Source organism: Mus musculus, chromosome 11 (assembly GCF_000001635.26).
Source record: "Mus musculus strain C57BL/6J chromosome 11, GRCm38.p6 C57BL/6J".
Taxonomy (NCBI): domain Eukaryota; kingdom Metazoa; phylum Chordata; class Mammalia; order Rodentia; family Muridae; genus Mus; species Mus musculus.
The window spans coordinates 29363155-29601367 of NC_000077.6; the positions used below are offsets into that span (position 1 = coordinate 29363155).

Consider the following 238213-nt stretch of genomic DNA (forward strand, 5'->3'; position numbering starts at 1 on the left):
GTCTGCCCTGACTCAAGCCATTTTATACATAACAGTTCATGTTGACCTTTAATTTGATAGGTGGTCCTATGTGAAGCTTATAGCTGTGGAATTTCTTAACATTAACAAATCTCATAACATATAGAGCATGACCTTACTCTGAGTCATGCTAGTTTTCTGCATCAATGACTGGCAGGCATATTACAGCAACAATCTGAAATGTCAGGCAGGTATGGAACAAAATGGCTACAGCCATGTTGGAGGAGGGGGCAGGTCTCAACATTCACATCTCTCTAAAACATCTTTTTATTAAATTCTCAGTGAAACACTTTAACTAGTCTCTCCAGTTCCAAATAGAGCTCAAGAAGAAAAAATAAGAGCCACTAAGAGAAAAGTTTTCAACAATATGATGGCTCCTCTTTGTTGTTAACTTCATCAGGTTTACAATCACTTCTGAGTGTTTCCAAGACACTGTTAACTGAGGAGGGAAGAGCTAACTTGATTGTGGATAACACTGTACTGAAGTACAGATGAATAAAGGGAGGGAATGGATGGATAGTGAGCACCTGTTGTTGTCCTGTCTGACTCCTATTCACATTCCTCCCCACCATAGTGAGCTAAGATCCTTTCTTAAAGTGTGAGCCCAACTCAATCTCTCTTCCCTTAATTTGCATCTATCAGATATTTTCCTCATAGTTATGAGAAATCTAGTACCAATGGTAGGTAATAGTGCCAGAAATTGAAAGCTGTTTGAACTATATCTGGTATACTTGAATCATGGAATTCATCTTCAAAGCAACCTGTATATCTCTGGAAAATAGCTACTCACTATTGTTGAGGGTTAATTTAGTTGTTGTCAGGATATTTGATCACATTGTAAAAACTGAGTTTTGTGTTATTTACTAGAAAAGCCTGTCTTTAGTTGTGGTGTGGCTCAGCCTTAGTACACACTTTTAATCCAAGAGCTTTCTGCTTGAATATTGTAAACAGGATTAAATAAAGTCAACCATAGGTCAAGAGACAGAGAAAGCAACTAGTTGACAGGAAATGAGTATAGGAATATTAAGAAAAAAACCATAGAGAGTAAGAGGGAATCAAGAGGACAGATAGACAGATGCACAGGAAGTAAAAGGGAAAGACATTCGGTTTGAAGGAGGTTTTTTGAGATGAAATGAGAGAAGGGCCTTTTGTCTGGGACCTCACTGTGGGGGGAAGTCAGCTGCGTGCTTACTCTGCCTCTCTGATCTAGCATCTTCCTCCCAAGTCTTCACTGGTAAAATTGAACAATTGGAATTTTGTTTTAAAAAAAAGCATTTAGTTGTTTGTAAAGTTAACTGGTTATTTAGAGAATCAAGTCAACCCTGTTTGTTTTCTTTGCATTTAATGCATTCAAGTAAGTTAGAAGTTGGTCTTAGAGACCAAACCCTGATCCACCCTGTCTATTGTAAGTAGAGTTTAGCTATGCTTATTTCTTATATTTTTGGTTGTGAGCCTAGCCTTTAAGGGCTGAGTCATCTCTCCAGCCCACCTATTTATTAATGTTATAGTTGATAGAGTTTAGTAATACAGGGCTTATGTCCCAGAGAACCCCAAGTATTTACTATATGGCCTTTTACAAAGAAAGGTTGCCGACCTCTGAACTAATTGAATGATCTGTTGTTATTTCCTTTTTCCATTTTTAGATTCAATTCTTTATCTTTTATGATGAACGTGTTTGTCTTGCACACATGTGATCATAGTAAGAAATGACCAGTAGAAAAAGCCAGGCTGTACTGACAAAGAGTTCAGAATCTCAATTTTAGTTTACACTCAGAGGATACATTTTGGTCTTCTATAGGACTTCCTATTCAAATTTAACATGATTGTGGGAATTTGCATCTAATGTATTAAATTTTTCTCACTAGCAGCTGGGGAGATGGCTTAGGGGCAAAGACATGTCCCACTAAGACTGATGTTTGACTTTAGAGACTCACATGGTGGAAGAAGAGAACTGGCTCCTGCAGGTTATTCTCTGTCTTCTACATACACACTGCCAGGGCACACCCACGTCCACTCGTGCTTGCACACACAAAGAAGCAAGTGTAATTCAACATTTTTTTAAAAGTTCATCAGGAATTCTACATATATAATCATTCACAAAATGGCATTAAAATTTATTGAATAATTCAAACTGAGAAGTGTAATCTGATTTAGATCATTCCTGAATTTTCTAATGATCTCCTGGGATTTGTACAATTCACTTAAATATTATAGAAAATTGCAGGGCTTATCAATCTGAGAGTTAACGAATTATACATTGTTTGGTTGTTTCTTAATACATTACTGTTTTTTCCAGATATGACAATAAAACATTATTCTTGTAACAAAATATAATAACTTGAGAGGCCATGCAGCATGTGTGGCAGGAAACAGTGATGGCAAGAGGAACAGCCTCATGTGAGTAGCCTGCACTTGCACTTGAGGCCATGTTGATGTCTAGGACATGCTGCACCAAGGGACACATCTGGGTTCATGCCCTGCCACAGCAGGGGTGTGTGTGGATGTCCGTGTTACCACCAAAGGCCATGTAGATGTTTGTGGGCTGGGCTGCCTCCTGGGGCCCTGTTAGTGTCTGAGGTCTGAGCTGAACTGGCCCTGCCCCTTGCCTGGACAGCACAGGAGAGCTGCCAGGCTGACCAATTCAGCTACCACTCTGACCCAGATCCAGGGCTTTGAGTTGGTCCACCCCAACTGCTGGAGCTTGTGAAGGGGCCAGTCCTGCAGATTCTAAGCTTCAGAATTTCTATGATACAGGGCAATAGCAGGATATCTGAGAAGAGGATCCAGGATTGACAGTGTAGCAGAAGCCAGGCACCTTGAACCAGACCAATGACTCATTGCAATGGACATTTGCAAGTGAATCTATATGGGCAAAAGGGTTTACTGTGTAACACACCGTAATACACTGTAGTTCCCATGGAGAGTTTTTTTTTTCTTCCCAGGGGGAAATTGCAAGGGCCCAGGGTGGTTTTGCAGCACCTGGGAGACGAGTGGGATAAAAGTGCATGATGTGAAATTCACAAAGAATCAATAAAAAATATAAAAATAAAATAACTTTAAATATATTAAGCACAGATCAATTAACAGAATATTCTATATTATTAGTTTAGATTTAGAAACTAAAAATTAATCTTTAGTTTACAAAAGTAGTGGGATAAAACTAAATCTAAGAACTCCTAAGATAATGTTTTAATAAAATAACCAACTGGTGAGTATAAATTAAAATTTAGAAAATTGTTCACTTCCAAATTTTGTTTGTTTGTTTGTTTTGAGACAGGGTTTCTCTGTGTAGCCCTGGCTGTCCTGGAACTCACTTTGTAGACCAGGCTGGCCTAGAACTCAGAAATCCACCTGCCTCTGCCTCCCAAGTGCTGGTATTAAAGGTATGTGCCACCACGCCTGGCTCACTTTCAAATTTTTAAGGTTTCATCTGAATTTTGTTTTTTTAACAGTATACTATCAAGTAAACCCTTACTTACTATATAGTATGAAGTGTGTCTCCTTATTGCTGTAGCTAGTCAACTAAGGAATGAAATGTCTTCAGATATCCTTATTTGTAATGTTTATTTAAAAAATAATGTGTGTGTATGTATGTCTGTCTGTCTCTCTGTGTGTCTGTATGTCTGTAGTCTGTGTGTTTGAATGCTGCATGTGTTCAGTGTTCACAAAGGTCAGAAGAAACTCAGATCCCCTGTTGGTCCTGGGAACCAAACTTGGGTTCCCTGGAAAAGCAAGAAGCACTTTTAATCTCTCAGCCATTTACCCAGCCCTGCAATTTTTGTTTTAATATAGAAGTAGGGCCTCATTCTAATTGTGATTAAAAGTACTTAGTTATTTTAATCTACACTTACTTTTAGTGCTTTAAAGTACAAGTGGTGGCTGGACGGGTGGTACATGCTTTTAAAATCTCAGCACTCTGGATGCAGAGGCAGGCAAATCTCTATGAGTTTCAGGCTAGCCTAGTCTACAAACAAACTCCAGGTCAACTGGAGCTACCTAGGAGACCCAGTCTCAAAACAGAAACAAAGCCAAGATCTTTATGTGGAAATCTTACCTGCCTTTAATCTTCTTCTCTTCTCTTCTCTTCTCTTCTCTTCTCTTCTCTTCTCTTCTCTTCTCTTCTCTTCTCTTCTCTTCTCTTCTCTTCTCTGCTCTGCTCTGCTCTGCTCTGCTCTGCTCTGCTCTGCTCTGCTCTGCTCTGCTCTGCTCTGCTCTCTTCTCTTCTCTTCTCTTCTCTTCTCTTCTCTTCTCTTCTCTTCTCTTCTCTTCTCTTCTCTTCTCTTCTCTCTCTTCCCTTCCCTTCCCTCCCCTCCCCTCCCCTGCCCTCCCTTCCCCTCCCCTCACCTCTTCCCTCTCCCCTCTCCCCTCTCCCCTCCCCTCCTCCCCTCTCTTCTCCTCTTCTCTTTCCGCCCTTCCTCCTTTCCTCCCTTTCCCTCTCCTCTCTTTCATCCCTCCCTTCCTTCCTTGTTCTTTCCCTCCCTCCCTATACTCCTTCTTTCTTTCCTTCCTCTCTCTTTCTTCCTTCTTTTAAGGGGCTGGGAAGATGGCTTAGCTGCTAAGAATGCTTGCTGCTCTTGCAGAGGACCTGAGTTTGTTTTCCAGTGTTCCTGTTGGGAAGCTTACAACTGCCTGCAACTCCAGTTCCAGAGGATTGGATGCACTTTTTACCCCCTTGGGCACTACATGCACACAGTACACAGACATACATTCAGGTACACACACACATTCATTAAATGCAAAAATATTAAAAAGAAAAATATTATTTAAGCTGTTTTAATCATATGTGTGTTCCTAGTATTCTAAAAATACTTCTAGAAAATTAGAAATAATAAATTTAAATGGGTACTGAAATAGATGGAGATATTGTCAGTTACTTCAAAGATTACATGATGCTTATGTATACATCTAAGTGCTATTTAGAAAAAAATTGCAGAGACTTGAGTAAGACTTTCTTGAGGGATTTTTTTTTTAATAAATTCGGTGTCCTGGGGCAAATCATTTGGTTCTCTAAATTTACTTGTAAGCAGTAATCTCTAGCTAATTTATCCTCAAGGTCATCAGCTAGATACAAGAAGTTGCTGTGCTAAGAGGTTGTTACGATGCAGACCTTAAATACCTCCAAAGGCCCATGTGCTAGAGGGCTGGCTGCCAGTTTATTCTGCTCTTAAGACCAGTGGAACCTAGGACTTGTTAGGTGGATTAGAAGATAATGGCACTTGCAGTCAAGCCTCACATTGAATTCTGTCTCTAGGACTCACATGGTAGAAGGAGATAACCTAATTTTATAAGTTGTCCTCTGATACACACACACACACACACACACACACACACACACACACACCATCTACTAACACAAAATAATAAGAGGATGGGTTTTTTTGTTTTTGTTTTTGTTTTTTTGTAGGGTGAGTCAGGGTCTTATTATGTAGCTCTGGCTGACCTGGAGCTTGCTTTGTAGACCAGGCTGGCTTCAAATTCATAGAGATCTGCCTGCCTCTGACTACAGAGTTCTGGGATTAAAACCATCACACCTGATAGGATGAATAGGTACACACACACACACACACACACACACACACACCACTTCAGATCCATAGGGAGTGGCAGTATTAGGAGACATGGCCTTGTTGGAAGAGGTAGAACTTCTGTAGGTGGGCCTTGAGGTTTCCTATACTCAGATTCAGCCCAACGTGGAAGAAACCCTCCTCCTGGCTGGCTGAAGAGGACAGTCTCCTGTTGCTGCCTTTAGATCAAGATGTAGAACTCTCTCTTCCAGCACCATGTCTACCTGGATGCTGTCCTACTTCTCACCATGATGGTGGACTGAACCTCTGAAACTGTAAGTCAGCCCCAATTAAATGTTTCCTAAGAGTTGCCTTGGTCATAGTGTCTCTTTAAAGAAATGAATCCTTAACTGAGACAGATGCTCTGATGGAGATGCCTGTTACTGAAAAGCAAGACTTAGGAGAGCACAGGTAAGCAAAGTGGAGCCACTTAGGAGAAGAGCATGAACCATTCATGTGCCAAACACATGGCATTTAGAGCATTTTACAGAAATAAATTGGGGGTTAGTTACTATGTGACTGCAAAGAGTGCTTCATTTCATAGACTGCTTTCGGAAAGGAGACTTTTGACCTCAGAGGGTAGACAGGAGTTTCCCTGGCTAACAGGAAGTGAAGGGCAGCCTGAAGCATGCACAGTGGTACAGGTGCAGGGGATGTTATAGTGAATTTGAGACTGTTTGCTTTGGACCAGAAAATTAGGGCATTTGGGAAGGACAGCTGTCACTGGATTGAGAGGACTGCTCATTTCTTCTCTGTCATTTTTTTGTTGCAGCAATAAGTTCATTGGGTTAAGCAGATGTGCGGCAGGATATGAAGCCAGGATGCCCATTTTACAATTGAGGGAACTGATGCTCAAAGAAGTTAGATAATGTGGCTAATTTTCATCTTTCTCTTTTAAAAAATTGGATTGGATAGTTAAAAATATATCCCATATGTGTTGTTAGTTGAGCCTGAAAACTTGTTTCTTACATTAAAGGACTCTTTGAAAAGTCTACAAGAGACCTAATTTCTCCTCCTCTTCTTTTCTCTTTCCCTCTTTCCTCCCTTCTCTCTTCTGTCTTCTCCCTCCCTCCTTTCCTCCCTCCCTCCCTCCCCCTCCCTCCTGTTATTTTTTGCCTCTGTCTTTTGCTCACTTTCTCACTCTCCTTCTTTCATAGGTCATAACATGCCATCAAAGATAGCTATAAACTCACTCTTGGACTCATGTGATCTTGTTGCCTTAAGCTCTCAGAATGTTAAGACCACAGATACAAGCTATAATGCCCAACTTGAGAATGAGTTTGTTGATGATACAAACATTCCTTTCATGAGTATATGACAGTTTTGTTTTAGAAAACTTTTTTGAGATGTAATTTATATCCCACACAATTCATTCATTTAAGGTCTGCAGCCCAGTGACTTTTAAACATACTTATAGAGTTACCTGTCTACTCTTGAAATTGATTTTCTGACACTTTCTTTTCTCAGAAGAAATTCTGTACTTTCCCCCTTAAACTCACCTCTTTCAGCCCCGGACAGCCACTGATCTTTAGAGCTCGGTGACTCTCTAGTGCTGTCTCTCCTGGACATTTTCACAGATGGAGTCATTCAATATAGTCATCCAATTTTTTGTGGCTGATTTTTCACTTAGCACAACACTTTCCAGGTTCATCCATGGTGTAGCATCTCTCAGTGCCTCATTTTATTTATTTACCAAGAGATTTGTATTTCATTCACATATTCAATTGACATTTCAGATATGTCTACTCTGTAGAGAATTTTAAATAATGGTGACATTCTACTTCTTATGAAAGTGATTTTTTCTTCAAATCTGTTTTTAAAAGTATTTGTTTCCAAGGAGGTATGTTTGGAGCAAGTCTGTTACTTCCTATAGTATATATCAAAATGCACATGGTTGTAGTAGGTATGGGATCTCCTGGTATATAGCTTGTGTTATAGATGTGTAAAGTGTGATAGAGCACTCAATTGCAGTACATAGGATAAAACTTTCTGTAGTGACTTTTCAATGGTACACGTCTACTGTTTAGTATTGTGTGAAGAGAGCTGGTCAGGTAACTTAGATTCTAACCAGATGATGTTTTTCCTAATGTCTTTTCCTGTTGGATTTAATATTATGAGAAAGGACAGATGGAAAATGTCTTCAAAAAAAAAAAACAAAACCAAAAGAACTTTTTAAGAACTTTGAAAAATCTCTTCCTAATTGAAAGGAGTTTAGAAAACTTTTGGATTTCATCTTACAGGACATTGCAATGCAAAGACTATTAAATGGTGCATAATGCACAATCTGTCTTTTGCCAGACAGAGAAGTTTCCTGATTGCACTCTTGAGATATTATAAAACATTTCTAAGGCTGCTGTTAAACTAGAGAATTATAAATTGGTAGGTTTTCAAATAAGTTCCTGCAGACCTCAGTCTGGTCTAAAGTTTCCTGTTTTTACAATTAACTCCTCATGTTTCTTTCTTTCTTTCTTTCTTTCTTTCTTTCTTTCTTTCTTTCTTTCTTTCTTTCTTTCTTTCTTTCTCTCTCTCTCTCTCTCTCTCTCTCTCTCTCTCTCTCTCTCTTTCTTTAGTGTGTGTGTGTGTGTGTGTGTAAGCATCTGGGCTATCTGGTTCCAGAGGGGAATCCAGTTTTCTGTGAGGGATGGTTTGAGTACTAAACGTAAACTGGATAAATAATGATAAGTTAATGTAATGTTCCTGTATTAACCCTTCAGTCAACACTGTCCAGAATGTCTTTTGCCTGATGTGCTTGGTATTAGTTCTTTATGGGTTTTCACTTTTAAGGGAAATAAATCCATTTGTCTTACAACAACCTTAACATAGTTATGGGTACTTTCATGTTGTCAGATTTCTGAGAGATTACAAAGAAAAGGAAAAATGTCAGGTATTGGAGCTCCTAAAAGCCATGCTTTCATATGGGCGTCACCTCTCCCTCTATACCCCACTTGCTAATCAAAGAACTGTGATTAAGGAAGAGTCAGCAAGAGCAAAAGAAAAAGACTGTTTATAACCAGGATGACTCAGGATTTCTGCATAGGCCAGGAAAATTCGAGGCTATGCTCTGTACTACATGGATTCAGTATAATCCGAAGTATGATGATTTTAGAAGGCCTTTCGTTTGCAGATACTCCAGAAGCAAGGCATTTTTTTTTTCTCCTGCAACTGAACTCAAGTAGAGGCTGTAGTGTTCCAAGTTGTTTATAAAGATTAGAATTCCGGGGAATAATGACCACAATGCTACTGCTTGCAGTAGCAGATCATTTGCAATGAACTGCCATCTCATGGGTCTTTATTGTTTTTTCTTGCTTTACATGGGAAGAGAGGGGCTCAGTAATGTGTCTAGGTTCACACAGCTAGTGAGTCTTGCTATCAGAAATCCTGAAGGTTCGTGCCCCACGTTGGACGCAAACAAACTTTTGCTGGGCGTGGTGGTGCACATCTTAAATCCCAGCACTTGGAAGGCAGAGGAAGAGGCAGGCAGATTTCTGAGTTCGAGGCCAGCCTGGTCTACAAGTAAGTTCCAGGACAGCTACACAGAGAAACCTTGTCTTGAAAACAAGCAAACAGACAAACAAACAAACAAAAGAAATCCTGAAGAAATTGTGGTGTTTAATTTAGTATATGATAAAACATGTTTACTGTTACCTTAAATTATGAGAGATGGAGAGATGACTCAGTGGTTATGAGCTCTGGTTGCTGGTGCAGAGGACCAGGGTTTGATTCCTGGCATCCAGTGGCTCATGGCTGCCTCTAACCTCTGTTCCAGGGAACCTAGTGCCCTCTTCTGACCTCCACAGGAACCAGGCACATAAGTGGGGAAGAAACATACATCCAAGGCAAAAATTCATACAATCAATGAAAAATAAAACATACAAAAATAGATATCATTAAACATATGAGTAGTCAAAGAGGATAGGTACTTGTAAGCACTGTGCAAACATAAAATGCATTGTAATATCACAATACCATATTGTGTTTGGAAAAAGATGTTTTCTATTCCATCTTATCCTGGACATGCTATGGGTATGAGGAAGAATAACATTTAATTTGCTGTGGAACTGTCATATTTTGATGGGCCCTCTAGTACATAAGATAAATGATTTTTAACAAATGTTTGTCACACAACTTGGATGATTTCTAAATATTTTCTCTTGTGGCTCTCAATTTGGATTTTTTTTCCCAGTGACCAAGAAGTCAAAAAATAATGCCTGCATCATGGAAACTCCAGTCAGGAAATCCCATGTTGAAAGGCAGCTTTGGTTATTCTCGACTCTTATAAATATTTCATATATATATAATATATAAATTATATAAATATATATTATATCTATAAATATTTCATATATATATGAAAAGACGGGAAAACAAAAACAACCTCCATCCCCCCAAGATGTGCTTTTGCTTCTTGCTGCAGCTTTCCTAGGCCTTTTAGGGGGCGAGAAAGCATGTTTAACAGAGCAAATCAAAGTGTCCGAAAGAGGATGTCTGCACCCCTCGTGTTTAAAAAAAAGATGGGTTTCGTTCCTTTTCCTTCACACATGAAAGAAGGCGCTCCAGGAGGAAAGAAACCATAATTAGACATGAGCGAGCAAGCAGACAGACCCGGTTCCTCAGTCTTGCCCGGTTCCTCAGTCTCGCCCCCTACACCCTGGCATCCGTCCGGGGCGCGGACTCGACGCGGGCCCCCGCCGCAGCTGCATCGTCCGCGCGTCCACGCTCCGCCAGAATCTGGGCGGCGGCGGGCCGGCCGGGGGCGCGCTCACGCGGGAGCGCGCTCTTGCAGCGGTTTTCTTCTCCCACAATCCAGAGGTAGAGGCGCGGGAGGGCGGGGAGTCGGCGGAAGGATACTGGCGCGGAGGGAGTGGCGCGCTCGCCCGCCAGGCCGGCGGCGGGTGTGCTGCGGCACTGCGGTTCCGAGGCCGTTACCCTAGCTCCTCCAGAGGGCGGCGGAGGAGGCTGGAGCGCGGCAGCGGAGCGTCCGGGCGTCGCTGAGGCACACGGAGGCTGGCGGGGCTCCTGCAGCCGGACGGTCAGGGACACGCCTCGGTGCTCCGGACCCCGGCCAAGGCCAGGGCGCTGAAGCGAGCGCGAGGCCGCGGAGGGATGCTGAGCGCCTGGAGAGGGGCGAGCCGCGCCTGAGGCTGTGAGGTTGCGGGCAGACGCTCCCAGCTCTCGGCGCCCGTGCCCACTGGCGGCCGGAACGCCCAGAACCGCTCGCCCAGGTCCAGCCCGGCCCCCTCGGCCCCCACGTTGGGCTTGAGTTCTTGGCGGCCGCTGCGCTGGCCGGCTCCCCCCGGGAGCGGGGCAACCTTGACGGGCTTTTTGTCTCGTGCCCCGGCCGCTCTCCGCGTCCTCCTCCTCCAGATGCCTTTTTTCTGCCCCTCCTCACCGGGTGCAGACTGCCAGCATCGGCTGCGGCTCAGCGCGGGATTCGGGCTCGTTTCCCCGGGGGGGCTAAGGAGGGACAGCTCTTCCCCTTCTTCGATGGGATTTTCCTCTCCTGCCGGAATGAACTTTCATTGATTCCGTCTTCTACATTTACTGACCAATTCCCTGGGCGTATTTGTGGTACTTCCTCCCCCCGCCCCCTCCTGAATATATAATCTGTAAAATGGAGAACGAAATCTTCACTCCCCTTCTGGAGCAGTTCATGACCAGCCCCTTGGTCACTTGGGTAAGGAAGATGTCCTTTATGGTATATTTGGCCGTGTTATTTGTGGCTGCAGAGATGGAGGTGGGCGTTCACGTCGTGATAATCCTTCTGTTCTAGGTTAAAACGTTTGGACCTCTGGCTGCAGGAAATGGGACTAACCTGGATGAGTATGTGGCTTTAGTGGATGGGGTATTCTTGAACCAGGTCATGCTCCAAATGTAAGTGTCTTCTTCTTTCTTGGTAACTTATATTCTTTGAAACATTACATACTTTGAACTTAGATTTCACGACTTAATTTGGTTCTTTGGCCAGAAAAAAAAAAATCAGGTAGTTTAATTGGATCTTGGAAGGAGCGGTATTCTTATGTGCCTGCCCCATTTATCACAACCAAATAGTTATACCTGTTAAAATTGGTAAACTTTATCCGTGACTTTGCCAATTCTGTTTTGTCATTTATTGTCTTGACTGCTGAAATTCAAACTACATTGTGTCATCTTTGGTCATTTGGTAAAATGACGGAGATAGAGAAATCTTGTCTACCACAGGGAAAAGACTTAACTGAAGTTATATATGTGGAAAGATATTTATTAACCTTTTTAGTATAAGAATAAGTGGTTCAAAAATGGAAAGTGGTGAACTAATATGTTTCAGAAGTGAAAAATTCAGTTAACATTACAATTGGTCAGGAAGACTTTGTAGCAAACAATTTAAATATCCAAGTTTGATTAGATGGCTTATTGTGTTATTGATGAATTATTAAATTGTTTAATATTTGAGGAATTGTTTAAAGGTATTTTGAGGTTTATAAATAACTGAAGTCTTGAGAGCTGGGTTAATTAGTTAAATCTTTTGTTTGTAATACTGAGCATCTGTTAAGTAGGAATGGGGTTTTTGAGCTAGAAATTGAATATTGAAAGCATATCAGTACTTAGATCAGAGTAATACAAATGACTCCATTTTATTGTTACGGTATTGTAGTGCAGATTCATTGTGAGTACTAAAGTGGTTATCAGTTGCTGAAGATTTAGACTTCTTTCTCAGTCCAGTATCATTACAAGAATCTTGTACTTTTTGACTTGAAGATACTTCTTTTATATATGTGAGAAATTAATTCAGTATAAATGCTTGTTAGAGTCTGTATACTATTCTGTTAATTTTACATATATCAATTCCGTTTTTTTTTTTTAATGGAAATTATTTTTCTTTTTATACTTTCTATTTTAAGAGGTTTTTGCGGGTTAGGTTTTTGTCACCTTGACACAGGGATCTTTAGGGAGAAGGAAACCCTCAGTTAGAAAATGTCTTTGCCCTTCCCACCTGCAGGCAAGTCTGTGGGGGCATTTTCTTGGTTGCTTCATGTGGTTGCTTCATGCCCAACCCACCGCTGACAGTCCCTACCCTGGGCCGGTGGTCTTCGTTTGTGTAAGAAAGGTAGCTGAGCAAGCCAGAGGGACCTAGCTAGTAAACAGCCTTTCTCTGGGCTCTCAGCTTTAGTCCTGCCAGCTCCTGCTGGGACTTTTTTTTGTTTTTCAGTGATGAACTATTACCTAGAAGTAAGAGGAAATAAACCCTTTCTTCCACAGTTGCTTTTGGTCATGTGTATATCATAGCAAAAGAAAGCAAGCTAGGACAAGGTTAGGAGTGAAGTGCAGAAGGATTGTTCCAGTGCTAACCTCTGTGCCCTCAGAGGCTGGTACTGTTTTCATGTGTGTGTGACTCCACAGGAAATAGTGTTGGTTTATACCTTTTCCAAAGAAAACTTGTACAGTTGGATATGTGGGTTAGCTAAAAATGTATGATTTTTTTCCCCTTAGGAAGGAAAAGAGAGTGTAGACATTTTCAGGATTAGTGCATTCTTAGCAGATAATTTATGGAATTACTTTTTGTTTGAAATACCTATTTCCTAAGCCATATGATAAGATAATTTAACTACATTTTAGGAATGGACCCCATTATAATACATACTCACAGTTTTCCCCTTATGTCTCTTTATTTGCTTAATTTTAAGCAGGAAAATTTGAATTTTGTGTACCAAACTAGGAAAATACATTACCTTTTCACCTTAATGTTTTTTTCTAAAGAATATTTCTGATTTTTTGAAGCCTGGTACTTGAGTTAAGAGTTAAAAACACATTAGCCCTGCCTTTTTCTGAAGAGACAAGGAGAAGTGGAAGTGAGGAAGGGAAAGGGACTGGGAGGAGAGGAGAGAGGGGAAACTGCAGTTGGGATGTGATATATGAGAGAAGAATAAATACAGTTTGTTTGTTTTAACCACATTATCTGCACTTTGGGTTCACACTTTGATTTAAAAAGATATAGGAATATTTTGAAAATAGTGATGTTCCAAAAGAATAGTTGCTAGGTTCTCCTCAGAACCTTGGGAGGGAGGACCAGCTGCTTTCAAACCTCAAATGTACTTCTGTGTTTTCAGTTCCATCTCTCAGTTTCTCTAAACGATTCTTTTAGTGTCCTAATTCTGTTCTGAATGACCTAAATGACTTAAATGAATAACTCGTTAAAACTGGGACAACACAAATGTAGTTTGATGAATTATATATGTGGTGAAGCAACAAAATACCTAATTTTTTTGATTGGATATTTTCTCTATTTACATTTCTTTTTTTCTTTTTCTTTTGGTTTTGTTTTTCGAGACAGGGTTTCTCTGTATAGCCCTGTCTGTCCTGGAACTCACTTTGTAGACCAGGCTGGCCTCGAACTCAGAAACCCGCCTGCCTCTGCCTCCTGAGTGCTGGGATTAAAGGCGTGTGCCACCATTTCAAATGTTTTCCCCTTTCAAGGTCTCCCCTTCGGAAACCCCCATCCCATCCTCCCTCCCCCTTGTCTCCAAGAGGGTGCTCCCCCACCCACCCACTTCTGTCCTCCTGCCTTGGTATTCCCCTACACTGGGGCAGCGAACACCGTCAGACCCAAGGGCTTCTCCTCCCACTTATGTCCATCCTCTGCCACATATGTGGCCAGCACCATTGGTCGCTCCATGTATAGTCTTTGGTTGGTAGTCCAGTCCCTTGGAGTTCCAGGGGTTCTGGCCTGTTGACACTGTTGTTCCCTCCATGGGGATGCACTACCCCCTCAGCTCTTTCAGTCCCTACTCCAATTCCTCCATCAGGGACCCCCCACCCCACCCCCAGCTCAGTCCAATTGTTGACTTAGAGCTTCCACTTCTTTGTCAAGCTCTGGCACAGAGCCTCTCAGGAGACAGCCATATCAGGCTTCTATCAGCAAGTACTTCTTGGCATCCACAAAAGTGTCTACATTTGGTGACTATATATGGAATGGATCCCCAGGTGGGGCAGTCTCTGGATGGCCTTTACTTTATTCTCTGCTCTACACATGGAGTGTAGTCCATCTGAAGGATAAGACTTTAGGGGAGAGGTATTTGTAAGGTTGGCTTAAAAGTGTCATCTGCAAAAGAGGAGTTGGCTGTATTAGGTTTGTATCACTTTGTTATGTGGACTTCTTGCTAAGTGGAAGTGTGTGGTCCAGTAAGGCCAAGAGTGGAATTCAGAGTAAAAATCTTTTGCTAGCAACCAGATAAAATCCTGGATGAGATGGATGAAGGAAGGGTTCATTTAAAGGTAATTTTAGTAAGTGGATAGTTTCTGAGTGCTGTCTCCTAGGGTGATAGGATATGGTGATTTCTCAACCAGTAAAGTCCTTTACACTGAGGGTAGAAGTAGGACTTTGATACAGTGTTAGCCTAAAGAGGCAAATGATGTCTTACATGGAAGAACTTTTATAGGGCCAGGGATGTGGTTAGGTAGCAGAATACTTGCCTTCCATATAAAAGCCCTGAGTCAATTCCCCACACAGCGGGGATGGGGGGGTGGGGGCTGAGAGTGGGGGGCTTCCTAAAATGAACTCTAAAAATTTATTAGAAATGACCAGAGTGAACAGGAAGAGTCATAAACAGTAGAAGAGATGAATGGGAAGGCATTTTAAACATGTGCAATAAATGAAAAGCATGAAAATGTGAATGAAAGTTAAACCAATAGATTTGAGGAAAATGGAAAAATGTGCAAGACTATTGGTGAGAAATCACAAAGGAAGTTAAAGATGTATACAAGTATAGTCAGAGCAGGCCCATTTGAAGTTTGGAAATCACATATTCACATACATATTCACATAAGAAGAGACAGTAACCATGGTTGGTTGAGCAATAATCTTACCTGCTCAGAAACTGAAAAAACATCTGTAAAATTTATTTAGAATGGAAATATGGGATAGAGGAAAATAGATTATATATTCTAAAATGAATAAATTCCTTTTTATATATATTTTAGTTTTGGTTATCATACATCATGGATTTCATTATATCATTTTATGCATAATAAATAAAAATCATTGTACTTTGCTCATATTTTCTTCCCCACTACACTCCGTCATCCTCATGCCTTCCCTCTTACTTTTTCTGCCAGTTAGCTCTCCAATAATTGGATTCTTTATTAGTAGTGTGTGGGCATTAACTGAGGAAGAAAGTTGATGACATCAGAGGGAGACTGATAGACCAGAGCAGAGCTCAGACTTTTTCCACTCATGAACTCTTTCCACTTGAGAACTTTTTCCCTGAGCTTAGCTGTATAGCATATAAAACAGGTATACAAACTAAGCATTTAAAAAAAGAATAAGTCATTAGTTTATTTTAAAGCAATTTTTTATAGTCATGTAACTATCAGGTATTAAAAACAAAAGCAAATTCATGTACTCATGATAAAGATCTGTTTACCTTTGTATAAAGAATTAAGTCTTTGCTGAATATTTGATACTGTAGGTTGTAAAACATCTTTATTTTGATAGGACCATTAGAAATTCTGATTTTTTATCCCAAGTCAAAATTCATTGAATTTTTTTAAGTGAAACTCAAGTTAGCAATTTTTAAAATCAAAATTCTAACACAATACAACACAGAAATACACTAATTTGATACATTTTTGAAGAATCATGGAAGGAGAATGTTAATTGTATTTGTTTTCCACGATTAAATCATTTGTTCATAAGAGCAGAAAACATTGTATATCCACTCAAAACACAGACATTTATAACATAAATGTTTTGAATGTGACCTCAGATGTAGGCAGTGTGTTCATTGGTATTGTGTGGTGTGACGGCATACACAATGCACGCTGTATATGTTATGTTTAGAATCAAGGCTGAAGTACAGTTTCATAACACAGTGTAGGTAAGAGCTGACAGAGACATCTTGGTTTCATTAAACATCTTACTTTGAGTTAAGTTTTGAATGGTCTATATTCAGAAACATTTTACCATTGGCCAGAATTTTTTTTTGACCCTATATTTAGTTGTGTGGCTTTCATATGAGGTTGCAATTCACAGTTTTAAGAAGTTGGACTTTAGAAAACATTTTGACAGTTTCTAACAAAACTAAACTTTGTCTTACCATATGAACTAGCAATCCACTTGGAATTTGTCCAAATGAGGCAAAAACTTGCATTTATACAAAAGACAGAGAGAAAATATTTATAGGACCTTTATTCATAGTTTGCCCAAACTAAAAATAACCATTATATTCTTTGAAAGATAAATGGATAGGCTGTCTTGTATCCATGCAATGGATACTGCCAATGATCTGCAGACCCTGCATTCAGGTTTATGTCTGAACTGTAACTCACAGTTGAAGAAGTTGGGACTAGCTGTTGCAGGAAGAATGAAGTAGGTTTTAGAAGAAACAAAAGGAAAGCAAGTAGAAAATTGAAGTCAGGAGAACTTAGAGAATTTGAAATTTGAGTAATGCTTAAGGCCAAAATCAGACAGTTGCTAACAGGTACATAAGTTGAGTGGAATAGAGATAACCAAAGTCAGAAATGTAGGCTTGGGTTTTTTTTTTGTGTGTGTGTGTGTGACTTTATTGGGTTCTTACATCTACCACCCTTCTAAACCTTATTCCACCCTGATCCCTTCCAATCCCGCAGCCCTAGGTAGGAGAAAAGAGGTTAGAGGGGAAAAGAGGCATAGACCTTTTCAGACTACTTCCTGCTGATTAGGGATATCAAGTTCCTTGGGGCAAGTCCAGCCTTCATCATCAGGATATTCAACTTCTTGTCTCTTTGCTCATGACCACTTACTTGACAGACTGTAGCAGCAGGAACCAGCAGCAGCCTCCTTGGTGTGTACCTCCTGCCCGTCTCAGGGCCCTAGTATTTATATACCCTCTGAAAAGTTCCCAGAGTTCCAAATGTCATACACAGGCAGAAACTATCTGAGGCTGCTAAAACCATGTGCCTGCTAGAGCAAGATCAAATCGTAGTCACCTGCTGTGAAGCAGCCTCTTATCCCACACCTGAGATTAAAATAAAAACAAAATCATATAACATAACTGGATTTTTAAAGAAACCAAAATTCTCATTACAGAGAAGGAACTAAGCTTATTAATCTTTATGAAGCCATGATCTCTTGGTTACCACTAGAGGTAGAAATGAGTATGATTAAAAGTTAACATGGAAAACAAAATAATAATTAGCTAATGTAACAGTGTTAGTAAATTAAATTTGTGTAAAAAGAAAAGTAGTAACATAGGTTTATAAACATCTTTATGTTGAAAAATAAAAATTGGCAGAATATTTCCGTAGTGCTTCAGGGAAAAAATGTTAACATAATCTTCTAATGTGACTTAATTTCCGAATAAAGGCTAGAGAAGAAGTTGAAAAGTCACTATGCTGTAGGCAACATAACCATTCCCACCATGGACACTGAAAGAATAGGAAAGATGCGTTAGCTTTAGGTGCTGGGTCTTAGTCTTTTACTAAGACATGGGTGGTTTTCCGAGAATGAAGGATAAGTTATATAGAAATACATATTTACAAAGTCTGAATTAAAAAAGGATGAATAAACTATAGGAAAATGCCAGAGTATAGATAGTGGGAATAAGATTACTGGCCCTGATTTACAATGTAGATTTGGCTTGTGGAGTGTGTATATTCATAAAGTCAACACATGGAAGAATTTAGATTTGAATCAATCCTTGAAGGATAACTAGATTTGGATAATTATGGAAAAAGAAGGGTATTTTACACACACACATATAAAAGTTGCAATGGCAGAATAAACTAGATTATGGTAAATTTGAAAATTAGTGTAGTTTTGGTTTATGTGACAGTCATTTGAGAACCATTTGCAGTTTCTTAATAGGAGATTAAAGTATTTTGGAAAATCATTTCAGCCTTAATTTACAAAAATAGATTAAGTGTGTAATTTAGTCTATACATCTGGTATTTAGTATATATAACTTTATTTAATCTAACTGAATAAATCACTATTGTTAAGTACTGAGGCTGCATCAGTAAATGGGTTTGTTTTAAGTTGTAGCAGTGCTTGAAGCTGAGGTGGGGACAGGTAAGAACAAGCAAGAGGGATGGTGAGTAGTGTTGTGGTGGGAGAGTCCTAGATCAGGCTGGGATTGTGACTGGAGAATGAACAAATGAAGAGCCATGGCTAGGCAATGGATAACGTTCTAGATCACACGTGTAAGTAACAGTGTGAGAGATGATGGCAAAGCCAAAGTGCACAGGTTCTTTAAAGTATGTATCTATACAGGAAAATGTTAATTTTAAATCAAGTGTTCAGTTTGACTTTATTTGTTATAATTTGTAACTAAGAACATTTAAATGTGTAAAACATCAATATCCCTAGTTTTCTTTGAGAATATTTCAGTAGCTATGTGTCATAGTCAATATTCTATTGCTGTGAACAGACACCATGACCACAGCAACTCTTAAAAAGGGAAAACATTTGATTGAGGCTTGCTTACAGTTTCAGAAAGTTAGTCAGTTATCCTCATGGTGACATGTAGGCAGATTTAGCCACTGAGAGTTCTACATCCAGATGCTGGCAGCAGGAAGAGAAGATACATTGGACCTGGCTTGAGCTTTTGAAACCCAAAGTCCACTCCCATTAACACACTTCCTCCAACAAGGCCATAACTGTTTCCCGAAAGGCCACACTCCTAATCCCTCTCAAATAGCATCATTCCCTAATGGCCAAACATTCAAATATATGAGCCCATGGAGTCCATTCCTCATCAAACCACTACCCTGCATATTTGCACATTTTTTAAGCTTTCCTTTCTGATAAAAGTACATATTTCACTTTTAAATTTATTTAATAGGCAAGAACTTTAAGAATGTCCTATTATGATTATTCTTTAGGATGTTGGAATACTTGTGTACTCCATTTATATAATATAATTTATCTAAGAGACAACAGTTTTTTGGAATTAATTTGCATTTTATAAAAATTAAGATATCATTATTGTAGAGGTTATAGGGCAGCTTTGTGGAGTTAGTTTCCTCCTTTTGCTTTTGCATGGGTGCTTGACATTGGACTCAGATTGTCAGGTTTGTGTTGTTGGTCAGCAAGCATTTCTATCTGATGAGCCATCTTGCAAACTCAGTTCATATTTTAAGTTTGTAACTAGTGATCTTTGTGCTGTACTTTTAAATAATTGTGAAAATTCAAAGTTGTATCTATGCTAAGAGCTGTAAAGCTGTATTTCAGAGTTAGGGCAGTACTGATTGCAGTAAATTTTACTATATTGAAAGATTCAATCACTCTGTTTTATAATTATTCTGTAAATGGTAAGTTGTATACTTTTATTGATTGTTGTTTTCAGAGAAAGTCTCACTGTGGAGCCCTGGCTGGTCTGGATCTCACTCTGTAGCCCTGGCTGTCTTCAAACTCGTAGACATCTGCCTGCTTCAGTCTCTTAGGATTAACATATATACCACCATACCTAGCCCATAATTATTTTTTGAGTTATATTCTGGAAGAAGATTCTGGTAGTAGTTGCTTAGTTAACCAGAGTGTTGTTTTGTTTTTCTGCAATAGAGAAATTGTTTCCATACTGAATATTAAAGCTTTCAAAAAGCTGGGTGTGATGGTATATGCCTGTAATATCTATTAGAGTGTCTTATTCTTTTTTGTATGTGTGGTTTTGAGGCAGGGTCTTACACTGAGGTCTAGGTGGTCCCAAATACTGGGATTTACAGGCATGAGCTATCACACCTGACCTTTTAAAAAGATATAGCCCAGGCTGTTCTCCAACTCATGATTTTCTTGCCTGTCTCCAGTAGTTTGCTTACTATCATAGCCAGCACATTCAAAACAAAACAAAACAAAACAAAAGGGGGTTTGTTGTAGTGACAATTTTGGAGTTTTGGTTTCTTTGAAAAACACTGAAAGATGGGACTATGTTTTCATTTTAATCCGGGTATGAGATATGGGGTTGCTTCAGAGTGTCCACAGCAGCTGACTCATGCTCTAGCAGGGGCAGGATGTTGCCAGCTGTGAGTAGTTTCTTCAGTTGTGTGGCATTTGGAATTCTGGGGACTTTTCAGAGGGGATATAAACGCTAGAGCCCCAAGAGATGGAGTAGGTTGTTGTTGGTTGCTGTAGGTTTTGATTGCTGTGGTTAGTTAAGCAGTTCTGTGCAAAGAAGAAACAAGAAGAAATTGGATACCCTGAAGGCAAAGATCATACTTGCCCCAAGGACTCAATGCCCCTAGTCAGCAGGAAATAGTCTAATGATAATGTCTCCCCTCCCCCTTATCCTTTTTATCTCCTGTCTAGTGTTAGGGGGTTGAAAGGGTGGAAAAGGGGTGGAGAAAAGGTGGAAGAAAAAAGAACACACAGAGTAGCCAAAAGCTGACTGCAGTCTGTATCTGTGTCTGTGGATGCTCTCAGAGACCAAAAAAATGATTTGGATTTTTGTGATGACTTGCAGTGTGTAGTCCAACTAACCCAACAGTGGGCAGCTGTGAATGGGAAGTGAGAGAGTCTAGTAGTTGCTCAGTCCCACGAGGCTAGTTGTTTCATCTGGTCTTCTGAAGAAGTAGGTTCTAGCAGATGTGCTGGCAAGTGCAAGTGGCCAAAGAAGAATGAATCTTCCTTCTTCCAATGTCCTTATGGAGGCCTCCAGCAAAAGAAGGTGTGACCCAGATTAAAGGTGTGTACCACCATGCCTGGTTCTAAAACTTGCTTTGTCCCAGGCTGACCTTAAACTCAGAGATCTGCTTGTCTCAGTCTGTGCACTACCTCTTCTGGGCCTAAGAGTTTCATGGCCACTATGCCGCAAGATCTCCTTGTCAAGATCCAGGTCAGAAAGCACTGATCATAAAATAAAGGTTGGACTAGGTATGTGAGTTCAAAACACTTGAGACACCATGTGTACAAATATATACACACATAGGTAAAAATTGTGGGTGAAGCTGTTGTCACCTTGACATGATCAAGGAATTGTAGCACATTATGTTTGTGGTTGATAGATTCTTCACCTTATGTACTTGTAAAAATTTCTTTCACATAAAAATGATGAAGCAGTAAAAGTTACTTTTTAGAGTTCAGGCTTGTCTTTTGTTTGAGACAGATTCTTGCGTTACAGCCCAGGCTGTATTGGAACTCACTGTGTAGCCCAAGCTGACCTTAACTTTATGGTAATCCTCCTCTTAACGTTTCTTAAAATGCTGAGAGTACATGTGTAAGCTGCTGTGTCTGGCCAAGCTTGTCTAATTAAAATATATATTTTTAAAGATTTATTTTTATTTCGTGTGTGATGGGTGTTTTTGTGTACATGGTGTGTGTTGCCCACAAAAGTTAGAACAAGGTGTCTGGTTCCCTGGAACTGAAGTTACAGGAAGTTGTGAGCTACTGTGAGGGTGTTTCATATCCTTTGAAGGAACAGTCAGTACTCTTAGCCATTGAACTATCTCTCTCGCCCCTAATTAATGTATAATATGTTTTTTAATGAAAACTATCTACAAAATACTTATATTACATAGTGAAGTATTGTTATCTCTAGGAAATACTTCATGAAATTTTGAATTGCAAACTGAACAAGTCCATATTTTGTGGAACAGTAATTTTTGCTTGAAAGAACAACTGATGGGTTGTGATTATTTGGGACAGACATATATTCCTAAATGCCTTAAGCCAAGCTTGTCATTTTAAGGAGAAGAACTAATTGTATTTGTTGCTAAGATGAGGTTTGAGTAATAGAAAACATTGACATCTCTATATGTCAATGTTAAAGACTTATTTGTTTGTTTACTTATTTATTTTTATGTGTCCTGAGTGTTTTGCCTCTATGTGTGCATGTGTAACATGTGTCTGATCAAAAGAAGTTGAATTCCCTGTAACTGGGGTTAATGGATTTTTGTAAGCTACCATGTGTATGCTGAAAAGTGATCTTGGGTCCTCTTCAAGAACAAATATGTGAATTTTAAAAAGGTTTCTAATAAAATGTCTCACCATTTGGAATATCTGCATTAATTCAATAAGTCAGTTTTTGTTTTGACATAGTTTCTCTAGATAGCACAGATTTGCCAAAATGATTTTCCCATCTTAGCCTCCTCGGGCTAGGATTACAAATGTGTCCCACTAGGCCCAGTTGGTATATTTAAAATATACCTGAGCTGTAAGAAACCCACATATATAATGCACATACCACACTAGATAGACAAGTGGCATTTATTTTTCCTTTCTTTTCCTCCTTCCTTCTATCCTTCCCTCCTCTGTTCTTCTTTCCTCACTACTTTTATCCCTCTTTCCTTGCCTGTATTGATCCAGTGCATGGCATTGGACCAATAGGTTTTCATTTCAATGTAAGAAAACTTAAGTTTCATTATCCATATTACAACTAAACTGGTAAGACAGTACTTCTTTTTGGATTTTGGGAGTATCCAATAATAATGTCAATAACAGTTTGAAAGCCTATAATATATAACAGCATCCTTTTTCTGGTTGCCTATTTGCATGAAGATCTTCTTTTTACACTTCAAGCAAAACAATGTATCAACACATTGAATACAGAAACAGATACAAGAATATAGCTGCCTTCCATCAAGGCAAACACTGAAGACATTTACAGAGATATACAGACTTGTCACCTTCTACTAATCGTATTTTTATTTTAGAAAAATAGTTATCAAAGGGGATAACATTTGAAATGTAAATTTAAAAATATCTAATTAAAAAAAGAAAATTGAAAAATACACCATCTGCAAAAGCAAAAAAAAAGAAAAAAGAAAAAGAAAAAGTAGATATCATAAATAGTGTCATTAGTAATTGTGTTACAGTAAGTGCTGTTTTAGGTAAATTGATAGTTTTAAAAATGAAAGCATAATATTAGATATATAAATTAGTTATTTCAAATGTTTCATAATTAAGTGTAAATGTAAAATTATCACAATAATGGAAAACAAAAATTGTAATCAAGTAATTTTAAGCTAAAGTGGCAGGATCAGAAATATGCACACATGTTGCTAAAGTACTGATGGCTAAGCACCAAAGTTTAAGTACAAACACAGAACAGATGGACGGAGAGGAGACAGGCTTGGAGTCTGGGTAGAAGAGCATAACACCATTAGAACTATCAGATTTCTGTTTTCCATAGTTAATAGCCAATGAATAAATAAAGACATAATTCTGGTTTGTACCAGCACAGATTTTAAACTATTCATGTCACAAATTTGCCAACTTTTTCTTTATATTTTTAATAATAAAATTTATGTATGCAGTGGTAAGGTAACATGTTTACCTACCTGAATATTCTTTAATTGGAGCTAATGCAACATGTTGTAAGTAGGTCATTTACAAATAGTTTATTTGAGGCTCTGTTTTACTGGTAAATTGTTTTAACCTCTTACTAGACAGATTTGATCTGTATTGCTAGGCCATTTTGCAACCAAAACATTCTTTCTCTTCTTGTAAGGAGAACTGGTTGATTTGTGATTATGCTGGTTTGGAAATAGCTGTGTTTGACTAGAAAGTCTTGTTTATGCTTCACATGCATAATGTTTAGTAATCTTTTAAAAATGCTTTTTCAAAGATACAAAAGGATCCTTCTAAAAATTTTCATGATTGTTCTAAAATAGTCTTTTTTTTTACATTTGGATTATTAAAGGCAGACTGTTTAGAATACTTTATGGGCTATATTGTTTTCTTTTTAAAAATTCTAGAGTATTTTTAAGAATATTTTACTGAGATTTATATATGTGTATATAGTATATATACACACACACATACATACACATAATGTATATGTTTAAATGACAAACTGTACAGAGGAACAGGCATATTTATGTCTATTTAAGATACATTTAAGATACATTCTGTACAGGTTAATTTATTAGTGTCTTGTGACTAAATTGCTAAGGTCAGTAATCACAAGGCATAGTTTCATTAAATATGCATTCAAGTATATATCAGACAAAATTACTTGTATTTGCCCCTAGAAATAAATAAAGTGGATAAGATTAATAAAACAAAAAAGACGTTTTGGTTGCTTTTCAGTCTTTTAAAAAAGTATTTTTACCTGGTTAAAGGTCTGTAGTGAAGACTGACCGGTGCACCTCCTTGCATCTCAGCTCAGTTCTCCAGCAAAAAAAGTTGTAGCTTTTTTTGTAAACAGTATTTTTTCTGTTACTAAACACACACAGAGACACACAGATGTACACACACTCATAATGTACCATTTTTAGACTTATTTTTTATAGTAATAGATAATACATTTGTATTTCTGCTTACCCTGCCCTTCTAATAACATGGTTATCACAAGTCAATAATCATTATCTATGTTATATTACTACACAATGTTTCATACACACCTGGGTATTCTTTTTCCTGAAGTTACTGAAATCAATATTTTTTGTGTGATTCTCTGTAAATTCATCCTTTAATAGTAAAATATTTTTCATGGTTGTAGAATTTGAGATTCTTGTAGGTTGTTTTACCCAAGAGCCATGTCTCTCACATAAAGATCCCATCCTTGGGATGGAAGGTTGTTTTCCCTGGCCCTAACATATGGCAGTATAACATGAAATTAGGCATTCATCACATCAGAAACCTGAGCCTTATAATTGAAAGTTTATTGCTCTTTCTACTCATGCCTAGAGGGCTAGCCTATATTCTAAGTCCAGAAAATTTGATTTTAGAACTGTGATATAATCCACTTTTTCTAACTAAGAAGGAACCTCTCAGCTCTATTTCCACAATAAAAAAGCATTCAGTTAGATACAGGATAGATTGGAAACTAAAACTGGAGGGGTTCAGCGTGCCTAGGTTCTTGTTTATTCAAACAGTTCTCCTTTCTTTTAGACTCTAAACAAGTTTTCTAGATCATAGAAATTTCCTCAGATTTCATGTGTGTACTTAAAAGATTTGTAGGTACAAGTAGTTTTGATAAAACAAAATATTTTTTCCCGTTTCTTTAAGATCCCTGCTAAATATAAAGGTTAATTTTAAGTATTAAAGTACTTTCCCCTCATTCTCCCCCCCCCCTTTTTTCATTTTCTAGCTTAAGTTGTTTTCATTTTCCCTCTAGTTTCTAAAGTAACTTATATCTCATATCATTAATATATAAAAGCATTGGGGATGGTGAGACTCTGAACACTCAGGAGGCTGCTATGGGAGGATTAGGGCTACATAATGAGATCCTCTGTCAAAAAGGCAGCTCCCCTTTTGTATATCTAGAATTATCTTGATTGTTAAAAACAGTTTTGCTCAAAAGCTAATTAAAAAAAAAAAACAAATAATAAAAAAAAAAGGTTTGGTCAGACCAGAACTGAAGGTGTGAATAGGTGCAAATTCTTAGAAGAGCAAAAGAATTTCGTATAAAGCGCCAGGCATACAATTTAAAGAGGAAGTTTCAAACTTTGAGATCTGGGTAAGTGCTATACTATAATGTATATGGGGTTGTATGCTAAGTATGTGCATTTATTTTAACATCTGTCCGTTTTCAGTGGTGATGTTGACTTTATTGTTAGATTTAAGTGCCTGTATTCATAATAAAACATGACTGTGGTGAACTGGCAGGAAAAAGCAGGTGCATCTTGACTGCTCACTGTGAAACAGAATTGGAAGATCTCAAATAATACAATAGACAGGGATTTATTATTCACTTGGGCTGTATAGATAACACTGATGGAGCCTTCCTATTGGCCTGTTGTTTTCCTAAATGATCTTGTAAAAGACAAAACAGAGAGAATAAACTAAACAAACTTAGTAGATCTAAGCAGATTATAAGTTTGGAATTTAGCTTTCTGATTTATATTATATCTAGGTATCAATAAAATAGTTTCTAGTTTTAAACAATGCCAGTGTATAAATACAAACATATAAGAAATGTATAAAGGGCTTCAAATATATAATACAAATTTATATGAAAGACAGAAGGTAGCTAGAGAGCTACGGTATTTACTAAATGCTTATGATTTCACGTAAAATTTGTGTGTGTGTGTATTTGTGTGTTTACCATAGGTATATCTAAACATTTTGTTACCAGGTTTGTTTCCTATTTAAAAACACACTTTTATACACTAAGTAATATGACCAGTATAGAAAGTATTTAAGGATTCTTTTTCTATCTTTTTCTTTTTTAACTCACTGACTGAAAATGTTTTGGAGTTAAACACACAGAACAAGATTCCCCTCCAAATTTCTGTGATTTTTACCAGTGACTTCCTGATCATGTTTCTGTTTGTATTTGTTTGCTATGATATGTAATCTGACTTTTGTGACAAAGCACCATTATTTTTTAAAAGCAACTAGTTCTTATTGTTATTTTTACTTCAGAGATTTAACAGCTCTTCTACTTAAATTCTTGTTTGCCTTGGGCTGTTTGACTATTCATTCTTTCCTCTGTAGTAAGCGTGAATCAGTCACAGTTAAGGCTTAGCCTGTCTTAGCACTATTCAGTATTTCCTTTGCAGATGCCGTAACTGTGGTTTAGGAATCTTGTTATTCAGTGGAATAACTGTCTTTAACAATTACTTCGTGTGAGACAAAACCTTGAGTGGGAGTGACTGTTTCAGGCTGCCAAGTAGATTAAAGAACGACAAATTAATAGTTGGTAATAAAAAAGCAACTATTGAAAAAAAGATTAAAAAGAAAACCCTATGTGGGGTGTGTGTGTGTGTGTGTGTGTGTGTGTGTGTGTGTGTGTGTGTGTATGCGTGGTGGTGCACACTTTTAATCCTGGCACTTGGGAGACAGAGGCAGGCAGATCTGAGTTTGAGGCCATCCTGGTCTACAGAGCTAGTTCCAACAGACAAAGCCTGTCTCAAGAAAACCAACCAAACAAAAATTAAACCCTGTGTGTCGTCCGTGATTATTTGTTTTTATTTATCTCATAATATTTGTGTCTGGAATTATGCTATCTCCTAAAAAATAAAATGTTAATAAGATACTTTGCTTCTGTCAAGAAGCTTTCCAGTTAAATGGGGGACCAAGAGTCAGAACAACATAAGATAAAATTATGTTTCAAATCAGGCAATAATTATTATACTATATCTTAGACCTGAGAGAATGTATATTCTTGAGATTTTGAGGATGTGTTTTAGGAAATGTAACACTATAACTCTCCATATTAACATATAGGAATTGGAGAAGGCCCTGACAAAGAGAAGCCCTGGTTAAATGTGTGTTATTGGTAAGAGTTGGCCATGCCAAGAACCCTAGAGCCTCAGACCCATGGAGAAATGGCAGCACCTCTGATCTAAGTGTGGATGTTGACAGTGTATACAGAAAATGTCTTCCATGGTTTTCTTCCCTTGGATGTCTATGCCCTAAAGACTGTTTTCCTAAGATTAGCTAAACCCTGCCTTCTTGTTTATCTGTATGTAATAACTCTACCTTCTTGTTCTGCTGTATGCAATAACCCTACCTCTGTAATAAGTTCCATCTGAGATGGAGTGCTGAAGTTTCTCCAGTTGAGAACCCAAAGAGCCAGGTTCTCTGTCTGTCTTTTACTCAGTCTTTTGTTGACCCCCACTCCTAGTAAGATCAATCCTGGCAGCCATGCTGAACATGGCAATAACACACAAAAATGAGAAGGATCAGACTAGATTTCAAAAATAGACCTACATGTGGGAGTTGGATATATCACTAATTAATAAATGGTGTTGAGGTAATTGGCTATCAATATAGAAAAGCTACAAATTTTCTTTAGGAACCTTTAAGAAGATTGACTAGTAGACAATGCTTAAGAATCAATTTAGCTGGAATGCTAAAGAACATTACACAAAATTTGATTGTGTGTGTATGTGTATATGTATATACATACTGATATTCTACTACCAAGTATATTAATTAGTTTTCTTTATTCTGAGACCAGTATACTCAAGGATGAAAAGGTTTCTCTTAATTTATGGTTTCAGAGAGTTCTGTTAAAAGTTTGGTCCCATGTTCTTAGGTAACATCATGGCACTGGGTGTATGTTATGGATGATAGCTTTTTATATGTTGAAGCAGACAGATAAACCAGGTATAATATATATGAAAGGACCTACCCCCATTGACATAGTTCTTCAGCTATGTTTCACCTCCCAAAGTTTTCTGAACCTCCTAAAATAACATAATTTGCTAGAATTGAGTGTTCAAAACACAATCCAGGGGAAACATTTAAGACTCAAACCATAACATTCTTCCATATGCACTCAATGGCACATGGTCATCTATCTCATAATGCAAAATGCATCTAATCTCAAACATCCAACATTATTCAAAGTCTCCTCTAATACTCAAGGCAAGCATGCATAGAAAGATATAAAAGTAGAAGTACTTGTTGAGAAGGGTTTCCTAAACTGATTTCCTTACTTCATTCACTTGCTTTGTTTGAGTACTCTGTGTATTCACCTCCTGGCCCCTTATGTGTGCCTGTGTGTTTGTATGCATGTGTGGGAGTAGTTTACCTACATGTATTATATACACTGTTGGAGTCCGCCAAAAGACCCTCACTCACAGACTACAGAGATCGACATTGCTGCAAACCGCAAGAGGTTGTTTAACATGTTGGGGACCGCCCCCCCAGCACATAGGCAAGAGAAGAGACCCTGAACAAACAAAGAACACACTTTTGTTTTGTTTTGTTTTCGAGACTGGGTTTCTTTGTATAGCCCTTGCTGTCCTGGAACTCACTCTGTAGACCAGGCTGGCCTTGAACTCAGAAATCCGCCTGCCTCTGCCTCCCAAGTGCTGGGATTAAAGGCATGCACCACCAGGAGAACACACTTTTTATACTTTGTAAAGGGCAGATTTAGGCAACAGGGCTAGCTGGCTTACTCTAATTAGTGTAGCAAGTAACCCTTTCAGGCGTTGGTTGGTTTGCATAGGGTGACTACCTTTGGCCTAGTCCCTCATTCTGCCTGCCCTGATGGTTTTTCTCAGCATTGTTTAGTCGGCCAGCTTCCTTATCTGGCTCTGCACTTGGCCTGCTAGTATAGTTTGGAAAGTCCCTTCAGAGGGGGGAGGGGCTAGGTGGTCTTGAATTTATTTTGGATTCTACAATACCATGTCTATGGCTGGTGCCTACAGAGTTTAGAAGAGGGCATTGGGTTCCCTGGAAGTGAGTTACAGATAGTTGTGAGTCACTTCTATGGGTGCTGGGAACCAAACTAGGGTGCCCTGTGAAAGCATCAAGTACCCTTAACCAGTGAACACCTCTTTAGGCACTCAGTAATCTCATTTCAGTGGTGAGAAGGGGAATGGGAAGTAGAGAAGAGGGTATAAAGAAAGAATTAGAAGTAAAATATTTGAATTGTAGATATGAGAAGTAGTAAAAAAGTGTTGTAGTAGAGTTGAAGAGACAGTTACAGAAATAAATGTCTTTTCATTACAAGATACAAGATAAAAGCCCCATCTAACAAAGTACAACAGTGCATGTTTAAAAAGTAAAAATGCAGCTGAGCAGTGGTGGCACACACCTTTAATCTCATCGATTGGGAGACAGAAAGGCTGATATCTCTGAGTGTAAGGCCAGCTTGCTCTACAGAATGAGTTATAGGACAGCCAGGGTTGTTATACAGAGAAACTCTGTCTTAAAACAACAAAATAAAAATGAGCCTTTGGTTTTTTTAAAGAGTAATGAAGAGAAATAGGAATTATTGTAATCTTAGTCTTCATTCCTTCCTAGTTGGGTGATAGGTCCCACCTGCCCCTGTGGACTTGTCCTTTCCATCAAGTCTCTACATATATGTGGGGTGTGGAGAGGCTGCTATTTACAGTAACGCAAGCAAGTTAAGTAAGCGTGTTCTTGCATATGAAAGGGATTTCTGTGGTCAATTTTTAACTTTTGCCAGACTCTCTCTGTATGAGATCTCTGCCAGCAAATTATAACCTTGTCTCTGGGATTCTGAGAAACATTTTTTACAAGCAAGTGTTATTTCATTTCATGACTGAGACTCTGAAAGTGTATGAAATGCTTGCTCACCTATGTTTATGTTTGTTATTGAGAGGCTACTTCCCTTGCTGCTGCTGTACCAGATTCCACACCATACCCTGAACTAGCTAGAGCTTATTCAGGCAATGCTGTGATGGTGACTGGGGAACAGGAAGTCGTTGTCTTCTCTATGACTATTTCCTAGACGATTTGAGAAGCTCTGCCTCAGGTTCTAGTGCCACATTTCTGTCTCCACAGCTGCCACTGCTACAGCAATTTCTTTATATGCAACCTATATTTCATCTCTGACTGTATCTGTTGTCTGAAGTGGCTTTCATGGTGCTTTCCCTGGCATCTACTGCTGACTCTGGTCTGGCACAAGCAGCTCGGTATAGGTAGGTGTCAGTTGGCTGCTGCTTTGCAAAGAAAGTCACATCTATGCTTATTGTCTTTGGCTTGTTTTCTCTCTTTTAAAAGTATTTTTATTTTATGTTTGAGTATTCTGCTTGTGTGTATGTGCATCATGTATGTTCATTGTACACAGAAGGCATCAGATTAGCTGGAACCAGACTTAAGGACATTTTTGAGTCACCATGTGAAATTGAAGTAGAATCATATGGAAGAGAGCTGCAAGTGCCATCTTTCCAGCCCTATCATTTGATTTTTTAGATAAGATCAATTCTGAATTGGGTGAAATGGAATATAAGTAGTTTTAATTTGCATATACCTGATGACTAAGGATATTGAATATTTTAAAGTATTGCCCATTAATATTTCCCTTTTTTGCTGTTTTTGAAATTTGAAAAATAGTATTTGTATTATAAATATTATATATTTGTATATATACTATATATATTTGTATATATATATTTGTGTGTATATATATATGTACACACACACACACACACACACACACACACACACACACACACACACACATAGCATGGGATACCCTGGAACTAGAGTTATAAGTAGTTGTGAACCACTCAGTGTGGGTGGTGGGTGCTGGGAACTGAATTGAGATCCTGTAGAAGAGCAACAAGTGCTCTCAATTTCTGAGACATCTCTCTACCTCCCATCCATTATTATTTCTTGTTTTGAGAACTTTGTTCAGTTGCACAGCCTCTCCCTTTTTGTGTATGTAATTCATTTTTTAATTGGAAATATTGTTTTCTTGCAATATATTCTGATCAGTTTCTCCTTCATCTCCTTCCAGAGTCTCCCCCACCTCCCCACTCATCCAACTCCATGCGATTTCTGTTCATGAGTCCATTTATGTGGTGGATTACTTTATTGATTTACAGTTGTTGCTCCATCCTTGCATCTGTGGAATGAAGTGACATGGTTCATAATCTTTTTGTGTATTTTTTGAGACAAGGTTTTACGCTGTGGAATTCATGGAGCTCTCTCTGCCCCTGCCTCCTAAGTACTAGGATTAAAGGCATACACCAACAGGCCTAGCTTGATATGTTCTTGGATTCTGTTTATAATAAGAAATTTTGATCTGTATTTGTCAAAGAGATTGCTTATAATTTTGGCTGTATTTTTATCTTGTTTTGCTATCAGTCTAATGCTGGCTGAATTTGTGTAAAAGTATTTCTAATTCTCCTAATGTAATTTTCATCTCTGGGGCTTACCACCTCTGTCTGCTAACCTACTAGGCATAGGCCTGGAAACTCTGTACAATCTTATCTAGGCCTAGAGTGTTTTCAGCCACTGAGACTTACTGCTGAATAAATTCACCGCTTCCTTGTTTTTCTGGACTCTGATTCATCTCAGCTGTTCTGGCTCAAACTCTTCTCCAAATGTAGCAGGAGCACCCTCCCATATCTATCTATCTATCTATCTATCTATCTATCTATCTATCTATCTATCTATCTATTCCTCCCCTCCCCCTCCCCCTCTCTCTCTCCTTTTCCTGAATGTTCTCCTTTACCTCAAACTAACTCTAGCAATCTCTTCTTATCTTTGGGTTCCTCATTCTCTGACTTTCTGTCTTTACCTCTGTCTAGCTTGTTTCTCTCTCTCTCTCTCTCTCTCTCCCTGCCTCTGAACAACTGTCCCATTAAAACTGCCTCCTTCCCCCACCCCCAACCCCCTCTCTACACCGCTCTCTTAAGTAGCTTCCCTTTCCTCTCTCTCCTCATAAGAGTTGAGCATATCCTGTTCCGTCAAATCTTTCTCTGATTTGTCTCTTTGCCTGCCACTCAATTAGGCTTTACTTTCAAACTTGGATTCTTCCCTCTACAAACTAATTTTACCTTCGTTGTTTAGGATTACATGTGTGTACTAAGGGTGTGTCTATATTTCAGCCAGTGGGATTAAAGGTGTATGTGAAGGACTGAGCCACACCATTAGAAATAGGTATTTTCAGGAAATAACACAATCTTGGGGTTCACAATGTGATCAAATACCCTGCAAGAAAATTGGAAGCTTTTCTTTTCTTATGTACTAACATAGGAAGCATTACTTTTTAGTTCTTCTTTAAAGGTATGCTTCTGTGATGAATCCATCTCAACCTGGAGGTTATGCCAGTAAACCTATTGACAGTTAAAAAACCTTTTAATTGCTGCATCAATTACATTGTTTGTATTAGATATCTTTAATTTTTTTATTATCATTATATATATTTTTTGAGACAGGGTTTCTCTGTGTAGGCCTGGCTGTCCTGGCACTCACTTTGTAGACCAGGCTGGCCTCGAACTCAGAAATCCACCTGCCTCTGCCTCCCAAGTGCTGGGATTAAAGGCATGTGCCACCACCACCCGGTTTAATTTTTTTTAATCTTTTGATTTAACTTAGTTGATTGTAATGAAAAATTTGTTAAACCTCTTTGGCTCCCTGTGGGTTGTGAACATACTTTAAAATCTATATTTCATCTCTGCAATCCCAGACCCAATCTGGGAAGTGGCCCCCAGGGCCACTTTCATTCTTACATGCATGCGGACTTTTAATTTTTGTCTTTTTGCTTCCCTGCCATGGTGATTTTTTTCTCCTCTTTCAGTCACTTGATGACACAAATCTAAAAGTCCTGCTCTGTCTCCCTGCCCTACCATTGTCTGTACAGCAATTCTTTTTTCTTTTCTTTTTTGTTTGTTTGTTTGTTTGTTTGTTGTTTTTTTCCAGACAGGGTTTCTCTGTGTTAGCCCTAGCTGTCCTGGAACTCACTCTGTAGACCAGGCTGGCCTCGAACTCAGAAATCTACATGCCTCTGCCTCTTAGCAATTGAAGCCAGCTAGGGGCAGGCTTTGGGGAATCAAAATAAGACAAAGCATTAGAACTAATTCCTAACAGTAGGTCATATGCCTTTAGAAACTCATCCATTTCTTTCATGTTTTCCAACTTGTTGGACTATACATCTAGTATATCCATTGGAATACAGGGCTCCCAATGGAGAAGCTAGAGAAAGTACCCAAGAAGCTAAAGGGATCTGTAATCCTATAGAAGGAACAGCAATGTGAACTAAGCAGTACCCTCTGAGCTGCATGTGTAGCAGTAGATGGCCTAATTGGCCATCATTGGGAGGAGAGGCCTTTGGTCTTGCAAAGATTATGTGCCCCCAGTACAGGGAAATGCCAGGGTCAGAAAGTGGGAGTTGGTGGGTTGGGGAGCAGGGTGGGGGGAGGGTATAGGGGACTTTTGGGATAGCATTAGAAATGTAAATGAAGAAAATATCTACTTAAAAAATTGTTTAAAAAAAGAAGTATATCCATGATATCATTGGTATCATCTGTAGTGTCTCTAATCTTGTTAATTTGGGTTTTTTCTTTCTTGGTTAATTTATCTAAGGGTTATCAATCTCTCTCTCTCTCTCTTTTTTTTTTCAATGAACCAACTTTCATTTAATTGGTTTTTTTTTTAAGAAATTGGATATTTTACTTGTTTACATTTCAACTGTTATCCCCTCTCCTTGTTTCCCCTCTGCAAAGCCCCTCTTCCATCCCCCCTTACCCTGCTTCTGTGAGGGTGCTCCCCCCCCACTTCAGCCTCACTGCCCTAGCATTCCTCTACACTGGGGCATCAAGCATTCACAGAACCAAGGGCCTCCCCTTGCCTTGATGCCAGATAAGACCCCTTCAGCTCCTTCAGTTCTTCCCCTAACTTCTCCATTGGGGTCCCTGTGCTCAGTCTGATGGTTGGCTGCAAGCATCCACATCTGTATTGGTCAGGATCTGGCAGAGCCTCTCAGGAGACAGCTATATCAGGCTCCTATCAGCAAGCTCTTCTTGGTATCCACAGTAATATCTGGGTTTGGTGTCTGCATGTGGGATGGATCCCCAGGTGGGGCAGTCTCTGGATGGCCTTTCCTTCAGTCTCTGCTCCACTCTTTGTCCCTGTATTTCCTTTAGACAGGAGCAAATCTGGGTTAAAGTTTTGGAGATGGGTGGGTGGCCTCATCCCTCAGCCAGGGGGGTCATGCCTAACCCCTGGATATGGTCTGGACAGGTTCTTCCTCCCCTTTGTGGGGTGTTTCACCTAATGTCATCCCCATGGGGTCCTGCTTTTCTGGCATCTGGGACTTTCTGGTTGCTACCCCCAGTTCCCCATCCCCCATTGCTACACACTATAGCTATACATTGCTATTCAATTTCCTAACCCTCTATACATCTCCATCTCCTCCCATACCTGATTCTGCCCCTCTTTTTTCCCTCCCCATTCCTCTCTCCTCCCAAGTCCCTCCCACTCTGTACTTCCCTTGATTATATTGTTGCCCTTCTAAGTAGGACTGAAGCATCCATGCTTTGGTCTTCCTTCCTCTTGAGCTTCATGTGGTCTGTGAGTTGTATCATGGGTATTCCATGCTCTGCCTAATATCCACTTATCAGTGAGTACATACTAGGTGTTTTCTTTTGTGACTGAGTTACGTCAGGATGATATTTTCTAGATCCACCCATTTGCCTGCGAATTTCATGAAGTCATTGTTTTTAATAGCTGAGTAGTATTCCATTGTGTAAATGTACCACATTTTCCGTATCCATATGTTGAGGGACATCTGGTTTGTTCCCAGCTTCTGGCTATTACAAATAAGGCTGCTATGAATATAGTGGAGGATGTGTCCTTATTACATGTTGGAGCATCTTCTGGGTATATGCCCAGGAGTGGTATAGCTAGGTCCTCAGGTACTACTATGTCCAATTTTCTGAGGCACTGCCAGACTGATTTCCAGGGTTGTTGTACCAGCTTGCAATCCCACCAGCAATGGAGGAGTGTTCCTTTCTCTACATCCTCGCCAGCATCTGCTGTCACCTGAATTTTTGATCTTAGCCATTCTGACTGGTATGAGGTGGACTCTCAGGCTCATTTTGATTTGCATTTCCCTGATGACTAAGGATGTTGAACTAAGGATGGTGCTTCTCTGCCAATTCGAGTTTCTTCCTTTGAGAAATCTGTTTAGCTCATTTTCCCATTTTTTGATAGGGTTATTTGGTTCTCTGGAGTATCCAGTCTGTTATTCTATGTCTTTTTTATTGGGGAATTGAGACCATTGGTGTTAAGAGATAGTAAGGATAGTGATTGTTGTTTCCTGTTATTTCGTTGTTGCAGGTGGAAGTATGTTTGTGTGACTATCTTCTTTTGGGTTTGTTGATAAAAATTACTTTCTTGCTTTTTCTAGGGTATAGTTTCTCTCCTTGTGTTGGGAGTTCTCCATCTATTATCCTTTTTAAGGACTGTGTCCATTTTCTTTCCAGGTCATGAGTTGCTTTTCTTTTTGTTGTATTTAGTAATTTTTTTTGTATGATGGATAGTAGGACCATTATATTTTGTCCCAAAAACCTTGTGGTATTTAGACTTTGCCCTTCAATGAGTGATCAACATCTTTCTTCAGGTTGTCTTACTTGCTCAGTAAACTAGCTTATAGCTTCTATTCTGTCCATAATCTACTCTAACAGAACTTTTTTTTTTTTTTTTATGTGCATGGGTGTACCTTATATGTACTTGGCAGAGGCCAGAAGTGGGCATCTCTGAGACTGACTGGAATTCCACATAGTTGTGAGCTACCACTGGGTATTGGGAATCAAATCCTGGTTCTCTGGAAGAACAGCCAGTGCTCCTAACTACCGAGCCATCTCTCCACCCCTAGTCCCACTTTTCAGTTTCCCATTTTCAACTCTTTTTAACTCTGCTTTTCTACTATAATTTTTCTTTAAAATAGGTATTGTTTTGTTTTAGTCAATTCAAACATTTGCACAAGATAAAGATCCCAATTTCTGTTACCTACTTCATTTTCAAAAAGGTTTTCTGGGTTGTTTCCTAAAGAAGTAGAACCTACATTACTGAGTGAGGATAAGTAACCACTTGAGTTAATAACTTTGTTTAAGTGGATTTATTTTGTGAGAATGGAATTAGGAGGCTATTTCTTCCAGGAATAAAAAGTAACAGAAAATCAGTTAAGGGTATTTTGGTTTCAGATATATATTTCTACCAATTAAGGCATATTGGATATATCAATATTAGTTAGAAGCACAGAATATATAAGACAGTAGTAATTTGTTGTTATGTATCACTCACTAGCACAAATGACTACATAATCTTTAAAAGAAACTGTTATATTTATGTTTAATTGTGTTTTTGTATAATTAAAATCTTTTCTTCCCTCTAAATTTCTTTTAGTAATCCTAAGTCGGAGAGTCAACGAGTAAATAAAAAAGTCAACAATGATGCTTCCCTTAGAATTCACAATCTGTCCATTTTGGTGAAACAGATAAAATTTTATTATCAGGTAAGTGGCCTTTTCTTTTTAAAATAATATTCTAATAACAATGTACATATTTATATTTAAAACTTAATTCATTATTGAGAACTTGCATAAATGTTAGCTCACTTAAGTTATATTTTTGATATATGCTTTTTTAACACTTTAAGTTTGAATATATATGTCAGTTGTCAACTCTGAGCATTTTTTTTTAATGTTTGGATAGTTTGCCTGCATATATGCCTATATACCATGTGCATACCTAGTGACTATGGAGGCCAGAAGGGAAATGATTCCCTGGAAGTGTAATAACACATGGTGTGAGCCCACCATGTGGATGCTGGGAAACGAATCAGAGTACTGTGGAAGAGCAACCAGTGTTGTTCACCTCTCAGCCACAAGCCTTAATCATTCATTCATTCATTCATTCATTCGTTCATTTTTATGAATGTGGGGTAGATGTCTTCATACACTATAGGAGAAGGCATCAGATCTCACCACAGATGATTGTGAGCCACCATGTGGTTGCTGGGATTTGAACTCAGGACCTCTGGAAGAGCAGTCGTACTCTTAACCATTGAGCCATCTCTTCAGCCCCCAATTAATTCTTAATGCTGCTTAATGTCTCTTAAAATTTCTGTAGTTGCTTTATACAAATTTTTGTTTAGTAACCTATTTATTTATTTATTTTGGTTTTTTAAGACAGTGTTTCTCTGTGTAGCCCTGGCTGTCCTGGTACTCACTCTGAAGACCAGGCTGGCCTTGAACTCAGAAATCCTGACTCTGCCTCCCAAGTGCTGGGATTAAAAGCGTGCGACATCACTGCCTGGCTTCCTTTTTTTTTTTTTTAAAGACAAGGTTTCTCTGTGTATCCCTGGCTGTCCTGGAACTTGTAGACCAGGTTGTCCTCAAACTCAGCATGTTTCTGCCCCGAGTACTAAATGGTACTAAAGGCATGTACCATCATGCTCAGCTCTGAATTTGAGTTGAATATATAAATTTACCCAGACAAAAACAGACACTGCCCTACATGAGGCTCAAACTTACAACCCAGGGATTAAGAGTTCCATGCTCTACCAACTGAGCTAGCCAGGCCTCTAATTACCTAGTATAGCTATTAATTTGCCTCTTGAACTTTTGAGTATTGAGAAAGAAGAGTTCATGTGCTAATTTAAGCCAAAGGATTAATCAACTTTTCTTTTATATATGTTGAAGAGACTTTAGTAGGTGAAGATTAATATAAATTTATCTTGGAGAACTGGATCATTGTTTCTATATTTTATCCAGATTATTGGTTTAAATGTTTTTAAGAAAATCTTCTATTTCATGTTTTACAATTTCATACATGTATATACAGTGTATCTTAATTATATCCACCCACCCTTGACCCTGATCTGCCTTCCCACCTCTTCTGGAAGTCCCTTAAAATGTATCCCTCCCTCCCTTCTGGTAACCCACCAAGTCCTGTCAGTGCTGCCTGCTGGAACATTAGCTGGTCTTGCTGGCGTGGTTTTATGCAGTTAACAGAGCTGCAGTGACTTCATTAGTACAGCAGCCATGTCATGTCATGTTCCATCAAGAAGAGCTTTTGAAATCCTCTGACTCTTCGATTTCTTCTATGTTTACCAAATTAAGTATTTTTATATGAAGTCTGTTATTTCTCCAAAATTCATTCTTAAAATACTTTAATTCTCATACAAAGGCCAAAGTTATCCTGTGCCTATATGCTTTTGTAGAGTAGTGCTATAACTTTAGAATAGATTAATTTTAAATAATTTTTGTAACTTTTAAACTCTGCTTGGTTTTTTATTTTTACTGTAAAGACTTTATGCAAAAGAGTGTTTACTTAAATGAATGTGTCTGTGCACCATGTGGCCTACAAAAGCCAGAAGAGGGTGTCTTATCCTCTAGAACTGGAGTTACCGATGGTTGTGAACTGTTGCATACGTGCTAGAAATCAAAACCAGGTCCTCTGCAAGAACAGCAAATGTTCTTAACCACTGAGCCATCTCTCCAGCTCCTCTGTTGTTCTTTTTCAACTCTACAAAGTATTTGTCAAATCAACCAGTGTTTCTTTAGGTCAAGCTACAGGTTTTCTTTTCTCTGGTGTGTATGCCCAGTATATAAGGAGATCAAAAGAGAGTATCAGATCCCTTGCAACTGGTGGTACTGATGGTACTGGTTGTGAGACACCATGTGGATACTAGGAATCAAATGTAGGCCTTCTGCAAGAGCAACAAACACTTTTAACCACTGGGCCAGCTCTCCAGGCCTTCTTAATTTTTAAAAGACTTTATTTTATATGTGTGCATGATGTGCCTATATTAGTGTGCATGAACATCAGTGAATGGCATCTGATCCCTTGGAGTTAGAAAAATCCCAGAAAGTAATCCACAGCTGCTTTGTGGGTTCTGGAAACTTAACCCAGGTCTTCAAAAAGCTGTGTCCACACACACACACACACACACACACACACACACGATGTCCACTGAGCCATCTCTTCAGCCCTTACAATATATTCTTTGTTTAACTTAACCCAGGTCTTCAAAAAGCTGTGTCCACACACACACACACACACACACACACACACACACACACACACACACACACACACGATGTCCACTGAGCCATCTCTTCAGCCCTTACAATATATTCTTTGTTTCTTTTGTTATAGTGATGTTCGTTTTATCTTCTGATTGCTTTTTGCTTGATACCAACTTTGTCAAAATGACATATTGCTATTCTTTTGTTTTGTGGGTCTTTTCTTTATTTACATTTCAAATGTTATCTCTCCCCTCCCCCAACCCTCTATCCCCTTCCCCCTCCTCCTGCTTCTGTGAGGGTGTGTTCTCACCCACCTGCCCACTCCTACCTCCCTGCCCTTGCATTCCCCTACACTGGGGCATCAAGCCTTCATGGGACCAAGGGCCTCTTCTCCCGTTGATGCCCGACAAGGCCACCATCCTCTGCTACATATATGGCAAGAGCCATGGGTCCCTCAATGTGTACTCTTTGGTTAGTGGTTTTGACCCTGGGAACTCTGGTTGGTTGATATTGTTGTTCTTCCTAAGGGGTTGCAGACCCTTTCAGCTCCTTCAGTCCTTTCTCTGACTCATATTGCTATTCTTTCTTTCTTTTTTTTTCTTTTTTTTTTTTTTTTTGGTTTTTGGTTTTTGAGACGATTTCTCTGTGTAGCCCTGGCTGTTCTGGAACTCACTTTGTAGACCAGGCTGGTCTCCAACTCAGAAATCTGCCTGCCTCTGGCTCCGGAGTGCTGGGATTAAAGGCATACGCCACCACGCCCAGCTTCATATTGCTATTCTTAATTCTCTGTTTTCACTTAACCTCATCTTTTCATTTTCAGTCTTTTTTGTAGAAAGAGTAGGATTTTTCTTAATATAATAAGCTATTTTTGTGTGCACATATTATGTATTGATACTGTGTATTGAGCCCAGGACCAAGTACTGTATGATTCTGCTATGTCCTCAGCTTTTTAATTTTAAAAGACAAGTCTGTTTGGATATAGTCATATTGACTAGTAGTTCTTTACCCTGGGTCCTTGGAATGTGTTGTTATATACCTACCTGTCTAGGCCTTTCCACTGAGAGGCCTAATGTTATTCTGTTTTGTTTTTTTTTTTAAGTCAGTTAGCATTTTCCTTTGCAGCTGTTAAAATTGTTTAATTTTATGGTTTTAGCATTTTAACATCATGGAGAATTTCTTTTGTGGTCATGTCTGTTGATCTGTTGAGGGTTCTTAATGGATCCTGTACTTGGATATTCACATATCTGTCTTAGATTTGGGGGATTTTCTGGTTATCTCTATAAGTTGTTTTCTGTGCCTTAAGTTTGTGTTTGACATCTTTTTATGTACTCAGTGGAGTTCAGTTTCTTGGTTGTGGCCTAAATTTCTTGATAGTTTTGATATTTTTTTTGTATGTGGATGTAATATTTCTTTTTATTGATGGATTTTCTTTTATTTGGTGCTGCTATCCACTGTGGTAGATTTGTTGTTATTATTGGTTTTTAAATGCATTGATTTTTTTTTTTCACATTTCTGCTTTTCTGGATTCGTTTTTGTTGTTTGTCTGCTGTGTTATCTGTTTCCCTGGTAGATTTCCCACTGTATGCAGACCGTGCTGCCCAGGTCATACGTGTACTTCCTTACTTTTCTCACTGTTTGTTATCATTCTCTTCGAGGTTAGTGATTGTTTTTTAAACCAAACTGTTGTGTTGCCTTACATTTTACATTTTCAATATCTTTCAGTTCTTTCAATGAATTGATTGTGAACTTCTTTTTAAAATTTTTTAGGTAGGGCCTCACTACGTAGATTGGTCTGAAGGTCACTGTGTAGATCAGGCTAGTCTAGAACTCATAGAGAGCCTTCTGCCAATCCTTTGGAATGTTGTGATTAAAGACAAGCCATTACACCTGTCCACTGAGTGTGAGCTTTTGTTTTTTGTTTTGTTGTTATTGTTTTGAGTTTTTTTTTTTTTTTTTTGTTTTTTTTTTTTTTTTTTTTTTTGAGATAGGGTTTCTCTGTGTAGCCCTGGCTGTCCTGGAACTCACTTTGTAGACCAGGCTGGCCTCGAACTCAGAAATCTGCCTGCCTCTGCCTCCCAAGTGCTGGGATTAAAGGCGTGCGCCACCACGGCCCAGCTGAGTGTGAGCTTTTAAAGGAGGAACCTTGTTGCTTTTTTTTTTCATATTTTGCTTCCAATTTGTAATTTATACATTTGTCAGAGTTGGTATTTCATTATTTGGGATTCTTTTTAGGTAGAAACTTTCTCTGAAGGGCTCAATATCACTTGACTCCCAGAGAGGAGAAAACCACCATAGCTATAAATACACCAAGACAAAGCGTATACACAAAAGTAAAAATTATAAATGATGTAGTAAAAAATAGGAAATTAAATGAGAGTTCTTATGTATGACAGTATTAGTGCCTTCACAGCCAAAGCAGCATGAGACATGAAAGAAGGTAGAGGCTGTAGAAACTGAGTAGTGGGAGTCTGAAGAGCTGGTTTATAGATTAAGAGGGGTTACTGCTTTTGCAGAGGGGTCACAACTCCATGTTGCCTTAACACTGCCTGTAATCCTATTTTTGGAATCTAAGATCCTCTCCTGGCTCCCATGGGTTTCTGTATACATGTGGTGGACAAAATTCATGTAGGCACACACGTGCACATAAATTTGAAATTAATATTTAAAATTTTAAAGGGATGAGGATGTGGCTTAGTTGTTGTAATGTTTGTCTAGCATACACAAACCCTGGGTTAGCTTCTCTAGTTCCACATAAACCAGGAGAGGTAGTAAAATGCTGTGAGAAAACAAAAGTAAATAGCATTGAAGTAAAGGGCAGCATCTAGGCTCAGAGCTCCCAGTCCTGCCTGGCAGCAGACCACATGTGGCAAGGAAGGTAAGTACTCTTAGTGGCCATACACTTGCAGGAATTAGTCTTCTTTGTTACCTTTAGGTTATGGAACTTGATGCTTATCACAGGGTGCAGAGCCACCGGTGCTTCTGTTTTTCATAGCCTAAGTCCACTGCTGCTGAAAATTCTCACTAAGTCCAACTATCTTGCCTCTCATGACCTCCCATCACCTAGACACAGTGGTAGGGTGTCTTCAAGCTCCCATAGTTGTGATGGTTCTTTATTTTGAGGGCCTCAGAGTAGCAGTCTCAAAAAATAGGCCTCCTTTCAAAATGGCACCTGGACTTAGCACTTTGAGATATAAGTGAAAAGTCAAGGAGAAGGAAAGACAGACAAAGGATGTGCACATTGTTGACAATACAGCCTTTATTTTGGGAACTGGGGAAAGAGGGGTCTCTAATAATCAACTTGTTATCCACTTACAAACGAGGTTAGTTTTAGGCCAGAAAAGGGGGAGGCGGACAAGGAGGTTAAAAGTTTCCCTTTTAAGCCTGTGATTGTACATTGCTAAGAGTAACCAATAAGTAGTCGGCTAAAGAAGGTTAGCTGATGGATAAACATCTTTGCTGATCGGCCATTGCTTGGGTCAACAGGGCAAGACAGTAAAGACTCTAGAGAAACAAGTCAATTTACTTCTAGAAGCCATTACTGTAGTTACTGGAATTGTCACAATTCTACCAAAATTAAGTACTATACACAACAGTGTGGTCCTGGCTAACATTAAGGAGTGACAAAGTTGATTTTTTTTTTTTTCCTCCTGTACTGGGTCACCATGCAGACAAAATTGCTGACATAGGAGTTCTTTCTGCTAGATTTAAGCTTCTGAAAGCTGGGCTAGGACTACCAGTGCTGCCTGGCTGCCATTTAGATTTAACTTTGGCCTTTTCTTCCCTGAGAGAAAGAGAAGGCTGGAGCCCTGATTTACAAAACAAAACAAAACAAAAAACCAAGCCAGAGCTTTTCTGTTTTGTGTGATTTTTAGCTGTCCTCTTCCTTGTTTTTTTAAAATCTATCACTTTTATTGTTGTTCCTTTTCCAGGATAAACCTTTTTGTTACCTTGATTCCTTCTAAAACTCTGCCATCTTTTTTTTTTTTCCCTCTATGTAGCCATGGCTGTCGTGGAACTCACTCTCTAGACCAGGCTGTCCTCAAACTCATATAGATCCTCCTGCCTCTGCTTCCTGAGAACTGGAATTAGAGATGTGCACCACCACAGCCTGGCCCAAACTCTGCCATCTTACCTCAAATTATCTTTTTCTTTTTTTCCTTGTGTTCATATCTGGTTTGGGTTTTGAGATATTACTACTTTCTTAGAATAAGTCTGGAAGTTTTACAAGATATTTTGTTGTGTCTTATCATGATACCAGGAAAATTAAAGTCTCAAGAACTCATGGGTTTCTTAATCTCATTAATAAAATAGCTTAAGAATAGATTCAAATGGAAGCTCCAGTAAAGTGAAATATACTCAAGGGCAAACAAGCTGTAAATCTCAGCTGCTGCCTAGAGGAAGACACGAGTGGAGAGAAGGAAGACATAGAAGTCAGGCACAGAGTGGAAAGTCATGGATGCGGATGCTGTAGAAAAAAAACTGAAGCCTGAAGTGTTAGGGAGAACACACTTAGAACAAAGAAAGATTGAAAGATAAGCATTACACTTTACCAAGTAATTCAGAAAATAGGTCCAAACCATTTGGTTGTGCTCTATAAAGACTGCAGTTACAGGAAAAGTAATGTAAATAATGTATACTATCTCACTAGAGGGTTAGTTTTTCTGCCTATTTTTTCAACATGGATTCAGGTGAACCTGCTTCTCTATGGGTCTCCACCTAGACCAGAGATTTTTCTTTCTTGATTAGAAGGATTTTTTTTTCTTTTCCTTACTTTTTTTTTAATTAGATTTTTTAAAATTTACATTTCAAATGTTATCCCTTTCCTAGTTTCCCCTCTGAAAATCCCCTATTCCCTACCCCCTCCCCTTGCTTCCCAACCCACCCACTCTCATTCCTGGCCCTGGCATTCCCTTATACTGGGCATAGAGCCCTCACAGGACCAAGGATCTCTCCTCCTATTGATGACTGACTAGGCCATCCTCTGCTGCATATATAGCTAGAGCCACAAGTTCCACCATGTGTTTTCTTCAGTTGGTGGTTTATTTCAAAGGAGCTCTGGGGGTACTGGTTAGTTCATATTGATGTTCCTCCTATGGGGCTGCAAACCCCTTCAGCTCCTTGGGTACTTTCTCTGGCTCCTTCATTGGGGACCTTTTGCTCTGTCCAATAGATGACTGTGAGCATCCACTTATGTATTTGCCAAGCAATGGCAGAGCCTCTCAGGAGACAGCTATATCAGGCTCCTGTCAGCAGGCTCTTGTTGGCATCTGCCATAGTGTCTGGGTTTGGTGGTTGTTAATGGGGTGGATCCCCAAATGGGGCAGTCTCTGGATGGTCGTTCCTTCAGGCTCTGCTCCGAACTTTGTCTCTGTAACTTTTTCCATAGGTATTTTTTCCCCATTCTAAGAAGGAATGAAGTATCCACACTTTGGTCTTCCTTCTTCTTGAGTTTCATGTGTTTTACAAATTGTATCCTGGGTATTCTAAGTTTCTGGGCTAATACCCACTTATCAGTGAATGCATATCATGTTTACTCTTTTGTGATTGGGTTACCTCACTCAGGATTATATCCTCCAGATACATCCATTTGCCTAAGAATTTCATAAATTCGTTGTTTTTAATAGCTGAGTAGTACTCCATTATGTAAATGTACCACATTTTCTGTATCCATTCTTCTGTTGAGGGACATCTGGGTTCTTTTCAGCTTCTGGCTATTATAAATAAGGCTGCTATGAACATAGTAGAGCATGTGTCCTTATCACAAGTTGGAACATCTTCTGGGTATATGCGCAGGAGAGGTATTGCTGGATCTTCAGGTACTACTATGTCCAATTTTCTGAGGAACCGCCAAACTGATTTCCAGAGTGGTTGTACCAGCTTGCAGTCCCACCACCAATGAAGGAGTGTTACCCTTTCTCCACATCCTCGCCAGCATCTGCTATCACTTGAATTTTTGATCTTAGCCATTCTGACTGGTGTGAGTTGGAATCTCAGGGTTGTTTTCATTTGCATTTCCCTAACAGCATTTTCAACAAATGGTGCTGGCACAACTGGCGGTTATCATGTAGAAGAATGCGAATTGATCCATTTTTATCTCCTTGTAATAAGGTCAAGTCTACGTGGATCAAGGAACTCCATATAAAACCAGAGACACTGAAACTTATAGAGGAGAAAGAGGGGTGGGGGGAGGAACCTCAAAGATATTGGCATAGGGGAAAAAACCCTGAACGGATCAGCAATGACTTGAGAATTGACAAATGGGACCTTATAAAATTTCAAAGCTTCGTAAGGCAAAAGACACTGTCAATAAGACAAAAAGGCCACCAACAGATTGGGAAAGGATACCAATCCTAAATCACATAGGGGACTAATATCCAATATATACAAAGAACTCAAGAAGCTGGACTCCAGAAAATCAAATAACCATATTAAAAAATGGGGTAAAGAGTTAAACAAAGAATTCTCAGCTGAGGAATACTGAATGGCTGAAAAGCACCTGAAAAAAATCTCTTCTCTTCTCTCTCTTCTCTTCTCTTCTCTTCTCTTCTCTTCTCTTCTCTTCTCTTCTCTTCTCTTCTCTTCTCTTCTCTTCTCTACTCTACTCTACTCTACTCTTCTCCCCCTCCCCTCCCCTGCCCTCCCCTCCCCTCCCCTGCCCTCCCCTCCCCTCCCCTCCCCTCCCCTTCCCTCCTCTTCTCTTTCCTTTTCCATTTCAAATGTTATCCCCTCTTCTGGTTTCCCCTCTGCAAAGCCCCTATTCCATCCCCCCTTACCCTGCTTCTGTGAGTGAGCTCCCCCCCCCCACTTCAGCCTCACTGCCCTAGCATTCCTCTACACTGGGGCATCAAGCATTCACAGAACCAAGGGCCTCCCCTTGCTTTAATGCCAGATAAGACCCCTTCAGCTCCTTCAATCCTTCCCCTGACTTCTCCATTGGGGTCCCTGTACTCAGATGGTTGGCTGCAAGCATCCGCATCTGTATTGGTCAGGATGTGGCAGAACCTCTCAGAAGACAGCAATATCAGGCTCCTATCAGCAAGCTCTTCTTGGTATCCACAGTAATATCTGGGTTTGATGTCTGCATGTGGGATGGATCCCCAGGTGGGGCAGTCTCTGGATGGCCTTTCCTTCAGTCTCTGCTCCACTCTTTGTCCCTGTATTCCTTTAGACAGGAGCACATCTGGGTTAAAGTTTTGGAGATGGGTGGTTGGCCTCATCCCTCAGCCAGGGGGCCATGCCTAACCTCTGGATATGGTCTGGACAGGTTCTTCCTCCCCTTTGTGGGGTGTTTCAGCTAATGTCATCCCCATGGAGTCCTCCCACTCTGTACTTCCCTTGATTATATTGTTGCCCTTCTAAGTAGGACTGAAGTATCCATGCTTTGGTCTTCCTTCCTCTTGAGCTTCATGTGGTCTGTGAGTTGTATCATGGGTATTCCATACTCTTTGCCTAATATCCACTTATCAGTGAGTACATACTAGGTGTTTTCTTTTGTGACTGAGTTACGTCAGGATGATATTTTCTAGATCCACCCATTTGCCTGCGAATTTCATGAAGTCATTGTTTTTAATAGCTGAGCAGTATTCCATTGTGTAAATATACCACATTTTCCATATTCATATGTTGAGGGACATCTGGTTTGTTCCCAGCTTCTGGCTATTACAAATAAGGCTGCTATGAATATATTGGAGCATGTGTCCTTATTACATGTTGGAGCATCTTCTGAGTATATGCTCAGGAGTGTTATAGCTAGGTCCTCAGGTACTACTATGTCCAATTTTCTGAGGCACTGCCAGACTGATGTCCAGAGTTGTTGTACCAGCTTGCAGTCCCACCAGCAATGGAGGAGTGTTCCTCTTTCTCCACATCCTCACCAGCATCCGTTGTCACCTGAATTTTTGATCTTAGCCATTCTGACTGGTGTGAGGTGGACTCTCAGGATCATTTTGATTTGCATTTCCCTGATGACTAAGGATGTTGAACTAAGGATGGTGCTTCTCTGCCATTCGAGTTTCTTCCTTTGAGAAATCTCTGTTTAGCTCTGTTCCCCATTTTTTGATAAGGTTATTTGGTTCTCTGGAGTTTTAACTTCTTGAGTTCTTTGTATATTTTGGATATTTGCCCTCTATCATATATAGGGTTAGTGAAGATCTTTTCCCCATCTGTTGGTTGCCATTTTGTCCTATTTACAGTGTCCTTTACCTTATAAAAGTTTTGCAATTGTATGAGGTCCCATTTGTTGATTCTTTTTTTTTAATTCAATTTTATTTTTACCTCATTTTTTATACTCCATATTCCATTCCCCACCCTTCCCTGTCCACTCTAGACTGCTCCACATCCCACACCTCCTCCCCACCCTACACTGTCTCCACTTCCCACCCCACCTGACCTCTAAACTCCCTGGGGCCTCCAGTCTCTTGATTGTTAGGTGCATCATCTCTGAATGAACACAGACCCAGAAACCCTCTACTGTATATGTGTTGCAGGCCTCATATGAGCTGGTGTATGCTGTCCGTTTGGTGGTGCAGAGTTTGAGCAATCTTGGGTGTCCAGATAAATTGAGACTGCTGGTCCTCCTACAGGATCACCCTTCTCCTCAGCTTCTTTTAGCCTTCCCTAATTCAACCACAGGGGTCAGCTGTTTCTGTCCATTGGTTGGGTGCAAATATCTGCATCTGACTCTTAACTGCTTGTTGGGTCTTTTAGGGCCAGTCATGATAGGTCCCTTTTTGTGAGCACTCCATATCCTCTGTGCCAGGCCTTGGGACTCCCCCTTGAGCTGGATCCTACTTTGGGCCTGTCGACGGACCTTCTTTTCTTCAGGCTGCTCTCCATTTCCATCACTGTAATTCTTTCAGACAGACACAATTACGGGTCAGAGATGTGACTGTGGGATGGCAACCCCATCCCTCACTTGATGTCCTTTCTTCCTGCTGGGGGTGGGCTCTATATAAGTTCCCTCTATCTACTGTTGGGCCCTCCCTTTGAGTCCTGGGAGTCTCTCACCTCTCAGGTTTCTGGGGCATTCTGGGGCGGGGGGAGGTCCCCCAACCTTCTATTTACTGAGGTTGCCTGTTTATATTCTTTCTGCTGCCCCTCAGAGCTTGAGTACTTTTCCCTCACCCAATACCAGATCAGGTCCTCCCCCCCCCCCAACTCCTCTCCACTACCCCATTCACTTTCCCTCTCAGGTCCCTCCCTCCTTCCCCACTTTTGATTGCTTTCTTGATTTGTTGATTCTTGATCATAGAGCATAAGCATTGGTATTCTGTTCAGGAAATTTTCATCATGTGTTCCAGGCTTTTCCCCATTTTCTCTTCTGTTAGTTTCAGCGTATCTGGTTTTATGTGGAAGTTCTTGATCCACTTGGACTTGAGCTTTGTATAGGGAGATAAGAATGAATCAATTCACATTCTTCTACATGTTGATCGCCAGTTGAACCATCACTGTTTGTTGAAAATGCTATCTTTTTTTCTACTGGATGATTTTAGCTCTTTTTTCAAAGATCAAGTGACCTTAGGTATGGGGGTTCATTTCTGTGTCTTCAGTTCTATTCCATTGATCTACCTACCTGTCACTGTACCAATACCATGTAGTTTTTATCACTATTGCTATTGCTCTGTCGTACAGCTTGAGATTAGGGATGGTGATTCCCCCAGATGTTCTTTTATTGTTGAGAATAGTTTTTACTGTCCTGGATTTTTTGTTATTCTAGGTGAATTTGAGAATTGTTTTTTCTAACTCTATGAAGAATTGAGTTGGAATTTTGATGGGAATTGCATGGAATCTGTAGATTGCTTTTGGCAAAATGGTCATTTTTACTATATTAATTCTGCCAATCCATGAGCATGGGAGAACGTTCAATCTCCAGAGGTCTTTGATTTCTTTCTTCAGAGACTTGAAGTTCTTGTCATACAGATCTTTCGCTGTTAGAGTCACACCAAGATATTTTATGTTGTTTGTGACTATTGTGAAGGTTGTCATTTCCGTAATTTATTTCTTAGCCTGTTTATTTTTGAATAGAAGAATGCTACTGATTTTGTTTTGTTTGAGTTAATTTTATATCCAGCCACTTTTCTAAAGCTGTTGATGAGCTGTAGGAGTTCTCTGGTGGAGTTTTTGTGGTCACTTAAGTATACTATCATATCATTTGCAAATAGTGATATTTTGACTTCTTCCTTTCCAATTTGTATCCCTGGGATGAAGCCTACTTGTTCGTGGTGAATGGTTTTTTTGATGTGTTCTTGGATTCAGTTTTTGAAAATTTTATTGAATATTTTTGCATTGATATTCATAAGGGAAACTGGTCTGAAGTTCTCTTTCTTCGTTGGATCTTTGTGTGGTTTAGGTATCAGAGTAGTTGTGGCTTCCTAGAATGAATCTAATAGTATTCCTTCTGTTTTTGTGGAATAGTTTGAAGAGCATTGGTATTAGGTCTTCTTTGAAGGTTTGATAGAGTTCTGCACTAAACCCATCTATCTGGCCCTACACTTTTTTTTGGATGGGAGAATATTAACGATTGCTTCTATTTCTTTAGGGGTTATCGGACTGTTTAGAAAGTTTTTATGATCCTGATTTAATGTTGGTGCCTGATATCTGTATAGAAATTTGTCCATTTCCTCCAGAAAATCAAATAACCCCATTAAAAAATGGGGCTCAGAGCTAAACAAAGAATTCTCACCTGAGGAATACCGAATGGCTGAGAAGCACCTGAAAAAATGCTCAGCATCCTTAATCATCAGAGAAATGCAAATCAAAACAACCCTGAGATTCCATCTCACACCAGTCAGAATGGCTAAGATCAAAAATTCAGGTGACAGCAGATGCTGGCGAGGATGTGGAGAAAGAGGAACACTTCTCCATTGTTGGTGGGATTGCAAGCTTGTACAACCATTCTAGAAATCAGTCTGGCGGTTCCTCAGAAAATTGGACGTAGTACTACCAGAGGATCCCGCAATACCTCTCCTGGGCATATATCCAGAAGATGTCCCAACTGGTAAGAAGGACACATGCTCCACTATGTTCATAGCAGCCTTATTTATAATAGCCAGAAGCTGGAAAGAACCCAGATGCCCCTCAACAGAGGAATGGATACAGAAAATGTGGTACATTTACACAATGGAATACTACTCAGCTATTAAAAAAATGAATTTATGAAATTCCTAGGCAAATGGATGGACCTGGAGGGCATCATCCTGAGTGAGGTAACACAATCACAAAGGAACTCACACAATATGTACTCACTGATAAGTGGATATTAGCCCAGAAACTTAGTATACCCGAGATATAAGATACAATTTGCAAAACACATGAAACTGAAGAAGAACGAAGACCAAAGTGTGGGCACTTTGCCCCTTCTTAGAATTGGAAACAATCACCCATGGAAGGAGTTACAGAGACAAAAGGATGGACCATCTAGAGACTGCCATATCCAGGGATCCATCTCATAATTAGCCTCCAAACGATGACACCATTGCATACACTAGCACGCGTTGGCTGAAAGGACCCTGATATAGCTGTCTCTTGTGAGACTATGCTGGGACCTAGCAAACACATAAGTGGATGCTCACAGTCAGCTATTGGATGGAGCACAGGGCCCCCAATGGAGGAGCTAGAGAAAGTACCAAAGGAGCTAAAGGGATCTGCAACCCTATAGGTGGAACAACATTATGAACTAACCAGTACCCTGGAGCTCTTGACTCTAGCTGCATATGTATCAAAAGATGGCCTAGTCGTCCATCACTAGAAAGAGAGGCCCATTGGACTTGCAAACTTTTTATGCCCCAGTACAGGGGAATGCCAGGGCCAAAAAGTGGGAGTGGGTGGGTAGGGGAGTTGGGGGTGAGGTTATGGGGGACTTTTGGGATATTGGAAATGTAAATGAGGAAAATACCTAATAAAAATATTTTTAAAAAATGATGTTTCATTAAGAACTGTATTTGTATTCTATCTTTAAATTTAAGTACTAGATTATAAGACTGGAAAAAAAAAAAAGAAAACTAGCCGTAATCCGTATTGATCTGATATGATGCATGGGGTTATTTCAATTTTCTTATATATGTTGAGGACTTTTACATGACTGATTATATGGTCAATTTGGGGGAAGGTACCATGAGGTTCTGAGAAGAAAGTATATTCTTTTGATTTAGGATGAAATGTTCTATACATATCTGTTAAATCCATTTGGTCCATAACCATCTCTGTTAGTTTCACTGTGTCTCTGTTTACTTTCTGTTTCCCTGATCTGTCCATTGATCAGAGTGAGGTGTTGAAGTCTCCCATTATTATTGTGTGAGGCACAATGTGTGCTTTGAGCTTTAATAAAGCTTCCTTTATGAATGTGGTTTCCCTTGCATTTGGAGCGTAGATGTTCAGAATTGAGAGTTCATCTTTTTAGATTTTTCCTTTGATGTGTCTGAAGTGTCCTTCCTCATCTTTTTTGATAACTTTTGATTGAAAGTCGATATTATTCGACATTAGAATGGCTACTCCAGCTTGTTTCTTGGTACCATTTGCTTAGAAAATTGTTTTTCAACCTTTTACTCTGAGGTAGTTTCATTCTTTGTCACTGCGTTGCATTTTCTGTATGCAGCAAAATGCTGGGTCCTGTTTATGTAGCCAGTCTGTTAGCCTGTGTCTTTGTATTGGGGAATTGAGTCCATTGATGTTGAGAGATATTAAGGAATAGTGATTGTTGCCTCCTGTTATTTTTGTTGTTGTAGGTGGAGGTATGTTTGTGTGACTATCTTCTTTTGGGTTTGTTGAAAGAAAATTACTTTCTTGCTTTTTCTTTTTCTTTTTTTTTCAATTTTTATTAAATATTTTCTTCATTTACATTTCAAATGCTATCTTGAAAGTTCCCTATACCCTTCCTCTGCCGTGCTTCCCCAACCCATCCACTCCCACTTCTTGGCCCTAGCATTCCCCTGTACTGGGGCATAGAAAGTTTGCAAGACTTAGGGGCCTCTCTTCCCAATGATGGCCGACTAGGCCATCTTCTGCTATATGTGCCGCTAGAGACACAAGCTCTGGTGGTACTGGTTAGTTCACATTGTTGTTCCACCTATAGGGTTGCAGACCCCTCAGCTCCTTGGGTACTTTCTCTAGCTCCTCCATTGGGGGCCCTGTGTTCCATCCAATAGATGACAACGAGCATCCACTTCTGTAGTTGCTTTTTCTAGAGTGTAGTTTCCCTCCTTGTGTTGGAGTTCTCCATCTGTTATCCTTTGTAAGGCTGGATTTTTGGAAAGATACTGTGTAAGTTTTGTTTTGTTATGGAAAATCTTGGTTTCTCCATCAATATTAATCGAGAGTTTTGCTGGGTATAGTAGCCTGGTCTGGCACTTGTGTTCTCTTAGAATCTGTATGACATCTGCCTAGGATTTTCTAGCTTCCATAGTCTCTGTTGAGAAGTCTTGTGTAATTCTGATAGGTCTGCCTTTATATGTTATTGGACCTTTTCCCCTTACTGCTTTTAATATTCTTTGTTTTGTGCATTTGGTGTTTTGACTATTATGTGACAGGTGGAATTTCTTTTCTGGTCCAGTCTATTTGGAGTTCTGTAGACTTCTTGTATGTTCATGGGCATCTGTTTCTTTAGGTTAGGGAATTTTTCTTGTATAATGTTGTTGAAGATAGTTATTGGTCCTTTAAGTTGGGAATCTACACTCTCGTCTGCTATCTTCACCTTAGGTTTGGTCTTCTCATTGTGTTCTGTATTTCCTGGATGTTTGGGATTAGGAGCTTTTTGCATTTTGCATATTCTTTGTTGTGTCAATGTTTTCTATGTTGTCTTCTGCACCTGAGATTCTCTCTTCTATCTCTTGTATTCTGTTGGTGATGGTTTCATCTATATCTCCTGATCTCTTTCCTAGGTTTTCTATCTCCATAGTTGTCTCCCTTTGTGATTTCTTTATTGTTTCTATTTCCATTTTTAGATCCTCGATGGTTTTGTTCAATTCCTTCACCTGTTTGGTTGTGTTTTTCTGTAATTCTTTTAAGAGATTTTTGTGTTTCCTCTTTTAGGTCTTCTACCTGTTTACCTGTGTTCTCCTGTATTTCTTTAAGGGAGTTAGTTATTTATGTCCTTCTTAAAGTCCTCTATCATCATCATGAGAAGTGATTTTAGATCTGAATCTTGCTTTTAAATCCTAATTTTGCTTTTCCGGTGTGTTGGGGTATCCAGGACTTGCTGTGGTGGGAGAACTGGATTCTGATGATGCCAAGTAGCCTTGGTTTCTGTTGCTTATGTTCTTCTTGTGTGTGCATCTCGCTATCTGGTTATCTGTGGTGTTAGCTGTTCTTGCTGTCTCTGATTGTGGCTTGTCCCTCCTGTAAGTTCGTTAGCACTCCTGGGAGACCAGTTTCTCTGGGAGGAATTTGGAGAGCTGTGGCCCAGGGTCAGCTCAGGAACATAGAGGGAAAGTGAAATGATCATGTCCTAGGCCGTTCCTTGGTTCCAGTGTCCTTGATGGCTCTGGGCAGGTCCCTCTTGGGTCAGGAATTTGAGCAGAAGTAGTGGTCTCTCCTGTGCTCTAAGGTGTGTCAGCACTCCTGGGAGACCAGGATAGTTGTTGTGTTAAAATATCATGACCAAGACAAGATAAGGTTGGTGTATGCTTTTAGTCAGATGAGTCCATCATAGCCTGGGAAGCATGGCAGTAAGCCGCAGGAGGCAACAAGAGCAGGAAGCTGAGACATCAACTCCTTTACTGCAAGCACAAAACAGAACTGGAAGTAGAGTAAGTCCACCTCAAGTGACACACTTTCTCCAGAAGGCTACACCTCCCAAACTCCCCATGCAGCACAAAATGCCTGGGTATATGGAGACATTTCACGTTCTTTTTCTTCCCAAACCCGGATTATTTAATTTTAAACATCTTTTCCATCTGTTTTAGTGGTAAGTGTAAGATTTCATATTTATGGCTGACTCAAACTGCATTGTGTACATGTATGACATTCCATTATCCATGCATCTGTTGATAGCATATAGGCTAATTGCCTTTCCTCACTGTCTCAAGTAGAGCAGCAATAAACATGGATAACATTAAGATATAGAATCCTTTGGTTCTATATTCAGAAGTGTTATAGCTAGGTCATAATGGTAGTTGTATTTTTAGCTTTTTGAGAAGCCTCCACAGTGATTTCCATAGTGGTATTACTTGAAAATGGCGTATTCCGGGACAGATCACACCAAGCCAGCACAGTTCACACTTTTGGAGGTCTTTATTGAAAGAAAGAAAGAAAGAAAGAAAGAAAGAAAGAAAGAAAGAAAGAAAGAAAGAAAGAAAAGAGAGAGAGAAAGAAAGAAGCGAGGGGGGGGGTTGTTGGGGTTTGTTTCTTTTATCCAGGCTATGATGTAGGTAATGCAGGTAATGACTTGCAGGTGATGCAGGTAACACAGGGGACGTGTGATGGTCACCATGGCAACAGACGCAGGAGGGTCTTGTTTCCTAGGGATAACATCATCATTGGATTTAGAGGCTGGCTGTAAACAGCTTCTAATGCTAACAAACCTCTTTTTTCTTATCATAAATTGGAGGAAGGAGGAGGCAAACCGATGCAGAAAGGGGAATAGGGGCGTCAGATCTCTTGAACTGCTTCCTGCTGTCTAGAAGCATCATCAATTTTGAGGTGTAGATGACTTTCACTATTAGGGCCTACTTTATAACAGGCTCCTCTGTGGACAGTGGCTGGTAATCCTGTAAAAGGAGCTGATAGTTTGGTTAGACATTTTTGAGTTTGTCATTGAAGGAATGTGGAATGAGGCAGAGAGCAAATAGTGTGTGAAGGATAAGGCTCCTCTAAGGTTTCAGTGCAGGAGTGAGATAGGAAGTGGTCAGTATGTGGTTGAGGAAGAAGATTGGAAATATTAAGAGGTAAGCATGATTTGGAAGGTCTTCTACTAGTGCTATCTGAAGAGAAAGAACCTTGGTGGGAAGTAGAGTCTGTAAGCCTTTGTAAAGTAGGAGCTGTGACAAGTTATGGGAAGGGAAGCCAGTTATAGGTGACTCAAAGGTTAGTTTTTTAGCCTCTAAAAATAAGGAGTTCAGCAGCTGCTAAGGTATGAATACAAGGTGCCCATCCCTGGATAATTAGATCTAGTATTTTTTGACAGGTATGCTACAGGTGCAAAAGAGGGTCTGTTCCAGTTGGTGACCTAGGACTCCAAGGGCAAATCCTCTTTTTCGGTTATGTAGAGGGAAAAAGGACAAGTCAGGTCAGGATCGTAAGGAGAGCCTGTTGGAGCCTTTGAAAAAGCTTGGTAGCAGATTTGAAAAGAGATTCATGGGTGGGGTCTAATGCCTGTTTATATACGGGGTGGGAAAGGAGCGAAAAGGAAAGAACTCAGGAACATAAAAACTGGCTATTCCTGGGAATGAAAAATCCCTCCCTTTGTAGAGGCAGCTGTTAAGAGACTGCATGAGATTCTTTCTAAAGTCATAGCCTCGTGGGTTGGGGTAATTGTTGTGCCAAATGGGTGACCTGAGTGGTGGACAGATGGACTTTAGAAGGTGAGACCCTGTAGTCTTGACTGGACAGGAAATTTAGAAGAGCAGAGGTGTCAACTTGGCCAATTTCTAGAGGGACTGCAGAGAAGAATGTCACCTATCTAATGGACTATTGTAGGGAGAGACAGAGAAAGTTAAGTTAGAAGCCAGGGCCCTGAGGTAGCATAGTCCAGGTAAGTTGAATAGAAAAATAGAAGTCAGAGTCATTCCAGGTAAAGGCAAAGATGTTCTGTGACTTGGCATCTAGAGGGATAGAGAAGAACTCATCCTTGAGATCTAGGACGAGAAATGGTAAGTCCCCAAGGGGGTAGTAGAAAGAAGTGTATAAGGGTTAGCCACAAAAGGATGGAGAGGAACCACTGCAGAGTTAATGCACCTGAGATCTTGAACTGGGTGATAGGTTCCATTAGGTTTCTTAACTGCTAGTATAGGGGTGTTAAATGGGGAGGAGTTTTTTTCCTTATGAGGTCAGACATGATAGGCTTAAGTCCCCTGAGGCTCTGGAAAGAGAAGGGGTATTGAGCTTGTGTTGGGAACTAAAGAAAGGGGGGCCCTGGGGAAGAGGGGGAAGGGAAGGGGCCCAGGAGATGCCCTGGGGAAGGGAAAACCCACGCCCCTCCAGAGTTTTACCTATTCTCTGGTCTGCAGAGCGTGGGAGGGCTGCTATACACTTTCCACTCAGCCCCGGGTGGGCATTCCTCTGACCCACTCTTTGGGGGTTGGCAAAGGGGCAGCCCTACCTGGGAACCCCGGAGCTACTTTGCTAAAGCCACCAGGGTTATAGGAGAGAGGGATGAGGGAAGAGGTTCCCAACACTGACCAGAGTGAGTGCAGCGGATCTTGATTAGCAGAGCCTCTCTATGGTTTTAGAGCTTTATTATAGAAAGGCAGGGGGAAAGAGAGAAGGTAGAAGGGGGGGGGCTAGAGAGAAAGAGTAAGAGGGAGAGAAAAGAGGAGAGGAGAGGAAAAGACAAAGAGAAAGGAAAGAGGAGAGAGGAGTGAGAGAAGTGAGAGGTAAGAGAACAAAGGAGTAAGAGAGTGAGGTGGAGCTGAACAGTTGTTTTACATTTAAATTTTTATTATGTATATATGTGTGCCATGCATGTACAGATGTCTGTGTAGCCAGAATAGGATGACCCTTGGAGCCATAGTTAGAGGTAGTTGAGAGGCATCTGATGTGGTGTTGGGATCCAAATTCAGATCCTCTGAATTAACAGCACATTCTCTCATCCTCTGTATCATATCTCCAGCCCCTCCTGATATACTTTTATCTTTAGTCCTCATGACCTAAAGCACTTGTTCATTTATTTTCTGTTGACTCTTACTAAAATGTAAGATCCCTCAGAGCAAATACTGCTGGCTGCTGTATATTGCTTAGAATAATAAATGACAAATAATGAGCAGTCAGTATTTTTCAAACAAATGCCCCAATTTTTGAAAAGTTTCTCTTTCAAATATATTACTGTTTTACTTTTTCATAAATTTTATAGGTGTGTTTTAAATCTCTTATCAGTTTGTGTACATCTTATCCTTTCCCTGTTTTACGATCCTTAGTAAAGTCAAGTTTATTTTGTGTTCGTTCCCATATTCTTTCTTAAAGAAAAACTATGTATGTATGTATGTATGTATGTATGTATGTATGCATGCATGTCTACACACCAGAAGAAGGCATCAGATCTCATGATAGATGGTTGTGAGCTACCTTGTGGTTGTTGGGAATTAAACTCAGGACCTCTGAAAGAACAGCCAGTGCTCTTGACTACTGAGCCATTTCTCCAGCCCTCATTTCCATATTCTTGTTCCCACTTCTTTAATCAGGTTCTTATTTCTTTGATCATGATTATCTTTAGAGCTAGGTGAAATTCTAGAGGCCTGGTAATAATGCAATAAAGCTTTATTCATGGCAGTAAATATTTAAGCTTTTTACCTCCCAGATGGATGGATGGATGGATGGATGGATGGATGGATGGATAGCTGGATGAGTGGACAGACCTAACATTGACTCCTGAAACTCACTATATAGACCATGCAGTCTACAGAACTCAGAGCTCTGCCTGCCTCTGCCAACTGCTGGGTTAAAGGTATACCATTAAACTTCGAACTCTTTTGAATAGGACGTTTGCCTTCAACGTTTACAGCAGTCCTCTGACCTCAAGTTTTAGGGTTGCAGGCATGTGCCACCATCACAGCAACTAGCTTATTGTTTCATATTATTATTATTATCAAAGTTAACTTAAGGACTAAATTTTCATATTTCAAGATATAGTCTTCGATTTAATGATTTTGTACTTTTGTTTCACTTTCTATCCTCTTCAAGGAAAGTTTTTATAAACTTAAGGGTAGGAATTCAGATTCCACTGTAGCAGGAGACACTACATTAAACATTCACATTCTATGCTAAGTACATTTTACATGATACTGCATTTGTTAGTTGTATAACTTGACATGTAAAGGTCAAGAAGGCCACTGATTTGTGGTGATAAGTGGCTATGAAGCTGTCTTTTCATTATGGGAAGAATGACTTGGGAGAATTGGGAAACTAGAATGGAAGGGGTGAATTACTGAGAATAAAATTGGATAGGAGTTGATACAGAATGTCACGTGGCAAGTTAGTAGAATAATGTTTCTGATTCATCAATATTGACTCATGTTAAAGTCTGTAAGACAAAACTTTTCCCTATCTTTCTCTATCAGGGTGAATTTAAAAGTTATTTATTCAGAGGTAGGTTATTTTTATGAAGTATGATATATACAAAATAGTGATTGTTTTGAAATCCTTTTTAAAACTTACTATGATAGTATTCAATTTGCTTCAATGTAAAAATATCTAAAACTCAAAATAAATAGAAAGGCTTTTTTTTCCTTTAAGTTATTTACTTATATAGAGAGATAGGGTTTCACTCTATAGCTGAGCTATCTCACACTCAATATTAACCCAGGCTGATCTCAAAACTTCTTAAAAAAACAAAAAACAAACAAAAAAATCCTTTCTCAGCTTAACAAATGTCAAGGATACAGATGTGATCCATCATGCTTGATCTTTAAGTCCGTTATAACTTAGAAATTTAATTTATTAAAAGTGCAAAAGAGACCTCTGTACATTTATTTCTAATATAGCACACCCACAGAAGAGTGTGCAATCCTAAGTTATGACTTGGTGAGTGGTTACACAGTCAGCACCAGCCATGCAGCTACTGACTTCTGAATATCCTTTTACAGGAGACTTTGCAGCAGTTGATTATGATGCCATTGCCAGATATCTTAATCATTGGCAAAAATCCCTTTTCTGGTAAGTTTTAAGTCTGTATGATGTGATAATAATGCCTTATGTTTACATAACACTAGTCTTGTTTACCAGGGCCTTGATTGTTTATCTCAGTTCTCAGGTTTTCCACAACCTCAGTTGAAAAGTTGAGAATGATGCTCCTGTTCGTAGAGAGAAAAGAAGCTTACTGTTTTTAAGTTGTTGGTGAGATGTACACACTCAACACTAAACTGTTTTCTACTATATCCAAATGATACTTTTTGGGGATGGTTGATTTTATGATCTCATTCTAAGCAGTGGTGTTAGAAAAGGAATGATGTTGAAACAACCAAGCTTCATATTTACATGCTTACTTACGATTGCCAAAATTGTTGGCACTATGTAATTGTTTTCTTGTTTGTTTGCTAGTTCATTTTGTAATCATATGTAATGAATCTTGGACCTGATAACTACTAGCCAAACTCCTGTATTATTGAGCAGTCCTCCAACTGTTAAGTTGAAAGTTTTACTGATGAACATTAGTTTATATTAATCTATATCTTAGTGAAAAGATGAGTTGACATTTCATTTATTTAAGTTATTATATTAAAAAGTTGTTACTCTTTTACTAGAATTTTATTTTACTTTATATTTTGCCATTCGTGGAACTTGATTCTAGGACCTCACCTACACCAAACATTCACTATAACCCTAGCCCTAGGATTTAAAATTTGAACAATTGAGTAACTAGCAGCTATAAAACATTTAAGCAAAGGACTTAATCCTTATGGTTTACATGATATTTAAATTGAATATATCTTCTATAACCTGAGCCCTAGCCTAATTGAAACAAAAAGAAAATCCAAATAAAATGTAAGATGTAAGCAGTAGTTATTATAGAGGAAACTAACAATTAAATGTATTAATAGTGAACTCAGTTAGGAATTCACTAACTTAAATAATCTTTAGAGATACTCTAGGATATTTGGTTGTATAAGTAAAAAGAAAGATTAGCATATAAAATATGATTATTTCTGATTCTGTCTCTAAGTAGTAAGTAACTGCCAAGTCAGAGAGTAGGCATGGTTCATGTGCTAGAGGTTCTTGTGGTTTGGTGACAGTTCCAAAGATTACTGTGAGATCATTTCATTCATATGGCAAAGACGTGTACCAAATACGAAGACATGGGTTAGGGTTACAACTGTGGTGACTGGATCAAGGAAGACCAACAGATGTCAGGTGTATCTAGGGTGATGGAAGTGATTGACTGCAGAACTGAGGGAACGATAGCAATGTCTAACCAGAGTTAAGACAGAAGCCTCTGTGTACTTTCATGTAATGACTATTAAAATTGCTTTATAGTCTGAAAAAATGGATTAATGGGAAGTAAAAGGAAGTCTCTAATATAAAAATTTTAAATTCATCACAGGTATATTAACCTGATATTGAAGAATCATTCTGAATATTACATGTTTATGATAAGTTCAACTGAATCTTTAAGGCAATCTTAATTGAATGCTGTTGACTAGGGTTGTTCTACAGTTCTGTTCTGGACTGATAACTTTTATTCAGTTTTTTACATATATTTCTCTATTAAAATTTATTATTGTGAAATAGGATCTTACTCTGTAACCCCAGTCTAGCCTGGAAATCGCTACGTAGTCCAGGCTAGCTCATATAGTAGTTCTCCTACTTTAGTCTCTTAAATGCTAGAATTATTGGTGTGAACTACTACACCCAATTAAACTTACTGTGATAGGCATTTAAGGTCCTGATCCTTAAGAACCTGTGCAGTGAGAAACATATTTAAATTATATGGGTAGATGAACCCTAATGTTTGTATTTTAATAAGAAAACAATAAAGAGGAACTGTTTCATTAGCAGCCACTCTGGCAGGTCCTTCTATCAGCATAATGTAAAAGGCTGGTATAATACAGTCTATAGGAAAGAAATAGATGCAGTTAGCATACTTAGCTTAAACTTACTTACGTGCACTGTTAACTCTTTAGAAGGAATATCCTTGTCATGTCTTCTGCAATCATCACTTTGTGCACACATAAGCCACATATGTGAGTTCCACCATTTGTTTACAAAATTCATCTTTTTGTCAAGTAGTGTTGAATGTTTTCTATAGGATTGATTGTTCCAGTGTTTGAAAGAATTGTAAACAAAGCTAAATGCTGTACTTACTAGTGTTTTTATTTCAGAACAAGGTACAGAAGAAGTTAAAAAGTTGCTTTTGCTCTTACTTGGTTGTGCAGTTCAGGTAAGTTAAAGTTAAAATATTTCTTCATAGTTTCATTCTTTTAAACTGTTCTCGATGCTCTAGTTTTCTGAAAGACTAGGTAATCTTAACTATCACCTTATAAAGAAATTATATTGAAGATTTCTTTTATTTCAAAAAATCAATTATAGTATTAATGTATTTTAAATACTTTAGTTATTTTTTTTCCTATTTAGAGGTTTCTAATGACTCAGATCTTTATGCGTCTTTTGAGATATCTTCCATACATTTCTTCTGGTTTATGCTTTAGGGAAGGTAGGATTAGCAGGGAGAAAGGGTTTGGGGCTGGAGCTGTAGGTTAAGAGCACGGACTGCTCTTCCGGAAGGACCTACATTTGATTCCCAGCACCCACTGGTACCTGTCTGTAACTCATTCTCATGGACTATAACAACCTCTTCTAGCCTGTGGGCATCAGGCACACCTCTGGTGCACAGAAATACATACAGGTAAATTTTGAACCCTCACATAAAAATAAATAAACCTTAGAGAATTTGTGGGAAGTGTTTTTTTATGTAATGTTTATATATGTACATGAATGGGAAAGTATGTCCATGTACGTATACGAGGGCCAGATGTTAGGATAGGTGTCTCTTTCACTCACCTTATTTCTTGAGAACCTGGAACTCCCTGATTCAGCAAGTCCCAGCAATCCTCCTGTCTCTGCCTCCCAGCACTGGAATTACAGGTCCACACAAATGCACCCAGCTTTTGTTCAGGTTATGCTAGGGATCTGAACCCATCCTTATGCATATTCAGCAAGCACTTTCCTAACAGACTCTCCCTCGGCCCTATTGCTCCTTTATAGATGTCCATATCAATAATGATAGCCAAGGTTAATTGAATGCATAGTTTTCCACGTGTTGTATTTTATGTAGTTTTTTTCTTGCAATCTTTTTCTCAAATAATATTAGCATTTGAGTAGATATTTAAGTTATTTAACAAATTGGATATTTGTGAGTTTAGTGTGCTGCTTTAATAATTACAGTGGGGGACTATCTTCAACAAATTGAAATAGTCACTTTAGATTTAGTTCATTTTTCTAGTAGGCTAAAGAACACTAACCAGACTTTCAAATCTACTACACTAGATCTTTCATTTAATCAACTTAAAAAACAGTGTGTGTGTGTGTGTGTGTGTGTGTGTGTGTGTGTATACATACGTGGAAATGCCATGACACCCTTGTGGAAGTTAAAGAACAGCCTTGTTGAGACAGTGTCTCTAGGTTGCCTGTGCCTTTAATAGCATGCATTTGTTTATTTGTTTATTTGCTTACTTGTTTATTTATTTATTTATTTTTCTGGGAGTTCTCCTGTCTCTGCCACCAAAATCTGTAAGAGCACTGGGATTGCAAATACACACACACTATTCCTATAGCAGATTATCACATTTTCATGGCAAAAGCACTTTACCCATTGAACTGTCTCTGAAGCCCACTACTTTTTTAAACAATGAATTATTTCAATGTATAGTTCTTCATAGAATGAAGTATTTGGGGTTTTGTTTTAGGGTATTTTTTTTGAAAGATTTATTTATTTATTATATGTAAGTACACTGTAGCTGTCTTCAGACACACCAGAAGAGGGCGTCAGATCTCGTTACGGATGGTTGTGAGCCACCATGTGGTTGCTGGGACTTGAACACTGGACCTTTGGAAGAGCAGTCGGGTACTCTTACCCACTGAGCCATCACACCAGCCCCCTATTTTAGGGTATTTTTTTGCTTTTGGTTTTTTTTGTTGTTGTTGTTGTTCTTTTGTTTTTATTTTTGTTTTGCTTTATTATGTAGCTCTGGTTGACCTTCAACTTTTGATTCATGTACTTCCACCTTCCAGTGCTGGGATTGCAGGTGTGCACCACCACTCCCAATGTATACAGTGCCTGGAATTAAACCTTTGTGTTCATGTATGCTAGGCAAGCACTTTACTAATTGAGCTACAGATCTACCTATAAAATGAGATTTTTGTAAACAAACAAATGAATTCACTAGTAATATTTCACATTTATTAACATAATTTTATATTCTAGAATTTGTTGGCTTTCAGAACTGACTGCTTCAGAGATACAATGTTTAATATACATATACTTTTAAACATGTATATGGATCAATATGACTGTGTATACATGTATTCAATATAAACATATTTATGGCAGATAATGATCAGGTCACGATTAATGGTATACCTACCACCTCAAGACATTTTTTTTTTGTTTTTGTTTTAAGGGCATACAAAAATCCTTCTGTACTATATATGACATTACACCCTATCCATTTATCTGTGTACTAGTATCAATTAGTAGTCCCCTGTTCTAATCTATTTCTACTCTAACCCATCATCTTTCTCTTCTTAATATCATTTCTAGCTTCTAGTAGCCACCATGGGGGCACTATTCATATATAAATTAAGTCATTACATTTCTTTAATATGTTGTACATGATTGTTTATTTAACAACCAATTAAATATTTAGACATATGTCGTTTTTTTATTGTTGCTATTCTAATTTGGTTATCAGGTCTTTGGTTAAAAACACTTTCCTTACTCATTTATAGCTACTATATACTGCATTTGTATTTAAACATGCCTTAGTTCGAGCTAGAGAAAGTACCCAGTGAGCTGAAGGAGTTTGCAGCTCCATAGAAGGAACATCAATATGAACTAACCAGTACCCCCAGAGCTCCCAGGGACTAAACCACCAACCAGAGAGTACACATGGTGAGACTCATGGCTCTAGCTGCATATGTAGCAGAGGATGGCCTAGTCAGTCATCAATGGGAGGGGAGGCCCTTGGTCCTGTGAAGGTTTGATGCCCCAGTGTAGGGGAATGCAAGGGCCAGGAAACGGGTGTGGGTGGGTTGGTGACCAGGGGGAGGAGGGACGGGAGTGGGGAGGAATCAGGAAAGAGAATGACATTTGAAATGTAAATAAAGAAAATATCTAATTAAAAAACTATCAAAAATATCTTAGTTTGTGAATGTTATAATAATCAGTGTAACAGAGTAACTATACTGAAATAACAGTGACTTGTAAGGCTTATAAAATGGAATGTATATTTCTTTTTTAAACCACTACAGAAAACCATAAGACAGTTGTATTAGGGTACTCTGAATGAATCTTAATTATTAAATTTCATAATAATCCTGCTATTTTATGTTCTGATTGGCTAAAAACTCTTCCTAAGTCAGTAAATACAGAAATGTTGAAAGGTTGGGATTGCTGTCTCTGTAAAGCTGCTTTATACATGCTGTAAGTATACAATTAGAAAATTAATCCACAGTCGTTCTTACAAGACCTGTTTAATAGTCCTGAGCCCGAAACAGGTTAGTGTTTTTTAAAAAAGCATGTTGATCCCAATTCCATTCCCTCCAAAACTCTTCAGTTTCTACTCATAATTAGAAATTGTGCTCTCCTGGTAATTTATTTGTAAAGATCTGTATATCAGCAATAGTTTAGTTTTCACTGAACATAGAACTCTAGGTGAAGTATGGATTGTGTTCAGATGATTGTATAATGACAACAGTAGAGCATTAGAAACGTAACTTGAATCAGAGCTTTGTTAAGTTTCTTAATGATCAAAAGAACCAGTTTTTCTTTTTGAGGGCTTATTGTCTTTTCTGGCTCTGTACTTGGCCCAGGAGATGCACAAGGCAGCACTGTCTATTTTGTATGCACCTCTCATTTAGTGCATACAAAATAAGTTGGATTAGCAGCTATATTGCAATGTAAGAGATATAGACAAGCAGAGATGAAGATGTGTGTTGTTATTTAATCCTTGTTGGAAAAAGATATGGTTCATACTTTATGTTTTTAACTAAAATAAAACTTTAAAAAAATTAACAATAAGAAATAACTATTTGGTTACATGTTTATTTATATACAGGATTAAATTTTGCTTTTGGTTACTTTGTTACAGTAGAAACAAACCAAATATTTATTGTATTACCTTACAAATGTTGAACTGGGTCATCAAAGTTAGTTTCTTTTATTAAGATTAATAGGATGAATATGAGAGAATAAATTATAAGCTTGAAGTAAAAATCGCCTAGTTTCTTTTCCTCAAGAAGAAAGGCAGTGTTGTTTGGTGACAGTTGGGGACTGACTGAGCATTTTGGCAGTATTCCGAATTCTGCCACTGACTCACTGTGGGTTTTGGCAAGTAACTTGTTCCCTCTGAAACAAGTTCTTGATTCTTTACTTCTCTGTTTATAAAGTTAGCATAATAATATCCTGACCTCAGATGTGTTGTATAATATGTTCCTACTTTAGAACTTTCTAGCATAAAATAGTATAGATTTCAGTCCATGGCTCTTAAATGTTTCGAATTATTGCATCTTCATTAGGTAAGTGTATCTGAAAGGTTATCTAAATGGAGAACAAAACCCTCAGTGTGCTGTTCAAATATAATGCTTGCTGCATTTTTATTTTTATATAGCATTTTAAGGACAATACAGAGTCTGAATGGTCTCTCCTCCCACTCCTCATTTCAGTGTCAGAAAAAGGAAGAATTTATTGAAAAAATTCAAGGTTTAGATTTTGATACGAAAGCAGCAGTTGCTGCACACATTCAAGAGGTAACCACTTATATATATTAATTTTTATGAAGTTTATAGTGTGTTTTCTAATATTATCTCCCCAAATACTTAGTTACAGGATGAACAAGAACAATTAAAAATCAAATATAAATTAACCTTTTATATTTATATCTTCTCTTTAGAGATAGATGATTTTATAAGTGAATTTTATTATGACACAGTGCTTACTACACATTTACTCTCACTATTGTCTATGAGGAAATGAAAATCTTGGAGTGCAATTTTTGTCTTTATTAGGTAGCACAGAATGAATGATAGGGGTAAGATAATAGGCTTTGTCTTTATGTGCTTTTTTTTTCTTAAATGAAGATCATTTTTATTGAGCTGTTATTTGGATTACACAAGTACATTGATTTTAAAAAATATTTATGTAAATATCTGACTCATAATGTACTATGTCAAATTATTGATGATAATTTATTAAAATTTATTTTAAAATTGTGAAAATTAGTAGTATTTTAAATATTCTCAGAGGAAGGTATTTACTATATCATCCTTTTCTTAGTTAAGAGTCCAGATGAGAATTTATTTAAATTTAGTTAAAATGTTTGGGGTGTCATCATTAACTTCAAATCTCCTTCTTTCTGCCTTTGTAGTTAATTTTGTTCTAAAATGAAATCAATAAGCATTAACCCTTCTAATAACCTTTGATTATTTTTCTTACCTCTGTAAAGGTAACTCATAATCAAGAAAATGTATTTGATCTGCAATGGATGGAAGTGACAGATATGTCTCAGGAAGACATAGAACCACTCTTAAAGAATATGGTGTCACATCTAAGAAGACTGATAGATGAGAGAGATGAACATTCAGAGGTTAGTAAATTTATTTTATCATAAAACTTTGCTTTCTTAAAAAAAAATTAGGTGGTGGTGGTGGCACATGCCTTTAATTCCAGCACTCAGGAGGCAGAGGCAGGTGTTTCTCTGTGAGTTCAAGACCAACCTAGTCTATAGAGAGCAAGTTTCAAAACAACCAGGGCTGCACAGAGAAATACTGTCTCAAAAAACAAACAACCTTCCCAAATAAACAAAAAAAGATAGGTTTCTAGAATTGATACCCTGTTTCTTTGGAAGAGGTAATAAACAATAATCTTCCTTTGGTATCTGTAGAGCATACTGGTTCTAGGACCTAGAACCTTCTAGACATACTGAAATCAATCCCAGCCCTTGGGAAACCCAGGAAGGCAGATCTGAGAGACCAGCCTGATCTAAAAAGTGAGCTCCAGGACAGCCACGGGTACGCAGAGAAACCCTGTCTCAAAACTGAATACTCAAAGTCTCTTTAAAAAATGGTATAGTGTTTACATATAACCTTTCAAATAGCTTGCATATGTTCATTTACCTATAATAATGAATAGTATGTAAGTGATGCACAGAGAGTTACTATGCTGTATTACCTAGGAAGTGGTGACGAGAAAACGTCTGTGCAGTGCAGACATCGGGATTTTTCACCCTTATTATTTTCTGTCCACACTTCATTTAACTTGCAGATATGAAACCTACATGGTATACTAACTATAATGTCTTCCTTTTGTTGCTGTTAGTTGGGGGAGGGGCAGAAATTTAAAAGGAACTAAAAGAACTTCAGATTATTAGAATAAGCAAATTATCTTAGTTCTTTTCTCTTTTTCTTTTTAAATTAGTAGTATTCTTATTTTGTTTCTGTGTGTTTTTCAAGTCACCCCTACTACTTTGGCAATAGTGTAGAAGTGTAAAACTGAATATATAGTTGATGTAAGTGGAAAAACCATTGCCTTGAAGCACAGAATTTGCTAAATTTCTTGGTTTGGCCTATCTGATCTCAAGTTAGTGGGGGAAGTGACAGGCAGTTAGGGAGTCTTGCACAAACAACTCTTTTGTTCTTGTTCTTTAAAATTATTTTACAACGTCTCACATATCCCAAGCTGATCTCAAAGTTAGTATGTATCTGAGGCTGACCATGAATTCAATTTCTCTTCTTACTTCTACTTCCTACATGGTGTTGCGTTTAGGTGTGAGCGAGCAGGCTTGACCCAGAGACCTTGTTGGTCAAATTTAAGCAGCTGACAGATCTAGAGGGAAGTCCTTAACCTCACCTCCTTCAGTCCCTTCTCCAACTCCTCCATCTGAGGCCCCAGGGTTCAGTCCAATGGTTGGCTCCGAGTTTTCTCCTCTGTATTTGTCAGGCTCTGGCAGAGCCTCTCAGGAGACACCCGTATCAGGCTTCTATTAGCAAACTTGTCCCTGTCCCTGCAACCATAATAACGTCAGGGTTTGGTGACTGTATATGGGATGAATCCCCAGGTGGGGCAATCTCTGGATGTCCTTTCCTTCAGTCCCTGCTCCATACTTTGTCTCCATATTTCCGCCTGTGAGTATTTTGTTCACCCTTCTAAGAAGCACTGAAGCATCCACATTTTGGTCTCCTTCTTCTTTGGCTTCATCTGGCCTGTGAATTGAATATTGGGTATTCCAAACTTTTGGGCTAATATCCACTTATCCATGAATACATACCATGTTTCTTCCTTTGTGACTGAGTCACCTCATTCAGGATGATATTCTCAAGTTCCATCAATTTGCCTGTGAATTTCATGAAGTCATTGTTTTTAATGGCTGAGTAGTACTCCATTGTGTAAATGTACCACATTTTCTGTATCCATTCCTCTGTTGAAGAATATCTGGGTTGTTTTCAGCTTCTGACTATTATAAATATGGCTGCTATAAACATAGTGAAGCATGTGCCCTTATTACATGTTGGAGCATCTTCTAGGTATATGCCCAGGAGTTGTGTAGCTGGGTCCTCAGATAGTACTAGGTCCAATTTTCTGAAGAACACCAAACTGATTTCCAGAGTGGTTGTACCAACATGCAATCCCACCAGCAGTGGAGAAGTGTTCCTTTTTCTCCACATCCTTACCAGTATCTGCTGTCACCTGAGTTTTTGATCTTAGCCATTCTGACTGGTGTGAGGTGAAATCTCAGGGTTGTTTTGATTTGCATTTCCCTGGTGACTAAGAATATTGAACATTTCTTTAGGTGTTTCTGAGCCCTTCCTGTTTCCTCAGTTGAAATTTCTCTGTTTAGCTCTGTTTCCCATTTTTTAATAGGGTTATTTGGTTCCCTCGAGTATAACTTCTTGAGTTGGATATTAGCCCTCTGTTGGATGTAGGATCGATAAAGATCTTTTCCCAATCTGTTGATTACAGTTTTGTCCTATTGACAGTGTCCTTTGCCTTTGCAATTTAATGAGGCTCCATTTGTTTATTGTTGATCTTAAAGCATAAGCCATTGGTGTTCTGTTTAGAAACTTTACTCCTGTGCCCATGTGTTCCAGACTTTTCGCCGCTTTCTCTTCTGTTAGATTCAGTGGATCTGGTTTTATGAGGAGGTCCTTGTTCCACTTGGAATTGAGCTTTGTACAGTGAGATAAGAAAGAAACAATTCTTCTACATGCTAACCACCAGTTGAACCAGCACCATTTGTTGAAAATGCTGTCTTTTTTCCACTAGATGATTTTAGCTCCTTTGTCAAAAATCAAGTGACCACAGGTGTGTGGGTTCATTTCTGGGTCTTCAATTCTATTCCATTGATCTACTTCCTGTCACTGTACAATACCACACAGTTTTTTATCACTATTGCTCTGTAGTACCGCTTGAAGTCAGAAATGGTGATTCCCCAAGAAGTTCTTTTATTGTTGAGAATAGCTTTCACTATTCTGGGTTTTTTGTTATTCTAGATGAATTTGAGAATTGTTCTTTCTTGTTTTTTTTTTTAAAGATTTATTTATTACTATATCTAAGTAGACTAACTGTCTTCAGACACACAAAAAGAGGGGGATAGATCTCTTTACAGATGGTTGTGAGCCATCATGTGGTTGCTGGGATTTGAACTCAGGACCTTCGGAAGGGTAGTCAGTGCTCTTAATCACTGAGCCATCTCTCTAGCCCAGAATTGTTCTTTCTAACTCTGTAAAGAATTGAATTGGAATTTTAATTGCGGTTGCATTGAATCTGTAGACTGCTTTTAACAAGATGGCCATTTTTACTATATTAATCCTGCCAATCCACGAGCACGGGAGAACTTTCCATCTTCTGAGGTCTTTGATTTCTTTCTTCAGAGACTTGAAGTTCTTGTCATATAGATCTTTTACTTAATTGGTTAGAGTCACACCAAGAAACTTTATATTGTTTGTGACTATTGTGAAGGGTGTTGTTTTCTTAATTTCTTTCTCAGCCTGTTGATCTTTGAGTAGAGGAAGGCTACTGATTTGTTTGAGTTAATTTTATATCCGGCCACTTTGCTAAAGTTGTTTATCAGCTGTAGGAGTTCTCTGGTGGAATTTTTGGGGTCACTTATATATACTATCATATCATCTGCAAATAGTGATGTTTTGACTTCTTCCTTTCCAATTTGTATCCCTATGATCTCCTTTTGTTGTCTAATTGCTCTAGCTAGAACTTCAAGTACTATATTGAATAGATAGGGGGAGAGAGGGTGGCCTTATCTAGTTCTTGATTTTAGTGGGATTGCTTCAAGTTTCTCTCCATTTAGTTTGATGTTGGCTACTGGTTTGCTGTATATTGCTTTTACTATGTTTAGGTATGGTCCTTGAATTCCTGATCTTTCCAAAACTTTTACCATGAAGGGATGTTGAGTTTTGTCAAATGCTTTTTCAGCATCTAATGAAATGATCATGGTTTTTTTTTTTCCTTTGAGTTTGTTTATGTAGTGGATTACATTGATGGATTTCCATATATTGAACCATCCCTGCATCACTGTGTTGAAGCCTACTTGATTATGGTGAATGATCATTTTGATGTGTTCTTAGATTCAGTTGGCAAGAATTTTATTGAGTATTTTTGCATCGACATTCATAAGGGAAATTGGTCTGAAGTTCTCTTTCTTTGTTGGGTCTTTATGTGATTTAGGTACCAGAGTAATTGTGGCTTCATAGAATGAATTGGGTAGAGTACCTTCTGTTTCTATTTTGTGGAATAGTTTGAGGAGAGTTGGGATTAGGTCTTCTTTGAAGGTCTGATAGAATTCTGCACTAAACCCATCTGTTCTTGGGCTCCTTTTGGTTGGAAGACTATTAATGATTGCTTCTATTTCTTTAGGGGTTATGGGAATGTTTCGATGGTTTATATATCCTGATTTAATGTTGGTACCTCATATCCCATTGGACTTGCAAACTTTATATGCCCTAGTACCGGAGAACGCCAAGGCCAAAAAGTGGGAGTGCGTGGGTAGGGGAGTGGGGGGGGGGGGTATGAGGGACTTTTGGGATAGCATTGGAAATGTAAATGAGGAAAATACCTAATAAAAAATATTAAAAAAAGAAAAAGAAAATTGTCCATTTCATCCAGGTTTTCCAGATTTGTTGAGTAAAGGCTTTTGTAGTAGGATCTGATGATTTATTTTTTATTTCCTCAGTTTCTGTTGTTATATCTCCCTTTTCATTTCTGATTTTGTTAATTTGGATACTGTCTCTGTGCCCTGTGATTAGTCTGGCTAAGGGTTTATCTATCTTGTGGATTTTCTCAAAAAACCAGCTCCTTCTTTGGTTGAGTCTTTGTATAGTTCTTTTTGTTTTCCCTTGGTTGATTTCAGGCCTGTGCTTGAGTATTTCCTGCATTCTACTCCTCTTGGCTGTATTCAGGTGTGCTGTTAAGCTGCTAGTGCATGCTCTCCTGAGTTTCTTTTTGGAGGCACTCAGAACTATGAGTTTTCCTCTTAGCACTGCTTTTATTGTGTTCCATAAGTTTGAGCATATTGTACCCTCATTTTCATTAAATTCTAAAAAGTCTTTAATGTCTTTCTTTATTTCTTCCTTGACCAAGTTATCATTGAGTAGAGTCTTGTTCAGCTTCCGTGTGTATGTGGGCTTTCGGTTGTTTTTTGTTGCCATTGAAAACCAGCCGTAATCTGTACTGATCTGATATGATGCATGGGATTATTTCAGTCTTCTTATATATGTTGAGGACTTTTACATGACTGATTATATGGTCATTTTGGGGGAAGGTACCATGAGGTTCTGAGAAGAAGGTATATTCTTTTAATTTAGGATGAAATGTTCTATAGATATCTGTTAAATCCATTTGGTCCATAACTTCTGTTAGTTTCACTGTGTCTCTGTTTAGTTTCTGTTTCCCTGATTTGTACATTGATGAGATTGGGGTGCTGAAGTCCTCCACTATTATTGTGAGGTGCAATGTGTGCTTTGAGCTTTAGTAAAGTTTCTGTTATGAATGTAGGTGCCCTTGGATTAGGAGCATAGATGTTTAGAATTGAGAATTTTTCTTGGTAGAGTTTTTCTTTGATGAGTATGAAGTGTCTTGTCTGATATTAGAATGGCTACTCCAGCTTGTTTCTTGGGACCATTTGCTTGGAAAATTGCTTTCCAGCCCTTTACTCTCAAGTAGTGTTTGTCTTTGACACTGAGGTAGGTGCGTTTCCTGTATGCAGCAAAATGCTGGGTCCTGTTTATGTATCCAGTCTGTTAGTCTATGTCTTTGTATTGAGGAATTGAGTCCATTGATGTTGAGAGATATTAAGGAATAGTGATTGTGGCTTCCTGTTATTTTTTATGTATTTTAATATTTGTGTGGTTATCATCATTTGGGTTTGTTGGAAGAAGATTACTTTCTTCCTTTTTCTAAGGTGTATTTTTCCTCCTTATGTTGGTGTTTTTCCATCTACTATCCTTTGTGGGGCTGGATTTATGGAAAGATACTATGTAAATTTGTTTTTGTCATGAAAATACTTTTTTCTCCATCTGTGGTAATTGAGAGTTTTGTTGGGTATAGTAGTCTGGATTGGCATTTGTGTTCTCTTAGAATCTGTATGACATCTGCCTAGGATTTTCTAGCTTCCATAGTCTGATAGGTCTGCCTTTATATGTTACTTGACCTTTTCCCCTTAGTGCTTTTAATGTTCTTTCTTTGTTTGGTGCATTTGGTGTTTTGACTATTATGGGATGGGTGGGATTTATTTTCTGGTCCAGTCTATTTGGAGTTCTGTAGACTTCTTGTATGTTCATCGGCATCTGTTTCATTAGGTTAGGGAAGTTTTCATCTATAATTTTGTTGAAGATATTTACTGGCCCTTTAAATTGGGAATCTTTGCTCTCTTCTATACCTATTATCCTTAGGTTTGGTCTTCTCATTGTGTTCTGTATTTCCTGGATGTTTGGGGTTAGGAGCATTTTGCATTTTCTTTGACTGTTGTGTCAATGTTTTCTATGGTATCTTCTGCACCTGAGATTCTATCTTCCATCTCTTGTATTCTGTTGGTGATGGTGTCATCTATATCTCCTGATCTCTTTCCTAGATTTTCTATCTCCAGGGTTGTATTCCTTTATGATTTCTTTATTTTTTTCTATTTTCATTTTTAGATCCTGGTTGGTTTTGTTCAGTTCTTTCACCTGTTTGTTTGTGTTTTCCTGTAATTCTTTAAGGAATTTTTGTGTTTTCTCTTTAAGGTCTTCTACCTGATTACCTGTCTTCACTTGTCTTTCTTTAAGGGAGTTATTTATGTTCTTCTTAAAGTCCTCGATTTTCATCATGAAATGTGATTCTAAATCAAAATCTTGCTTTTCCAGTATGTTGGGAGAACACTATTCCAGGGCTCACTGTGGTGGGAGAACTGGGTTCTGATGATGCCAAGTAGACTTGGTTTCTGTTGCTTAGGTTCTTGCCTTTTGCCATCTGGTTATCTCTGGTGTTACCTAGTCTTAGTGTCTCTGACTGTGGTTTGCCCCTCCTGTAAGCCTGTGTGTCAGTATTCCTGGGAGACCAGTTCTCTCCAGGAGGAATTTAGGTATAAAGAGCTGTGGTATAGTGTCAGCTCTTTGGTGAAGACAGAAACCAGAAGGATCCGGTCCCCAGCTGATCCTTGGTTCCTGCTGATGACTCTGGGAGGGTTCCTCTTGGGCCAGGAATTTGAAGAGAAGTAGTGGTCTTACCTCTGCTTTCAGGTTTGTAGGCACTCCTGGTAGACCAGCTCTCTCCTGGTGGTATATGATTTTATAGTTCTATGGCACAGGATTAGCTCCGGTGCAAAAGGAAACCAGAAGGCTCCTTTCCCAGTCTGCTCCTTGGTTCCTGTGTCCTGAGGTTTCCAGGCAGGTTGTTCTGAGCAGCAGAGGTGGTCTTACCTGTACTCATAGGCTTGTCTGCACTCCTGGGAGGGTAGCTCTCTCCTGGAGCTCTTTGGGTTTGGAGCTCTGTGGCAGAGATTTGGCTCTAGGCCAAATCTTTTTATCTTTGCATATATCACACTTATGTCCCTCTAATGACAAATTTCTATAATGTCATGACAAAGCTTATTAAGCTTATTAAGCCTCAGATACAGACACATCTATAATTATATAGGTACAAGTATATAAGACATAAAGGTAGCAAATGTAATTCATATGTGTTCAACCAGTCTTAAAGATTTTAAAACAGGATTAAAATTAAAATCCCTTAATTAACAATTCTTAAATTTTTTTCCCTAAGTTATAAAAACCTAAATTTCTATGGGAACCAGAAGAAATTACCTTAATAAAGCAAAATTTGTATTTATTAAGCTAGTTTATTTATAAGTGTTAGGAGTATTAAACCAGTTTTTAAAGAAAACCTTGCTTTAAAGAGAATATTATATCCTATTTACATATTATTACATTATATTTTGACTGTACTCAATAAAGCATCGCCTCAGGCTGCCCTGATCAGTTGATTATTGGCTTATGCCCATCATGGACAGCTGTACTTTTCCTTGTTCGACATTACTTGTATATTACTTAAATATTTTTCAATACTTTTTCTTGTGTTCCATACTATGCTAGATGAGGGGATGAAAGATACAAAGAAGGAGTAACAGAGTATTTCTGGTTTACTGAGGGGAAAAATCTTCATTATTTGCAAGTAGAAATAAAGCTTACTATATAATTAAGTACTAATATGTTTGTGCAGTAATCAAACATTTGTTAAATATCATTTGTTTAATATAATAATGCTATTAAATGTATATTAATTATATATATATTAATTAAATATAATACTGTTATTAAAATCAGGAAATGTTAAGAAAATTAAAGATAGTTAAGAAAATGGAAAAATGAATAAAAATGTTGACTCTAGAAACCTTTGCCCACTATGGAGAACTTGGCATTGTCAAAAAAGGGAAATTGGGATGTGTTTCAGGGTGGGAGATAGGCATGTGTCAAGAACATGGAAAGTCAGTCACCTTCAGTAAAAGGGAAGGGATTTTGTGTATATACATAGAAAAAGCTGTGAAATACATATCTTTGAAAAAACTTGGTCCGGGACCCGCCGAACTTAGGAAATTAGTCTGAACAGGTGAGAGGGTGCGCCAGAGAACCTGACAGCCTCTGGAACAGGCGGAAGCACAGAGGGGCTGAGGCAGCACCCTGTGTGGGCCGGGGACAGCCGGCCACCTTCCGGACCAGAGGACAGGTGCCCGCCCGGCTGGGGAGGCGACCTAAGCCACAGCAGCAGCGGTCGCCATCTTGGTCCGGGACCTGCTGAACTTAGGAAATTAGTCTGAACAGGTGAGAGGGTGCGCCAGAGAACCTGACAGCCTCTGGAACAGGCAGAAGCACAGAGGGGCTGAGGCAGCACCCTGTGTGGGCCGGGGACAGCCGGCCACCTTCCGGAACGGAGGACAGGTGCCCGCCCGGCTGGGGAGGCGACCTAAGCCACAGCAGCAGCGGTCGCCATCTTGGTCCCGGGACTCCAAGGAACTTAGGAATTTAGTCTGCTTAGGTGAGAGTCTGTACCACCTGGGAACTGCCAAAGCAACACACTGTCTGAGAAAGGTCCTGTTTTGGGCCTTCTTCTTCGGCCAGGAGGAGGTCCAAATACAAGATATCTGCGCACCTTCCCTGTAAGAGAGCTTGCCAGCAGAGAGTGCTCTGAGCACTGAAACTCAGAGGAGAGAATCTGTCTCCCAGGTCTGCTGATAGACGGTAACAGAATCACCAGAAGAACAATCTATAAACAGAGTCAACTATAACTACTAACTCCAGAGATTACCAGATGGCGAAAGGTAAACGGAGGAATCTTACTAACAGGAACCAAGACCACTCACCATCACCAGAACCCAGCACACCCACTTCGCCCAGTCCAGGGAACCCCAACACACCTGAGAACCTAGACCTAGATTTAAAAGCATATCTCATGATGATGGTAGAGGACATCAAGAAGGACTTTAATAAATCACTTAAAGAAATACAGGAGAACACTGCTAAAGAGTTACAAGTCCTTAAAGAAAAACAGGAAAACACAATCAAACAGGTAGAAGTCCTTACAGAAAAAGAGGAAAAAACATACAAACAGGTGATGGAAATGAACAAAACCATACTAGACCTAAAAAGGGAAGTAGACACAATAAAGAAAACTCAAAGCGAGGCAACACTAGAGATAGAAACCCTAGGAAAGAAATCTGGAACCATAGATTTGAGCATCAGCAACAGAATACAAGAGATGGAAGAGAGAATCTCAGGTGCAGAAGATTCCATAGAGAACATCGGCACAACAATCAAAGAAAATGGAAAATGCAAAAAGATCCTAACTCAAAATATCCAGGAAATCCAGGACACAATAAGAAGACCAAACGTACGGATAATAGGAGTGGATGAGAATGAAGATTTTCAACTCAAAGGTCCAGCAAACATCTTCAACAAAATTATTGAAGAAAACTTCCCAAATCTAAAGAATGAGATGCATATGAACATACAAGAAGCCTACAGAACTCCAAATAGACTGGACCAGAAAAGAAATTCCTCCCGACACATAATAATCAGAACATCAAATGCACTAAATAAAGATAGAATACTAAAAGCAGTAAGGGAAAAAGGTCAAGTAACATATAAAGGCAAGCCTATCAGAATTACACCAGATTTTTCACCAGAGACTATGAAAGCCAGAAGAGCCTGGACAGATGTTATACAGACACTAAGAGAACACAAACTGCAGCCCAGGCTACTATACCCAGCCAAACTCTCAATTATCATAGAGGGAGAAACCAAAGTATTCCACGACAAAACCAAATTCACGCATTATCTCTCCACGAATCCAGCCCTTCAAAGGATAATAACAGAAAAAAACCAATACAAGAACGGGAACAATGCCCTAGAAAAAACAAGAAGGTAATCCCTCAACAAACCTAAAAGAAGACAGCCACAAGAACAGAATGCCACCTTTAACAACTAAAATAACAGGAAGCAACAATTACTTTTCCTTAATATCTCTTAACATCAATGGTCTCAACTCGCCAATAAAAAGACATAGACTAACAAACTGGCTACACAAACAAGACCCAACATTTTGCTGCTTACAGGAAACTCATCTCAGAGAAAAAGATAGACACTACCTCAGAATGAAAGGCTGGAAAACAATTTTCCAAGCAAATGGTATGAAGAAACAAGCAGGAGTAGCCATCCTAATATCTGATAAGATTGACTTCCAACCCAAAGTCATCAAAAAAGACAAGGAGGGACACTTCATTCTCATCAAAGGTAAAATCCTCCAAGAGGAACTCTCAATTCTGAATATCTATGCTCCAAATACAAGAGCAGCCACATTCACTAAAGAAACTTTAGTAAAGCTCAAAGCACACATTGCGCCTCACACAATAATAGTGGGAGACTTCAACACACCACTTTCACCAATGGACAGATCATGGAAACAGAAACTAAACAGGGACACACTGAAACTAACAGAAGTGATGAAACAAATGGATCTGACAGATATCTACAGAACATTTTACCCTAAAACAAAAGGATATACCTTCTTTTCAGCACCTCATGGTACCTTCTCCAAAATTGACCACATAATAGGTCACAAATCAGGCCTCAACAGATTCAAAAATATTGAAATTGTCCCATGTATCCTATCAGATCACCATGCACTAAGGCTGATCTTCAATAACAAAATAAATAACAGAAAGCCAACATTCACATGGAAACTGAACAACACTCTTCTCAATGATACCTTGGTCAAGGAAGGAATAAAGAAAGAAATTAAAGACTTTTTAGAGTTTAATGAAAATGAAGCCACAACGTACCCAAACCTTTGGGACACAATGAAAGCATTTCTAAGAGGGAAACTCATAGCTATGAGTGCCTTCAAGAAAAAACGGGAGAGAGCACATACTAGCAGCTTGACAACACATCTAAAAGCTCTAGAAAAAAAGGAAGCAAATTCACCCAAGAGGAGTAGACGGCAGGAAATAATCAAACTCAGGGGTGAAATTAACCAAGTGGAAACAAGAAGAACTATTCAAAGAATTAACCAAACGAGGAGTTGGTTCTTTGAGAAAATCAACAAGATAGATAAACCCTTAGCTAGACTCACTAAAGGGCACAGGGACAAAATCCTAATTAACAAAATCAGAAATGAAAAGGGAGACATAACAACAGATCCTGAAGAAATCCAAAACACCATCAGATCCTTCTACAAAAGGCTATACTCAACAAAACTGGAAAACCTGGACGAAATGGACAAATTTCTGGACAGATACCAGGTACCAAAGTTGAATCAGGATCAAGTTGACCTTCTAAACAGTCCCATATCCCCTAAAGAAATAGAAGCAGTTATTAATAGTCTCCCAGCCAAAAAAAGCCCAGGACCAGACGGGTTTAGTGCAGAGTTCTATCAGACCTTCAAAGAAGATCTAACTCCAGTTCTGCACAAACTTTTTCACAAGATAGAAGTAGAAGGTATTCTACCCAACTCATTTTATGAAGCCACTATTACTCTGATACCTAAACCACAGAAAGATCCAACAAAGATAGAGAACTTCAGACCAATTTCTCTTATGAACATCGATGCAAAAATCCTTAATAAAATTCTCGCTAACCGAATCCAAGAACACATTAAAGCAATCATCCATCCTGACCAAGTAGGTTTTATTCCAGGGATGCAGGGATGGTTTAATATACGAAAATCCATCAATGTAATCCATTATATAAACAAACTCAAAGACAAAAACCACATGATCATCTCGTTAGATGCAGAAAAAGCATTTGACAAGATCCAACACCCATTTATGATAAAAGTTCTGGAAAGATCAGGAATTCAAGGCCAATACCTAAACATGATAAAAGCAATCTACAGCAAACCAGTAGCCAACATCAAAGTAAATGGAGAGAAGCTGGAAGCAATCCCACTAAAATCAGGGACTAGACAAGGCTGCCCACTTTCTCCCTACCTTTTCAACATAGTACTTGAAGTATTAGCCAGAGCAATTCGACAACAAAAGGAGATCAAGGGGATACAAATTGGAAAAGAGGAAGTCAAAATATCACTTTTTGCAGATGATATGATAGTATATATAAGTGACCCTAAAAATTCCAACAGAGAACTCCTAAACCTGATAAACAGCTTCGGTGAAGTAGCTGGATATAAAATTAACTCAAACAAGTCAATGGCCTTTCTCTACACAAAGAATAAACAGGCTGAGAAAGAAATTAGGGAAACAACACCCTTCTCAATAGCCACAAATAATATAAAATATCTCGGCGTGACTCTAACGAAGGAAGTGAAAGATCTGTATGATAAAAACTTCAAGTCCCTGAAGAAAGAAATTAAAGAAGATCTCAGAAGATGGAAAGATCTCCCATGCTCATGGATTGGCAGGACCAACATTGTAAAAATGGCTATCTTGCCAAAAGCAATCTACAGATTCAATGCAATCCCCATTAAAATTCCAACTCAATTCTTCAACGAATTAGAAGGAGCAATTTGCAAATTCATCTGGAATAACAAAAAACCGAGGATAGCAAAAACTCTTCTCAAGGATAAAAGAACCTCTGGTGGAATCACCATGCCTGACCTAAAGCTTTACTACAGAGCAATTGTGATAAAAACTGCATGGTACTGGTATAGAGACAGACAAGTGGACCAATGGAATAGAATTGAAGACCCAGAAATGAACCCACACACCTATGGTCACTTGATCTTTGACAAGGGAGCCAAAACCATCCAGTGGAAGAAAGACAGCATTTTCAACAATTGGTGCTGGCACAACTGGTTGTTATCATGTAGAAGAATGCGAATCGATCCATACTTATCTCCTTGTACTAAGGTCAAATCTAAGTGGATCAAGGAACTTCACATAAAACCAGAGACACTGAAACTTATAGAGGAGAAAGTGGGGAAAAGCCTTGAAGATATGGGCACAGGGGAAAAATTCCTGAACAGAACAGCAATGGCTTGTGCTGTAAGATCGAGAATTGACAAATGGGACCTAATGAAACTCCAAAGTTTCTGCAAGGCAAAAGACACTGTCTATAAGACAAAAAGACCACCAACAGACTGGGAAAGGATCTTTACCTATCCTAAATCAGATAGGGGACTAATATCCAACATATATAAAGAACTCAAGAAGGTGGACCTCAGAAAATCAAATAACCCCCTTAAAAAATGGGGCTCAGAACTGAACAAAGAATTCTCACCTGAGGAATACCGAATGGCAGAGAAGCACCTGAAAAAATGTTCAACATCCTTAATCATCAGGGAAATGCAAATCAAAACAACCCTGAGATTCCACCTCACACCAGTGAGAATGGCTAAGATCAAAAATTCAGGTGACAGCAGATGCTGGCGAGGATGTGGAGAAAGAGGAACACTCCTCCATTGTTGGTGGGATTGCAGGCTTGTACAACCACTCTGGAAATCAGTCTGGCGGTTCCTCAGAAAATTGGACATAGTACTACCGGAGGATCCAGCAATACCTCTCCTGGGCATATATCCAGAAGAAGCCCCAACTGGTAAGAAGGACACATGCTCCACTATGTTCATAGCAGCCTTATTTATAATAGCCAGAAACTGGAAAGAACCCAGATGCCCCTCAACAGAGGAATGGATACAGAAAATGTGGTACATCTACACAATGGAGTACTACTCAGCTATTAAAAAGAATGAATTTATGAAATTCCTAGCCAAATGGATGGACCTGGAGAGCATCATCCTGAGTGAGGTAACACAATCACAAAGGAACTCACACAATATGTACTCACTGATAAGTGGATACTAGCCCAAAACCTAGGATACCCACGATATAAGATACAATTTCCTAAACACATGAAACTCAAGAAAAATGAAGACTGAAGTGTGGACACTATGCCCCTCCTTAGAAGTGGGAACAAAACACCCATGGAAGGAGTTACAGAAACAAAGTTTGGAGCTGAGATGAAAGGATGGACCATGTAGAGACTGCCATATCCAGGGATCCACCCCATAATCAGCATCCAAACGCTGACACCATTGCATATACTAGCAAGATTTTATCGAAAGGACCCAGATGTAGCTGTCTCTTGTGAGACTATGCCGGGGCCTAGCAAACACAGAAGTGGATGCTCACAGTCAGCTAATGGATGGATCACAGGGCTCCCAATGGAGGAGCTAGAGAAAGTACCCAAGGAGCTAAAGGGATCTTCAACCCTATAGGTGGAACAACATTATGAACTAACCAGTACCCCTGAGCTCTTGACTCTAGCTGCATATGTATCAAAAGATGGCCTAGTCGGCCATCACTGGAAAGAGAGGCCCATTGGACACGCAGACTTTGTGTGCCCCGGTACAGGGGAACGCCAGGGCCAAAGGGGGGGAGTGGGTGGGTAGGGGAGTGGGGGTGGGTGGGTAAGGGGGACTTTTGGCATAGCATTGGAAATGTAAATGAGCTAAATACCTAATAAAAAAAAATGAAAAAAAAAAAAAAAATAAAAGCACAACATGAATCTGAAAAAAAAAAAAAAAAAAAAAAACAGGAAGGAAAAATATAGGAAAGATATTAAAAATCCTGTAATGAGGAGTATGTTTTGAATGGAAAATGTATAATAATGAGGGACTAATTATAGGTGATTAGTTAGAGAAGAGGTCGTTTGTCAAGAAGAAATTATACCAGTTTTCAGTTTGAAGCAAAGAGATCATTTACAAAGTCTCTATGGGGCAGTTTGCCCAGAAATCAATGTAAGTAAAAGGATCACTACAAAGTCGTGAGATCTTCCTTGAAAGCAGGTGGTTCAATCTCATACCAAGCACTACTTTGTTTTTATCTTCAAGTTCTGTCACTTTAGAAGTGGAATCAAGAAGTTACACATGGTGCTGCACACCTGTAATCTTGGAACAGTGGAGGTAGGGGTAGGACGTTTAGAATTCAGAGCCAGCCTTGGGTATATACCAAGTTTGAAACCAGCCTGGGTTATATAAAACCCCTGCCTGCATACAAACAAAGAAGAAAACCAGAATGAAATATATGGCTATAGTCAGACTTGAATTTTATTTTGTAAAAATTTATTTTAACATTTATACAAAAGTCACATTTAAAATACTTATGTCAATTTGAATCTAATTGTGATTGTACTATTGTACATATTGTATCATTGGTGACTCAGTTTCTTATGTCTAAATTAGATAGAACTTTATTGAAAAATAGAGTGCTGAATGAGACCTTGTTGGAGAACATTACGGAAAAAAAAGTGTAAGTCATTGTCAGACAATAAAAATGATATTTTAAAATTAAAAGTGAGAAAGGATACTTAAGAAAATTGTGCCAGATGGTGACGGTGCATGCCTTTAATCCCCACACTTGGGAGACAGAGGCAGAGGAATCTCTGTGAATTCAAGTCTAGAGAGAGAGAGAGAGAGGAAGAGGAAGAGGAAGAAGAAGAAGGAGGGAGGGGAGGGAATAGGAGAGAAGAGAAGAAGAGAAGAGAAGAGGGAGAGAGAGAGATTAAAAAAGAGAAGATGAGAAAAAAAAGACTAGCTATAGTTCTAGACTGAGTAGGAACTATAGAGTAGTTAAAAATAAACTCTTACATTGACCAAAGGAGACAATTGAATGATAAAAAACTTCATTCAAGGGTAGGCATGGTCACATAGGAGCAATGATAGTAAAGGAAACATACTGCAAAGGGGTTGGTTTCTGTACTAGAGAAACTTAAATTTATTTATTGAATAAATAGCAGATGTGGATTTGTAGAGAGACAAAGAACTGGGACAGTACTCTCTGAAGTTTGTGAAAGCAGTAGTTGCAAGCCAGAAGTCATAAATGCTGAAATATTTCCCAAGGACAGAGAAATGAATCCTGACATGTGGTTTTAACAACAACAACAACAAAATTGAAGCTAGAGAGATGGCTCAGCATTTAAGAGCACTTGTTGTTCATGTGGAAGACCCAGGTTTGAATCTCAGCACCCATATGGTGGTTCACATCTATCCATAACTTTCATTCCCAGGGAATCCAATGCCATGTTCTGGTTTCCATGGGCACTTGGCATGCAGATGGTACACATACATTCTGGCAAAACACTCACATATAAAATAAAATGAACAAATATCTAAAAAAAATTAAAGAACAAGTGATGTTGAATATAAGGATGGCAATTTCATGGTCCCAAAATAGTAACGCCACCCCATATGTATGTCTGGGGCACATAAAATTGCCTTACAAGATGGGTTCATTTGCCTGAGAAGTTTAAAGTCAAACAAACTAACAAAAAATGGTCTAGAGTAAAATAATTTACCAGTAAAGAAAAGGAAAATTAGAAGAATGGAGCAACATGGTTGTATAAAATATAAATTAGCTATATACATCTATAAAGGAGAGGTTTAGGAAGACAAAAGGGTTGTGCCCCACTGGAACTCTTTGGAGAAAGGAATTGGGGAAACTTTGAGGTAAGAAGTAGTACAGTATTATAAACCACAAAAGGAACAGCTAGTGTAGCATCAAAATGCTATTAGCTACTTGTGCAAGCATATATAATCTTTGTGCCTCAGTCATCTGACCTCCAGAAAAACGACAACAACCTGTAAGGTCTTCTCTTCTCTAGGGATTACTTCTGCTAGGATTGTAAATTTCTATAACAGTAGTGTCCAATTCTGCAGTGGTGGCAAGATCATATTCTAGAATGTCCAGTATTACAACAACTAGTAGACAGATGAATTTTGTATTCAAAAGATGTGACTAAGGAGCTGAATTTTGAGCTGTTTAAATTTTTATTAAATACCCACTTGTGCTACTGGCTATCATAATTGGATAGCTAGACAAATTACCCTTTGGGTTTTTTTCCTGTGTCTTTAATGGCTTTACAACAGTTGTTATCTAATTATTTTGTCATAAGTGATTTATAAAAAAAAATCTAGGGAAAGAAAAGAATGCAATGATGTATTTTAATGTTATTGCTAAGTAGCTCATGTTTGAACTGTTGGATAAAACTTAAAATGGCAGGAAATACGACAAAGTTAAAATGTTTTTGCTATTGGTCTCAAACTCACATTGATCCACCTGTGTCTGTCTCTGCCTCCCAAGGGCCAGGTTTAAGAGCTTGCACTCCCATTCTTGGCAAAGTTGAGATGCTTTTGATCAGTGAGTTTTATTTTGTAAAATACCTGGTGATTAGTTTTGTGTATAGGTTACTGATGTGTAGAACACTAAAACTGATTCCGTGTTTACCCCTTTAATTTTTAGACTATTGTAGAACTCTCAGAAGAGCGAGATGGTGTTCATTTCCTACCCCATGCCTCTTCATCTGCACAGTCACCCTGTGGTTCTCCAGGCATGAAGCGAACAGAAAGTCGACAGCATCTCTCAGTGGAATTGGCTGATGCTAAAGCCAAGATCCGAAGACTTAGGCAGGAATTGTAAGTCTCTGATTTTCAGTGTTCATTGATGTGGCCATAAGGATGACCTTAGTAGTATTTTAAGTATGACAATAGACCAGTTGTCCTCAATTGTTAACCTAAGTCACACTTTTTATTAGTGTTTCTCAAAATGAGAAAAATTTGCCCGTAAGCCCACTCAAGAAGGGTAAGCAGGAGAATCCCAGCAAGGTATGGGCATACTCAGGTACAAAGTAAGTGTAAGCTTAGCCTAGGCTATGTGAAACCATGTCTCAATAGTAATAATGACATTGTTGTTTCAAAGACTGAATTGTTGGCATATGATATTACAAAAATAATTTTATACATATTGCCTACATTAAGTCATTGAAATTCCAGTTAACTACTTAGAAAATATTCAGTATTTATTAGCACTGAAAAAATTGTACTTAGTTATCAAAGCTCATTACAGAAAATACAGTATAAATTTTACATATTCATTCTGGGGTGAACTACAAGTAAAAGCATGACTGATCTTTGCTGAAGATTTTGAATTTTGTTCTTTAAGGAGAACAAAAGATTTTTGATTTATGCATTTCCTCCTTTTAAAAATTTGTTTTCCTGGAATTTGAGCTTCAGAATGTAGACTTTAAATTTAAATACACAGAATAGTCATTACATTTTTTAAAAGATTATTTAAAGTAACTTATGAAAGTGAAATAGATATGCAAGGTAAAAAAGCATTATCTGCTATAAAAATTTTTGAAAAAAAATACAGCTTGCTTTTGTGGATGTCTGCATTATTATGTATCTATTGAAGTGAATACGCCCAGGATATTCTATAAACAGCTGCACCAGGAAAATTAGGGAAGAGATTGCTGTTATTAGTTTGACTGGCAGCTAATGGATAGCCTAAACAGTGAACACTAGTTCTTTCCATATAATTTAGCCCAATCGTCTCTAGTCTTTAGCTGAAGCATGCAATTAGAATTGTAGTGATGGCTGTGAATTCATTTAACATTTTGCATTATGTTAGAATTTAATTTTCAAATAGAATTTACTTGTCCTTGGAATATATTAAAAATTCAAACAACCTTGAGAAGATTGACAAAAATTGGTTTCATGTGTAATGTTTTAAACATGTAAGTGGATATTTTAAAGTGAGTGAAGATACCAGATGCATGCAGCAAGTATGTTTAGTAACTAGCATTTCATAAAATCTTTAAAAATGTATTCTTTTGTATATTTCTTAAGATGGCATGTCATAAGGGTTTCTTTTGTTATAAAGGGGACAGATATTTCTTGCAGTGGATTAGCTGCAGAAATCTTGATTTAAAAAAAAAGTCTAGATTGCTTTATACCTAATGGAAACTAAAATAATTAGAATATCATTTTTTCTAATATTTACTAATATTTTAACTAATATTTAGTAACCAATACATGCTCATTTATATGTGATACCAAATAATGTAATTGATTTTAATTTATAAAGTACAAATATAATTTATGATTAGATAGAATAAATAATTCTTTATAAGTTAAACATTTTATACCATAGTTAATGTTATTGAAGACTTTGTTGATCTTCTGGTACAGTTGATTCCATGTTTTAGAGTTCCTTAATATGATTAATTATTTTGTTAAAAAAGAAAATACATTTTTACTAAGATGTAATTCAGTATCTGACAATTCATCCTTTTATAAAGTGTACACTTGAATAGGTTCTTAAGTTGTGTAGTAATTATGTGCAAAACCACAATAATTATACAATAATGGCCCTCAGATCTTAGCAATATAATCTCTTATATTTTCATGGGTTTGCCTCTTTTTGACACTCATATAAATAAAACATACAATATATAGCCTTCTTGTTTAGCATATTGTCTTTTAGGTTCCTCTGTGATATAGCATGTAACTGATATCTTATTAATGACAAAAACAGTAACTTGTAATCTATAAAAAGACAAACTTGCAGAAAGTTAAAGAATAAAAGGGCCAACAAGATGAAGCTTGCGGTTAAGCCTGACAAGCTGAGTCTGGTCAGAACCCACATAGTGGGAAGAGGGAACCTTTTCATTCAAGTTGTCCTCTGACTTCATCTGTACATTGTGACACTCAGCCACCCTCCTTGAACAAATTGATAAACAGGACAGAAATTATAAGGGCTAGTAATTTACAAATAAGATATTTAAGTAGCACTTCTTAGTATTCGGAAAATAAAAACATTAAGTAATGACATTTTAACTTCTTAGTTTTGTATATAGCCACCTTTAAAAGAAATTTTATTATGAGTGTGTTTGTGCAGTGTATGCTGGTGCACACATGTGCCATAGTGTCCATGTGGAAATAAGAGGACAAGTGGGAGGAACCGATTCTCTCCTTTTACCGTGTGGTTGTTACACATGAGAGCAAGCACTTTTTGTTACCGGTTGTGTCATCTTGCTGGCCATATATAGGCACCTTCATTCTCTGCTTAATGTTAATAATCTTCTAGCAGGGCAGTTTGGCAGTAGATAGCAAGGATCTTAAGGATTGTATTTTCCTTTTAGAAATAATTTCCAGGCATTTAATACATGCTTTTTAATAATGACTCCACTAAATAAAGCATTATAAATTATATTTCTTTTATCAAAGGGAATACCTCTACCATTAAGATTTTTATGGGTTTTGGATACAGGGAAGCATATGATCATATATAAAAGTAGGCTACTCTACACATGCATTCTATTATTGGACAACAGAAGGCAGAAAATAGCAAGTGCTGGCTTACTTTGAGAAGGTTGGCTCTGATGGAGATACATAAGAGGTAAAGCAGTTCAAAGAGAAAAAAATTATTAAAAATTTAGATACATTGCTAAGCACAGCAACTGCTCTTAGCTGCTGAACCATCTACAGCACTTCAGTTAAGAAACAGTCACCTGTGTGTATTAATGTTGTAATGATCATGGATTCAGTAACTAGTACATTTATTCTTTAATATCTTTTGGCATTTAAGGGAAGAAAAGACTGAGCAGTTACTGGACTGTAAACAAGAACTTGAGCAAATAGAAGTGGAATTGAAGAGGCTGCAACAAGAGGTTTGTACCTGGATTGTTCATACTGGAGCATGAAGTAGTTGGAAATTGAGTTTCCTCCTTGTAATTTATAACTGTGACATCAATACTTTAAGCCCAGTTACCTCATATATTTGCAGAAAATCAGGTAACTTTTTAATACTTTTATCAAAATGCAAAGCCAAAGCAAGAAATCAAGGTCTTTAGACTTTTGTCCTTACTTTTCAAAAATCTCCAAGATTCAAAGTAGTCTTTTTGTACTGGGGTAGTTCCTCTTTTTTTATATATTTCTCTCCTATCATTGAATTACTTAAGCACCTCTGTAAACTATGAATTGATCTGTTTATTGGTTTTGGCTCTCCCATTGTGATTATATTAGGTTATATACATACATATATATATATATATATATATATATATATATATATATATATATATATATAATGTTTTCATGTATTAGTCTCCTTTTTTTACATCATCCTGAATCAAGTGGGAATAAGAATCTTTTTGATCAATAGAGAAGAGAATAGAGTAGTGGTTATAAGAGTAAAAGAGACTGGAATATGGTCAAATTATAAACATGTATTAAAAATGTCACAGCATACTGGGCAGGAGGGGTGCAAGCCTTTTATCCCAGCACTTGGGAGGCAGAGGTAGATGGATCTCTGTGATTTTTAGGCCAGCCTGGTCTACTGTGAGTTCCAGGATGGACAGGGGATACACAGAGAAATCTTATCACAAAAATACAAACAAATAAAAAAAAAACTAAAATATCATAGTAAACTCGATTATTTTGTATAATTAACATGTTAAACCTTAAAAGCTAGTAAGAGCAGTTTTGGGTTTTTTTTTTTTTAAAGAAGTGATTAGACTTCTTTTAATCACTGTTTTGTTGTTCTTCACTTGGATATCTGGGTCATAAAAGCCAAGGATTGGAGTAAGGCTGGACAGTTATGTCTTTCCCCTAACTCACTTAGCCTGCCATTTTGATGTCAAGAGCTATATGTAAGATCATAAACTGAGATCACCTTAGATGAATGAGCCAGAAAGTAATACTTCTTGATAACAAAAGTGTGTGTGTGTGTGTGTGTCTGTGAGAGAGAGAGGGGGAGAGAGAGAGAGAGAGAGAGAGAGAGAGGGAGAGGGAGAGGGAGAGGGAGAGGGAGAGGGAGAGGGGGAGAGAGAGAGAGAGAGGGGAGAGTATGTGTGTGTAGTAGGTCACATATTTGGATAAAATCATTTCTCTAAAAATAGTGATTAATTTTATATCACTTAGCTCTTCTATATACTTATTATCTTGTATTTTAAAGCTAAACCTTTAAATATATTTATTAATTTTGTGTGTCTGAATATTTTGCCTGCATGTATGACTATAAGCACTTGAGTGCAGTGCTTCCAGAGGCCAGAAGAAAATGACAGATTCTCTGAAACTTGGAGTTTCAGATGGTTTTTACCTCCCGTGTTGGTGGTAGGAATTGAACCAGGTCCTCTGGAAGAGCAGGCAGTGCTCTTAACAATTCTTAGCCATCCCTAAAGTTAACTTTTAACTTTAAATTTAATTGTAAATGTTGTATAAAGTAGAAGTTAACTTAATTTTCAATACATTTAAAAAATTGCTAATAGAGAACATTTTGTAAAAATTTGTATATAAACATTTAAAAAACCCATTTGTACTTGATTCAAGAAAAAGGCTTAGCTTGTCTTCAGTTTTCGAGAAACAATTATTCTTTTTTTTTTTTTTTTGAGACAGGATTTCTCTGTGTAGCCCTGACTGTCCTGGAACTCACTCTGTAGACCAGGCTGGCCTCGAACTCAGAAATCTGCCTGCCTCTGCCTCCCGAGTGCTGGGATTAAAGGCGTGCGCCACCATGCCTGGCCAGTTATTCTTTATATACAATACAATTTTCTTTTAAAATTTTCTTTTAATATAATTTATTACATTTTATTAAATTAATTAAGTTGTTTGGACAAAGAATGGCTTTAAAGGGAAAGTTTATATTCAAGGCATTATTTATATTTATGTTTATATTTATATTTAGAACATGAATTTGCTTTCGGATGCTCGATCTGCTAGAATGTACCGAGATGAATTGGATGCCCTCCGAGAGAAAGCAGTCAGAGTTGATAAGCTTGAAAGTGAACTCAGTAGATATAAAGAGAGACTACATGATATTGAATTTTATAAGGCAAGAGTTGAGGTATGTTACATAATTATTCATACTTTAAAAGTGTTAAGATTTTAAAAATGCATTTTATAAACAATGGGAATTTAATTTAGAGGTAACATTAAGTTTTTTGAGATGTTTATTTTAAATATCTTCACACATTATGAAGTTTAATGAGTCTTTTACCCCTCCACCCACCCCACCCCTACAATTTAGCATCGTAGCCATGGAAGACTTTTGAAGATCACCTCTAACACTCAAAATAAAATACTTATCTCTGTTAATTTCAAGTTTGTTCCCAGAAATAATGGAAAGTTTTTGTTTGTTTGTTTCAAGATAGGGTTTCTCTGTGTAGCCGTAGCTGTCCTGGAACTCACTCTGTAGACCAGGCTGGCCTTGAACTCAGAAATCTGCCTGCCTCTGCCTCCCAAATGCTGGTATTAAAGGCATGCACCACCACTTCCTGGCTGGAAAATATTTTTCTGATTATTGTTTTCTTGGTATTAGGATTTTGTGATCAATGAAGGCTTTGTATATACAAATGAATTAGAAAAAAACACTTTTTTGTCTGAGTTTGACAGCCCTTGCATCTATTCCTCGTTTCTGTTAACTTCCTTATTTTCAGCAAACATGAGGTTTTGTTAAGTTTCTCTACGAGAATGAAAAAGAGAGTATGTGGAATCAAGAAATAAAAACAGGAAAGGGTAAGTTATATGGCTCAGTGGGTTAAAGACACCTGCTGTCAAGGCTCATGACTAGAGTTTTAAGTCCAAGGATCCACATGATGGAAAGCTAGAACCAACCACTGCAAATTGTACTCTGAGCTACATTTGAGTGCTGTAGAATGTGCCCATACACATACACTAATAAATAAGCAAATAAATAAGTGTAATTTCAACGTGAGAAAATAGAATATTTATTCATTTATTCATTTTACTAATAACTCATTCATTTATTGTTCTACTGAAACTTGAAAATTCTAAGATTAAATATACACATGTACACACACATACAACAATGTATAATATTCATATTATACCTGTCATGGATATCATTGTATAAACCTGTAGCCCCAGCTCAGGAGATTCAGATCACTGTTTGAATACATAGTGAAATCCTATCTCAAAACCCATTAGAACAATGTATTTTCTCTAGACTTTATAAACAGTAGACATATTATTTAGCAAAATAACAATTGTGAATACATGCTTCAGAATTATATAAAAGCATCTCCTCAAATGGTTTATTTGGCATTTTACATACATAAGGACATAAGTTACATAAGGACTGAGGAGGAAGCTCAGTGTTGGATATCTTGCCATACATGCACAATGCTCTGGATTTTAGCCCCCACATAGAAAGGCTTGAAAAGGCACAGTGATGCCTTTCAACCTAGCGCTCTAGAAACAGAAGCAGGTGAATCTTCGTGAGTTTAAGGCCATCCTGGTCTACATAGTGAATTCTAGGCCAGCCAGGCTACATAGTGAGACCCTGACTTAAGGGCGTGAGGGAGGGAGAGAGGGAGGGAAAAAAAGAGTCTGAGTGATTGTAGCAGATCATGTGTGCTTATAAAATCCCAGACTCTGAAAGGTAAACACAAGAAGCATCACAAGTTTGTACACTGCCTGGGCTTATTGGCTATTTAAGAAGACTCTGTTTCAAAATAATTATAAATTAAATTGACAAGAGTCTTGCTTTATGTGAGTTGGGTCTTAGTTTTGTATTATAAAAACTTAGAACAAGTCACTTTCAAGTTATTCCTCTCTAGAGGTAAAATTTTAGTTCTCTTTTAGTCGAAGTAAGTGTTAATTGTATGAACAATTTTGTCTCTCTGAACCCTGTGACCCGCTTAAATGTATTTCATCAATTCCCTGTGAAGTTATAGTGGTATTACTCATTCTAAGGCTTACATATTTTAAATGTATAATATATTTAGTTCTGGGGTAGGGAGTAGAAAGTGGGTGAAGCCAAAAAAAAAAAAAATCAACTAATTACTCCTACATGAAAATGTGATAAGAATGACATAATGTGTTTATTTGTAATGATGCATTGTTATCATTTAGGCTTCAAAAAACAGTAGCACATTTCTAATTAATTTTTAAAAGCCTATTTTAAATGTTTATAGGAATTAAAAGAAGATAATCAAGTTTTATTAGAAACAAAAACTATGCTGGAAGACCAACTAGAAGGAACTCGGGCTCGTTCTGACAAACTACATGAATTAGAAAAAGAGAATTTACAACTAAAGGCTAAATTGCATGATATGGAGATGGTAAGATTTAGGGAATTCATCAGTTTTCCTGGTTTCTAAGGAAGAATTCTGTGATTCACATTCTAGGATTCAGCTAAATTCCCTATAATGACAAGGATGGCTAGAGTCTTTAGTCTTTAGTAAGGCTTTAACATAGACTAGATAGCTCAATAATTTTAAGATATTTCCACCAGTACATAAAATAAATATACAGTAGCATTTTCTGTTTCAATTGTAGATGAATACTACATACTAATTTTTGCCTTTATAAAACAGTAAATCTATTTTACAAGCATGTCTTTTAAAATGCAAAAATATTATAGCTATCTCATAAAATTTATCAGTGGCCATTACTATTTTGTTAAATGACTGAAATTGTTAGTATGAAGGAACATTTTCATTTTTGTCCCTAAAGATTATTTATATCCAAGAATGTATGTGCAAATTGAACTTGATAGGTTTTTTAAAAAAGAAAAGAAAAAGGACACAGTCTTAGGCCAGTGGGTAAGAAGGAAGGGATTTAGGAGAAGGTAAAAGAGGAGTAAAGCCAGGCGTGGTGGCACACACCTTTAATCCCAGCACTCGGGAGGCAGGCAGATTTCTGAGTTAGAGGCCAGCCTGGTCTACAAAGTGAGTTCTAGGACAGCCAGGGATACACAGAGAAACCCTGTCTCGAAAAACCAAAAAAAAAAAAAAAGAGGAGTGAAAACAGCCAGAACATGTTGTAGAAATTCTCAAAGAACTAAGTTTTTAAAAAGATCATTTTAAAAGGATATCATATCAGGTTTTAAAAGGATATCAATATTGATCACTGGTGACTACAATAACTAAGTATTGCCTTCAGTGAGAAAATTTTAAGGAGCTAAAAAGCTTTCACTTTAAAATTAGTAAAAATAAATGAATAATGGATGGAAATTACATGATTTCTTAGCTTTCTTTCCCTATTCTGTATAATTGAAAAGGAACGAGATATGGATAGAAAGAAGATTGAAGAATTAATGGAAGAAAATATGACTCTGGAAATGGCACAGAAACAAAGTATGGATGAGTCATTACACCTTGGCTGGGAGCTGGAACAGATATCCAGAACTAGTGAACTTGCTGAAGGTAGTCTCAATTTTGTTTCCTTTAAGTAGATTAATAAATAAATTAAGATTATTTATATTTCTTTATTTTCCCTAGCTAAGATCCCACAAGAGAAACAGTTGTCTCCAAAATTATTATCTCACAAAGTAATGTCTTGTTTTACTTTTTTATAACTTAAAACTCAATTTTACTTGTTCAGGAAGAAGGGTTTTTTAAAAACCTGAATCCCGGCCCTTTTCTGTTTAAAGTTGTATCAAATAATTCTATTATAGCTTCATTTAGTGTGTAACATAAAAATTATACATAAGACTATGTTTAGCTTTTTAGAAATATACAAATAGTCTAAAGTAAAACTTCAGTTTTGTGAATTCATTAACAGGTTTGGATGGTTGGTTAGACAATATTTCAAGTTACTATCACAAGAGATGAAATATTAATTTATTGGTTTCTCCTGAGAAAAATAGTCTTCCATTAAGTAAAACAGTTTTATCTAGTCAATATGTTCTTTGAATGCAGAGAAATCAAACTAGGATAGAAACCTAATAAGAAGATCCTAAGGTGAGTATGTACTCAGAATGAAGAGTCGAGAGTTTTTATGCCAATGGCTTTTTTTCTTAACAAATACAAATAAATAAATAAATAAATTATCACACCAGCCAGTTCATTGCTGGGGATAATGAAAAACTACTAGATAAATTTGTAACTTCTTCCTGGGTGTGGTAGCACACACCTTTCATCCCAGGACTCACTAGGTAGATAGAGGCAGGCAGATTCTGAGTTTGAGGACAACATGGTCTACATAGTCAGATCCTGACCCCCCCCAAAAAAAAATTTTGTATTGTGCTTCTTTTTTTCCCCTGACCCTTTCTTAAGTTGGGTCTTAAAATTATATTCATTACACTTGTTTGCATTATAAGCTTGGGTTTACTGTTGCTGTTAATACATTTTGTTCATTATAGCCAATTCAAATTTATTCAAAATAAATTAGTTCTACAATTTCTAAATGACACAGTATTAGATTATTTTACCTGGATTTTTTGAGCAAATATTTTTAAACACATGCCAAATGTAGCACACTATAATGGATGGTGAGTACATAGTTATCAGGTAACAGGTAGACAGAGTACATAGATATAAGCTCTGAAAGAATTCTAGTTTAGTGCTTACTGTATATTATTTATTAAAGTTTTTCCAGTTTTATACTTGAGAACCTAATACTAAAGTCCTACTGTCCTATGAACTGGCTTAAGTAGTGACCTTGTGAAAATGTATTACTTAAGTATTTTAGTAACTTTTAATTGTACTTCTATAAATTGAGTTACAAAGAAAGCAGCTCAGACTTCAGTTTTCGGCTACTAAAAAAGCCTGTATGTGTATGCTTACCTATATGTGGAGGACAGAGGCTAAGGTAGTTTGAATGAAAAGGTACCATAAAACTGTAAGTTTAAAAACAAAAAATTAGCTCAGTAAAGATGAAGTATATAAAGCCAAAATAGTATTTTCATACATTAACAATAGATTATTGAAAAAATTCAAGAAAAAAATCACATTTGTAATATCTAGTAAGAAGAACTAGTGGTGGTACACACTTTAATCATAGCCCTCAGGAAGCAGGGGGAGGTGGAGCTCTGAGTTCGGGGCCAGCCTGATCCAGGACAGCCAGAGCTACACAGAGAAACCCTTTCTTTAAAAAAGGGGGGATAAGAGGAGGAGGGAGGAGGAAGGGAGTCCTTGATTAGAGAGGAAGAGAAGGAGAAATAAACAGATTGTCATGGTGGCTCAGTAGGTAATTGTACCTGCAACCGATCAATCCTAATGACCTGAGTTCAGTGGTTAAAACAACAAAACAGCACACAGATTTTTAAACGTGAGTTAGGGGTAAAGGGAAGGTTCAGTGGTTGATCACTGGCTGGTCTAGAGAAGCCTTGTTTGATTCCCACTACTACATGGCAGTTCAAAACCATCTTGTAACTCCAATTCCGAGGGATGTAATGTACTCCTCGGGCTTCACACACACCAGGAATGCAAGTGGTTCCCAGACATAGATGCAGACAAAATGTCCATACACATAAAATAAAAATAAATACTTAAATTACTAGCTTAAAAATACACATCTATGTAAACATATTAGCAACAACAACAAAAAAAAAAAATAGTAGGCACATAAAGAAATAAAACAGAATAGCAAGCCCAGAAATAAAGCTATGTATTTATGCTCAACTGGTTCTTTACAAACATGACAGAGAAGTGGTGTAGAAAATGATAATCCTTTCAATATATGGTGCTGGGAAAATGCTGTCTGATTGTAAAAGAATGACTTAGATTCTGATTTCACACCAGTGCAAATAGATGAAAGATTTAAATGGAAGACCTGAAACTATAAAACTACCAGAGAACATCATACTGTGTGCTCTAAATATAAATTTTATTTTTCAGTTAAAAATATTCCAGTACCAAAGTAACTTACATGAAAATGTACATTTAAGATTAACGTGAATAATTTCTATTAATTCTCAAAATTTTTGTCATTCTTCAGTGACAATTATGGACAATTATATGTATTATTTCCTAGATCATATCATTTTATAATTGAATAAACTGTACATAATGATATTAGCAAGTTTTTAATGCAACAAATGAGCTTGTTTTGTTCTTGTGAAAATATGTAATTCAGGTTGAATTGACAGAGGTGCTGTACTCAGTGCTGTAGGACTAAGGTTACAGTTCTTGGAAGAGTGTTTGCCTGACAGTGCGAGCTGGTGGAGAGGAGTGACATAGTCCATTATTACCATGCTATGTTTTAATTTATGAGACAAAGCCAGATTTGCAAAATGATGATACTAATAGATTTTTATAATATTTTCATTATACTCAGATTATTCACTTAATTTTTTTACCCAAAATGCAAAAGGTGATGTTGTATTTCCAGAAGTATATTTTAACTCTTCATTAGGTATCGTTCTGAACAATTTATCTGTAAGCTTACAGTTAAATTAAGTCATATTGTTTGTTTCTTTGAGTTAGAGTCTCATAAAGCACAGGCTGAAGTCAAACTCAACAAGTTAGCTGAGGCATATTGATCCTATGCCTCTACCTCTCATGTGCGGAAATTACAAATGTGTGCCACCACGCCAAGAATAAGTAATAATTTTTGAGGAAGTAAAAGTATTGTAGACTGAAATATCAACAACAAAATACATGACAATGTAGTTCAATTTTAAAATTCTGTGATTCTATAGTAAACTTGCAATAAAAAGGTACCAATGTGATGTCCAGAACAAATAGTTTTTATTTAAATATTAAGATTATTTACTGTACACCATTTTGACCAATATTTAAATTTAGTAGGGACATATACTTTTACAATGGTATGACTACAGATGCACATTTGAGAAGTAGGTACATGGAAGAGTTCATTGACAACCCTACCTCCACCCCAACCCTGCCCACCCCACCTCCCCGCAAAATAGTAACAGCTTAGATAAGAAGACCTCGGAGAGAACTGGTAAGAACTGTGGTATGATGCTGGGGTGTCCCCTCCATGGTAGATGCCTCCCTGCAGGGATATGGGAAGGGAGCTTCGGGGCAGGTCACAGAGCGTTTGATCATTCCCCAGGGAATGTACAGATAACACAAATTTGACTTTTGGTTTTTGTTTGTTTTGTTTTTTGCTGAGGCAGGCAACAAAGATTGAGGGGAGGACAGGGCAGGACTGCATGTGACTTGTGTATATGATATGACATTTCCAAAGAATTAATAAAAATGCTGGGAAAGAAAGAGTGTGTGTTAAAAGGTGCTTTCTCATGACAAAATAGACTAGATATTGATCTTTGTTCCTAAGTCGAGCAATGACTTTTTTTTCAGAAGAATATGAACAGTGTATAAGATCTTCAAACAATTTATAAGGATTCTTCTCTAGCTATCTTTTAATATTTGAAGTTACTTCAAATTTTTAAGATATACTTTTTATTTCTTGAGTTAGAGGGATCTTGTAATATTGCAAGGCAATACTTGTAATTTGTCAAATAACTCAACATCATCAACATGATGATTACCAAGTAATTTCCCATAGAACTAGAACTCTATAGTCTCTCAAGTTTAAGTTGTGTATGTTAGAAGCTCAACATTTAACTTCATTTCATTAGTTTTTTTTTAATTGTATCTATCTCATATAACTTAAAATTTTAAGAAGTTAAGGATCAGTTATCAGGTACATTAGAAGTCAATATTTTTAATAGTTTTATTAGTGATGTTTTCAATATTACAGCACCACAGAAGTCCTTGGGCCATGAGGTAAATGAATTAACATCAAGTAAGTTATTAAAGTTGGAAATGGAAAACCAGAGTCTGACGAAAACCGTAGAAGAGCTCCGGAGCACTGCGGACTCCGCAGCAGGCAGCACTTCCAAAATCCTAAAAGTTGAAAAGGAAAACCAGAGACTGAATAAAAAGGTAAACGCAAATCTAATCTTTGTTGTAATGTTAATTTATATCAATAACTTGTATTTTTCATTCGTAATGTATTCTTAATATTGTTTAAGCTCGATTTTTAAATAGTAAGTGGAATAAATGAACCAAAGGGGCTGGGGATATCACTCAATGGTAGAGCACTTGCCTGGTATATGAAAGGTTTTTGGGGGGTCAATCCTCAGTACCTCAAAAAAGTAAATTAAGAAAAACAAACTTGTTGCTGGTTTTACTACATTATTATGTCATGTGTCCTCCTTGTGGCCTTGAGATCAGTGTATCATTTCAACGACAAAACATTAGAATATAAATCTCCAAAAGGTAAGGAATTTTTAGAACACAAGAACAGTGTCATACCAAAAATTAGCTTATTGTTTTTATGTATCTGAGTGTTTTGCCTGCATGTGTATCTGTGTAGTCCATGTGTGAGGTATCTGCAGAGGCCAGAAGAGGGCATCAGATCCCCTGTACCTGTCTCTCATAGAGAGAAGATAAGAGTCATGTATATAAATTTTATATAATCATAGAATGCTACTTGAAATTTTATACAAGAGTCTTAATTTCTACCATTTGGATATTAAAATTATTTTATCCTTAATTGAATAGTCATCTTTTAATTTGACACATTTTGTCTGTTAAGTTTGTGATTTAATTTTCTCTAGGTTGAAATTCTTGAAAATGAAATTATTCAAGAAAAGCAAAGTCTTCAGAATTGTCAAAATTTAAGCAAGGATCTAATGAAAGAGAAAGCTCAGCTTGAAAAAACAATAGAGACGCTCAGAGAGAATTCAGAGAGGCAGGTCGGTGCATCTCACTTAAGCAGTTGTTCTAAAGTGAATGTTTACATGCCACTACAACTTTGTAGACTTCAAACTAACTACCATAGCTCCCCGTCATGTATAGGTTTGCTTCACTGTTACCTACAGTCCATCACAGTCCAAAAATGGTAAGTTATTTAATGTATGCAACTGTTTCCAGAAGTCAGCAATGTGTACATTCTAAGTTGTCTGTCATTCTGAGTAGTGTCATAAAATCTTGTCTTTCCAGATCGCACAAATTCCTGCTGTTTCCACTACCTGCCTATTACTGCTAATTACCCTTGTACTACATTGTTTTTATTCAAGTCACCCTTATTTTGCAATGACCCTAAGTTACAATTCATATATATCAGAGAAACTATTAAGTGTTTCCTTAAGATAAAAAGTTTATAAAGAAAGAAAAAAATACACCAAGGTTTATGATAAATTTACTGTCTCTAATACTAAATTATCGTCATCACTGTGTGTGGAAACAAAACAGTACATATAAATTAAGAACTGTTTGCAGTCTTAAGTATTCATGGGGGATTCTGAAATATATTCCATCTGAATAGGGAGGAATTGCTCTATCATTTTACATTTTCTATACCATATACTTAGAAAATTTGAAGAGCAGCTTAGAAAATTTTAAATTGCCACTTTAGTAATAATTCATTACAACTGTTCTTCAGTTCCTGCACTTTTGTAGAATAGCCCTGCAATTTTAAAGAGAAGTTGGAGAAAGTGCACAGTATCGCCACCCCAGTAACAAGGGAGCACTGTGATGGTAGCAAGTATCTTGAACACTTACAAGTTTGAAACTCATATCAGGTTATGCTATAAATTGGACAAATTTTGTTGTTTATATGTTACGCAATTAAATTAAATTTTTTCTTAGAAATGACGATACATACACATAAACACTTTCCATTGATCTACCCTGTATAAGGTAACATAAAAATTATTTAATGAAAATTTATACCTTAATGTCTTTAGGAATATTTGAAGTAGGTTAATTCTAAACAATCTGAAGATCATCTTAATTGTAAATGCTTTTCTCTTAGCCATTCCTTCCGACTGTAAAATCCCTACAAATATGAACTTTAGTGATTTGACAGTACATATACAAAGTGGTCTTTCAGTAAATATTTGTCACATTAGAGCAGTAAGCCATACATTCTAGTATCCATGTTCTTTTCTTGTTAGTTTTTGAAAGTTTAGAGACTATGTTTATTCATTGTAATTTTACATTTTCTTTATTTTTTTCAAATTAGATTAAAATATTGGAGCAGGAAAATGAACATCTGAATCAAACAGTGTCTTCCTTACGGCAGCGCTCCCAGATTAGTGCTGAGGCGAGAGTGAAAGACATTGAAAAAGAAAATAAAATTCTCCATGAATCTATCAAAGAAACATGTGGAAAACTAAGCAAGATTGAATTTGAAAAAAGACAAATGAAAAAGGAATTAGAGCTTTATAAAGAGAAAGGAGAGCGAGCAGAAGAACTTGAAAACGAGTTGAATCATCTTGGAAAGGAGAATGAATTGTTGCAGAAAAAGATAACGAATTTAAAGATTACGTGTGAAAAACTTGAGACATTAGAACAGGAAAATTCAGAGCTAGAAAGAGAAAATAGGAAATTTAAAAAAACTTTGGACAGCTTTAAAAACCTTACTTTTCAGTTAGAATCTCTAGAAAAAGAGAATTCCCAACTCGATGAAGAAAACTTAGAACTGCGAAGGAGCGTGGAGTCTCTGAAGTGTGCGAGCATGAGAATGGCCCAGCTCCAGCTAGAGAACAAGGAGCTGGAGAGTGAGAAGGAGCAGCTGAGGAAGGGCTTGGAGCTCATGAGAGCCTCTTTCAAGAAGACAGAACGCTTGGAAGTTAGCTACCAGGGGCTAGACACAGAAAATCAAAGACTACAAAAAGCTCTAGAAAATAGCAATAAAAAAATCCAACAGTTAGAGAGTGAGCTACAAGACTTAGAGATGGAAAATCAAACATTACAAAAAAGCCTAGAGGAACTGAAAATATCTAGCAAAAGACTGGAACAACTAGAAAAAGAAAACAAGTCATTAGAGCAAGAGACATCTCAACTTGAAAAGGACAAAAAACAATTGGAGAAGGAAAATAAACGACTCCGACAACAAGCAGAAATAAAAGATACCACATTAGAAGAAAATAATGTGAAAATTGGGAATTTGGAAAAAGAAAACAAAACTTTATTCAAAGAAATTAATGTATATAAAGAGTCCTGTGTTCGTCTAAAAGAATTAGAAAAAGAAAATAAAGAGCTTGTAAAAAGAGCAACTATTGATATTAAAACCTTGGTTACATTACGTGAGGTAAATATATTTACCTAAACTTAAGGCAATCATTTTTTATATTTGCAGCCCACATTTTATTGAACCCATCAGTAACTTGTGCCATTTTTTGTGTAGTTCAGTACAATTTTGGAACTAGAGCTAGAAACTACTTCTGTTTCCTATTCAGTTGACATTTTAAATTGTATTTTTAAAATTGTTAGTAATAAGGTATAAATGATTAGAGCAAGTGTTTTTTACCACTTGGCTAAGGATTCATATGTAAGTTGTAGTCAAGTAAATTTATATGATTTTTCACAGTCAGTCATTTAAATATTATTTTTATCTTTCACATTAGCAAACAGGTTCAGAAATATTAACTTACTCAAAAACACACAGTTAATAAAAGGAGTGGATTTCTGCATTTAATCTCAGATCTTTCAAACTCCAAAGCTCTGTGATGTTTGAGAAGCCTGAGAATGAAAATCAGGTTTAACTTAAATTTCAACATTGAACTATTGAGAATTCTCTCACTTGTAAGATTTACTTTGTGATAGTTCCTGTAATATGTGATAGGTTCATACATTAGATAATAGTTTACTTTTTCCCCCCACACATAAGTGCTTCATTAAAGTCCATGAGTGTGTTGGAGGTTCCATTATGGTTTTCACCACGTTGTTTGTTTACCAGGAAAGAGTTTCTCCTAGAAACTCCTTTATAACAGTAGCATTATAAAGAAGTAGCAACACACACACACTCGAGCTTATTTCTATTAAAAATGTTTTTTTTTTTTCAAAAAATAATTTGAGGAAGAAATGATGTTTTTATTTGATATTTTATTTATTTACATTTCAAATTTTATCCCCTTTCCCAGTTTCCCCTCCAGAAACCCCCATCCCATCCCTCCCCCTGCTTCTATGAGGGTGCTCACCCACCCACCCACTCCCGCCTCCCTGCCCTTGCATTGCCCTGCACTGGGTCATCGAGCCTTCACAGGACCAAGGGCTTCTCTTCCCATTGATGCCGAACAAGGCCATCCTCTGCTACATATGCAGCTGGAGCCATGGGTCCCTCCATGTGCACTCTTTGGTTGGTGGTCTAGAGTCAGCACTGTGATGTTCTTTCTATTCTTTTTTATTGTTTGAGTAATAGCCTTATGGTGCACAGACAGGTATCTAGCTCATCTTGAACACTGCCACCTCTGCTATGTATGTGGCTGGAGCTATGGGTCACTTCATGTGTACTCTTTGGTTGGTGGTTTAGTCCAAGAGAAGATTTTTAGGATTTTTAGGAATGATTTAGCTTGTTTATAATGTACCACTTGACTGCTGGAAAGGGTCAGTCACACTTCTTACCTGGTTCAAATTACGTCTGGTTGGGTTGTAGTTATTAGAATCTTGACTGACGTTCTTTTCTTGATACTTGAGTGAGTTGTACGTTCTTTCATTCTTTTTAAAATAAGGATTTAGTCAGTGAGAAATTGAAGACACAACAAATGAACAATGATCTTGAGAAATTAACTCATGAGCTTGAGAAGATAGGTTTAAATAAAGAGCGGCTCCTACACGATGAGCAGAGCACTGATGACAGGTAAGTGGGATGTGGAGAAAGTTCTGAAAGATGTGGACTGAAAGGAAATTTAGCTTTATTAATGGTTGATTCAGACTTGTTTTACATTTCTGTTTTTGGTTAATTATAGTCTTTTAATTAGGATTAATGTGATTTTTAAGATCTACAGAGCCACTTGTTTCAGATAGACTAGAGATCTACTCTTTTGTGGGCCAGTAAGATGGCTCATTAGGTAAAAGCCAAGACCAAGCCTCATAACTTAAGCTTGAGTCTCAAGACATACATAGTAAGAAAAATCAAATTTTCCAAGTTTTCTTCTGACCTCTATATGCATGCTATGGCACATATGCTTCTACACATGTGCACACCATGTATGCACACACACACACACACATATATACAAACAAATATAATTAAATTTTTTTCTATAAGAATATTTAGAAAAACAAAAACCAAAGCTGGGTAGTGGTGCTATATACCTTTAATCCCAGCACTCAGAGGCAGGCAGATTTCTGAGTCCAAGACCAGCCTTTTCTATATAGTGAGTTCCAGGACAGCCAAGGCTACACTGAGAAACTCTATAGCACTTGTTGACCTGCAGAAAACAGGGGGTTCTCTTCCCACAGCCATCTGTTACTCTAGTTCCATGGATCTGACACTTTTCTGATCTCTGTGGGCACCAGGCATGGATGTAAGTGTATATTCAGGGAAAACATACATACCATAAAATAAATACATCTTAAAAATATTTAAATTTAAAAATAAAAGTATTAAATTTCTAAGGAAATTTTGTATTCAATTTAATCAGAATGTTAATTGCCAATTTAATTGACTATCTTAATATAGGTGTCAAATATGTATTAATTTTTAATCAGATTACCTATTGTTTATGAAACATTTCATGTTGTTAGCAAAGCATGTATTGGCCTAAGTAACACTTTCATTAAAATTAATGAGCCCAGTTTAGACAGACCCTTTTTAAGACTTGCCACCTCTTCCCAAGCTTTAATTCATATAGGTAGCCAGTATTGATTGATTCTTAGAACAATTTAAAACATGCAACCAAGATACAATAACATTCATTATCCCACATTTCTATATATAAAGAAAGATTTTTGGGATAGAAACCATATATTGTGAACTAAAACTTTTAGGAAATGGGATCGAAAATATTTAATAACTAATTAAAGTTGGGCAAAATAGAAAAGAGTGTTCTGTTTTAAGCCACTAAATGTTTTCTTTCATTTGACTAGTAAGTAAGCTTTTATGTTAAAAATATAATAAAGGCTCACAGGTACAAACACTTTTTTAGTCTTTCATCTTCTCCATTTTGGAATTTTTGTCTATCAATTTCAGGTGATGTTCCTAGTTCCTTTGTTTCTCATCTTTCTAATTAATGTTACTACCACTTTGAAGATACTATCATTAAAGCACATGTAGCTTACTGGTGGGATCAAGTATATAAATACATAACAGTGAGTTTATTGTCAGTGTGGTGAACAGATGTAATTGGTTTTTTGTTGAACAAGCTTTTCTGTGATTTATTGTGTATTATCACCGTGCATACACATTTGCTATAATGCTATTATAACTTTAGTGGTCTATCTACAGCGCATCACCTAGTCCCAGGCCCTCTACATTTCTAATTCCAATTTTCTATGAATAAAATCTGGAGTGTAAAATAAATAAACAAACAAAGAAAAGAAAAAAAAAAGAAGTAAATTTTTTTCCAAAGATTCAGCAAATGAGTAAATCCCTTAAGAAAGTAAGTGTCTATTTTCTCAGTTTTCCATGGATGCTGTTCAGCTGGTTCAACGTTAAAAGCTGTGAGGAGCCTATAGATATGACACAGCCAGTGGGCACTACTTTAAACACAGAGGTTCTACTTTGATTCATGAAACCCACATTTTGGAAGGAGAGTTCCATTCTCAGAATTTGTCCTCTGATCCTTGGCATGCAGACACAGAAACACATAACAAATAAATAAAATGTAATTAAAGAGAAGTTGACTGGTAATATACAGTGGATATCAATATACAAGAGCTGAATTACTTTCAAGAAAACTGGTGTTAAACATTGGGGATTAAAATATGAAATCTAGCCAAGCGGTGATTGCACATGCCTTTAATCCCAGCACTGGGGAGGCAGAGGCAGGTGGATTTCTGAGTTCAAAGCCAGCCTGGTCTACAGAGTGAGTTCCAGGACAGCCAGGGCTACACAGTGAAACCCTATCTCGAAAAACCGAAAAACCAAAAAAATAAATAAATAAAATGAAATCTAGAGATAGCAGTAAAGGGACAGTACACGTAGCCAATAGCTGCAGCAGTGAATCCCAGTAGAAAATGTCATGGGGAACTCTACAGACTTATGTTTCAGGCTGAATTGACCCGGAATAGCCGTGAATTAAGAGTTTAGCTAGACTACTGATTTGTTGTTCTAATTATTGTTGTTATCATGAATATTTTTTAAAATGACATTATTTTTCTTGTACATCCTTAAGTCCACGAATTTACAACATTTGTCTTCTCCTGTGGAAATTATTTATTAATGCACTTTCTCAATTAATAAGCTCTGAGTCATCTGAACATACAGTGATTGTAAATAAACCAAGTTGTCTATGTAATTTTACTATTTAGTTTGAATTGCTAGAGAATAATAAGAAATAAGAGTAAAGCAAAAGATGGTTATTACATTCTTTAAATAGTAAGGTAAAAGTCAGAAATGTCTTTCTTTCAGTTGTATGATTATATGTAGAGCATGCTAACTATGAATATATATGGCACCTTACTGTTTTGCTAAAGTTACTACTGCACCAGGGTTTCAGATGTAATTCTTTTTGTCTCTTTATCCTGACTTCTTTTTCAATATAATTGTTTCTTTGGGTTTATATTTTCAAGAATTTTATATGCTCACTTGAGATTTTTATTTTTCTCTTCTTACAGTACAATACTACCAGAACTGTCTAAAGCAATTCAGACATCAAAAATTAAACACAGCTAAAATCAAACTTTGTGAATGTATTAAAAACCTATTATAGGAACTGAAGAGATGGCTTAGTGGATAAGAGCACAGGGTGCTCTTCCAGAGGACTCGGGTTGAATTCCTAGCATCCACATGGCAGCTCACAACTGTCTGTGACTCCAGTTCCAGGGATCTAATTACCCTTTGGCCTCTTCAGGCACTGCACATGTAGCATATACACACTTGTGCACATAAATAAAAATAAGTCTGAAACTTTTAATTACAGTAACAGGCAGAAAGAACATTTTCATATAAAATTTAGATTTATTTCTGTTTGGTTTTCTCTTTAGATTCAATTGGGGATACTGAGGTAGAGTCCCTTGTAGCTCAGACTGTAGGTTTGTTTTTGTTTTTTATTATTTACTTTATGTATATGAGTACACTGTAACTGTCTTCAGAAGAGGGCATCCTATCCTGTTACAGATGTCTGTGGGCCACCATGTGGTTGCTGAGAATTGAACTCAGGACCTCAGGAAGAGCAGTCAGTGCTCTTAACTGCTGAGCCATCTCTCCAGTCCCCTCAGACTGGTTTTTAACTAACTGTTCTTGATGTTCCTGCTTCCACTTCTCAAGTGCTGAGATTACAAGTGTGTACTACTGAACCCAGCTCTCCCTTTAGGTTCTTTAGTTATAAAAATTGCATTAACCAAAACCCTTATTTAATATGTACTCTGAAATGTCTATGCAAGTGTGAGGACTTGAGTTTGCATCCATAGTACCTATGTAGAAAGCTATGTGTGCCTGCAACCCTGGGTTGGGGAGGACCAGGAAAGCCTCTGGGATGTGGTGGCCAGTCTGCCTAACTGAAAAACAATTAACTCCAGGTTTAGTAGAGACCCTGTCATGGGACCAAGGGAGAGCAACAGGAAAAGATACCTCCTCTGTCCATTGCACACAAATGTATATACATATGTATATGTCACATGCACAATTTTTAAAACTACTTAATAATTCATTCATGCATTCTAAAATATTACACAATAACTGAAATATTGGTATTCACATCTGTCTGCCTCTCCCAGGCTGTGTCACGAGTATGGCATTGTCTTTTTTTGTTGTTGATGTTAAACAACAACTTAGGATACTGAGAATGTTTTGTTTTAGACAGCGCCTCATTATACAGCCCAGACTGGCCTGGAACTCTGTGTAGGTCAGGAATGCCAGTGCTTTCCAAGTGTCGGGATGAAAGGTGTATGTCACTGTGCCCAGTCTTAACTGATCATATAGGCTATTACATTAAAATGCATACATATTAGTATCACAGATACGTGTGTGATAGTAATGGATCCATTATGTTCTTTTTTCTGGTTTAGTCTTATATAATCACAAATATTTGGGGTTTAGCTATTAAGCTTATCTTTTTGGGCATTAATTGTTTGGAGTTTTTTTTGTAGTCTTAACAATAAATCAGAGTTCTGTTTACTTTCTAGTTTTTGTTCTGTGACCACCACTAAGAAGAAGATAATTCACATCTTAAACATGAATGATTTTAGATCTTATTTAATATATGAATGTATTAAATAAATTGTTTTCAAAATGTTTTGATACCTAGTGACAAACTATATTACTCTTATAGTAGGTACAAACTTTTGGAATCAAAATTAGAATCCACTCTTAAGAAGTCCCTTGAAATAAAAGAAGAAAAAATTGCTGCTTTAGAAGCTCGGTTAGAAGAATCTACAAATTACAATCAGCAATTGCGCCACGAACTTAAAACAGTAAGTTTTTTCTTTGTAATAGTTCTATAAGTAGTTGGGAAGAAAAAGAGAAAATACAAACTCACGTGTATTTATGTTAGTATTTTATTCTGTTTCATGTATCTGGTCGTATACTTAATCAGATATCTATCATAGGGAAGTGCTACAATTTTCTCAGTTGTTTTCAAGTATGTAATAGTTCCTCTTGAAGATAGGGGTATATGAAGGATTATAGAAGAGGGATGGACAAGAGATGACAAAAAACTCATTAGTTTTGAAGATACTGATACCTTTACTCTGGTGCATTTTTCCTGTTGATCCACCAGGTAAATTTTAATTTGTAAAGATAGGACTGTGAAGATGGCATTATAGTAAAGCAGCGGGGCTCTAGAGCACCAAGTCAGTCAGCTTAGGCACTGCTTTCACTCAGTGCGTGAATTGATTTGTGAGGTTGGTAAGTGATAAACCATAGAGCCTTGTTGTTTACTCTTCCTGTCTTCAGTCTTCTTGCTCCAATACTTGTCTTTTTTCTTTTTTTTAAATATTTATTTATTTAATGTATATGAGTGTACTGTAGTTGTACTGATGGTTGTGAGCCCTCATGTGGTTGCTGGGAATGAAGGTTGCTCACTCTGGTCTAAAGATTTACACTGAATCTGTCTTCAGACACACCAGAAGAGGGCATTAGATGTCATTACGGGTAGTTGTGAGCCACCATGTGGTTTCTGGAATTTGAACTCAGGACCTTCAGAAGAGTAGTCAGTGCTCTTAACCGCTGAGCCATCTCTCCAGCCCCACAATACTTGTCTTATTTTTCTTTTTTTCTATTTTTTTTCTTTTTTCTAGACAGGCTCTCTTGTAGCACAGGGTAGGCAAGGGTGGCTTGAGCTGACCATCCTACTTCTTTCCTAGGCACAAGGACTGTAGAAGCATCCAAACAGGTAAAGGAGATTGTTTTAGGCCACACTTAGAACTATTCTATTCAACATAACTTTAGGAAATACAAGTAGATGGCTAAGCAGTGTTCTATCTCTGCATATAATTATGTGAGATTGAGTCTTTACATTTTTTTCATTTACTTTTATTTGTGCTTGTATACACAGAAACACACACACACAGAGTGGAGACACACCACATCATGCCTATGGAGGTCAAAGGACAACTTGAGAGGCTCTCTTTTCTATATATTGGTCCTGGGAGTCAAACTCGGGTCATCCTGCATGGCAGCAAACACTTTGAACTACTGAGCCATTTCACTAGTCTATGAGACTTACATTCTTTCCAGGTTATGGTTCAAGGAAAATGTCAGACACACTGGAATAGAAGAGAGCTGCCAAGATTTTGAGACTTGGTGCTTCATTAAGTCATTTAACTTCAAAGACATAAATTTAAACTTTCCTAGGTATGCATACTGACTATAAGAGCGGCTACCTGTAGAGAAATCCAGTGATTCTGCTTCCTATTGGGTCTTTAGTTTTTCTATTCCAGATGTAGTCTTCCAATCTTCTTTCCTCCATAAGCATATTGCATAATAATACACCATTCTAATTTTACTATGCCTCTAGACCAGATAAAGAGCTAATCAAATTTGACTTTCTTCTGAAAAAAGAGAAGACTTTTTGTTTGCCAGTTACCTACAACATCTTTACTGACATTTGTCACAGATTTTGCCATGGAGCATACACTGGTTGAGAGTTCTGCATAAAGTAGTTATTAATCACCTTTATGTCCTAAATTTTGTACTGTTAGACAGTGTGAGTAATAAATACATCGCCATGAAGCTATTCAGCTTAAAGAAGGAAGCAGGTTTGAGCATGGGTTAGTTTGTGTGGTTTAAATCTAAATATTAGAGCTATCAAATTCCATCGTTGTCTTTAACTTCAGCCACTTTGCATAACTGCTATAAACTGGGTTACTCCTTTATACATGAACTCAAATGGAACTGTACTTTTCTAAGCTTTCAATACTGTATATTCAAAGAGGCATACAACTTGAAAATAGATTCTGAAAGGTAAAGATGAATAATGTAAAGGCTAAGCTTTGACATAGAAGTATAAAAGAGAATTTAAACCATCCAAAGGAAGGCAGGAAAATAGAGCAGAGGACAGATTAGACAATTAGAAAATAAGTAGTAAAAGGGACATTTTAAACCAAACGATGTAGATATTTAGTTAAAAAAAAAAAAAACTCATCCTAAAGTAGAGATGACTGTATTCAATGAAAATGCCATCTACAGGGAAGTTTGATGAAAGACAATGTATTATTGTAACACTTATCAAAAGATTGCTATTAAATAGTTTTAAAACAATGACATCAGCTAAAAAGTATAAAATGATCATTCTAGCTTTCTAGCTTCATGATTAAGGAAGATTAAATGTTCTTGTATCTAACAACAGTTTCAAACTATGTCAATATTGATACAGTGGTGTGGAGAATTATCCACAATTATAAAGGATTTCATATGGATCACATATAAAAAGAGCTTTATTAAATAAAATGTTTATAGGTGACCTACAATGAACATCATCCTTAATAGTAAAAGAGTATTTACTTTTAGAAGGAAAGCAGAGGCACTGCTCTCTCTGTTTCTGTTACACATTGTATTGTTGGTCTTCACATATGAAAATAAAGGGGGGAAATTCTGATTTTTTTAAATTTTGTTTTTATGTATATATGTGTGGTATATGCCACCTGTGTGCCTGTGGAGGCCAGAAGAGTGTTGCATGCCCTGGAGCTATAGTTAAATGTGCTTGTGAACTGCTAGGTGCGGCTGGAAGACAAATCTGGATGTTCTGGAAGAGCAGTAAGTGCTCTTAACCACAGAGCCATTTCTTCAGCCCGAGAAATACAGATGGGAAAACATGAAATATTGATATTTTATAAACTTCTGACATGATTGTTTTGGATGGAAATTCTAAAGAATTTGTAGAAAAACATACTTTATAAAGTATGTTTTATCAAGTGAAATAGGTTATAGATCAGTATATAAAACTCAACCATATTTGTATATTTTAACAATGAAAAATTAGTTTAAAAAATACCATTTATAATACTGTAAAATACCATAAAGAACTGCACTAATGAAATAGAATGTCTAACTTAGTAAATGAAAAGGAATACCATATCATCAACTGAAATGTTTGAAATTGTTAAAATGACAGGTCTCAGGTTTGGACTTAATTCAGTAGTTCAGCACTTGTCTAGCATGCACAAAGCCTAGATTCAATCCCTAGTACTAGAATAAATAAGATCACAAATGAATCTGTTAATACAGTGTAATCCCAAACATAATTCAAATTAGTTTAGTAAATAAACTAATTAGCTGATTACAAAATTTTTGGTATAATATAGCCATTTTCAAAATACGAATTTTGATAGTCTGTGAATATGTGAGGTCTTTCCATCTATCAGAATTCTCATCTTGTCTCTTCTGTAAAGGTTCTTCTGCTCCTCCTCCTCCTCCTTTCCTCCTTCTTCTTCTTCTTCATCTTCCTCCTCCTCTTCTTCCTCCTCTTCCTTCTTCTAACAGTGCAACTCAATCTCTGGCTGCAACAACTAAGCCTTATTAAAATCCTATTCCACCTGTGAATCTCCAGGATACTCTAGCAGCTACATCTTACCCCTCTACTGTCTCCATTCCAAAAGCTCTGTAAAGGTTTCTTTAGCTTCTTAGAATTAGTCCTCTCTTTTTCTTTGAGCTATTGTAAATAGGAATGTTTTCCTAGTTTCTCAGTATGTTCATCATCAGTATACAGAAAAACTACTGATATTTAGATGATGATTTTATATCTGGGTACTTTGATAAAAAGTATTTTTATATTTTTGATGGAACCGCTAAGGTCTTTTCCAGATAGGATCGTATTCTCAAACATATAAATAGTTTGACTTGTTTTTCTGTTTATTCTTTTCTATTGCTTTACCTTGCCTTAATGTTATAGTAAAACATCAGGTCTAGATGTGTAACAGTGGAGAAGACAGTCTCGCTCCATCCCAGGGTTAGAAGGAACGGGGTCAGTTTCTCCCTGGGTACTAGAATGTTGGTTATAGGTTTGTTGCACATAACGTATGTTATATTAAGGTATGTGTTTATATTCTGATTTCTCCAGGGCTTTTATCAGGACATGTTAAACTTTACTGGAAACCTTTTCTGAATCTAAGGGAATGCAGTGAGTTGTGTCTCAGAGTGTTTGGGTGTTGCAATACTTGATTTATTTGTTTGACTTGTATATTTCAAAATATCTACACATCCTGGAATGAAACCAACTTAATCATGTCTAATTTTTTAAATTACTTTTTAAATTTAACTGTATGTTTGTGTGTGGATGTCAGTGGAGGGGGGTTACCTTAACTGGTGCCTGAGGAGACCAGAAGAGGATGTTGAAACCCCTGGAACTGGAATTACAGGCATTTGGTTGTTAGTGACTCATCAGGGGTGGTGGGAAATGAACTTGAATCCTCTAAAAGAACAGCAAGTCACTCTTAGTTACTAAGCCATTAATTTCTCCAGCTCCATGTCTGATGTTGGCAAAGAGAGAGCAATTGAGGAATACACTTCTGGTCTCCAAAGCCATATGCACACATGTGTACACAAACATCTTTACACATAGAGTTTTAATTAAAAATATTAATTAAAATTAAAATCTGTACACAAAAATTGATTAAAAATTAGAAATAACCCAGTGACCCTCAACTGGTAATTGAATAAGGAAATTTTGATACATCCATATACTAAAAGATAGTACAAAAGTAGAAAACAGAAAAATTACTGACACATTTAATGTATTATTAAAGCTTAAAAATATGTTCAGAAAAATATAACATAAAAAAGATTATACTGTGCAATTTATATGAAGTTATGCAAAACTGAATTTTAGTGAAAAAAAGCAAAATGATGTTTTGTAAGCAGTAACCCTTCCAGAGTTATAGAAATACACTGGTCATATTGATGTTATATGGTTATATATTATCATATTCCATATATCTTATAATATATATATATATATTATTCTAAAAAGTAGATCAAAAATCTCTTATAATCAACATTAGTAACTATATTACATTACCTTTTATAATCACTAAAAATTTGAATTTACAGTATAATTTACAATACTACTTTAAATTGCTTTAAACTTTAACTTTTTATGGTGGTATGTGTCTTTATTTGATTTGATTTGACTTTTATTATTTCTTAACCTTTTGTTCCAGTCCAGTTGTTATTCCCCTCCAGTTCTTAATTCCATCCCCCCCTGCCCCTGTCTCTAAGAGAGTGTCCCCACACCACCCTGGGGCCTCAAGTCTCTCCAGGATTAGGTGCATCTTTTTCACTGAGGCCAGACCAGGCAGCCTTCTGCTGTATGTGTGTCAGGGGCCTCTTATCAACTGGTGTATGCTGCCTGGTTGGTGGCTGTGTCTGAGAGGTCTCAGGGGCCCAGGTTAGTTGAGATTGCTGATCTTCCTATGATGTTGCCTTCCTCCTAAGCTTCTTCCTGCCTTTTCCTAATTCAACCACAGGGGTCCCTGTCTTCTGTCCATTGGGGGTTGGGGAACAGGAGTGAAGCCCAGAGGGCCAGTAGAAAGAATGGAAACAGTCAACCTTGGGGGGGGGCGCCTCCAAAATGTACTTTAGATCAAATGCTCACCAATGGGGAGAAGGAACTTGCAGGGTCTACCTCCAGTAGAAATCAAGGGCATCAAGTGGAGGGAGGGGGTTGCCATCCCACAGTCAAAACCTTAACTTAATGGATTTTAAATTTTAAATTGACTTTACGTTGCTTTGTTGTAGTGACTATTTATTCTGACTCAAACTTTACTCATTTCCTGTGAGTATATGAGGATTTTTATTAATGATATGTAAGCTAAAAAGTACACTTGAAGAAACTGTAAATCAGAAGCCTTGAATTTTATTTCCAACTCTCCTATTTTTGGTTATCATTTTCCAATCTTGTTATCAAGTTTTTCATATTAGTAACAGTTTATGTATTAGGCAGTCTTTTCTGGTGTTATTATAACCTACTTTAAGTCATTTGAGGCCCAGTGTGGTAACTGAGTTTCTTAGCACTTAACAGGCGGTGGAAAGGCTTTTCTTAGAGACTAGGGAGTTAAAGGGTAGCGTAGGGCTACATAAGACCTTATCTCAAAACAATAAACAACAACAACAAAAAAATCAACTAAAAGCTTCCTGTAGAAGATATATCCTTGAATTTCTTATTACAATATAATTTACACTAATATGAATCAAGAGCTAAATGAATAAGTCATATTTTATTAACATGGTTAATTCTAGGTAGTACATTATTCTTAGAAAGTAAGATTCCTAAAGATACCCAACTTTAGTTGAGGAATCTTTTAAAGCTAATGTTAACATATGGCAAATATTTATTTGCTCTTTATATAGGGATTTCTAAATAGATTCAAGGTTGCTCTAAAAGTAGTTGTTAATATTAAGTAGTACATCAGTGTCTGGTTAATCTTTATTAAGGACCATTTTCTTCTTTGCTGTTGCTATTTTGTTTATTATCTTCTATGGTTTAATCTTGATCGTATTTTATTAGTAGACATTAATTGTTCATATGAATGGAATTTGGTATAATGTTTTTCTATGTACATATAACCCAAAAATCTGTTCAGATTCCTTAAAAAAGGCTGTGTAGGTCCATTTTCATTAAAAACAATAGCAAAACATACTGACCTTTCTCTCCAGCCCCCAAATTTGCATTTCAAAGAGCTTTTGATCACATTAAGGGTAATCACACATTTAACCCATTTTATCTATCATATTCACAGACCCAAAGTAACTGAGAAATAGAGAAATCTAGGTGATTTGTTTTCTTTCTATTAAAATATTTTAAACAATTTTAGGTGAAAAAAAATTATGAAGCTCTCAAACAGAGACAAGATGAAGAAAGGATGGTACAGAGTTCCATTCCAGTCTCTGGAGAAGATGACAAGTGGGGCCGAGAAAGTCAAGAAGCGACTAGAGAGCTCCTGAAAGTTAAAGACAGGTTAATTGAAGTAGAAAGAAACGTAAGTATTTTAAAATTTTAGTAGGAACAAAATTCTTCAAAAATATAGAACTGTTGGTTATATTTATCTTTGATAATTTTATTTTATACTTTCTTATCTAGTTTATCACATAAAAAAGACAGATCTAGATTTAGTATGCTTTGCTCCTTACCTTCTTATAAGTCAATCACAAACTTAATCAACAATCCCACCATCATGTCTGCAAAACCACTATCATGTGGGCATGCTATCAAGTTCTTGTGCCAGCTTAAGGTGTAACCTATAGGATTATACTTAGCCTTTGTATACTTTCCAGGCCGACTTGGGAGAAAGACTTCCTTCCTTGGTTGTTTTTTACCAGGGAACCCCTTCAGTGGTATTCATAGTTTAAACTCTCTCCTTTGAAATCATTACCAATTTTTGCGAAATGGAGTGTGATGGGTGGAGTCTGGTACTTACTCAGGTCACCTTTGATGTTCCAGTGAAGAGCACAAGGCTAATCTCTTTAATAATTATGGCGGCTGCCGGGCAGTGGTGGTGCACACCTTTAATCCCAGCACTTGGGAGGCAGAGGCAGGTGGATTTCTGAGTTCGAGACCAGCCTGGTCTACAGAGTGAGTTCCAGGACAGCCAGGGCTACACAGAGAAACCCTGTCTAAAACAAAAACCAAACAAACAAAAAAACAACAAAATTAATTTTAATTATGGCCGCTGTCTCAGATCTAGTCTTACCTGCAACTTTACACCCTCTTTTTGTTGTCAGCCCCTCTTTTATATATTTTTGTTCTGCTTATTTTTCTTTCAAATTGTAGACAGAATTAAATCAGTGAGCAGCAACCATGACACTGTGAGATTTTTCTCCACCAAGGCCATTAGTCCATGTCTTTTTTAAGTTCAATGTCCCAGTACATGGATGGAATATAACCAGGTTGGTACCACCATACAATGCAAATGGCCTCTATCCTAGTTCTCCATGGTTATTTTTATTGTTATTTTTATTATTGTGAGATTTTTCTCCACCAAAGCAATTAGTCCATAACTTTTAAGTTCACTGTCCCAGTACATGAACGGAATATAACCAGGTTGGTACCACCATACAATGCAAATGGCCTCTATCCTAGTTCTCCATAGTTATTTTTTCCAGTGCCTTTGTTCCTCCAAAATCTAACAAGATTGTCCCTTGCTTATGTCATCCTAGCACTTTTCAAAGTTCCAAACTCTTCCATAATGTTCTTGGATTATAATTCCAAAGGCCTGAGGACCATATGGCCAGATTTAGTCTCAGTTCTTCATAACAATATTCTCTATTAGTTATAAAGATACCTGTCAGAAGCAACTTATAAGGAAAAGAAAGATAGATTCACAGTTCAAGGATATAGCCCATAAGGCAGGGAAATCATGACAAAGGAGCCTTAGGCACTGCTCATATTGCATCTGCAAGTCAGAAAGCACAGAAATAGTGTTGCCCAGCACAACTCATCTTTATTCAGTCTGTACAACCAGTCCATGTCATGGTACTATACACATCAGTAAACCCAATCTAGAGACCCCTCACGGACATGCACAGTGGTTTATCTCCTAGACAGCCTAGGTCCTGTCAACCTGACATTGTTTTATCCATTACAGTGTATCTGAATGGCTTGGCTATATGGTAAGTTCAAGACAAAGTCTGGACTATATGATACCCTGTATTAAAACAGCATGTGTGTGTGCTTGAACGCAGCAGTATTCCATGTTTATCATCCTTTCAACAGGTTATTTTTAAAAAGAGTACAGTATAACTACCTAGCTCAGCTTCTCTGTGTGTTTACTAGTTGCTATCTTTGTTGTTATTTGAGACAAGTTCTCCACTTGTAGCTCAAACTGACTTGAAACTCACAGTCCTTCCTCCCCTGTTTCCTTCCGATTGCTGATGCTTTAGGCTGTTAATACAGCTTGCTTCCTCAGCTTTGACTTTCATGGGTCAAACCACAATCTCTGTTTAATACACTGGTGTACTGTTTATATAATATAAAAATAAAGGTATCTTTGTCTTCTATTAAAGATACAACAAAATTTTGTGATTCATTTGTATCATTTTTCTCTTTAGTCAGTACTACATAGAAAGTGCTCAGCCTAATTAGAGTATTTTATAGTTTCAAATTTTATTTCTATTATTTACTTACACTTTTTAGTACAAATTTAGATTTTATGAAATTTAATTTATAAGTAATCTTAAATGTGTAAAATTCATGCCTCACATTTTTATGCCCATGACTAATATTGTAACTATAAGATGAAAATATGGCTGTATATATTGGAAATATTGAAAATGATAAAATTTTTGGGTAAACTTCAAGTCTTCATAGTTGAAATAGAGACTTAGTTTTATACCATGAAAAACAAAAGCAAAAAAGCAAACAACAAAAAAATGTAATATCTGGGGCTGGCGAGATGGCTCAGTGGTTAAGAGCGCCGACTGCTCTTCCGAAGGTCCCAAGTTCAAATCCCAGCAACCACATGGTGGCTTACAACCATCTGTAATGAAATCTGATGCCCTCTTCTGGAGTATCTGAGGACAGCTACAGTGTACTTACATATAATAAATAAATAAATCTTAAAAAAAAAAAGAATGTAATATCTGTTGGACTACATTTTCTAATAGATGACTAAAATTATTTGTGTAATTTTGCTTCTCCTCCAAATGTTCTGAAGTACATATTTTTCCTCCTGTGCCCAGAATCACCATTCACCAATGTATACATTGAAAAGGTATACCTTTTTAATTGATACAGCCTAGGAAAGCATTCGACCACTAACCTGCACCTTCAGCAAAGAAAGTATTTTATTTCAGGACATTATAAAGCAGACAGAACACAGGCACAATAGTATTTTTAGGTTATAGCCATATTGTAGTCTTTTATAATAGATTAAATATTTGCAACTTGTGTTGAGGGGGGAGACTTTCTTTTTTGAGATTGTTTAAGATCATTTTATTAAATACCATTATCTGTTAAAGAAAATATCTTAACGTTTATTTTTAATAAGTGTAATATCTTTTTCTTGTTTTAAGAATGCTACGCTGCAAGCAGAGAAGCAAGCACTGAAAACTCAACTGAAGCAACTTGAAACACAAAATAATAATTTGCAGGCTCAGATTCTTGCACTGCAGAGGCAGACCGTGTCATTGCAGGAGCAGAATACCACGCTTCAGACACAGAATGCCAAGCTTCAGGTTGTACCAAACACTTTAATTATATACGTAATTACATACTGTTATAGTAAGGGTGGCTTGATGTGCAAACATTGTTCTATAGTTCCTCAGAATTTAATAATGGAAGATAGATTGAAATATTTTTATTTGCTTCTATCCCACACACTTAATGTGAACATTTTTTAAATGTCAAAGTCTACATAAATTATTAAATTCACTAATTATTAAATTCACTCCAGTAGAAGTAAAGATGGGTGGGGCAGGGAGGGTATAGGGGACTTTCGGGATAGCTTTTGAAATGGAAATGAAGAAAATATCTAATAAAAAAAGCAGAGAAGTGAAGATGATCTTATATTTAGTTTTGAATCTTTCTATCCTTTCAACAAATTGACCCCTTGTTTTATTAGAGTATAACTGTAACACAATATTTCTTATTTAATTCTTAATGCTTGGTATTCTTCATGTGAGTCTTGAACAACTGGCGTGCAGCCTATCCCAAAAGCTGCTGCCTTTACCTGGGATGTGTTCTTCTAGCTGGGCTGCCTTGTCTTGCCTCCCTGGGAGAGGAAGCACTTAGCCTTGCAGAGACTTGAAATGCCAGGGTGGAGGGATACCTTGAAAGGGGGTGCTTGGGGGATGAATAATGGAAAAGGGTGGTCAGAAGGCAGGCAGTGAGTGGGATGTAAAAAGAAAAAAATTAAATTTAAAAAAAAGAGAGAAATGCATACCACGTAGAAATTTTGCCTTTAGACTTTGCTGAAATCATTTGATGCAATCCAAATCATTCATCTTCAACTTAGCACATATGCCAATACCAGTTCCCACAGAACAGTCCAGGCGAAAGGAAGGGAGGAAACTGACTCCTCCTTTAAAGGTTTATTTTTTTCCAAGTGGTAAAGTAAATGCTAATTTAGACTCCAGAAGGACCTTCCAAAAATAGTTTTTCAGGTCTAAAAATAGTTTTAAACAGGTAACCTTAATTCTTTAGGATTATTCAAGTTAACATTATAACTTTTTGTTAAAAAGAGCAACACATGGATTGGGGAGATACCTAGCTCAGTCAGTACCTAGCAGAAGGATCTGAGTTCAATCAGGTAACAAAAGAAGCCAGTCATGGGGGCAAATGCCTGTGATCCCAACACTGAGAAGCGTGGACAAGTGAATCTCTGCAGCTCACTGACGAGCCAGCCTAGGCTAGGAAGAGACACTGTTTAAAAAAGTCAGCAGTCAAGGATGCTTGCTGCTAAACCTGGTGACTGGAACTCAGTCCTTGCAGTCTATATAGTACAAGCATGGAAGTCAATCCTACAGTTGTCCTCTGGCTTCCACACTCATGCCACCACAGACACGAACTCTCACAAGCTCACTTAGTAATTTGAATGCCTGCCTCTTCCTTTTAAATGCTGGGATTAAAGAAATGTACCACCATCTCTGGCAACTTTTTCCTAAGCCTGTTAATAATAGACACATTCTTACAGGTTGAAAATTCTACCCTTAATTCACAAAGTACTTCACTTATGAACCAGAATGCACAGCTTCTAATCCAGCAGTCTTCCTTAGAAAATGAAAATGAATCTATAATGAAAGAACGAGAAGACTTGAAATCTCTGTATGATGCTCTGATAAAAGATCACGAAAAGCTGGAACTTCTTCATGAGCGGCAAGCTTCAGAGTATGAGTCTCTGATCTCTAAACATGGCACCCTGAAGTCTGCTCACAAAAATCTTGAAGTGGAACATAAAGACCTTGAAGACCGGTAACTTATCATACTGAGTTAATTTAAAACAAATTTTCTTTGGGTAGAATAATAAATTTTATATATTAGACCCATCTAAGAGATAATTTATGGAAGGAATTTATATGAATTTACATTTGATATTTGTTAAGAAATTACTTGTTTCTTTTCTAAAACATTTTCTTTGTTAGAACTATTATAAACGAAATACCTAACTCCTTCTCCCTCCCAGTTACAATCAGTTATTAAAACAGAAAGGACAATTGGAAGATTTGGAAAAAATGATCAAAACGGAACAGGAAAAAATGCTGCTTGAAAGCAAAAACCATGAAGTGGTAGCTTCAGAGTACAAGAAGCTTTGTGGTGAAAATGATAGGTAATGATGTGTATTCATGTATTTAACTTTTCATGCCTTATCTGTGTGTGAGTGCGTGCGTGTGTGTATCTGTGTGTGTGTGTGTGTGTGTGTCTGTGTCTGTGTCTGTGTGTGTGTGTGTGTGTGTGTGTCTGTGTGTGTGTGTGTGTGTGTCTGTGTCTGTGTGCGTGCGTGTGTGTATCTGTGTGTGTGTGTGTGTGTGTGTGTGTGTGTGTGTGTGTGTGTGTGTGTGTGTGTGTTTAATAGCAGTCACAATTTAGACTTACCAGGGAATTACTCTTATGCTGTTTTGTCTTTTAGGAGCAGATATTTCATTGACTGGCCATCTTCCCAGCCCAGTATACGCGTGTTCGTGTGTATAGGTGCACGTGTACACAACTCAACTTTTTATTACCTTGCCCTTTTCTTTTCTAGAAGGCCCTAAATCACTAGAGCCATCTTCATCTTGATACTTTGCAGTTTTGAATTTAGTTTTCTAAAGTTATTATAACTAGATTTCTGAAGACGTTGAATTCAATAAGCACAATACATTGCTAAATAGGCTATGGTTTATAGTGAGGATGCTACATGGACAGTACAAGCACTTGAAGAGCATATCGTGACAAGTTATAGAACAGAAAGGAAGGGTTATGCCAAACTCTGGAGAAGATAGTTATTATAAAGATATTTATTGTAGCTGAGCATTGCTGGCATTTTAAAAATGGCTAGAATAGTTCATGGACTTCAGTTGGGCTTCCCAGGCATCAAACTGTACATTTCTATGGAGCCTCCAGAAGAAAAACTTGGCCAAAATGAATTAAATCCAGTACATTTTGACCAAAATAATGTCACAGGATTGGAATGAGTTTTCTGTGTCTCTGGTCTGTTCTTGCCCAGTATTTATTTACTAATGACCATTTCCTATGACAAGAAAAAGCTTTAGTAAGTAAAACTTACTAAAGTAAAAAGCAATCATTGTCTACACATATATGCACATGTGCACATATGGCTTTACCTGAAGACTGATATCTCTAAATTGCCTGGTTAATCACAAATAATATCAAAAATTCTTTTTTAGATTATGTTGTCTTGGCCTCTTCTGTCCACTTCATTAATTTGGCACTCTTGTTTTAAAGGACAGTATTTTTAAAAATAGAGAACTTGGCTGGAGAGATGGCTCAACAGTTAAGAACACTGACTGCTCTTCCAAAGGCCCTGAGTTCAAATCCCAGCAACCACATGGTGGCTAACAACCATCATGAGATCTGATGCCCTTTTCTTGTGTGTCTGAAGACAGCTACAATGCATGTACATATAGTAATAAATAAATCTTTGAAAAAAATAGTGAACTTATTTTAACACTTATGTTTTAGGAGGTTTTTGGTTTGGGTGTGTATGTGGGGATATAGGCATATACGTGTTTGTGTGCAAATGTGTGTGAACATGGAAGTAAGAGGTTGACATCGAATGTCTTAGCCTGCACTTCATCATTTTCTCCATTTTTCGTGTGTGTGTGTGTGTGTGTGTGTGTGTGTGTGTGTGTGTGCACTCGCGCACAGGAGTGCCTTGAGAGTGTAGTGTGCATGTTGTATGTGCATATGGTGTGCATGTTTGCATGAGTGAGACAAATATGTGGGAGTGCATGTGGAGGTCCAAGGTTGAGAGTGAAAATCATACTTTAATACTCTTCCACCTAACTTATTGAAGTAAGATCTCTCAAGTCAAAACCAAGTCATTGATTGGCTCGCTTTACTGACAGCCATCTCACTAACTCATTTTAGCATTTGTGATAAATTAGAATACTCCAGGTCTCTCTCTGATACCCATTTCGTGGGAAGTAATTAATGAGAATTTTTTTCATTGTCATAGGTGTTAATATATACTAGGTAGCTATATGAGTGGTACTGCTTTTTTGTTTATGGATTTTTACCTTTTGGTAGTGCATTTGCCAGATATGTGAGGAAGTTTTCCATTTTTTTACTGCTTTTGTTTTTTAAAAAGATTTGATTGCTCAGAATTTTGTAAGTTGAGTTGAAATTTTTGAAGAATCAATTGAATGAACTATTTTAGGTATTGTAACAAAGACCACCTAGTCAAGAGTTTGTTTTGTTTACTGTGTTCCTTTTGTGGGCTCCTAATCTTAACAATATAAGCTTGGTGTTGATTAAATCCAGTTTAATGGGCCAGATCCAGCCACCTATCTGTGGCATGACAGCTCCTAAACTAAAAAATTCAATATTTTGAAGTTAGTAGGGTGGGGAAAGTAGCCTGCTACAGGGAATGCATGTGGCCTATCATGGCCTATTTTCTCTCTGGCTTTAAAAAAAAAAAAAATGTCAGTCTCTGTCTTTGAAGATCAGTTAAGACTTGTTTTGAAAGTAAATTGTGAGAAGAAGGAGAAATAGCTATAGTTTGATTTTTACTTTTAGCTATAGTTTGATTTTTACCGAGTAATAATAATTTACAACAGCTGCAGAAGTTACATATGTATAATTTGGCTGCTAATGCCATGTTTCTCAAGTTTTAGCCAGCACATTGGTGTAGTACTTAATACCAGGTTGATTGAGTCACTTAATTTGATCTTTGTTTATATTTAATTTAGAATGTGAAATTTCCATGTGTCTTAGTTAGGGTTTTCATTTCTGTGAAGAGACACCATGACCAAGGCAACTCTTATAAAGGACAACATTTAATTGGAGCGGGCTTACACGTTCAGAGGTTCAATCCATTATCAAGGCAGGAACATGGCAGCTGGAGAAGGAGCTAAGAGTTCGACATCTTCATCAAAAGGAAGCCAGGAGCAGACTGTCTTCCTGGCAGCTAGAAAGAGGGTCTTAAAGCCCACACCAACAGTGACACACCTACTCCAACAAGACCATACCTCCCTCTAGTGCCACTCCCTGGACCAAACCTATTCAAACCACCACACCATGAAATCATAATTTAATTGGTTCTTTTTTTTTTCTTTTTCCTTTTAATTAAATGATTTTTGTAGAAAAACTGATTATTGATCAATTAGAGACTGGCAAATATGTCTGAATGATATTAACAGAATTTTCATGTTGTGAGAACTTAAAATATTTCTTAATGATTTCTAATTGTAGGTTAAATTATACATATAGTCAGCTTTTAAAAGAGACTGAAATTTTACAAATGGATCATAAAAATTTGAAAAGTGTTCTAAATAATTCTAAATTGGAACAAACAAGATTAGAAGCTGAATTTTCAAAGCTAAAGGAGCAGTATCAGCAACTAGATATCACATCTACCAAGCTAAATAACCAGTGTGAGGTGAGTGTCAACAGACTTCATCATTGTTTCTTCCTTTATGTCAAGACATGCCTAAAAGTAATGATTCATAGCACAGTGGCAGCCTTAGTACATAGACTTACTGGTGTATGTGAAAGTCACAAGTAATTGATAAAAACTATATTTATTTCATCCTTTGTCATTAGTCATTTAAACTTATATGTCCAGATGTGTTTTGTTTATTGAAAACTGTTTTTGAGCTTGTAGCATGAAATTATAAATTAGTAGGATGGAACATTAGTTTGTAAGCATATATACTTAAATGCTCAACAGAGCTCAGAAGGTTCATGGCATTCATCCTAGCTATGATTTGTAAAAGTCTAAACATATTTATACAGTTAGGATTTTTCTAGAAAGATAGAGTAAGGAACATGATACTAAATCAAGTCCTTATGAAAAAGCAAAACAATTGGGTAAAACTGTTTAAAAAAAAAGGGGGGGGGGAGTGGGCCATATTTCCAGACTCTAGAACTCAAAGAATTGCATACTGAAAATCAAGATGCTTTTATTAAAAGAAAATCTTACTCTTGTTTAGTAGTTGGCTGCAGGAGGCTTCGTTACCTTGTGGTTTCTCTGCTTTGCTATTCTTTTCTCTGTCCCTCCTTCACACTGACTTGATTTGGAGCAGAAAGGTCATTGCAAGAGGGTGGAGAAAGAAAAGAGATTTAAGTGCAGTTTTTCTTTTATTATTTTATGTGTATGGGAGTTTTGTCTTAATGTGTGGTGCCTGCAGAAGCCAAGACATCAAATTGCCTGATAGTTGTGAGCAACCAGTTGAGTATTAGAAATCAAACCTGGACTCTGTTGTGCCATCTCTCCAGCTCCCATTTTTCTACAAATCTGCCACATAATATTAATTTAGCAAAGATGTACAATGTTGATAGTTGCTGAGTGGAGATGGTCGCTTATATAAATTCAGAATAAATAGCCATTCTCCCTGATTTTCTGAGGATTTTCCAGTGTTTACTTCTTTTTCCTTTTGGGCAAGGGTGGGCAGTGGTTATAAGGGATTGTTTACTGCTAGCTCTGCAAGAGCACAGGATACACGGCAAACAAGTTGATTTCTACTGGAAAGACTGACTCGATTTGGAAAAGCAGAGAAAAATCCCTATCTCTGAGAGTCATCAAAAGTGAACCTTCAGAGAGCCTGAGGTTGGAATATTGGTTTAGTCAGATAGACCAGTTTCTTAGGACTGGTGAAATTGAACTAGGAGTTCTAAGAAATGAGACAGCTGAAGTGAATTTGGTAAATTAACACTTATCACTGATGGTCTGGAAGGCTACTCAGCAAAGATTAGAGAGCATGCTGGCTGATTGTCACAATTTGAATCAAATATTAGCACTTGATTCGATGTGAAATCATATAATAAGATTTGGAGAGGATAGAGATATTAACCTACTGTAAGAGGATAGGATTGAGAGGTAACCTTGGCGGGGGGGGGGGGGGACTAGAGGCAGGGCAAAAGTGTTTCTGAAGTACAGTTAATGCTCTGTTTCTTGGCATGAGCACTAATTACCTAAACACATTACCTGTGACAGTTGACTAAATTATGTGTATATTTAAATTTTTTTCTCTTTTCTGACTATTTTTTGTCACCATAATGATAAATAACAGTGGTGATGAGTAGTAACTCTTTCTTTTGGCTCAGGAGTGTGTGGTTAGGCTGAGAAGATGCTGATACACCATGGAAAATGAAGCCCAAGGGTGCACTTCTGAATCTTTTGTTGAGACTTGTAGGGCAGTTTGGTCTGTGGTCTTCTTGTACACTCTCTCTCCTTTGTTGTTCATAATCTCCCATCTTCTAGCAGGCCCATGTATACTGAATGAAAATACACACACTGCCAGGGCTGGGGCTACCTGAATACCTGTCTCAAAAACAAAGCAAAGCTTTAGATACGAAAAAAAATGAAGCTTTTTGAGAAGTCTACCATGTTTTAATTTTATAACTGTAAATAGACAAAACATGATACATTTTTTGACAGTTGTTGTAACTACGTGTTTATGTATATTCATAAGTACCATTCTTCCTGGTACCTTTTGAGAACGTTTTAAATATTTACTTTTCCCCTGTAGAAGGTAGGGAGCATAGTAGTTATTTGAGACTTGTGTTACTTGTTTGTTGTTGTTGCTTCTAATACAGATCTCTAGGCTTCGTTCTAGATCTGTTGAATCCTAGTGTGGAGACTCATAAATGTAATCTAGAAGAAATGATAACTTTTTACAATATTTCCTTTGAGTTTTGTAAATTTTGTCATATCAAATCAAATTGGTGTATCTCAAATTTCTGCTGACGTTTTACATAAAGCTTAAAGTAACTGTTAGTACCTGTCTTAGTTAAGAGTTTTATTGCAGGGCTGGTGAGATGGCTCAGTGATTAAGAGCACTGACTGCTTTTCCCAAGGTCCTGAGTTCAAATCCCAGCAACCACATGGTGGCTCACAACCATCTGTAATGAGATCTGACTCCCTTTTCTGGAGTGTCTGAAGACAGCTACAGTGTACTTACATATAAGAAATAAATCTTTTTTTAAAGAGTTTTATTGCTGTAAAGACACATTATGACCAGCATTTAATTGGGCGTGGGTTACAGTTCAGAGGTTTCGTCCATTATTGACATGATGGGAATCATGCCACCATGCAGATAGCATGGTGCTGGAGAGGTAGCTGAGAGTTCTACATCAGATATACAGGCAGTGGAAAGTAGCATCATCACATTGGCTGAGCTTCTGAGAACACAAGGCCTACCTCTGGTGACACACTTCCTTCAACAAGGCCAGACTTCCTAATAATGCCACTCCCTATGGGCCTATTGAGGCCATTTTTATTCAAATCACCACAGTACCAATCATTGATTAAATTACTTTAATCTCCTTGATCAAGCCAACCCAAACTATTCACAGACTTTTAAGCTGACTTGAAAACATTGCTTGGGAAAGGATGAGGTGTATTAACTACAATGGTACAACCAGGTTCTTACCTAAGTTACTTAATCCTTGGAGCAATATTGACACGGTAGGAGCTATCCTCATTGTATAGATTTGAGCTTTAACATGTTAAGCATTTATTTCTTAGACATTTAAATAGAAGATTTGAATGTAGCTTTTCAACAGTTCTGAAGATAGAAGACACTGATTTTGGAACTGTATATATTTGATCCAATATTTGTAAGAATTAAGACATATGTTTATGGGCTGGACAGATGGCTCAGAGGTTAAGAGCACTGACTGCTCTTGCAGAGGTCCTAAGTTCAATTCCCAGCAACTACATGGTGGCTCACAACCATCTACAATGGGATCTGATGCCCTCTTCTGGTGTGTCTGAAGACACCTACAGTGTACTCATGTACATAAAATAAATAAATTTAAAAAATACATGTTTATAACAAGTAATTTAGCATAGTGTCATTGATAAAACAAACATGTAGTGTTCTGATCAAGTCACTCTTCCTTAAATACTGTATTTGTATATAAGTATAAATAATGCTTTAGATGTTTCAGATGATTTGTATAAAATGGAAATTTGTCTTTAAAAATAAACTTTGTATCTAAACAGTTGCTCAGCCAACTTAAAGGAAATTTAGAAGAAGAAAATCGACATCTACTTGATCAGATCCAGACACTAATGCTACAGAACAGAACACTGCTGGAGCAAAATATGGAAAGCAAGGATCTCTTTCATGTTGAACAAAGACAGTACATGTAGGTACCAAATAATTTTTGTATTCTTAAGTATTATACATTGATGTTACTGCTATACCTAGTGGCAGAAAAAAAAATCCACGCTCATTTTTCTTGATGTTTTTGCATCATTATTTCAGTATGTATTTTCTTATTTAAAATGATCTTACTGCTTGAGTGCGCAAGACAAAGTGCTATAGTGGACTGTATACAACTTGTATTTCCACTTGGAAAGGAGGACCTACTTAATCTTACAGTAGTAAACCAGTTAGTGAATCTGGAGCTCTACACAATGAGGTGGAATTTAGCACACTTAGAATTTCTGTTCTTCTCAAACTATTGTGAAACAGCAACTTCTTTCTCAGGGAGATCTAAAGATTCTCAAGATTCTGTTACCAGTCACAAAACATAAGTCACACAACACCATATGAGAACCTCGGGACCATGCTGATTTGTAAGTGAATCAGGCCATTTTTTGCCAGTTGAGAAATTTGCTCCTTCACGTCACCAGATAGCAGTTTTCAGCTGGCTGAGGACCCTACCACAGTAGGTCAAGCTGACTGGAACAGGCCTTTCTTAGGAGTGAGCATGAGACCTTTTAGTAGTCCACCATCAGAGAAGTAACTTCAAGGAGGGATATGCTGCCTTAAGAGGAATTTTCAAGTTTCTTATATTGTAAACATTCTGCTTGAATTTACAAGTTCAAGTCCAATGTGAACAAGAGGGATCTCATACGCCTTTTCTCAGAAGGTCTAGGTCATGTTTGGCTACACTGGGAATCAAGATCAGCCTGATCTACATCAGACCCTATCTCAAAAAATAAAAAGGCCCCATCTAATATAAAGCAAAAAGTCAGAAATGTAGTATATATTTAAGTGTAATGATACTATAATGAGAGATATATCTTAAGGGCTATAGAATGTAGTAAATACTAGGTTATCTGTGTCTAGGAGATGCAAAATGAATTTTTCAGAGATGAGACTTGAGTAAGCTGAGACTTAAAAGTGTTGTGGAAACTGGTTTGAGGTAGTACACTGGGCCAGGAAAGCACCAATGCAGAAACATGGAGATGCAATGAGTGTATATTATGGTATAAGACCTAAAAATCATTCTTTATAGAACCAAGTAAAAGAAACAGAAGCAATAAAGAAATGGCTTAACCATAAAGAGGCAGTTTACAAACTTTTTCTATGCTATAGAATGGAACTGAGATCAAATTACAAGAGAGCTATGATAGAAAAGTTGACTGGCCTGGCCTATTGATAAGTTGTACCTGTACAGAGAGAGAATCTAAAAAGGGTCAGAGTTGGGCCAGCAGCTCAGTGTGGGCAGTCTTTCTGTCATGCTATGATTTACCTTTACAGAATTCTTCCCTTTCTTTAACCCAATAAGGTAAGAAGTTCTCTAATACAACACAAATACCCAGATGTTAAAATTGAGCCTCCTAACTTAGTTCTCAGCTCACAGGGTACATGCCAAGGCACTTTATTTCCCTATCATTGGCAGTACCTTCTATAAAGAAGAGCTAGCTGCTGCTGCCAGGTTTATTTTAAGGATGATGCAAGACAGAGCATGTAAAAGCAGGATGCATACAGTGTTTTTCTAAAGTATTAAACTATTGCTGAATTTAGAGTGGTGAAGCATCTATATTAATATACAATCGTTTCGTGGAACAAAGAGTTCACATGTACTTTTAAGATAAATGCAAACTTACAAAGAAATCTCACTTGTAACTGGCCAATTTGTTCTACATCTCCAGTCTTTTAAGTGATATATATTCCTTCATTCTGCCATAAGATATTTTAAGTTAAAAAATCCCCAAAAAATGTAACATTTTTGATAATTAAATTTTCTGTGCCTTGGGCAGAGGAAAGCCTTCTTGTCTTCAACTTTCACCATCAGTTAGTTCATTTCCAGATTTCTGTGATTTTTGGTCTATATGGTTGGCATTCAGATATTCTCTATTTTGACTTATTGAACTTAAGCTACAAATAACCACCTTAAATGTCAAGGCATTTCTAGCCAAATGTCTATCCTGTGGTTCTGGAAGGAGTAACAGCAAACACAAATTCTAAACTTAGTGATTTGTAATGAGACTTCATCAGATAAAAGGAGAATAGTACTGTGAGCTATGGTCCTCTGCGGTTTTGCCATTAGCTTCTCAACTATCAGACTTCCATAAGTGTCAAGTACAGACATTAACTCTCTAACTTTTAAGCAGCATCTGTTCATAGAGCATCTTCTGTAGACTCTACCTCACCCACCAACTCTACTGGCCTCATAGTGTTCTCTTCATCCCTAACCTTTAGGATAGATCCTATTCCATTTGCCAAAGATTTCATATCACTTTATGATTTTGTTTGGTTGATTCTGTTCTGTTTTAGGTTTTAGTGTTTTGTTGTTGTTTGGTTTAGTTTGAAACAGGGTCTCGCTCTTTAATGCTAGCTGGCCTTAAACTCACAGAGTTCTGAGTTTATCTGTCTCCTGAGTGATGATGTTGGCCCATACTATCACATTGTAATAGGATTTAAAGCATCTTATTTCCTACTGAGGAAAATATAAACCTAATGCTCCCTTACTGCTCCCCTTTGCCTACATTCAGACTTTAGACTTCTTATCTGCTTCATCCTATATAATATATAGCCTTTTAAATTTTTAATTTTCACATCATTTAATTTTGTATTTCATGTGTAGTGTATGGGCATGAACTCACGATAGCATGTATTTGGAAGTCAGAAGACAACTTGAGCGAGTTGTTTTTCTCCTTCTACTGTGTGGGTTCCAGGAATCAAACTTGAATCTGATTGACAGACTCAAGGCTAGCCAGAAAGGACTTTTACTTTTACCTACTGAACCATTTCATCAACCCTGTAATACATCCCTTTTTTTTCTAGGCATGAATTGTCACACCTAGATTAATATGGCCTTTGCCTTCAAGAAGACTGTTTTTGGATGTTTAAGATAGAAATATTTTCTCTTTTATAGGTGCCTGCTATATTTCCATAGTACTTTATTTGGTTATTTTTGTTGTTTTGGTATGTAATCGTCACTTTTGTGTATATGTTCTCTTTCCTACTATATTATCAGCGAAGCAACCTAACTCTTCATTGTTGTATAAACTCCATGTCTTCCTCATTATAAGTAAACATTAATTAATTGTTGTATAAATAGTATTTTTGGCATTGAAAGCTTTTTAAAAGATCTTGTTCTATAACCTATGATGTTTCTGTATGCAATAAATACTACTAAGAACATGAAATGAATATAGAATGTGGATAATAGAATATATTCATTCATTGAGAGAGGGATGTCAGAACTAAATCTTTGTAAGTAAGTGCCTTAATTGGGGTTTTATTGCTGTAAAGAGACACCATGACCACAGCAACTGTTATAAAAGAAAACATTTAATTAGGGCTGGCTTACAATTTCAGAGGTTTAGTCCATTATCATCATGGCAGGAAGCATGGTGGCTTACAGGTAGACATGGTGCTGGAGAAGTTGAAAGCTCCACATCTTGAGATGCAAGCAGCAGGAGGAGACTTTCAACCATACTGGGTGCAGCTTTAGCATATGTGATCTCAAAGCCTGCTCCCACAGTAACACACTTCCTCCAACAAGGCCACGCCTACTTCAGCAAGGCCACACCTTCTAATAGAGCCACTCCCTGTGGGCTAAGCATTCAAACACATGAGTTTATGTGGGCCATTGCTATTCAAAGTACCACATTAAGCTTGAGTAATTCAGCCTAAAGGGAAAGAAATCTATCTTCATGAAGATGTGATTTCAAGAAGAATTGAAACTTATAAGTCCTATATCCTTTTCTTTAAGTACATTTAAAGGAGAAATATGGAAGAAGATCACTGTTACTTCTTAATTAGTTCTCATTTATCAGTAATGGTTTCTGCATTTATGTTCTGGGAAGTAAGGTAATGGTCATAAAGTCATTGGATAAAATATTACGCATATTCTAAAATGTAATTTCCATTTTTATAGTGATAAATTAAATGAATTGAGACGACAAAAAGAAAAATTAGAAGAGAAAATTATGGATCAATACAAATTTTATGACCCATCTCCTCCTAGAAGGTAACACTAATTGAATTTAAGGATCTGTTTTAAAGAATATGTTATTATTGTTGAACTTAGACTAAGAATTCTTCTAATTCTACTAGGAGAGGCAACTGGATTACTCTAAAAATGAGAAAATTGATAAAGTCAAAAAAAGATATTAATCGGGAACGTCAGAAATCTCTAACACTAACACCCACCCGCTCAGACTCCAGTGAAGGATTTCTTCAGCTGCCCCATCAAGACAGCCAAGACAGCTCTTCAGTAGGATCAAACTCTTTAGAAGATGGCCAAACCCTGGGGACCAAGAAGAGCAGCAGTGAGTGCTCTAAACAGATTATTGATTTAGATTGCTCTTTTAAAAGACAATTTCTAGTAGTCTTAGTTTGATCAATGATATTTCGTTTTAACTTTATGTTCATAATATTAATTGCAGACTACAATAGTGTATAGGTAGAGATAAGAATCATTGTGCTAGTAAGGTAAACTATTGTAAAAAGATCATTCAATTAAGAATGAGCCTTTTGCTCATATTCTTTTATAGCATAAAATTGGAACAAAGTTATATTAGGGAAGTAAAAAAAAATAAATACTAATTTGAAGAGGTATTACAGAATTATTTAAAGATAACTGAAGTCTCAAAAATTATTGCGGGATACTTGCTGACGTTTTGGTTAAAATGAAATAAAGATGGGGAAATGTAAATATATAAACTTAAGATTTAGTTTTCATTAGACTTAGAAGTCCCACAAATTGTGCCTGATACAATTTCTAGACTTACTATAATTTATACTTCACTTACTAGTATGTGTTTTAGCTAAATAGAAAGACCAAAGTAAGAGCCTGAAAAAGTATATATTTTAAGAAAAAGAGAAAACAATTCATTACTAAGCTTTTGAAGATGTCTACAAAGTTGGTTATTTGTGTTCTTATAAAGTACTTGAAAAACTATAAACTCTGATCACACCATTATCAGTGTCACTAAGTTTTAAAGACATACATGTAGCCAGATGTGGTGATGCATACCTGTAATGTCCGTGATGGGGAGAGTTCAAGGCCAGCTGGCTACATAAAACCCTCTTTCTAACAAACAAACTCCACTATTCTTTTGAAATAAAAAGTAAGCAAAGCAGCCTGTGCTTCCCTGAGGGGTTGCCTATCTATGTGGCTCTCAAAATACTCAAAAAATTGGTACAAAGTATGGCCTTGAGTGAATTATCTCTGAAAAGAGGTAGTGTTTGCTCCTGTAGCATATTTTTCACAGAACAGTTTTAGCAGCCTAGATAGTCAATAAGTACAAAAAGTACAGATGCATATACAATATACATAATAGTCTCTCGAAACAGTATAATTCTTTAGCTTCACATAGGATGATTATTATCTAGGATCTTTTTCCATCTAGCTTTGTGTCCACCTAATTGATAAATACTGATGTGGAAAGATCATCAAGTTTTCCTTTACAGGTGGCTAATAAGTCATTTGTATCTTCTACCTTTAAACACAATCTGTCATCCTATTAAGAAAATGTAAAGTGTATCCTTAATTATTTTAACTTACAGGAATATAGTTTAGACACACACATATACAGTCTTATTTTTTATGTCATTCTGTCTGTCTAAAGTGTAAGTCATTATTTCTTACTCCATCCTGGAACATTCGGGATAAAAATCAGAAGAAAACAATATTCTCTTTTCCTACAGTTGTTCAACTTTAGATTTTGTTTTTAAATAAACACAAAACTCAACAATACTAATATTACCTTGATCTAAGTATCCTTCGGGAAAAGAACATTATATGTCTCCAAACATAATTGCCGTGAGAGGAATCACATTCCTGGCAATTTTAAAATTCTTTTTTTTCTGCCCATTTTGGAAGAATGTCTGTCTGTCATGTCAGTAAAGCAGTCTTTGAAAAACAGCTGAAAACAGAAAAAGGAAAAAAAAGAAACGCATCTACATATGACATGTGCATGCTGCAACCACTCAGCTTTGTTTTAGCTCAGTGTCCATTTTACATTGTTTTGATTCATTCCTGTTTTGTCATTGAGAAGAGCTGTGTTTACCAAGCATGAAAAGATATGTCAAATTAAAAAGCTTAAATGAGTCATGACTCTTCCTTACAGAAGTCAAAAAGTGGAAAGCTATTTTAGCTTGCACATCGTTCAGTGGATACTTCCCAGTTTATCAAAACAGGAACAAAAGCGTTGATTATTTACACGCTGATGACAGTTTTCTGAGAAAGAGTTGTTAAGGTTGTGTATGTTTTCATGCCTAAATGTATGGATTTATGTTAAGTCACAGTAAGAGATAGCTTAGTTTTTGTTCTAATGATTCCTGTACTTGAGTAATAATCCTTTAATTCACAAAACAAAAATTTGTGGAGTGCTTCATTTTTTTTTGTTTACATAAACCCACCCACCCACCCTATGGGCCCTTCAAAATATGTGCCCTTATAAATTTGTTGTTTATTAGTATGTTATTTTATGTACATAAATGTTTTGCCTGTCCTTATGTCTAGTATCACATGCATGCTTGGTGCCCTCCTAAGCCAGAAGAGGGCATTGGACACCCTGGAACTAGAACTACAGACAGTTGTGAGCTGCCATGTGGGTGCTTGGAATTAAACTTGGGTCCTCTAGAACAGCCGGTGTTAAGAACTGCTGAGCCATCTCTCCTGGCCCCAAACATCTTTAAATATTATGTTTCCCTTCCATTTTGCGTTCTTTGGGGTTCATTTTTTTGTTAGCTTTCTCAGAACTTAGTGCTAACACTTATTGCTGATGTCAAACTATTCTTTTTTCCTCCTCTAAATCAACTTTTTGGAAAATGAGCCTAATATACCTGCTATTTAATCTTTAGGAAGACTTGTTGAAAGAATGTGTATTTCCACAGTGCTGCTAAACAATGCACTAGATTCTAGTTTAAATCAGTGTTTCCTTTATTGAATATTAGGAGACTAACAAAAAAATTTAAGGGTTTTTTTTTTAGTTTATTTTGCTTTAAATATCTGACCACCATAATTTTTAGTTGATATAGGTATATTACCTATATGTAAATATAGATATACACATATATATTATTAAAATTTTCCAGTGGGATATGGATTTACCTAACCTTTTTTTTAAAGAAAGCCTTTAACTTAAAATGTTTAAATACAAAACAAAACAAAAGGATGGCCTGTGAACTTTGTAGGACTCATCTCTTATAGTATAAACCACCCATAGCCTAATTTTAAAAGTTTCCTTTTACAATTTAACTAGGGAATTTGGTTTCTCCCTAAGTAATTGTAATCAGTTCCTGTTTTTATAGGACTGACCGTAGCCAGTGCTCTCAGAATACATGTTCCTCATCATTGTCTTCAGTGCTTTCCGAGTATTTACAGTACCAGGGTGCATGCTTCCTGTCTCACTGCCTTCAGCAGCATGAGGGTATTAGCCGTAATGTAGCATACATAGCTGAGACCAACATTCATTCCTGTCCTTAATTTCAACATTTAACTCCCATCTGTTCTTCTCCCTTTTTTCTTTCATTTCCCTGTTTCTGTTTTTCCTCATGCTCTGACATTAAAGTGGTTGCACTGAAAAGACTGCCCTTTTTGAGGAACAGACCGAAGGATAAAGACAAAATGAAGGCCTGCTACCGTCGTTCCATGTGTAAGACTTTATGACAGCTCAGCTTCTTTCCAATGACTACACTGGCTTCCATCACTAATTTCTCACTAACTTTCTGTGGACTGTACTAATTTCCTATTTTGCAAAGTGCAGTCTTCCTTTAATATGAGGAGCTGGAAGAATATTTTTTCAAAGAAGGCATTGAATTTGCATTATATGTATACTGCTCATACATATATATGCATATGTTTAGTAACTCATGCAATATACTTGTAAATTTCCAGTGCTTTCTTAAAACTGGAAGAAACAAACAAACTTAATTTTATATGCCATACAGATTTTCTCCCCAAAGAAGTTTACTTAAGGAAAAATATAACAAACCCTTTAGAAATAGGAACTTATTTCCTTAATGAACCTAATTAAATAAATGAATAAATAAATAAATAAATAATAAAGTGGCCTATAACCCTTGAAAATGTTTGTCATTCTTTATGTAATAAATAATCTTGGCTTTCTCTTTTGAAGTGATATGGGTAATGATATATTGTTACTTTGAGTATCTCTTTCAGGTTTTTATTTATTGGTAAATTTACTTTTTTTTAAAGATGATTTTATTCAGTAACCTGCTCTGACCAAGGACTCTCTTGTTTTCAGTAATGAAACTGTGTAAAATTGCTCTCCATCTTATTTCATTCCATTTTTGTCACCACAAAGCTGCATTTGAAGGCTTCTAATGATATTTCACACCATAGCACAAAAGCATGGCAATTGTACATAGTAAAATTCCTTTCTGTCTTTTAAAGGCAGTTGGGGCGTGGGTGTGGGAAGAGTATTGAAAATCCATCAGCCTTTGGCCTCATTTCATTCAGCTGAATGCATGTCATTACTTAAATGGCTTTATAGTTACAGTCTTGGGCCCATTTGCATTAATTCATAGACAAAACCAGATCATTTATAATACAAAATAGAAATAAGAGCCAGTCCATTAATCATGCTGATTCATTTGCTCTCATTTGCATCCCAGCCATGAATGACCTGGTGCAGTCCATGGTCCTAGCAGGAGGACAGTGGACAGGTAGTACTGAAAATTTGGAGGTCCCTGATGATATTTCAACGGGTAAAAGGAGAAAAGAATTGGGAGCTATGGCCTTCTCTACTACAGCCATCAACTTTTCAACTGTCAACTCTTCTGCAGCCTTCCGATCCAAGCAGTTGGTTAATAATAAAGGTATAGGCCGTCTGCTGTTTGCACTGTGCTGTGTAACTATTGGCAATGGGAGTTTTAATCTGACTTCCTTGTGACTTTTTTTCCCCCCACACAACCTGAAATATCAGGCCATGATATAAATTTCAGTTTAGGAAAATGTCAAGTTTTAAGATACTATGTAAATAATCATAATCTTTTCTAGGCCTCCTTGTGTAATAAACAACTTATGAACTTAAATGGAATGAAGAATATCAGATAAAGAGTGGAATAGAGGCCAGGTGGTGGTGGCGTACATCTTTAATCCCAGTGTTTAAGAGGCAGAGGCAGGCAGATCTTTGTGAGCTTGAGGCCAGCCTGATCTACCGAGTACATCCTAGGACAGCCAAGGCCACACAGAGAAACCCTGTGTCAGGGGAAAAAAAAAAAGTGGAAAAGAGGAGGGAATGGTATGTTTCTTTCTCAAAACCCCAAAGCACAACTTGAGAGCGCTACATAGAACAACACTGGTTTTTGCTTTGCTTTGCAGAGTCATGGGGGAGATTATGTCATTGCCTCTAGTGTTTTCTTAAACTTTCATCAGAACTACTATTTTTTTCTAGTTCCAGTTTCTGCCTCAGTCTATGAATACATTAAATCAAGATATACTGTGTGTGACTAAAAAAGTTTCCATATTCTGTATAAATATTTATAATGAATTGTTTTAGTACAAAATATATTTATATCCATTTTGCTATTTCATGTAGATACTACATCCTTTGAAGACATAAGTCCACAAGGTATTAGTGATGATTCTAGTACGGGATCAAGAGTTCATGGTAAGCGATGAATGTGGCATTGTTTCATTCATTCCTTCCAAACTAATACTGCAATTTTCCACTTTATATTGCTTCATTTGAGTATTCTCTTCTAACCAAGGTCATTTACAAAGTATGCCTACATCATCTTCAGGGGTAATTTTGCTGCCATTGTCATAAAAAGGTTTTAATTTTAATAGTTGCATTTCACCATTGGGTTTTATTTTAATGAAGGATGAATACTAAAAACCAAACTTTCTACAGTATAATTTTAGATTTTTTAATTCCTATTTGAAAAATCATGTTTTACCAAATGAAATTATTACTAGTAACAAATAGATAGCATGCTAAAAAAACAAACAAAAAGCTTAACTAGTAAGAAGTATCATGGAGCAGCGTTAGCTGTATGGCTTCCATAGTACAGAGAAGAATAAGACATGTGAGGCTAAATATAGATAACTCAGCAGTTATAACTCAGAGTTCATACTGCTCTTGCAGAGGACCCATGTTAGGTACCCAGCATCCATATTAATTATCTAACAAACTGCCTATAACTCTAAATTCAAGGGAACTGACACCCTCTTTTGGCCTCTACACTCACTGCTTTTCACTGCACAAACACATACATACACACATAATTTACAGGCACTTGCCCTGGAAGGAAGCTCAGCCACCAGAATTCAGCCCACAGAATCCATTCAATGTGGATGGAGAGAAAACTCCACAAAGTTGTCCTCTGGTGCACAGGCATTCAGGTACATGGTTAAAAACTATAATTTTAAAAAATGTTTTAATATACAGAATTCTAGGGACTAGAGAGATGGCTCAGCAGTTAATTTACTGCTCTCGCAAAGGGACTGAATTAATTTCTCAGCACCACATGGTGGCCTACAACCATCTACAACTCCAGTTCCAGAGGATCTAATGCCCTTTTCTGAATTCTGAGGGCATCAGGCAGTAATATGGTACATATACATACATACACACAGGCAAACATGTATACACATAAAATTAAACCTTAAATTTAATTTAAAAAATAATGTGTGGCCAGGTAGTAGTGTCTCACGCCTTTAATCCCGGCGCTTGGGAGGCAAAGGCAGGCAGATCTCTGAGTTCAAGGCCAGCCTGGTCTACAGAGTGAGTTCCAGGACAGCCAGGGCTACACAGAGAAACCCTGTCTTGAAAAATCAAATAATAGTCATAATCATAATCATGTGTGTGATGTTAACAGTGGGGCAACGATCACATTCCTACACTTTATGGTTCCTTCTGTAATCTATAGCATGTGGTGGACACTAGGTGAGCAGCCACTTCTAGAAATCATATTCAGATGGAAATATGATCTCTTTCTTCCTCCCTCTCACTATGTTCATCTCAGCTGTTTTTTCAGAGGTGCCATGCTCCAAAGTATCTTACTACACTATCTAAAAATATTTCTGCTTTCTAATATGTATGATTCACTATCTGTGAAATGCCCAGGCTGAGAAAGTATGCATGATTGTTTCCTCAAAGCATTCTGTGACCAGAATGTAAAATTCAATGCTCCCAGATGGAAGTTTCATTATACTGTCTCCTGATTTTTTCATTTAGCTTCAAGACCAGCCAGCCTTGATAGTGGCAGAACATCCACTAGCAATAGCAATAATAATGCTTCACTCCATGAAGTCAAAGGTATGCTGTAGGTACATTTATGACGTATTCCATCCAATGTCCAGTATTGTTTACAAGTAGAAAGATAGAGTGCAGCTCAGTGGTAGTGCACCTTGTTTTTAGCATGAACAAGGCCCTGCCTGAGTTTCGCTCCAGAGCCATAGAGGGAAAAGTTGTAAACGGGATGATCTGCTGATAAAGTGCAAAATCCAAACCGTCCGTGTTTGAATCATGGTTTCTGGAATGCTTGCACTTGTACATTGGGATACAGATGTATTTCAGTGTATACAAATGTAAAATCAGGAGCAGTTATTTTGGTTTCAGTTCTTCCTTTTCACGGATAAAATAAAACATAACTATCCATAGGTCCTTATTTTAAGTGACATTTTCTGCTTGACATCTATATGGCTGTCCTTAAATTTTTTCACAATGCATGTATATTGCATGTATTACCTGTATTTTAGTAATGCTGTTAGTTTACTTTGTCAGCAAAATATGTACCTCTTTTTAATATAAGAAATAATTATGTGTGTTTATGTTACATAAAAAGTATATGGATACACATATGGCTTGTATATAGAATTACCCCAAGATTGTTTTCTTTTGTGTTTCAATGTGTATTCCAATGTGAGGTTTTTAAGTAATAGCTGTAATATATTTCTCTAAAATATATTATTGCCTTTACAGACTCTGGGCTTGTTAAACACTACCATAGTTCTCTGTACTCTAAAATTGTACAACTATAATGAATGCATTTGTTCTTTGGTTTTGGATCATAACATTATTTATCTCACTCATGTTTTAATTAATTTTATAACTTTTTATTACAGTGATCTGAAATACATGATTTTGAGAGGAATTGATTTTTTTGTTTGTTTTATAAATCATCGGATTAAAAAATGTAATCTGAACCCTTAGCTAGACTAACTAGAGGGCACAGGGACAGTATCCTAATTAACAGAATCAGAAATGAAAAGGGAGACATAACAACAGAACCTGAGGAAATCTAAAACATCATCAGATCCTATTACAAAAGCCTATACTCAACAAAACTGGAAAACCTGGATGAAATGGACAATTTTCTAGACAGATACCAGGTACCAGAGTTAAATCAGGATCAGATTAACAAACTAAAAAATGTAATCTGAAGCTAATGAAAAATTCTGATTTGAAAATAAAAGAAAATCTTAGTTCTGAAAAATAACACAACTTTACACAATCCTTCTATGATCTTTTTGTTTGTTTGTTTGTTTGTTTGTTTTGAGACAGGGTTTCTCTGTATAGCCCTGGCTGTCCTGGAACTCACTCTGTAGACCAGGCTGGCCTCAAACTCAGAAATCCGCCTGCCTCTGCCTCCCAGTGCTGGGATTAAAGTCGTGCGCCACCACTGCCCAGGGATCTATTATTCTTTATGATTGAATAATTTTTTTGTCTTGAACTCTATCTACAGCTTATTATTCATAATCAGTCCTATAAAAGAATAGTGAACATTCTTAGGAACTTTGTTCTAGAATTAATATCCATTCTTTTATAAATCAACCTTAAGTAAAATTTTCAAGGTTATGTGTTAGCAATATCAGTAGTGAACATTAGAACCAGTCACATAATTCAGATACTGAGGAAAGAATAAGCCAAGCATGGTGACATATGCTTGCAATCCCAGCATTTGTTTTAGGATAGCCTGGCCTACATACTGAGATCCAAACCAGACTAGGCTATACAACGAAACCCTGTCTGAAATACTGTTTCATTTTTTTATGGGACTTGTCTAATTATTTCATGTCTCCTTTCAACTTTCCTTTTGTGTATGGTATTAAGGGTGTTTTGGGACATGTTTAAGGTTTTTTTATTTAGTATGAAATCTTTGAATAAGTAATTGAACTGAGACTCATAGAGACAGAAAATAAAGTATTTTTTGCATTTAAATGTTTGGTGTTTTAACATTCTGTAATAATTTAAAATATGTCTTTTTTTCCAAATTGTGAGTTATTTTATAGTTATTTGAGCCTGAATTGTTGTTTTTTTACTTGCTTTATTCATTCATTTAGTCTTGAATATATTGAATGACTGTTTAATGTGAAACTCTTTAGGATTTGACTTTGGTGATAAAAGTATATTTTTACTCTAATAGAACTTAAAATATTTGTTGGTTTAATAAAACCAGAAAAGCAGCTGTGGTATCCAGTTGTTATACTGAGGAACAAGTAACATAGCTTACCTAAGTATATGTAAAATGAAGTTTAAAGTCAGTGAGACTACTAATAGAGTTAGAAACCTGCTAACAAATATTACATAGTATTGTCTCATTTCTATTATTGAAGTTTCAACACACCATTTACTCCAAAAGCAGGTGCAGTTAATATCCAAAGCAGGCCACAAAGCCACAGCAGTGGAGATTTCAGTCTGCTTCATGATCATGAGACTTGGTCTAGCAGTGGTAGCAGTCCAATTCAGTATTTGAAAAGACAGACCAGGTCAAGCCCTATGCTCCAGCACAAAATATCTGAAACAATAGAGAGTCGAGCCCATCACAAGATGAAAGCTGGCTCCCCAGGAAGTGAAGTTGTTACTCTACAACAGTTTTTGGAAGAAAGCAACAAGCTTACCTCAATACAGGTTAGTTCTTTATATGGTAAACTTGATTTAAATGAGCAACACTAGTTAAATGCATTGTAACTGAACCTTAGGAGGGAAAAAAATTAAGTTATAGTGTACTAAGAGATAACACCAACTCTTTAGTGTGTAGTTCAGTTTATCAGGAGACTAAAAATGTCTATATTCTTGTCTATAATCTGCACTGTTTTGCCTTTTAACAGTTGAAGTCCTCGAGTCAAGAGAATCTTTTAGATGAAGTAATGAAAAGTTTGTCTGTGTCTTCCGACTTTCTGGGGAAAGACAAGCCAGTTAGCTGTACCCTGGCCAGGTCAGTAAGTGGAAAGACTCCAGGGGACTTCTATGATAGACGGACAACTAAGCCTGAATTTTTGAGAACTGGTCCTCAAAAGACTGAAGATGCCTACACCATCAGCTCTGCAGGGAAACCTACACCAAGCACTCAAGGAAAGATAAAACTAGTAAAAGAAACCTCTGTGTCAAGACAATCAAAAGATAGCAATCCTTATGCCACTTTACCTCGTGCAAGCAGTGTGATCTCTACTGCTGAAGGAACAACTCGAAGGACGAGCATCCATGATTTTTTGAGCAAAGACAGTAGACTGCCCGTGTCAGTCGATTCATCACCACCTACTGCTGGTAGCAGCAGCACTACAGCATCTAGTGAGTACCATTTACAGCAGTGGTCCTCTGACATGCCAACACATTCTGAAGACACATCTGAGTCCGTTTATACCCAGGCTAGAAATTCAAGTTCAGGAAGGCCATGTTTTCTAAACCAAACTTTTGCCACTGTTAAAATGTCTAATGATACATTTGGAATATCAGGTAATGATAGCCATGAGACATTTAGTGTTGTTCATTCATCTCAGCCATTTCTATCCCTGAACACAGAACTAGTTAGTAACATAAGTGGGTTACCTCCCAAGTCACCACTCACTAGAATAACTGGCCAGACCTTTGCCTCTTTGGATAAAACTGCACAGAAAGATAACAAACATTTTTCTGATAGTCAGAACCCCAGTCACAGTAAGACACAGTTCTCTGAAGATAGCGATCTTATCATTCCTGCATGCCTCTACCCTGATGACACAGACGTTGCATTATCGGTTTCAGAGGACAGCCAAATTGTTTGGTATGAATATGGTTGTATTTGATCAAAACTGCATAGTATGTTAATATTACTCATTAGGCTTATATTAAGATTGTTACAGAGTTCAGCTATATAAAAAGGCATGTATATAAACACCACACCAAAGTCTGCATGAAATAGTAATTGCATTGTGCATTTTTGCATGCCTTTTAAACCCCACCCACATTTCTTTTACATCTTTTTAATGCTTGATAAAGATGATAAAGACACTTCATGTCATGGATCATGTCCAAGTAGCTGCATGTTCTGTTATCAAGAAAACATATCCAAGTCATTGTTTGGCTGCTTCTAAAAAGCATGTTCATCGCTCTTCCTGCTGCCTGCTCCCCAGCCCTCTCCTTTGCTTCCTGAATGTGCACTTCATGCTGCACATGCACAGCATTCATAAGAAAATGTTTTTGAAATGGTATTTTTTTGTCACTTAATCATGTTATCTTTCCTGTTCTCTTTTCAAAGAAATAGTTAATAGTTCATCTTTATTTGAACTAATGCTTGCACTTATAAAACATTGTTCAAATTTAAAATACTGTTTATTCATAAATGTGTTATTCCTGGAGTTTTCTATCAAATTTAAATGTAACTTACACAGTGAGTAGGCATGTTTGTATTACAGTTCCCTTCTTGGTGCTGTTCCTTTCCCGATAAATGCAATAGCTTAACTACTTCCCCTTTATTTTTTTGGTATCCTTAACACAAATTTTTCCAGTTTTTTTTTTAAACATATGAGTCAAAGAGAAATAAACCAAGTTACTTATTACCTTGGGAATTTGTATTTTTACTTCAATTCAGAAGAATAGCAAGGTTTTTAAATGATGAAAAAAATTAACTTCTGTCATTAATTTATTACTAAATGTAAATCCTTAATGCAAACTTTTTAAAAATTAATACATTGCGCTAGAGTATAAAATTAGAACTTGTGAGCATAAAAATGAAAAATACACTATGTAGTCTTTATTCTAAAATCTGTTGTATTAAAAACATAGTCTTGCCTGGTGTATGCCTTTAACCCTGGCAGTTTGGGAGGCAGAGGTGAGTGGTTCTCTGAGTTCCAGGCCAGCCAGCGCTGTGAACTGGGACCCCGTCTCAAAAAGTTCAAACAAAAAGAAAACAAAACAAGCAAAAATAGAAAAATAGTCTTTAGCTCCCCACGCTCTCAAACAGTACACACACACAAACGCACACACACACACACACACACACACACACACGACAAAGATACTATCCATAAACATGGACTCCAATGTCATATAGTTTTCAATTATCTTTCTGTGTTCATGTCAATCTACACCAAATCAGCTTTAATTCCTCAGCATTAAAAAAATCTATAATCTTATTTCTGCAGGATATTTAGCTGTTTCAGGAATGTTTTAATAATTTTGATTCAGCCTAAATATTACTGATAAAACTCCGCCTTAGGTAGGTGCCATAAGAAGCTCTATGAGTGAAGGGATTAGTGCTTGTGTACTTAACCTCGCTGAGCTGTCATTAATACCAGACAAAAGGGAAAATCTTCAGTCTTTGCCTGACTAAAAATCTCTCCCCTGGTACATTCCCAGGATCACCTTACAGATAGATCCCTTTTGTTTATATTGCTGACCATATGTTTCTTTCCTTACAGCTATTCTTAAAATAGTTCTGAGACAAGTGATCAGATGAACCCAAGCGGTATTTTACATATTTTAGTACCACCTAATAGGCTTACTGCATGAATATATCATTACCTTATACTATGAATTTTTTGTCTAGTCAGTCTTAATACTTCAGACATTTTTGTGCTGTTTTCCCTTTTGTTCATAGCCTACTAATAAATGGTAAGCTGAGACTGATGCAGCACAAAGACAGAAATGCTTTACTTAGCTTTGGACATCATGAAACAAACCTTATACTTTCTACACTTAAAAAATGTTGCTAATTTTGTTAATTTAAAGTATATTTTAAATTATGTGTTTTATAAAAGCTATATTGTCTTATTTTATGAAAACAGACTTACAGAAGTATTCTGTCTCTAATGTCTAAAGGATACATTGCATGTAAGAGAGGTAAATACTATGTCCATATTTCCTGTGGGCTAAGATTGTAGTGTAGAATTCTTCCAAATACAGCACATACTATGGAGTCAAAGTTTCCTCAAACACCACTAATACTATGTTGCTTATGACTTTAAAATATAAAAAAATAGGTTCCATGTAAAACGTCTGTCAGATTAATTTTCCACGTTTCAAATTCCTTTGTTCAACTCAGCTTTAAGAGCTTTTTAGTTTATCTTCATGAATTTTGTTACTAAACTTTTGAGTAAATAACATGAACTACTTTTCTCCCACAGATGTGAACAAAGTACAAGAGAGCAGAAATTCAAAAAGCAGGTCTAGGGAGCAACAAAGCTCCTAATTCAGTGACCCACTGCATGACATGTGGGCCTGGGGTGAGTTTGCTGCTTGAACCCTAAGTGAGACGAGTCTCATCTGTACAGACTAACAGAATTAAGTATAACGAGTGCACATGGCACTAACAGTTACATTTCGCTTGCTGGACTCACTGACTTTCCTTCCTGCTTAATTAGTAAAGAGTAGTTGACTACCATAGGTTTTTGCCTGTCTAATTGGGTAGCAAGCCTTTAAAAAGTATTTTCTCTCAATTGAAATGTAATTTTAGCAGTGAGTAATCTAAAATATTTCATGCGGTTACAACCTCTAAGTAACTGGTAAGAATGCACTAAATACCTGTCTTACAAAGAACAGCTCAGACGTTCCCTCTGGCTTTCTGTCACTCTCATTTCCATATAAACACCTGTGCATGTTGTTCTTGCCGTAGCTTCCCTGTAGTTTATATTCCTCTTATCTTCAAGCTATTCTTACATTTTCTTTCTTCTTTTCTGTCTTTCAACAAAATACAGAGAGAAAAGTGTCCTTCAGTTTCTCAGTGTGAAGACTTTATTTCTGAAGTAACAAGACACCTAGCAACTATAGGAACTATTAAAAACAGTAAGGAGATTTTAACACATCCCTTCGTGATTAGAGCAGGGAAGAGATATAAACTTCATTCTTCCTTGAATCAAGGAGCACTACTGGATTCAGCTGCCAAAAGTTTTAGAAGGTTTTAGGACACTGTACAGTGCACTAAGCTCTACTGAATAAAGGACATTCTCTCACTAAGGACCGAGTGTTTAAGGTCAAGTATTCTAAGGAACAGCCTACTTCTTTCAACATTTGTTTATTAATTTATCCATTTTTGCTTACTGCTTCTAAGTATTATCCAAAAACTAGTCATTTATATTTAGTTGTACAAATCTAAATTAAGTGTTGTAGTATTTTGTGGAATGTACTATATATCAAGATACAGAGGAAATTGTTCTGGCATGTCAGCCTTTTTTCTTTCATTAGCAGAGTGCATGTGTTGGTACGCTGGTTATTGTTTTTGTTTCTAGAGCCAATTGTTTGGATGCACTGCAAAGGAAGTGCAGCTCATAAGATATGCAGTAATTTCCATAATGAAATACAAGAGTGATAAAAATTATATATTAATCTTACCACTTTCCCTGATAAGCTGCACTAGGTATTCACAAATGGATCCAAGATAAAATCATTTTTCTGAAACTTTTTTTAGTGAGATGGTTTTCCAGCAAATAGCATTTACAAGATAAAGTGATTATGTTTTTAACTCATTTCCCTTCTTTGGTATTGGGTTATGTGTGTGTGTTTTTTTACGTGAGAGCTGATTATTGCTTAAGAAGTTTTCTTATGGCAAAATAATGTAAATAATTTCTATGACCTACATTTTTTCAGAAACTCATTTACTATTACGGTTGTCATTTATTACTAAGAATTTTTCTGTTTTTGTCCTTTATAATATTATATTAAACTTAATAACTATTATAGGTAATCTTGAAATATTTGTATGTGTTTGTTACCTTAAACATTTGAAAGAAGCACAAAAAAGTAGATTTAGTTATCCCAGAGAAACACCAATTTTTTAGTAGTAGCAATTTTATATCACAGTTTTATTTTCTTATGAAGTCAAAAAAAAACCACATTGCTACTCATTAAGGCAAGTTCATTATTTAACATAAAAACCAGAATAATCTTTTGAAATGAAAAAAAAAGTACTATTTTTATTTTAACAGTATACTTCTTAAGCTCTTATTACCAGCTCTAGAGAATTTTTTGGAATAATTATGCATTCCCTAATGTGTGCTTTACAAACTGTGTATCATCATAACCCAGTAGCCGTGACAGAAATCTCTTTTCTTTGCACCCCCATCCTCCTCTTTTTGTTTCTCTCTCGCCCCCACTCTCTGTAATAGTCACTAGCAGGTTGTGTTTATAGCAACCATTGGAAAGACCGTCAATAAAAACGACAAAAAACATTTAGTTGTTCAGAAATTGAAAGTTAGAGAACTTGGATTTATTTAACTCAGTGCTGCCAGAAAATAATGCTATAAAATTAAATTACTTTAAAACTCTTGAATGAAAGGTGCTATTTAAATGTAAATACTAAGGGTTTACTGAAACACGATACACATACTAAAAATCTATTCTCTAGACTTTGAAATCTTCTTTGTGACTCCTTAGATTCAAGTCTCAAATTGGTAAATGGGTATCATGGAAGTCTAGAGACAGTTGCATGTAAAAAAAAAAAAAAAAACTGTAAATTCACTGTTGGTTGAGAAGTTGAAAATGAGTGTAGAATTATGTTTTAGCTTAATATATAAGAGAATAAGTTAGGTTTATATTAACTAGCATCCAATTTGCACAATTAGCACACATCCCAGGACAGTTAATGAATGAGTGTGAGGTGACCTAATGAGGGTAAAGCAGTTTGAACCTGCTGAGGTAATCAGCACATCAGCTAGAAATACTGTAATGTATTAACTTGGAGTAGGCCAACCCTGAGGAGAAAAAAAGAGAAAACTAAGAGAATACAATGAGACTAGTGCATTATTCTCAATTATATTAATTGCCTTCCTCATAGCAATTCAACAAAGGACTAGCCGATAACTCCATGATTTTTTTTTCTTTGAAATCTACTTCAGAAGCAGACTTTGTAGGAATCTAAGCCAAATGGAAATTAATCCAAACCATTTTTCTAACCAAGCCTACACCCAACTATCTGGTGCTATTCCTAAACCTCCATGAACACTTTAAAAATGAGAATAACAGCATCTGCCCAGAGCTCTAATAACATGCCTCCTAGCTGGCCATGGAAATGTTTTGGTTCAAGGTTTTCTGAGTTGGTGGTTACCAAAGAGTTCACGAGACAGGTTCATGTGAAGCACCTTTCATGCAAGGCATGTTAAAAGCCTATTTAAAAATCACTGTGCACATTACAGAATTGTAACCACCTCACAAATGGATTACTACAGCCTGAACTGTCTTAACACTTTATGTCAGGAAGTAAAATCAATACTGTACCAAATCTGGAATTGTGATGGGGAATTATGCATTCTAAATTACTTTTGTACTTTAAGTTACTTTTTATGAAAAAAAGTGAATTGTCTTTCTTTTCAGCTATTTGTCCTGAGATGTATTTTTTTTCTTTGAGTCTTGAATATGAATAGTACAAAAAGAGCCCATTTTATAATTATAAATCTTGATATACAGGTTAAGCTATTTGGACAATGAAAACGCCTTAAATGGAATGCTTAATGGGTAATGTTGCACTTATAACATCCTCTGACAAAATCTGATTTTAAATTGTCTTTTTTATTTCTACTAGTTTTGTTTTCAATGTTTGCCATTGTACTCACAGCTGTTATTAAATACCAAATCAAATAATATAAAAAGCTGTAACATTTCCTTTAAAATTAATGCTAATAAGGGAGGTAGAGTTGAATAACAAAACAACTTTCCTCGGTGGCACCTGATGTCTGTCACAGGAGTCCATGCACGACAAGATACCATTGTTTGAGATGGTTTTTATAGTCACTTTCTTTTTCTTTAATTCTCCTTAAAAGTATTTATGTTGGACTAACTGATATAAAAAGAAATAAAAACAAAAGGTAATTTTTTAACAAATTGTTACAGTCATTTTAAAATTGTATGTTGGCCAAGTGTTACTTTTTCCCTGGAGAACTGTTTTGGGGCTTCATAGACTTTATCCTAATCATTTTGGTCATTAAGATGTTTGGGTAGAGAGTCAGTTCTGTCAATCCTAAAATAAGTTTAAGTATGTTTACTAAGAGAAAGCTTAAATTATAAAGTAGATACAGTGATAATAACAATGGTAGCTAATAATAAAATAGAACTATAACAATAGTTTGTTGTTTCGGGGGTGGTAGGAAGGGGGTACTACTGGAGATTTTACTCAGGGCCTTAAGCGTGGTACGCTGGCACTTTACTTAGCTGTAGTCCCAGCTCCTTTCTCAGTACTTCTTCTTGTGCTCTATGCATTCTTCTTGTGATGTGAGATAAAATAACTAGGTGATGAACTGAGTGCAGTGATAGAGGAAATATATTAAGCTAGTCGATAGGGGTTGTCTGAACACCAGTGCTGAGACACCACATTCACTGCCACAAGTTTGGTAACCACGGGGACTAAGTGACCAACAGGTAGGTAGAATATATGCTATGGATATGCCAGACAGTCATTCAGTGATAACATCTCCTGCTACTGAAACAGGCATGTCGTTTAAAGCTTATGAATTTTGGAATTTCTCATGTAATAATTTTGGTTCATTTAACCACAGGTTACTGGAACTTCGGGAATTAAAACTCCTAAGAATGTGATAGGCTGCAAAAATTGTTGTCTTTGTGGGGCTGGAGTATTGGTTCGGTGGTTCAGCACTGGCTGCTCTTTCAGAGGAGCCAGGTTCCATCTCCAGCACTGTCCATGCTGCAGTTCATGACTGTCTGTAACCTCTAGCTCCAGGGTAGCTAGTGCCTTCTCCTGGCCTCCATGGGCAATGGACACAGGTTACAGATCTACATGTAGGCAAAACAAAAATAAACCCCAAAAAATTCATTCAGTCTTTTATTTTTACTTAGTAACTCGAGGCATCTTACCATATCATTCTTCTGGAGCCTGTTTTCACTATCAACATGATATCCAAGGTCTACAAATTCTGATTCAGGTCCTTCGTTTTATGTTCATAAGAACTTAGAACTACTTGTTTATGTTAGAGATTGAGTGCAGAGCAGGTAAAACAAGCATGGAACCTCTGGGGCAAAGGCAATCATTAGTTTCATTTTGCCTTTCAGTAACACAAGTTGGTACAAATTAGTTTCTCTACTAGATGAAAAGTATTTCTCAAAGCTTGAACAGGAAAATACAGTTCTTTTAGAAATATCCTAGTTAACTGGAATGGAGATAATGGCAAGAGCAATTTCTATATTCTAGCCTATGTCAGATCCTCAATGAATAAAGAGTTGACTAAATTGTTCCTAGATTTAATACTTCAGCTGCCATAATTGAAAGGAAATTATATTAACATTTTCTAAAGGAATATAACCTAGGGTATTTGGAACAATGTCTCTTTTACATGTTGGAGATTCTGAGAACCTAGTAGGTTCAGTGTGCCTGGAGGATTCTTGAAGAGCCTCTGGTCTTCAGGCTGTGTGGGCATGTGTCAATAAAGGATGGTAGTAGCAGCAGTAGGACTCACCAGCAAGAAGCAATGAAGGCACAAAAGCAACACAGCTCTTTCCTGGAACTTCATCCAAGCTGCTGTCAAAATTCTGCCCACTGTGGAGTCTTCCTCATTTAGTCCTGCCTAGAAATGTCCTCACAGATCTGCTCAGGGGAGTATTTTGTTCTGGATCAAATCAAGTTCCCAACCAGGACTCACCATAACAAAGATGAATAAATTTATCATAAAATAGGATAGTAAGTTAGGGTAGAGGACAAAGGGAACTGCCTCTCTGTCATCTGAACCAGTTCTGATGCTATATTTTGCAGCCGAGTTTTAAGATATAAATTTAATACTTTAGTGGAAACAATTTTCTACTTCTAGTTTTTCTACATTGAATTTAATAAGCCAGTTGTAATGGTACCTGACTGTACCATTACATGCAGACAAAATGCTCATACACATAAATATCTTTAAGGTAAATAATAGTCTCCAAATTAAAGACACAAGAAATAAAAACAGCTGTCAGAATGAGTTTATTATGAATATTAACCAAATTGACTTTTGTTTGACATAGCAGCTGACTATTAGATGTTAGCTGGCCTAGAACTCAGAGATCAGCCTGCTCTGCCTAAAGTGCTAGGCAAATAGCATATGCCACCACACCTGGCTCCCAATCTTTTTTTTTTTTTAAGATTTATTTATTTATTTATTTATTGTATAGGAGTATACTGTAGCTATCTTCAGACACACCAGAAGAGGGCATCAGATCCGTTACAGATGGTTGTGAGCCACCATGTGGTTGCTGGGAATTGAACTCAGGATCTCTGCAAGTGCAGTCAGTGCTCTTAACCGCTGAGCCATCTCTCCAGCCCTCCCAATCATTTTTTAATCAAAGTTTAGAATTATGGGATCATGTCCTGTAGCCTTCACAAATATGAGAAAGTCTTCAGGACTTAACCCCATTGTTGCAGCATTAGTCATTGGGTGAAAGTACACTTTCTCATGTCCACCTTCCAGAAAAGCTGAATCCAAGACAAATTTAACATCTCCATCATCGCAGAAGAGTGACAAAGGTGTGGCACAGCCTTGACCAACTTTCAGTTTTTCTAGCATGGCTGTTTCATCAGCAAACCGAAGATTTCCACTCCCAACTCCTAACTGCTTGCCAAGATCATTTAAATTGATTTGTCTATCATGAAGAACTGTGACTAACCAATAGTTTTTCTTCTTTTTGTCTTTAAGAAATAAGTTCTTACTATGTGCTCCTTTCAGATGTTGAATATGAGGCATCATTTCTTCAATTGTAAACACCTGCAAAATATGCAAAAGAAAAAACACTGTAAATTGCACACATACATATCCACGGTTGTACATATTTTTCATGGTGGATGCTCTGAATTTAACTGGTATTCGTTATAAATGTTTTGATAGGGGTTGGGCCTTTTGGTGCTGAGGATAGGACCCAGAGTGCTATGCTTGCTAGGCAGGCACAATATCTCTGAACTAAAAACCTCAGCCTCCAAATACTTTAAAGGCCTGGTACCTGGAGTACTGGTACTTAGAGCTGAGGCCGAGATCAAGAATTCAAGAGTGCAGCAAAATCCTGGTTGGGGTTCAGGGGGAGCCTTAATCATCACAGTTGCAGACCTCAAGACCTCAGTTTTTGTTGGGCCAGTTTTCTATCCCAGTGGCTAACAAAGCCATCAGGTGCCTGAGACGCTTATAACTTTTGAACTTTGGCGTAAAATTTGATGACAGTCCTTAATATTTATCTCCAGAGTCCCAGACATTCACTACAAGGGCATCGATGAAGAACATAAGACCCCAGGTTAGTACATAAAGAACATTTTTTTAATGTTACAAGTACCAGTACTCCAGGGCCTTAAAGTATTTGGAGGCTGGGAATGTACACAGAATGTGACCTTTGTAAAAATGGGAAATAGTAAATATTAAGACAGGTGTTTTCTATCATAAAATGTGTCGTGCAAGCCTTACCAACCCTCATAATAGTTTCCACAAAAATTGTACATCTCCAGTGTAGGTCATGTTAAAATTAAGGTACGTACTTTTGTTTGTGGCACAAGCGGGAGCGGGCCAAAAGAGGAACTGTAGTTTTAAACAGCTCTCAGTGTGAGTGCTGAAATAAATTCGTGTCATCTGCAAGAGAAGTACGTGCTCTTAACCGCGAAAACAATTCTCCAGACTCAGGGGTTATATACTTTTTGTAATTATTTGGGAAATGATCCTTGCCGTGCTGCAGTGGTAACGACTGTCCAAAGAAGTAAAAAACCAAGCCACCTCAATGGCCTGCTGTGCCTTTGGTACCAGATACAGCCTAGGCGATTCTATAGGGTTGCCACTTATGTAGTGCCTTGTTCCTTAGTTATCTACATAACGTATCAGCTATCCAACCGGCTTTTAAGTCACGTCAGTCATCCCAGGACAAGTTTCCTCACGGTTGCCGCAGTTTTAAATAAACTTATAAGCCTCTGCTTGGACCCAATAAACACTCGCCCGAAGACCCTCTGCCTTCCTGGGGCCGCAGTCTCACCTCGGGATGCTCCACGACCTCCGTGCGAATGGCGAGGGCGCCGAGCCTCTGTTCTAACTCAGCCCGCAGCTCCGAGCCTGCCATTTTCCCCTCTACGTGGGCAGGCTTACCGGAAGTGCCACGGCTTCGGGGGCGTGGTGATGGCTGCTTGCTCCGCCCTGGCATGGCTCTGTGGCCTGACCCATCTTTGGGCCGCCGAGAGCGCTTAGCCACACCCCCAACCACCTGAGCCTCCAGTGCCGGGGTCGGAAAGCTCCGGGTTCCATTGCTCGGCCGCGGCAATGTGGCTTCATGCCTCAACAACTGTAGCTTGTGACTTCCGTCTTTCCGTTCTTTTAAATTTTATGTGTTATGGGCGTTAGTTACCGGCTTGCATGGTTGTGCACCACGTGTGAGCAGTGCCTGAGGAGGCTGAAAGAAGGTGTTCAATTTACTAGAACTGGAGTGATGGTGAGTCATGTAGGTGCTAGGAACCGAACTCGGTCCTCTGGAAGACCAGCCATCACTCCCGCATATTATGATATTAGAAAACGGTACTGCGGGTGTGGTGGCGCACTCCTTTAACCCAGCACTTGGGAGGCAGAGGCAGGCGGATTTCTGAGTTCGAGGCCAGCCTGGTCTACAGAGTGAGTTCCAGGACAGCAAGGGCTATACAGAGAAACCCTGTCTCGAAAAAAAAGAAAAAAGAAAAGAAAGGAAGAAAACAGTACTGCGACGAATTACAGTGGTCGTTATGATACTTATGGCCTGGAATTTGCAACCATGGTGGGACCACTTACTTTGAATAAGGTTCAAATTCCACATTAGTATTTCACTTAAACTTTGAAATTAAGGCTCACATGCAACATGAAACACTGATACACTCAGAGATGTTTAATATAAATTAATTGTATTTATTTGGGAGTGAAGATCTGAAAAAGAACCCCTCTTAAGACACAGATGGTATGCTTTTTCTCTCCCTCGGTGACACAAATAGAGCCAGATTAGAACATATTACATGTAGATAAAGGCAGGTTTACTAGGAGGCAGCTTTTGGGCGGGCTCATCAATCTCACATGTGGAAGTCAGTGAAGTCACTCATCTGGTCTTAAGAGGGTTTCACAGAGTTTTGGCAAGGAATGATGCCGTGCTAGCTAGGAGCTGGGATAGTGTCCATACATGGTCAAAAACTGAGCCCCTAAGCAGACACTCTTGGGTGAGTTACCATAAACACACCACATTAGCCAGGAGCTTTCTCTGCCTGTGCAGTAGAAGAAGGAGGGCAGACTGGAAAACAGGGATTTGTTCCAGCCTATGATTTACTCAGTATTGGAAGAAACTACAAAAGAGTAAGTCAGAGTTGTGTTTACAGTTTCACTCTGAACTCAGGATTTCAAAATTTTAAAACTTTTTAGTTTAACCTTTTTTTAAAAATGATTTATTGCCCGGCGGTGGTGGCGTATGCCTTTAATCCCAGCACTTGGGAGGCAGAGGCAGGTGGATTTCTGAGTTCAAGGCCAGCCTGGTCTACAAAGTGAGTTCCAGGACAGCCAGAGCTACACAGAGAAACCCTGTCTCGAAAACAAACAAACATTTTTTTATGTGCATTGGTTTTCTGCCTGCATGTCTGTGCAAGGGTTCCAGATCCTCTGGAACTGGAGTTACAGACACTTGTGAACTGCCCTGTGGGTGCTGGGAATTGAACCCAGGTCCTCTAGAAGAAAATCCAGTGCTCTTAACCACTGAGCCATCTCTCCAGCCCCCTTAACCTTTTTGTTGTTGTTGTTGTTGTTTAATCTTTTTGCCTGTGTGTGTTTGTACCACCTTTGGAGACCAAAAGAGGGTAGGATCCCCTAGAACTGGAATTAAATATGGTCATGAACTACTACCATATGGGTGCAAACCCAGGTCCTCTGGAAGATCAAACAGTGCTCTTAAACATAGAGCCATCTCTCCAGCCCCTTTAAAATCTCTTTTATTTTAAACTCTTTTTTTTTTTTTTTTTGGATATTTTCTTTATTTACATTTCAAATGTTATCCCCTTTCCCGGTTCCCCCACCCACCTCCTATCCTATCCCCCACCCCCTGCTTCTATAAGGGTGTTGCCCCACCCACTCCCACCTCCCCACCCTGGCATTCCCCTATACTAGGGCATCGAGCCTTCACAGGACCAAGGGCCTCTCCCATTGATGCCCAACAAGGCCATCCTCTGCTACATGTGCAGCTGGAGCCATGGGTCCCTCCATGTGTACTCTGGTTGGTGGTCTAGAATCAGCACTGTGATTTTCTTTCTATTCTTTTTTATTGTTTCAGCAATGAATGGTCTTGTGGGCCACAGACTGGTATCTAGCTCATCTTGAACACTGCCACCATCGTGACCACAGGAGCCCTCCCTATTTCTGCATTCATTTTTTCATTGTTTTGAATGTCAACGTGTTCATTAAACAATTGAAGCCTCATACAGAGACAATTTTGTATCCTGTTTTTTTTTAACTGATGAACATTTTCCTATTGCTAACCTATTTCCTACTTTAATAAATATTTTATGTAGCTGGATAATAATCATTTGTTTATTGGTTGCAGAGAATGGAACCAGTAGTCTCAAGCATTTTACCAACTGAGTTCCCCACCCTCAATCACAATTTTTAGCCACTTCCATATTGGAATACCAATCTTCATATTCTAAATAGTTTATGAAAATAACTACTCTAAATTTATCAGCAATGAGTAAATTAACCTAGTGCCCACCAACACTTCTCTCTGTATGTGTGTGAAGGCAACTTGTGGGAATCTGTTCTTCCTTTTAACTGATGAGGTTCCAGAATCAAGCTCAGAGCACAAGGCTTGACTGCAAGTGCCTTTACCCACTGAGCCATCTTGCTTACCCAAACTTTAATTACATTCTTGACAGGATTTTTAGGAGACAACTTTTGGTCAAATGCATATTGTTTAATATGGATTTTCTGGGTGTGTGTGGGTGTGTTTGAAAAAATTAACAAAGGCTTAACATTTTGGTTTGGTTTGAGGACGGCATTTTGTTTTGGTTTGGTTTGAGACAGTGTTTCACTATAGCCCAAACGGGCCTGGAACTCCCAGAGATCTGTGTAATTCAGCCCCCAAGCGCTGGGACTAAAGATACGTGTCCACCATGCCTACCGCTTTAATGGTCTTTGAGCTGTTCATTTTTCTAGTTAGCAAATACCATGACAGTTTTCTCATGATTATTATTCCCCTCCTCCCATTTTGAGCTAATTTTGTTCATATTTTTGGTTCATATTAGACCAATGGTTCTCAGCCTTCCTAATGCTGCAACACTTAATACAGTTCCTCATGTTGTAGTGACCTCCAACCATAAAATTAATTTCATCGCCGGGCGGAGGTGGCACACGTCTTTAATCCCAGCACTCGGGAGGCAGAGGCAGGTGGATTTCTGAGTTTGAGGCCAGCCTGGTCTACAGAGTGAGTTCCAGGACAGCCAGGGCTATACAGAGAAACCCTGTCTCGAAAAACCAAAAACATAAAAAATTAAAATAATAAATTAATTAATTTCAGGCTGGTGAGATGGCTCAGTGGTTAAGAGCAATGACTGCTCTTCCAAAGGCCCTGAGTTCAAATCCCAGCAACCACATGGTGGCTCACAACCATCCGTAACCAAATCTGATGCTGTTTTCTGGAGTGTCTGAAGACAGCTATAGTGTACAGTGTATAAATAAACATTTTTCGAAAAAATAATTAATTTCATTACTACTTTATAACTGTAATTTTTCTAGTTATGAGTCATGGTGTAAATATTTTGGGAAATATAGTTTGTCAGAGGTGTTTTAACCTACAGGTTGAAAACTACTAATTTAAATAAAAATCTAATCGAAATATAAGAGAGAAAAAAAAGTAAGAGAGGAGCGGCTCCTGGCTTTGTTTACTTTCCTCCCTCCTTCCTCTCACTTTTTTCTCTTATTTTTAGATTGATTTTTATCTACAGAAATTTCTCATGTAGCCAAATGTGATTTTTTTTTAAGTTCTCCTGGTCTAAGTTTAGAAATTTAACCTCCAGCAATAAACATCTGTTTTATTTTCTGAGCATGATGGCACATACCTATGATCCTAGCACTTAGGAGGCAGAGGTAGATATAGGTCTGTGAGTTAGAGGCCAGCCTACACAGAATTCCAGGCTAGCCATGACAACAGCGTGAGAGCCTGTCTCAAAACTTAAAAAACAATTAAGGATATTTGTGTTAGTTAGGGTTTCACTGCTGTGAAGAGATGCCATGACTAAGGCAACTCTCATCATCAAGGTGGGAGCATGGCAGCATCTAGGCAGGCATGGTGCTGGAGAAGCTGAGAGTTCTACAACTTGTTCTGAAGATAAACAGAAGACTGGCTTCCAGACAGTTAGGAAAAAGGTCTCTCAAAGCATCCTTACAATGACACACTTCCTCCAACAAGGCCATACCTCCTAATAGTGCAATTCCCTGGGCCAAGCATCTTCAAACCACCACAATGTTTAATTCAGAACTGGAATGATGGCTCATTGGTTAAGAGAGTACTTGCTGTACTTGCAGAGGACCTGCATTCCTAACCCATATATGGCAGCAAAGTGATAGTCTTAGTATTGATAATCACAAAATAAACCAAAATATTGATCAACTCTGAAAAACACTGAAGATTCTCCAACTCCTGCAGGATCAATTATTCCTACAAATTCAATCCCATATGTAAACATAAAGTACATCTATTGTATTGATACATAACTTTTCATTCTTCATTAATAAAATATGTGCATATCAAAGTATTAAAATTTATTATCAGTAAGTATTGATTTGTATACCTGTTTTATGTTGATTTGTATACCTGTCATATTGAAATCTCTTGGGTGAAAAGGAGTCACAAATGCAAAATGCTTAAACTGTGGTCAATCTGGCCATCCATCAGCTATGTAATCTCAGAGTGCCTCCCTCAACACATCTATCCATCAGTTTAGTTTCTGAAATCCTTTACCCTGCCTGAACTACTACTTTAATCATTTAGTCTATAATAATGACTTCTTAACTTTATTCTATCTGTAATTGGATGCCAAGTATTTTGTATCAGAGTTTTACCACCAAAGGTTTATATTATGAAATAGAACTAACTTAAACTGTGTGTGTTGAAATAACTACATCATCATCCAAACATTATCATTATACCTCAACACACATTTGTGTGAGAACTGCACTTAGTACAAAGAAACACTGTACTTAAGGCTCTTTGTCTTCAAGTCAAATTCAATATGAACTTTACAATGAAGTAAACATGAAGTAGTTGAACTGAAAAGTATCTAGCATGAACTTGAGGAAATATTTGCCCAGGCATGATTATCTGAAAAGTAAAAGCTAAGAAATTGTTTTTAAAGGGGGAAAAAAAAAAGACTAAGTTTGTAGCATTTCCACAAGATGACGTTAAGGGAGACTTGGTAATGTAACTGTAAGGACATTTTGTGGAAAATGGCAGTAAGGACAGTTTGTGGAAATGAGCACTGAAGGGGTTCAAGAATCAAAGGACCCTATTGTCTGTTTTTGGTAAAAGAAAAACTACAGGTCTAGCCCTACCTGCCAAAGGAAATCAAAGGCACGAAAAGGTGTGATGTTTATAGACACCCAGAGAATAGACTTCGTTGTTTGTATTAGGTGAAAGGTCTTAATCCTGAGTACAAAATGAAATAAAGGGCAGTTCTGAGAAAGGTAGGTTGAAAACTGTCCTAACGCAGACAGCAAGTCAGACAGAACTAGTTTTCAATGCTTGCTGTTATCTATTTCTTTTCAGATGTTTTTCAGTGTACTCTGGTAAGTAAGTTGTGTGCACGTAAAATGTATTTTTTCTGCTCTCAAAATCTTAAAAGCTGGCTGGCTGGCTGGCATATGTGTGCATGCACATGCACACGCGCGCGCACACACAGAGAGAGACTGAAATAATAAGTATGGATTAAAGAACATGTGTCTAGTTATACTATCAGAATTTTTTGGGAACCCTGACTGGGAAGTAATTAGGGGAAGATGATGTCATAAAGTTTGCCATGGGTCTAGCTGAGGGGAAGGTATAAAAGGCAGTGTGTCCTGTGGCATTATCAATGGATGTCTAGTAGAAGGGCTAGTGAGTGGAGACAGAGCTAAAACTAGGCACAAAAGATCCTATACATCACTTGGGGAAAGCAGGAGAAACATCTACTGGCAAAAGAGCCTGTAAAATAAATTGAAAATTTCCTAATGAATCTATGTTGTCAATCATTAAAGGATATTTTGAATTAATATCCTTAAATATTTAAGGATATTTTGAGTATGGGTAGTGTAATTTTGCTTCAAAAAATGTATAGCAGACTGCACTAGGAAAACAAACTGGGGGGCTGGAGAGGTGGTTCAGGAGTTAGGAACACAGGCTGTTCTTTCAGAAGAATCAAGTTGGGATCCTAGCATCGCCAATGTCTGGTGGCTCGTGATTACCTGTAACTCCAGATCCAGGAAACCAATATGCTCTTGTGACCACACCCAGCACCCACATGCATATATGCATACACATAAACACACATAAACTAAAATACTTTTGTCAATTGTTTTTCAAGACAGGGTTTCTCTATGTAGTCCTGGCACTAACTCTGTATACCAAGCTGTCCTTGAACTTGGAGATCTGCCTGCCTCTGTCCTCCAAGTGCTGGGATTAAAAGTATGCACCACCACCATCAGGAAATACTTTAAGTCAATTGTTTCAAATTCTTGTAAGCATAAGCAGGTAGCTTACATTTGTCACTTAGATTAAAAACAGAGAAAAATCCAAAACCACTTTCCCTAGCCCCATTCCAGAAAATCTGTTTTCTAAAGATTATGAAGAAAATTCATCTCGGAAGATAAATTGGCTCCTATAATAAGGGATGAGAAATCAGCTGAATCTACTAAAGAATCTGAGCTTCCTCCTGAGAACACTTTACATCTTTCAGAATGTCAGAACTTACTGCATGATATTAAATTCACAAGGGTTGGAGAGATGGCTCAGCAATTAAAGAATAGGCTCACAACCAAAGATATAAAGGTTTGGTTCCCAGCACACTCGACTGTCTCTAGGTATTAAAAAAAATTTTTTTTCACAAGACAGTGGTTTTGTTGGCAGCAATTTATCAAGAAGTGCTACTTTCAAGTTCTTTCTAAATGTATGTGGCATGGAGTGTGTGTAATTGTGTGTGTGTGTCTATGTGTGGCATGTGTGAAGATCAGAGGACAACTTGCAGGAGTCTGTTCTATCCTTCCCAGTATGTGGGTTCCAGGTGTCAAACTCAGATTATCAGGCTTTGGAACACGTGCCATCTCACTGGCTCATGGTTCTCTTCCAATCTTTTTTTTTTAACATGAAGTCAGCAACTCAACTTCTAAGTTTTATTCATTTTTTCAAAAAATGTATTTCCTGTATATGTGCATTGCCTGAATGCATACAGAAGTCAGACCCCTGTGGAACTGGAGTTACAGACAGTTGGGAACTGCAATGTGAGTGCTGGGAATAAAACCCAGGTCCTCTGAAAGAGCAGCCAGTGCTCTTAACCAGTAAACCATCTCTCCACCTCCCTTTTATGATCTTAACTACAAACATTAATTCTCAGATCACATATTATACATTGCCTAGTAAATACATCTGTATGTATATATACATAGGTTACTGTCTGCTGTTCTGTGTACAGTTTGATTGGGACAATCAAAGAAAGAGGATCACTCAAGGATGAGTTAAGGCCTTGCTGGCAGCAAGGAGATCCATCCTCTGTGCTGTTGACTGAATCTTGAACAGCTGGGCAAAGGCATGTTTATTATCTGTTGAACAAAGTTGGTTTAGCAGTAAGACAAGTTTTTATACCAAAGCCCATGTGTTGCAGGTTATCTGATCACACTATGATCCCCAAGAGTGTATACTGCAAAAACCTGTTTCTGGTTGTGGTGTGGCTCAGTCATAACACACACCTTTAACTCAAGAGTTTTCTTTTTATTGTAAGCAAGATTAAATGAAGTCAACATTAGGTCAAGAGGCAGCACAAGCAACTGAATCTTGGCAGGAATGAACATAGGAAGAAAAAAAAAACATAAGAGAGTCAGAGTAAATCAGGAGGATAGAGGATGGATAGAGAGACCTACAAGAAGTAGTAAGAGTGGGTTGGAGAGATGGCTCAGTGGTTAAGAGCACTGACTGCTCTTCCATAGGTCCTGAGTTCAATTCCCAGCAACCACATGGTGGCTCACAACCATCTGTAATGGGATCTGATGCCTTCTTCTGGTGTGTGTGAAGGCAGCTACAGTGTACTCACATACATAAGCTAAATAATTCTTTAAGAAAAAAAAAAAAAAGAAGAAGAAGAAGAAGTAGAAAGAGGCCGGCAGTATCTTGAGTGGCAGACCAGTATTGCAGAGACACAGGGTAAGAAACTGATACTTTGTTTTGTTTATTTTTGTTTTTGTTCTTTTGAGACAAGGTCTTTTTTTTTATTTTTTTATTAGGTATTTTCCTCGTTTACATTTTCAATGCTATCCCAAAGGTCCCCCATACACACACCCCCAATCCCCTACCCACCCACTCCCCCTTTTTGGCCCTGGCGTTCCCCTGTACTGGGGCATATAAAGTTTGCAAGTCCAATGGGCCTCTCTTTGCAGTGAAGGCCGACTAGGCCATCTTTTGATAAATATGCCGCTAAAGACAAGAGCTCCCGGGTACTGGTTAGTTCATATTGTTGTTCCACCTATAGGGTTGCAGATCCCTTTAGCTCCTTGGGTAATTTCTCTAGCTCCTCCATTGGGGGGCGTGTGACCCATCCAATAGCTGACTGTGATCATCCACTTCTGTGTTTGCTAGGCCCCGGCATAGCCTCACAAGAGACAGCTATATCTGGGTCCTTTCAGCAAAATCTTGCTAGTGTATGCAATGGTGTCAGCATTTGGAAGCTGATTATGGGATGGATCCCTGCATATGGCAATCACTAGATGATCCATCCTTTTGTCACAGCTCCAAATTTTGTCTCTGTAACTCCTTCTATGGGTGTTTTGAGACAAGGTCTTAATATGTAGTCCTAGATGCACGCAGATCTGCATGCCCAAGTGCTGGGATTAAAGGTGTTTACCACCATGTCTGGCTCAATACATACTTTCTTACAAAAGTATACTTTATACATTCTTTGAAAGTAATTACTGAGCCGGACAGTGGTGGCGCATGCCTTTAATCCCAGCACTTGGGAAGCAGAGGCAGGCAGATTTCTGAGTTCAAGGCCAGCCTGGTCTACAGAGTGAGTTCCAGGAGAGCCAGCTACACAGAGAAACCCTGACTCAGAAAAAACAAAAATAAATAAATTAATTAAAAAAGAAGAAGTAGAAAGAGGGGACATTCAGTTAGAAGGGTGTTTAAGACAGTGTGGAGAAGAACTGGCTTTTTCCTTCTGAGATGTCAGTTGAGGAAGAAGGCCTTCTGAGTTCTTTCTCTGCCTTTCTGAGCTAATATAGGCTTTTACCCCAGCATCTGGATTCTGAGTCTTCATTTGGTAAAAGTGAACGATTAGGATTTTGTTTTAACACCCCTTATCTAATCTATATGTTTTCTGAAGGAAAACATCATCCCTCCTGCAAATGTAGTCCTTATTATACACTGTTACCAGTACCCAATAAATTGGCTCCAGGTTTGCCAGGACTAGCTTGTAACCAAAGTCATTCAAAGGCAGAAAAACAACTCCACAGATAAAACAATCATTGTTTTTGTTATGGTCTGACTTCCCCCAACCACTCCCAGCATAGCTGTAGTCATTTTGTTCCATGCTCACAAACTATTTTATATTGAGGCTGTAATATGCCTGCCAGTTATTGACATAGAAAAATAATTTGACTCAGAACAGGATCATGCTGACTGCATCTGTTAGGTTATGTTCTGAGGTTTATTAATCTTAAGAAATTCCACAAAATTTCATGTAGGATCCATGAGGTTAAAGGTCAATATGAACTGTTATGTCTAAAATATCTTGAGTCTGAGTTGCCCAGTAGTCAGCATTTCCTGCACCTGTGTATGAACTCGTTGTGGTTTTTTTCCTTTATAAGTTAATAGGAAAGGATATCCATTGTCATAGTTGAGATAATTCTGAGCTGTCTCTGGTCTGACCAGTATTAGGATGTGCATTCAATAAACTATTCCTGCTTATTATTCCTATGGTTTGTGTGGCGATTCCTGAACCCAAACAGTTTTCTACAATGATTTCTTCAAGGTCCAAGTACTTCTAGAAAACAACTATTCCTTCTGATGTTTGCCCAGAGATACAGTGATTCTATTAGAACTACACTACAGGCTACAGAATGGCTACAGACGTTGAAAGGGTTAAAGCCGAGTTAAGGACTTTCAAAGAGGCCTGAGAAGCAGAAGCTGAAAACTAACAGAAAAAGTGTCTGAGGAAAAGACAATGCACCCAGGCCGGAGGTCGGATGGAATGATGATGACAGAGTTTGAACTGCAAAAAAGGCCATGTGGTTGAGGTTGTAGAGGTAAAGGGAATGTCCAGGTGCAAGCAAATGAACAGGTGGTTGGATGTAAATTTTAGTAGGCCACACATTATTTTAGCTGGTTTCTCAATGCTTGCCAAAGCAAGTGAGAGCAAAGAACTGCTTACAGAAAGTGAACTTCAATACATGTTTATGAACTTGGGTCATTTTCAAGTGTGGGCTTAATGGAGATTCAGATAAAAAAGGTTTTCAGGAGTCTCTATAGTCATTAATACTGACTGAATCTTTGTGATGGAAAGGGGTAAGGGTAATGAGATGGCTACGTGAATAAAGGAGCTTATTTCAAGCCTGAGTTCCTGAATTCAGTGTGTGTATACAAATAAAAAAGACAAAAATTTTTTAAAGAAAATGAGTGGACTGAGGGACCTGAGTTTAGGGTAGACAATGAGAGATAATGGTAAAGCGTGCTTTGGGATAAGAAACTTTTCTATGCTATTCCCTTAATCTGTGGTAGTGCTAGGTGTAAACGAGTTACCCTCAAGAGATGATGATGGCTGTGGCCAAAGAGGAGACCGGAAAAACTCCAAAGTGAAGAAAAACAACCAAAATCATAACGAAAAACGTTTACTTGACTCGTACTCTCAACAAGTCACTGAAACCTTCCCACGATCTTATGAAGTCCGTACCGTGATTCCATACAACAGATAAAGTCGAGGCACAGAGTTGACAACACACCTCTAAGTTCACACTGTGAACGGGCTGGGCCAGCAGCCGGAGAACCCTAGCTCCACTACCTACCCTGCCCACCCCGTTAGAGCTTTCTAGGGCCACCTTGCGCCGCTTCCTTCCAGCTAGATACACGCAAGTTTGAAGTACGTGTTCTTCCTGGAGAAGGGAGGGAACTGCAGAGCACCCGGTCCCCACTGCAGGCCAGCAGCCGAAGCTGCAGGTTACAGGACCAGCCATAGCCGGCCTCCACCAGCCACAGACAACCCAGAATTCCATGGGGAAGCTGCTTCCGGCGGTACCGGAAGCACGACGGGGACCTCACGGAAGGGACGGACTGAATGACCCACAATTCTCCTGGGTCCGGAGGGCGACCTCGCCTGGGAGTTGAGTGAGTGGGGTCTCTGCGCTAGGGTGGTCGCGAGTGCCAGTGTCACTTGCCGCGGCTTCGGAGTCCACGAGCGCTCAGGTGCGCTCCCCAGAGGCCCGCGTGGCAGCGGCGGTGTTTGATTTTTCACAACGATTTTTTTTTTCCTTTCCAAATCCTCTTACTGGTCTATTCAGACATTTCCGTTAATGCAGCTACGCTTTTGCAGCATTCGCACGCCCTCTCCGCTATGGGAATTGTCAGCCTGAGTTCTCGGTTGCCGCTAACCTTATGGAAGTAGTAATGACCCCTTCTTGAGTCCACTGTCCTCTGTAAAGTGAGAGGCGTTGGGATATTTAACAACCAAGATTTCTTCCCAGGTTTGAGATTTGGGTTATTATTCTGATGTGTCTGATTTCTCGATTATATATCTCTGTGTTGGTTTGTCTCATAGAGTCTCGTTTCATTGTTCTGTGCCCTTGTCAAATCTGCTTCACAGCTCATTTAAAAATGATTTAAGTAAGATGGGCATAGTAGTGCACATCTTTAATCCCAGCGCTTGGGAGGCAGAGGCAGGTGGATCTATAAGTTCGAGTCCCTCTTGGTCTACATAGTGAGTTCCAGGACAGCCAAGGCTACATAGTGAGACCCTGTCTTAAAAAAAAAAAAAAAAAAAAAAAAAAAGGTTTAAGGAATCCTATGCTTTCTGAGCACTTCCTTTTACTCCCTTGCATGATTAAAGCAATGCATTCTCTCTTTCTTCTCTGTCTCCCTGCCCCTTCACTCCATCTCCTTCCTCCTCCTCCTCTTTCTTCTCTTATCTTTTGCATTTTCTTTTGAAAGGTGGTTTCCCTGATATACCTAGCCTGGCCTTGAGCTCCCTATGTAGCTAAGACTGAAGACTGGCTTTGAACTTGGCATCCTCCAGCCTTTGCCTAGAGTTGCCTGTGCCAGCAGGCCTGGCTTGAATTTCTAAATCTTAGTTCATTTACTTGGAATGAAGTCAGAATTTCTTTTGATCCTTTCCTTCTTGAATGAGTCTTTTAAGGTAAAATACTAACTATTAAACACCCACAAAGCCTCAGAATTATCTATAAATGAGGGAGATGGTGGCTTGTGAATGTTTGTAACATTCATGTTGTGAATCTTCAGAGAAAGTAAGTCATCAGTGAGAAACAATACATTTATCATCTCATTTTTTTCTTTGTAACCTTGTTATAGAAAGGCTACAAAGAAACACTTCTTTCTTTTTTCAGAACTCAGGAAAATGAGACTCATAGGACAAGAGTGACTGGTCTGTAAGAGGTGTCAAGTCAAGGCCTTTTGTTACTGCATCAGGTCCTTTCTCTACTACTTTACTGTGTCACTTTCAGCTCTAGATTTTTTTCCTTTTATTGGTATTTTTTTCTGTGTCTGTATGGTGTGTGTTATGTGTATATATGGGCAAATCATGTACAAGGCATGGGCTACAGGGAGAGGTTTGAGAACAGTTTTGGGGAGTTGAACCTTTCCTTCCATCTTCTCATGGATTCTGGAGATTGAACCCAGGTTGTCAAGCTTAAAAACACTTTTTCCTGCTGAGCCTTCTCCTAGACTGTGTGGTGTATTTTCATTTTTTTATTTGTTTGTTTGTTTGTTTTTGAAACAAGGTCCATGAAGCTTAGGTTGGCCCCAAACTTACTATGTAACCAAAGTTGGCCTTGTACTTCTGACCTTCATTCCTCCACTTCCCAGATGGTAGGATTACAGTCACCTATACCATACTTGGCTGTCGTTTATTTCCTTTAAAAACAAATCAGCTAGGTGGTAGTGGCACACTTATAATGCCAGCATTCAGAAGGCAGAAGCAGGCAAATCTCTGAGTTTGAGGCCTGCTTGGTTCTAGAACTGATAGAACTACACAGAGAAACCCTGTCTGAAAGAAAGAAAGAAAGAAAGAAAGAAAGAAAGAAAGAAACCAAAAACACTGCTGGGAAGGCCTGGTGACATGGGTCTCATGGCAGAACCTAGGAGGTGGAAGCAAAGGCATCATGAGCTCCGGGCCAGTGTAGCAACACAGTGAAGTCATGTCTCACCGCAAGCTGTTGAGCCTATTCCTCTGTCAGTACCATAAATACATGTGAGGAGGATGCATTGGCATGTCCCATTGAAGCTTTAGCTTTATTGCTAATGCTGTGACCCTCTAATACAATTCCTTATGTTGTGATGGTGCCTAACCATAAAGTTATTTTGTTGCTATTTCATAAGTATAATTTTGCTACTGTTATGAGTTGTAAAACATAAATATTTGATATTCAGGATATTTGCTATGCAACCCCCAAAAGGGTTGTGACCCACAGGTTGACATCAGCTGCCCTATATGATTAAGGTAGGACTGGAGAGATGGCTTAGCGGTTAAGAGCACTGACTGCTCTTCCAGAGATCCTGAGTTCAATTTCTAGCAACCACATGGTGACTCACAACCATCTGTAGTGGGATCCGATGCCCTCTTCTGGTGTGTCTGAAGACAGCAAGAGTACTCATGTAAAATAAACAAGTAAATAAATTTTAAAAAATGATTAAGGTAAATTCAGTGCAATACTCCATAATTTTCATTCTTTTTAACATTCAAGAATAATGCTTAGTGTTATAAAACAACAATGTATCCTCTAATGAAATTTTTTAAAACACAATGTAGGGGGATAAAGAGTACTGGCTGCTCTTCCAGGAGACCCACACGGTGGCTAGCAGCTGTCTGTAACTCCAGTCGAGGGTCTGATACTTCTTTTGGCTTTTAGGAGCATTCCACCCACATGATACACAGACATGTACAAGCAAACACCCATAAACACAAAATAAAAATCAATCTTAAAAAGCAGTGCAACTTCACTCATATAAACAAATATTAAGTATAGAGGAAAGGCTGAAAATGAACATTAAAATAAGAGTGTGTGTGTTTGTGTGTGTGTGTGTTTATGTTCATGCGTACTAGGAATCAAACCCAGATTTGTGTGCCTGCTAGACAAGTATTCTGATTCACAAGCCCCTGAAAAATAATAATAAAAAATAGCCATTTATTGTTTTTAGATAGTGTCTTATGTTGCCAAAGTAGGCCACAAACTGTTTAAATGACCTTGAACTTCTGATGCTCCTGCTGCCATGTGTATGCTAGGATTACATGTGTGCCATATTCAGGCAGTATTGTGCATGCAAGGCAAATGCTCTGGCAAGTGGGTTAAGTTCTTGCCCCACTTGTTTCTTGTGGCCTATCAGCCTTTTTATAGTAACAACAAGAGCATAGTAATAGCTATTGTCAGAATAGCACTTGGTATAACATCTCGTCTCTGACTAGACCATGAGTTCTTTCAGGACAAAAACCCAGCTTTATTTGTGTGATCTATCTGCATGTAGTAAATATTCAATTGATATTCATTAATTTGATGTAAATATTAACCAGAAATTTATTTTTAAATTGTTTTTTTCTAGGAGAAATATGAACCAGAAGCTACTGAAGTTGGAAAACTTGCTACGATTTCATACTATTTGTAGGCAGGTGCACAGCCCAAGTCAAAGAAGACTCTTAGCATGGTGTAGACATGGGTTTGCACCGGCTTCCTCAGTGTGGAGAGATCTGCTGGGTGCCCGGTCCTGGCAGACAGACATGCTCATTGGTTCAGCTTTGCATCAGCACAGACTTCTTGTAACAAAGAAGGTTGTTGCAGATTTATAGCTCCTACATTCCTTAATCTGAAGTCCAAGTTTATAGAACTATGTAGAGAAAACTTCTTTGAGTATTTTGTCCTTTACAGAATACTGTGTAAGCCTGTGATCTACACATATCTGTGTGAGAACAGGAAGTTTTGTGGTTATTGTTTTCTAGTTGAAAAACTTACAAGAGAGTTTGCTGATAGGAATAGCTATAATCGTGGTACATATTACAAAATGACCTAATTTGTTTCCTAAATTGTTCTTACTTCAACCAGGAGTTGAGACTCACACCTTTAGTCCCAGCGCTGGGGAGGTAGAAGCAGGCAAATTTCTGAGTTCAAGGCCAGGCCAGCCAGGGCTACGTGGAGAAACCCTGCTCGGGGCATATTTTTCCCTTCTTTCTCACTTATATGTTCTGTCCTTTTAATAGGAAAAAAGACCACCAAGATCTCAGTTGTCTCCAGTAAAAACTAAAAAAGAGGTAGAAGTATGGGTTGGAATGACTGTTGAAGATCTAGCCAGTGCCATGGCAAAAGATATAGGTGAGCCTGATTAGTTCACAAGGAAAAACCCTGGGCCTTTAAAGGCTTAGGATTTTACTTGAAGTGAAAACATTAACCCATTCTAGGTAAGCTGGACTATGTTTCAAATGTTAAATTATACTGATTTTTTTCATTTTAGAAATGACAAGCTCTAATTATTTCTTGATTCGTTGCCAAGTGTAACTCTCTATGCTCTTTTAGTGAATATGTAGGAGTTTCTGTGTGGCACACACCTTTAATCCAAGCACTTGGGAGGCTTTAAATTTGAGGCCAGCCTGATCTTCATAGAGAGATCTGGGCCAGCTAGTTCTCATACCATGAGACCCTTCCACAAAAATAAATAAATGAATAAAATAAAACCCTGGGTCTTGCAGAGGACACAGGTTTGGTTCTCAGCACTCACATAGTGGCTTTCAACCACTGTAACTCCAGTTCCAAGGAGTTCCAATGCCTACTTCTAACCTCTGTGGGTATCAGACATACATGGAGGCAAAACACCCACAAACATGAAATACAATTCAAATAAATAAAATTTAAATTCATAGCCAGGTGTGGTGACACACACCTTTAGTTCCAGCACAAAAGCCTGCACCTCTCTGAGGCCAGCCTGATGTCCAGAGTGAGCTCCACGACAGGCCCTCTCTCAAAGAGAACACTACATTCATAAAATTTCTGGACTGTTACTATAAATCCAGACTCTTTGTTTTTTTTTTTTAAGACTGAGGGTATATTTTTACCATTTTTTGTTTTCTTAAGATTTATTTTATGTGTATTTTATTTATATTTTGCCTGCCTGCTTGTCTTTGTACCACACACATGCCGAGTACCAAAGGAAGGCAGAAAAGGGTATAGAATCCCCTGGAACTGGAGTTATAGTTGGCTATAGGTTGTCTTGAGGGTGCTGGTAATCAAACCTGGGTCCTCCGGAAGAATGATGCTCTTAACCACTGAGGTATCTCTCTAGAACCTGATTTCCTTCTCTTTTTCTATAATTTTCTGATTTATTTTCCTCACTAATTTGAAAAATCGTTTAAGACCAGCAGAAATATATTTGTGGGAATAACCATAGCCTTTTTTTTTTTTTTTTTTTTTTTTTGGTTTTTTGAGACAGGGTTTCTCTGTGTAGCCCTGGCTGTCCTGGAACTCACTTTGTAGACCAGGCTGGCCTCAAACTCAGAAATCCGCCTGACTCTGCCTCCAGAGTGCTGGGATTAAAGGCGTGCGCCACCACGCCTGGCTAAAAATTATACATTTTAAAGGATTTTGTTACAACTTTTCCCTTCCCCCTCCCTTCCTCCCTCATCCCTTTCCCCCTCTTTTCCTCCCTCCCTCCTTCTCTGTTCCCCTCCCTTCTTCCTTTTTCTAGCATTACAGATTGAACTCAGGGTCCTATGCATATTAGGACACAATTTTTAAAAAATTAAATCACGGGCTAGAGAGATGGCTCAGCGGTTAAGAGCACTGACTGCTCTTCTGGAGGTCCTGAGTTCAAATCCCAGCAACCACATGGTGGCTCACAACTATCCGTAATGAGATCTGGCACCCTCTTCTGGAGTGTCTGAAGACAGCTACAGTGTACTTACATATAATAAATAAATAAATCTTTTTTTAAAAAAATTAAATCACAAGGTGGCTGTGCTGGCACATGCATGTTATTTCAGCAACTCAGGAAGTTGAAATAGGAAGATTAGAAATTCAACACCCACTTACATGAACTCTGGACTCTGTAAATGATAAATAGAAAAATAGATAAATCATAAAATCACAGAGATAGTTAAGACTCATGAAAACTTTTCAAAATTGTGTTATTGCACTTATATGTTTATTGTGTGTCCACATGTATGTGCACTCTAGGTCTAATGCCTAGTAATTTCCTGTTTGCGATTTTCACTGCCTCTCAGTTATTGATACCTATCATCTTTGTCTAGTAGAACGACAACCCAGTGAGTGGTGTTCTAGTATACAGCTCTCCCCATCTCATCCACTGCACCCTTGGTGGTGTTTTGAAGGATTCCACAATGGCAACTGGGAAATGCTTTAAATGTCTTTATTGACGTTTAATTGACAACTTCCCTATTTACCAGAACACCACTGAAGTTAATGATCTTTGCTCATTGCTCTTCTTTTGCTTTGTTCTTGAGAAAGGTCTTACTGTGTTTCAAAACACAACTACATATTTCATCACCACCACAGGTGGGTTTATTTTTACAGACTAAAACAAAACAAAACACATTCTTAAGTGATTTATTTCTATTATTTTACTTTTTTTTTAAACGTGCATGGGTATTTTGCCCACATGTGTGCCTGCATACCCACAAGTGTGCCTGGTATCTACAGAGGCTAGAAGATATCATTGAATCCTCCGGAACTGGATAGTTGTAGATATAAACCACCATGTGGGTTCTGGGAATTGAACCTGGGGCCTCTCCAGCAGTAGCCAGTGCTCTTAACCGCTGAACCATCTCTCCAATACCAAGAACTCACTCTAAACCTTTAAATGTATGATTATAAAAGACTGCTTTATCTCAACCAGATTGTGTATACGAAGCTTTATTGAACACTGCCATTGACGTAGATTCATTAGAAGCAAACTCACATTTAGATGAAGTCTGGATCAAAGAAGTTATAAAGAAGGCAGGAATGAAGCTGAAATGGAGCAAATTAAAACAGGAAAGAATTAGAGAAAATAAAGATGCTGTGAGAAGGTAAAATTTAGCACTTACTAGCTAACACTTAACCATGTGGTTTTACTCAGTGTCTTATGGGAAGATTTTCTTAGAAATTTTGTTTGTAGTTAAAATGGATTGTGACTATAACATAAGCATTTATTCAAAGCACTGGAAAGTATATTCAGCTTTTTATGAAACTGTGAATTTTTATAGCTTACAGGGTGTATATATTAGTCTGAATTTTAAATTTTCATTCAGTTCCACCCACTAATATGAAGATGCCAACTTCATAACAAATAGAGAGTCGCTGGCTAATCTACTAGGTTATTCTGTGTAAAAAGGGTGGAAATGGTTATGTCTAATCAAACCTGTTGTATTTTGTATCAAGGATTGCTTGTAGTGATAGCCGTGAACCTATCACTGTCATTTCTGATATCTAAGAAATGAAACCCCTTTGCTGTTAACTGTAGGCCTGGGACAGATCCAGCTTTATTAAAACCAAGGTCCCCAGTTGTTACTGTAATGGGCCATGTTGATCATGGGAAAACGACCTTACTTGACAAACTTCGAGAAACTCAAGTTGCAGCGATGGAAGTCGGAGGCATCACTCAACACATTGGTGCTTTTCTTGGTATGAACACAAACACTGGTGTTTGTGGAAACGATGCTTGTTTTCTTTAATTAAATGCCATGCTGTGAAATAAATAGACTCAAACTAAAGAGACTGCTTAAAGCCACTGGAATGATCATGTGTAGAGCATGCAGTTAAATGTTGTCTTAGACTTTCTGTAAAAACAAAGTTATTTTACTGGTTTTGGTTTAATGAGCCTAACTTCTTTAATTCCCCTGGCACCTGGCTGAGTGGTGAGCACTTTATGTTCTTTCTCTTTTTTATCTTCACAACATCATGAGATAGGTATTAATATTTATTTCTTCTAAGATCTGTAAGAAGTGAGATTCTTCAGGCTCTGTAGCTTCTCCAAAGTACACAGCTGGTAAATAGCAAAGCTAAAATTTAAAACCTGTTAATATTGGGCTTAAATTTGGAGCTATCAGCTATATACCAAATTTGCCTTTATGTGGCTTGAGATAGTTGCTGTAGATAGCTGCAATTGGGTGATATACAAGTGATCACCTTAAAACTATTCATGGGTTCTCTCTCCAGATTGTAATCAGTTGGTACATTTATCAAAGTAGCTTTATTCTAGAAATGCAAAGAATTTTAGCATTAAATTATTACATGAAAAGAAAGTATTTTATGATTTCTCTAGGAAATTTCAGACTGTGTTCTTCTGGTTAAAATTAGTGGAAGCAATAAAATTAAATTATTGAGCTGGGCATGGTAGCACACACCTTCAGTCTTAATACTTCCATGAGTTCAAGACCAGCTTCGTCTATGTATCGAGCTCCAGGCTAGCCAAGGCTACAGAGAAAGACCCTATCTCAAAAACAATAACGGCCGGGCGTGGTGGCACACGCCTTTAATCCCAGCACTTGGGAGGCAGAGGCCGGTGAATTTCTGGGTTCGAGGCCAGCCTGGTCTACAGAGTGAGTTCCAGGACAGCCAGGGCTACACGGAGAAACCCTGTCTCGAAAAGCCAAGCCAAACAAAACAAAAAAACAATAACAAAAAAACTGCACACATACTATGTTTAATGATGTCAAATATTCCTTTGTGTTAAAAAGTAAACTGGAATAATTAGCATTCTTGCATCTCTGTTTCCACAGTCTCTCTGCCTTCTGGAGAAAAGATAACTTTTCTTGATACTCCTGGACATGCTGCCTTCTCAGCAATGAGAGCCAGAGGAGCTCAGGTCACCGACATTGTTGTGTTGGTTGTAGCTGCAGATGATGGGGTAATGAAACAAACTGTGGAATCCATTCAGCATGCAAAAGATGCAGAAGGTATGGAAGGTTCTGTGCTGAACTCATGAAGTAGGAAGTGTCTTCTTTTTTTTTCTTTTTAAAGGCTTACTACAAAGATTATAGCTGGGCATAATGGTGCATGTCTTTAATACCAGCATTGCAGAGGCAGATGGAACTGTTAGAGGCCAGCCTAGTCTATAAAGTGAGATAGAGAACAACTAAGGTTACACAGAGAAACCCTGCTTTTTTTTTTTTAAGATATATTTATTTATTTTATGTATATGAGTACACTGTAGCTTCAGACACACCAGAAGAGGGCATCAGATTCCATTCCAGATGGTTGTGAGTCACCATGTGTTTGCTGGGAATTGAACTCAGGACCTCTGCAAGAGCAGTCAATCAGTGCTCTGAGCCATCTCTCCAGCCCACAGAAAAACTCTGTCTTAAAATGAAACACACAAAGCAGAATTGTGATTCTGGGAACAAGGGAGATGTCTCATCAGTTGAGCTGCTCTACCAGACAACCTGCTTTTTGTTTCCAGTAACTATGGCAGTTCACAACTATGTACAACTACAGTTCCAAGAGATTCAGTACCCTCCTCTGGCCTCTGAGAATACAAGGCATGCATGTGGCACACATATGTAATATGCAAGCAAACACTCAAATACATAAAATTAAAAAAGTAACCCTTCTTAAAATATTTTTATTTGCTCTCTTTATTTGAGAGTCTTGTGTATGTTTTGATCATGTTCATTTTTCCTCCCCTGACTCTTCCCAGATCTTCTCCTCTTCACCATTCACCCAAAGTTGTGTCCTTACAACAAAATCCAAGAAAACTATTCAAGACCAGTTTTACTGCTAAATAAGCTCACTCCTTTCTAGTTCTTTCTGAACTCCGGATAACTAGTTTTACTTAGCTTTTCAGGCTCAAACTCCTCTCTAGGCTGACTGATTCAATCTGGTTTCTCTCAGTTTCTTAACTGAATTCCTCTATTTGACCTCAAACTAATTCTAGCAATCAATTCTAATCTTTTGGCTCCTTCTTATTCTCTGCTTGCTCTGTCTTCACCTGTGTCTAGCTTGTTCTCTCTTCAACCTGTCTCTGTACAACTGTCTCAGTAAAACTGCCTTCTCTCTCTCTGTACTGCTCTTACATAGCTTCTCTTTCCACTCTCTCATGAGAGTCGGGCATATCCTATTCTGTCAAATCATTCTCTGATTTATCACTTTGTCTACCACTCAATTAGGTATTACATTCAAACATAGATGTTTCCTTCTACAAACTAACTTTACATTCATTGTTTAGGATTAAAGATATGTGCTAAGGACTGAGCCACACCACAATTAGAAACTGTTTTTTTTTTTTGTTTTTTTTTTTTTTGTTTTTTCTGTATTTAACACAATTTCAGGGTTCGCAGTGTGATCAAATACCCTGCAATACAACAGAGTCTGGTAATGTAAGTCTAAAGTGGGTCTTTTCAGCCTTGATTAATTATATGAATCTATTGGATGAAGAGAAAACCAGAGCAGATTGGTATTTCTCACAGCGAATGTCTGGAATTGAATGAGTTTCCGTTTGCACTTTTCATTACTTTCTCTTCTAGTTCCTATTATCCTTGCAATCAATAAGTGCGACAAGACAGATGCTGATCCTGAAAAGGTGAAAAAAGAGCTCCTAGCTTACGATGTGGTGTGTGAAGAGTATGGTGGTGATGTTCAAGCAGTGCACGTCTCTGCACTTACGGTAAGTTCCAGCATCTCAGGACATGATGCACAGTGCTTCATCCATAAGGACACCTTTTGGGGTTTTGTTGTTGTTGTTGTGTTTGAGACAAGGTCTCTCTATGTAGTCCTAGCTGGCCTGGAACACACAGCATTCCCTTTGCCTCTGCCTCCCAAGTGCTGGAATTAAAGCTATGTTCCACCTCGACTGGCTACTTTTATTTTGAGGCAGTCTCAAACTACCTATGGCCCAAGTGTTAGAATTACATGAGTGTCCCTCCACACTTGGTTTACACAGTGTTGGGGATCAAACCTAGACTTCGTGCATGCTAGGTAAACACTGTACCAACTCAGCTGCATCACTAGCCCCTTTTAATGTTTTGAAATTAAAAAAAAAATTGTTTTAAGTGATGGGACGATGGATCCATTGGTAAGAATGGAAGAAGCCTGAGGACCTGACTGACCCACACCCACGTGGTAGCTGCACATAGCACACATCAGTAACTGTAGCACAAGGGAGACAAGTATATGCCTGGAGCTTTCTGGACAACCAGCCTAGCCAATCAGTGAGCTCTGGACCCAGTAAGAGTCCCTGTCTAAAAAAATAAGGTAGAAGTGTAGAAAAGATGGTTTAACTGTTAATACCATTTTTACTCTTGCTGAGAACCCGGCACCCACATGACATCTCACTTGCTATAACTCCAGTTCCAGAGGGTGTCATGCCCTCCTTTGGCCTCCCTGGGTACCAGGCGCACACATGGTACACATACATACATGCAAGAAAAAGAGTCATATATAGGAAAGAAAATAAACCTAGCTGGGTTTGTTACACACACTTTTAATCCCAGCACTTGGGAGGCAGAGGCAGGAGGGTCTCTGATTTTGAGGTCAGCCTGATCCACAGAGTGAGTTCCAGGACAGCCAGCACTACAGAGAAACCAAGTCTCAAAAAACAAACAAACAAACAAACAAGCAAACACCCAGATGCTGGAGAGATGGTGGTTAAGAATACTTGCTCTTCTTTCAGAGGATCTGGGCTTCATTCCCAGTACCCACATGATGGCTCACAACTGGCAGGATCCCATTCTTTTTCTTTCTTTCTTTTTTTTTTTTTAAGGATAATCTTTTTTTTTCTTCATTTATTTATTTTATGTATATGAGTACACTGTAGCTGTCTTCAGACACACCAGAAGAGGGCATCAGATCTCATTGCAGATGGTTGTGAGCCACCATGTGGTTGCTGGGAATTGAACTCAAGACCTCTGGAAGAGCAGTCAGTGCTCTTAACCACTGAGCCATCTCTGCGGCCCCAGTATCCCATCCTTTCTTTGGCCTATGCAGCACCAGGACTGCACTTGGTGCATATACTTAACATGCTTGCAAATACTAATGCACATAAAAAAAAAATAATCTTATTTTTAATAGAAAAAGAAAGAAAACCACAATTGTAGAAGCAGATAGAGGAGACACAGTTAACTGAATGGAACATGTGCTTATCAAAGTCTAGTAGCTGCCTGTTAAAATTGTTCCTGTAAATATTTGTCCTCAGGTCAGGTTTTCTTGCTAAAGGCTTGCTGCTCCTTTTTGTTTTGTAAAATTGGTTACTTCATGACTTTAGTTCTTAAGAGAAAACTGTAGCTGACCTAAGATTTATTTGGTCTTTTACCCTGAGATTTAGCAATATTATTTACTGATAATGTATTACTCTGTTGTTAAAGGGCGATAACCTGATGGCTTTGGCAGAAGCAACAATTGCTCTCGCAGAAATCTTGGAACTGAAAGCAGATCCCACCGGTCCAGTGGAAGGAACAGTAATAGAGTCTTTCACAGACAAAGGAAGAGGGTAGGATTGTACTAAAATGATTATTATTCTGTTTACTTTTGTGATTTGCTTGTATAGTTTTACTGCATACTCTTAATTTCTTAATTTTTTTAAGTGTATTTTCAAAGTATTTCATTGCACTAATACACTGAATACAAAAATAAAATTGTTGTCAGGAGACCAGCCACATCAACTGTCTATATAAACCTAGTCACATTTTCATGGCTAAAGTAGTTAAATTGATTGGTTTTCCACCCACCACTGGCCCACATATTTGCATTTATAGCTAGAATGACAATGAAGTGAAATACCAGTTGTTGCATTTTAGTTTCTGATTCTTTGGCTTAACCCAGAAGGTCTTTGTAATGACATGCTCTTCTTGACTGTTCTGACCAGAAGCACAAGAGATTTTCTCATTGCTTCCTATGCTGTTAAGAGCTATGAACAATTGCATAACCCATATGTAGAATGGGTTAAAAAGCAGGATAGGATTGAGCCAGAACAAACTGCCTATGGCATTTTCCCCTTTAGATACTTAGTGCAGTCACATAGGACTTGTCCGTTTGTGATCACCTTGTTAGCAGACACAGGTTTTCCAAGTGTGTTCACTCAATTTTTCCTCTGTTTAAAGACTTGGGGCTGCTTCTATGTCTTTGTTTTTCTTCTACTCCTTGGCTGTTGTGAAGAATACTTTGTTTTTATTTTTGGTTTTTGTCATGATAAGGACAAGCCTAAGACCTGGCCCCATGTGGTTACATACTTATGTAGTCCCAACATTTTGAAGGTTGAGGCTGGAAGAGTCAAGGCCAGCCTGGATTAAGAGACCGTCTCAAGAAACCACACTGAGCTCAGGGATGGAGAGATGAATCAGCAGTTAAGAGCAGAGGATCTAGATTTAGTTCCCTGCATCTTTATGATGCCTCACAGACTTCTGTAACTCCAATTCCAGGGGATCTGATGCCTTCTGAGAGCACCAGGCAAGCATATGGTGGGCATATATACATACAAGTGAAACACTCAAGACACATAAATCTTAAATCACACTGAAAACAAAAATTAAAAAGCTATGATTTCCCATGTTAAACAAGTATAGTATGATAAATCCTTGGCCAAGTAAATGTTTTTGTATTTGAATTTGAAAATTTGAGAATTTGAAAGGGAAATTAATCCTATATATTCATAGATGTATATGTTTGTGTGCACATGCTTCATAAAGCTATTTTTGTTCTATTTAAGAAAGTACAATTGTGTCCTGATTAAGCTTTAAGAATACTTACTGTTTATATTCATTTTAGTCCTGTTACAACAGCTATAATTCAAAGAGGAACTCTGAGAAAAGGCTCAATTCTAGTTGCTGGGAAGAGTTGGGCAAAAGTTCGACTAATATTTGATGAAAATGGAAAAATACTTAATGAGGCCTATCCCAGCATGCCAGTGGGAATCATAGGCTGGAGAGACCTTCCTTCTGCAGGAGATGAAATTCTTGAAGTAGAATCTGAGGTATTCAAGCCTAATTCCCTAATGTTAGATATTATATGATGGCTTTATGTACCAGTCTATAATATTTAATGTTAAATAAGAATGCTGATATTGAAATAGTTAGTTTCTAAGTGACTGTGAAGAGAACAGTATACCATTTCAAAATCTAACTGTAGTATTGTAATTTTCAGATAGTTTTAAAACTGTTTCAATTCAATTTAAAATTTCTAAAATTATAAAAATTAGTGGTTTCATACATGAAATTAAGCTGATTTCATAATAGGGAAAATAGAAAGCTTTTAACCTAGCATACACTGGTGTCTGTTTCATTAAATCATGCCAGTTTTCCCTATAAAGCCAAGGGCCCGTGAAGTTATTGAATGGAGGAAGTCTGAGCAAAAAGAAGAAAAAGGCAAAGATGACCTGAAAATAATGGAAGAAAAGCGAAGGGAACACCAAGAAGCGCATCGGAAAGCCCGTGAGAAGTATGGCAGTCTGCACTGGAAAGAGAGATCATATATAAAGTTCCTTGAAAGGAAACAACAGAGACCCTTAAAGCCCAAAGAAAAGGTAGAAAGGCAATCAAATGTACTTCCTATAATTATTAAAGGTAACTTTTTGAAAGTTTTACAACTATTTAAATGTTTTTTAATTCTCATAATTCATATGGGATCCCTCTCCTTTAGTTCTATTTAGGGGTGATTAGGGGTGAGGGGTGAAGAGTTGCAGTCTTGCTCTCTAAGCCCAAACTAGCCTGGGCTTGCTCTAGAAGCCAGGCTGACCTTTTTGCCTGCCTAGCCTATAAATGTCCAGGTTACAGATGTGCACTGCCCCAGTAAATCCTTAATTGAAGAAGAAACTAGTTTAGTGGTTTGGTGTTCAAAAAATTTTTCTGAGCAAGCAGATTGTATTGCTTTCATTGCAAATGTATCTTTATTTGTATTTTATCAGTAAGTTCTTATAATGCTAAAGTTAAATAAAAGTGATTTTAGTGATGAAGCCATTCCTGTCTTAGCTTTAAAGAAAATTGTCATTTTATATATCTGCCTTTTACATCCAATACATTTGAAACTCTTGCTGCATTTGTAGGTGACGTTGATGGGTCTGTGGAGGCCATCTTGAACCTTCTGGATACCTACGATGCTTCCCACGAATGTGAACTCGAATTAGTACATTTTGGATTGGGTGACATCAGTGAAAATGATGTTACCTTTGCTGAGACATTTGATGGTAAAGATTCTGTTGGCTGTATGTTAAACTGTGTTCTTTAGATCATATTTTACATGTTTTACCTGTTTTGTGTTTGGCTGATCATTGGCCAGCATTCTGCCCTGTGCAGGAATAATCATAGACAATCCATCTGTCATACCCACTGCAAACTTGGGAACTATTGCAAGACCAAGCAGTGTTCTTTGATTTTTTTTTTTTAAAGCATCATTATTGCCCTGGTCAAAGGGTGCAATTCCAGATATCTTTCACCCTTTGAGTGCTTTCATCTGTTAGCAATCTGTTTAGTACCTTATACCACCTTGTAATGCCAGTTCCAGGACAGTTGACTCTCCCTTCTAACCAACTCTGGCACCAGACATGCATACACATTATACATGTAAGCAAAACATTCAAAATAAATCTTTAAAAAATGGTTTTAAATCATGAAGAAAATATCTTTGTAAACAAGATGTAGTAATAATTTTAAATTTTACTAGTTTTCATGAAAGTCACAGAATTTCTTTATTGCTACGTAATTTACAAAGAAGGAAAAAAAAACACAACAACAAAAAAAAAGAAGCCGGGTGTGGTGGCTCACACCTTTAATCCCAGCACTTGGGAGGCAGAGGCAGGCAGATTTCTGAGTTTGAGGCCAGCCTTGTCTACAAAGTGAGTTCCAGGACAGCCAGGGCTATACAGAGAAACCCTGTCTCGAAAAACAAAAAAGAAAACAAAAACAAAAACAAAAAAAAAAAAAAAACCCAACAACAACAAAATAACAAAGAAGGAAATAAAACCATTTGGACTTGACTTTCTGCCTCAAAGCTAAGTAAGTGGCTGTACTGTAATGCTTGTGCTAACAGAATCTTGTTTCTGCTTTCTAGGTGTTATTTATGGTTTTAATGTGGAGGCAGGCAGTGCTATTCAGCAGTCAGCTGCACAAAAGGGAGTTAAGATTAAACTTCACAAAATCATCTACCATCTTATTGAAGATTTGCAGGAGGAACTAAGCAGCAGATTGCCCCACACACTGGAGGAGTACCCAATAGGTGAGTGCTGCTACTCTGCATTTGTACTATGGCACTGCAAACAGGACCAAAAAAAAAAATGCAAAGCTTAGAGAAATAAATTCACTGTCCCAATACATAGTATTCTAGAAAAAAAAAAAAAAATGACTACCGTGAGTAAGAATTCATGGTGACTTAAGTCCCATAAAAGTTACTTTATGCCTAGAGGATACAAAAGCAAACACAATGATTTAAGAAATTGGCTCCTGAAAGGACCCTGATATAGCTCTCTCTTGTGAGGCTATGCCGGGGCCTGGCAAACACAGAAGTGGATGCTCACAGTCAGCTATTGGATGGAACACAGGATCCCCAATGGAGGAGCTAGAGAAAGTACCCAAGGAGCTAAAGGGGTCGGCAACCCTATAGGTGGAACAACAATATGAACTAACCAGTACCCCTGGAACTTGTGTCTCTAGCTGCATATGTATCAGAAGATGGCCTAGTCGGCCATCATTGGGAAGGGAAGTCCCTTGGTCTTGCAATCTCTACATGCCTCAGTATGTGGGAACACCAGGGCCAAGAAGTGGGAGTGGGTGGGTAGGGGAGTGGGGGGGGCGGTCTGGGGGACTTTTGGGATAGCATTTGAAATGTAAATGAAGAAAATACCTAATTAAAAAAATAAAAAAAAAAGAAAAAAGCCAGGTGTGGTGGCGCACACCTTTGATCCCAGCACTCGGGAGGCAGAGGCAGGGGGTTTTTCTGAGTTCGAGGCCAGCCTGGTCTACAAAGTGAGTTCCAGGATAGCCAGGACTATGCAGAGAAACCCTGTCTCAAAAGACCAAAAAAAAAAAAAAAAATTGGCTCAAGTCTACACATGAACAATGCTCATAATAGGCTGACATAGAAGAACAATTTGGTTTTGTCTTGATATTTTAAAGTATTCTAGCATATTCTTGGCCAGGTTAAAGGCCAAATTTATTTTAAAAATTTTGAAATATGTTCATTTGCCTGTGTGTGTGTGTATTCCCACTTAAAACCAGTGACCAGAGTAGTGCTAACCTTAATTATATAATCCATCCAAGGATCATACTTGGTCTTAAAAAAAAAAAAAAAAAACTTTTCACCTAGATCAGGTTCATAAATTACATGTAGTTGTCATCTCTTATATCCTATTTAATCTGGCTGTTCTGGAACTCCCTCTGTAGACCAGGCTGGCCTTGAACTCAAGAGATCCGCCTGCCACTGCCTCCTGAGTGCTGGGATCAAAGGCGTGTGCCACCATGCCCAGCTTGGAATAATTCTTGAATTTATTCTTTTGACCTTAACTTTGTTCTTTTATAAGATATAGTTTTGCAGCTTTTATTTAGGCTACTCTGACCTGCTAAATATTATCACACTATACAAGAGTGTATTATGTTTTTGTTCCAAGAACAATCTGGGTAATAAGTCAATTGAGGTTTCCAGAAATAAGTGGGCACAACAGGTATCACCATTACACCCAGTCAGCAAAACAAACTAGTGCTGTTCAACATATTAAAAACAAACAAAACTGAAGTGACCTGCCCAAGTGCTGGGGATAAATGCCTGGCAACAATAGGTTTTCATGTAGAGAAATAGAATCTTTTTCCGTATATGTACATGTGTGACCTGTGCCACTGGAGGCCAGAAGTGAATGCTAGATTGACTGGAACTGGAGTTACAGATGCTCAGTAGCCACCATGTAGGTACTAAGAATCAAGCTGGGGTCCTCTGCAAGTCAAGTTACCTGTTGTCTGTCTGTGTACATCATTTTCTTCCTAAAGGTGAGGCTTCTATACTAGCTACCTTCACTGTAACAGAAGGGAAGAAAAAAATTCCTGTTGCTGGCTGCAGAGTTCAAAAGGGACAATTAGAAAGACATAAGAAGTTTAAATTAATCCGAAACGGCCAAGTTATTTGGAAGGGTAAGCAATATCAAAATCTATTTCTAAATTGTACAGCCCCTCTCTCTGTGTAACCATCCAAGACCTATGCTCTCCCTGCTCCACCCCTAGTTTAAGTCTATTTTTGCTCCCAACATTTAAGCTCTTTGTTGTTTTGTCCCCATAACGGAGGACTGAACCCAAGACCCCACACAATGCACACTAGTTAAGACTTGCCTGCCATCTTTGGACTTTTTTTCTGGGTACAACCTCAAAAATAAAGACTTAGACTATCTTTAAAATGGAAGATTTCAGATGAAATCAATCTCCCAGAATTCACTGGAAGGGTAGAAATGGAGCACAGCAGGTAAAGACATTTGCCTCATAAGCCCTACAGCTTGTGTTTAATATCCCATGAAGGTAGTAACCAAATTGTCCTGACCTCTACAACTACCATGGAACATGGATCTTACACAATATATACAACTTTAGTAGGTAACTTGCTATTTGTTGAATATACTCAGCATGACTTTTTTCTTTTAAGGATCATTAACCTCTCTGAAACACCATAAAGATGACATTTCAGTTATAAAAACTGGTATGGACTGTGGTCTTAGTTTAGATGAAGAAAAAGTCGAATTCAAACCGGGAGATCAAGTCATTTGTTATGAAGAAAATAAAGTTCCAACTAAGACTTCCTGGGATCCAGGATTTTAAAAGCACATTAAAAATGGTAAATGGGAAGCCGGGTGTGGTGGTGCACGCCTTTAATCCCAGCACTTGGGTGGCAGAGGCAGGCGGATTTCTGAGTTCGAGGCCAGCCTGGTCTACAAAGTGAGTTCCAGGACAGCCAGAGCTATACAGAGAAACCCTGTCTCGGAAAAACCAAAAAAATAAAAAAAAAAAAAAAAGGTAAATGGGCTGGAGAGATGGCTCACTGACTGCTCTTCTGGAGGTCCTGAGTTCAAATCCCAGCCACCACATGGTGGCTCACAACCATCCGTAATGAGATCTGACACTCTTCTGGAGTGTCTGAAGACAGCTACAGTGTACTTATATATAATAAATAATTCTTTTAAAAAAATGGTAAATATTTTCCCTTCATTTAAATACAGGGTCCTGAAATTAACTATGTACCACCATGCCTAGCTTGTATCTCTCATATAGGGGGAAAATTACCAATCAACACTGAAAACATTCAACAGCTTATGCACATACCAATACAGTATTATTCCCATATATTCCAAGCAGCTTTGACTTGGCACCTTCAACTTATTTGTGAGACATACTGTCCTGTAGCTTCTACTTCCAAGTCTACAGGATATTCCACAACCCCTTAAAAAGAATTGACCTTAGTGCCTGCCATCATGCCATGCCATGATGCCAAGTTTTATATTGGCTTTGACAGCTGCAGCTCATACAACATCACACAGCCAAAGAAACATTCTTTAAATGTACAATAAAGCACAATACTAAGTACGAGTTCCTTCTTTTTATTAACGCATACACAACTACTTGTCTTCTGGTTTGTTGAAGCAGTAAGTCAGACAACACTTGCCACAGTAATGCCTGTCAAAGTGGCTTCCCATGAAAACTCCAGCACCACATTCATCAGAAGGACACTCTCGACGAAGTCGGCTAATTTTGCCATTTTCATCCACCTGCAAAACAAGAATTTACTGTAAGATGATTTCACAAAACATATTCTGAAACCTGATTTAAGTGACTCAAGCTATTGATCTCACAGTACCAATTTTTAGTGGTTTAAGTCAGTTCTCCAAATTAAAAATCCTGTTTCCAATTCTATAAACTCACTTAAATATCAAAGGGGAGTTCACTTTCAACTCCAAAAGTACTTCCAAAAGTTAGTTGCTCAGATCTTATTCCAAGTGGAACCCATGTTTTGCTAACACCACACTTACCTTATAGTATTTCAGCACAGCCAACTTAACCTTCTTCCTCTTATGCTTGTTCTTCTTGGGAGTGGTGTAAGACTTCTTCTTCCTTTTCTTAGCACCACCCCGAAGTCTCAACACCAGATGAAGGGTGGACTCCTGTTAGTGGAAGATGAAACAGCAGCACTGTAGCATCAACAAGTCTAACTCCAGCCTGTCAAAAAGTTGGGTGGTGTTGGGCCTGTCACTCCAGCACTAGGAATTTTAAGGAGGCTCAGGAATCCAGTTCAAGTTGGCCCTGAGCTACAGGAGACTGCTCTCTACAAAAAGGGTCAACCAACCATCGCATATTTTAAAATCATGGAACAGCTACAGTGCTCAGCAAGTGTTAGTGGATTCAATATCATCCCTTTTTCTGCATGTTTTCCCTCAAACAAACCTTTTGAATGTTGTAGTCAGACAAAGTCCGGCCATCTTCCAGCTGCTTACCAGCAAAGATCAGCCTCTGCTGATCAGGAGGAATTCCTATTAGAGGAAAAAATACTGGGCTTAATAGAACAAGGTACATTCCCCATTGTTGTGAATCAAATGATTGCTAACAGTGGTCACAGACTTAGATGCAACTTTTTCCAAGAGTAAAAGCCCTGGAACTTTCTCTGTAACCAGGCTGCCTCTACCTCCTTAGTGTTGAGATTAAAGTGTGGACTGGGCCATTGCCCAGCCTGAGCATTTTATCGTCTTTGTGACTCAGTAAACAGTTCTAGATTAACTTTTAAAAGATTTGTCCTGCAGAGTTTCCAGTTAATCAGATAGCCTGACACTAATGTCAGGAATATTTTACTTTCAAAAGCATCTAAATTTATTAATCTGTTTTCTACCTTAAGAACAAACGTGTCTAGGTCACACAAGCCAGTCATTTTTCTAGTGACAAACTTTACTTGCCTTCCTTATCCTGGATCTTGGCCTTTACATTTTCTATAGTGTCCGAGGGTTCAACCTGCCAAGTTTTGATATATGTAGTTAATATACGGTTACATAGTAAGTCATTAACTGCTAGCTTTATACAAAACGAGCAAGGAGGAGGTGAGCTAAAGGTAATCAATTAAGATGACACCGCGTGCAAACTACCCAGAGTGCTACAATCCAAATTAGTCCCCATACCAGGGCGAGCGACGGCGGGGGAAGCACAGGAACGCGTCTGCCCGGAGAAAAGCGTCTCCCATCACCTACCCTACATTTCGCCACTCGGGATAAAGCAGGCTAAACCGTACCACACCGAAAACCAAACGTTGTTTTTGCTAAGCACCATAATCTCAGCTCAAAGCCAAGTTTCACAACTCAAAACTCAGAAACCCGCCCTCAAACACTAAGGGCCTCAGTCAGGCCTTGGCTTCCTCAACGGCAAGGTGGCCCGTACCTCGAGCGTGATGGTTTTCCCCGTAAGGGTCTTCACAAAGATCTGCATCGTGGCGGCGGCTCCACCTGCATTCGAAAAGAGACGGATTAGATCCGACGACACCCGTGAGAGCGACGCGTAGCGCCACTAGCCAGAGCGCGGCCACAGAGCATACACTCACCCACGATGGCGGATCGGAAAGGAAGATCCGAGCGTGGCCGACGGGGTCTCCTGGCCGAAGGACCCGCCCCTTAGGCGGCCACACACGTGCCTGCGCGCTGCAGCGGAATCGCGGCTGTCTAACGCAGTGCCAGATTTGCTCGTTCGCTCGGTTTCTTTACGCTCTTTTCTCGGTTTACCTCAGAATGGCCTCGAAATGATGTGCTCAACTAAAAAAAATGCCTCAAAAGGCTTTCTTATACAGCCGATGCGATTAAGAGAGGCTTTCCTTTAAAGGGGGCTTGTGAAACATAAGAGAGAGGTAAAACAAGTCTATCTGGGAATTGTAGTTTTACACTGCTTTCTTCTTGTTAGAACTACTTGTCCCAGGATGCATTTCCACACTTCCCGGATACCTGATTACACTGTCTAAGCTGTGGAGTGAGGGTTAGGAGAGAGTCAGGTGAGGACTCAGGGGATGAGGCACTATGATTTGCGCGTGGGTGGGGACTCTCTGGAAATGCCCCGGAGGGAAGGCTTAAGGGCTAGAAAGGCATTTGGGGGCTGAAGGTGTCTGTCACACCGTAGTGAGCTAGCCACATCTAAGGTATAGTCGAAGTCTTTCTAAGTGCAGGTTTCTGCCCCTCCCGGTAGTCCCTTCCGCTACCCTTCATCCGATCGGAAGAAGCTTTTGAGCGTCACGCGCCTCCCTAGTATGAAACGGTTAAATGTATTGGAATTTTCATCTTTTCACGTTTTAAAAAACATACGATAAGAAAATCTGCAGAATGTTTAGTTTTCGACTATAAGTTTAAATGTGGAGCGTGTCCATCCTGGAGAAAATAGGAGCATGTGCCCTCGGGGAAACTTGAAGCTGTTAAAAGCTGGTGCCTTCTCTCAGTCCCTTCTCCACCTCACAAACCCAGTGCCCTTTCTAATGCACCCTCTCAATGTCTTTTCACCCTATCCGTAAGCGTAGGCGTGCTCCGTTTTCTTACAACGAGGATCCGTAACTCCCTAATAATCTCTGTTTGCTCTTTCCTCATTTTAATATACTAGCTCTGCTGCCTCCAAATTACACATTTTGAAAAGTAAAAATGTAGGGCTAGGAGATGACACAGTAGCTAATATTCGATATGCAGAACCCTGGGTTGGAACTCAAGCACCCACTTTTTAAAAAGGTTGGTGTGCTTGGTGGAGTCTGTGACATGGTAGGCCAGCAGAGACAGGAGACTCCCTGGACCTCATTGGCCAGCAGGTTCAATGAGAGATGGGGGCCGACGACCCTACACCCACACATGACATACATATTTCTTAAAATAAGATGGGGCTTCCAGATGGCTCCATCAGTAAAGAAAATTTACATCTGCTCTAGATCTGATCAACCTTGAGATTCAATTGGTGGAGAAAACCAACTCTAGCAAGTTGCCCTCAGACTTTCACAGCGCTCCCTACCCCCGAACTAACGAAGTGCAATAAAAATTTAAAAATAAAAGGTAGACTGATTAAGAAGACCCACACACACACTCAATATAACGTGATCCTCCTGTCTCCACACATGTACCCACACGAATGTGAACATAAACAGAAAAGCAAAAAGTGATGGTGTTATTCCACATCATTCAAATATTTTACTTTGGGGTTAAAGGTTATCTGAGCATGTGTGAGGCCCTAGAATTGATATCCAACACTACAGAGAATAAAATGTGTTGCTTCAAGTAGGAACAAGGGCATAACATAAAAAGATAGCTTTGTCAGAATAAAAGCCCCTAAAAGGATATTAATAGGACACCAAAGGAGGAACTTGGGTTTCTGCCACTACTACTCCGATGTGTGCCCCAGTGACTGTGCCCTTCCCCTGTCTTTGACTATTTGCAATTACATCATCTGTGTCTTACCAAATTTTAAGCTCCAAGGAGCCAGGACCTTATTTTACTTATTGCTGAATCTCTAGCAGTAAAATATTAAATAGACATCCAATAGTGATTGAACTAATGAGTAAAACAAATTGATTTTATATTTGAGAACACTTTAGGGCAGTGATATGGCTCCAAGAGCTAATGCACTTGCTGCCAAGACTGCTGATCCAGTTGCTGGAACCTCCATGGAGGAGGAAGAGGAACGGGCTTCCATAAATTGTCCTCTGACCTCTATGTGTGTACCGTGACAAGCATGTGCCCACACACAGACACTAAGTGATTGTTTTTGTAAAATTGGCACTTTAAGCATACATTGCTTATGGCTTTGCTCAGACTACTTTATGTCCTCTTGTAAATTATGTCCTCTTGACTTTTTGTTATCCAACTCATCAAAATTATTGTGGTGTCTCCCTTATTTTTTTTTTATTTTTAGTTTATTTATTTATTTGAGACAGGACCGTACTATGTAGTCTTGGCTAGCCAGGATCTCACTATGTAGACCAACTTGGCCTTGAACCCACAGACGATCAGCTGTTTCCCTCTCAAGTGATGGGATTAAAGACATGCACCACTATGGAGACTGGTGTCCTGATTCATGTCTGTGGTATTTGAAGCTCAATACATTAGTTTAGATAACTGGTTATATAGCTATATTGCCAATATATCATAAAGTTAACTGAAACACTTATTCAACACATCATTATTTATAGTAGTAAAAGTTCAATAACTAATTGGGATGATTAAATAATTAATGGAATCTCATGCCATGAAAAACTATGCAATACTATCATTAGAGCTCTTTAGAATAAATAAATAAACATTGTTTTTTGACACAGAATCTAACTGTGTAGCCCTAGCTGGTCTGGATTTTACTATGTAGACCAAATTGGCCTTGAACTCATAAAGATCCAACTGTTTCTGCCTCCCAAGTGCTAAGATTAAAGATGTGTCCCAAAAAAAATTTAAAAAAAAGGTGTGTCCCACCACAGCAGTAGCTTAAAATTTTTCTTTTTTGATAGCTTCATATATTTAGTGAGTTTTAGTCTTTTTCACTATCACCCTGTCTCATCCTAACTCCTCCTACTGAAACCCTTCTTCCCAACAAGGCCCTTTCTGCCTGTGTATGTGTGTGTGTGAGTGTGTATGTCTCTGTGTGTGTGCATGGGCTTTGCCTGTGCTTATGTCTGGTGTATCACTTGCATGCCTGGTGCCAGTGGAAGCCAGAAGAAACCATCAGTTTGCTGGAACTGAAGTTACAGATGGTTGTAAGTCACTATGTAGGTGCTGGAATCAAATCCAGATTCAATAAAAAATTAACCAGTGCTTTTAACTGGGACCATCTCTCCAGCCCTAGAAGTCAAGTTTTGTTGTTATTGGAATTGATCTGTTTATTTAAGCATGTGGTGTGTTTTTGTCATATGGGAAGTGAAGGCAGGAAGGTGAGTTATTCAAGGTCATTCTCAGCTACTTAGGAAGTTAGGGTTGCCACAAAGCCTGTCTTTAAACAACAATTTAAAACAATTCAAAACTCAACTAACTATGGTCATTGTTTGATAGATCAATGTCACAGGCACTGAGGTAGAGAAGTATTTGACCTTGTTTGTATCAGCAAGAAGCATACACAGTCATTCCTCACATGAAAAAAGAAACCTTTTGGGAGAGCAAAGTCTCAGCTACTTTCCATTTCACACACCTTAAAATAATTAAAATGTGATATAAAATTTTAAACAGAGGGCTGGAGTATTTCTCAGTGGTACATAGCTTACTTACCATGTTCTAGAGACTGATTTTATCCCCAGTGTTCTGAAATACATGGTGGGTTTGTTTTTAAGTGTTGAATTGAAACCTAAGAAGCTATCATTTAAGTGATACACATGAGAGGAGTCAGCTTGGTTTCCAAAGGAAAGGGGGTTTTCTATGCTTGATCAGCATTCTGGCAGGGTTTCTTGTGTGGAGGTCAGAGGACAGCTTTGTGGAGTTCGGTTTTTCTTTTCCCACCTTTGTTTTGGTCTCTAACTCAGGTCTTCAGGCTTTTGCCCGCAAGTACATTATCTGTTGTGCCCTAAAGGAGGAGTTCTTTGGTTTTTTGTTTTGTTTGTTTGTTTGTTTGTTTGGTTTGGTTTGTTTTTCAAGATGGGGGTTTTTCTGGCTGTCCTGGAACTCACTCTGTAGACCAGGCTAGCCTCGAACTCAGAAATCCTCCTGCCTCTGCCTCCCAGGTGCTGAGATTAAAGGCATGTGCCACCACTGCCCAACAGGGAGGAGTTCTTTTTTTTTTTTCCAATTTGCCAAGCTGTGACTGTTTATTAACTGACCAGATTACAAAAATACCATGGCTGACACCTTAGTTCATCCGTCTAATAAGCCTGTTTATCTGGTCTTCCCTGTTGCCAGCATCTCCGTCTTCTACAAAGTGAGTTATCTTTTTCTTCATTCCACCTCGTGGGGAAGATAATTTGAAGGGCCACAGGAAGTTATTTGCTTTCTTGAAGCATTTCCCAATTGTATAGATCGCATGAATTAGATCCTCCATGCAGATGATGCCAAACTTACCAGGAGATAGCGCAATCAAGGAATTATCTTTTTTTTTTTTTTTTTTTTTTTTCCGAGACAGGGTTTCTCTGTATAGCCCTGGCTGTCTGGGCTGTCCTGGAACTCACTTTGTAGACCAGGCTGGCCTTGAACTCAAAAATCTGCCTGCCTCTGCCTCCCAAGTGCTGGAATCAAAGGCGTGCACCACCACTGCCCGGCTAGGAATTATCTTTCAAGGCAATCCGCTTCTTGTTGATTTTTGCCGTAGCCTCGCTTGTAGATGAGTTCGTTTATTGACTTCAGGTTAGGGTTGCCTCATGCAATATACGATTCCACAATCCCCAGCATGTTAATTGAAGCCTTTTTGAGCTTAACAAAGGTGCCATTGAAGAGCTGTCAAAGACAAAGAAGCTGCAATACCTTGCGGACCTTTGAGCTTACTCCATTGATACCTCGGATTCTGATGACAAAGGCCAGTTTTGGTTCTCTGGGCACATAGAAGTTCCCAGATTCCTTGCCATCCTGGCCATCCGAATCTCAGTCCAGTACATCTATCTGCCTGTACTCCTTGTGATAGTGCTGTGCCTTCTCGTAGATGAGCTTCCTCCTTGCCTTTCGAAGTGTCTTCAGGGCAAACTTCTTCCTCAGGCGCTTCACCTTCAACTCTGTGAAATTCCTTCGCTTTTTCTTACGGGTTTCTGGCACAGTGGCAACCTTCTTTTTCTTCTCTGGAACAGCCTCCGTGGTTCCAGCCAGAAAAGGAGAGAGAGAGAGAGAGAGAGAGAGAGAGAGAGAGAGAGAGAGAGAGAGAGAGAGAGAGAGAGGGAGGGAGAGGGAGAGCAGGGAGGAGTTCTTTTTTTTTAAGATTTATTTATTATTATATCTAAGTACACTGTAGCTGTCTTCAGATGCACCAGAAGAGGGCATCAGATCTCATTACGGATGGTTGTTAGCCACCATGTGGTTGCTGGGATTTGAACTCAGGACCTTCGGAAGAGCAGTAGGTGCTCTTAACCACTGAGCCATCTCTCCAGCCCCAGGGAGGAGTTCTTAATTGACATTTCATTTGTATTCTGTAGTCTAGCATGAATGGACATTTTAAGTCATTGACTGGAATATTTATCTCAATAACAGATCTCTTAATTTTCCTTTTGACACATACGTATTTTTAAATTGACTTTTGACTTAAAAGGTTTACACCTACACATTAACTGACTATCATGTTTTCTTTCAGGCTCACTAAAGCTTTGGCTTTATGGCAAAAGAAGGTCAAGGTTTAATTTTTCTCCGGTGAACAAGCTTACAGATTAAGATTTATGTCCGTCCAAGAAGTAAACACACATGCAGTTCTCCCTCCTATCGTTAGTAGAAATGACAAGGAGTTTTTGGAAAGCATACAAAGATACATAACTACAGAAACCAAAAGAGTGGGTTGCAAAGAGGAAGGACCTGCTGATGAATATTACACCATATACCGAAACGTTTTCGACAAGGTACCATGATGCTCTTGAGTAGGGCATGTTTCAAGAGGCTCTTTGTTACCTAGCTTAACTACCACCTCAGTAATGCTACTTGCCTGCCTGGCCACTGCTTTCTGAATGCTAGTTTGGGGAAATTCACCCATTTTTGTTAAACCAGGATGAAGAGGGAAAGCTCAAGTGCAGAATTTACATTTCCTGATGACTAGTTAGGCTAGTTAGAGTCAATTATTTTAGTTTAGCAAGTAGTATTTTTTCCCCCAATAACTGGTTTGTACCCTCTGGTAATCATTTCTAACGTTTCAAGTGAAGGTGCTAATTTGCTAGAATTTGCATTATGAACAAGAACTAGTATTTTATGTTCTGGGTTTGTTTGTGGTATCAGTAAAATCTTGGTTTAGATATGATATGGCATGGTAAATTGAGACCTCTTGAGCCAAGTGCTATGCCACATGCCAGTCATCCCAGCTGGTAGGGAGGCTGAAGATGGGGAATCCTACACAGCCAGGAGTTGGCAGCCACCATGGACAACATTATGACATAAAATCAGTGAATGAATCAATGAATGGAATTTCATCTAAACAGTTTGAGCCCTTTTAGAGTGCTAGATATGGTGGTATTCCTTTGCAGCTTCCACTTTAATGCTTTTCTGTATATTCTAAATGGTATCCATCGGTGTTCTGCTGAGACCTGGTTCTTGTAGCACACTGGCATGATCATTGTTCATGGAGTTACTGTAGTCGTATTGACTACCCATTCATGTACCTGAGTTGGGTTATTAGAGCACACAACAGGAACACGTGAGCTAAAAGATGAACATGTATCAGATACTTAGTGTGGAAAGCTTTTCATTATGAAAGGGTCCTCTTTGAGGTAGACGGGGTGTGGCTATGGCAAAAAAATTAAAAAGAGCACTGTATTCCTCAGCTGCCTTTTCCTGGTACTTGCTGCAGATTAATGACCTCTCTAGATCACTTGTGATAAAAATGGATGTCTTCCTGGATAACTTTCTTTCGATACTATTTAGCTAAACAAACAAACAAACAAAACCACTTGTAGGGGATAACACACCCAAGAAAAGTAGCAGAGAAAAACAAGCATAATTTCAGATTTCAGAGAAAATTTTGGATCGATTACTTTTATTCCCTATACATCATCAATATTTAAAAAACAAAGTTTTTGTTTTGTTTCATAACCTATTTAAATTTTTTGATAATTTTTGTGTAGACCTAGTATTATATCAGTGATGGATATACAAGATTAAGAAAAAACAGCCCTAATAAAGGGGCATGTGCTGTGGAGCCACCTCCACCACTCCCTGCTCCTCCCCTGCTTCATGGAAAGTAGCCTTTCTGAGCGCATTTAGGTTTTTTTGTTAACCTTTCTTTCTTTTTTCTTCTCCACCCCCCCCCCAAGACAGGGTTTCTCTGTGTAGCCCTGGCTGTCCTGGAACTTACTTTGTAGACCAGGCTAGCCTCGAACTCAGAAATCCGCCTGCCTCTGCCTCCCGAGTGCTAAAGGCGTGCGCCACCACCGCCAGGCTTTGTTAACTTTTCTACTGTTCTTTTTCTCTGTTATACTTCCTGAAAGTTGCTTTGCTTACATATTATTGGAAACTATGACTATGTAGCCATGTAAACTGTTTTCACAGTTGTTTGACATGTTGAGAATAGAGATACAATTAGGAGCTCTGATCTGATTTTCCTAGTGGAGGTGAATGAGTTCAGATTACAGTATCTCCGTGGGGGATAGAGAGATTGCTCAGTGGTTAACTAGTGCGTAAAGTGCTCTTCCAGAAGACCTGAGTTAGATTCTTAGTACCCACATCAGGTAGGTCATAACTACGAGTAACTCCAGCTCTAGGAGATCTGAAACCTCTGATTTCTGCATGTACCTACACTCACATGCACACACCTGCACACAGACACACATAGAAATAATTAAAAATAGTATAAAAATAATGTAAAAATTAAGTCAAGAGACTAGATTTCAAAGGAGTAAGAGATATATAATTAAAAGACCTCCAGTTGAGAAATGTAAACCTAGTATTATATCAGTTCATGTCCCATGTGTGAGTTCATACCAAGCATAAGAAAGCCCTTTTCATATCTAGGATCACAGTGTCTACATAGTGACCCATGGAGAGCATATGCTTGGTGGTTATTGTTTTTAGTGCCTACTCATGTTGAGTTTGTGTAAGATGTTTATATGTCTAATTAATAATTATGTTTCACCTAAAAATAGCCTCCTTAAAAGGCTTTTCATCACCATATTTTCTGTTAAAAAAGTTCAGTGCCACAGACAGAAAAATCATATTTCAGGTAATAGACTATGTCAGTGCATACAAGTCCATTCTTACTGCAATCAAAAAAGAATATGACGCCTTTATTGAGACAATAAAGAAAGGCCGAAGAACTGCTTTTTATCTTCATGGAAAACTTAAAGTTTTGGCAAAAGAGCCTACAGCATTGGTGTATCACCAGAGAAGAGCAATCCAACTCGAAGCAAAGTGAGTGTGTCAATAACTAACTAGAAAAGTGTCATGCTACTGGGTGGTAATCAGCGAGTCTTTTATAAAAAAAAAAAAAAAAATCACTGTTTTCTTTATGTTACTATTTTGAGATAGGGTGTCACATTTTAGTCAGAGCTAGCTGAATTCACCAGGCTGGTCTTGCTCAAGGCCTTCAGCCTTCAAGTTACAGGTTACAAGATTATTCCATGCCTGCCTTTAATTAAAATGTTATTTTAAGCTATATTTTATATTCCCTTCTACCAACTATTCTATATTTCAAGTTAAACTTAATTTTGCTTGAGAATTTGTATGATGCCTCTTGATATTATGAAGTTACATCATGGTGTCATAAAAGGAAGAAAGTTATTTCATGCATGGAAGATTTGTCAATACAAGTTCATGCTTCCCACTTGAATGACAGCACTTAATCTCCTGATTCCAGTAGTAAGAAACCCACCAAGGAGAACAAAATCCTCCTTGAAAACGATTTTTAAAAAATTAGATTTCACTATGTAGCTCAGACTTAGAACAATCCTCCTGTCTCAGCCTGCCAAATGCTCGTTTCTTGGCTACAGTGTGGTCTAATAATACTACTTTGAATTTCTGACCTCCAGAATGGTGAGAAGATAAATGTTACTTTAAGTCACCAAATGTGTAATAATTGTTGCAATAGCCCCCAGCAAAATGACAGTTTCTTGTTTGTTTGTTTGTTTAAAGCTTCTTTAAGCCTAGTGTGGTGGCTCATACCTGTAATCCAGCACTTGGGAGGCTGAAGGAGTAAGATAACAAATTCAAAGCCAAATTTAGCTATATAAGGAGACCCTTCCAAAAGAAAAAAGAAAAAGAAAAGAAAAAAGGAAAACTAAAAATACATTTTCAGTTGTAACTGAATAGATGGTGTTTTTGGCTAGATAACATTTATTGATTTGAAATGGGGTTTGCATTATGCTTTTTTTTTTTTTTGGTTTTGTGTTTTTTTGGGTTTTTTTTTTTGTTTTTATTTTGTTTTTGTTTTTTTGTTTGTTTGTTTGTTTTGTTTTTTGAGACAGAGTTTCTCTGTATAGCCCTGGCTGTTCTGGAACTCACTTTGTAGACCAGGCTGGTCTCGAACTCAGAAATCTGCCTGCCTCTGCCTTCCAAGTGCTGGGATTAAAGGCGTGCGCCACCACCACCCAGCTTGTATTATGCTTTTATTGGCGATCTGAGAGGGAATTTTTCCTTATTTGTGGTGTGTCACCTTCTGAGTATGGATTTTTAAACTTCTAGTTCATAATGGCTCAAATTATAATTAGTCAAATAAAACAAAAATCTAGTCTTTTTTTTTAAATATTGTGAATCAAGAATTAGATTGGTTGTGACAAGCATATGAAAACATTTCTGTTTTGTTTTTAAGAATGAGGATTATTGAAAATAATTCCACAGCAATTCAATTGCAAATAGATCAGATGAAGCAGCTGAGAATGGAGTATGACAAGAAAGAAGTAAAGCTCTGTGCTCCCTCCAGACAGCTTTGGAAACCTATCCCAGGTGCAGTATCGTGTGTACAGTTCTATACCAGAGACATTCCCCAGTGTGTCCCGTTGGCTGTCTCTTACACAGCTAGTATAAGATGCTCATATATGAACAGTCAGTTGTACAAGCAACTTTAGGCAGGGTACTGTCCAGGACAGAGCAAACTTCAAGCAATCCTGAAGAATGTGAAGACTTACAATCTGCCCAGGTCACATGGTGTGCAGTCAGAAGCTCTCACATCAATGTTGGCATCATTTGAGAACTATTAGAAGTGAAGATCTGTGGAGTTGGTAAGATTAGCAATTAAAGTGATTACTGTGCAAACTCAAGGTTCAAACCCCTCTCCCATGCAAAAGCCAGTGCCTGCTCTGTAATCCAGTTCTGGGGTGGACAGAGACTGGTAGAAACAAGTGGACACACACACACATTTGTGGATCTTATCTCAGACTTATAATGTCAGAAACTTGGTGGTTGAGTCCAGTGGGTGACATCTGAAGTTCTGATTATTCTGATTGAGAGCCACTGGTGCACTAACAACTCTAGTGTATTAAGTTTGCTGAAAGACATTTGTGGTGATGTCTGAGTTTACTGGTTTCATATCCTAGCTTCATGTAGAACTTGGAGAGATTACTTTGATGAACAGATTATGACTCAAGACTAAGGATTGTAACTCCAGTACTTAAAGCAGTTTTTTGCACAGTATTTATCCAGAGACAGAACCAGTACGTGAAAACTTTAGAAAGACATATTTCACCTATATTGAAGAAGCTGTGTTTTTATCAACCCAGGTTTTCAAATTCTCTGGCATTTGGTAATAGTAGGGTTACTTTCAAATGCAAAATCGTGACTAACAAACTCCAAATAATAAATGTGAATAAACACAGAATACATGGCACATTGGTTTACTACCAACAAGAGTCATGGGGAAAGAATGCTTAAAATCTAAAAGGGTTAATCCTGAGGATAGGGAAATTCTGGAGAGGGTAGATTTGGATGTGTGTCTTGTTTTTTAATGCTTTATTTTTTTTTTATTATTTTTTGTGTCTGTGGGTGTTTTGTTTTGAATGTATGTCTTTGTACCACATGCATGCCCAGTGCCCATAGAGGTTAGAAGGTATCATATATCCTAGAAATGAAGTTAAGACAGTTGTGGGCACTAGAAATTGAACCCAGACTTCTGTTAGTAGAACCAGCACTCTTAACCAATGAACCGTCTCTCATGCCCTCTGTAGGTATTTTTTATTTTTATTTTTCGGGTTTTTTTGTTTGTTTGTTTTGTTTTGTTTTGTTGTTTTGTTTTTCGAGACAGGGTTTCTCTGTAGCCCAGGCTGGCCTCGAACTCAGAAATCTGCCTGCCTCTGCCTCCCAAGTGCTGGGACTGAAGGCGTGCACCACCACGCCCGGCTTATTTTTTATTTTTTATTTTGATCTAAGATGGGTTCTTTCTATGTAACCTGGCTATCCTGGAACTTCCTATGTAGACAAGAATGACCTTGACCACACAGAAATCCACCTGCCTCTGCCTCCCGCTATCCCTCTCTGTACTGGAATTAAAGAGTACAAGTGTGTGTGACAGGATTTTTCCCTGTCCAATTACATTAAAATAATTAGTGCAGCAGGAGGCCTGTGATTGGACAGGAAAAGGGGAGGCGGAGCTAAGAGTTGCAGAGACAGAGAGCATCTCAGGAAGGACAGAAGAAGAACCTGAACCAGCTTGGCTTTAAATAGCTACAGGTATATCATAAAGGTTAGAATAATTTGTCTAATTTAGGTGGGCAGCTTTTATTATTATCAGTTGGTTCTGAAATTATTGTATTGGCATCTTGTGAATTGGGAATTTATTGATACATAAATCTGATTGGTTAATTAAAAGCTTCAAGAGTTTTGATTTACTTGGTTACTGGAATGTGGGACCACCAATTACAGGGGTTTATGGCTGAGAAGGAGCTAGCGGAGCCAAAGAGCTGGGAACACAGCGATCAGTCACTGTAGGGGCTAGCTAGAGACTGAGCTGGCGCGGTGTGGCAGCGAAGGGAGCTCTCCAGGCCCGCCAGAGAGTTGGAGGGCAGAGAGAGTTGGAGGGCAGAGAGAGTTGGAGGGCAGAGAGTAGCCCAATGGGACCATGCGAAGTCAGAAAGTAGCTGGATGGTAGCACAGGAACTTGGTGGGTCATTTTTTAATATTTCCCTCAGAGAGAGAGAGAGAGAGAGAGAGAGAGAGAGAGAGAGAGAGAGAGAGAGAGTGTGTTTGTGTGTGTGTGTGATGAACACAAAGGACATTTCAAGAGTAAGAGACATCTCAAGATTTAATAGGCATCAGTTTTGTGTTGGAAAAAAAATTGTCCCAGGTTAGCTCTTAGTAATGGAAGCTGTGGTGTGAGAAATCCATTGGCCTAATCTTCAGTTGTTAGATGCTCTGGTTTGTATTGAACTATCCTTGATGCTGTATAAAACTCAGAAGGGGTTTGAGAATTTGCCTATTAAGTCTAGGGTTCTCAGTACCACAATAAACAAACAGATGTAAAAAAACAAAACAAAACCCTATTAGCATTAAAATTTTTGTGATAATGGTATTTATGCTTGGTAAGCTTCAAGTACCTGTTAGTATTTCTGAATTATTTTATAATACAGTAAACATTCCTACATAAGACTTCAGGGTTTTTGTTTGTTTTCCTGTAGGGATGACTCTCCAGGACTCCGTTAATCTGGAAGCACTCAATAAACATAAGCAGTATCTTGAAGATAAATATATAAAACTTAAACAAGACATGTCAACGATGTATGTACCAGCCCAAAAGAAAGCTGAACTAGATGAGGAAATGGTTGTGTTACTAAACCGGAGAGATATAGCTGAAAATCTGAAAAAAGACCGGCAGTTTCGGTATGAATGTTGGTTATTGTAGGTGTTTTCTCTCGCTCTGCCATGTGACCCTGCTCAGTGTGTTGTCCGTGCTCTTTTGCAGCCATCAAAGACTGCAGGTTATTTCACACACACTTACTCCATGGATGAAGCAGAACATGAGAATCTCATTTCAAGATGTCATGGAGAGAATTCGGAAAACCAAAGCTATCTACGGTAGTTTATCTGTATCTTTAATTAGCAAGAATAGTAGAAGACACTTTCCCCCAGAGCTAAAGGTTTTCCTAGGCTTAGTTTTAAAAATCTAAGCAAAAATATACTTACCTCTGCATGGGATTAGATGACTGGGGAATGTAAAGCCCTGTCGAGGCAGTGAGAAAAACACCAGGGGACTGGAGACGGCTCAGTGGTTAAGGCTTCTCTGTCAGGGGACCCACAATCAGCTCTCAGCACCCATATGGTGGCTCAAAAATGTAACTCCAGTTCCAGAGCATGACACCCCCATGCAGACTATATGCATGCAGAACACCAGTGCACATGAAATAAAAATGACTTTGTAAAGAGAGAAGGAGAAAAATCCCTCATTCTTGAGACTGAGGCCACGGAGGGGAAGTGACTCACTTTAGGAAGGGGCTGGTGTTGTGTGAAAGCAAAGTAAAGCATGTTGTTGGCTCTAAACATGTTTATTTCTATTGCTAAACAGGCTGATAAATCATCACAAATTGTCCTTTCAATATTTAGGCTATGACAACATTGTTGATGAGATATTTGAAGATGACCCAAACAAGAAAAAAGAAGCTATAGTTATGCTTCACTACATTGAAAGGTAAGTATCATTTGTATTTTGGGTTTGCTTGTTTGTTTTGGGTGGATTTTGTTGTTGCCTTTCTTTCTGTTTGCTTGTTTATTTTGAGATAACATCTCACAACCCAAAAAGCCTCACTACCAAATATAGGATGGCCTTGAATTCCTGATCCTCCTACTGCCTCCCTCCTGACTGCTAGCCTGCAGGTTTGTCTTTTGTAATGTAAAAATTCTGTTCTAGTTGACAAATTTAAACAAAAAATTAGAAATTTCTTTTTTCATCAATTTTTATGATTTTTTTCAGAAAATTGCAGAATACCCTACCTACTTAAATCTTTTTATAATTATTTTTATTCTATGACATTAAGTTACTTGTTACCATATATAAAATTTATTTTTAATTTTAACACTTTCTTTATTCTGTGAGGGTCATTGGGATAGCAGTTCAAGTACAACTTGAAAGAATTCTTACATAATTCCAGGTTACAGACCATCATTGTAGAGACTCAGAACCCGAAGCATCTGGTAGTATTATATCCATAGTCAAAACACTCTACATGGATATCTGAGATAGGTGAAAATATTTTAAAGCATTTACCTTCAAAGTTAATGTACAGGCTGCCAAGGTGACGTGTAATCATATGTAATATCTATGCTCTTCAATGATAAACAGTTTTCATTGGTTGATTTGTTTGTTGTTGTACAAAGAAATGGATACAGGTAATTTAAAGCACAAAAGACTCTTGTTTTCTTACACAGTATATTTTCCTGAGTCTAGCAGGGCTTTTTTTGTTTGTTTGTTTTTTCGAGACAGGGTTTCTCTGTATAGCCCTGGCTGTCCTAGAACTCACTTTGTAGACCAGGGTGGCCTCGAACTCAGAAATCCACCTGCCTCTGCCTCCTGAGTACTGGGATTAAAGGTGTGCACCACCACGCCTGGCTCAGGCTTTTTAAAATTTAGTATCACTTAAAAATATTCATTACTATTACTTTCTTTATGTTCATTGGTGTTTTACGTGCATGTATGTCTGTGTGAGGGTATCAGAAGCTCTGGCACTAAAGATACAGACAGGTGTGAGCTGCCATGTGGGTTCTGGGAGGTGAACAGTGTTCTTAACTGCTGAGCCATTTCTCCAGACCCCCAAATATTATTTGTGTACATGAATCTTGGTGTCCACGGAGACTGGAGGAGTCAGGTCCCCCAGAACTAGAGTTACAGGTGACTAATGAGCCATCCAGTATGGATGCTGGCAACTCTCAGAGGTGGCTCTTCTGCAAGAGTAGTATGTGTTTTTAACCATTAAGCCATCTCCAGCCCAAATTTAGTATGATTTTTAATATTTTGTGTGTGCTTGTCTGTATGCATGCACAGATGAGTGGTACACGTGAGCATGCAGACCAGAGGTCAGGTTAAGTTTCACTCTCTAATTGCTTCTCTGTCTTACTTATTTACTTACTTACTGTTGAACTCACTTATTTAATGTGAGTGTACACATGCATATACCACACTCAAGTCGGGCCCAAGGACAATGCACCCACCTATACACAGCTTCTGGAGGTCAAGCTCATGTCGCGAGCCTTCACCGAACCCTGAGGGATCCTCTGCCTTGTCAGCACTGGTATGAGAAGCTTTATGCTGTGCCAAGGTGTACGTGGGTGGTGGGTATCAGGACTCAGGTCCTCAGATTTGAGTGGCAAACACTTCACAAGCCAAGTCATTTCTCCATCAGGCTCTAGCTACCAGTTTTCACTTGGTAGGAAAACCTTTGTTAAGATTTGAAGTCGTACACATTTTGCTCAATGTTACTTTGTTGTTTTTTCCACTTTATTCAACATTCATTTGAGGCACTGTGTGACTCCTCTTTTCCTAAGGGCTAATTTGAGAGATTTGCTGTGTGAAGGCTTACATGAACTATTATCTCTTTGAACTATTATGTCTGCTTGAGGCTTCCGTGAAGTATTATCTCTACTTGTAGTGATGAGGGATTGATACCTGGTAGACCAGCGTTGGCTTCTGAATATCAGGAACATCTCTTGGTTCTGCAGCTTCGCTGCCTGTGTGTTGGGTTATTTCTCCTAGGTCCAGTTTCTAAGCAGATACCTCTTTCCTGATGATCTGTGAGAAGAGAAGCCCCAGCTCACTAACAACTCACTTTCTGTGTTCTGAGTGAGGATTGTAGGGACAGAGTGCAGGGTCAGGTTCAAAGTTCCTCAGAGGGTAAGAATTTAATCCTGAGACAAACAGGTCAAAACAAACCCTAGAATTCCAGAGAAATACTGAACATGGTACTGAGTGAATAAATTTGGTTAAAACATACAGATTATTGTTTGTTTTCCTCTATATCATTATACTTAATTTCTAATATTTGGGATTTGTGTATCGTTGTAATATGTTTTAAAATGCTATGGTTGTAGGTTCAATGACTTAATCTCCCTTGGTGAATATGAGAGGGCAGCTTGTTTCGCAGCAAACAGTCCAAAAAGAATTCTTCAAAATACTAGTACAATGAATAAATTTAAGGGTAAGCAAATCTCTCTGAAGTAGATAGATAGATAGATAGATAGATAGATAGATAGATAGATAGATGCGAATTGTACTTTTTTTTTCTTGATAGAATGAAAATAGTATTCCAAGAGGCTAGTCTTTCTTTACCCCATCTTTATTATTTGTTGTTTCATTACCTGTAATATTAGGGGTTTCTTTTAATTTTCTAAGTTAAATTATGAAACATTTCATACATAAGAAAGCATGAAGAAATATAGTTTTAATATACTCACATCAACATTTCATAATATTAATTTTTTGGTCAAACATGTTCCATATGCTTTTTTAAAGCTTTTTTTTATTTGTAGAGTGGCATCATAAAGTAAATTATACATTTTGGAGGCATGATGCTGAGTGTGAAATATGGGGGCTTCATACATGCTAGGCAAGTACTCTACCATGGAGATAGACCCCCCACCCAGCCCAAATACTACATATAAAGTACATAATTTGCTAAGATTGACATATGTACATGACCATCACATTATTATATATACATACCCATGACATCATCACCACAAAGCTCCCTCATGCCCACTGGCAGTTTTCCTCTCCACACACCTACTGCTGTCTACAGACTCTCCTCCTAGACTCCACGTAACTACTATTTGCTTTCAGTTACTATAGGTAAGTTTTTTTCTGTAACTAGAACGGGCAGTAGGTGATGGCATTATTATTATGGTTATTATTATTATTCGGGGTGCAGGGTCTCACTATCAGGGATATGGGACTAGCAGATAGCTGGAGAAGGAAGCCATAAATAAGTAACAAAATAGAATATTTGCAGAAGTAACCCTTCCTCTCAGTCCCTTCCAGGTGACCAATCCCCGGGAGGCCTTGGAAGGTCTGCAAGCTAGTAAATCAACTCTGTCTATGCTGACCAACTCAAGAAGAGTGGAGGGGAGTCTATCCCAGACCACGCAACTCTTAAAACCTAGAGCTCTTCATAGGGATATTGGTTTCTAAATTCCCTTATATGGAATCTGTTCTTGTGCATATATGGGGCGGGGGGAGATATTTAATTTATTCATCTGTTATTAGACATATTACATGATGAAAATAAATGAAGACACAAGTAAATATAGAAAGATACTAAGGGCGACCCTATAGGAAGACCAGCAGTCTCAATTAACCTGGATCCCCAGGATCTCTCAGACACCAAGCCACCAACCAGGCAACATACACAAGCTGATATGAGGCCCCCAACACAGATACAGCAGAGGACTGCTGGGTCCAGACTCAGTCAGAGAAGATGCACCTAATCCTCAAGAGACTTGGGGTCCAGGGAGTGGGGAGGTCTGGTGAAGTGGTGCTGGGGGACATTCTCTTGGAGATAGGAGGAGGAGATGTGGGATGTGGAACACTCAGAGGATGGAGTAGAAGGGGGATAAAGTCCAGACTGTAAAAAAAGATTAAAGAATAAATTAAAAAAAAAAGAGGAGAGATACTTTCTGCTCATGGACTAGAAGAATAAATATTGTTGAGACGCTGCTACTACTACTACTACTACTACTACTACTACTACTACTACTACTACTAGAAAACTTCTTTTCCTCCTCCTCTTCTCTCAGTAAAACTGCCTTTTCCTCTTTCCTTCCTTTTTTTTTTTTTCTCTTTCTGCACTGCTTTCTTAAGTAGCTTCCCTTTCCTCTCTGCTCCAATGAGAGTTTAGCATATCCAAGTCTTTCAAATTTTTCTGATTTATCACTTTGTCTGCCTCTCAATTAGACGGGTACTTCCTTCTACAAACTTAACTTTACCTTTATTGTTTGGGATTAAAGGTGTGTACTAAGCCAAGCCACAACTAGAAACAATTTTTTGGTTTTGTTTGGTTTTTTTTGTTGTTTTGTTTTGTTTTTTAGTAAATAACAATCTCAGGGTTCACAGTGCGACCAAATATCCTGCAACACTAGACAACTTAGTATGACTCTTGTCTCAAGATAAAATTAAAACAGACTGGAGGTATAGTTCAATGATAGAGTGCTTGCTTAGCATGTGGGAGGCCCTGGATTCGATTTCTAATACTGCAAAACCCTTTGACAACCCAGCCACACAGGCCAGTGATATTGAATAGAGATCCAACAGATAAGCCAAACATAATGATGGTCAGTTAGTTTTCACAAAGACATCGAGAAAATACGATGACACTGATGAAGCAGCTCAGCAGGTCAGGCTTCGCCACCAAGCCTGAGGACCTGAGTTTATGTCTTTATTCTTGTATTTTCCCTTCTTCTAAGAATGTGTGTGTGCCATTGTAAGGGGAGGGAAAGGTCTTCTCAATTACTGTAGTAATAGCTGGCCTCAGTGTGTCTTGAGTGTGGCCATGTTGACTGCTTTAGTCTTTGCTTTTTAGAACTTGTCTTTGCTAGCAACTTCTATCTTTATGTTGTGTTGGTTCAGAAAGTATTGCTTCAGATGGCTTCTTAACTTAAAAAAATTTTTAAAGACTTTTTTTTTTTTTTTTTTTTTAAGAATTTAGACTGACCAATTCAGAGTCTGCCATTTATTTATTTATTTATTTATTTATTTATTTTTTCGAGACAGGGTTTCTCTGTGTAGCCCTGGCTGTCCTGGAACTCACTTTGTAGACCAGGCTGGCCTCGAACTCAGAAATCCGCCTGCCTCTGCCTCCCAAGTGCTGGGATTAAAGGCGTGTGCCACCACGCCCGGCTTTAAAGACTTTTAAACATGAATACAGGAAATATTTACATCATTTCCACTCTACCTTCTCCCTTTTTCAACTCCTCCCATGTCCCCCCACTTTCTCTCAAATTCATGACCTATTTTAAAATTATTGTTGTTATAGCAACACACATACACATATCCTATGAATCCATTTAGTATTGCTCTGGTTGACTCCACTGCTGCTGCTCTTCTTGGTTGTCATCTCATGATACTGGCATCTCCAACATGCTGGGGTCTTCCGCTGTAACTAGGTTTCACCAATAGCCTCTCATAAGTTCTTTTCATTATGCCAAGCCTCGACTTCTTTGCATAACCCCTTTGGTCCTGGGCTGAACTGCAACTGAAGCTTCACCCTTCACCAATGGCTTTTCCTGGCCTCTCACAGTTCCAATCCTCAGCTGCTCTTCATGACTCCTTCATGCTTTCAAAACCAGTGCCATTTGGGTAATTCTTACATACTACCAAGTCCAGCTACAATACAAGGTACAACCTTGGCTATCTCTGAATACAGCTTCTTTGTACTCTCAGAAAACACATTCCAGAAGATTTCACCTCAGTGATGCTGGTCTCTTCTTAATTACTGCTAATTTCATAGTTCCAGCTAACCAGCATCAGTTATCCCAGTAATCCCCTTCTAGACTCTAAACCCAGAGCTACATGGTTAGAGCTGCTGAGTTCCTCTGCTTGCTTGGGGCTGGAACATGGACCCCTTGTTATATTACATTATCATCAACTTTCTGTTTTCCAACTCCTTCACTGCCTAAGCTTGGCTGTCCTGGAACTTGCTCTGTAGATTATCCCCGAGCTCAGAGATCTTCATGGCTCTCTCTCCTGAATGCTGGGATTAAAGTCATGTACCACCATGCCTGGACTTAAGCTTTTCTTTACCTGGAACTTGTTCTGTACCTGGCTGGCCTTGAATTTAGAGATCTGCTTGCCTCGGTCTCCTAGGATTAAAGGCATGTACTACCATGCCTGGACCAAAGCTTTTTATTATAGATCTTAGTCAAGTTGAAAATGGAGACTAGACATCACAATCCATCCCTTGTCAATTTGACACATAATTGTATCCGCTATGTCCAATTGAAAATAACCAGGTCATAATAACACGTAACATTCCATAATTCTCATACAACTGCAAATGGATGAGTTTAGCTATGTGGGATCACCCTGAGATCACCACTCCTTAATCTGTTTATCTCCTTGAAGACAGGATTTAGCGTCATTTCACTTCTGATGCCCCTTTACTCTTTCAACTATCCATTTTGTAATTTTTCCCTTTCTAAGCTTGCTATGGTCAAAATGCTCTTCATGAGAGAAAAACAGAGGAAAAAGTCTATGCTGGGCTTTTTTTTTTTTTTTTTTTTTGAGACTTTCTTTGTCAATGAAGTTAATCGAAATTTCTTTACCTTAGCTTCAGGCATAGTTTTGGACAAGGGCAAAAGCAGCAAAATCCTTCATCCAAAGCTTCCTAAGAATGCTCTCCAGAGTAAATCTCTTCATCAATCACCAGTGCCTTCCATATTCCTTCTAGGGTGGCCCTTTAAGTCCCACTTAAAGCGTTCCGTGGCTTTCCAAATCCAAAGTTTCAACAAAATCTACATTCCTCTAAACAGAAACATGGTCAAGGCTATCACATCCATACCCAAGTCCCAAGTCCCAACTTCCATTGCTATGAAGAGACATCATGATCAAGACCACTTTTTTTTAAATTTAAGATTTATATTTCTTTCATGTATATGGGTACACTGTCACTGTCTTCAGACACACCAGCAGAGGGCATCGGATCCCTGTTACAAATGGTTGTGAGCCACCATGTGGTTGCTGGGATTTGAACTCAGGAACTCTGGAAAAGTAGTCAGTGCTCTTAACCACTGAGCCATTTCTCCAGCCCCACAAAGCAACTCTTATGAGAGCAAATATTTAATTGGGGTTGGCTTGCAATTTCAGAGGTGTAGTCCATTGTCATCATAGCAGGCAGACATGGTGCTGGAGAAGGAGCTGAGAGTTCTGCATCTTGATCTGAAGTCAACCAGGAGAGAATGGCATCCTCAGGCAGCTAGGAGGAAGCTCTCTTCTACAGTGGGTGGAGCCTTAGCATAGGAGGAGACCTCCAAAGCCCAAACCCACAGTGACATACTTCCTCCAGGAAGGCCACACTTCCTAACAGTAACATTCCCCTATGGGCCAAGCATATTCAAACTACCACAGTAGGTTCTCCTCTAAGGTCTGTAGCCTCTCCAGCCACTGATAGTTGTCTAGATTACACACAGGCATTGCCTTCTATTGACTAGGAGATATCTGACCTTCTGCTGGCTCTCAGCAATTTTTGGCATCCTTGAACTTACAGACAAATTACCTTTCTCTGCCTCCATCTTTATGTGGCCTACATAGTGATACGATTATTAAAAATATAGAATTTATTCTATATCTATTGTTAAAGGTTTGGAAAATGTAAAGGAATTTAAAAAGTGATATGAAATACAAAAGGCAAACTAATTCTTAATGTATTTGACTCAAACTTTTCTTTTTGTAGCTATTGGAAAAATTAGAGGAAAGCCTCTTCCATTACTCTTGTTTTTTGAGGCTATATTTAACACCAGTCAAGCTTTCAAACGTCCTATTAATGCTGACCTAACCATGGAGGGAATCAAATGTGGATTATCTGAGGAACGGCTTGATTTAGTCACCCACTGGGTTACCCAGGAAAAGTAAGTAAAATTAGGCTACGAACTAAGCTACTAACTTAATTTCAACATGTAGTTAATAAGGTTGTTTCCCTCTGAGTTGTAATAGTTGTCGTCTGTGAGCTAGAGTTTCTCTGTGTGGCCTAGATCTAGTCCCTCTGCCTCAGTCCCTTACATGCTGGGATTATACGCTTGTGATACTACATTCGGCTAATGGTTTGTTATAAGTATTGTATTTTAGGATTTACTTCAGTTCTGTGTTGAAATTAATTAGAAAGTATCTAAGAAGGCCCAGTCACTGAGAGCTCAGACTAAAAGTCAATTAACTGAAGTTTACAAAATAAAATATGGCAAACTAGCAGCAGATGTAAGTTGAGTGACATGGACACAGAAGGATTGGTTGATAGCACACTTCTAGGGGGAGAAAAGGCAAGGAACCTGCTTCTGAACAGGCTGTGGCATGTGTGTTATAACCCAGGAGGTAATACGTACGGAGAAGGAACACCCCCCATGGTTATACTGAGGAACATTTAAGCCAGCTGGTCACTTCTTGAAGCCAGCTCTTCTACAGACTGGCAGATTTGTGCTAATATGTGTAGGGCTCACCAATCTAGAACCCAAACCTGAGAAGGGGTATGGGATGTGAGGGGAAGGTCACGTGGGCTTCCTAGTAATCTGAGTGCAGCCATACAGGGAAGGGCCAGAGCCAAGCAGGGAAATAGCAAAGTCTTAGCCACATTTCCCAGACAAACCATGTTTGGAACTGCTCCACCTTGAGGGAAGGGCCCTGCCTTTTTGTCTACCAGCTTGGTTGGTTTATAAAAAAAAGAAAAAAAATTAAACATTCTGATTTTGAGCCCCTCCACTTTAAACCCCAATAAACAGAGTTCATATTTACTGTATGTCCAATTCTGAGACATTTTGTAGAGGTATTAGAATTTAATTTTAATGTTAGCAGCATTTTGTTAGATGTATAGAAACACCACTATTATGTGAGCCCTGCTATTTTGCAGCCATTAATTTAAAATATAACTAAAGCACAATTACCATATAAGCATCAATTAGACATGATTATTCTGATCATGCTCAATTTTCCTTTGGCTTATGCTGAAAATTTCTGAGTAGCATTACTGCAGTAGTATAGATGGTTGATTCACTGTCGTTGAGTATAAACAAGTACATTTAAATATTGTACCAAATGAGGTGATTCAGTTAAACTGTTTGGAAAGAACTGATTCCTAAGTTTCTCCTAGTGGGTAGCTGTATACCCTCGATACACTTTGCTTCTTATTATCTATAACAGATTTAAACTAATAGGTGCTCTAACACTTAGAGCTGGGCACTGGCATGGAGGAAGCACACAGGAGAACTTCGTGAAAACAAAGTATATGATGATGAGATAAAACAGGAGGTTTTTTACACTGCTTTGTGTTCCAGCTGGTCAGATGTGCACAGCAGCCCAGGAGCTATCTTGGATCTGAGAATAGAACACACACACGCCAGTTATTATTAAAATGCCTTGGCTAACTTAATGACTGGTCATTCCTACATCTTCCCCTGCTACCCTAGATCCAGTTGAGGAAGTGACCAGTGGCCACTTAACCAAAATTTCACAATCCTGGTTGGCTTTTCTCCTCTGCTACTGTGTCCCCTTCTCGTCTCCCCCAGTCTGCTGATTCTCACTGTGTCCTACCTGTGCAACTCTCAGTGACCCACCCCATGCTCAGCCCTTGGCTACTGGCAACATTATTGATAGATCATAAACCAATCGAGGGCAAGGACCTTCAGTGTCAGCACACACAGATTTCTGACTAAATCAAAGCCTCAGAACCGCCCTCTACAGGGAAATGTGGTTTTCCTTTTAGTGCGAATACTTGCAGGGTCTAATTATGAGCCAAGATTGTTCCCACTAGCGTTTGCCAACGTCTGTTCCCACAACGTTTGTTATATTCTGCAGAATCTAGGCAGACTCTATGAGAACACTGAGATCCTCAGTTGCATGCGGACCTGGCTTACCTGGCAGTTTGAGATCTGTCAGTCTTGCAGGAGAGTGTCTTGCTTATAGACATTAAGACATTTGATCTCAATTTTCCCAAAATTATTTCCCTAAAGGAGAATTGGTTTTGGTTTGGCCAATCTCGGATGTGTTTAATTTCTACCACATTATCAATTGTTTATTGACTTACAATTTTATAGGTTATTTATAATCCACTTATAGTCTTGAATTTTCAGACATTTCAGTCTCAGCCACTCATCAGCAGTTCTCTGACATATGCTGTAATGATCTGCTTGTTTCAGGCTGACATTTTCTGAGAAGGCTGGCGATATTATATTTGCTTATGGAGAGCAGCACACATACCACAAGCCCAGATGTTTGGCGTTAGCTCAGATTATCTACAATGAGTGTGGGCTGCACAGGAAAGCTCTTCTTTGCCTGTGTAAACAGGGTCAGATTCATGAGGCTATGGAACATATACAACAGTCCAAGGACATTAACACTGGTAAGTAAAAAAGCCTAGTTACTAAATACACTTTAACTCTAACATCACTCATCGAAGCTGGCATTGTTTGAAACTTAGCTTATAAAATACTTTTATACACACTGATAGGAGATTTATTTTGTAAATTTCATGAAAATAAGACAGAGTTATTTGAATTTCATGATACATATTATGCATTTTCTCAAAGGAAACATTTAATATGTGGCTATTGCTAGAATCATGTAGCATTAAAGACAAATTTATTTCATATGATAGACCATACTACATAAAGAATTTTAAAAAATAACTAAATTTTTATATATACTAATATACATATAGTACATATATGTACTATAACAATTATAAATGAAGTATTAGTAATTCTCATTTCAGAATTTTGAATACCTACCTTGTAATGGGATGTTATTTGAGAGAACTGTAAACACTTGACTGGCCCTAGTTCAATGGCCTTATATAGGTGACTGATCCTAGTTCAATGGCCTGATACAGTTGACTAGCCCTAGTTCAAAGGCCTGATATCTTAACAAGAATCTCAACAGGGTGAGCTTATGGAACTGCTGGCCTAACAGCCCCATTCCACAGGCATAAGCCAATCTCCATTTTTAGGCTATTTGTTTAGTCTAAGAAGTTACAAAAAAACTAACAAATTAGTAAATATAAAAAATAAATAAATGAAGAAATTGTAAAACAGACCAAAACAGACATTTTAAGCCATATTTCTCAAGAAAAAGGATATTTGTGACTGTTGAATTTGATCATTTTCAAGTAGCGAATTGATGTTCACGTATGATGCATTTCTTAATGCTCTTAATGTCTTCATTCATTGATATCAACATCATACCTGACATTACTGTCAGGGCAGTAGCTAGCTGCTTATGTGCATTATTGGACGTAATCATTTTGTTGAGTCTGATGTAACTTTTGTTACAGTATCTTCTTTATAGACAGAAACTGTGTGTGTTTGTTTTCCCAGAGGATAAGGCACAAAGGGACGTTTGCCAGTAGTTATACAATAACAGAGAGCCTGGTACAATGGGAACACTCTACTAAAATTTGTTAAGTAAATTATGTATTGTATCATTAACTAAGGATACAGATTCAGTTTCTGTACTGGTTTTCCATGTGAAAGAATTATATTAGTGTTTAGATGTGAAATATGGCTATATTCTGCTTATATAGTAAGCAAGGAGGATGGGTCAAATTTGGAATTTCTAATTAGAAAATTCTGCAGATAATATTGCCAAAGAAATCAATTTATAGGAGAAAAGTTTGAATAGCTATTGAGTGTAATAGAGATGGGTTAACCTTAGATGTTAAAACTCAAGATGAGAGATTTAATCCATAAACTTGTTACTTTTGTAAGAAAATATTTTCCTATTTGTTTGCTTAATAGTTTGATTTAATTGATGTAGAATAACATTCTTCACTTCCTTCTCCCCATCTTCTCTCTTATCCTCTTTTTTCTTTATATGTATGTATGTGCATGTATTCATATATACATACATGCAGACACATATAATAATAGATGGAGGAAGGAAAGGTGTGAATACTGGGGACCAGGTAAACCATTTTATATTATATCATGTGTGATTCGGAGAAAATGAACATTTCTAAGCCTGTTTTCTTACTGGTAATAAAAAAAATGGTGATATATCACTAATTCTTAGTAGCAAAGTCAGTTTATTACTATCTGTTAGTTCCTGGCACACAATACATTTGTTCAGTAAAAACTAGATTACTCCGTATTACCTTTTAGATACAAATTACATTTATAATAGTTCACAAAAGACATAGAATTTATTTCGAAAACTATTTCTTGTGACCTAAAAGATCTTATGTTGAAATTTTAGGAAATTAGCTGGAATGTGGTGATGCATACCTTTAATTCTAGCACTTAGGCAGAGGCAGGTAGGTCCCCAACTTTGAGGCCAGTCTCATTTGCAGAGTATGTTCCAGGATATCCAGGGCTACACAGAGAAATTCTTTCTTGAAAAACAAGCAAACAAATGGAAGGAAGGAAGGAAGGAAGGAAGGAAGGAAGGAAGGAAGGAAGGGAGGGAGGGAGGGAGGGAGGGAGGGAGGGAGGGAGGGAGGGAGAAAGGGAGGGAGGGAGGAAGGGAGGGAGGGAGGGAGGGAGGGAGGGAGGAAGGAAGGAAGGAAGGAAGGAAGGAAGGAAGGAAGGAAGGAAGGAAGGAAGGAAGGGAGAAGAAAATTTAGGAAATGAATATGAATTTTATAAATATACAACTGTAATTATAGTTTTGGGTAGCTTAGTGTTTAGAGAGCGTATGAAACATATGAACTTCCTTTTCTGGGGTTAAAAATGGCAAACTGCTGGCACAACAAGATGACTGAGTAGGTGAAGAAGCCCAGTGGCCTGGACTGGATGGAAAAGCAGAGAGCTGACTCCTGCAAGGTCACTCCTGGTGACGTCTGCTGTCATCAGCACCAAGTTGCCTCCCCACCCCCACCTAAAATAAGTAATAAAAATGATTATATGCTGTCAATTTCTAACTACTAAAAATAGTTATATTGAGCTTGCTTCTATGACTGATGATTTAAGTTCAGTCACTAGGTGAAATGGAAGAGCCAAATTTCCCTTGTCTTCCTGTCTCACCTGTGTACCAGTACACACATCTATATATGTACACATACATACATGTACACACATATGTGCACATATATATGTTTTCACACATATGTGAACACACATACATGTACACACATATATGCAACTGGACTCAACTGTGCACACATCCACATACATGCAAAAACATAAATAAACAATTTTAAAAACCCAAGTACATTGATTCATTACTTAAAAATAGGCTCTTACTATGTAGCCCAGGGCCTCAAACTCACAATTTTCTTTCCTCCAACTTGTCAAGTGCTAGGACTGCAGAAATGTGTTATCATGGGCAACTTTATTGACTGCTTCTCAAAATCTTCAGTTTTGAATTTTCAAGTACTTGATACTTTTAGGGAACTCATGACTAAATTCTATTTTCTGTACAACACACAAAAAGATGAAATTATACTCTCTAGAAATTGGTCTGTATCTGTGCAACAAGGCATGCAGGCATCCACACAAATACATAATTTTTAAAAAACCAACCACATTGGTTTATTACTTTAAAACAGACAAGAAAAACTCAACCTAATATTAGATAAAATCTTACGAATTCTCTCCAAGTGTAGTGATTTTCAGATGTGAAAACAGTTACAAAGATGAAGTGACAAGTTCCTGACTGCCAACCCCTGTTCAACACAACACATCTCTGTTCCTGAATAGTATTTAACATATATTCCCTGATATTCCTTGTTCTGAGTTGTCCTTTTTTGCTTCTTATTTTGGCTAAAGTTGAAGAGAATACTGTTTAGTTTATATTAGAGTCAAAGTGAGACTTAGAGGTATGGGAAAGAATGCAGGCTGGCAGTAGATATAGGTAGTTACACATCAGGAGAGTGAGATTTGTTCTGTTTCACTCACAGATGACCTGATACAACTAATAACAGCATGTCCCCAGATTGACTTAATTAGATGTCTTACTCAAGAAAGGAATGAGAAACCACCATTTTTATCTTTTGGGCTTGCTGTACTCCATATGTTTTCTGTGGATATGAAAAAAGTTGGCATGAGGCTACTTCAAGAAGTCAGTAAAGGCGAGAAAGGTAAGTGTGCACACAACATTCAGGAGCAAAAGAGACTTCTGCTGGGAGTTAGATCAAGAGCAGGCCCAGCTTTCAATTGCCCACTACTCTCCCTAAGCTCTGTCTGTCTGTAGTTTGGTCTGTGACTATCACCCGTTGTGCCCTTGTTGCCTGCCTGTCTCTGACAAAGGGCTTTGCTCTGTATTTGTTGAACAACACAGAGAGCATGGTATGGGAGAGGGATGAAAACACTTTCCTACAGAAACCTTTTACAGTTCACAAGGGAATAAGTTATGCTACTGACCCAGAACACCACAGCACTCAGACTACAGTCAGGAGCTATCAACCTACAGCCAAACATTGCTTCAAGTAATTCTCTCTCTCTCTCTCTCTCTCTCTCTCTCTCTCTCTCTCTCTCTCACACACACACACACACACACACACACACACACACACACACACACACACTCTTATAGAAGAGGACATAGTTTAAGATTAAAGCTATGTATTTAGCTTCAGTTGTAAAAGGTAATTCAGTAGGTAGCCCAGGCACAGTAAATCGGTTACATTCTTTTCTTAAAGTACACATTAGGACAGCAGATTGAGTTTTAAATGTTCTTTAAAGATTGATTGATTGATTGATTGATTGATTATATGTAAGTACACTGTAGCTGTCTTCAGACACTCCAGAAGAGGAGTCAGATCTTGTTACCAATGGTTGTGAGCCACCATGTGGTTGCTGGGATTTGAACTCAGGACCTTCGGGAGAGCAGTCAGTGCTCTTACCTGCTGAGCCATCTCACCAGCCCCGAGTTTTAAATGTTCTTAAAGCATATTATTAACTTGATTTTGAGTTCTGACAAAAGTTCATTCTCCTTGAAGGCAAGAGGTATTTTCAGAAAAAAAAAAAATTACCATAAATAAGTAACCAAAAGTACTACAGTAAAAGAGATAGTAACGAGCTATTTATGGGTTCAGGATAATTAAACTTAGCTCAAATTTTCCAGAGTTAACATTAGAAGTTTGTAAATGTGAAAATTACCATGTTAGTAAGTCTGTTGACAATGGGATATATTTGTTGAAGGAATTAGAATGACAAATCTTTACTAAGCTCAATGAGAATTTTAAGAGGCAGCACTCTTATAAAAGGTTAATGTAAGTGACCATATAGGTTAGAAATCATTTTACATGTATTTTAAATATTAATTGCTAATTAATATTTAAATATTATATAAGCCTTATATAATTTAATTTCCAAATCCATTATATGCATATTTTCATATGATAGTTTCTCTTAATGTAACTTTGCAGTGACATTGAGGAACTAATTAAATTTTACATTTCCCCTTACATTAATTTAATATAGAAGCCTAAGCAGATAAATTTTTAAATTGTTGTTTGAAGTCAAAGAAAGAATATTAAATTACCTGAAAATATATTGAGGAAGATAATTTAATATTCTAAATTTATCTTACAAGTAGTAACTAAAATACTTGATAGGAAAATAACAATTGTGTTCAAAATTAAATAGTAATGAAGATATTAATCAAAGAAAAGTCTTAGCAAAGTTTTATAAGTAATGTAGGTAAGACATTAGTTCCATAAATTGATGGATACTGGGTTGGAAAGTAGCCCCATCAATGCTCAGTTCCCAGAGCACATGTAATAAGTCAGGCATGGAGGCACACATTTGTAACTCCAGTACTGGGGAGTCAAGAAGGCAGGTCCTGGGAGGTCTGCTGGTCATCCACTATAGCCCACATGGCAAGCTTTCAGGTTAGTAAGAGACCTTGACTCCACAATAGAAGATTAGTCATTCTTAAGGATTTCACTTGTGTATACTTTTGTCACCATACATCTACAACATCATATGTGTCCCCTCATACACAAAGCAAATAAATAAACAAATAATTGATAAATACCAAAGAGATTTACTATCAATTATCTTCCAAAAGGAAATCATACTAGATTTCTTTAAAAGCAAACCCTTTTGTTTCTTTTAGGAAAATTTTAGTTAAAATATTAGTTAACTACATAGAACATTCTCTATTTAGGGAAAGGGTTAAGGTTTGCAAAGGAGTTTCTTAAGCTCTTGTGCAGTCCTACTAGAGCATTTATGAAGCTGTTTGAAAGTATTATGAAAGTTCATACTAGAGCATTTATGAAGCTGTTTGAAAGTATTATGAAAATTCAAGCATAAGACTATCAGCACTCGATGGTTTCGAGCAGTGCCTCGTGCCTGTAAGAAGGGGGCTGTACTCTTCACTTTCTGAGCTCCCTGCCTTACAGCCTTCAAAAAAGCTACCTGATACAAAGGAGATGACTGGGAGCATGGAAGGTGAATCATGTTCCAGGGTTGAGTTGATACATTAACATTCAGGAACTTAGGAGACCTGAGGCTAAGCAATAATAACATGAAACTTACTGGTCCAAGGCCTGGTTTGAGAGTAACTATGTTGCAATGATGTCTATTTTTGAAAGATTATCAAGTTAACAGGAAATTCTGTAATGTAATACTGTATTTTTTTTTCCAGATGTGATTGAGCATCTTGTGATGAGTGATTTATTTTGCTCCTTAGAAAAGTGGCAAGAAATAGCAAATATCTGTTTGCAGAATGGTTTTAAAATTTTGTTTAATGACATCATGTCCATTCTTCGATCCCAGGCTGGAGTTTCAGAAATTTCTGAAGATGATACCACCAACATAATGGAACATGTTTTTTGGTAGTTCTGTATTTTAACCCCTGAGGGCGCTTGTTCAACATTTTACAGGCATTAGCTGGGGAAGCTGGTTTTAGCATAATTAATATAAATAAATGTTGAGTATAAAGCTCTCAGCAGTAAATCACACTTCTAATATGATGTTTACATTTGCTCTTGAAACACTGAAACATTGCTTCACTCTATCATGTGGCTACTTCTTTTTGTTTGTTTTTTTGTTTGTTTATTTATTTATTATATGTGAGTACACTGTTGTTGTCTTCAGACGCACCAGAAGAGGGCATTGGATCTCATTACAGATGGTTGTGAACCACCATGTGGTTGCTGGGATTTGAACTCAGGACCTTTGGAAGAACAGTTAGTGCTCTTAACTGCTGAGCCATCTCTCCAGCCCCCATGTGGCTACTTCTTATAGCGAATATTGAGCAAATCCAAGAGTATAACTTTGAATAAAATAGCATAGCATTTCTACCTTAAAACAAGCTGATGTCCAAATAGATACCTTTGTTATCATCTGATCTGATACCTAGAACTGAAAAGGTGTGGGTAATGCTCTGCCAGTATGCTGACTTTCTAAATGTCAAATATTGGAACTTTGCTTCGATAAGAAAAGCAGAATATTATTTAAAGACTGGACATGTTGAAAAAAAAAACTAGACTAGCTTTGTTCTGTTGATTCAAACATGGCTCTATTCTTTGATATCTGTCCATATGCTTGGACTCACACACATGCACTTGCACACACACATTCACACACATACACTTTATATATAACCTTTGCCATTTATATACAGTGAAGGTCAGACTCCTACTGAAGTTTAGAATCTTGGCATGTTTTGTTTTGTTTGTTTGTTTATTTGAAGACAGGCTTTCTCTACGTAGCCCTGGCTGTCCGGGAACTTGAGAGGCTGGGATTAATGGCATTTGCCACCACCACTTGGATCTGGTTTTAAGAAGAACAACAAAACTCAATCCACTTGTCTCTATTTCATATAATTCTAGTGGTTTCTAGATATTGAAAGAGGGGGTCTCGAGAAAGATCCTTTTTCTTTACTGTTTTTGCTTTTTTTTTTTTTTTTTTTTATCAAGGATCATCTAACACCCATAGTGGCTTAATTCAATAATGATATCCTTATTTCCTATTAAAATGGATAAGATAATATAATTTGTGAGTACCTGAGATCTTGAAGTAAAGTTGCAAGTAATTATAATCCTGATAATAAGCATGAAAGGGGAAGCATTTTAGCCAGCATGGAGACCATTCTGTGGGTAGGGCTTACTAGAATTTATTACAGATTTGACTTGACAGATAGCAGCAGAAATGACAGTAAACCCAGCAGTTCAAATTTTGTTTTGTTAAGATAGTTTTACAGTGTAGCTCAGGCTGGCTTCAAGCTCACTCAGTCTTTTTGCCTTAGCCTCCACAGTATTGATTATAGTTGTGAGCTAATGGTTTGGCTTCTTGAATTTTTATAAGGGAAGAAATGAGGTCTTGTCACACATTTTAAATTTTTTATTTTAATATTCTGTGTATGGGTGAAATTTTGCCTCCATGTGATGCAGTTCTCACAGTGACCAGAAGAGGGTTCCAGATCCCCTGGAACTGGAATTGTGGGTTGTTGTAAACTGCCATGCTTCTGCTGAGAATAAGAACCCAGGTTCTCTTAACTGCAGAGCCATCACTGCAGCCCTTAGTAATTAAAAAAAAAATTATTTTATGTTTTACCCAAATATGTCTGTGCACCATTTGCATGCCTAGTGCCTGTGGAGACCAGAGAAGGCATCAAATCCTGTTTGCTGGAACTGGAGTTACAGATGTTTGTGAGCCATAATGTGGGTGCGGGGAATCAAATCCAGGTCCTCTGGAAGAGCAGGCAGTGCTCCTAACTGCTGAGCCGCCTTAGTCATATTTTTAATATGTGCTTCTGCCTGGGAGCTTGGACAGTGTAAAGACTATTACTGAGGACTGGTATTCTTAGGAAGTTGGTCCTTTAAAGAAAAAGGTTACGGTCCCTTCCAGTCCGCACCAGCACCAGGGCACCTTGGGTGAGGAGTCTGTGTACACCCCCAAGGTCCCCACAGGACCCTCCACGGGATCTTAAGACCTCTGGTGAGTGGAATACAACTTCTGCTCCAATCCAATCACACGGGACCTGAGACTGCATTAATTAGGGAATCAGAAAACCCGGCCTGACCAGGGTCACAAGTCCCTTCCGGTCTGTAACAGCAACGAGGCACCTTGGGTGCGGAGTCTGCGGACACCCCCAAGGTCCTCACAGGACTCTCCTTGGGATCTTGGACCTCTGGTGAGTGGATCACAACTTCTGCCAGGAGGCAGGTTCGAACACCAGCTATCTGGGCACCTTCCCTGCAAGAGGAGAGCTTGCCTGCAGGGAGTACTCTGAACACTGAAACTCAGGAGAGAGCTAGTCTCCCAGGTCTGCTGATAGAGGCTAACATAATCACCTAACGAACAAGCTCTAACCAGAGACAACTATAACAACTAACTCCAGAGGTTACCAGATGGCGAAAGGCAAACGTAAGAATCTTACTAACAGAACCCAAGACCACTCACCATTATCAGAACGCAGCACTCCCACCCCACCCAGTCCTGGGCACCCCAACACACCCGAAAAGATAGTCCCGGATTTAAAAGCATATCTCATAATGATGGTAGAGGACATCAAGAAGGACTTTAATAACTCACTTAAAGAAATACAGGAGAACACTGCTAAACAGGAAGAAGACATTAAAGAGGAAGCACAAAAATCCCTTAAAGAATTGCAGGAAAACATGGCCAAACAGGTGATGGAAATGAATAAAACCATCCAAGACCTAAAAAGGGAAGTAGACACAATAAAGAAAACCCAGAGTGAGGCAACGCTGGAGATAGAAACCCAAGGAAAGAAATCTGGAACCATAGATGCGAGCATCAGCAACAGAATACAAGAGATGGAAGAGAGAATCTCAGGTGCAGAAGATTCAATAGAGAACATCTCGGCACAACAATCAAAGAAAATGGAAAATGCAAAAAGATCCTAACTCAAAACATTCAGGAGATCCAGGACACAATGAGAAGACCAAACCTACAGATAATGGGAATAGATGAGAATGAAGATTTTCAACTCAAAGGGCCAGCAAATATCTTCAACAAAATTATGGAAGAAAACTTCCCAAACCTAAAGAAAGAGATGCCCATGAACATACAAGAAGCCTACAGAACTCCAAATAGACTGGACCAGAAAAGAAATTCCTCCCGACACATAATGATCAGAACAACAAATGCACTAAATAAAGATAGAATATTAAAAGCAGTAAGGGAAAAAGGTCAAGTAACATATAAAGGCAAGCCTATCAGAATTACACCAGATTTTTCACCAGAGACTATGAAAGTCAGAAGAGCCTGGACAGATGTTATACAGATACTAAGAGAACACAAATGCCAACCCAGGCTACTATACCCAGCCAAACTTTCAATTACTTTAGATGGAGAAGCAAAAGAATTCCACGACAGAACCAAATTCACACATTATCTTGCCACAAATCCCACCCTTCAAAGGATAATAACAAAAAAAAAAAACAATACAAGGATGGAAACCATGTCCTAGAAAGAGCAAGAAGGTAATCCCTCAACAAACCTAAAAGAAGACAGCCACAGGAACAGAATACCAACTTTAACAACAAAAATAATAGGAAGCAACAATTACTTTTCCTTAATATCTCTTAATATCAATGGACTCAAATCCCCAATAAAAATACATAGACTAACAGACTGGCTATACAAACAGGACCCAACATTCTGCTGCTTACAGGAAACCCATCTCAGGGAAAAAGACAGACACTACCTCAGAGTAAAAGGCTAGAAAACAATTTTCAAAGCAAAAGGTCTGAAGAAACAAGCTGGAGTAGCCATTCTAATATCGAATAAAATCGACTTCCATCCCAAAGTTATCAAAAAAGACAAGGAGGGACACTTCATACTCATCAAAGGTAAAATACTCCAAGAGAAACTCTCAATTCTGATTATCTATGCTCCAAATGCAAGGGCAGCCACATTCATTAAAGACACTTTAGTAAAGCTCAAACCACACATTGCACCTCACACAATAATAGTGGGAGACTTCAACACACCACTTTCATCAATGGACAGATCATGGAAACAGAAACTAAACAGGGACTCAGTGAAACTAACAGAAGTTATGAAACAAATGGACTTAACAGATATCTACAGAACATTTTATCCTAAAACAAAAGGATATACCTTCTTCTCAGCACCTCATGGTACCTTCTCCAAAATTGACCATATACTAGGTCACAAAACAGGCCTCAACAGATACAAAAATATTGAAATTGTCCCATGCATCCTATCAGACCACTATGGACTAAGGCTGATCTTCAACATAAATAATGGAAAGCCAAAGTTCACGTGGAAAATGAACAACACTCTTCTCAATGATACCTTGGTCAAGGAAGGAATAAGGAAAGAAATTAAAGACTTTTTAGAGTTTAATGAAAATGAAGCCACAACATACCCAAACTTATGGGACCCAATGAAAGCATTTCTAAGAGGGAAACTCATAGCTCTGAGTGCCTCCAAAAAGAAACTAGAGAGAGCACACACTAGCAGCTTGACAACACACCTAAAAGCTCTAGAAAAAAAGGAAGCAAATTCACCCAAGAGGAGTAGATGGCAGGAAATAATCAAACTCAGGGGCGAAATCAACCAAGTGGAAACAAGAAGAACTATTCAAAGAATCAACCAATGAGGAGCTGGTTCTTTGAGAAAATCAACAAATAGATAAACCCTTAGCCAGATTCACTAGAGGGCAAAGGGACAGCATCCTAATTAACAAAATCAGAAATGAAAAGGGAGACATAACAACAGATCCTGAAGAAATCCAAAACACCATCAGATCCTTCTACAAAAGGCTATATTCAACAAAACTGGAAAACCTGGACATAATGGACAAATTTCTAGACAGATACCAGGTACCAAAGTTTACTCAGGATCAAGTTAATGATCTAAACACTCCCATATCCCCTAAAGAAATAGAAGCAGTCGTTAATAGTCTCCCAACCAAAAAAAGCCCAGGACCAGATGGGTTTAGTGCAGAGTTCTATCAGACCTTCAAAGAAGATCTAATTCCAGTTCTGCACAAACTATTCCACAAAATAGAAGTAGAAGGTACTCTACCCAACTCATTCTATGAAGCCACAATTACTCTGATACCTAAACCACAGAAAGATCCAAAAAGATAGAGAACTTCAGACCAATTTCTCTTATGAATATAAATGCAAAAATCCTCAATAAAATTCTTGCTAACCGAATCCAAGAACACATTAAAACAATCATCCATCCTGACCAAGTAGGTTTTATACCAGGGATGGTTTAATATACGAAAATCCATCAATGTAATCCATTATATAAACAAACTCAAAGACAAAAACCATATGATCATCTCCTTAGACGTGGAGAAAGCATTTGACAAAATCCAACAGCCATTCATGATAAAAGTCTTTGAAAGATCAGGAATTCAAGGCCCATACCTAAACATGATAAAAGCAATCTACAGGAAACCAGTAGCCAACATCAAAGTAAATGGTGAGAAGCTGGAAGCAATCCCACTAAAATCAGGGACTAGACAAGGCTGCCCACTTTCTCCCTACCTATTCAACATTGTACTTGAAGTCCTAGCCAGAGCAATTAGACAACAAAAGGAGATCAAGGGGATACAAATTGGAAAGGAAGAAGTCAAAATATCACTTTTTGCAGATGATATGTTAGTATATATAAGTGACCCTAAAAATTACACCAGAGAACTCCTAAACCTGCTAAACAGCTTCAGTGAAGTAGCTGGATATAAAATTAACTCAAACAAGTCAATGGCCCTTCTCTACACAAAGAATAAACAGTCTGAGAAAGAAATTAGGGAAACAACACCCTTCTCAATAGTCACAAATAATATAAAATACCTTGGCGTGATTCTAACTAAGGAAGTGAAAGATCTGTATGATAAGAACTTCAAGTCTCTGAATAAAGAAATTAATGAAGATCTCAGAAGATGGAAAGATCTCCCATGCTCATGGATTGGCAGGATCAACATTGTAAACATGGCTATCTTGCCAAAAGCAATCTACAGATTCAATGCAATCCCCATCAAAATTCCAACTCAATTCCTCAACGAATTAGAAAGAGCAACTGCAAATAACAAAAAACCTAGAATAGCAAAAACTCTTCTCAAGGATAAAAGAACCTCTGGTGGAATCACCATGCCTGACCTAAAGCTTTACTACAGAGCAATTGTGATAAAAAAAAAAAAAAAACTGCATGGTACCGGTATAGGGACAGAAAAGTAGACCAATGGAATAGAATTGAAGACCCAGAAATGAACCCACACACCTATGGTCACTTGATCTTTGACAAGGGAGCTAAAACTATCCAGTGGAAAAAAGACAGCATTTTCAACAAATGGTGCTGGCACAACTGGTGGTTATCATGTAGAAGAATGCGAATTGATCCATCCTATCTCCTTGTACTAAGATCAAATCTAAGGGGATCAAGGAACTCCACATAAAACCAGAGACACTTAAACTTATAGAGGAGAAAGTGGGGGAAAGCCTCGAAGATAGGGGCACAGGGGAAAAATTCCTGAATAGAACAGCAATGGCTTGTGCTGTAAGATCAAGAATTGACAAATGGGACCTCATAAAACTACAAAGCTTCTGTAAGGCAAAAGACACTGTCAATAAGACAAAAAGGCCACCAACAGATTGGGAAAGGATCTTTACCTATCCTAAATCAGATAGGGGACTAATATCCAATATGTATAAAGAACTCAAGAAGGTGGACTCCAGAAAATCAAATAACCCCATTAAAAAATGGGGCTCAGAGCTAAACAAAGAATTCTCACCTGAGGAATACCGAATGGCTGAGAAACACCTGAAAAAATGTTCAGTATCCTTAATCATCAGGGAAATGCAAATCAAAACGACCCTGAGATCCCATCTCACACCAGTCAGAATGGCTAAGATCATGAATTCAGGTGACAGGAGATGCTGGTGAGGATGTAGAGAAAGAGGAACACTCCTCCATTGTTGGTGGGATTGCAAGCTTGTACAACCACTCTGGAAATCAGTCTGGCGGTTCCTCAGAAATTTGGACATCGTACTACTTGAAGATCTAGCAATACCTCTGCTGGGCATATGTCCAGAAGATGTTCCAACTAGTAAGAAAGACACATGCTCCACTATGTTCATAGCAGCCTTATTTATAATAGCCAGAAGCTGGAAAGAACCAAAATGCCCCTCAACAGAGGAATGGATACAGAAAATGTGGTACATTTACACAATGGAGTACTACTCAGCTATTAAAAAGAATGAATTTATGAAATTCCTAGGCAAATGGTTGGTCCTGGAGGGCATCATCCTGAGTGAGGTAACCCAATCACAAAAGAACTGAAATGATATGTACTCACTGATAAGTGGATATTAGCCCAGAAACTTAGAATACCCAAGATATAAGAAAGAATTTGTAAAACACATGAAACTCAAGAAGAACGAAGTCCAAAGTGTGGACACTTTGCCTCTTCTTCTTTTTTTTTTTTTTTTTTACTTTGCTTCTTCTTAGAATTGGGAACAAAACACCCATGGAAGGAGTTACAGAGGCATAGTTTGGAGCTGAGACAAAGGACGGACCATCTAGAGACTCCATATTCAGTAATCCATCCCATAATCAGCCTCCAAACGCTGATACCATTGCATACTGTAGTGGCTATTCCTGGTTGTCAACTTGACAATATTTGGAATGAACTACAATCCGGAATTGGAAGGCTCACCAGTGACCCTTATCTGGAGGCTTGGAGATCCTTATCTGGATCTTGGTTTGAAGATCTTGAGCCATAGTGGCTATGGATTCCAGAAGATTGAATCTCCGAGTTAAGGAACACACCTTTAATCTGGGCTATGCCTTTCATCTGGGATTAAAGGTGTGGTGGAACACACCTTTAATCTGGGCTACACCTTTTGCTGGAGACAATATAAGGACATTGGAAGAAGGGAGTCTAGCTCTTGCTCTTGCTCCTTCGCCTGCTTGCTGCGTGAGACTGAGTAACTGCTAGATCCTTGGATTTCCATTCACAGCTGCGACTGAACCATTGTTGGGAATTGGGCTGCCGACTGTAAGTCATCAATAAATTCCTTTACTATTTAGAAATTATCCATAAGTTCTGTGACTCTAGAGAACCCTGACTAATACAGAAGTTGGTACCAGGAGTGGGGTCTAGAGTAACAGAAATACAAGGATGAATCTTTTAAAATACTGGAATTGGCTTGTTGATCCACCAGCACTTTCAAATATTGAAACCTCTCCAGATTCTCTCCCTCCTGGGAGCTCAGAGAATTTTGAAGACCCATGGTTGAAACTATATTCCGAACTTAAAGAAGCTAATGCCCTTGATTTTCTTAATGAATTAGGTGATTCAGTGCACAAAGCTTTCTACAAGATGGGGAAAAAATCGGAAAATGATTTTACTGGCTGGCTGCTCTTAGTATCTGTGGAAAGAATGATGAATGAAAGGAAGGAGTTGTGTGATAAAATCGAAAGTCTCCAGACACAAGTAAACGATCTAAAAGTTGCTAAGTGTGTCCTTGAGGAGAATCTTCTCTCTTGTAGCAATAGAGCTCAAGTTGCAGAAAATCAAACAGAAACTCTCATTGTAAGGTTGGCTGAACTACAGCGAAAATTCAAGTCTCAGCCTCAGAGTGTGTCGACAGTTAAAGTAAGGGCTCTAATTGGCAAAGAATGGGATCCTACAACATGGGATGGGGATGTGTGGGAAGACCATGTTGAAGCTGAGAATTTTGAATCCTCAGATTCTCAAGGGTTTGCCCCACCTGAGGAAGTAGTACCCTCAGCCCCACCTCTTGAAATAATGCCTTCCCCACATGAGGAAATTAATTTTGCAGAGTCTGCTCACGGCCCACCAATAGTTTCTTCTAGACCTGTAACCAGACTCAAAGCAAAACAGGCTCCTAGAGGGGAGGTAGAAAGTATAGTCCATGAGGAAATTCGCTACACTACTAAGGAGCTTAATGAGTTTGCTAATTCATTCAAGCAGAAACCTGGTGAATATGTGTGGGAATGGATTTTAAGGGTGTGGGATAAGGGTGGAAGGAACATAAAACTAGAGCAGGCTGAGTTTATTGACATGGGTCCTCTGAGTAGAGATTCTAGGTTTAATACGGAAGCTCGCATAGTTAAAAAAGGTGTCAAAAGTTTGTTTGAATGGTTGGCTGAGGTGTTTATCAAAAGATGGCCTACTGGAAATGACTTGGAGATGCCTGATATTCCGTGGCTTAGTGTTGATGAAGGGATTTTAAGACTTAGGGAAATTGCAATGCTAGAGTGGATATATTGTGTAAAGCATAATTGTCCACAATGGGAAGGTCCAGAAGATATGCCTTTCACCAGCTCTATAAGACGCAAATTGGTGAGAGGGGCACCAGCACATTTGAAGGGTTTTATTCTTTCCCTTTTCCTTGTGCCAGATCTTAGCATTGGAGATGCTTCTGCTCAATTAGATGAATTAAATTCACTGGGTTTAGTTGGATCCCGAGGTAACAAGGGCCAGGTGGCAGCATTGAATCGCCGGAGACAAGGTGATCCTAGTTATTATAATGGACAGCGTAGACAAAAGAATGTTTATAATAACATACCCAGTAATGGTCAGCACAGGAGAGGTGAAATTTATAATGGTATGACTCGCTTGGACCTTTGGTACTGGCTAATCAATCATGGTGTTTCCAGGAATGAAATACATAGGAAGCCTACTGCATATTTGTTTGATCTGTATAAGCAGAAAAATTCTCAAACAAATGAAAGAAAGGCTACATTAGATCGTGGTAAACAGCAATCTCGGCTAGTGAATCAATTTCCAGACTTGAGACAGTTTGCAGATCCGGAACCCCTTGAATGAAGGGGTGGCCAGGTTCCTCTGAGGAAGGATCTTGATAAGACACTCAAAGGTTTTGCTGTTACCCTTTCTCCAGTTCTTCCCCAGAGGGACCTACGGCCTTTTACAAGGGTAACTGTACACTGGGGAAAAGGAAATAATCAGACTTTTCGGGGTCTGCTGGATACTGGTTCTGAGTTGACACTGATCCCAGGGGATCCCAAGAAACATTGTGGCCCTCCAGTTAAAGTAGGGGCTTATGGAGGGCAGGTGATTAATGGAGTTTTGACTGATGTCCGACTCACAGTAGGTCCAGTAGGTCCCCGGACACATCCTGTGGTGATTTCCCCAGTTCCAGAATGTATAATTGGGATAGATATACTCAGAAATTGGCAGAATTCTCATATTGGTTCCCTGAACTGTAGAGTGAGGGCTATTATGGTTGGAAAGGCCAAATGGAAGCCTTTAGAGTTGCCTCTGCCAAAGAAAATAGTGAATCAAAAACAGTATCGTATTCCTGGAGGAATTGCAGAAATTACTGCCACTATCAAGGACTTGAAAGATGCAGGGGTGGTGGTTCCCACCACATCTCCATTTAACTCTCCTATCTGGCCAGTGCAGAAAACAGATGGATCATGGAGAATGACAGTTGATTACCGAAAACTAAATCAGGTAGTAACTCCAATTGCAGCTGCTGTACCAGATGTAGTTTCCTTACTTGAGCAAATTAACACATCTCCTGGCACCTGGTATGCGGCTATTGATCTGGCAAATGCCTTCTTCTCAGTACCTGTCCATAAGGACCACCAGAAGCAATTTGCTTTCAGTTGGCAAGGCCAACAGTATACCTTCACAGTTTTGCCTCAAGGATATATTAACTCTCCTGCCCTGTGTCATAATTTAGTTAGAAGGGATCTTGATCGTTTGGATCTTCCACAAAATATCACATTGGTGCACTATATTGATGACATTATGCTGATTGGACCAAGTGAGCAGGAAGTAGCAACCACTTTGGACTCATTGGTAACACATATGCGTATCAGAGGATGGGAAATAAATCCAACCAAAATTCAAGGACCATCTACCTCAGTGAAATTCTTAGGAGTCCAGTGGTGTGGGGCATGCAGAGATATTCCTTCTAAGGTGAAAGATAAGTTATTGCACCTGGCCCCTCCTACAACCAAGAAAGAAGCACAACGTTTAGTGGGTCTATTTGGATTCTGGAGACAACACATCCCTCACTTGGGTGTGTTACTTAGGCCTATTTACCAAGTGACTCGGAAAGCTGCTAGCTTTGTGTGGGGCCTGGAACAGGAGAAGGCCCTTCAACAGGTCCAGGCTGCTGTGCAGGCTGCTCTACCACTTGGACCATATGACCCAGCAGATCCGATGGTACTTGAGGTGTCTGTGGCTGATAGAGATGCTGTTTGGAGCCTCTGGCAGGCCCCTGTAGGTGAATCACAGAAAAGGCCTTTGGGATTTTGGAGCAAAGCTCTACCATCATCTGCAGACAACTATTCTCCCTTTGAAAAACAGCTCTTGGCCTGCTATTGGGCCTTAGTGGAAACTGAACGTCTGACAATAGGACACCAAGTCACTATGCGACCTGAACTACCCATCATGAGCTGGGTACTATCAGACCCTGCAAGTCATAAAGTGGGACGTGCACAGCAGCAGTCTATTATCAAATGGAAGTGGTATATACGTGATCGGGCCAGAGCAGGTCCTGAAGGCACAAGCAAGTTACATGAAGAAGTTGCTCAAATGCCTATGGTTTCTACTCCTGTTACAATGCCATCTGCTGCCAAGCATGCACCTATAGCCTCATGGGGTGTTCCCTATGATCAACTGACCGAAGAGGAGAAGACTAGAGCCTGGTTTACTGATGGCTCTGCACGTTATGCAGGCACCACCCAGAAGTGGACAGCTGCAGCATTACAACCCCTTTCTGGGACAACCTTGAAAGACACAGGTGAAGGGAAATCTTCACAGTGGGCAGAACTTCGGGCAGTACACATGGTATTACAGTTTGTTTGCAAGAAGAAATGGCCAGATGTACGATTATACACTGACTCATGGGCTGTAGCCAATGGATTGGCTGGATGGTCAGGGACTTGGAAAGATCACAATTGGAAAATTGGTGAGAAAGACATCTGGGGAAGAAGTATGTGGATAGATCTCTCCAAATGGGCAAAGGATGTGAAGATATTTGTGTCCCATGTAAATGCTCACCAAAAGGTGACTTCAGCTGAGGAGGAGTTCAATAATCAAGTGGATAAGATGACCCGTTCTGTGGACAATCAGCCTCTCTCCCCAGCCATCCCTGTCATTGCTCAATGGGCACATGAACAAAGTGGCCATGGTGGTCGAGATGGAGGTTATGCTTGGGCTCAGCAACATGGGCTTCCACTCACCAAGGCTGACCTGGCTACAGCTGCTGCTGATTGCCAGATCTGCCAACAGCAGAAACCAACACTGAGCCCCAGATATGGCACCATTCCTCGAGGTGACCAGCCAGCAACCTGGTGGCAGGTTGACTACATTGGACCACTTCCTTCATGGAAAGGACAGCGTTTTGTTCTTACTGGAGTAGATACTTATTCTGGTTATGGATTTGCCTTTCCTGCACGTAATGCCTCTGCTAAAACCACCATTCACGGACTGACAGAATGCCTCATCTATCGTCATGGTATTCCACACAGTATTGCTTCTGACCAAGGAACTCATTTCACAGCCAGAGAAGTACGACAGTGGGCCCACGATCATGGAATACACTGGTCTTACCACATTCCCCATCATCCTGAAGCAGCTGGGCTGATAGAAAGATGGAATGGCCTTTTGAAGACGCAGTTACAGCGCCAATTAGGTGGTAACAGCTTGGAAGGCTGGGGCAGAGTTCTTCAGAAGGCAGTATATGCTTTGAATCAGCGCTCGATATATGGTACAGTTTCACCCATAGCCAGGATTCATGGGTCCAGGAATCAAGGGGTGGAAAACGGAATAGTTCCACTTACTATCACTCCTAGTGACCCTCTAGGAAAATTTTTGCTTCCTGTCCCCATAACTCTAGGTTCTGCTGGCTTAGAAGTTTTGGCTCCAGAGAGGGGAGTGCTCCTACCAGGAGCTACAACAAACATTTCATTGAACTGGAAGCTCAGACTTCCCCCTGGTCATTTTGGGCTTCTAATGCCCTTAAACCAACAGGCTAAAAAAGGAATAACAGTGTTAGGAGGGGTGATAGATCCAGATTACCATGGGGAAATTGGATTACCTCTTCACAATGGTGGTAAGCAAGATTATGTCTGGAGTGCAGGAGATCCCTTAGGGCGTCTCTTAGTACTACCATGTCCTGTGATTAAAGTCAATGGGAAACTACAACAGCCTAATCCAAGCAGGATGACAAAGGACGCAGACCCATCAGGAATGAAGGTATGGGTCAATCCTACAGGAAAAGAGCCAAGACCTGCTGAGGTGCTGGCTGAAGGTGAAGGAAATACAGAATGGGTAGTAGAGGAAGGTAGTTATAAATACCAATTAAGGCCACGTAACCAGTTGCAGAAACGAGGATTATAAAGTAATATGAATGCCCATTGTAAATTTACTAATGCGTTTGCGATTGTACGAGGGATAGTTATATCATGTTAGGCGTATTTACAACCTTGTTATTGTTTCATGTGAACATGAGATATTATTTGTGTCAAGTTGACAAGGGGTGGATTGTAGTGGCTATTCCTGGTTGTCAACTTGACAATATTTGGAATGAACTACAATCCGGAATTGGAAGGCTCACCAGTGACCCTTATCTGGAGGCTTGGAGATCCTTATCTGGATCTTGGTTTGAAGATCTTGAGCCATAGTGGCTATGGATTCCAGAAGATTGAATCTCCGAGTTAAGGAACACACCTTTAATCTGGGCTATGCCTTTCATCTGGGATTAAAGGTGTGGTGGAACACACCTTTAATCTGGGCTACACCTTTTGCTGGAGACAATATAAGGACATTGGAAGAAGGGAGTCTAGCTCTTGCTCTTGCTCCTTCGCCTGCTTGCTGCGTGAGACTGAGTAACTGCTAGATCCTTGGATTTCCATTCACAGCTGCGACTGAACCATTGTTGGGAATTGGGCTGCCGACTGTAAGTCATCAATAAATTCCTTTACTATTTAGAAATTATCCATAAGTTCTGTGACTCTAGAGAACCCTGACTAATACACATACACTAGCAAGATTTTGCTGAAAGGACCCAGATATAGCTGTCTCTTGTGAGACTATGCCGGGGCCTAGCAAACACAGAAGTGGATGCTCACAGTCAGCTATTGGATGGATCACAGGGCCCCCAATGTAGGAGCTAGAGAAAGTACCCAAGGAGCTAAAGGGATCTGCAACCCTATAGGTGGAACAACAATATGAACTAACCAGTACCCCGGAGCTCTTGACTCTAGCTGCATATATATCAAAAGATGGCCTAGTCGGCCATCACTGGAAAGAGTGGACATGCAAACTTTATATGCCCCAGTACAGGGGAACGCCAGGGCCAAAAAGTGGGAGTGGTTGAGTAGGGGAGTGGGGGGCAAGGTATGGGGGAATTTTGGGATAGCATTGGAAATGTAAATGAGGAAAATACCTAATTAAAAAAACATTTAAAAAAAAAAGGAAAAGGTTATACTATATTTAAATATTTTAGCATTCTTCTTTTTTAAAGTGTGCGTGTGTGCATATGCACACACAAGCAAGCTCACGAGAACAAGTGTGCACATGCCATGCCACAGTGTACTCGTGAAGGTCTCAGGACAACTTTGTGAAGTTTTCTCTTTTCTTCTTAGGTGGGTCCAAACTTGGGTTCTAAAATACTCAGTAGAAGCTGAGTTTCGGGATGGCAAGATAAGGTGCTTTACCTGCTGAGCAGCTCACAGGTGTCGAGCTTTGCCTTCTCCCTTCTTCAGTTAAATCAAGGATGGGAATGGGGTGAATGGGGTGAATGGGGCAAACTCTCAGGAGGACTTTGATTTCTAGATATTTCTTTTCAATGCACTTCAAAGGGCACATTGTCACTAATTCCCAGTCCCCATGTTGCTATTCCACAGTGCCATGGGCCCCTACTTTAGCTGACTTTATTGTTTGTGCTATTTAAGTTGATGCACACAGTCTGGCTAAAAAGTCTTATCATAACTATAGTACTAAAAGCTTTCACATGCTGTGCTGGATAGTTTTATATCAATTTGACACAGGCTAACGTCACTGGAGAAGAGGGAGCCCCAATAGAGCTATAGGTCTATGGGGCATTTCCTTAATTAGTGATTGAAAGGGGAGGGCTTAGGCCAATTGTGGAGGTCGGGGAGGTCACTCAGGGGCTGGTAGTACTGTTTCTATAAGAAAGCATACTGAACAAGTCATGAGGAGTCAAACCATTAAGCAGCAACCCTCCATGACCCATGAATCAACTCTGCGTCCACGTTACTGCCCTGTGTGAGTTTCTGTCCTGACTTCCTTTGTTGATGGAAGTGTAAGTCAGATCAACCTTTTCCTCCCCAAATTGTTTTGGTCATGGTGTTTTGTCACAGCAATAGTAACCCTAACTAAGTCACATGTCAAGTCTATTATTTAGGAAACAGCCCCCCCCCCCAACTCCCCACCTAACACAGGGTTCCGGAAGGAGTCAATAAACCAGGGTTAAGTTTCACAGTTGGAATTTCACTTGTCCTCCTAGTCCTCATCTCTGCCTCCATCATGAACAAGAGAGTGAGTTTGTCATTCGAGAAGCTTGCAGCTTCTCCAAGTCATCTGAGTATTTGAAAGAGGAGAGATGGGGCTGGAGAGATGGCTCAGCGGATAAGAGCACTGACTGCTCTTCTGAAGGTCCCGAGTTCAAATTCCAGCAGCCACATGGTGGCTCACAAACATCCACAGTGAGATCTGGTGCCCTCTGTGTACAGCCACAGTGTACTTACATATAATAAATAAATAAAGACATAGAAAAGAAAAGAAAAGAAAAGAAAAAAGGAAAAGAAAAGAAAGAGGAGAGATAATAGTGCCCAGTGTTTCCTGGGAAAATGGTGCATTTGAAAGAATGTGGGATGAGTTGTAAATTGAGGTTCTTCAACTTCACTATGACAGTTTAACCCAGAAGTTCTTTACTGTGGTGGGACTTTGTGGTCTATAGCATATTTCGATAGCTGCATTTGGCTTCAGTCTGCAAGATCCCAGTGTCACCCCCATGCAGTATGGCCATCAAACAGTGCCATAGACCTTATCAAAGAGTTTTTGAACATTTTGTGTAAATTTTCTCAATATATATAAACTCTCTACCAATCTACAGTTAAACATGATTTTTAACTAGGTGATCCTTCTGCAAAAAGGAGTGAAAGATAGCAGAATAAGTGAATATGCCTTCTGTGTTGCTTTATTTTACATTATCACTGTTGCCCAGCTCCACAAAACACTGTAAGTTAAATGCTAGCCAGCAAACAAATAACCCACAACTCAAAAGTCCAAATAGCTCAGAGATGCTTGTCAAGAGACAAGTAAGGCACAAGACTCCTCTGTTTACCTTTTTCCCACCTTTTGATCTCTACAGTTAAGTGCCACTCACAGTCTTTAGGCAGAGTGGTTTGTAAAAGGTGACTTGTTAGCACACTGGAGAGGATGAAAGGAAGTGGCTGTGATAGGTGAGAAACTGGGAAGCCATTGTACTGACCAAATCAAACCATAGTTTGAAAGAGGCTCTTTTATGCTCTTCTCAGAAAGCAACAGAGGGGATACAACTCCAAAGGAAAGTGAGGTCAGTGACCTGGAAGGAAATACTGTCAGTGAATCATAAAGCATCTCTGTATGGAGAGCCAGAATGTTTTCTGCCTTTACTGTAGTTAAAAAAAAAAAAATTAACATGGGGTATGAGGAATTTAAGTTATACAGGGGAATACTTTAAAAAGATTTGTTTTTAATATTTATTTTTAGTTATTGTGTATGAGTGTTTTGTCTGCATGTATGCCTGTGCACTTTCTGTGTGAAGTGCCTGCTGAGGCCAGAAAGAAGAGTTCAGATATTCTGGGACTGGAATAATAGGTGGTTGTGAGCCATGTAGGTGCTACAAATTTAACTTGGGTCCTCTAGAAGAGCAGCAAGTGCTCTTAACCACTAAGCTGTTACTCCAGGACCTAAAGATTTATTTTAAAGTAAGTGCAAGTACTCCTAGAGGCCAAAGGCATCACAGTTCCTGGAGCTGGAGTTACCATGGTAACACACTGGGCATGAGTACTTGGAAATGAACTCAAGTCATCTGCAAGAGCAGTATGTGTGCTTAAGTTCTGTGCCATCTCTCTAGTCTATCAGGGAGACATATTTTATAAATAAAGTTTATATTTGGTAGTTTGGAAGTCATCTGTTGGACCTTACTATTAGTGTTGTAATCTACCATGTCCAGACAGCTTTCCTGAGCTTGAGCTTTTAACAGGGCTTGATCTGGGAAGCCCAACTCCTAAACCTTCTACCTAAGGAATCTCACAAAATCCTTGACAAAATTATAAGTTCAACTTCCTCTCTCCAGATACAACCTGCTCTGCCAGCACCTGGGATTCCTAGAGTGTCTCTCCATGCAAATGAGGCATTCCCAGTATGCTAAGCTCCAGCCAATGATTTACAGTCACCCTAAAAATCCCTTCCTACTCTCCAAGGTTTATATAGCTCTTGTTCACCCCAAATAAAGAGCACAAGCAGTTTCACTTAATATCATCTAAAAGAGCTGTAACATTGAAATCCTCAGAAAAGACACCCCCACTCCCACCCAACTCCCCAGCTCTCACTGCTTGAACCAAGATCTGCCTGAACTCCAAGAAAAGAAGCAGAACTCGGAACCATAGTCATCTTTAAAGATCTTCTTCCCTGACCTCCAACCCCAGACAGAGACTCTCTGTGTCCCTGGTTGTCCTGGAACTCTATAGACCAGACTGGCCTCAAACTCAGAGACCTACCTGCCTCTGCCTTCGAGTGCTGGAATTAAAGGTGTGTGCCACCATGCCTGGCTATCTTTAAAGATCTTTAAGAATTATCTGTACTCTTATCTGGCTGGTTGGTTAAGGCAAATGTGGTCCTCCAAGTGAAGGAATGACCTATTCAGCTCCTGTGCTCTGATGGCACATGCTGTGGCAGTGAGTGATATAACATCCAGCTACATTCTCTAAAGATAGAAGTTGTCTGACCAGGACCAGCAGGTAAAGATCTCTCAATGGTTAGTGGTACTCTGTTGTAGCCACCTGGGGCCACACGAACTGGGTTTTTGAGTGTGAGGCTGGAGCTGTAAAGGAGGGAATGGCAAGAGAAATAAAGAGACCAAGACAAATTTTTTGATCATGGCCCAATGTTTACTATCAGTCTGTGCTTATAAAAGGGGAAGCCCATCTCCTGCCATGCCAGGTTTCTTGGCTTTGTTGCTAAGTTGTTAGGACTAGTCTGTCAGAGTTATTAGCATTAGGTCACCAATTCCACAGGTTGTCAGCTATCTCAGGAATATCTCAGAAAGACAGTTCAGCCTCTCAGTGGTAGCGGAGTCTTGGAGAAGAGCAGCAGTGGGTGACAGAACAATAGAAGCATTGACCAGGTTGTCTCATTCACAGTGGCAGCAAGGTCTGAATCAGCCTGCTCAAGGCTGTGGGAGGCTACAATTCCTCTCTAAATATATAATAAAAATTAGTTGGACTGGGGCATAAAATTTATTTATGCTCCATAATCCTGCCTGGGAATTATGGTGGCTGGCGGCTGTGCCTGGCTTGGGAACTTAGATTTTCTATGAACTATTCTATCCATCAAGGAGAGTATGTGTAGCTTGCTTGTGTTTATTTTGCACAAACATGGCTCTGTGGTGTATTATTGATAAATCATGGCCTCTTGGCACATACTTCTGTCTTAGAATTTGAAATAGTCCAGAAATCTCAGTGGCCCGTGATCATAGCACACCTTATTCCCAATCAGACCAAAGTCACAATATATATATTCAATATGTTTCTTCCAATTGATGAATTTCTGCCACCTCTGCTTGCTGAAAGGAAGCCTGCACACTTGTTGAAGAGGAGCCTGTAGGGTGTTGACTGACCTGCTTGAAATACAAAGTCAAGAGAGTTCAAAAGCAACAGGATAAAGGCTGTCTTTGGGGAAGTCCAGGTACTCTATTCAGTTGCAAATTAGCAATGATCAAGCTCAAACTCTGGCTTCCAGGTGGCTTTGAGTATCAACAGAAAGGCTGTTTCTCATGTAAATAGGCTAAGCTCCAAGTTAACTCTGCTAGCTAATGAAGATGTTTAGCTATCTTCATAATAGAAATCTCTGATATTGGGATTATTACTAAACCAGTCCAAGATTGAGTTAGAGTAACTGGTCACATTAAAGGAAAGAGAAGCCAGGCGTGGTGGCGCATGCCTTTAATCCCAGCACTCGGGAGGCAGAGGCAGGTGGATTTCTGAGTTCGAGGCCAGCCTGGTCTACAAAGTGAGGTCCAGGACAGCCAGGGCTATACAGAGAAACCCTGTCTCGAAAAACCAAAAAAAAAAAAAAAAAAAAAAAAAAAAAAAAGGAAAGAGAAGAATCATTATAACTCCTCCTTATAACTAATTTTTCTAAGTCAGTTTCCACGGTCTCTAATGTTCTCTGTCCTACATGGTTAAGAAGCTTGAAGCAAGGCAGCTTAGCTTGTCTAATCTGGGACAAAGGCAAGCAAAGGTGGGTCAAGAACATATACCCAGCTTTCTTGTCACCATAGTCAGGGCATTCAGCAAACTCACAGGTCAGCATTCAGCAAACTAACAGGAATCATTTTGGCAACTGTCATGTTCCTGCAGCATTCTGTGGCGAAAACACAAGCATGTCCTCTTCCTCATATTAAGTACCTGTTCAGGATCAAGCCATATGACAATAAGTAGACCCTTTTCATCTCACCTAGACATGAGTATACCTAGTTTTAAGATACTGTAAGGCATTTAGTAAGTTCTTTGACATCCAAATTTTAAAATTTTTTAAATAAAAATGTAATTTAAATAATGTGCATGGGGATATAATTCCTCCCCTTCTTTGTTTTTAAAGAAGTTATAGTTTTTAAAGTTTCACAATACTTTGACTTTGAGAAATATATAAAAAAAATTTCAGTAGCATGGGTAACTTTAAATTGTTGATAAAACATGTCAAATACTTGACAGCTATAGCCAGTTCTAATATCTGTTTTAGTCTGATTTGGAACACCAAGTATATAAAAAAATTTTTTTTAACATAGGCAATGACACTTTTAGTTGTTTCTCTTGTGGAGTAGTTGTAACTAGAAAGCCTGAAAAGGTATCAATAGTCACATGTGTATATTTTATATATTTATTTACTTATTAATCAGAAATAAGAGTATCTATTTGCAACAGTTAAGTATAGGTCCTCAAGAATTAACACCATTATATGGAAACAAGTAGAAATGGAGGACACTAAGAACAAAGTTTTACAATTCGACACGTACGTTTTTTTAAAATACCAAAATATTACCTTAAGCCATTACTATTTTGATGATGTAAAGAATGAGATTTTATGGCCGGTTATTTTTGTGTAAGGTCTATAATCTGCCTGGGATATACAAGCATCTAGAACAAAAATTTTAAATGTCCAAAGACAGTCTTTTTAAAGGAATAGCATTTTTTTATGAGTAGTATATGAATAAACAGTTGCAAATTTGAGAATTCATAGTATGTGAGAGACAAACAATTTTAAGCAATTGTAATCTCTGATATATATATATGTGTGTGTGTATCAAATTAAAGTTTGTTTATTTTAACATTTTAAAACACCATCTATAGCACACAATTTAATTATTTGTGCTGAAGCAGGAGGAAACACAAAAGAATAAACATGATCCAATCACATACACTTTTTTTCCCATAGAAGGGCTGTTTTTAAATATAGTAAATGGGATGCATGCATGAATTTATAGAAAATAAAAAAGAATGCATAAAAGCAATTTTAACAGCTTATCTTTAGGTTAATGATTATCAATTTTATCTAAAAGTTTGTTAGGCAATAGGTCAAATATCAATATTTTGCAATAACCAATTTAATTGCTGTTTGGAACAAGGAACAGACACTTTGTCAGGTTTTTAAGACACAGTTTTTGTTATAGTTTTTTAAAAATACATGAATTTATCTTACAATTTTTTATTAGCACCACAGCAGTCTTATAATAGGATGTTAAAACTTTACTTGGAGATGAAGAAAGATGATTTTACATTAATGGGTTGGTTTTTTTTTTTTTTTTTGTCAAAGAATTGCTGTGGGCACATTTAATAACCATAAATAAAATAAGTAGCTAATATTTAATTACCATTGATTATAATTGATAACAATTATAAAAGCTTTTAAAATTTTTTTTGTAAAGCCTTTTGTTCTTTACTAGTTAATTGTATCTCTCTTGATAACATCTAACAAAGGTTTAAGTCACTTTAAGACCTTAAGGTGAGGTTTTAGCCAATTAACATCTCCTGGGAGCTTTTGAGAAAAAAAAAAAAATTGAAGCAAATCAATTTTTAAAAAAATTTTTTTGGCCAGGTATGGTGGCACACGCCTTTAATCCCAGCAGTCAGGAGACAGAGGCAGGCAGATTTCTGAGTTCGAGGCCAGCCTGGTCTACAAAGTGAGTTCCAGGACAGCCAGGGCTAAACAGAGAAACCCTGTCTCGAAAAACAACAACAACAAAAATTTGTACCACAATTTTCTAGTATCACTAAAACCTTAAATATTAAAAAGATTTTGCCTCTGAATCTTTTTTTGGAGCAACAGTTACTCTGCAGAAGTTTAAAGCTCATTGTGTGAGAGCAAAGATTTGAAGTAAACTTCCCTTTAGAGGCATTAGCTAATAAAATACTTTTCACTTAGGAAACAATATACACTGAAAGATTTAAGCTCTTAGCTTCTTGTATTGAAGCAGAGACAATAACTTTTTTTTACAAAATGTAAAACTATATAAGCCATACCTAGAGGCAAAATTGTCCAGTGATCACCAGTTTACTAGAAGCAAACCCTTTACAATTATCAGGATGCAAAGGAAAAAAACAAATTTTTGAATCTATAATAATTTTATATGAAGTAGGCAAGCCAGATTGTAATGCCTTTATAAGTTTTACAGCCTGATTGACTTTTTTTTTTTTTCTTTTGGTTTTTTGAGACAGGGTTTCTCTGTATAGCCCTGGCAGTCCTGGAACTCAGTTTGTAGACCAGGCTGGCCTCGAACTAAGAAATCTGCCTGCCTCTGCCTCCTGAGTGCTGGGATTAAAGGTGTGTGCCACCATGCCCGGCTCTGATTGACTTTTTATAAATTTTGAATTTAAACTTTATTTAGAACAACATCTGGCTAAATCTGTAACAATGTTGTTTTAGCTAAAAAGAAATTCCCCTGAAGACAGGCAAGAACTTCCCCAGGTACAGTTTGCAAAACAAAAGAAACGCCACATAAGCCGCTGAGGCTGCTCTGAGCTTTGTATTAACTCAAATGTAAATTTATTTATTTATTTATTTATTTATTTTAATTTGAGCATACTGCCTCCTGAGTCTTGGCCCTGTAGTGAGAAACAATTTGACTATCTATTTCTCCAATTTCGGACAGTCTTTATTAACATGATTATACTTAAAACATTTCTTATAACTTTAGTATTGTGAAAAAGTTGCTAGTACGGATGGTAATCCCCTGCAAGGCAGCAACCATAGCCAAACTGATTGTAGGAGAGTCCAATTTTTGCACAAAGATGAATATATAGATAAGTCTGTCTTTGTTTTGTATGGCCAGATGGCCACAGAGAGCTGCATTAGCACTCTCATAAGATTATTACTCTTGTAATCATCCTAATTACAATATATAGGTGAATTAAAGGAACATTGGCAATTTTAACCATAATTTTTAAGTTTTTATGCAACATTAGAATAAATATATAACTTTTAGTAAGCAAAACCCAATTTTAAACAATTTATTATCTTAAAAATCAATACAAGAAACATCACTTTAATGTTATGAAGTTTGGCTGCCAATTTATACATATGAATGCATGACAGTGTAAATTTTAATGCTTCATTAATAAAGAGACATTGTTTTGAATCTCATCTCTTATAATCTACTTTTTTAGAATAAGAATTACATAAAATATTATCTCAATTTAGAAGTATCCTAGAGGCCTAGTTTTTTGGGACTG

General features: G+C 38.2%; 5 protein-coding genes, 1 long non-coding RNA gene and 1 pseudogene across 30 annotated transcripts; 4 read left to right on the forward strand and 3 right to left on the reverse strand.

Moving 5' to 3' along the window:
• The first annotated feature begins 10250 nt into the window (after positions 1 to 10250).
• On the forward strand, positions 10251 to 147654 carry Ccdc88a (coiled coil domain containing 88A). Of its 9 annotated transcripts, XM_006514455.4 has the most exons (33): positions 10251 to 11256; positions 11353 to 11453; positions 37030 to 37138; positions 59386 to 59455; positions 61618 to 61676; positions 66179 to 66262; positions 66958 to 67098; positions 84742 to 84914; positions 87868 to 87949; positions 89965 to 90123; positions 92216 to 92362; positions 93304 to 93448; positions 97695 to 97879; positions 98557 to 98694; positions 99966 to 101036; positions 102457 to 102584; positions 107161 to 107302; positions 114140 to 114304; positions 117336 to 117497; positions 118955 to 119232; positions 119444 to 119587; positions 122671 to 122857; positions 126428 to 126573; positions 130546 to 130638; positions 130725 to 130939; positions 134189 to 134272; positions 135255 to 135458; positions 136181 to 136252; positions 137822 to 137902; positions 140229 to 140497; positions 140698 to 141157; positions 143971 to 144069; positions 144541 to 147654. In XM_006514455.4, exons 1-32 carry the CDS (start codon positions 11194 to 11196, stop codon positions 144033 to 144035), a joined length of 5622 nt encoding a protein of 1873 aa, XP_006514518.1. In that variant the 5' UTR covers positions 10251 to 11193; the 3' UTR covers positions 144036 to 144069; positions 144541 to 147654. The 9 variants fall into 9 exon arrangements, with proteins under 9 accessions (XP_006514518.1, XP_030101327.1, XP_017169708.1 ...); XM_030245467.1 differs by lacking the exon at positions 137822 to 137902 and having other exon boundaries at positions 144541 to 146074; NM_176841.5 differs by lacking the exon at positions 134189 to 134272 and having other exon boundaries at positions 10504 to 11256.
• Positions 37145 to 39819, forward strand: Gm51886. The gene is made up of 2 exons (XR_003949645.1): positions 37145 to 39539; positions 39652 to 39819. It is a non-coding gene; the product is annotated as a predicted gene, 51886 (long non-coding RNA).
• Positions 147655 to 148602: 948 nt separating the features above from the next.
• Prorsd1 (prolyl-tRNA synthetase domain containing 1) lies at positions 148603 to 151879 on the reverse strand. 2 transcript variants are annotated; one of them, NM_001163454.2, is made up of 3 exons: positions 151763 to 151879; positions 151278 to 151368; positions 148603 to 150522 (listed from the first exon to the last, which is right to left on the reverse strand). In NM_001163454.2, exons 1-3 carry the CDS (start codon positions 151844 to 151846, stop codon positions 150509 to 150511), a joined length of 189 nt encoding a protein of 62 aa, NP_001156926.1. In that variant the 5' UTR covers positions 151847 to 151879; the 3' UTR covers positions 148603 to 150508. The 2 variants fall into 2 exon arrangements, with proteins under 2 accessions (NP_001156926.1, NP_080741.1); NM_026465.3 differs by lacking the exon at positions 151278 to 151368.
• Positions 151880 to 162197: 10318 nt separating this feature from the next.
• Positions 162198 to 182298, forward strand: Mtif2 (mitochondrial translational initiation factor 2). Of its 10 annotated transcripts, XM_006514891.3 has the most exons (15): positions 163243 to 163333; positions 163539 to 163689; positions 166775 to 167000; positions 167427 to 167538; positions 170072 to 170243; positions 170678 to 170838; positions 171936 to 172112; positions 173679 to 173818; positions 175515 to 175639; positions 176914 to 177118; positions 177455 to 177707; positions 178187 to 178327; positions 179191 to 179355; positions 181116 to 181256; positions 181759 to 182298. In XM_006514891.3, exons 3-15 carry the CDS (start codon positions 166782 to 166784, stop codon positions 181929 to 181931), a joined length of 2184 nt encoding a protein of 727 aa, XP_006514954.1. In that variant the 5' UTR covers positions 163243 to 163333; positions 163539 to 163689; positions 166775 to 166781; the 3' UTR covers positions 181932 to 182298. The 10 variants fall into 10 exon arrangements, 8 of the variants coding, with proteins under 8 accessions (XP_030102283.1, XP_030102284.1, XP_006514954.1 ...); XR_003949529.1 differs by having other exon boundaries at positions 162198 to 163689; positions 177455 to 177667; positions 181759 to 181958; XR_380987.3 differs by lacking the exon at positions 163539 to 163689 and having other exon boundaries at positions 162260 to 163333; positions 177455 to 177667; positions 181759 to 181958.
• A 389-nt stretch (positions 182299 to 182687) lies between these two features.
• Rps27a (ribosomal protein S27A) lies at positions 182688 to 184886 on the reverse strand. Of its 2 annotated transcripts, NM_024277.2 has the most exons (6): positions 184687 to 184886; positions 184527 to 184591; positions 184052 to 184106; positions 183549 to 183634; positions 183137 to 183268; positions 182688 to 182875 (listed from the first exon to the last, which is right to left on the reverse strand). In NM_024277.2, the coding sequence occupies exons 2-6, from the start codon at positions 184572 to 184574 to the stop codon at positions 182726 to 182728; spliced, it is 471 nt and encodes a 156-aa protein (NP_077239.1). In that variant the 5' UTR covers positions 184575 to 184591; positions 184687 to 184886; the 3' UTR covers positions 182688 to 182725. The 2 variants fall into 2 exon arrangements, with proteins under 2 accessions (NP_077239.1, NP_001029037.1); NM_001033865.1 differs by having other exon boundaries at positions 184527 to 184886.
• On the forward strand, positions 184796 to 215206 carry Clhc1 (clathrin heavy chain linker domain containing 1). 6 transcript variants are annotated; one of them, NM_028504.1, is made up of 12 exons: positions 184796 to 184986; positions 190350 to 190608; positions 192882 to 193102; positions 194499 to 194632; positions 197296 to 197497; positions 197580 to 197692; positions 198218 to 198302; positions 200696 to 200802; positions 206047 to 206221; positions 208496 to 208698; positions 212191 to 212370; positions 214884 to 215198. In NM_028504.1, exons 2-12 carry the CDS (start codon positions 190432 to 190434, stop codon positions 215075 to 215077), a joined length of 1791 nt encoding a protein of 596 aa, NP_082780.1. In that variant the 5' UTR covers positions 184796 to 184986; positions 190350 to 190431; the 3' UTR covers positions 215078 to 215198. The 6 variants fall into 6 exon arrangements, 5 of the variants coding, with proteins under 5 accessions (NP_082780.1, NP_001156993.1, XP_006514881.1 ...); NM_001163521.1 differs by having other exon boundaries at positions 192915 to 193102; XM_006514818.2 differs by lacking the exon at positions 184796 to 184986 and adding an exon at positions 185028 to 185127 and having other exon boundaries at positions 214884 to 215206.
• Positions 188865 to 190323, reverse strand: Gm12090 (annotated as a pseudogene).
• Positions 215207 to 238213: the final 23007 nt, after the last annotated feature.

Bases quoted from the DNA above. Each gene is read 5' to 3' on its own strand.
- Ccdc88a (NM_001363368.1), top strand. From the start codon at position 11,194: ATGGAGAACGAAATCTTCACTCCCCTTCTGGAGCAGTTCATGACCAGC. The intron at 107,303-114,139 runs GTAAGTTTTTTC...AAACAATTTTAG, and splicing joins TGCGCCACGAACTTAAAACA to GTGAAAAAAAATTATGAAGC. The intron at 119,588-122,670 runs GTAATGATGTGT...TTCTAATTGTAG, and splicing joins CTTTGTGGTGAAAATGATAG to GTTAAATTATACATATAGTC.
- Prorsd1 (NM_026465.3), bottom strand. From the start codon at position 151,846: ATGGCAGGCTCGGAGCTGCGGGCTGAGTTAGAACAGAGGCTCGGCGCC. The intron at 150,523-151,762 runs GTGAGACTGCGG...CATATTTTGCAG, and splicing joins AGGTCGTGGAGCATCCCGAG to GTGTTTACAATTGAAGAAAT.
- Mtif2 (NM_001282119.1), top strand. From the start codon at position 163,284: ATGACCCACAATTCTCCTGGGTCCGGAGGGCGACCTCGCCTGGGAGTT. The intron at 175,640-176,913 runs GTAGGATTGTAC...TATTCATTTTAG, and splicing joins TTCACAGACAAAGGAAGAGG to TCCTGTTACAACAGCTATAA. The intron at 177,708-178,186 runs GTAACTTTTTGA...CTGCATTTGTAG, and splicing joins ACTTCCTATAATTATTAAAG to GTGACGTTGATGGGTCTGTG.
- Rps27a (NM_024277.2), bottom strand. From the start codon at position 184,574: ATGCAGATCTTTGTGAAGACCCTTACGGGGAAAACCATCACGCTCGAG. The intron at 184,107-184,526 runs GTACGGGCCACC...AAAACTTGGCAG, and splicing joins GGAAAACCATCACGCTCGAG to GTTGAACCCTCGGACACTAT. The intron at 182,876-183,136 runs GTAAGTGTGGTG...CTTGTTTTGCAG, and splicing joins CTGTGCTGAAATACTATAAG to GTGGATGAAAATGGCAAAAT.
- Clhc1 (NM_028504.1), top strand. From the start codon at position 190,432: ATGTCCGTCCAAGAAGTAAACACACATGCAGTTCTCCCTCCTATCGTT. The intron at 200,803-206,046 runs GTAAGCAAATCT...TTCTTTTTGTAG, and splicing joins TACAATGAATAAATTTAAGG to CTATTGGAAAAATTAGAGGA. The intron at 212,371-214,883 runs GTAAGTGTGCAC...TTTTTTTTCCAG, and splicing joins AGTCAGTAAAGGCGAGAAAG to ATGTGATTGAGCATCTTGTG.